The following is a 283612-nucleotide window of genomic DNA, read 5'->3' as shown; positions in this document are numbered from 1 at the left end:
GTGGCGTGGGCTCCTCCTGAGGTGGCGAGGGCAGGTTGGGGATCCTTTCAGCAGCTTTGGCGCGCTCCTCTAGGAATTTGTCAAACTCTGCAGGGTTTTAAAACATAATAAAGGGTTTATGTTGCGATTCTGGGCTAAAGGAACTTTGCCGCAAGCTATGGCACAAGGATGCCTGCGGGGGCTCTGCAGCTCTGCAAAAACTTCCCCCCTTGCAAAAGGGCCTCCTGTGGCAGATGCCCTAAAACAGAAATGGAGAACGCTCAGGCCTTGGGGGCCAAAGGTTCTCTATCTGGCCCTCAGAACTCTCCCTGACCTCCCAAGCCTCAGCCATGATTCCTTGAATTCTGATTATGCTTTCTGCTTGCCTGAATGGAGGATAGAAAGGGGTGAGCATGTGTGTATGAAATTAATCTACTGTACTGGGAAAAGGTAACTTTCACATTCATTGCTCCACCCACTTTTACCTCTGCCCACGGCCATCGCTGCTAAGAAGTATTTGTTCTTTTAAAGACCATCCTGCCTGCCACATTCTGAACTTTTTTCCTGCACTCCCAAGGTACCAAAACACACAGAGTCCTGCAGGTGGCTTTGTGCCTTACAATAACTTTACTTGAGTTTGTGTGTGTGTTTCCCCAAAGCTTGCTTGTTTACCTTCACTCGTCACTCCTTCCTCCAGTTCGTCTCCTTTCTGCAGTTGGAATGAAAGTGGGGGGAGTGGGGAAGAGAAAAGAAATATCAGCACATGTTCAATTTGTCTCTGCATATGGTAGCTCATACCTCTAAGGTGCTTCTAGCACTGGAACGGAGCAATCAAAATAACCAGCTGCACCATTAAATTCAGTTGATGGCATGTACACAGCTAGTGTGATGTACACACCTTAAAACTAGACCGACCAATATTCCTTCTCTGAAAGGAACAAGTACAATTGTGCCATGGGCAGTGGCTATCTCCACTATCTTGTCCTTTCCATCGGAGGAGGCGGAGCACAGGCTTTTCCAACTCAAGTCAGGGTCACACCAAAAGAGGGGCCCCAAATAACCATTTTTTTACACCTCAGTTAAAAAGGGGGCCATGGGTGGACTACTACGGGAATGCAAGCAAGTTCTTCGTCACACGGGCAAGCCAAGAAGTCGCTAAGAAACATTTGCTGGAAAGGTGACTCCCCAACACACACACACACACCCCGGCCTGAGGTCTGGAATAAAACTCAATTATAGGGAAAATGACCGGATGTAAAAAGTTGGAATAGAGTTCACAGTGCGCCGCTGAGCAGTGGGTTGAAAACCTTCATGCACAAAACAGCAAGCAGTTTCACAAGCAAAATCAAAGGCTGGAGCAGCTGTAGGTCTTCTGTTCTCTCTTGAATTTATCAGGCATGTGATCTGCAGGGAGAGTCCTCCTGATCATACTGTGGTCTACCGAAGTTTGGTTTTCCCATTTTCTGGAAGAGCTTCCTATGTAGATTAGGCAAGCCTCGGTGATGGGATACTTTTGCAGACAGCTAAAGACCTTGATGTTTGCCCTGGAATTTCCTGACTGCTGACACTGAGGATTTTGCTTTATTTGTTGTTGTTTTTTACACAGCTACTGTGTTTGCTGTAATTATGTGTAATGACTATTTGGATGGCTTAATTGTTGTTATTTGTTGATTTAAAGGGTTTTCATGTAAAGATTGTGAACTGCTTTATAAACGAAAAGCGGTATAGAAGGGATTTAAAAAATAATTAAGTTCTTCTCATTTATTTTTAAAAGCTACATCTTCATTTCCTGCATCCCCCCCAGCCCCCAACCCAAAGGAGACTGCTCCAGGGATTTGGGTGAGGGGGAAAGGGAGGTATCATAAGGTCCATCCACACTGTGGCTTAATATGGCTTGCGAATCCCTGGTTCCTCTTTTAATTTCCCCTCGTCCATACCGCATTCTCCAACTACTGCTGTCCCAAACTTTCTCCTCCCTCAATCTGGAGATTCCTGATGCTTCGAACATCCAAATAGGAGAGCTACATCTTGAGGGCTGGCTCAAGACATTTTGCTGCCTGAGCTGAGGTACAGGATGGTGCCCTCCCACAAGGAACACACAGAAGCCAATTGGGCTGGTAGCTGAATCTTACTCCAGTGCTGATGAAAGAATAGTGTCTTCCATGGCACTTGAGGGCAGCAAGCTAGCCTAGAGGTGTACAGGGCAGCTGATGCAGCTGCCTCACTCTGCCTCACCGTAGGGCCGGCCCTGCATGATCATTTGGATCAAGAGCACAGTGGACCTACTGTCTGGTGGTGTCTCAGCAGCGGCCAGGCCAGTCCCACCTCCAGCTCCAGCATTTTGGCCCACGTGCAATAACTCAGGAGCACCTCCCTGCCTTTCTTTGGTCAGCTCAGGAATCTACATTCAGAGCAACCACTGCCAATATGGTAGTAGCAATTCAATGGGCTGGGGCATTAGGCATATGTGCCGCAGCCCTTATACATTAAAAAGAAAGCCGGGGGGGGGGGGGGAGAAGATGTTTATAACATTGCTATCATTATGGTGAGCGACAGGCAAAACGTTACTACAACAAACGCTTTAAGGCAGAGATTTCTATTTTCATTTCTTTATTATTTCTATGTTTCTGCTACTTTTTCTTTCCCATCTTTGCTTTGCTCTTGCTTCTGGTTTTATTTTTTTTATGTCCTCTACTCTGAGTCGATGAAGGAAATGTATTCAGATGAAGGTGATGGCTGGCTGGCAAAGAAGGCTGTGTGAGAGGCACGGAAGGGAAGACCTCCCACTGTGGTGGGGCTGGGGGAAGAAAGGGGAGCTCCCAGGTGAGAGCTGGGAGGGTCCAACTCTTTCTTTGTGAGATGAGGGTTAAGATCCACCTGGGAGAGTGGACTTTGCATTCTTCTTCCTCTTCCTTTTTCTGTTTTTGTTTAGATTAGTAGGTTTTGTTTATTGTATTGTATGGCAAAAAGCCTTAATAAAATATTACAAATAAATAAATAAATAAAAACACATAGGAAGCCATTGCTTTTGCCCTCTAGATGTTCTGGGTGACAACTCCCACCATCCCTGACTATTGGCTATGGTAGCTGGGGCTGAAGGTAGTTGTAGCCCAAAACATCTGGGAGGAACCATATTTTGCTCTGTTTATTGTTCAAAATCAGTCTCCTTATTATTAATTTATTATTATTATTATTATCATTTATTATTTATACCCCGCCCATCTGGCTGGGTTTTCCCCACCACTCTGGGCAGCTTCCAGCAAATACCAAAATAAATTAAAATATCACAGATTAAAAACTTCCCTAAACAGATATGCAGATATAAAGATATAAATATATACTGCCCACCACACACACACACACACACGAATTAGAGAGCCATTCTACGAATTAAACAGGTGGGCAGAGGAGGTTAAGCAGATTCTGGGATGTACCACTTGAGAGAGGGGGGTGCATGAGCGAGAGAGAGAGAGAGAGTTCTCATTAGGTAAAGATGTTTGGGAGAGGGCTAAGTTAAAATCCCTCCCCTCCCTCATGATGGGCTACTTTACTTACATGTATAGCAGGGGGGAGGAAGGGAGCGGATGAATAAATATGATCCCTAAATACACCTCTGACTGGCTTATTTCCTCCCCTACTTCAGCCAGAAGCGGCTTAGTCATGCCGGCCACATGACCCGGAAGCTGTACGCCTGCTCCCTCGGCCAATAATGTGAGATGAGCGCGCAACCCCAGAGTCGGTCATGACTGGACCTAATGGTCAGGGGTCCCTTTACCTTTTTACTTCGGCCTATGGCCTCCCACTACAACTCTTGGACCTGGCCTATGCATGCAACGGAATCGACTGCACAGCATGTCAGGCAAAAAAAAAAAGATTGCTGGAGGCCCCTCAATTAGAAGCAAAACAAAACCTCAAGGAGAAACTAGCATACCACGGAGAAAGGCCGCAGCCTAGCCCTCTCCCTGTTGTGATATGCTTGCTCCTTATAAGGTGGGTATTTTGGCTGCTTTTGGGGTCCCCCCCAGCACAGGGGAGGCTATTGATGCTCATGGTTCTTCACCTTTAGAGATGCAGTTCCTTCAACCATTTCATTCATGGGGATGGTCTGGTCTGTACTTGCATCACAAAATCAAGTGGAAATATGGTTCTAGTAGGAGGGAGTGTTCATGTGTAAATATGCACCTGCAGTTCTCTGCAGGATTGGGAACGAAACATTGTAAGCTGTAGCGCTCCTGTTCAGAATGCAAGCCAGCCAGCCAGCCATGCCCTTTTACAGAACACTCCATTCCATGTCCTCCCCCTCTGCCTGCTTTCCCCTTCGCCTCCCCATCAGCAGCCAGCCATCATTCCTGTGTTCTATCCAAATACTTAGCAAAAACCCATGGAAATGAAAGAAGATGTTAGTAGAGTCCATTATTTTCAACAGGTCTATTCGGAGTAGGACTAGCAATGGATATAACCCTTAGTCGTCATGGGTTTACTTGCATTCTGCCTTTTTAGGTATTTCCTATTGATTCTCTTTAGGTTTCCCAAGCTTGCTAACGCCTCCATCTTGCATGTGGATGAAGCTTGAAGGAGGGGCACTTGAAGAACTCTCTCTCTCTCTCTCTCTCTCTCTCTCTCTCTCTCTCTCTCTCTCTCTCTCTCTCTCTCTCTGTGTGTGTGTGTGTGTGTGTGTGTGTGTGTGTGTTATGTAAAGAATGCTATGTTCTAATTTAAGTACAAAAACAGCACATCAGGAACCGGGCTGGCTGAGCTAGAACTGTGTGTTTGAGAGAGATACACACAAATGTTTGGGGGGAAGCATTCAACAGTGGCATTCCCTTGCAATCTGAGGGTGTGTCCATACCTGGCTTAATGTGGACTGTGAACTACTAATTTAATTCCTCCTCTTCCACGTGGGCTTTCTCCTGCAACTACTGCTGTCCCACCCACACTTTCTCCTCCCTGAATCTCGAGATTCCCTATGCTTTGAAAATACAAATTGGGAGAGCCACATCAATTTAAGGAGAAGTATGAGGCAGCGGCAGTTGGAGGAGAAGGCCTGCACAGACGAGGAGGAATTAAAGGAGGCACCAGGGGTTCACAAGCCACATGAAGCTGAAGGGTGGATGGCATACCCTCCAATATTTCTCCCATGGAAATAGGGACACCCTATTCCATAACAATAACAAGAAGAATTTTATTATTTATACCCCCTCCACACATACAATCTGACAGGGTTGCCCCAGCCATTCCAAGTGGCTTCCAAAATTTATAAAAACATAATAAAACATGAAACATTTTTTAAAAAACCTATAGAGGGCTGCCTTCAGATGTCTTTCTAAAGGTTGCATAGTTACTTATCTCCTTGGATCGCGGGTCGCATAATTCCATGCTCTCCAACATTTATCTGATGAAAATAGGGACGTCCTAAGGGAAAGCAGGACATTCCGAGATCGAATCAGAAACCGGGTTGGCTTCTGTAAATCCGGGACTGTTCCTGGAAAACAGGGGCACTTGGATGGGCCGTGGAATAGAATCCCTCAGCACTAATATGGCCACAGCTGCTCAGACAGCATTGGTTTTTCCCACTGAGAGGAGGGATGTGCAGAAACATATCAAAGGAATTTTTTTAAAAGTAGCAAAACAAAAGAAGAGAGTCTTACCACGTCGGTACTGAGCCATTCCTCAATGTCATCCATGACAGAGGACTGTGTAACGGGAATCTAGGGAGTGCAGCAAAGAGATAGAGCGAGGCAGGCAAAAAATAAAACAAGGACATGACACATCCACAATCATGGCCACAGAATGAGAGGGAAAGAGGAAAGGAAAAAAAGAGGGTTGGGGGTTGGAGAAAAAAAAACATACGCTGTGTGAAATGCATCACCGCTGTGAAGAATTGCAATACAACAACAACAACAACACACAGATAAAGCAACGAGCGAAGCAAGAAAACATCTCGGCAAACAAAAAAGGTTGCAATGAGTGAAATGGCCGGGGTCTGGCTGTGCTCTGAGGGGAAGGGCCAGCATGGCTCTGTGTTTGAAGGACCTGGTTCTCTTAAGGCTGGAATATTAGATACGGCTGGATAGGAGGTGAAATCCAAAACATAAAAGAAAGAGGTATCCATGACAGGAGGTGCCGGATCTGCAGGTGCAAGACTTGGGTCTGGTTGAGAAGCAACATGAAAATGTGGCTTAGCATTATGGGGATGAGGTTCGCACACTCCTTCCTCTGTGCATGGAAGGAGGTGGCCGGCAATTTCTTCTGCAGAACTAAGCCTCCGTTCATTGCTGATAATTTGCCTTGCATGCAGAAGGTCGCAGGTCCAGTTCCTAGCATTTCCAGGTGGGGCTAGGAAAGACTCCTGCCTGAAACCCTAGAGAGCTGCTGCCGGTCAATGTTGACATCACTGGGCTAGATAAACCAACGGGTGTGACAGTATAGGCCAGTTTTTGGCGTTCCCGTGTTCAAACTAAAATTAATAAACCAGGATGCCGAACCATGTTTTGATTGTCGTTGGTTTTAACCATAGCTAGGACGCGAGTGGCGCTATGGTCTAAACCACAGAGCCTAGGGCTTGCTGACTGGAAGGTTGGCAGTTCGAATCCCAGCGATGGGGTGAGCTCCCGTCAACCTAGCTCCTGCCAACCTAGCAGTTCGAAAGCATGTCAAAGTGCAAGTAGATAAATAGGTACCGCTCCGGTGGGAAGGTAAATGGCGTTTCCATGCGCTGCTCTGGTTTCGCTCTGGTGGCTTAGACATGCTGGCCACATGACCCGGAAAAACTGTCTGTGGACAAACGTCGGCTCCCTCGGCCAGTAAAGCGAGATGAGTGCCGCAACCCCAGAGTTGTTCGCGACTGGACTTAACAGTCAGGGGTCCTTTACCTTCAGGACGATACTGCAGTTCACATATAGAAGCCATGTGGAATTGTTCTATAGTGGAAGCTTCTGATCTCCTTCAGCAATGAAGAGAGGGGAGTGTGCAAGCTCAGGACTTGTGCAGAATCATTCCCGTAAGCTAAACCAGCCTTTCCAAAAGTGGTGCCTTCTAGGTCCATCAGCCACAGCCAGTGTAGCTGATGCATTTGTGTTGCTTCCAGACAACCTGTTCATTGACCATTCATTCAGATTTGTTTGTGGGGAGGGTATATGACACTGCATCAAGCAACTGGCTGCTATTTTCAGGTGGGATTTGATAACACACCAGCAAATTCAGCTTAGTGCAATTAAAGTTGATTTTGTGCTCTGGCACAACGAATCAGCTTCCCCCCCAAAATTGGATTTTTTTTAAAAAAAAATTGTAATAAGGAAAATGAGGGGGAAATGATTGCACGCTCTCCCCACAAAGAAATGTGGATGGATGCGGTATACTCAGCTGTTGTCCAACCTCCCCGCAATCTTTGTCAAACAAATCTAGATGAATGTTCATTAAACAAGTCATTAAACAAGTCCCCAAATTAGGAAAGGCAGGTTCAAAGTTACAGGTGGGCAGATAGGCTAGTATCTTAATAGAAATGTGTTTTGTTTAAAAGGCTGGGATAAGAGGGGAAATGGCAAATTTGCAGGTCTTCCAAAATTTCCAAATCGGGGATAATCATTGATAGATCTCTTTAGAAACGAATGCCTGGGGCATCATTGGCAAGATGGACCAGCTGAGGAAGGGGCACAGGGTGAGGAGAGGGGAGACAAGTATAGCAATAGGACCCCCCCCCCTTTGAAATGCATTAGGTCTAATATTCAAGCCTTAAAGAGACAGGCATTATAGGAATCCCTTATGAATCTCGGTGGGGTTTTTTACAGGAGAAGCAGGCATGAGGTGAGGAACTAAAATAGATGGCGGAATCCACCAACATTTCTTAGCTCAGCTGAGCCTTTAGTTAACACTGTCCTTTAGTTGGATTTTTTTTTAAATGCTACTAAACATAACTATGGCTCCAAGAGTTTTTGTGGTATTCATATTGCTGAAGTAGTATTTTTCTGCATAAGCAAAGGCTCCTAGTACTACCTATATTGCACTAGGATGGAAAGCTAGAACCAAAAGCTATGGGGATGTCTCTGCTAGTCATCGTGTCCATGTTTGCAAATGTCCCAGAGGGTTGCAATCCCACACCAAATGATCTGGAAGTAAGCCCCATCGAATTCAATGGGGCTTACTTCTGAGTCAACATGGGCAGGACTGCAGGCACCAGTGTCACACTTCCTGGTGCTATCCCTAACCTGCAATGGTGGAGAGTTGACTGCCATTTTCTCACTGGGGCCGCCATTAGACATTGAGCGGCTGGGATTTCTTCCAGCTCTGTTTTGGAGAGGAATAAACCACTTAGGAACCAGTTTGGCATATAAGCAGCCTAATAATACAGTAATGCTAATAATATCATGTGAATTGAGTAAATCCAGAGAGGACAATATCAGATTTTCTTAAAAGTATCCAAAGGGGTTCTTTTAGACAAGTGGAACTTCCAACTTTGCACCTTTTCCACAGAAAAAGGCTATAACTCTGTGGCAGAGAGCATATGTTCAATCCTTGCATCTCTAGTAGGGCTGAGAATGCTCCCTGCTTGAGACCCTGAGAGCCACTGCCACTCATAGTAAACAATGCTGAGCTAGACTGGTGAAGTCCATGTTCTATGCAGACAAGAAACCTCTGCATGTCTCTCACAGAACATCCGTGGGCTACAAAGAATTCTGGGGGTCCTATGTTCCAGGGTGAATAGGCAGCTCAAACAGAACAGTGCTCAGGCCTCTGGAGTGTCCTGCTCACCCTGTAGGACCCTCACAAGTATTTGCCAAAATCTACTCAAAACTCTCACGTGGCTGAAAATTGCAGGGAAAATTGGAGAAGCTGGTCTTTAGGAGCAGTGGGGATCCAAAAACAACAACCCCACAGCTTTGAAAACAGCTGCTTGAGATCACCAGAGTCAGACTGGACAAGCTGTCAGCTTCATCATGGACCCAATGAACCCCAGAGGAGATGATGGATAACTCCCAAACATGTAAGGGCCACGGATTTCCTGCATTTCCGCTGCAGATCAGCCGTCCTCCTCACTGTAACACTTGAAAGGCACTTTAGTTTCAAAATATGCGGTAGCCGAGCATGTGATGTTTGATCCTGCAGCCCAACACTTCTCTTTAAGAGAACCATGAAACAGGGCTCTGTGAATTCCACCACTCAGGAGCAGAACCGTGGCCATTTAAAAAGTAAAGCAAGCAAGCTTCTAGTCCTTGAGAATAAAGAGAAGATACCATAGAGCTCTGGTGAAATTTCCTGGGCTGGGGAGTGGAAATGTGCTCTGCCAGGTGGAATTTCGCTTCCGTAAGATGCAGCAAGGGCTGCTAATGTAAGATGGCTTTGGAAAAGAAGGACAGGGCTGTGGCTATGTTCTACCTCAACTGTCAGAGGAAGGATGCCTCTGAAAACCATTTGCTAGGAATCACAAGTGGGGAGAGTGCTGATGTGCTCAGGTCCTGCTAAGGTGCTTGCCAGAGGCATCTGCAAGAGCAGGATGCAGGACTAGATGGGTTATTGGTGTGATCCAGCCAGGCTTTTCTTAGGCTATTAGCCCCTTTGACTAGCAGCAGCAGAGCTACATAAAATATGGCAAGTAACCAAAATTAATTTTGTCTGTTTGCACAATTCATCCAGGTTGCCCGGATCCAGCTTTTCCTGATGCACTTCAAAAAGCAGCATCTTCAGTTGGCTCTGACAACTGGCATGACCTGAAGAGGGAAACTCTAGAAAGCATTGCACTGATATGCTGATATTGACCTACATTGGGCCAGCAAGCAACAGCTCATAAGACAGTGCCAGCGTCACCTTAAGGCTATGCAAAAACTCACCAAGTGGGTATAAGTAGGAGAAAAAGGGATTGTAAGCCCAGGTTCTCCCAGCTTGCAGAATATTAATAACATGCATACATAGCAGTGATTCTAACACTGATTTGGTCACAAGCCTGGCACTCTCCTCATCCTTCCAACAGGCTGTATCATTCCCTTTAAATTTTTAGTTTTTAAAAAACATTCATTCACTGTCATTTTAATCGGCAGCTACTTTAAAGGAATTCCAAATCTGGTCCAGGTATAGGGAGGTGGGTATAAGACACCACAGGTGCCAGCTACTCAGCACTGTGCAGAGTTGGCTTACATTACGAACTCACAGGACTGGCTTTTCTCCAAGCTCAACCCTGGAAAGGGAACAATTTGTCTCAAACGAAATGTGGCAAGGGCACTCCTAACACTTCCAATAATGCTATTGTTCTGTGCAGATCTGGGACTGCAGAACTGGGTCAAGATGCAGTAACAGACATTTGCTGGTCGTAACCGTGGCATGCCAATTCAGACATCATGCCGAGCCATTGTTGACACAATGGTTTTGGATTCTGGCTCCATGGCCAAGTGTAAGCCATGGTGTGCCAGTTCAGATCTCACAGCAAACTACACTTAAGCTTCCCAACATCTGGTTTGCGTTGAGGTCTACAATGAACCACCATATGGGATAAAACCAGGGACGTGAATTCTAGTATAGTTTGGTGGAATCAAATGGCACCAAAAACTGAAGTTTACAAAGGTGAGGGAAATGCATTCTTTTTAATTTTTTTGGCGAAGTCTGATTTCAGAAGAGGGTATTTTGAGCAACATTTCTTTTCCAAGAGACAACATTCAGCAGGGCGTCCCTCTGGTCCTCTAGCCCCTTTCAGGTGACACTGCCAGAAGGCAGCATTAATTTTTTTTTTGCTTTACCTCAGTAGAAAACAATGCCATACCTGAGTAGAACCATCTGTACTAGGCAACTTGAGACTCCTGCAGTGTGTCAGTTCTGCTACGTACTCTATTAATGGACACGGTTAAGAGCTACCGCTAATTCAGACAGAAAACTGGGTTACGGATTAGTTAGATTCTAAAGGGACGCCTATTACATCCGTATTAAAAACAAACAAGGTTAAAATGCCCTGTAAGGGGGAATAAACCAGTCCCCTACAGTAGTTATGGCCGACACAAAGGCCGCAGTATCCTTTTCCCCAAAAGTGAACCAACACAAGCCAGCAGCAAATATGGACAGGGCAGGAGGAAGAGTTTTGTACTCCCCCCATCAATTTTAAATAGCAGCAGAGAAAGCGAGAAAAACATACTCTGGGCTTCTCTGACACTTGGGAACAGCACCCAAGCAGAACCAAATTGTAGGATGAGTGACAATAGGGGAAAGTTGGAAAACAAGACTCCCTAAACACACCTGATGTTTGTAAGAGAAGGAAGGAGGCAGGGATTTGCTCTCTGCTTCCTTCTTCTGCATTTTCCCACCCACCTACCTCTCTGGACAGGAAAAGGGAGGCGCTGTTGCCTTTTGAGAATAGAAGAGAATCGAATCCTAGAATTGGAAGAATCACAACCTGCAATGCAGGAATCTTTGGCCCAATGTGGAGCTTGAACCCACAACCCTCGGTTTAAGAGTCTCATGCTCTACTGCAGGCATCCCCAAACTGCGGCCCTCCAGATGTTTTGGCCTACAACTCCCATGATCCCTAGCTTGGAGGACCAGTGGTCAGGGATGATGGGAATTGTAGTCCAAAACATCTGGAGGGCCGAAGTTTGGGGATGTCTGCTCTACTGACTGAGCTATCCCAGAGACATCAGGATACAGAGGGTTGCACATACCCTCTTTGTTTGAATGGCTGAGTTGGTCAATTTTGGTTTCACTCAGTTTATCATTTTTAAGATCTTAAGTCCAGTTCTCCACGTTACCACATCAGTTTGCAATTTGTTAAAAGCCCTAATTGGAATTCATCAGCTTGTTTGCGCAAACATCTCCTGGAGCTCACATTTATTTTTTGCAAAGCACTGTTGCCTAATATAATGCAGGTTTTTTTGCATGTTATTATGACAAATACATCCATTTTTTAATGGACACTCTACCACAGCAGCTGCATTTTTGTACACATTACCTGGCTGGAGAACTACGTTGCAAAATTTGGAAAAGTGCAAATTTGGAAGGATGGCTACGTTTTGCTTTGTGTATTTGTTTTGAAAAGTATAAATTCGGCCTTGCCTTTAAATGCTAACTGAATCTAGATTCTCCCCTCATTCCTACGTTGCACACCAACAGTGATTGTTCTCCTCTCCTTGGGGAGGCAGCAGAAGCTTCTGGAACACTGTGCTACTCCGTTTTGCCTCTCAGTTGGGTGCATTCCCGTGCCCTCAACCCTACTCAGCCCCACGTTTGATCTCTTGCAAGGCAGCTGAAACTCTAAAGCAGAGATGAAGACCCCATGGCTCTCCAGATGTTGCAGGAATACAAATCCCTGACCACTCGCTGCGCTGCTTGGGACTGATGGGAGCTGTAGTCCAAACACCCTCCCCGCACTCTAGAGTTACAGCTCGGCACCCTTTGCTTCTTGCTCCTCAGTTCAGGGCACATTAAACATGAGTGAGGGTGCAAGGTCCTTCAAAGCTTTTCCTGCTTGGCTCCCATTGTGGCACCGGGATTGCAGAGTTGAAGGAAAACACACATTTGGCCTCTGCCAGGATGGTCAAGGGCGCTGTCTTCACAATATAATATAAAACTGTCCCCCTGCTTGGATACTTTGCTCCCAGGACGCCATGTTTTCCGAGGAGCTAACTAAGGGGGATTATGGAAGTATATTCCAAGTCCCCATGGACGTAAGGCATTCTGCCTAAAGACTACATTTAGCCTTAGCTAGTAATACGCTTTCAACAAAAGAAAAAATCACCCAAGTGGTATATCTACACTAGAATGGCTATATAAGACTTTGACTGTCATGACTCCACCCTATCACAGCCCAAGAACTCTGGGAATTGTAGTGCAGCAAGGGTGCTGGGGCTCAGAGCTCTTAAGTCCCCCTCAGAAAACTACAGTTCCCAAGATTCCATGGGGAGAGGAAATGGCTCAACAATCAGTTCCCAGATATAGCACAGCATAGAAGCTCTGCTCTCTGCTCTTCAATGAGGCCTTTGGGTGATTAATATTCTACAGACTTTTAAATGAGTTTTTTTTGGGGGGGGCTATTGTTTTGTTGTTTTAACTATTTATTTGTGTTTTTATCTTGTGAACCGCCCTGAGATCTTTTGATGACAGGTGGCATATATATCTAATAAATTTAAAAAATAAGAAGAGGATGCCCCAACAACAGATTTGCATTTATGTCCAGCCACATTTAGTCCAGCAGATTCACTCCCTGTTTTGCAGGAAACCTGCTTGGAAGCCTCTTGCAAAACAATACACTCTTTCTGTTTCTGTTGCTCCAGAACTTTTTCCGAGAGAAAATTCAGGGACGCGTTGAACAGCGCAATATGATCTGAGCTTCTGGTCATGCTGCTTAGTTCTGCAGGGGCAGGCTATTAAACTTTTTTATTTTAGTTTTCGCAAAACAAACACAAACCCTCCCCATTTTAATGAGCAGAACTTGTGTTTTTGGAGGAAATTTGGATACTGCACATACATATTTCTCTCTTTTTTAAATTGGAACAGTGAAAGGAACTGAAGAGGTCCATGTGAGTTTTGGAAACAAACATGGTAACATACATGTTTCTCAGCTGCCACACATCCCTGTTGAAAAATATCTATCCCCAGGTCTCCTAGCCTTGGTCAGTGGTCCCACTTCCCCACCCCTCCACAGGTGGGGACCCACCTCCTTGCACTGTCCAATTTGCGTTCTTTCAACAGGATGAGTGACAGGTAAACAGAGGATGGTTATGCTATTTAGAGGAGGAGATGGGGGTGAGGACAACAAGGGGGTGGGGCGTCACTCGACTGGCAAAATCCTCCTCACCATTCCTTGCGTCATTAGCCACTTGTCTATGGGCTCCATGTCTGAACTGCCACTTTTACCTCTCCTCTGTGTTGAGAACAGAAATTCCCATTAAAAAGTCAAAAGGTGTGTTGGGGGGGGGGTAGGGAGACGGCAAAGCAACAGCAAGGTGGAGAGATTACAACATTTCCTAAAGACGAGCCCATGACCTCCAGGCTTCAGATACCGCTTCACCCACCCCAGGTCTGTAAATTATTACTCACCTGTGGCAAGTAAAAACAAAAATGAACAAACCAAACCAAACCAACTTTCAGATCTTCAAGCGGAAAATTTCTTGGAAGGAAAGGTAGATCATTTCTGAAACACACCTTGCTTTCTGATAGGTGAAGGCATAGAAGCTGGCAAAATGTGTTTGTGTGTGTGTGGATTAGATTTGCAAGGGAGTCTCATCCTCCTCCCAAGTGACAATCTCATTTTTCTGGCCAGCAAACTACTGTGAACTGAGAGTACCAGAGAATTTCGAGGGCTTTTTCCTCCTCAGGTGCACACCGCCTCAGGAAGTGGCAGCTTGTGGCTGCCTGAGTTACCCACCTGGGACCCTCTGTCCAAGGCAGGTACCCTTTTCAGTCAAATAAATGAGTTTCTGGTCAGGTAAACACTACTTGTCAAGTTGCCCTTATATGAAGATACATTAATATTACTAAATCCATGCCTTTTGGCCTGGAGTCACGCCCTCACCGCGACTTACAATATAAAAGCAGTAAGATAGCAGTAAGACTGCTGTTCTAAGGTCTCCACCAATTAATAACGTATGACCCTGCTTAGTTCTAAAATCTCCTGAGATCAAGCTTGTTCAGGGAGGTACAGTAAGGTGCTATGCACTGCCTTAAGCGACCAGAACCGAGGCTCCTCAGGAGTAAGTCCCACTAAATTCAATGGGACATTTAGGCCGTGATCCCATATGAAAGGATAGAAAAACAACATGCCAGAAGAAAATCATTTTAGGCCTCCACACTCCACAGGCCTGCCAATTAATGAACAGGTCAGCATACATGTTTTAAATGACTCTGCGTGTGGTTGATTTCTAGAAAAGTCAGGAAGCAGATCCTCCTTGCAACCCTATCCAAACCAACAGGCAATGTAAACTCCCTGCACCGGCTTCAATTATTCTTGTGAAATGCATTTTCTCTCATCTGTTAGGGATCCCCCTGAATATTCCAACAAACGCAGCATGACCACTGATGACGGAAAATGCGCTACTACTCCCACAGTGAGCTACAGTTCACCAACACTTTGAGAACACACTGGAGAGCAAAATCGTCAGATGACACCTTGGCAGGAGGGTGAAGTCTGAAAACATGCACGTCGTCGCACACTTCAACCCTGTTAGGATAACTCAGAGGAGCCCTTTGAACTGACAACACTGTAGGCTGATAACAGCTACATTGATGGGGGGAAGACAAGCAGCCCTGGGATCCGAAGCATGAATCAAACAGGAGCGCAAGTTAATAGAGAAGGGTGCTCATCCAGCTGCAAGGTGCGAGCTTTCCCAGAATTATTATTTATTACATTTCTAGCCTGTCTTTCCTCCCAAAGGAGCCCGACATCGAAGCGTTATGGCAATGCAATTTGAATCAAAGCAAAAACAAACTTAAAATGCTTAAAAACCATTAATAAACCGTTTAAAAGCACTCCCATCATAGTAGCTGATTTCAAGGTCGCCATAGCCAGTATATTTCAACCACCAAATTTGCTGGGTAAGCAGGAAGGTTCTTAAATCTTTCCTGAAAGTCAATAAGGAAAGAGACAGACACACCTCACTAGGGAAGGCATTCCAGAAATGGGGAGCTGCCTCTGAGAAGGCCTTGTTCACAGGTCAATGACAGAGGTGGCACCAGCAACAGAGGCCTCCCCTGGTGATCACAGGGGCCGAGAGGGTTGATACTGGGGGAGCTGCTCATTTAGGTTCTTGCCAGTATGAACACCTTGAATTGGGCATGGTAATCCACCAGCATTTAGCACAGAGCTGTCAGGACTGGTGACACATGGGGCCCATCAGGCTGCGCTACTTACCAACCTGGCAGCCACATTCAGCACTAGCTGCAACCTCCAGACTGTCTTCAAGGGAAGCCCCACAAATAAGAGCATTGCAGCAGTCTAAGCAGGATATTACTAGAGCGTGGGCAACTGGGGCCAGGCTATCCTGGTCTGAGAATGGCCATAGCTGGTGACCAGCATAAGTTGAGCTTAAGTACTCCTGGCTCCAGAAGCCACCTGAGGCCCCAGTGACAAGTCAGAATCCAGAAGTACTCCCAGACTACGAACCTATTCCATCAAGGGCAGTGCAACCCCTCCCAAAACAGTTCTTACACCTTATTCCCAGACACAGGAATTGCCCATCACCTCTGTCTTATCAGGATTCAGCCTAGTTTTGGCCCCCACCCAGCCTTTCACTGCTTCCAGAAATTTATAAACTGCTTGATCACAAAGCTCCCCGGGTGGTGTACAAATAAAAATAAAAGGTTGAAGAACACTGACTATTACATTCCAGAATATGCTTTGGCCATGCCAGTCAGAAATGCTTCCAGACTCCACCTGTCTACTATTCATTCATTGATTTGATAGAATAATTTATACCCCGCCTTTCAGGATACATATCCTTCCAAGGATGCCTGCAAGAAACATGAAGCTGATTCAAAAACAAAAACCCGAAAACATATTTTACTGGAGTGTGAGAATACAAGATGAAGTAAACCCTTATATGATACTGGAGGAAATATAAATGGAACAAAAAGTCTTATGCTTATTATTTCTATATATATGCTAGTAGTGATATTCATATCTATACATTGTATTCTTATAGGTTATTTATCTAAATAAAAAACCCTAAAGTGATTTGGTTGGATTTGTAATAATTTGGAAAATTAATAAAAATAATTGAAAAAAAAACCCTAAAGTATCACCATCTACATATAACATTTATATGCGGGGGGTGGGGGTGGGGAGCCCAGGCCACTTGCGGCAGTATCAAAAGCATCTCTATGTGGTTTCACAGGGATCCTTGGCACAGAGCAGTTGGTGGCAAAATGGGCCTGGGGTGGGCAGGAGTGAGAAAATACATCTTGAACATCCTGTGAGATGTTCTTCACCTGCCTCTCTCTCCTCTTGGGATCCTTCCCATAGGACCCCCTGTTCCTGTGGTGAGGTGGTGAAATTGGTGAGAAGTCCAGTTTCTGCCAGTCTCACCTCTATTTTTCCCTCCATTTATCATCATGCCCCACAGCTCTTCCCTCTCCTACACACACTCAAGACTTCAGGAGCCCTCCAGGAAGGCCATGCCCCCACCCCACCCAGTGTGCAAGGAAACCCCTGGAGAAGGCCAGGTTGAATGCTGCTGCAATGTATGTGCTCTCTTGGGCCCCCAAGAGGACAGAACACTAAAGATGAGAAGGTGAGTTCAAAGGACAAATGTTGCCACCCAAAGGATGGGAAGGCAAATGGGATGAAATCCACAGAGAGGTAGGGACTCCTCACCCAGAGAGGTGAATGGGGAGAGAATCACTGCCCCGAACAAAAAGAAAAATAGAGGGTTGTCTTCAGTGAAGACCATTCATGAACCCAGTTCAGATCACTGAAGAGAATCAGATTTTAGAAACCAGCCAAAGTTCTAATTTATATTTATCCATACAAAGCCAGAGAATCTTAAGAGTTGGGCTTGCTTTCTGAGTCAGCATGCTGCTAACACACGTAACTGGGGGGGGGGGGGGACAGTCAATCTTCTCAAGAAACAGGTAGGTAGCTGTGTTGGTCTGTCATAGTCAAAACAAAATAAAAAAAATTCCTTCCAGTAGCACCTTAGAGACCAACTAAGTTTGTCATTGGTATGAGCTTTCGTGTGCATGCACACTTTTTCAGGTACACTGAAGACTTCTGTTTCAGTGTATCTGAAGAAGTGTGCATGCACACAAAAGCTCATACCTATGACAAACTTAATTGGTCTCTAAGGTGCTACTGGAAGGAATTTTTTTATTTTGTTTCTCAAGAAACGTCAGGCTAGATACCTGTCAGTTCTCTCCAGAAATTAGCATGAAGTATTCAAACCTTAGACAGTTCTAGGAAAACACAATTTAGCACCACTGACCGCATGTGCTTCACAGCTCTTTTCTGCAATTTGAAGCTGGACGCACGCAAAATTCTCAGGATAGGACAGAAGGAAACACATGAGTTGCATTCAACGCTCTCAGCAAAGCTTGAGAGCAACCCCCTTTCGCCTGCAATGCAATAGGGCAGAGAAGTGACTTACCCCTCCTGCGTTGTGTTTCCGAACATCCAGGGCAGATGCCAGTCCTTTAACAGCCTGGGGGTCTTCGTACGTTACGCTGAAACAGAAGAGGGGCAATGAGCATTGCAAATACCCAGGCAGCAGCAAATGCAAGAGTAAGAACGGAAGACATTGGGAACGTCATCTATAAATTGAAGTCCCAAGAGTGTTGCCAGGTGCCGCCATATAAGAGTTGCACACCGAGGAGCAAAATATTCTCCTTGTCAGGCCCAAACTAAGCCCCATGCACAGGCATTTATACGTTTCTCTTGTTATTTGTTCTTTTCAAAAACAAACAGTAGCCTCAGGCTTGAGCAGCTGGTCCTACGTTTTCAAGCATTGGCTGTTTTTAAGGGTTTTTTTAAAAAAATAAAAATAAAAAAGTGGTTACCCTCTAGAGTCCCCTTCCCTTTCCCTCTGTAGCTAGTAGCCTTTTTCCACTGAAGAAATTGCGGGCTAAAAATCAACAAAGCAGGTCTTTCCTCCTAGATGGAGAGAGAGTTCTAAAACAGGCTTTTCCCAAGCTCCTCACTGTCAAATTCTGCAATTCTAAATGTAAATGCAATGAAATCATCACTGAGGCCCTTCCATGAGAGGCCTGGAGGGTAGCAACACGAGAATGGATCTTTTTTGCAGTGGCTCCCTGTTTGTGGAATGCTGACCCCGGGGAGACTCACCTGGCACCTTCACTACATATTTTAGGCACCAGGCAAAAATATTCCTCTTCTCCCAGGCCTTTGGCTAATTCCGCAATCTATGGGCTTTTAAACTGTGAAGGTAGCTACTGCTTTTGTTTATTACTATGTTATGTACGTTTGTGTTTTTATATTGTTACCCTCCCATGAAGAGTGGTACATAAATTTAATATATAAAACAAATAACAGATAAAAACATCACGAGTGGGGAAACCTTTGTCCTTGCAGGTGCTGTGAACTGCAACTCCCATCAGCACTAGCAAGCATGGCCAGTGGCCAGGGATAATGTAGTGCAGCAACCTCTGGAGGCACAAAGGTTCCTCACACCAGATTTAAGGGTCAATACCAGTGCCTGGAAACCAACAGGTAACCAATGAAGATGGCATGAGTTGTATGTGCTGGTCCCTGAGCCCCAGCCCAAACCCTGGCAGTTGCATTTTGGACTGGTTGAAGTTTCCAGGGCAGCTTTGGGGCAGCCTAATATACGAGAGCATTACAGTCATTTAACCTAGGATAAAATTAGAGCAGGAGGTTTAACGCAGGAAGCATAGGGGTGTAGAAAACAAGGAGTGTGGTGGAGTCTCCTTCTTTGGAGGTCTTTAAGCAGAGGCTTGACAGGCATATGTCAAGAATGCTTTGATGGTGTTTCCTGCTTGGCAGGGGGTTGGACTGGATGGCCCTTGTGGTCTCTTCCAACTCTATGATTCTTTGATTCTATGAAAACAGCTTTACACCAGATCTGGCCACATTTGCTCATCTAGTTCAGTATTGTTTACGGTGACTGGCAATGGCTCTCTGTAGAGTTTCAGACACAGGTCTCTCCCAGTTCTCCCTGGAGATTGAGCTTGGGACTTTCTGCACATAAAACATAGGCTCTATGACTAAGTCATGGCCCACCCCTATGGTTTCCAAAGCCAGGTCAGATTGTGCTAGAAGAGACGGCTGCTGGTGGTCCAGCCAAAGCTGGTCAAAAGTGATCCTGGCCACCACCTGCCTAGAAGAAGTATCGGATCCAGGAAGAGGATGAGGAAGAGTTTGGATTTGATAGTCTCAAAGCAGTTAACATTCTCCTTTCCCTTCCTCCCCCACAACAAACACTCTGTGAGGTGAGTGGGGCTGAGAGACTTCAAGGAAGTGTGACTAGCCCAAGGTCACCCAGCAGCTGCATGTGGAGGAGTGGAGACGCGAACCCAGTTCACCAGATTACGAGTCTACCGCTCTTAACCACTACACCACACTGGCGCAGGAGTAATCCCAAGCTGAAAACCTGGTCGAGAGTCCAATCTTATCTCGTGCAGGTAGCAAAACTAGCCACTGACCACCACCGAAGGGTCCTGCAGCCCAACAGCTTAGCGCGCACACATACACACAAAGTTAAACTGAAGCAGCATTGCAAATGGTTGATCTCTTGTCATTAATTTCAACTCCACTCCTGAATTCGGAAATTGGAGCAGGGAGGGGAAACGGTTGAAAGATTTCACAGAACCCAGGATCTACGTGGAGATCTGCCCATTAGTCAGCCACTGGGTGGAGCTAAAGGACCAAGGACAATAACTCATCTCCTCCCTGGTGCCTGAATACCAGGGCATCCCTGGTAGGTAGGCCTTTGGAGGGCAGGATTCAGACAGACAGCCTTCAGGGTAGCGGTGACAGCACACTAACTGTGCCTTCCAAAATAATGGGTTGGTGAGGGAGAGATGCTGCATTCAATTCCACATGGAAAAGCTCTCTCTCTCTCCCTCTCTCTCTCTCTCTCACACACACACACACACACACACACACAACAACAACAACCTGCACCCTTTGCTGCATTATTGGCATGCCAGGGTTACTGTGCAATCGACCAGTTCAGGCTGTTTATTAAAACGGACTCTGGATGGTCCACGATAGGGCAAGAATTGTAAATCAATGCAACCGGGAATTCTGCAGCTAACACATGGTTGACCCTTTCTGGGCCCTCGAGGTGGGCTGCAGAATGCATGCATTGAAGGAATGAATACATGAGCTTAGCGGTTGAAAGACTGATCTGTGGAACGGGGAGCCTCTGGTCCGAATCTCACTTTGGCCATGATGCCACTGTCCTCTTGGCCTTAACTTCTGCCTCCAAAGGAGCCTGGCTCAGAGCAGCGAGCCTGTGCCCCGCAGGGGAACAGCAGGCCTACAAGAGCCAGTTCCGAGGGCTTAAGGGAACCGCCCAAGTCCCCCACACCTCCCCCCTTCAGGCCCAACATACGTCTTGCGCTGATCAGCCAGCGAACTGCCTCTCGTCTGTGCGAACATGTCGAAGTCATCCCGGGGGTTGGGGTGCTGGAGGGAACTGAGCGTTCCGCTCACGTTATTTGAGCCTATATCTGCAGACAAAGGAAACGATACGGCTTAGGATAGGACAACCCTTTTAAACCCATTTACTTTAGAGCAACTTTTTTGGAGGCGGGAGTGTCACATGCTGGTGGTGGGTGAGGCAAGAGGCAAAAGTGGGCAAAGCAATAAATGAGAATTTTACCTTTGCATAAAGCAGGCTACTTCCTACACCCAACTCTAGCCTCCATTCAGGCAAGAAAGAGTCATTACTTCTCGGTGGTGGCGCCTGCCCTGTGGAACGCCCTCCCAACAGATGTCAAAGAGGAAAACAACTACCAGACTTTTAGAAGACATCTGAAGGCAGCCTGTTCAGGGAGGCTTTTAATGTTTAATAGATTACTGTGTTTTATTTTTCTGTTGGAAGCCGCCCAGAGTGGCTGGGGAAACCCAGCCAGATGGGCGGGGTATAAATAATAAATTATTAATTATTATTATTATTATTATTATTATTATTATTACTAGAGTGCAAGGACACATGCCAAGCAGAAACACTCAAGAAAGCTTCGAAACAGGGCTGGCAAGGGGTGCAGCCTGTGAGAGTCCCAGGGGCCAGATAAGAGGTGCCTCGGGCCCTCAGGCTTGAGATTCCAGATCCTTGCTGCAGGAGAAAGCCAGAGTCGCCACATGAGCCAGCCAGGCAGAAGGAGGCACATTTTTGCTTTGAACATTTTGCTCTGTCCCAAAGATTGGTTCCAAGCACACCTGCAGCACCCTCTCCCAACCACCGAGTCTAGAGTTGGACATAACAGCTCCCCATCTCCAGTGGGTGGAAGCGTCAGACTGAACATGGAAGCACAGCTTTGTGAAACGTTAGCTCCTTAGGTCTCCATTGCTATACATTCTCTGGAGGGGAGGATGTGAAGCAGAGAAGCTGCAGGAGGGGAGGGGATGCTTCCTCCACCAGCTACTTTGCCCTTGAAACTCACTCTCCACCTCCCCATAGATCTGAAGCCCTTTTTTCTGCAAGCGAGGGTGGGGGACAACACATTTCCCTAAAGGAAAGGGAGTTGGTGGAGGGGGAAGGGTTAAGCACCCCATTCTTCCTCACCCCTCTGATGTCCAAGGGCGCTTTGCAACAGAGGTTACACCCACCCACATCATACATTTAAAGCACATGGATTCACCCAAAGACTCCTGGGAACTATAGTTTGTTAAAGATGCTAGAAACTGTAGTCCTGTGATGGGTAAACTACAGCTCTCAATATTCTTTGGGGGGGGGCAAGTGCCTTAACTGTATGATGCAGATGCAGTGGGGGGGGTAGCCTAACTCAGCACTCAGTGTATCGTGACCTGCAATTTGGCTCAGACAGTCCCATTTGTGCAGGATTGCAAAAAGAGCAGTAGACTCCACTCTGTTTATATGATGGGCAGATATGGACATCATAAGCTTTCAGGACAAGATGGGACGCCACCCTTAACTGCAAGCACTACTTTTCAGAGCCATGTGACCTTCTTCAGGAACCTGCAACATGGAATAATCTCCAGGGAAGTGTGCTGTGGGCTAGCCCCATACTACTCCAGTTCCCAGAACACCTGGAAAGGCAGAACACATACCAAGCCCAGCGAGTTGGGTTGAAAGTGTGGATGCCGGCACCGTGTTTCCAACCATGGGGCTGACCACTGCCGGGGAGCCAGGCCCCAGGTCTATTAAGTTGTCTTCGGTCACCTCGCTGAGAACCTGTTGAGCCAATCAGGACACCAGAAGCGGTCACATAAGGTAGTTGCATTGCATGGGACAGCGCTAGTCAGAGCCTTTCTTGAACACGGCTATGATTCAGGAAGCCCTATGCCAGCCTTCCCCAGCCTGCTGCCCTCCAGCTGTGGCTGGATAACAACCCCCATCATCGGGAACCATTGGACATGGTGGCTTGAGCTGGCAGAAGCACAACAATATCTGGAGGGCACCAGTTCGGTGAAGGCTGCTCTATTTAAGCACAGAGAAAGCTATGGGGATCTGTCTCCCCCCCCCCTACTCTTTGTCTCCAACACCAGGTATGGAATTTGGTTTCTTGAATTTCTAGTCCAACATTTACTTCATTTGTATAATTTATTCTGACAGTATATCAAGAAAGCTGTCAAATTTTTAATACTATACAGGATGGTGTTTTCTTCTTTTCTTTTACTAAGTATACAAACCCTCATACTCTAAACCCATTTTTTTATTCCTTGCCGATCATATTGCAGCTAAAGAGGTCACAGTTCTCCAAAATCCTTTCCTTGTCCAAACATACTTGAGTTTTCTGCTTATGGAATTTGGGTGCAGTCTGGTGGTGAAAAAAAAGAAGCAGTGGGGAGGAAAGGGGAAAGAGGGGGAGCAAAAAAATGGGCAGACTTTGTGAAATGTGTTTCATTAATCCCATTAAGATGGGATTAATGAAACACATTTGATAGCATTTGAGTTAAATGTCAGTCTTTTGCCCACACAGATAACCTTCAACAAACCATTGTTTCCAAACTGGGAAACTATGGATACCAGCTTCGGAACAAGTCAGGATATTAAAACACGGTTTGAAGTTGGTAAACCATGATTTCGCTGTTTGGATGGAACAAGAAACTATTATTAATTAGAGGCTTCCTGGTTTAATTGCAGCTCATGCAAAGGGAAAACACCAATTCCTATCTCAGCTTATTTTCAAGATATAACCCTTTAACCCATCTCAAGAGCTTGATATCTGGATCATTATATCCCATTCAGCTCAGCTTGCTCCTGTCTTTGTAACCTGCAAGCAAACTACCTCATATTTACCTACTTAAATGCAATTGATTTAAGAGCAAAGAGGCTCCAAACTTCATCACAAATATCAGAAACTGTTCTGGCAAGAAGGACTTTGCAGCAGTGGCACCACCTCACTTTCAAGGATGAGTTTTGCCAAGCCCAACATTAGCAATTTTGCACTGGACAATCCTGCCTTATTAGAGAAGCCCAGCAGGAGGACTCACCCCATTGCTTGCGTTCTGTGCAGACCGACCCAACCTATATCGCTCAAATCTACAGCAGACAAAAAAAAGGAGAGATAAAAAATTAATGGCATGTAGCAATTTTGAAAGGTGCAAGTATTATGATAAAACCCAGGATGCACAAGGAAGGATCTGTCTTTTTCCGGCTGGGGTGGTGGGAAGCCGACTGTAGCCACAGAGACCAGCATATGATCACAAGGGCTGTTGCACTGTCACACCTCTAGGAATGGCTGGAAGAAACCCCATCCAACTCTCTCACCCCAAAACCTGTCATTACAATGCTGAAGGCCAGCCTTCTTCAACCTGGTGCCCTCCAGATGTTTGGGACTCCAGCTCCCATCAGTCTGAGCCAGGAATGACAAGAGTTGCAGTCCAAAGTATCTGCAAGTATATTATGGGTTACAAAAGGCTGCTGATGTAGGTCAGGGATGGGTAACCTGCAGCCACAAGTGACATTGGCAGCAGGTGTTTCCAGCTCTCTTAGCTAGAATGGATCAAAGGGGGCTTCTCACTCCATTGACAGCATGGAATCAGGACGATTGATTTGAAAGAAATATCTAACTAATGAGTAAGTGAACTAAATTAATGAATCAAAATAAATGAATAAATAAATAATGATCAGGAGCTTTAAACTAAATTCTGAGGGGGAGGAAGACAATATTACAGACAACAGGAGAACACCTGGTACTGGAGGTAATAGTTAATAGCTCCAGAAACGTGCTAAAGGGCAGGTAACTACAAGAAAGAAGCAGTTGGAAGAATGAGTCACGGTTTCAGTTGTCTCTATACTAATGCACAGAGTATGGGAAACAAGCAAGATGAATTCTTAATACAAGCAAGACGAGCTCTTAATACAGGATACACTCTGGACGTTAAAAAGGCTGATTTTCAAAAAGATTAGGAACTACTCGGTGAGGGAGGAAAAGCCACACTTAAGGGTAAGCCAGCAACTATTTGAGCTTCAGAGGAAAAGCAAGCCACCTCTCGTATCGGAGGAAAACGTTGTTCAGATCGTCGTTTACATGAAGCAGCTCTTCTGTGACTTCTTCGTTGGACACCCTGGAGATGAGCTCCACGATCCTCTGCTGCATGGCTCGACAGGTGCGGTTCAGCTCCTGGGAGAAATGAATCATTGCAACTTCAAGGGAAAGAAATGATGTCCAAGAGGACACAGGGGAGTTTCAGTCGTCAGAGCCCAGATATAGTAGGCCTCCTCACGCAATCCAACTACATCATGCCATGCGGGGGCAGCCCTTGCCAAAAAGGTGCCCAATCACAAGTAAGGATAACAGTGCTATTCCACAGTGTAGTTGTGGTGGGGGTACGGGTAAAGGTGGGTCCATTTTCAGCAGAGACTACCCTGTTTCTCATATTTTAAGGCATCCCCATAAAATAAGCCATAGCAGGATTTTTAAGCATTCAAGGAATATAAGCCATACCCCGAAAATAAGACATAGTGATAGGAGCAGTAGCAATGCCGGCCGCGGCAGGAGGAGGAAAAAAATAAGACATCCCTTGAAAATAAGCCATAGTGTGTTTTTTTGAGGAAAAAATAAATATAAGACGTGTCTTATAATATGAGAAACACGGTACTCCCTTCCCAGTGTTGTAAGGTGGCAGAAAAGAAGGGCAGAATGCTCATTTGCCAGATGGTCAGAACAATCAAGAACTCCATATATTTAATTCTGGTTATAAAGCCTGTGTTATTATCTGTCAAGATATCTAGCGTAAGGCTCTAGGGCCAGGGCGACAAAGCTTCCGCATAAACACTCAGGTCAGGGTGTAATACTGAGCTCAAAAGTTCAAGTTCTTAAACATTTTAGCAATTCTTTAAAAATTAAATTTCTAGTCCTTATGGCTGCAGATATAACTTCATGGGCAACAGGATCTTAAGGGGTGACAGTGGTGGCAAAAGACTTCCTGTGGTCTGGGCATCAGTGACGTGAGAAGCTCTTTGCAACTCCAGGTGACTAACTAAAGGACAATAAATTAAGCTAAAATACATGCAAATTTGCATAAGGTAAATAATACCATGGAATGCAGCCTTTTAGCAGCGTAGAATTCTGAACCACCGCAAAATACAGCCAAGCCTCAATAGCCAAGCCCTACCTGGCAGTGTTTCCCAATGCTGCCACTTTTAGAAGCCCTGGCCTTCAATACAAGAATTAGCCTCCTCCCTCTTTGCATTCCTCCCCCTTCAGAGTGGAAATTCAGGATTAAGGACAGCCATGCAAAGATACATATTTTAAATCCATTTAATTAGTATATTGATTGTTAAATTCCACTTTGACCGTTTTAATGTTTATGTAAAAATTATGCTGAAATTCTAGTTTTACTATGCTGGCTGTTTAGCCATAATAGTAAACATTCATTCATTGAAGGGCAGCCATGCTGCTGGTGGTATCAGCACCCCCACCCCTGAGAAGAAAAGCAAGCCTGGTTGACCTGGCATCTCATGGTCTAACGTTCTGCACCTGGACAAGAGTCACCTCATGCTTCCCGCAGCTGCTTTCACAGCGTGAGGGCTGAGTTTACGGCATGTCAGCTTTGATCCCATCAGTTCAGAGCCAGATTGTGACATTTCAGAAGGTTGGATTCAGATGGAGAAGAGAGGGCTGGCGGGGCCTGTCTGTCTCTATTCTGCTACAGCGCCTGGTTGCATGCCATTAAAACCTTTCCTTTTTATTTAGCTGCTTATTGGGTTTCTGATGGGTAACAACCAACAACCAGGGCTTTTTTTCAGCCGGAACTCAGTTCTGGCACCTATCAGATTGGCACCACTGGAATTCTAAGACGAAGCTGTTCATGGGGAGTTCCAGCACCTCTTTTTCTAGAAAAATAGCACTGCTAACCACAAACCGTCTTGCTACCCCGATCCCCAAGCTGCCCCTTCCTTTTCCAGGTAAGCTTATAAAACAGAAGTGATAGCTCAGTCAGTAGAGCACACGATACTCTTAATCTCAGGGTCGTGGGTTCAAGCCCCATGTTGGGAAAAGATTCCTGCATTACAGGGGGTTGGACGAAATGGTCCCTTCTAACTCTACATTGGCTCCCAGTACGTTTCCGAGCACAATTCAAAGAGTTAGTGTTGACCTTTAAAGCCTTAAATGTCTTCAGCCTAGGAGCGTCTCCACCCTCATCGTTCTGACATTTTAATGTATTTTTAATCTTTTGTTGGAAGCTGCCCAGAGTGGCTGGGAAAACCCAGCCAGATGGGCGGGGTACAAATAATAAATTAATAATAAATTATTAAATTATTAATCATCATTATTGTTGTTGTTACTATGATTCTATGATTCTAATAGGCAGGGAGTTGGAACACAAAATATCAGAGGAGCCCTGCTGGATCAGAACGGAGACTGCTAGTGAATTTTTATCTTGCTTTTGCTCTCTGAGGAGCCCAGAGCAGTGAACAGATACACAATTCAAAAACCAGAACAAAGCAACAATATTCTAAAACAGTTAAAACATTATAAAAACGACTGCAATTAAAAAGCAGCTACAGTTAAAAACGATTCTTCCATCCAGTGATTTTGAGGTCGCCACCGGGAACAGTATTCTTCAGCCACGACATCCAGTCTTAGTCCTCATTAATAGGCATGGCTTCTCCCAAAGAATCCTGGGCAATGTAGTTTGTAAAGGGTGCTGAGAGTTGTTGATAGACCCTTGAACACCCTACAGTTCCCAGGTTTCATTGCGAAAAACCACGGTGGTTAATGTAGCATAAGAGTGCTTTAAAAGTATGGTGTGGCTGTGACTGAAAATCCAATGAGTTCAGCATTCTGCCTCCTATAGCGGAGCTTTCTGGAAAGTCTGCTAGCAGGACATGAAGGAAACACCCCACCCTTACTCATGACCCCCCAATCCCCAGTAACTGGTATTCAGAGAACATTGAGGCTTTGTTTAGCCATCAGGGCCAATGGCCACCTGCAAACCTCTTCTACACGTCTAAACTCATAGAATCATAGAGTTGGAAGAGACCACAAGGGCCATCCAGTCCAACCCCCTGCCAAGCAGGAAACACCATCAAAGCATTCTTGACATATGCCTGTCCAGCCTCTGCTTAAAGACCTCCAAAGAAGGAGACTCCACCACACTCCTTGGCAGCAAATTCCACTGCCGAACAGCTCTTACTGTCAGGAAGTTCTTCCTAATGTTTAGGTGCAATCTTCTTTCTTGTAGTTTGAATCCATTGCTCCTCGAAAGGCTTCTCAGCTAGTAGCCATCATCATACTTTGTGGCGGCAAACAGATGGGGGTGGGGAACCTTTCTCCTGCCCTGAATCTACTATGTTAAGGCGTTGGTTGCAACACATTTACCTGCAGTAACTCAAGGTCTGATGAATCTTCTTGCCCAGGGACCATTTCTGTGAGCATTTCAGACATCACTTTGGTGTTTCCACGAACAACGTCTAGTTCACTTCGCAGTCGTGCAATCTATTTTTTAAAAGGGGGGGGGGGAGAGAGAAATGCAACCTTTTACAGAAGCTGCATGCATTTCACGGTCTGATATTTAAAAGGTTCTGGAGGCGGGAATGCCTTTCTACAGTACCTGCTCAGACAATACCTGCTCTGTATTTGCTGTGATGGGGCCGGTCACATTCAAAGCTGGGGCCTGAGGAGCAGAGTACGCCGTTGGAGGAGGAGATGAGTAGGAACTGGAGTTCATCCTTTGCTGAGACTGGGACCTGGGCATGCTGGCAGCTGGGTCAACTTCAGGAACGCTCTAGCAGAGAACAATGTGCAAACACTCAGATATATAGTATTCACCGAAAGATTGTGCTGCTGTCGTTATCATGCTCTTTAGCCAAAAGGGAAGGGAAGGCAGAAGGCAAGGATCCTCTTAATTGTTTCTCCTCCTCTACAAAAAAAAGAGAGAGGAAGAAAATCAGACAACACTGCCCACTTACTCTCTGTGGTGTGTGTATTGGAGACAGAGCATCCAGATCAGCCATTGGAAACTCAATCCCTTTTCTTTTGAGTTCTTCATAAATGTGGACCACCCCAGTTAGATCAGGGCTGCTTCGAAAGGCATCAGCCCAGGCCTGCAAAAGAAACAGAGAATGTCACAAGGAACTCAATCCAGTTCCCTTCTCTTGTGGAACTTGGTCTGTTATTTCTACTCTGAAGGAGACCGCATTTCTTGTGAGTATATAGTACAGTGGTACCTTGCAAGAAGAATGCCTCGCGCAACGAAAAACTCGCAAGACAAAAGCGTTTTGCGATGTTTTTGGTGACTCGCAAGACGAAGTTTTCTATGGCCGTGCTTCGCAAGATGATTTTTTTGGCGTTTTGTTTTTGTCTTTTTGCCGCGGCAAACCGCGCTTCACAAGACGAAATTATCGCAAGACGAAGTGACCCGTGGAACGAATTAATTGCGTCTTGCGAGGCATCACTGTACAGTTGTACCTTGGAGCCTTGCGACTCAAACATTTTGTCTCCCGAACGCCACAAACCCAGAGTGTTCCGATTTGTGAACGTTCTTTGGAATCCAAACATCCGACACGGATTCCGATTGCATGCAGGAAGCTCCTGCAGCCAGTCGGAAGCCGCGCCTTGGTTGTCAAACATTTTCGGGAGTCCAACGGACTTCCGGAAGAGATTCCGTTCGACAAGCAAGGCACGACTGTCCAGACGTGAACAATATTTCTTCCATCACAGTGTCTTAGGGCTGTATGGTAACTGTGGGAGGGGTTAAAGCCTGAGGAAAGCCCCAAGGGTTTCTAATAAGGCCACATAGGGTCAACTGGAAGTTCAAGGGTGCCACATGAAGGACATTTACTAAACGCAGTAAGTAAATGTAATTATTTATATCCTGCCCCAAGGAGCCCAGAGCAGCAAACAGATACACAATGTAAAAACAAGAAGAAAGCAAGAACATTCTAAAAACCATAGCAATTAGAACATCTAAAAGCAGTTAAGAGTTAAAAACATTCTGAATGTATCAACGGTAAGGAAACAAAGTTGTGAACGAAATAAGAAGTATGCGATTCATTAATTTCATAAAATTTACAGTATATGCCACTTGAGTGCAAAAAAAGGAAAACCCTCACGGATCAGTGTCTCAGGAAGCACACAAATAAAGCCTTGCTGTGTGAGCGCATCATTTCTTGTGTTCTTACAGCTCCATCTTCCAATAAGGTTAATTAAAGACATCAATTCTCCGCCACAAGGGTGTTGCCAGCCAATCCCACTTGAGCAGAGGGAGCTTGATCTTTGATTGGCAAGATCCGCCCGTGTTGGCCAAGCCAGTTTCCAAGGAATCTTCCCTGAATTACAACAGAAGGCATCCTTCCTGCAGAAGCAATTCTCACTCCCTTGGAGAGTTGTGCCATTTTTTATTTACAAGAGAAAGGCCAGAAAAAGTACACGCTAATGACGGCACAGCAGCATTTTGGGCTGCTTCCAGACACGGACAATTTAGCAGCAGCCAGTAATTGCTGTTCTGCTTCAGGCTGTAAGCAAAAATAGCAACTCTGCTGCTCTCAGACTTCTAGAAGCCAAATGACATTCTGGAGCCAACTGGTCAGTCCCCCCTGCCCTGGTCCCAAATGCTGGAGGATGCTGGGGAGGAGAGAAAGGATTTTCATTGGGAGCATGGTGCAGGAGGGAAAGGATTAAAAGTGTCCCTTCTCTACCCATCACTCCACTCCTGATAAGGATACCCTGGGGATAAACAGCCGGATCTCTCATCATCTTTTCCTTTTCTGAAAAACTGCCTCAATGAGGATTTGGCAGGGGAGCAGGGTGGGGCGGGGTGGGGGCTGAATCCCCTCTCTCTCCAAATCAATTCCCCAAAGCATGTCCTTACACAAAGCGGGGGATGAAGAAACACACACACCCAATATCATAGCCATCTCATAGCCATGAGGTAGACTCAGTTTCAAGTTCCCCTCACGCTCTGATCGGCTTTAACATCAACAGGCCTCTCCACGTCCCTCGCTGGCGCAGGAGACCCGCAGCACCCATGGACAAGGGTGCAGCCCGCCTCCAGAACAGACCGTTCCCCATCCCTCACCGGTTCCACACCACACCCGCCCCACAGATTACACCACCAACATGGACCACCCCACCCCGGGAGACAGCTGCATCCAAGATCCAACCCACCCCTGGAACGGGAGACAGGCCGGATCCCGGATCCAGGCCTCCCCTACAGCCAGACCGCCCAGGGAGACAGACTAGATTCCACACTTCCATTCCACGGAACCATGTCCAGATAAGATACAACAACCCACCCTCAACAACTTCCTACAACCCCACCTTCACACTACCCTCCAAACACGCCCCCCAAACGTCCCACCTCATAAAACCTGACCGCCTCCATTTACACCACCCACCTTCAAAATACTAATAACATTCCACCTTCCCAATTACCCCTCCAATCCACAAAAGACTACCCACAAAAGGTAAGGTAAGAGTATGGTACATGGCTTGGCTGATAAACTTACATAACACAGTAGAGGGATGCAAGGAAGAATTTTAAAGAGATACTTTCAGTGCTGATTGATTTATGTTTATTTTATTAACTGCCCTCTGGAGGAACCTAGACCCCTGTAACTCACACATCTTTTTGACTTGGTTATTTAACTTAACATGTTGCTATTATTTTCTGCCTTATACACATCTGTATTCTGCTTTGTATCTGGCGACCAATAAACTATTATTTGTTGTTTGTATTGTTTCAATAATAAAAAAACTAATATATATATATATATAGAGAGAGAGAGAGAGAGAGTGTGTGTCTACTTTTGACTAATATTGCTTATCACTCAGAAGGCAGAAACAAAAGCCCAATGGCAGACCTGAATTAGTGCAAGTACTTTATCCTGGACAATGGTGGGCGGGTTGTTCTTGGGAGAGATGATTTTCACCAGGACACCATCTATGAAGTCACGGTTTGCTACTAGGACATGAAAGCGATGGCCACAGTTCTTCACACATGTTTCCAGGACCTGTGTGTGGGGGAAAAAATCCCATCATTACTGGTGGAGCAAAGAAAGCTGGTGAACACATGCAAGGAAGAAATTCATTGCCTTGGACAGGTAGGTAGCCGTGTTGGTCTGATGTAGTTGAAACAAAATTAAAAAATTCCTTCCAGTAGCACCTTAGAGACCAACTAAGTTTGTCATTGGTATGAGCTTTCGTGGTATCTGAAGAAGTGTGCATGCACACGAAAGCTCATACCAATGACAAACTTAGTTGGTCTCTAAGGTGCTACTGGAAGGAATTTTTTTATATTGCCTTGGACAGTAGCTAATGTCCAGGGGTGTGGGGACACTTTGAGAAAGGAGCAGCCCAGGGTGGTAGTCCAGAGGATTAATCATTTCACTCACCATGGCCAGTGTTCTGCCATTTTCTAGGGAGCATGGTGAGCCCCTAGCCTTCCTCCCAGCTCGGGGTGGGGGACATCCCCAAATGGGATAAAAATTATGGTTTCTTTGGGCACTATGTTTCAAAAGTGCTCTATGCAGTAAATGCAGAAGAACAAGCTCAATCCTGGAGAGGGGAGGTGGGGAATTGCCCCACAATCACACAAGGCTTCTGATTACCTCCAAAGCTCAGTGTTGTGAAGGGAACAATCCTTACTGCTTTTCTCCAAGTGCATCCACTGCACTTCTGAAATGCTTGGAGCACTGCAGCAACGACTGCCCACCCCTCCTTCCATGTGTGTGGATTGTCTCCCGGGTGAATGGGGAATTGCTCCTGATGTCACTTTGTGTTTTGGAGACACAGAATCCTGGTGCCCACAGAATCCTGGTGCCCAACCTGTTTTGGCTGTCCACCAAAGGCCAGTCAAAATTTGTGGAACAAAAACACATGAGCCCTGGCAATCACAGAAAAGATTATTCTTAATTTGAATGTCTCTAGTGGATCAGAGGCACCAGAGAACTTTTATGCCACATGACGGGGCTTTACTTCTTATACTTTTGGAACGGTGGTTTAGACCTCTTGGGCTTGCTGATCGGAAGGTCGGCGGTTCGAATCTGCGTGATGGTGGTGAGCTCCTGTTGCTCTGTCCCAGCTCCTGCCAACCTAGCAGTTTGAAAGCACACCAGTGCAAGTAGATAAATAGGTACTGCTGCGATGCAAAGTTAAATGGCATTTCTATGCGCTCTGGCTTCCGTCACGGTGTTCCTGTTGTACCAGAAGCGGTTTAGTCATGTTGGCCACATGACCCAGAAAGCTGTCTGCAGACAAACGTCGGCTCCCTCGGCCTGGGGCAAGATGAGCGTCGCAACCCCGTAATCGCCTTTGATTGGACTTAACTGTCCAGGGGTCCTTTACCTTTTTACTTTTAGTTCTGGAACTGGTGCACAAAATTCCCTATCTGCACTGATGGGTAAAATTTGGTTATCCTAATGAAAACTCTAATATACAAGTGGATTTCATATCGATGAACTGCTCCAGTCAGGGAGGCAACTTGAATAAAATATTGTGGGGGCCCAGGTTAAGCCCTGGCCCTCATAATCTATCACATGACACAGTGCACACACACCATTTGTGCGCCCTCACAAATATTTTATTGTGGGGGGTCAAAGCCCCCAATGGACCCTAGGAGTTGGCTCCAGGAGCCTAATAAAAAGTAGAATAATAATCATCATTTGTGGACCACTGGCCTAAAATATTCCTCCTTCAATGTGACTACAGATGCCCGTTAGTATTTCATGCAGTCCGATGCTGCAAATGAGATTGTTATAAATCACACTAGTGTCATTCAACCCGTTTAGAAAACAGGCGCTAGAAGATATGTGAGAGGAGCAGCGGGACCGTGGCCTTCCCTCTCTCTGCGCTTGGCCGCGGGGCGCGCCGGGAACGCAAGTAAACAAACTCGCTCTCCTGTCGTGCCCCACGGCCGAGCGCAGAGAGGGAGGGAAGGCCGCGGCCTCGCCGCTCCTCTCACAGGCTCCTCCATCGCTGCTCCGCAGCCTCTAGACGCCTATGGAGGCCGGCCCCCTGAGGGCGAGGAGCTCAGGACGGGCAGAGGCCAGGGAAGGTGAGGCACGCTCGGGCCGGACTGCTCCCGCTGCTGCTGTTACCATCGCCGCCTCCTTCCTTCACCAGAACAACGGAGGCTGGTAGCGAAGGTGGCTCCGGGGGCGCCCATGGCTGTCGCAGGGCCGAAGCCGGGGCGGCGGGGATCCTCTAGGCGCCCATGGAGGCCGGCACTGGGAGCGGCCCGGTAGCACAGCCTCCGGCGCCGCATGAGAGTGTCCTGGGCGCGCGACCGAGATATTGTCTCTGCGTCCAATCCCTGTGTCCATGGGGCACATGCGCAGTAGCGCGGACACAGGGAATCTGGACGCAGAGACACTTGCATATTATTATATAGGATGCCTGTCTGAGAAGACTGCCACTTTCTGCACACCTTTCCTTGTTCCAAGTTGGTAAGGGGAAGAGAGGGAGGGCAGATTTGTTTTGGAGGTCTCCCAAACGCTGACCCCCGAATCACACCCACTTGCACACGCTACTCACCGTTAGAGCTAGCATTACTTCCCTGTAGTTTTTGTTTCCATTCAACCTCTTCTTAAGCGCTCGGATGGCATCCTTTGGGCTGATGGGGAAAACACAGGGCCACAGATAAGTGACAGCTACAAGTAACTGCACTTCTCACAGTAAAGGCAATACTGCAGTTCTAATGTTAGCTCAAGTGCACATTATTTGAACCCTCAGGGTTTGGAGACAGAAACTGTACTTGCACATCACCCGAGACCATGCTCAAGTGCAATATGCACACACAAAAATTAGCTGCAGCAATCCTCCAGCCCTTGTGCTTAACAGGCCCTTCTTTGGCTTCTCAGCAGCACAGTACAAGGAGTTTGGAGGCCTCTGCTCCTCATTAACTACAGCTTAACAAGTAATCTAAACTGGGAACTTTGGTTTCAAAAAGTCAGCTTTGTAAACCATGGTTTGAAGTTGGCTTATCTCAAACAACCAAAGTTAGCTGCTCTGGTCAGCAAGTCAAACTGTGGTTGAGTGAGAGGGAAAGTTTATGAATACCTCCTTCCAGACATGTGGGAGGAGGGTAGGGGAGACTCCTAGGCTGCAGGTCAGTGTGCTTAGCTACAGTAAAGTTCTCAAAAAAAACCTTGGACTATACCAGGGGTCCCCAAACTTTTTCAGCCGGGGGCCGGTCCACCGCCCTCAGACCCTTCGCTGGGCCGGACTATATTTTTTCGGGGTGGGGGGGAGCCGAAATCCTATGCACATTGAACATATTGCATTTGGTGCACAAAAAACAGGAAAACAATACAATATTTAAATTTAAAATAATGATTTTAATCAACACAAAATAATATTTTAAATAAAACAACACCATACAATATTTAAATTAAAGAATGATTGTAATCAACAAAAACTTCAATGGGAAGAATGGGAAGAATGGGCCTGCTTTTGGCTGATGAGATGGTCTATATCTGGTTCCATATTGGTCACTGCTAGTCTTAGCAAGTGATGTAAGTGTTCATCTGTCAGTCTTGATCTCGTGGGAGATTTCAGATGTTTCATCCTAGAGAAAGTTTGCTCGCAGACATATGTGCTGCCAAAGACCGTTGCAAATCTGAGTGCATGGTTTCTGATGTTTGGATATGTCTCTGAGGGGAGAGATGCGTAGAAATCTGCAAGGCTGCTTGTCTTGAATGCGTCTTTCAAAGCATCACAAGTTTGCAGTTCAATCAATTCCATTTGGTGAATGGGATCTGCAGTGTCAATGTCCACACAAAAAGGGTTTCGGAAAAGATGTATGTCCTTTTCATGGATGTGAAGCTCCTTAAATCTTGTTTGGAACTCCTTTTGCAGACTCTCCACTAAATCCACACATGCTTCTTTTGGGAATGGAACTGTTGGATTTCCCAATGACCGGTTTTGAGTTGTGGGGAGATGAAAAAAGTTTTTCTCCTTCACATGTCTAACAATTAAGTCTAATTTCCCTTGGAACGCTTTCACATGTGCAAACATTTCACCAATGAGCTTCCCCTTTCCTTGCAATTGAATATTGAAACTGTTCAGTAGCTCGGTTATGTCAGTCAGAAAGGCAAGCAGCCATTTCCATTCGTCATCTTGGAGCTCTGGCACTTCTCTGTCTTTCATCAGCATAAAATCATAAACTTGAGGAAGTAATTCGTAGAAACGTTTTAAAACTCTTCCTCGACTCAGCCAACGGACCTCTGTGTGGTATGGTAGATCTTCATGCTCAACATTTAACTCTGACAGAAATTCTTGAAACTGCCTGTGGTTAAGTGCATGAGCTCTAATGAAGTTCACACAGGACACCACAGTTTTCATGACTGCGTCCAACTTCAGCGATCTTTTGCAACACAGCACTTGTTGGTGGATAAGGCAGTGTATTGCTATTGGATGTGGCTGATTGTGTCTGTCCATCTCTTGGTTGATGCGTGCAACCACTCCTCTTGTACGCCCCACCATGCTAGGAGCACCATCTGTTGTGATACTGGCAAGTTTAGCCCAGTCCAACTTCAAATCATGGATAGTTTGCTGAACTTTTGCAAAGATATCCTCTCCAGTCGTTGTTCCCTTGATGCTTTGCAGTGCAGCAAGCTCTTCTGTGAATTCAAACTTTTCATTTGTTCCACGGATGAAAATTAGGAGTTGCGCAGAATCACGGATATCTGTGCTTTCGTCCAGTGCCAGCGAGAAGTAACGAAGCTTTTCTGAGGAATTTTGCAAAAGTTCATGCAAATTTCCCCCCATTTCTTCAATCCTACGAGTCACTGTGCTTCCAGAAAGACTCAATGTGGAAAACAATTCAGTCTTCTCCGGACACATCTCTTTGGAGGCTGTAAGAATACATTCTTTAACAAATTCTCCCTCTACAAAGGGTTTTCCATTGCGGGCTATAAGCCTGGAAATCTGAAAACTTGCTCGCAAAGACGAAATGTTCTCCTGCTTCCGCTTCACAAACACATTTTGTTGAGCTGTCAAGGCAGTTTTCAGTCTCGCTATTTCATCTTTTCTTAATTGTCCTGTCAAAGAAGAATATCTATCCTTGTGGTGAGTATTGTAGTGTCGTTGGATATTGAATTGCTTGAAGACAGACACCGTGTCGTGGCAAATAAGACAAACGCCTCTTTCTTTGTATTGGGTGAAAAAGTAGTCGTATGTCCACTGTTCGTTGAAAACTCTGCACTCGGAGTCCACTTTTCTTTTACGTGACATGATTTCCTATGGATGGAAAATTGGTGTCAGTAAAATACCAATAAACTTAGAAGAGCAAGAAAAATGATAATGGCAACAACTGATTATTTGCCATCGCCCTAACTATTTTATAACCATTCAGGGCTGTCTTAAGAGAAAGCAAAGCAGCGAATAAAATAAAATATATGTGTATTCTAGGCCCGTCTCTGAAAACTAACTATGCATTGCTAAACTAACACATTATTTCCACTCTGTACTGAGTTAATCCCTGTGCATGAAAATGTGCATAAAAATGTGCACTGGATATGGCCAAGGGCCATTCCACTGTGCTTGCTTACCTGGTGCCTTGGCGTTTCTCTCTGGGTGGGCAGCAGAGAGAGAGAGAGTCTCCTCTTTTTAAAAGGTGGAAGGACTGATGGGACGAAGAAGCTGGGGGTGAGGCCTGTGGGAAAGAGAGAAAACAGCTAAGCAGGAAAGAAAGGGGAACATTAGTCAATTCTGAAGATCTCAGATTTCAAGGCTGCAACTTTAAGTTCATTTCTCAATAAGAAATTTCTTCTCAATTCAGGGGGACATACTTATGAAAAAATATACATTTGGCAAAGCAGAAAGTGGTTTGTACAAGAGAGAACAGCTCTACAGGGCTTGGCCCTTCTAGAACCAAACAAGTGACTTTTAACATGAAGAAAGCGAGAAAATACACAAAGCATCTTTTGGCAGATGCGCCTACCCGTACCCAAAAGCTTCGCACTGCCGGAATCTCAGAAGAAGGAACTCCTGTTCCAAACCTGGGCTGGAACTCCCAAAGGAAGCCTGGAAACAAGCAATGGGAGAAAACTGGTTAGAGATGAGGTGGCATGGGGTAATTAATAACAGTTGTCTGCTGTGTCTGTGCTTGATGGGTGGTAACAATGCTAAGGCTTGCTTCATGCATGTATCCATTCATGTTGGTGCTGGCCACAACTCAGGCATGTGGAGGAGCTCCCCACGGAAAAACCACAGATGTGGCTTGAGTATATGTAAGCCAAGTCTAATGCAACACCCTCCCCCTGCCACACTTGAAAGGAAAGGGAAATGGTGTGCTCAAAGAGGGCTGGTGAGGAGGACATCAGGGGAAGGGTCGTGGGTCGGTGGTGGTTAGAGAACATACATTGCATTTCCATGCAGAACTGGGAGAGGCCTCCCCCTGAAACCCTGAAGAGCTGGGCTGACAAAACTGGGCTAGATAAATAGTCTGATTCAGCATAAAGAAGCTTCTGTGCAACTTGCAGGAAATTGAGAACCTTGTTCATAAAGTGGCAAGTCAAGAGTTGCAAAGAAGCATCTTTTCACTAACTCCCTTTGAGGGTATATATGTGGCAAAGCAACAAAGCTCTAACAAACTTAAGTAACGTGGTACCGGCTCTGAGCGAGGCATGTGCAAAGTGCCTTTTCCTCGCCAATGAGATGAACCCTCGAAAAGATCACTCGCCCCTCTGGTTCGGTTTGGAGAGCTTGCGCTCAGTTTGGGACGGCCAGGTGGGCAAGCCAGCGAGGCTTTGCTTGCCGGCGAGCTTGAGACTCACCCAGCGCCTTTAATTGTAGAATTTGGCCAGGTGGCGACGGAGGGAGCCATTAAGGGGGCCGCGGCAATGGCGGCGGAGGAGGGAGCCACCAGGGCGGCTGCGGAGGGGGCCATTAAGGTGGCCGCGGCAATGGCGGCGGCGGAGGGGGCCACCAGGGTGGCGGCGGCAATGGCGGCGGAGGAGGGAGCCACCAGGGCGGCTGCGGAGGGGGCCATTAAGGTGGCCGCGGCAATGGCGGCGGCGGAGGGGGCCACCAGGGTGGCGGCGGCAATGGCGGCGGCGGCCAGGCGGCGGCGGGGGCCATTAAGGGGGCCGCGGCAATGGCGGCGGAGGAGGGAGCCACCAGGGCGGCTGCGGAGGGGGCCATTAAGGTGGCCGTGGCAATGGCGGCGGCGGCAATGGCGACGGCGGCCAGGCGGCGGAGGGGGCCATTAAGGGGGCCGCGGCAATGGCGGCGGAGGAGGGAGCCACCAGGGCGGCTGCGGAGGGGGCCATTAAGGTGGCCGCGGCAATGGCGGCGGCGGAGGGGGCCACCAGGGCGGCGGCGGCAATGGCGGCGGCGGCCAGGCGGCGGCGGGGGCCATTAAGGGGGCCGCGGCAATGGCGGCGGAGGAGGGGGCCACCAGGGCGGCTGCGGAGGGGGCCATTAAGGTGGCCGCGGCAATGGCGGCGGCGGAGGGGGCCACCAGGGCGGCAGCGGCAATGGCAGCGGCGGAGGGGGCCATTAGGGCGGTGGCCAGGCGGCCCAGGCCAACTCCTCTTCAAGCGGCAGGTCGGGCCAGCCCAGCTCCGGCGGCGGGAGCGGCAGCGCGGCTAAGCAGAAACACAGAAACATACACACACACACACACACACACACACAAACCACGTACCTTTCAGCAGGGGCTGCTTGCGGCGGAGGGTGGAACGGCAGCAAAGAAAGGGGTTTCTCCGGCTGGCTCTGCTCTGGCAAGAAGCGGCTGCTGAAAATGGCGATCGGCCAGCTTTGCACAGCCCCTTTCCTCCTGTGCACGTGCAGCTGCTGCCCACCCATTGGCTGAAGCACTCCGACTTTTTGATTGGCTGCTGCTGGCCAACCACGATGAAGGAGAGGGGGGAAATGGCGACGAAGGAGGAAAATTGCTCTCGGCTTGGCTCTCGGCTTGAAAAAATTTTTTTTAAGTGCGGGATGGCCATGCTGATCCCCAGACCTTTCGCGGGCCGGATTGGAAGGCCAATTGGGCCGCATCCGGCCCGCGGGCCGTAGTCTGGGGACCCCTGGACTATACCTTTCACACAGCTTTTGAACCTCTTCAAATGTAATGAAAAACAAGTGAGTTTGTTCTGGGCCAGGCAGATGCAACCAGACTAGTATTGTAGCAGAGATGCAAACAATGTTTTGAGAAGTTACAGGTAGGTAGCCGTGTTGGTCTGAGTCGAAGCAAAATAAAAAAATTCCTTCAGTAGCACCTTAAAGACCAACTAAGTTTATATTTTGGTATGAGCTTTCGTGTGCATGCACACTTCTTCAGATACACTAGAAACAGAAGTGTCAGACCCTATATATATACAGAGGGTGGTGGGGGTGGGTGGGAATGGGAGATGGGCTGATGGGAGTGGTAAACCTGTAGATGGCTGTTAATGGCTGCTGATGGCTGCAATTAGTCCTGGGCTGAGGTGCTAAAGAAAGCTTGATCATGCATAATGAGATAAGAATCCGATGTTATGAGAAGAAAGGGATTGTTCTGCTGACCGTGGCACCATCAATGTGCTCAGAACCATCTGTGACAAGCAGTAGATGCCAAGCTATGCTTTGTCAATAATTGCTTGGCATTTCCTTAACATGCAGTCTTTATAATTTCCCTGGAGTGCTCAGGTGAACATATTGTCCCCTCATATGGGGAAGAGAAAGACGAGACAATGGTAACATGAGAAGAGCCTGCTGGATCAGGCCAATAGCCCACCTAGTCCAGCATCCTGTTCCCGCAGTGGTAAAACAGGTGCCTGTGGTAAACCCTCAAGCAGGACCCAAGCAGAAGAGCCCTCTGCCCTCCTGCATCTTCCAGTTAGTAAGATGTACCTGGAATTTATGGAAATCAAACCTCACAAATAATGCATTCTACAAATGAACTATAACACCGCATGGGGTGCGGGGGTGGGATGGATGTTTAGTCGGGTGTGCGAATTTGTTTAATTTTGGTGTGTTTGTAACTTTTAGTGTTTTTGGTTTTTATTGTTTTATTTTTTTGTATGGGTTTTAATTTGATTTTAAGGGGATGGGTCAGGGCTGCCTGGGAGTGGGTTCCAGCCAACAAAATGGCCGGGGCAGGTTCCACGGGGCAGGGGGGATGCGCTGGGACAACCAATCTCAGTGATCACGGGTAGGAGGAGGAGTTACGCTAAGACCAGACCACATCATTACCGAGGAGGCAGGCTTAGTTGTTGTTTGAGGACTATCCCTGCCTCCAGGTCTGGTCTTGACCGGATGGATAGTGCAATCAGCAAGGTGCTGCCTTACAATGCCAGGTCAATGATCCATAAGACCACTGCTATCCATGACTTGATCGTGGATGGAGGACTTCACCTGGCATGTGTAACAGAGACTTGGTTGGATGAAGCAGATGGGCCTGTCCTTGCTGCTGCTTGTCCACCAGGCTTCTCTTACACACAGCAACCCAGGCCTTGAGGGAAGGGTTGCAGTGATTTCTAGGAAGTCATTAGTTTGCACCAGGCGTCCTATTGGGAAGACCCAGTTCTCCGAGTGCATGTTCTGGAAGTTGGGCAATAGGGGCAGTACAGGATTCCTTTTGGTGTACCGACCTCCCCGCTGCACCAAGGATTCCCTGTCCAAGCTGCTTCAGGTTGTGGCAGATGTTCTCCTGGAAACACCTAGTTTGGTTGTCCTAGGGGATTTTAACATCCATGGTGACACGACCTTACAAGGGGCCGCTTGGGACTTCATGGAAAGCATGGCCTCCATGGGTCTGTCCCTGAATAAGTCTGGCCCAACTCATAGCTGCAGACATGCCTTGGACCTGGTGTTCACCTCTATGGATGTTGGACATTAAGTAAAAGCAAAACTAAAGAAGTGCCATGGTCAGATCACTTCCTGGTGCAACTGGACTTCTCCGTTACCCTTCTCCTCTGCAGGGAGGTGGGACCGATTCGGATGGTCCGCCCCCGCCACTTAATGGATCCAAATGGTTTCCAGAGAGTGATAGGGGATGTTTTATCCCATGTTGATGGCCTTTCAGCTGATTCCTTGGTGGCCCACAGGAATGTGGAGTTAACCAGGGCTATTGACTGTTTGGCTCCAAAGCGCCCACTCCGATTGCATGGAGCCTGGACAGCCCGGTGGTTTCCACGGATCTGAGGGCAATGAAACAATCGCTGAGATGGCTAGAGCACCGGTGGCGGATAACTCATTCTGAATCTGACTGGCCACAGGTTAGATGGGCGGGGAATAAATAAATTATTATTATTATTATTATTATTATTATTATTATTATTATTATTACACTTTCTGGAGAACAGGAATGCCTAATGTAAGCCAGCTCAGTAACACGCAGCTGATTAAAAACAACAACAACACTCACACCAGCACACAGCAAGCAATTCTGCTTTTTGCCCTGTGCTATCCATAGTCACAGACAGACAAAGACAGACATACCCTTCTTCTGTCTCATTGATGATGTCACATATCTCCATGTTAAGTGTCCAGTCTTCACTCTGTAGAGAGCCATCTGTAGCCTTTTCTATTTAAAACAAAACAAAACAGAGCAAGCGAAATATTTGTTCACTTTTTTCCAGATTAAAAGCCAAGCTTCAGAAAAAGATTTGCACCAGGTGGTCAATGGCCACACGCCCACGGTCATGTAAGAACTACCTCCAGGTAACCAGAAAAAGGAAGTTCTAACAGTACTTCTCCTCTGAAGTGCTGTCAGGCCAATGGTGTACCACAGTTTATTTATTTTCTAGAGCACCACTCATGTACATCTTGTTTTACAAAGAATGAGGGAACAGTTCCCTACTCTATAGAGTTTACAATCCAGAAACTGGGATAAGGGAGTCAACAAAGGAAGGACATGGAAATCGAGGTGGGGCAAAAAGGTGCATGATTATTACAATCTTGCATGCCCTGGGTGCTTCCAGAATGTCAGCATTTTCGGGTGACAGTTGATCACATACCAGCAAATTCAGGTTGCACAATTAAAGTTGATGTACTGCCCTTGTCCAACAAGCCCGCTTCCTTCCCCAAATTGGAACATTTTGCAATAAGGGAACAGGCCATCTAAAAGTCAACTTGGATATGGTAGGCTACAAATGTTAAGTGCAACAAAATGTTGCCAGGCACGGTGCTCCTGCTCAGGGTTCCAGCCAGTCAACCATAACTTCTTAAATGATACTCCATTATACACACACACTTTCCTTTTTCTTCCAATTGTCTGTAGCCACTAAGTATGCTCAGTCATCTTTGGGCATTTCTGGCTTTCTAAAAACCATGTCTTCAAAGACGTCCCCTGAAGAAAAATCCCAGTAAAATAGAGACACTGATTTGCCCAGCGAAAAATACTGTAATTGGAAAACAGGGAGTCAGAGCATGAGTCCAACTAGCCAAGTATTGTTTATTCTGACTGGCAGCAGACTGTCAGGCACAGACAGGTTTTCCCCATCACTTTGTACCTCATGGAGGGTAAGGCTATGAATGGCTACCTCCATTGCCTAAGGCAGAATGCCTCGGTATGGCTGTGGCTGGGAATCACAAGTGCTTTGGCACCTGGATCTCCCCGTGTGATCTTCACCTAGACATTCTGTTGGCCACAGTAAGAGAATCCCAGACAATGGCAGGCCTTTGGCCTGATCCAGCAGGTCTGCTCATCTAACCCTTTGAGCAGAAGGTGCCATGGATTTGATGCAGGCTATTCTGCACACAGAACAGGTGCTCTTCCATTGAGCTGTGCGCCTTCTCCATGATTTCTGCATAGAATCTTAGAGTTGGAAGAGACCACAAGGGCCACCCAGTCCAACCCCCTGCCAAGCAGGAAACACCATCAAAGCATTCCTGACATATGGCTGTCAAGCCTCTGCTTAAAGACCTCCAAAGAAGGAGACTGCAGTTATGACTTACTTTGAAAGAAATAAACTATTTCAAATATGGCAGCTGCTTGGCAGGAATCTGTTGACGGTCCTCAAATTTTAAGAGGGTGGGTAGGTATTACACACACACACACACACACACACACTCTCACTCACACACCACAACTAAAACATCTACCTTACTCAACTATGTGGCCTGAAAAATCCAAAAAACGCAATCAGATTTACAAATTAATTCCAGCTTTAAACGCATCATATTAACTGGAGATACAATACTGAGCAGCCAGCTTCCTTTCAAATGTATGCAACCCAAAGCCACCCAATCCATTATTTGACAAAGATTTAATTTGCAATTCACAAGGATTTCCTCTGTAGCATAATCCATTATCACGAAATGAAAGCTGATCTGAAAAAAGCTTAAACAACTTAAAGCACTTTACGATCAAGGCACATTTTGGGTACGCTTATAATAACAGCCTACAAGAATATTAGGAAGCCAAGTTTTGAGCATAAATCGTGTCCCAAACGTAATGTCACTTAAGTGCATTACAACAGAACAACATTGCCTTATTCACTGCAGAAACGCAAGCTAATCTCCGTGTAGATTAGGCAACCCTGGTTCTGTAAATCATACAGCAACAATGAAAATTCCAGCTTCCCAATCGGAAATATAAAAAGCTCTCCAATGATTATTTCATTGTGGTAGCTGTACCATAGGGAGCGACAGGATATTAATGTAACATGGGGTGAGGAACCTCTGGCCCAGGGGTTCCCAACAAAATTTTCTCGAGGACCCCTCATCGAGCCGCTATTGTGACAAGGACCCCCATTAATTCCTAATCCTAAAATTAAAAAGTGAGAGCCAAATTAAGAGTCTTTTTATATTTTATATTTTTAACCAACGGTCCATTTTTAACTACGCGAACTGTAGCTTTGTTTACAAACACTACTATTTTGCAAAGAGGCAGCGCACGCCAGGGAGGAGGGAGGGGAATGGAGAAGACAGGGTACCTGCGCAGTAGCGCACAAATGAAGCCGACGCGCGCAAAGCATCTTGGGGAGGTGAGCGTTAGTAGAATGCGTGCGCTGCCTCTTTGCAAAACAGTAGTGTTTCTAAAGCGCCACCTAACGGCATACAGCAGAACTACTGCCTCTATCTAATTCTAGTTTTGTGCTAGACTCTGCTCATGCAGGAAGCGGCCAAAACAAAAAATCTGTTATCATACGAAATATATTTAATATATGTTTTATTCTAATAGCATCTTGCGGACCCCTCTGGCATAGCTCGCGGACCCCTGGGGGTCCGCGGACCACCTGTTGGGAACCACTGCTCTGGCCCACAGGCCTAATCCACACCACCATTGGGCCCACCAGACTGTTTGGGCAAGGTATATCCATCCACCTGCCCTACTTCTGATGCAATATCCTTGACCAGTGGCCATCCTGGCTAGAGCTGATGGGACTTGGAATCCCTCTACATCTGGAAAGGCAGGTTCCACAACCTTCCTTTATTTCCAGAACAGCTGAAGAAGAATATTTGCCTTTACGTAACCCCACATATTTTAAGAGCTGCTGAGGATGACTTACGACTGCTCTTACCAGCTAAATCCCAGCAAACAGTTACCAAGGAGAGGGGTTTCTCAGTGGTGGTATCATCATTGTGACCAGCAGGGCAAGGGGGGGGGAATCCCACACAAATGAGGCCCCCCTGCGAACTCCCTCCTTTTCAGGAATTTTATCAGATCTTTTTTGTTCAAAATCTTGCAAGAGCAGAATTTTGTCATCACTGATGTGAACTTGTCAGAGACTGTTGTGTTAAGTGATTTTATATTAAGTATTTTAATTGTTAACTGATCCTCATAGAATTTTTTAATTGCTTTCTATTAGACACTGCAAAAACCTGTGAGTGGGAGGGCATTTCAGAAATAAAAATAAATGAGTGTCATATGCCTCAGCTCTTCCTAAACACTTCTCTAAAAGGGTTTTGCAGGCCTCACATTTACCTAAAGTCGTCGTGTACATCCAATTAAATCTTCCTGTGAACCAGTGCCATTTCCTGGCAGAGAAACTACAATGCTGATGCATTTGCAGCCCTGAATATATATATTTCAAATTATGGGAGGCCACAGGAGTTTGACTGCAGAGACCAAAGCTGAGACCAATGCAATATGCTCAAATGAAACTATTCTCTCTGTTTTGCAGCATCAAAAGAGCCACCAATGAATGCAACAGCCAAATAATTGTGCCTCACACACTCAGGCAGGAAGAACCATGGAAACATCAGACAAGCAAAGCACTGTGAAGCCAGACAGACTTCAGCTGAGGTTTTCCTCCAGAAAAACACTACTGGCAATTATAAAACAGGCGGCAACTTTGCTTCTTCTAAGGAGCCGCCTGCTTAACTGTCATCACCGAGCCCCAGAATTAGGCCAAAAATTTTAAGATACAATCCCTTCTCTTTGAGGCCATTAGCATCTTTGCCACTAGAGATAAACATCCAATTTATTATGTACAACTCACTTGAAACTCCACTATCAAAATGTCTCATAATAAATATAAGGGGCACCCGCTGGCTGCTTGCAGCAAATGGGGAGCAAAAAAAAGGTGGAGTGTAGTTAATATATAAAACCTTTAAAGTCTTAGCAACAGTAGGATCAAGCATCATTTGCCCCACTCAAGTTGCAAGACATAGCGATTTGAGGGTTGAGCCTGAACAGGTTGAAATTCCTCTTCATTGGATGCACTTGGCAACAAAACAGGTCAACGAAACTGCTCTTTGGTACTTGGGTATTGTTAATAAATACAGAACCATGTCTTCCTTGGCCTTTCATGCTGGGGGTAAGCTGGAGGAACAGAACCTTGCAATGATGTCTCCCACTACCCCCTTCCTTGAACCACCTGTATTTCCACCACTGGTACAAATTTTAACAATTTGATAAACAATAAGGACAATGACTTCATTGAATTAATATACGACCAGTGCAGAAATAAAGATAAACTTGGAAATATTGAATGGATGGATGGATGAATGAATGAACACAACACTTTGTATCCATGTCTAGAATAAAAGCAACAAGTAACTGGACCATCAAGAAGAACTGAACATTTTATTCAACAACAACAACAACAAACATTTACAGGCACAAGTTTATTATCTGAACTTTAGAAAACAATGATTTTGCTTCATCTCCTACAAAGAAAAGGCATGTCTGGAGTCCACCCACCATACACACACTTCCTTGGAAAAATATTTTGGGCTGAACAATCTTTTACCAACATTTATTGAAAAAGATATAACAAATGGGGCAATCCTTTATTTATGTTATGCTATTGAACTGATGAACAATTCATTCTTAGGACACAAAGCAGAATGTATGCTCTGTTTTTCTTACTGCTTTTGTTTGATGAATATGTGCAAAACTGAAACAGAAATAAGAGTGGCATACAACTCATTTTTACTCAGAGGAGACCTATCAAAATTCAAGAGCAGTTAGGTCTGTTAATGTCAGCAGGACTACTCAAAAATTAGTTGATTCCACATGAAGCATTTAAAAAACACAGCCTGATGATTTGGTTGGAATTGGTTCTTACTAACGAAATAGGAATTAACAACAACCACATAGCAGTGGTTTTCAATCTGAGTTTCCAGGAACTCTGGACTTCCTTGAAATCTCAAGGGCAAAAACATTAAGGGCACACAAGCTTCTCTGGAAGATGACTTACACAACCACAATTGCAAAATTCTACTCTATTGCATTATTGACAGCAAGCAGCTACAAGGAACTGTTGGGTGTGCTCCCATAGGTTAACAGAGAGAACAATCAAGTCTGCCCATTGAAAAGAGCATGTACCCAAGAACATGCCTAGGGAGTCCTTGGAAGACGATTGATGTTGAAAGTGTATCCTGAAGACAGAAAGTTTGAAAAGAAAAGAAAAGCTACCTAGAGAACCACTTCTGAACTTTTATCTAGGCTTAGCACTGTGCAGAGATTTTCAGTTTTCTGCTCAGTTTTTCGCAAGCTGGCCTTGGGACTTTCAACTGAGCACAGAACACCCCACAACTTTTAACAGTACTTGTACTGTAACAAAAACTCCTCAAAGCCATGGGAACGTCTCAGTTTAAATAGATGGATGCTCATAGCCCCTTCTTCAAGGTCACAGGAAAGGTCAGCACCAGAGCCAGGATGGAAACTGAAATTCCTGCCATTGAACAGCATGCTCACTTAAGTCCTTGCCCCCGCTGCACAGCAATTTTCCACTAAACAAAGTGTAGCAGTTTACCAGAGGCGAGTCTAAGGCTATTTGGACCCCGATGACAAAATGACTGTTCCTTTATTAGGCTGTCACGTATGGAAAAGAATCTGCTATTTGTTTCCCAAGCAACTGAGGGGGCTACATTGCCCCATGGACAATCAGCTCCCCACAACAAAACCTAGTATGAGAAAAGGCACAGCTCAGGAACAGGGCCCCCAATAATCACATTATTGCACAATGATGCTTTAGGCCAAGCATTGCCATTACAACCAGAACACAAAAGTGGCCAGTATCTTATTCTCATGGTACGGAGGGGAGCCTTTGCCACAAGACTCAGGCCTCATCTCTGGGCCCACCTGGATGCTGTTGCAGAAGCCCGATCGTGTTCACTTTCCTTGAGCCGAACACAGAATATCTCAGATTCAGTCACCGGTATCTCCAGGAAGGGCTAAGAATGTCTCTGCTGAAACCCTGGAAAGTCACTGTAGTCACTGAGCTAAACAGACCGGTGGCCTGACTTGCTGCAAGGTGGCTTCCTCTGTTCATATATTCCTCAGACCTGCTCTTGTCTCCCAACTTCCTCCACCTCATCCCCCCCACTTGGTTATGAGAGTCAAACAGTCCTCTCCCCCCACCCCAGTCCAATAGGATGGTTCAAGGATGCTGAGGGATCGAGATCCATTTCAATCAGAGTTTAGGCTCAGTTTTGGCAAAGAACTGCTTAGGCCCCCCTGCATGATTACCTCTGTTGGGAGAGAGACAGGTGAAAAGTGAATCCTCAAATTCCTGTTAATTCTCCTCAAATTCTTGGCAGCTTCAATACCATTGACCATGGTATCCTTCTTGCAGTTCCCCCTCCACAAGAAGTCCAGAAGGTGGCAACATGAGAACGGGCCTTTCCTGTAGTGGTTACCTGTTTGTGGAATGCTCTCTAAAGGGAGGTTCACCTGCCACCATCATTATATATCTTTAAGAGTCAGGCAAAACCTTTCCCCTATAACCATGCCTTTGGCCCTTAGCTATCTGTGGTCTTTCAGAAGAGGTTTATTGTCTATTTGTTTGGTTGTAAGTTGCTTTAGGTTACCTGGGCAAGATAAAGTGACTGAATATTTTTTTATTTGATTGATTGATTGATTTGTCAGTCTTTCAACCACATAGGAACAGAAGAAGCTTACATTCTAATAAACAAACAGACAGATTAATAACTTTGGGTAAATGGACAAGGAAGATAGAGGAAAATAAACTTCAAAACTCAGTATTCAGTATTGTCTACAATGGCTGGCAGAAGCTCTCCAGAGTTTCAGACAGAGGTCTCCCCAGTCCTACCTGGAGATCTTGGGGACTGAAATTGGGACTTTCTGCATCATGCAGATACTCTACCATTCAGCTACAGCTCTTCCCTATCCCCAAACCACCATCTTTCGCCCATTCATTCCAGATTTTCCTCAAAATAAAACTACTGCCTTGCCTGGCATCCTCTTTCCAACAACAACAAACCAGACACTTCCAGGGTGTCCACAACCAGAACGGACACAGCGTCATAGCTTTTCCCGATTGTTTGACCTGGAAGTCACAGGTACAGAACCTCTGAACATGGAGGTTCTACAATGGGTAAAAGCCACTGGCAGGCAATATTACCTACCATTTGCTAAATTCTTTGGTTCTTTAAAGCCATCTTTAAATTGTCAACCTCAAACCCCCCCCCCCAAAAAAATCCTATGGTAACCAGTTTTGTAAGGTAAAAATCTGCATTATGAAAACAATACTTCCCTTAAAAAAAATATCAACCACATATTGCAAATCAATGTCACCAGTCAGGTTCTTGTGTTTTGACACAAGGCTTCTTTATTGCAATCATAGTTATATACTTCCACTTAGTCATTGCTTTTAAAAGCCAAGAAAACCTCAGCCTCTCCTCAAGTGTGTCTCAGTCAGGAAGTCATTATTAACTTCTCTGATCATTTTAGACATCCTTTTCAGTGTACTTCCTAAGTGATCTTATTCGAGATGATTAGGTGATAAAAACTACACACACACCTGAGATTCCTCCATGTCAGGTTGACCTGACTCCACCCCACCTTTCCTCCCAGTTTCATTCTTTGACTCAGCCCACCTCAGAGCACCCTAGGCTTTCCCAGTTCCTCTTTTGCTCCCCAATACCCTCCAACATTTCACAGCTAAAAATCGGGCCTTGAACATAACATCCCAGCTTAAGGTTTTTAACTGCCTGAGGCAAAGGATGAGATGGTTCCCCTGTCCTAGTTCTGCATATGGAAACCTCTCAGACTGGCAATTGAATCTTACTTTAATGCTGGTGACAGAACAGTGCCTTTTAGCAAAATGGATAGCAGTAGGCTTCCTTTAAAGGAGTAGTTAAAAAAACAAACCCTATGGAACTCTCATTGACTTGTGCCTTGCCCCATGTGTATAACCATTTACACAAGCAATGAAGAACTTTGTGTTTAATGCAACTTTTAACTGAGATCCTAATTGGGTTTTACAGAACAGCTTCTTAAAGCATGCTGTATGTTTGATCATGTATCTATTATATCTTTATATCCTGCCTTGCTCTTGTTTGTATGTTGCATTGTGATAGAATCGCCCTAAACGGCTAATAAAAATACAAATGTATATATACAGGGCAGGATTCCTTGTACACACAGCTCTATCCTCCCAACCTCACTGCCACTCTTCCAACCCCAAACATTTGCTGCCTGAATTGGGTGTGTTTGCTCTTTAAGTTGAAGATATACTAGAAAAGCAGATATACAAGAAAAACAAAAGTCCTCCTGTAACCTGTTATCAACAGTTCAAACAAATGCCAGCAGTTTCAAGGTATGTAATGACAGATTGTGCACAGTATGGCACACTTTACTGTGCACACACATAAATTTATGTTCATGAGGACAAGATGCATCTTCCCATCAACTTTTATAGACCAGGGAAGAGGGCTGGATCATGAATAATAGAGAGTCAGTGTGGCAGCATAGTTAGTGATGAACCAGGAAATCAGGGCTCAAATCCCCAATGAGCCATGAAGCTCACTGGTTGACCTTGAGTGAGTGAGTGAGTCAGTCAGTCAGTCAGTCAGTCACTCTCAGCTTAACCTACTGCACAGGATTGTTGTGAGAATAGGATGTGGAAGGAGAGAACCATGTAAAAAACAAATACAACATATTTAGTGACAACTCCAGATAACTAGGGTTTTAACTAGCTACAAGATGTTTTCAACAGTACTCTGTTGGTATGATTAGGTCTGCTATGGTGGGTAGTTTTACAGTTTCATTTTTTGAGATCGCATGATGATTTCCTAAGAGGCATATTGCTGTTATTTATTATTTAAATACTGTACAGAAGCTGTGTTGAAATGGTACTTGGCCTAAAAAGATGGCATATAAATATTTTAAACAAAACTAACAACCTCAGGCTAATAACATTTTGGCAAGACATCCTCAAAGTGCAAACACGGAGAAAATAAGCACAGTGATGGGACACAGGCCAGAAAATAGGGACAGCTAGAGGATACAGTATGGCCTGGCCTATATTCATTAGAACCCACAAAGCAACCCATTTATTGTAGTTCTAACTACGTATATCAATCTATTCATCTCAAATCCACAGTCAAAAGATCAAAATTGGGCCAATGCTTTACCAAGAGGAAAAGAACCAGCGATGACAGATAATAATAATAATAGTAAATTTTTATTTATACCTCGCCCTCTCCAGCCAATACTGGGCTCAGGGCGGCTAACACCAGTAAAATTACAATAAAACATAAAAGAAAGAAAAAGAAAACAATTAATTAAAATATGGGTTAAAATACAGTTTAAATTTTAAAATACAGCCTCATTTTAAAGTAGATAGTGGTTCTGAATGCACCTTTTAGGACACACTGTCATCACAGAGTGACTTACAAGGCTCCTAGGTAAAGGTAAAGGGACCCCTGACCATTAGGTCCAGTTACGGACAACTCTGGGGTTGCAGCGCTCATCTCGCTTTACTGGCTGAGGGAGCTGGTGTACAGCTTCCGAGGTCATGTGGCCCTCATGACTAAGCCGCTTCTGGCGAACCAGAGCAGCACACAGAAACACTGTTTACCTTCCAGCCGGAGCAGTACCCATTTATCTACTTGCACTTCATGCTTTCAAACTGCTAGGTGGGCAGGAGCAGGGACCAAGCAACGGGTGTTCACCCTGTTGCGGGGATTCGAACCGCTGAACTTCTGATCAGCAAGCCCTAGGCTCTGTGGTTTAACCCACAGCGCCATCTGCGTCCTAGTATGCATTAAAATGTCTGTATTTGTGTTTTGATTAAAATATTGCATGTCACTTTTGAGCTGCTGCAGCAAAAAAAAAGAGAGACTGATTATTTAAAAACCACTAATAATACAATTACCATCCACAAAAACTAAACTTGAGGCATATGACATGGCTATATAAATAATAATAATAAGAAGAATATTTATGGGACACACACAGAGAGAGCCATCAGGGACAAACTTAGCAGACTGACAGGCTGGGAAGAAGAACAGAGGCAATGATTCACCAAGGGCAGCAATTAAAATAAAATTGCACAGCCTACAGGGACGGCTGGAGAGGAAAGACTTTCACCTCCTAGCTCCATCCCTGGTTCACGGTTGGCCGTGACACGACGCCAAGCAGGCCCGGGGCTCCCTTCGGGGGTCAAGAGGGGGCCAAGAGGGGGCGGGCCGTGAAGCCAGTTCAGGTGCATCTCCCTGCCATCCCAGGAGGGAGAAGCTGCGCCTGCCCAAATTCCCCCCTGGCCCGCTGACAGGGGCCTTTGCGGCTTCTCCCCCCCCGTCTCCCCACCCCCCCGGTCCCCTCAGGCCTGCTCCCCTTGCCCCGCTCCCCTCGGCCGCCCCCTCTCTTACCGAGGCTCTGCCCCACCGGGGTGCTGAACGGGTTGCCCAACAGAAACTCCATCTTGGGATGACAACAAACCCGACCGGCCTCCCCGCCCGCTCCACCTCTCGGAGCCTCCTCTCCTCATCCCCTCCCCTCCCAAACCTCCTCAGCCCCGCCTCCGGCTCGTGACTGACAGGCCTCGCCGGCCAAGCAGAACCTCCGCTTCCCCACAGCAGAGCCCGCCCCGCCGTGTTGTCGCCCGGGCTCCGATCCCGAAGGCCGAGCGCTCATTAGCGAGCGCGAGCGCCAATCACTTGTCAGGCCAGGCTGCCCGGCCTTGATGCTGGCGGGCGTCGGGGAAGCAGGAGGAGAGGTGGGAGCAAGGGTAGGGGGTAAATCCCGCCTCCAGAGACAGCCCATTGGACAAAGCCTTCTCAAAAAATAAAATAAACCTTGCGGCCTATTGGATAACCTTCGCCGAAGGCTCGGATCGAGTAGCCAATCGTGATAGGGGAATGGCTGTTTATGCGCCCTGTCATTGGTTGGGCGAGTCGGTTCGCGTTGGTTTCTTCACTCTCGCGCCCCAACACACAAACACGCGAACGCGAGTCGAGGTTGCTTGCCGCTGTCGCCGGCCGAACTGCGTCACACGTGACGACGGAAGCCCGGTGGGCCGGCGCCAGCGCGAGACCTGCCCTTAGCAACGACCGCGGCATCCCTAGCAACGAGGCCTAACCCGGGCTTTTAACCTTCGGGGAGGCTGGAGGAAGGCGGCTGTGGGTTCAGTGTGAGCTGGTCAAGTGACGCTCTGGTAACCTACTAAGCAATCCGGGGCTGGGTGGGGTTTCGGTGGCTCTGGAAGTGAGAGCGGGCATGGGATGTTCTGGGATAGGATGTCTAGATATGACACGTGTTGTTGTTGTTGTTGTTTGTTTGCTGCCCTACATCTTTCATATTTGTATGACAGGCTGAAGTTCTGTCGGTGCAGCTGTAAGAATGGCCGGCCGAAGTTCCACTTTGGATTCAACCTCTCTGTGAGCCAAGCCAGCATCTTGCTTCCAACAGCGCCCAACTTGGGGGGGGGGAGCAGAGCCATTGCAGCTGCAGACTGCCAGGTGGGAGGGTGTCTGAAGTGGACCTCCTCCCTTAGTAGGTCCTTAGTAGGGAAGGACTGTGGCAGCGTGTTTGCCTTGCAAGCAGAAGGGCCCACATTCAGTCCCCAACGGCATCTCCAGGTAGCCTTGCTACCTTTGTTCTGGCAAAATATGGGTCGGGGTGATTTTATTTTATTTTAATCTGATGCTGATGTGACTTCAAAGCAATCTATTGCACTCTATTGCAGCCTAACAGGATGGCCCCTCTGGAATTTGCCACAAGCACATGCAGATACACATGAATTTGTAAATCTCTCTGTGCTTGGCCACCCAGAGCTCAAATACATGACCTGTCACACACCCTTTCAAACACATGCATTTGGAGAGGATCCCTAACTTGGCAGAGAGAGAGAGAGAAGACCTAAAATACAGGACAAAAAAACCAGTATCAATACAGTGAAATACGGGACAATCCTGTACTATACAGGACAGGTGGCAACCCTAGCTAGGTAAGGCTGAGAGAGACTCCTGGCTGAAATTCTTAAGAGCCGCTGCCAGTCAGTGTAGACAGTATTGAGCTAGACGGACTTCTCCTCCATTGGAGATTTTAAAGCAGAGGTTGGTTCGCCATCTACCATGGATTCTTTAGCTGAGATTCCTGTGTTCTTTGATTCTATGACTTGGTGTAAAGCTAACTGTGTCCTTCAAAACTGCCTCAGCTCAACAACAAGGATATTGTTGAGCCCCTGGGAAAGGTTCAGGAAAGGCCCACCAAAATGATCAAGGGGATGGAGAAACTCCCCAATGAGGAAAGGTTGTCGTACTTGGACTTCTTAGTTCAGAGAAAAGGTGAGTAAGATAGTAGTTTATTATGCATGGCATGGAGAAAGTAGACGGAAGAAAGTTTTTCTGCCTCTCTCATGACCCTAGAACTCATGGATATCCAATCAAGCTCAATGTTGGAAGATTCAGGACAGGAAAGAGAAAGTGCTTCTTCACACGGTGCATAGTTAAACTATGGAATTCGCTCCCGCTGGAGGCAGTGATGGCCAACAGCCTAGATGGCTTTAAAGGACAAATTCATGAAGGCGAAGGCTATCAATGGTTACGAGCCACAATGGCTACTCTCTGCCTCCACGGTTGGAGGCAATAATGTATTTGAATAAGCAGTTGCTGGAAACAACAGGACAAGAGAATGCTCTTGTGCTCAGTTCCTTCTTGCTGGTTTCCCACAGGCATCTGAATGGCCACTGTGCAAACAGGATGCTGGACTAGATGAGCCATTGGCCTGATCCAGCAAGCTCTTCTTAGGTTCTTGCTGCTGCCACCACTGCTTGTTAACTTGCTGTCACCCTTTGGGCTCAACCCGCACTACCACCCAAAGCGAGAGAGCAAAGTGTGCAGAGGCTGCTAGTCGTCCTTGGTCTTGTCACCATTCATACACTTTGAAAGGGAATCAGCATAAACTGCAAAGAGCTGGAGTAGCAGGGACGGGGTCAGCTCCCCCACTGAATTGGCACTAGGATGCCAACTCTTGACAGAAGCTGTGAAGTTCAAAGGGCAGGCCTGGAAGCAGTAGCCTTTCTTCATTGCTTGTCCGCAGTGCCTTATTTTTAGTGGTAGAGTGCTGCTGAATATGGAGGTTCTGTTCACTTGCCATCAAAGAAATAAACAACCATCCGATGTTTAGAAGACATCTGAAGGCAGCCCTGTTTAGGGAAGTTTTTAATGACTGATGTTTTAATGTATTTTTCATCTTTTGTTGGAAGCCGCCCAGAGTGGCTGGGGAAACCCAGCCAAATGGGCGGGGTAATTATATATATATATATATATATATATATATATATATATATATATAATTGACAGCCATGTCCTCCATGATTTATCCCTTTCTTCACACAAAGCTGCCTGTACCATCTCCATATATAAGAAAAATGAGGCACCAGCTGGGGATATGTGTAGATGAGTGGATAGTTTGGTGGACTGTATGTTGGCGGGGTAGGTGGGCATTATGTGGACGGTGTGGACAGCTCCCAGAAGCTCCTACTATGTGAATGAGGCATTATGTGTCATTCTATTTCAGTGTCTGCAACAGGCCAGGGCAATCCATTTGAGTTCTAATCTTGGGGGCCACTTCTTCTGCTCAAGATGAGTCGAATGTATGATAGCATAGAGCCCAATGTAATCGATGAAGAGATGCTGCAGAAGGCCGTTGAGGAGCAAGGACCTAAAGATGAAGCAGGCATCCTGGCCAAAAACGAGGGCATCAATTTCAAAGATGTCTTGGCACTGCAGCTTGATTTTAGAAGTAAGGATCAGAATACAAAACAAGGAATTTTTTTTAAGGGAAAAATCAAGGCTCTTTTACTACAAAGTCCTTACAACATGGAGATTTGCCATGTGGACAGTCAGTGGTTGAAAATCTGCTTTTAGGCAGGATTGTGAAGATACTTGAACTAATCTCTGCTTCTCCAGCTTCATCACCCTCTGCCGTCTGATAGTCTCCTGCTCTCCCAAAGCTCTCCCTTTTCTCTGCTGCTCCCACTTATGCCAAGGGATGGACAAATCCATGAATTCCAGTGTCTCAGGTTTCATATATTAAGTTTAGGTTGCCCCATTTCCACATCAGGTAGTATGGTGCTGATCTTTTTTTAAATAAAGGAAGTCTGCACAAAACACTGTTGTTGTGTGCATTCCTCCTCTTGGTACACAGTTTTCCCTAATGTAATGCATTTTTTGTGGGTATTCTTTCCTAATTTACACTTTTTTGGTATGCATTTTTTGGTTTGAGACCTGCATTGCAAAACTGGGAGAAGTGCAAGATTCATAGGATAAACAGATTTTGGTTCACATATTGGTTTGGGAAGTGTGAATTAGGTAGATTAGCTTTAAAAGGAAAGCCGAATAAATTTCTTCCCCATCTCTACATATGGTGGCAACTGCCTCCCAGAACACCTGCATGATTCTACTTCTCTCTTCCTGTGGCTTCAGATATCCTGAAGATTGACAACCTCTGGCAGTTCAAGAACCTGACAAAATTGCAGTTGGACAACAACATCATTGAGAAGATCGAGGCACTGGATACTCTGGTTCATCTGGTCTGGCTGGGTAAGGTGGTTGCATTCAGGGCCACAACAAATGCTGTGAAATTCCTGTGCAGGAATTAAGAGCAAACTTCACTTCATTCCAGCTGGTGGTTGCACCCTGGTGTATTTTGGAAGTGATTTCCGTGTTGGAATTGTATCAAGTGTGAAGCAGCCCTGAAATTAATGAACATAACTAAATTAGGTCAGTTAATTCCAATAGGTCCACACTGAGTAAAGCCCTAGTTGAATAGAACCTGTAAACTCTGAAGATAATAATTCCATATCGGCCCTCAAATGGCAACTAGAATGAAGATGGCATTTGAGATTCCCAGGGTAGCACTTTGTGGCTGTCTTCTTTCTAGGGTTGCGCCTGATGAGAGACTGTTTTTGTTCCCAGCCAAACTGACCTCCACTTTGTTTCCACTCCAGCCCCTTGAAAAGGCAGAATGATCTCATCAATTTGCCTTTTGTTAGAAGAAGGCCGAACAACATTCTCTTCGGAGTCTTCCCTCTTTCTCATATTTGCTAGATATATGATTTCCTGTTTGGGGGGGGGGGAAACAGAACCAGGATAGAAAATAATGTTTTTTTCTGAAACCTATATGCATTCGAAACATTCTAGTTAGAACAGTGGTTCTCAAAATGTAGGACAGGACCCCTTGGAGAAGAGGCACATATGATACTTAAAAGGGGACAAGAAGTTCCAGGGAGAGCTAAGTCACCTCCTACCTATTGATTCCAACAGAGAGAAAACAACTGATTCTGTGAACAGGAAAGAGTTCCCTAAGAGGATTTGAATGGTTTTCTTCTCAGAGCTCTTGCCTCCCACGTTCTTTTTCTGCTCCCCCAGATTTGTCCTTCAACAATATTGAAGTCATTGAAGGCTTAGATGCGCTCGTTAAATTGCAAGATCTTAGTCTGTACAACAACAGGATTTCTAAGATCGAGAATCTGGACACGCTCCAAGAACTTCAAGTCTTCTCTATAGGAAATAATAACATACAAACTCTGGAAAATGTAAGAGTTTAATTAATAAAGCCGTATAAAGTCTCTAGTGGCAATGCTGTGTACTCTTGCTTGGTAGCTACTCTCTTCTGAACTCAGTGGTGCTTACTTCTAAGTAGACATACGGAGGCTGAAGGTGCTACTTTTCTCTGTCCTCCAACACCTCTCTGGCAGAGATAGTCACTTCCATTTCATGGCCGAGGATCTGAAGCTTAGAGAGTGACATGCCTATGGCCATCTAGTGAGTCACTGTTGGAACAGGATTTTTTTCTACATCTAAATCTCCTTTTATAATCACTAGAATACATCGGTGCTCAGTGTGCAATCAGAGCGAACTCATTCACCCAGTGCAAGTATTTATGTTGCCAAAACAGCACCATCTACACCCAAGCATGGAAGGAACCCCTCTGCAGCAGGACAAAAAAGGGTGGTTAGAAAGATAAACCCTGAAGGGGGTGGATGTGTGCAAAACAGCTCAGTAAAGACTGATCGTGCTCATTGGCCACAGAATGGTGATAAAGATGGATAGAAAACAGGGTGGTTATGGAATAGAGTATCCAGAGAAAGGGCTTGGCTGGCATGAATTCTGAATTCTGTGCTTCAGCACTTCTTGCAATAGCCACGTTTATATATAGTGTTTTACAGTATTCAACATTGCTGTCAGTAGGCTAACATTTTATCCCCTTGTTGCAGACTGAGAAAAGGCTGGGTATCAGTATTTTAAATGAATATAACTCTCCTGTGTGGACTGAAATCATGCCCCTAGGGCACACCCAATGCTTCTTTGTAGCTGCATATTTACAAGGAGAGCAAAATCAGCCATGGGGGTGTTCAGTCTGTCTTCAAAGCTCTTGCCTTGACATTTAGGAGCCCTCCATAATCATCTTCAGAACTCAGGTTGAAAACTACTAGCCTAACAAATTAAATTCCAGTAGCTTCACTAGGCCCAAATAACATCTGGTGTCAGTAGGGAGGTGCCCACCTCCCTATTGCTTCTTAGGTACCCTGTTCTAATCATAACACTGCACTAAAGAGGAAGAAGTAATTAAAGAATGCAACAAAGGAGAAGGGGCGAAAAGGATTTGTAGGCAACTGTCTGCCAGTAAACAGGGATTGGAGGGGGTGAGAATGGGCTTTGAGAGGCTAAAATTTGTGAAGGTGAACCAAGTCTCCTTCCTTTTTCTTCTTTAAAAGTACCCCACTGTTTTTCTTCATATCACACAATGCATGGTGCCTTAACAGGGTTACATAAGCAACGTAAAACACAGACAAATCTTCTCTCCTACCCACCTCATAACTTATTATTGTTATTATTATTTATTAAATTTCTATGCCACCCTTCATCTGAAGATCATATGGCATTTAAGAGTCTAAAAACACAAACTACAATAACAAACAAAAACAATAGCCCCTACTCACAGCTTAAAAGGCCATAGGAGAAGAGGAATGATTTTTCCCTGGCACCTAAAGACAGGTGCCAGGCAAATCTCCCTGGAGGGAGCATTCCACAAGCGGGGAGCCACCACAGAAAAGGCCCGCTCTTGTGTTGCAGCACTAAGGACTTCTCATGGACAGAGAACGGCCTCAGATGATGACTGCAGGGTCCAGGTAGGCTCATATGGTGAGAGGTGATCTAAAATAGAAATTGTAGCAGTAGATAGGGAGAGGGAAAGACAGTCAAGAGCAGAGAGACAGCATTGTGGGCAGCTGTTATTACACATACTAATCACTTGGTTACAGTTGGGAATGAGGATTTTATTGATGGGTGGGTGGGTTCCATTTATATCCCACTTTTTTCCCACCAAGGAGCTCAAAGTGGCACAGATGGTTCTTCCCCCCTCCTTGTTTTATCCCCCACAACATCCCTGCGAGGTAGGTTAGGCTGAGAGGCAGTGCCTGGCCCAAGGGAGTCACCCAGTGAGTTTCATGGCTGAGGGGGGATTTGAACCCTGGCCTGCTGGGTCCAACTCTCTAACCACGACACCACACTGTCTCTCCAAGGGGTTGAAGGAGTTGACCGTAACCCCCAGTGAACACCTGTGATGATGATCTTCCTCCCCAACCCCTGTGAAGCATGTGTGTAGCCGGGGCGGCGGGGTGTGTTTGTATTTTGAACCAGGGGGCCACCAACTACAAGAGACACCTCAGCAGGATCTCATTCTCATTTGGTAAAAAAAAGAGTCTGCAAATGTTTAATGCAGCCACCCCCAAACTCGGCCAGATGTTTTGGGACTACAATTCCCATCATCCCTAACCACTGGTCCTGTTAGCTAGGGGTGATGGGAGTTGTAGTCCCAAAAAATCTGGCGGGCCGAGCTTGGGGGTGCCTAGTTTAATGACTCCAAGTTTGACATTTTCTGACAAAGACCACCCCCTTTCCTCCTGTGAGAATCTCAAGTATTTCCATAAATATTTTGTCCTCATGGCTCTCTGTATCTCTCTGTCGCCTTGCCACAGGTGATCTATCTCAGGAAGTTCAAAAACCTCCGCACGTTGAATCTCACCGGGAACCCAGTGTGCGAAAACGAAGTGTATACCACATTCATCGCCGCTTATCTCCCTGACCTTGTGTACCTGGATTTTAGACTGGTAGATGACAACACGGTAAGGATGGAAAAGTTCAGCCCTATATCTCTTGCCATTTTAGCTTTCCTATCTACCCCATGTGCCAGAAAGCTGGTGAGGCTGCCTCCCCACTCCTCTCCCCACAGGTGCCTGCCTTGGGCTTTGACTGCCCTTATTCTAGGCGTAGGAAGAGGGGTGCGGCGGATGCGGGCCGCCCTGGGTGTCATCCCTGAGTGGGGTGACAAAATGGCAAAAGTTTTTTTTTTTAAAAAAATGGGCTCACGGAACTTTTTTGGGCTCACAACAAGCGCAACGAAATGGTGCTGGCACTGGGCACCACACCGTGGAGGCTGGCACTTATCGCGGGGCCTGCAGCGTGCCCAAGCCACGCGTCCCTCCTGGGAGTGACATGGTGGCTTGGGCGCCTGCAGGCTCCGCGCTACCTAAAACAGCAGTGTGTGGCTTGCGTTTGCCCATCGCCTCTCCCTCAGCCGCCCTACAGCTGAGGTGGAGGCAGCGGTGGGGCTTTGCGCAGTGCGCCCTGCACTGGCTCCCCCCACCCCCGTGGGCGGCTCACTCCACCCCCAGGTGCAGGGTGTGTGCGCTGCCCTGGGCACCCGAGTGGCTAGCTACGCCATTGATTCTAAGCCTCCTGTCCCCGTTTTCTTTTCCCAGCGAGAGATGGCCCTGATAAAATACCAGTATTCCATCGAGGAGATGAGACATGGGGAAACTCTGGCCTCGGCCAAGCAGCAGGTTCTGGATGCCCAACAGAAACAGGTGGAATATCACAAGGTATGTCCCTTTGGGCCATCTGTAGAACCATAGAATTGGAGAGCTGGAAGGGATTCCCAAGGGTCGTCTGGCCCAACCCCCTGCAATGCAGGAATGTAGATCACAGGGATGTTGAGAGAACCCAACAGATACTGGATTCTCTTTCAGCTTCCTGAATAGGTGTTGTTCTCTGAACACTGATATATGAAAAAAGAACCAGTAAGAAAACAGTTGTGGCTTCAGCAGACACAGAGCAGAAAGCTAAACAAAACAGTTCATACAAAACAGTTTGTACACGAGAACTGGCCTACTCTGCAGTGGCTCCCCATCTGTGGAATGCTCTCCCCAGGGAAGTTCGCCGGGCACCTTCATTATACACCTTTAGGCGCCAGGCAAAAATGTTCCTTTTTAACCTGGCCTTTCGTTGACCTGATCGACATCCTATACCCTTTTAAAATGCGGCTCTTTTTTGGAGGGGGGCATGTTATGGGGTTATTGTTTTTATTTTGATTTTATACATTGTGATCTTTTCTGTGAACCACCCTGAGACCTCCGGGTATAGGACAGTATATAAATTCAATGAAAGGAAGAAAGAAAGGCTTGAAAGAGGTTATCTCCTGAGAGCTAACCAAAGTGAGGGAAAGGTTCTGTAGTTTGGGAGCCGTTCTCAATAGGGTTCAGCTCCTTGCTGTTAATATTGCCAGTTTCTACCTTGTTGGCAAGACTTCATTTGGCAAGAGGGAATCGTGCGGAGATTTACAGATGTCTGGATGTCTTGACTCCCACCTGGGCAGGAGTTTAGAAGAGGAAGCTTCTAGAGGGGAGATGGAAGAGACTGGTTGTACGGTTCACATCAGCCTGAATTTAAGGCATAAGATTCTCCCCATTTCCTTTGGGCAACTATCTCCTTCTGATTCCCTGTCATTGACTGGTTGGATGCAGAGGAATGGTGGGAGGAACCAGTTGGGGGATCCCAAAGGGTAGAAGGCTCAGAGCCCAGGGAGTGGTGGTGGGACAAGGTTGAGTGGTCAAGGGGAGAAGACAGGGAGTAGGAGGTGTCGGAAGCTGAAGAGGTAATAGGGCTTAGTGAGCAGGGAGAGTCTGTGACAGAGAGCAGTCCAGAAGCAGAAGCTGAAGCTGAAGCAGGAGAGGAGAGAGACCAAGAGGCAGGGATGAGCCAGGCTGGTGAAGAGTCACGGGTGTCTCCCTCTTCTGCTGTGACAAGCTCCCCTCCCAGAACCAGAAGAGGCATGAAAAGGGTGGAGGAGATGTTGCCTTCATGCATGTGCAGTCTCCAATTGCTGAGGGAAATCCCTGGAGAGAAGGGAACCTAGATGGTTGTGAGGAGATGGGGACCTTTAGTCTTGGCAACCGCTTCATGGGGGCAAGATCTGAGTTGCTGCGCTCATTAGGCCTGACACGCCTGTACTAATAAAGAGTTAACTCTGGCTTGCTTGGTGCGATTGACTGCCAGCTCACTCCTATTATTTCCCTTCTGCCTCCTTGCTTCTCTCTCCAGCTCGCTTACGTGGAGTATCTGAATGGAAGCTTCCTCTTTGACAGCATGTTTGCAGACGATCCCGAAGCACCCAAACTGCTCTACCTCCCTGGAGTGCCAGAGCTACTGGAGATATATCCTTTAAAACACACACACACACACACACACACACACACACACACACCGCTTTTATTTTTGAAATTTTAACAGGTTTTATATACACATCGTACAGTATCCATCACCCATCTCTTTTCCTAAGACTTCCCAGTCCATCTCTCTGTGGCACGCTAGGGGAATCTTGATCTGCTGCATATCCTGATATTTCACCCATTATCATTTCAAGTCTTCCCTTTTTGATGTTATCTGCTGCTCATATGTTAACCCCTACTTGTAGGTTAAATTGTATATCGAACCCTCTAAGATAATCTCCCAAACACCTCCACTCTTCTCTTATCTTTAACTAATCCTTATTCCTTAGTTTCGTGATCATGGTTACTAATTCTATGTATTCTATCAATTTGTTCTGCCAAATTTCCTTCGTGAGTATCTCTTCTTCTTTTGCATATACTATTCTATCTGAAGCGGTTGTATACAGAAAAATATTGAGTGCCTTTTTTGGAATGGCATCACCTATTATCCCTAATAGAAAGGCCTCTGGTCTTTTGGGAAATGTGAGTTTTAGAATCTTTTTTAAATTCTGTGTGGAACATTTCCCAATACTCTCTAGTGTATTTACACGACTTCCACATATGAATCGGGGTTCCCTCCACCTCGTGGCATTTCCAGCATAAATTAGACCCTTTTAAATACATTTTCACTAATGTGCTGGCCGTCTTCATCTTTTGTAGGTTTTCCTTAATAAGATAACAGGCAGTGGAATTCGTGGTTTCGGCCCATAATTTTTCTCATGCAGACAATTCTATGTTGTAACCAATATCTATGCCCCGTTTTGTCATTGTCACCTTTGCCATCTCATCTTTGGTCTCCCACTCCAGTAACAAGTTTTAAATTTTTTTGAGAAACATCCTTTCTGCTTTGGGACAGAACTGGTGATAAACCTTGAGAATGGGGTGCTCTCTGGAGTGGGGTTTCTTGCTTGTTATGAGGGCTACTGTGAGTCATAGTGATCTCCAACAACAGGAGGCAACAGCCCAAACAAGGCAGCGGAAGCAGACACAAGCCTTTTACTTTCCTTTTCAAACACAACTCAGTTCTCTCCTTGACTCCGACTTCACATACAAGACTAAATTTGTGGCCATTTGCGAGAACCTGTTTGAGTATGGCCTGAAGCAATACGAGAAGCGAGAGGCTGAGGTCGCCCTCTTCTACGAGTGCCTCAACGAAGCCCTGGAAGAGAACCATCAGCTGTGTTCCAAATACCTGCACGACTTTGAAGAGAAGAATCATGGGGTACATGAGGGACCTTGGGTGAGGGATGGGGGAAACGTAGTTGGACTCGCAACTCCCATCAGCACCAGTGAGTCCCACAGCCTCCGGAGGACCATAGGTTTGCCACCTTAAGTGATTACAAAACCGAGCCATCTTTGATGAAAACCGGGATCGCTCTACCGCAGCCATTTATTCTGCTTTTTTTACAGGTCAATACTGTAGCAAGGGCTTAAACCTCTCAGGCAGGCAAAGCGACTGGGGAGTCAGCCCCCGAGTCTGATGAGGAAGCTACATCCTCGAGATGACATGTTACTTCTTAATCCTTCTCGCTATGCTTGACCTACCTCACAGGATTGTTATGAGAATTTAATGGGGGGTCATGTATACCATCCTGAACTGCTGGGGGACAGGATGGGGGAGGCAGGATAGAATGTCATTAGTAACCGTTCCCCGTGACTGTGCAAAGGATCACATCCTGAAAGTACCATCAGGTGCTGACTTAAACCAAGGCAACAAACTTTAAATCAGGCATCCCCAAACTTCGGCCCTCCAGATGTTTTGGACTACAATTCCCATCTTCCCCAACCACTGGTCCTGTTAGCTAGGGATCATGGGAGTTGTAGGCCAAAACATCTGGAGGGCCGCAGTTTGGGGATGCCTGCTTTAAATTGATGTATTTTGTTTTCAGTTGACTTGCACCTAATCTGAAGAAGTGTGCATGCACACGAAAGCTCATACCAATGACAAACTTAGTTGGTCTCTAAGGTGCTACTGGAAGGAATTTTTTTTATTTTGTTTCGACTACGGCAGACCAACACGGCTACCTACCTGTAACTAGAACTTTTAGCTACATTTAAGTCTGTCAAAGCACACTATACCCTAAGGGCCATGTTCCGGACCCCCGCAAACATAAGTGAAATGTACGCTAAGTGGGAGCCTGCAGAGGCCTCGTGGCTCATGCAGAGACCCTTCCCAAGACCATGGCCACATTAAGGAACTTTTTATAAGCTTCGGAAGGAACATCAGGCTTTCACAGAATACAGTTTGAAAATCCCTGTGGGAACTTAGTCACTGCTTCACATTCCCATTGTGTGCTCCAGAGTACCCCCCCCCTACAGACACCAATAATGAATAAAATGAATTATTTCTGCCACGGGGCAACAGCTGCTAACCTTCTGTCTCTTGCTGAGCACACAGGTGATAGATATGATTCAGAACCTCAGCGACAACCAAGTTATAGAGATGAAACTGGCTGAATACAACTTTGAAATCACAAAGCTCTCGGACGTGCTCATGACTGAGGAGATGCTGCTGGTCGATCAGCTGGAGGTATGAACTGGCAGAGTTGGACGTTCGGGTGTTGGGGACTCCAAGGCTGGATTACTGCACCGCACTCTGTGTGGGGCCTCCCTGTGCTGGATCAGAAGCTGCAGTTAGCGTGGTTGCTGGCAGGAGTGAGACCTGCCCTGGTTTTGCCCATTTGATGCCAGCCCAAGTTCAAGGTGTTGCTGTTAGTGCAAAAAGCCCTTAATAGCGTGGGAGCAGTTTACTGGCAGGATCACTTTCCCCCATATGTACCTGCTCAACCACTTGGATCTGCGGAACTGGCGCTGCTAAAGGTGTCACATAATACCTGCTCCACACTTGTAAGAAATCGATGTTTTGGGCTGGTGGCAGTGTTGGAACTTCCTGCTGGTTGACATCAGGCAGGTGCCTTCACCATATTCTTTTTGGAGCCTGCTTTAAACATTTTTGTTTAAGTGAGCCTGTCTGGACATGTGGAAGTTACATGTGTTTATTAGATTGGCCAATTGTCTAATTGGCAATTATCAATAACACAGCTTTGTGAGGCAATAGATAGCAGAGAAATCTATCTGCCTACGAAACAATTCTAGCTGCGTAGCAGACAATGTCCGGCCCGCTTTCGCTCGAGCCTCTGTTCAAAAGTCCAGAAACTTTTCCTCCCAAATGCAGATAACAGCTTGTAGCAGCAGTTAGCGTTATCCGACTTTTCCGCCTGTGAAATAAATCACGTTGACTTCTTAGCTCATTAAACAAAGATTTATTGTTTAAGGCAGCTCTCAGCCGGGAGAGTTCAACTCCATCTCAGCTGTGGACTGCGAGAAAACAGACAGAATAATAACATACTGTTTCATATAACAGAAAGTTACAACAGCAACAGGTACTACTTCCTGTTTATATGAGAACAAGCCCCGTGACACAAGGACGATATGCTGAGCTATTAACCCTCTCAGCTCACAGTGTTTTATGTCTTTTTAGCTACAGCTGATTTTAACTATCTTTTGAATGTTTTAAAATGCCTGCTGCAACCTGGTTTTTACTGAGAATCTTAATGTTTCGTTTTCTATTTTTGTAAACCGCTGTGAAGTTTTCTTACATTAAAGCATTATTATCTATGTATATTTGGTTAACTAAAATAATATAAATAAATAAATAAAATAGTCCGCAAAAATGACAGGAAGGTAGATTCTCCTGTGTGTTTCAGGCCCGATTTCCAAAACATGTGGGAGTCAAACTGTTTTGAGTCAAACTCAGTTTCGCCATCTAATTTCCCACCCCTTTTCTTTTCTTGCTAAGGAAGTGATAAAGGATTTCGAAAGGAACATCGCTGACCTGGTGTCGAACTTTATAGAAAACGAACAAGGAATATATCCTTTTGCTGTTGCTTGCACAGAGCTGCAAGTTGTGGCGAGCGCTTTGCTTCGGTTCAACAGAGCTGGCTTGTCCACACTGTACGGCATTCAATTGCTTCTCATTACTGTGCGGTAGGGCCAGGATTGATTTCAGTTTTGGAAGCATTTCTCAGGCCCCTAAGAACCGCAGGGCTTTCCTCTCCATTCACTCTTTGTGCCAAGACCTGTCTGAAGAGCTGCTGCGGTATAATACTCCATGTAATAGTGGCATTTCCACCTAAAATCCTGGGCTAGCATTTTAGCTTTCCTGGAGGACAACCCAGAGAAGCAAAGCGGGCGGTGAGCCTCTACACGTCCACCCTATAAAGGAAGTTCTGTTGCCATGGGACCACTCCTGCCAACCAGAAGTACAAGAAGCTTGGAAACTGGGGCTGGGGTCTCCAAGCAGCATCCCTGGGGAGTTTTTTGGGCCATGAAGGGCTGAGTCCTTGTCACAATGAACACAAACACGGGCTGGGTCCACATTCCCATGTCCTCCACATCCAGTGTGCTCCCACCACTGGTTTGGGAATCAGTGCACTCACGACGTCAGTCATAATCCATGTCTCTCGTGGACCTACCCTGTCGCATCTTACGAAATACTGAGCGGATCTACACTCATGGTTTTCAACGGTAAAAATGAGTTTTAAAATGGCTCTGATAACCATATAGCCACTTGATGTTCTTCTTAAACGTTAATAATGCAATATTAAAATGCCATTGAGTGCTGCAGAGCTCTCCCCTTCCAGAAACTGGGTAGACCTTGTGGAAAAGGAAGCAGTGGAGAAACCAAATATCTTGCCGTTTTAGAACGTGTTTAATATCGTTCTAATGACGTTTAAAAAGTGAGTGTAGATCCAGCCACTGTGCTTTGATTTATTCTTCCCCCAAACCAGCTTAGATCCAAATTGAGAGAACTGTTTTTTTAAGCTGGCAATGTGTGCACGGCCTTAGTTTCCATCCTCTTGGCCAGCCTTCCCTGCCTCCTTTTGTTCAAACTCTGGGCAGTAGGAAAGGGTTGCTGAGAGACATCCCTGTTCTTTGCTTCTTAACCTTTTCTCCTACGATGGCTCAGTGCCGGGATCTAGAGAACCAGCACCACGAGAAGCTCCTGGAGATATCCGTCAACACACTGGAGAAAATAGTGAAGAGCGAGTTTGATGAGGAGATACCGGATGACGTCCGTATGGTGAGATCCTCTTCCTCCCCTTTCGCCATTAAGGCCAGAACAGGCAAAACACTCTTGGCATGACTCATTAGTAAGAGATGACCCTTCATGGGACGGTGGTTTGTCTACAGCCAAAAAAAAAAAAAAAAGGCCCTCCTCTCACCTGGTTTCCTTCCTAGCTTTTCGTGGACAAGGACACCATTGTCAACGCCGTCAACGCCTCTCACGACATTCACCTCCTGAAGATTGACAACCGAGAAGATGAAATTATCACCAAAGCCAATAACTGGGTTTCCACACTGGTTGAGAAGGTAAGTGAAGAGTCCCATTGTCCCTCTGCCGGAGGGCTTCTCACAGAAGGAAATAACCAGCATTAAGGACATAAGCACTTCCATCTTATTCTTAACAAGGTAGCTGGTGGCAGTGGCATAGTGGGGAGGGGGGTCGGGGCAGTTGCCCCGGGTGCAAAATTGTTAGGGGCACAAAATTTCAACACCCAGTGCTGCCTGCTTCCGTCACTGAGCTCTGTTGAAAATGGCTTCTCTATACAAACCAGGAAGTGACCTCTCCAGACAACAACTCTTTTTTTCTTATCCCTGAGGTTGCAATCTTCTGGATGATGGGGACGTTGTTAAGCCAATTGAATGTGCATGCATACTCAGTCCATTTCCTTCCCTCCCAGCCCTCTGTGTGGCCCTAGGCACTGGTAACCCATGCTATGCCACTGGCGGTTGGGATTGGCTGCAGTGGTGCAGCTAGGACTGGACCTCAGGGCCTATGTCTAGGGTCCTGCAACTCAGGCCACCCTCCCAAAAAAAGGATCACTCAAAGACTGGCAGGTGATGGGGGCAGTGGCAAACAGGCCTGGCATGGACAGATTGGGCCTTACCAGGGATTGCCTTGGGGATCCTTTCAATCTTACTACAGAAAATGTTGCAATTCAGTGGCCAACTGGTCACCGGGCATGTGCATGGTTTCAGATTCTCATTTTATTATTTAAAAATACTTTACATTCTGCACCGAAATGGTGCTTTTATTCCCAAATAGTTGTCTTTCATATTAGGGCAGTGGAAGTAAACCCCATTTTATTCCTTTAGGCATGGTGAGGCTATGATTTAAGTTTTAAATGCAAAGCAACTGTGTTCTTAAATCCGGGTTGGAAACTTAAAAATAACTACACCACATAGCAGGAATGTAGCAGCAGTTGTAAAGCGTGAAGGGAGGGAGTAGGAAGAGAAATGGCAACAGCAGAAATAATACACTTGGCCATCTAAAGCAAGGGAGTGGGTGGGCAGCACTGTACGTCCATTAAATTTCGGGCCTAAAAGTACGTAGCTATACCACTGATTGGCTACCCACCGGGAGGAACTAAGGTAGAGAGGGAATTCACATCTTGACTTGGCTCTTCAGGTTTCAAGCATTTGCCTTGAATGCACAAGCAGTGAAATCCCCTTCGAGGTCCTGCACACAATCTGGTTCACAAAGAGTAGAATGCTAGGCCATGGCTTATTAAACCTTGCCCAGCAGCTAAACTATAGTTAGTTTACTGCCGACAAACCATGTTATGAAAACCCTGGTTTTCGTTGGCTTATGAACCTAGGTTCATTTTAACCATGGCTTGGCGTTACGTGCAAACCCAACACCCTTCCTTAACCATGGTTTGTTTTACCACCCCCCACAGGCACTCAGCAAGCTACCAAGGCATGAGGCAAGCACAGCTGGGGGGGGGGGACGGACACTTTGCAGAAACAAGCCATGATTTGTTTGGCCGTCTGTGGGGCAATCTATGGCTAACTCGTGGTCTGTTAAACAAACCACAGCTTGGCACTAAGTGTGAACCAGACCACTGTTTCAATCCCTGCAGGTTCACAAGACTGAAATTCAAAGAAACCGAAGTCGTGTGATGGAAATTAACCAATACGTTGACCATCTCCGCAGCGAGCTGGACAACATGGACATTTTGGAGACGTAGCTGGCTTTTGACACTGAGCTGCCCCTGCCCCCCATTTGGGGATCTGTGTCTATCTGCTTGGGAAGTGAATCCACCCGGAAAAGACACCCTAAAAATATTGCCTCTAAAAAGAGACGCCCTACCGGAAGGAATCCTCTGCCCCTCCAACGTTTGACGATCAAAACAAGTAGACTAAAGCAGACAGTAAGACATTGAAAAGCAAAAGGAGTTGACTTAAGTTGGTGCCTTTTAGTTATAAAGGAATTATACAGGAAGTGGGTCAGTTCCATCTTTTGCATTAATTTCAATTACATAGGTTGAACCTACAAAAATTGTAGGCTAATGAACAAATTAAAACCCTGATTAGAGGACCCAATTAGCATTGGTGTGCTGTCTAAAACTTGGTTAGCTCTGACATTGATTGGACCCTCATTTCACAGCATAAATGGAACTGGCCAGTGGTGAAAGGCCCAATGAGGGGAGAGGGTCTACGCAGGGAGGGCAGAACATCTGCACTGCGCAGAGGAGCCTCTCCCCAGGGCAGAACATTTCCAGATATGGTTCTTGGGCTTATGTGGGGGCCTGCGCTAGCCCACTGAGCCTTACTGGCGAACACATTGACACTCCTTTGGCAGCTGGGCATCTCAGGGGAAAACCAGGATTAGCATGCATGCTATGGTTTAGGAAGCATGTTCAATGTATTCTTGCATAATGTATACAAAGGGAGAGCCTTCCTGTACTGGGGCTTCAAGCCCATCCCTGAGCAGAATCTCACTCCATAACACGCTCAGCTGTTGAATGAAAGTGGGACCAGGTTCTCCAAATCTAGGCTCCTACAAAGGACATTCTCCACTTTCAGAAGGCAGATAATCAGCAGACAAAATAGGTAGTAAGACCAGGAAACAATGTGAAGGAGGCTGCTTCAGGTGGCCAAAGTTCCCCTCCGTGAACAGAGAAAACGGATATGTCAGGCTACTGGCCGAGACTTCTCCTTGACATGCTAGCTTTCTGTGTGCAAGGAAGTTTGTTTCAAGATGGAGGATCCCTCGGGAGAATGAGGGATCTAGGATAAGGTACCACACATGGCCCCCACAAAACAGCTCACATCTTAAAACCAAGTCCAAGGAATTGCCAGAGATGGTTTAGTACTCTTGTTAGTTAAGGTTTGTTCCTATTTAAATTTCCCAGCCTTGCACCTGTGCCATGATTGTAAAAGGCAAAGAATCACAATTTTCCTTTCCACACCAACCAAGGAAATAAAGGGTGGCTGCAGCTATTTTTAACCCAGGCCAATTTGTAGGGGTGTGGAGTGCTTCTAACTTTGCATGTGGTTGACAGCCAACAAGGGGTACCGTTGTATTTCCTGAAAAGCTCAGAATTCCCTCCCCAATGAAGTAGCAGACTGCAGAACAGCTGGACAGAATCACAGCCCCAGTTTTTTAGGGGGGATCTTGGACCTGCTCCTTTAAAATTGTATCATCCTCGTAGCCATGTGCTTGGACTTTGCCATTTTTCTGTAAAACTCCCATTCCTGTTTTCCTAAAGGCAGGTGCATCCATCAACCAGTGGACAAAGCTGTTAACCCCCAGGTCTGAGAACGGCCAGAGCCTACAGGGTCTTGACCACAGCAGTGATGCTAGACTGCCTTGGCTGGCCCCCTCCACATAGCCCTGTTGCCCCAGTACATTCTCTTATAGGTCAACCTAAGCCTAAAAATCAGGTTCAGACCAGTTTTGCCTAGAATGGTCTTTACCCAGATTAGCTCTCCAGGGATCCAGCTCTGCAACCCAAAATCTTTTCGCTTTAGCTGAACCTGGAGCAGCTTCAAAGCAAATGTTTGGGCCAGAGAGCTCTGGCACTGAAACAAACTCATTTTAAACAAACACACACACACAAAAAAAATCCATATTGCATGTAGAGGCACCAAACAGGAATATTTAATCAAAGTGTAAGGGAGGGGAGAAGAATGCATTTTTCTCTGCTGGGTACACAAAGGGGTAAAAACAACCGCCATGGCAGGCTATGGCTTCCTTGGAGACACAGACGCCTGCTAAGAAACTATGGGAGGACATGGAATGGTTAAGCGGATATAGGGAGACATAACTGGATCTGGCCTAGGTTCTGGCCCCCTCCAACTGCAGGGCTCCAGAGTACCCCAGTAGCAGATGGCAGGGTGGTGTGGAGGTACCTCCCAGGAGACAACTTGCTGCTAAAGCTTACTGGGAGGAGGGGGAGGCAGCAGCGAGGAGGGCAGGCCAGTGCAAATGCACCAGATTAGCATCATACCACCTTTGCTATAAAAGCAGCCATGATTCACCTGCCGAGAGGTCAAATAGGTGCCTACGCCCTTCCATGCTATCCAAAGTATCCAGCAGCAGTTTTGCATCTTCGCCCCTTGTGCAATGGAGGCTGCCAACGCCCCACTTAATTCCAAACGGTGGAGCACTGATGCCCACAAATTCTCGTTTGAAGAAGCAAAGGGATTGCCTGCTCTCTCTTGATTTGCCAGGAGCCCTTAGTGAGCCACCACCTTGGGTAAGAGGTGAGGCTGTGCCACACTGCCCACCACGGACTGGTCCAGATTCCAATTAAGTTGGGTGGTGGTCAGCATCAGCCCAGCCAAAATGAGCACCTGCAGCAGCTGTGCCTCGAGTGGCTTGCCTCCCCATGGAGGCCCCGAAAAACTCAAACTGGGCTGCTGCTGGTAAGCCAGGGAATCAAGGGGAATAGGGGCCACAATGGTACAAAATAGCCGCAGCTGGACGGTGCCTGTCACTTCCAGGAATGAACGGATTTCCTCCTGGCAATTCAAAACTTGGGGGCATCCAAGGGTCAGAAGGCCAGGACTCTCAGCCAGGAGGACAGGGGGTGTAGTACGAGGAAGGGAAGTCTGCTTGGATGTGCCAAGGGCTAGGTTCAGGATGAACAGAAGGAAACGGATGCCAGGCATTCCTGCCCCCTCGTTCAGGGAGAATTGCAACCCCCAGTCAGTCTAAGGCTCCAAGGCCCATCAGCATCACCGCTATCACCAGGTCAGCCTTGGACGAGTAGTGCGATTCCATCACCCCACCTTCTCCACCTGCCACTCAGTCGGTCCTGGATGTTCTACAGTTCTGCCCAGTGCCACCGGTGCCCGTTCCTTGTCCGCTCCAGAGTCTCAGTCCTGCAGCAGCTTGTGCTTGACTGTGGAATTCTCTAAGCAAAGCTGAACAAAAAGGGCAGCAGCGGCCGTGCGGGCCCGAAGTTCGTACATGTCATAGTCGTGGGCCCACTCAATGTTCCCCCAGTGCTGGATCTGAAGGAAGATGAGAAGAATGATCAGACCCTCCTTGCAAATAGTTCACAACACCATAGCTGGAAGCAAAGCAGAGCTTAGATTTGCCACACTTTTCTCTCTTTTTTTCCCCTTTTCTCTCTCTCTCTCTCTGATTTTATTTAAATAAAAAAAATTCCTTCCAGCAGCACCTTGGAGACCAACTAGGTTTGTCATAGGTATGAGCTTTCATGTGCATGCACACTTCTTTAGATACACTGAAGCAGAAGTGTATCTGAAGAAGTGTGCATGCACACGTCATACCTATGATAAACTTAGTTGGTCTCTAAGGTGCTGCTGAAAGGAATTTTTTTATTTGTTTCGACTACGTCAGACCAACACAGCTACCTACCTGTGATTTTATTTAGATTAGTTTCTTTTATTTTACTGTATTATGAAAAAGCTTTAATAAAACCTTGTTGTTGTTTGAAAAAAAGATTTGCCATGCTCTTGAGCAAACCCCAAATACCTTGATTTATTATGTCACTGCTGCTGTTTTTAGCCTCTGGGATCTATTGCTGTGCTCAGTTGTGTTGCAACACTGATTTTATTGGAGGGAGGGCCTTTATTAAATTAGGTATTTATTTTTGGAAAAGTCACCTTAGCTGTTTCTGTTAAAAGGTGGGATCTAGAAATGAATCCAGCAGTGCCATAAACCTTTTTTCAGAGCCACAGGCAGGTCTTAGCTGGCAGGCAAGCTCATAATGGGAGCAGACGGTCCCTAAATTAACTTGGCCCCAAAGCCCCAGATCTCTGTCACAACGAAGTTTACCTGGAATTCTTCCTCTAGACGAGATAGTAGGACAGCTTGCTCAACCGTGAGGTGTTTGTCGAGCAGGCTCATCGAGAGAACCAGAGACTTCAGCTGGGTGATCATGTATTCTATGCCTAGCAGGAGGGGGAAACACCCCAAACCAGAAAGAAAGAGGGAAGGAAACCTGTCATTTTCTTGTGCAAATCAATCTTGGGAGACAAGAAGAGCAGTCAAGAAAAGGTGAGGAGACACCTAATGCCCTGCCCTGATTATTCCTGCGTAAGAAAATAGGACCTATTAGGCTGTAGCATTTTATTGGAGACCATGCAGGAAAACAAAGGTGGCTCAAAGGGGCACAGCAGACAATTCGTTAACATGCTGTACTACCTGAAGAAAGATTTCTCCCCCCTGCTTCCCTCGTAATAAAATCGAGGGCTGTAGATTCAGGACCAGGCAAGAGAAAGTTTATTCACGGGACACATAATTTAAGCTATGGAATTTGCCTCCACAAAACATGCTGAGGGCCACTGCTGCTTTAAAAGGGACCCCTGACCATTAGGTCCAGTCGTGACCGACTCTGGGGTTGCGGCGCTCATCTCGCGTTATTGGCTGAGGGAGCTGGCGTACAGTTTCCAGGTCATGTGGCCAGCATGACTAAGCCGCTTCTGGCGAACCAGAGCAGCACACGGAAACGCTGCTTACCTTCCCACTTGGAGCGGCACCTATTTATCTACTTGCACTTTGATGTGGTTTCAAACTGCTAGGTTGGCGGGAGCTGGGACCGAGCAATGGGAGCTCATCCCGTCACAGGGATTCGAACCGCCAACCTTCTGATCAGCAAGCCCTAGGCTCTGTGGTTTAACCCACAGCACCACCTGCACCCCACTGCGTTTAAGCACCACTGCTGCTTAAACAGCTTCAAAATAACAGATTACTTTGTTTAGATTTGTATCCCGCTTTTTAAAACTGTTGTACTCACATCAGATTGGACAAGGAGAAGGAAGACGAGGCCTGTCCACAGCCATCTAAATGCAACTTCCATATTCAGAGGCAGTCTATCCCTGAATACTCATTGCTGGGGATAGACAGGAGGGGGTTGTTGTCTCTACATCAGGTATAGGCAAACTTGGCCCTCCAGATGTTTTTGGCTTACAACTCCCATGATCCCTAGCTAGCAGGACCAGTGGTCAGGGATGATGGGAATTGAAGTCCTAAAACATCTGGCGGGCCGAGTTTGCCTATGCCTGCTCTACATCCTGCTTGTGGGCTTCTCAGAGGCCACTAATTGGCCACTGTGGGAAGCAGGATGCTGAACCAGATCCTGCAGGGCTCTTCTTTTAAAAAAAATTAAGTCTCTCTCTTAAAAATGCAGAAAGGTCCCCCAGTGTGCCTCCCCTGCTTGATCTCCTATGGTGGGATAGCAACCAAAGAATTCTGAACCTCAAAATACATTTCTAGCTAAAGCAGAAAATGGGCAGGTGCAGGGTATGACGTATGACTGACAGCAGACACATTCCCAGGACACAGCCATCCTTTTACCTTGAAGGGCCCAGCTGTTATACGATGCCAGGTGGCTGACAAAGGTGTCCTTCGTGCTTTGCGGGATGCTGGGACCCATGATGCTTGTTGATGAGCCAATCACAACATTGTACCTGCAAGCAGAGCAGAGCTTAGATAACGCCACACTCTTAAGCAAACCCAGAATGTCTTCATTGAGAAAGTATCTCTGGCTGTTTTTTAGTCTCTGGGTTTCTGGTCAATTTTGTTGCAATGCTGATTTTTTAAATTTATTTGGATGGGGCTCTGTATTTCTGTAAAAAGCTGGGATAGATATAAAAAGGAATCCTGTCACATCAGCGAACCTCAAAAACATCCTTCCAAAAACCACATGCAGCCTATGGAAAGTCTCTGTGTGCATGTAGATTTTTTGTGAGCGCTCAAGATTAGGTGCTCATACAGGAAACTTGGGGATGGGTAGAAACGAACGCTCTAAAAATTAAGCCTCTTGCCATTTTAAGAGCAAATGTACCTCCAGTTTTAATCTAGGACACACACAAAAACAATACGTATCTAGCTAACAGAAGTTTAGAAAGTGATAGTCCTTCAACATACCTTTGGAGGGGGCAGTTGGCAGCCAAGAGTCTCCTCTCCATCTGTCTTCCCTAGGAAGGCTCAGAAATGGGCCTAAGAAATCTAAATGGCTCAGCAACCAACACAGTTAAACTTTCATGCCCTGAGCCAAAAGTATCCTCTGGGGACAAGGGCGTGTCTGTACATCAGCAGCACTTCCCTGGCACTGACTTCTTGCTAGCACTTACCTTTTCTCTGCCCACTCGATTATGGGATCCCACTCATTCTTTTGCAGTTCCACCAAGGCAGGCGGCTCTTCTACCCGGTAGCTGGAATGCCATGGAAGCAAAGCAAAAGAAAGTACCATCAAGCACAACAGAATTAGGTTCCACGCAGCTAAGCTTGCACCTGTGCCTAGCACAGGTATCCCCAAACTGCGGCCCTCCAGATGTTTTGGACTACAATTCCCATCATCCCCGACCACTGGTCCTCTTAGCTAGGGATCATGGGAGTTGTAGGCCAAAACATCTGGAGGGCCGCAGTTTGGGGACGCCTGGCCTAGCACCTCCCAAGATTCAATCCTGCTTTTCCAATTCCTGACAAAAAAAGCTGTGAATCCCAATTTTATCACGCACACAAATGCCCTCTAAAATTTTCAAGTTGACTATGCTGTCCCAGCTGTGGCATGGTACTGTTACTCGTGGTCCTTCACGAGTAAAAGCAAGTGTGGGGGGTGTCTCTCAAGTTCTCCAATAATTCCCCTCCCCCCCTGCCAGCCAAGCCAAGGTGATGGTGGGTAGCAACATCGTGGGGCTCGGCTGATGAACAGCAACCTTCCTGGCCAGCCCAGCTTTGTGATGGATAAGATAAGTCACTATCTGCTCTACAGACTGATCATTTGAAGGACAGAGAGTACAATTTTCCACCTCATGATGGGGAGAAAAGAAACCGTTCTGCTTCTCTGCTGCTCTACATGGCTCAGCTGAGTAAAAATAATCATTTATTATTTCTACCCTGCCCATCTGGCTGGGTTTCCCCAGCCACTCTGGACGGCTTCCAACAGAAGGTTAAAAATGCATTAAAACATCAGTCATTAAAAACTTCCCTAAACAGGGCTGCCTTCAGATGTCTTCTAAATGTCATATAATTGTTTATTTCTTTGATATCTGATGGGAGGGCGTTCCACAGGGTGGGCGCCACTACCAAAAAGGCCCTCTGCCTGCTCCCCTTTAACCTCACTTCTTGCAATGAGGGAACCGCCAGAAGGCCCTCGGAGCTGGACCTCAGCTGAGCGATGGGGGTGGAGATGCTCCGTCAGGCATACAGGACCAAGGCTGTTTAGGGCTTTAAAGGTCAGCACCAACACTTTGAATTGTGCTTGGAAATGTACTGGGAGCCAATGCAGATCTCTCAGGACCGGTGTTATATGGTCTCAGCGACCACTCCCAGTCACCAGTCGAGCTCCCACATTTTGGATTAGTTGCAGTTTCCGGGTCACCTTCGAAGGTAGCCCCACGTAGAGTGCATTGCAGTAGTCCAAATGGGAGATAACTGAGGAGAGCGGATCCCTTCTGGTGTGCTTGCACACTTGCGCATGTGAACATGCCACTGCTGGGGTGATCACATCTGGGATGCAATGGGGTGATGAGGCCCCTCGGCCTAAAATGGTCAGCCAATCTTGTGATAAGGAGATTGAGGTAGAATTCAATAAATGAGGACTTATCTGCACTAGGAGAGGTACTTCTGTTTCTACTTCAATGTGGCAGTGGATTTTTCATTCATACCCACTACACAGTGACTGCAGAAACACTGGTTTTCTCATCCCCTGATCAGATAATTTTTTAAGATCCAGCTTCTAAGGGAGCCCCTTCCCAGAATGCATTTCTACCAAACTGTGTCTGTCTCCAAGAATTTCACAGCTGCCTTGATGAGCTGATCTTTGCTTCGCTGCGCCGGGTTGTCCAAAGCTGTGTTGCACAAGGTTGTCTGAAAGGCAAGAAAGAAGCTACAGAAATAGAGAGCTAGACTAGCAGAGTAACACAGCTGAAGCAATGAGCCGGCCAATTCCCAGTTTAAGTCTCCCCACAAGCTCTGAAGTTGTAAAACAGCTTGTATCAATATCGTCATACTCCCTGTACAAAAGTCCTTGCAACAGCCGCCTTCTCCAACCTGGTGTCTTTCTGTTTTGGACCACAATTCCCATTAGCTCCAGCCAGCACAACAATTTTGGTAGAGGCTGATGAAAGCTATACAGTGGTACCTCAGTTTACGAACTTAATCTGTTCTGGTAGTCCGTTCTTAAACCGAAACCATTCTTAAACCAAGGTGCGCTTTCCCTAATGAGGCCTCCCGCTACCAGTGCCCTTCCACCATTTGGATTTTCTTCTTAGACCAAGGTAAAGTTCGCAAACCAGGACACTACTTCCGGTTTTGGGGAGTTCATAAACCGAATAGTTCTTAAACAGGGCTGTTCTTAAACTGAAGTACCACTGTAGCTTAAAATATCTGGAGGGCACCAGGTTGCAAAAGGTGAAGCGCAGAAAAAGAGCACAATATGGAGCTGGATGGGCCAGCTATCCTGACATGCCACTTTGTTTTACTTGTAGGGTCTTAAGAAACACAAAGCACAACATGCATACATAGTTGAGTAGAGTATCTCCCACCTGCAATCTGATTTATACAGTCCAGTCGAACATTAGCCTACATTAGCTACCAAGTGCACATCCTTGCTCTGCCTAACTCAAGGAGAACAGATTGGCTGCAATCTCAACCCTCCATTTGTTTGTTCACATGCCCCACCCACTCCTTCACGCACCAGGTGCATTGCGTAGAGCTTGATGGTGTCCTGCTGAGAGTCCCATTCAGTCGCCACAGCCAGAGCCAGAGTCTCGCTTGGCACCACGAAGAGCTTGGCCTGGGGGGTTTTCAGTTTTCGGTGGTCCAAGTTGATTTCAAAGCCACCTGAAGAATAAAGGTTAAGAAAAACCCACTAAGCCTGCAGCTTTGGAGATTCTGCTGGACACTATCTCCAGTCACTCTTTGCAGTTTTAAGGACCAGCGGCTTGTGATGGGTTTCATTTATTTGAAAAGTTGAGAGTCTCACAATGACAAATTCTGCATCCAATATTAAATTCTTGAATGGTGCCATGATGGAAGTTCCCACTCCAGTGTTTCTCAAACTTGGATCCCCAGCTGTTGTTAGACTACAACTCCCATCATCCCAGACCACTGGTCATGCTAGCTAGGGATGATGGGAGTTTTAGTCCAACAACAGTTGGGGACGCAAGTTTGAAAAACACTGTCCTACTCATACCCTATCACTGAAAACCAACAAACAGCTTTCTTAACAATAACTAAACACTTCATTTATTGATTTAATCCCCCCCTTCAATTTCAGCAAAAAATATCAAGGTGGTCCAAAACAAACATAAGAAAAACAAAATGTTTCAATAAAACAAAGTCAAAGAGTGACAGCAAAATTATATGAATGATCAGAGAAATACCAGTGTAAACGTGTGCTTTCAACTGCAGCAAAAGCATCCTGACATTGGTGTCAAATATGAAGGTATCAAAATAAGTTTTCTACAGCTGCCTCACAAACAGGACTCTCTTCCACCAAAGATTTGCCAAAGCCTGAGTAATACTTTTCCTGGATGTGTTGCAATATCCCTCTTCTAGGTGCATTAGAATCTTTTGCAACACACAGGAGCCAGCGTGGAAGGCGTGGCTCCACCTGTTCCACTACAAAGCTCACCTTGGCAAAGTCTCTGCCTTTCACCATAACATAACCTTGAGCTAGGATGGAGAAGAAGTCCAGATGAGCCTGTTCCAAACATCTGCACGACAGACAAACTACAGTACACAGAGGTGCTCACCTTCACCTTGGGAGATGCTGACATTCTGGTAGAACCTTTTCCTTTCTGCAAGAAAAATACATATCTCTGTTTAAGAAATAAATAAAATATGCACATATCTGATGTTCATCGCCGAAGAATTGATGCTTTTGAATTATGGTGCTGGAGGAGACTCTTGAGAGTCCCATGGACTGCAAGAAGATCAAACCTATCCATTCTTAAGGAAATCAGCCCTGAGCGCTCCCTGGAAGGACAGATTGTGAAGCTGAGGCTCCAATACTTTGGCCACCTCATGAGAAGAGAAGAATCCTTGGAAAAGACCCTGATGTTGGGAAAGATGGAGGGCACAAGGAGAAGGGGACGACAGAGGACAAGATGGTTGGACAGTGTTCTCGAAGCTACGAACATGAGTTTGACCAAACTGCGGGAGGCAGTGCAAGACAGGAGTGCCTGGCGTGCTATGGTCCATAGGGTCACGAAGAGTCGGACACGACTAAACGACTAAACAACAAATCTGATGTTCACAACCCAGGCAAATGTAGATATGTCTAGGTCCATTGAAATCAATAAGGCCCGGAGGTAGGAATGTTTCTAAATACCAGCTGCTTGAGAACATAGGAGGAAAGAGTGCTCTTTGGATCAGATGATGCTTGAGGGTTTTCCATAGGCATCTGGTTGGCCACTGTGAGAACAGGATGCTGGACTATATGGGCTGTTGGCCTGATCCAGCACATTCTTCTTATGTTCTTTCTTTACATTGTACTGGTTTCTTTCCCCACTCCTGCAATTACTGAATCAATATGAATCTTTCTGTTCAAAGATACTCAACAGTCAGCCTTCTGGAACGCTTGTCCCTCCCTTCCCCCATGGTTTTCAGCTATCTATGATGATCTTTACACAGTTAGGTTTTTATTCTCTTCATCCATTGCTTAACTGCTAGCAATCTAATTTTCAATATGCATTTATGTGTGCCAGTATATGCTTTGCAGAGGCAGTGAAGTACCAAAGATGAAAAAGGGGAGTGCAGGAAGCTCAAGAACCACCAATTTTAAATGTATCTCTTAGAAAACATCCTTTGGGATAAGATACTGTAATTATGGTGCTGGAAGAGACTCTTGAGAGTCCCATGGACTGCAAGAAGATCAAACCTATCCATTCTTAAGGAAATCAGCCCTGAGCGCTCCCTGGAAGGACAGATTGTGAAGCTGAGGCTCCAATACTTTGGCCACCTTATGAGAAGAGAAGACTCCCTGGAAAAGACCCTGATGTTGGGAAAGATGGAGGGCACAAGAAGAAGGGGACGACAGAGGACGAGATGGTTGGACAGTGTTCTCGAAGCTACCAACATGAGTCTGACCAAACTACGGGAGGCAGTGGAAGACATGAGTGCCTGACGTGCTCTGGTCCATGGGGTCACAAAGAGTCGGACACGACTAAACGACTAAACAACAACTGTAACAAATGGTCAATGTATTTTACATTCAGTACATGGTGTAGCTCAGTGTCTAGAATGTAAGTGAGTGGAGACAAGTACCCTAGAGGAGCTGCCACTCTATCCATTGACTTTCTGCCTATCAGCTGCCAACCAACATTATTTTAAAGGCTTTGTCCAGCCCATTTTCTCAGTGAATTACATCTCCCAGAATGCACTGCCTGTAGATGTTAGATGCCATCTAGCTGCAAAAGAAAAAAAGAACTTCTGCATCTCAAACCATGCAGGTAGTAAGCAGTTGTTCCTTGTTTGTAGAAAGCACAAGCTGAGTTCTAAAGACATCTTTTGTTAGTTTTAAGCCCTCTCAAAACAGAGAAACCAAACTTATAAGTCGCATGGCTCTGTCCCAATGATCAATACAGCAGGATAATTGCCATCAGTGTAAAGGGAGATCAGACAACCATCCAGGTCCTAAGAGTTTATCAACTCTTAAGGTTCCGTGAGAGGCTTAAAACCAGATCAGATCACACACTCAACCCACTGCACACCCAGCTTTATCACAACAGATACGTCTATCAATGGATATGCGTAGAATGTGTGGTGCCAGAATGAAATCTGAAGGTTCTAAGGCAACATGGTGAATGGTAGCAGTTAAAACAGCAACAGTGAGGGAAGCCTGTTATCTTTATAACTTATTTTATGACCAACTTGTGGGCAACCTAGAGGCATTCTGTTTGTTACTGTGAGAAAATGACACCTGAAAACTATAACATACACTTTTTTCAGGGTGTGGAGAATTTTTTTAAAGGCTGGGGTAGCTAAATCCCAATCTGAGGTTCGGTTGCAGCCCCCCAGCAAAATTTTCTCCCTCACCTATCTTCAGTAGCAGTGACAAGAAAAAAGAATTAAAATAGGCATGGCACATAAAGTAGACATCTGCATGGGTCAGCAGTTTGTTTGCATGCAACCTCTTCTGGTCACCCCTACTTCTGGCATACAGGTCTGAGGGATTTGACCAAGGAGACCATGCAGCCCTTGGCCCCCAAAAATTTACCTGTTCCTAATTTAAGAAAGGCTATAGCTCCAAGGTAGAACACATGCCATACTTTAGATGCAAAATCTCATTTCATTGTGAATTCCCAGCAACTCCAGGTAAAACTACGAAAGACCCAACTGAAATACTTTATAGTTAGCAGCTGCCAGGCACCATAAATGGCACTGAGCTACATGAAAGAATGCTCTGTCTCAGTGCTGCGTTCCTGCATTCCAATCCTAGCTATGAAAAAGCATGAACCCCCAACCACAGCAAACCCAGGATCAGCCTGCAACCTTAATTCTTACCTGCCTGTGGTGTGTACAACCGTCTTGACTCCACTTGCAATAATGCTGGACCATGAACGAAGACAGATGGCCAGAGACGCCCAACCGCAAGGGAGCATCTTGATGACAGGCGCTGTAAACCACCCCACCACATTCTGGTACAGTATTTGGTAAATTTAATAAATAATAATTTGGGGCAATGAGGGCAAAGAAAGGGACCAAGTAACCATGAGCGATTCTTCAGAAGTAGCTCCGCCTTTCCTTATGTGTTACGGATACAGGTATCATCATAAAAAGCTGACCTACGTTTATAAACTTATATTTTAAGGACACAGCAAACTAGAGCAAGCCTCTCTAAACATGGGAAGAGGCCTGGTGGGTATTGTGGGGGGGGGGTTAAAATGGGGGGGATAAAAGGAGGTCTCGGCAGCAGGCTGCCCTGGGGGAAATCTATGTCGTGGGACCCAAGGACAGCCCCCAAAGCAGACCCTCTCTTGGCCCCAAAGGAATTATAGTGAATTTCCCTAGGCAATACAAATGAGAAGTCCCCGAAGCCAACTCAATAAAGCTTATAATAACAATAATTTTAAAACCCTCTTCCTTACCACCCTCAAAATCTTCCTTTTTTTGCTCGCCCGCCCCTTATTCACCCACGCTCATGGGCGCCGCCATCTTGCTACGTCAGGGGGGAGCGTGGGGGAGGAGCTGCCAGACGTGGCCAATCAGCATCACAAACGCGTTTTGTCCCCTGCGCCGCGCCGTCTCCCTGCGACGCGGCGGAGCGAGCGAGGAGCGACTGAGGGAGTGGAAAGAGAAAAGCCCGGCGGCTTCTTGCCTTCCTTAAAAAAAAAAAAAAAAAAACCTTTCCCTCCCCCGCCCTCCTAACCTCACGTGACGCTGGACACCCAATGGGGTTCGAGCGCCGCCGCACGGCGGGCCAATCATGAGCCGCGGGAGGAAGAGGAGGCGGCGGCGACGCCGCTGAGGGGGAGGAAAGGGCTCTGAGGGGAAACCAGAAAGAGGCCGAGTCAGGCCGAGCCGCTTCGGAGGCAAGCCGGCCGGGCGAGAGGAGGAAGGCGAGGACGGTGCTCGCTGCCCGCTGCCCGCGCCGCGCTGGCGCCGGGGGACCCGCCCGAGATGCCGGTGCGGAGCGCCTGCCGCTGCCCTCCGGAGGCCCCGGGAGGAGCCTCGTCCGCCGCCCGCCTTGAGCCGCCGCCGCCCATCAACACGGCGCAGCCCGGCGTCAGCACCAGCCGCCTCTACAGCGGCGCCAAATTCCGCGGGCAGCAGCGCTCCAAGGGCAACGCCTACGAGGTGGAGGTGGTCGTCCAGGTCAGCACCGCGACCGGAGAGAGGCAGGCAGGCAGGCAGCGCCGCCCCAACCCAACCCCACATACCTCTCTCTCCCCCCCCACTAGGAGTGGAACTACGGAACTCCCTGCCTCAGGAGGCAGCGGCAGCCAGCAGGCCGAAGACGGGGCTCGCTTAGCCAGCCCTGTGTGGTTGTTTGAGGAGAATGCCTAGGTGGCCGAGGTCCCTTCGCCCCCCCCCCCAATGAAATAGTTGACGGAGCTATCCCCCCCCCAAAATTCATTCAAATGATGTGTGTGATATGGGGCAACGCTTATTTCCCCCCCCCATTTATTTATTTTTTCAAGTTGACAGCCCTGCTGTAGTAGTATCGCCCCCTGCACCTGCTTCCCTTCTCTGGCTTCTAAAGAGGGTCAGGCAGATTCACAGAGGAGAGGGACCATCGGTGGCTAGCTACAAATGCTCGCCAATACCAGCTGCTGGAAGCTTCAGGAGGGGCTCTTGCGCTGGGGTCCTGCTTGCGGTCTTCCCTGTAATGGGCATCTAGTTGGCCCACAGGATGCTGAAGACCTGGTTTACCTCTGGCTCTTCTTCTGTACGAGGACAGGGCGCTGAGGACTAGATGCACTGCAGGCTCTTCTTGGCGTTCTTAGGACTCGGCAACCGGCTTCTTCAAATGGAGTTTTGTTGGCTTGTGGCAGATAGGAGGAAGGGTTTCTTCATGCAGCAGGAGCAGCAGAGTTTAACCAGTTGAACTCACTGCCACTGGTTGCCATGACAGCTGCCAGCCTGGGTGGCGTTTGAAAAGAGGCATTTGAAAAGAGGCTAGGTGCACTTAGGAAGGAGGATAAGGCTTGTCAATGGGCATTGTCCAAAATGTTCTGCCTCTGCTGTTGGAGGCAGTGTGTCTCCGTACGAGCGGCTGGGAATCGCCGATGGGGAGAGTGCTGTGGCATTTAGGCCCTCCTTGCAGGCTTCTTATAGACTTCTGCCGAGCTACTGCGAGAATACCGGTAGGATGCTGGACTAGATGGGCCACTTGCCTGATGCATCTGGGTTTTGAGATTTTCTCCCTTTTTGTCACTTTGCATGGCTTGCATTTTATCGAGCTTGGCTGCCTCTAACAGATTTCTTCATGTGCAGCTTTTCTGCTCTCACTGCCTGGCATAGCTTCTTCACAGCTTCTTCACAGAGGCAGAAGCAAAGCTGAGTGCTAAATAGAAATAGGTTTCTCTCGTGTTGTTGGGACTGTCAAACGGGATGTTTGAAGATTCAGGACAGATGAAAGAAAGGACTTGTTCACACAGCACATAGTTAGACTAGGATCTGCTCCCACAAGATGTAGTGATTGCCACTAAATTGCATGGTTTAGGCTTGGATAAGTTGGTGGAGGTTAAGGCTGTCAGTGGCTATTGCTTATGACTGTGTACTATCTCCGGTATCAGAAGAGATGTGTCATTAAGTTCAGAGTGCTGAGGAACATGATTGGGGAGAGTGTACTCATTCTTGTGGGCTTCCCAGAGGCATCTAGTTGGTCACTGTGAGAAACAGGAGCCAGATACAATGCAACTTTGGTCTGATTCAAGAGGGCTGCTCACATGTCACTAGCGCAGCTGTGATGCACCTACTGCCCTCTGCCACATCAGAAAGAATGAAACCTCCCTCTCACCCAGCAGCTCTGCTGGTGTGGTGGTGGTTTATTTTTCAGTTTTATTAAAGTATTTTATAATTTAGCTTCATATGCTAGCAATAACAGTGTGCTCCCAAATGAATTGCAGTTCAGTTTGCCTATAATGCTCCCAGTTAACTTCCATTCAGGGTGGCTTGCAACATGTTATGATTTTGTTTTTTAAAAATCTCCCCAAAGACTGGGTCAACAGTTTTAAAAATCCTAAAGCTTCATCAAATAAAATCCTGTCAGAATAAAAATGTCTTCAGTGGCTGACAAAAACAGGAAAGGAGGGCGGACACACTTTGCAAGTGAATTGCCCCATAATTTGGGTGTAGCCACTGAAGGACCCTTCTTCTGGCCCCACCCAGCTGTACTCTCTCCTGCCCTCGCTGCATGAGATACAGAGCCTCTCCCTCTTACCTTAGGGGGTGGGCTGCCATCCTTCACAGACAGCCTTGCCCAGGAGCATTGTCCCAGCGGGAGTGCTTGTTCCCAAGCATACAGTTGTAGACTAGGTTATTAAAGAAAGATGTGTCAGCCCTTTGTCTTCCTTCTGGAAATTCTACAGTATTTTGCTGCTATTAGGATGGGTAGAGGGGCAGTCTTCTCCCTCCCTCCCTCACACTGAAATTGAGATTTTAATTACCGAAGTCAGGGAGCTTGAAAAGGTCTTTGTCACTTGGTACTGCAAGAGGTAAAATGGCTGAGGAAGCACAGTAGTTGAAAGAGTAATGGGGCTGGAAGTGATACTAGGGTACCCGTTACACATTTAACTCGGGATATCTAGAGCACCGCCCAATAAATGCATTCTTCAAGGAAGCCACTGCTAATAGTCCTCCGTGGCTTGGAGTTTTTATGGTTAAATTTATCTCTGTTCTGTTCTCTCTATTTTTGGTAACCTTGTACATCACCTGGAGATCTTGGTATTAAGCAATATATAAATTGTTGAAATAAAATAAATAAGCTCTCTGTTTCTTTAGTGACAAGATGTGTGAATAGCCCTTACCCATTCTCACTTTAGGCTATACCCACTGGCACGCGGCTCTGGTCACTCACCCACATGTCACCTTTGGGTTCCAATGAAGTCAGTGGAACTTAACTTCTGAATAGACGTGTACTGTATAAGACTACATACACTGTGAGGTACAAATCTTTTGCCTTGCATCTCGTTCTTGCTATATGCTCACTAGGTGGTGGTAAGCGAGAACTGGTTCTCTCTTAGCCTGCAGCTAAGCGGTAGGGCACATGTTCTATCTATGTGTAAAGGCACCCAGATTCGATACCCAGCATCTCTAGGTAGGGCTGTGAAAAACCCCTGTCTGAAATTCTGGAGAGCCACAACCAATCAGTGCAGATATTGCTGAACTCGGTGGATGTGGAGATATCTCCATGGGAAGCCTGAAAGCAGGAGCTGAGTGTAACATCCCTGTCCCTGCCTGTGATTCCTAACAACTGGTATTCAGAGAAATACTGCCTTCAACAGTGAAGGCAAAACCCAGCCATTGTGTCTAGCACCACTGATAGCCTTATGCTTCATTAATTTGTCTAATCCTCTTTTAAAACCATCCACATTGTGTCCCTCACTGCCTCTTGTGTGAGTGAATTCCATAGTTTACTATGTGCTATGTGGAAAAATTACTTCCCTTTGTCTGTCCTGAATCTCCCAACATTCGGCTTTCTTGGATATTCCTGGGTGTTAGTATTACCTCCATCCATTTTCTCAATGCCATGCATAATTTTATACACTTCTGTCATGTCTCTTCTTAATCACCTTTTCTCAAAACTAAAGATCCCCTAGTGTTGGAACCATTCCTCAGAAGGGAATCACTCCATCCCCTTGATCATTTTGGTTGTCCATTTCTAAACCTTTTCCAGTTCTACAATATCCTCCTTGAGGTGAGATGACCAGAACTGTACACAGTATTCCAAGTATGGCTGCATCATCATATATTTGCATAGCGGCACTGGCATTATATGTCAAATGAAGGGATTTTTGCTCCAATTTGCTTTTTTTACATGGAATTGCTTTTACTGTTTTACTGCCCATTCACTCAGTTTGGAAATATCTTATTGGTGTTATCTGCAATTCCTTCTTGTTTTAACCACCATGGACAATTTGGTATCATCTGCAAATTCATTTCTAACTCTAGATTTTTTTTCCTGAACAAGTTAAAAATCACAGGTCCCAATAGCAATCCTTGAGGGACCTCCACGTTATATATACTCCATTAGGAGATCCATCCATTTATTCCTACTCTTATTCCTACTCTCTGATTCCTATTTCTTAACCAGTTACTGATCCTCAAGAAGACCTCTTCTCTTCTAATTCAGTGCCTGCCAAGCTTATTCGAGAATCTTTGGTGAAGTACTTTGTCAAAAGCTTTTTGAAAGTATGCAGTGTCAATTGGATCATCTCTGTGTGCTTGTTGACACTCTTAAAGAACTCTAAAAGGTTAGTGAGACATGACTTAACCCTTGTAGAAGACATACTTGCTCATCTTGAATCAGAGGCATCTAGCATTATCTTATGAACACTTACATGTGCTCCTCAAATTCTTTCCTTTTACTGTACATCCCTTATTATCTGCTTGTATTTATTTTGCCAAAGTTTATATTCCTTTCTATTCTCTTCATTTGGACAAAACTTCCATGTTCTAAAGGATGCATTCCTGCCTCCATAGCTTTTTTAGCAGTGCTCGTTAAGCACGCAGGCATTCTCTTGGCCCTGGGTGATACATTTCTAGATTTGTGGTATAGAGGAGCTTCTAATATTGTGGTCTTAAACAACTCCCAAACATTTGGAGGTAATTTGACCCTCTTGACTTTCCCATTCAATTTCTTTTTTACCAATCCCCTCATTTTGGGGAAGTTTCCTCTTTTGATGTTGAATGATCAAGGGGACAGTAGCATGTTGCCAGGACAAAATTACTCTTAGGGCCTGGTATTGCCACCCACAATGATTCTGTGGAGGAATCTACTTTGGCCTTTCTGAATTGCTGTCACATTTCCACCACTCCACACAGTTCATGTCTCAGTACAAGCCACCAGACTCAAACTGGGGATGGCCAAACCCTGCTTGTGAGTTTCCTAGAGTTCTCTGGCTTGCCACAGTTAAAGATGGAATGCTAGGACTAGTGATCCTTTGGTCTGATACAGCAGATTCAGTTCTTCTGTTATTAGATTACACATGTGCTGTTCTCTTCCTCCAAAGGGTTTGAAGTATGACTGTATGTGTCTCATGTGCAGTGCTTAGATCCAGACAAACAATACAGTACTATTGTTTCAGTTAGAGAGCTGTGGTAGTGTGACTTCAGACTGCTCTCAGGGTGGGGTGGGGTGGGGGGCTAAGCAGAGTCACAGTCTTAAGGTCAGGCGCCGCGAATAGCACTCACTGGCCATTGTTTTTCATTGCAACCAGTGCTATATTTGTCAACAGGTCAAATTATGTTTTTATGTTCAGTACTTTCCAGTTCTGTTGCTTCTATGGCTTATTGATTAAAAAAATTTATAAACTGCCCTCTCATATAAAATCAAGGTGATGTACAACAACATATACAGGCAAAGTAAAACATAAAATACTGTAAAAACAATACAATATGATTCATCATCTTGAAAACAATTAAGCTGAATAGACCTCTCAGCATAAAAGATGCCCGAAATGTCACAGCAATGATCCTTACTCCTGTATCATGTCCCCCCAAACTTTTTTTCTAAACTAAACAGCCCCAAATATTGTAATATTTCATCACAGGAGGTCTGTTCCAGCCCCCTGTCCATTTTGAGAGGCAGAGACAAGGAGCAAAAATCTGAATGGAAGGGTCAAGTTAATAGGCATCTTCTAAGGCAAGGAGAACTTGTAAGTTGCAAGACTGAGTGGAGAGGACAGAAAGTGTCTCCTGTTGCCTTGACTCATCCTTTTCCTGAGCCATCTCAGTGAGTCTGTGTGTAGTCAGTGTGGCAGCCTGTAAATCAGTAGAATGAGTCAGTTTCCTAGCTCTGCTGCCACTTCCTTGGAAGCCAAAGAACTGTCCTCTACCCCATTCTCCATTTCCAGAGTAATGAAAGCCATGGGGAAGCAGGATAACTTGTTTTAGTGCTGTGGCATCTCCAAGGAGGACTGGAAATTTCATGGGTATCTAGAAAGCTGATGCTCATATCCAGAACACTTGGTATCCCTGTCCTTGTAGGGATGGTTCCCAAGCAAATGAAAATGGATCCAAACCTGCTGTTGCTTGGAAACAAGTAGTATTGTTCAAAAATTGCCTTTAAAAAGCTGGCTGAGAGGCTTCACTGTTCTCTCATTCTGAAGGGTTTCTTTGAGTGGGGGATCCCAGTGGTTCTGTAGGAGCAGCAAGCAACTTGTATCCTATCACCCAAATTTGAATTAGGTACATGCTTGGAATTAGATGTATTCATAGATGTGGGACCAGAGTGTGCCGCTCTGGTTCGCCAGAAGCGGCTTTGTCATGCTGGCCACATGACCCGGAAGCTGTCTGCGGACAAACGCTGGCTCCCTCGGCCTATAGAGCGAGATGAGCGCTGCAACCCCAGAGTCGGACACGACTGGACCTGATGGTCAGGGGCCCCTTTACCTTTACCTGGAATTAGATGTATTCATAGATGTGGGACATGAGAGCTGTGCAGGGGCAGGATACCTCTGAATACCAGCTGATGGAGAGTAACAATGGAAGAGGGATGTTGTCTGCAAGTTCTGTTTGTGGGCTTTCTGGAGATGGCCACTGTGGGAAATAGGATGCATAGATTAAAGAAACTCCTAGTGCCTTCCCTCAGTTCACATTGAGACACTAGGAACAGCAAGTGGTGCATTAGTACCACTTGAGTTTGTTGGTGTGCTGGTTGTTCTTTAACTGGGCACAAAGTCATGGGCGGTTTTCTACTTTGTCTTCCAGCACGTGGACATGGAGAACTCCTATCTCTGTGGATACTTGAAGATTAAAGGCCTTACGGAGGTATGTGCTTGAGGCAGAGTACTTTAGGCCAAAACCGATGTTCTGTGTGTTTCTTTCCTTAGAAGTTTACAAAGCCCTCTCCTAACGTCCTTGCTAAGGTAAGGAAACTTGCCTGGGAGGGTTGTATGTGCTCATCATGTTCTTGCTTTGTTCACTTGCAGGAATATCCAACCCTTACGACTTTCTTTGAAGGGGAAATAATTAGTAAAAAGCACCCGTTTTTAACGCGGAAGTGGGACGCAGATGAAGATGTGGATCGTAAACATTGGGTGAGTTCCTTGGCCTACCTATGTGCCTGGGCTGTGCCACTTCAGGCCGCAGGTGCAGGCTCACATAGTCAGATGGCAAATTCCCTCCATCTAAGTACTGGAAAGAAGGGTTCTTATTTAGTCTTCTCCCTAATTTGTTCCCTTTCTACAAGAAGGAATGTGTTTTAAGGATAGAGGAAGAGTCCCTGGCAGTTTGAGGTGGTATGCTTCTCACCAGCTCAGTGAGAACTACACCCCTCTGGACAGTGTTGGGCCTTAGTTTGGCTGAATTAGGACTTCAACTGAGCGACTTCTCTTGGTGATCTTGGTTGGTGGTTTGTTTGGTGTTTTTTTCCTCCGGTCTCTAGGGTAGAAATTGGCAGCAGGTTCTGGACAACTTCTGACCAGATGTGTCTGCACTAGCTAAAGACAGAAGGAAATTGACAAAGAGCAACTCTTAAAAGAAATGACACATAATTGCATAGCTCTAATTTTAGTGTTATTTTTTGTTCTTACTGCCCGCCTTTTTGAGGAAGGCTGTGATGTCGCTGCATCCCAGCTGTTTGGCGTGACTGAGGCTGAGTTTGTAGCTGCACGCAGAAGGCTGGGTTTTGTGGCAAAGATTGCAATTCTGCCATGATCAGCAAATAGAGAGGGTGGATCAGGGAACTTTGGCATCCTTCTCTGGAAATTGATTCCTTTAGCGGGTGGTATCCAGGGTCTGGCTGGTGGTGATTAGCTTGGCAGGTCTTTGAACTTGTCTGGAGTCATGCAGCACACATCTTTCCTCCGGAATTGTAAGCACTGTGTGTCCCTTTTGCTTCTAGGGGAAGTTCCCAGCCTTTTACCAGTACGCAAAAACATTTAACTCTGATGACTTTGATTATGAGGATCTGAAGAACGATGACTTTGTCTTTATGAGGTGGAAGGTAAGTTCTTCGTGTGCATTCACATAGGGTGTGTTGCTAGAGGGCCTGTGTGACAGTCTAACTCAGGCTTCCTCAACCTTGGCCCTCCAGATGTTTTGAGACTACAATTCCCATAATCCCTGACCACTGGTCTTGCTAGCTGGGGATCATGGGAGTTGTAGGCCAAAAACATCTGGAGGGCTGAGGTTGAGGAAGCCTGGTCTAACTCACTTAGCGCAGGCACACCCCTAGGAGGCGTAGGGTAATCTATCTTATTTGGTCTTGCTGCCTAATTGGGTTGCTGCAGGCAGGATGGAAGGATAACACAAGGTTTCCTTCCTCCTCCACATCCAGCAGGGAGAGCAAACATCTCTGAAATTCCTCAGTATATTGTGCAGTGGCAGCATGCACTATAGAATTATAGAGTTGGGAGGGGGAGGATCATCCAATCCAACCCTCTGCAGTACAGGAATCAGCTTGTATTACACAGTCAGGCTTTCTGCACAGGACCCTACAAGGAAGGAAGAAGCCCCCCGCACCTCCAGTGTAGTCCTTGTTCTCTCTTGGCCCCAAGTCCAGAGCATTGCAGAGAACAAGAGCAGAACAGCAGCACTCTTATGTCCCCTTTGATGCAGTCAGGCTGCAGGGTTGTAGTGCCCCGTGAAGAAAATTTGTGGAGTTTGACCCTGAAATTTCCCCAGAATTTTTCCCTACAAAAATACTTTGTGCTTTCACTTGCTGTACCAATATCTCAAATTTTTGTTCATAGTTAAAAGTAGATGAACAGAAATATTTGATGAAAAGATTATAGTAAAGTAATACTTAACGTGTGTTAAGTGCCATTTACTTTGAAATTATTTATATTGGAATATTTATGAATATCTTCATCACTGGCAGCTCAGTTGCATTCAGTTCCCTTGCGCTGTTTAAATTTCAAAGAGAAGAAAAAGAAAGCATGTTTGAATGTATTAGCTTTAGTAAACCCAGTGTGAGCTGTGCTGTATGTGCAGGCAAACACATAACTAGGGGCTGGTGCCTAATGAACGCTATAACAGACCAGTGTGGGGTTTTTTTGGGGGGGGGGGGTGTTCTATTTTTCTGTAGAAAAATCTCCAACAGACATTTGCTACAGTGAAAAAAACTATCCCAGCTCCCTTCTAGCTTTTCAAAATTTTGTTAACTCTTGTGCAGGAACAGTTCCTGGTCCCTGATCACACCATCAAAGACATCAGCGGCGCTTCCTTTGCTGGGTTCTATTACATATGCTTCCAGAAATCTGCAGCATCTATAGAAGGCTATTACTATCACAGGAGTTCAGAATGGTAAGGGGCTGCCTCTGTGGAGCACTGGCTGGAGGACTTTCTTTTATTCTTCAGGACAAGAGAAAAGGGCACGAAGCTCAATAACTTTATTGTGGTAGCCGAAGGCCATGACACAAACAATATAAAATACAATACAAAACCTTTGCTTAAACAACTAGAATCATGTATTGCACGTGAGCCTATAAATGAGGAGCTTTCACAACCACATACAGTGCATTTCAATTTAGACCTCTGAATATTCCTTACAATTTACTGCTATTTTGTCCAATCCCTCCTTCTAAACTTTCTTGCTGCTAATGCAAAAAGAGTCACTTTATGCGACACCTAAGCATTAGACAACGGCCACTGAACCGTCTCCGCCAAGGAGAGACTGCTTTCTTGAACAAACATGGGAGTTAGAAACATCTCCTAGGTTCTGTGTATAACAGGCAATAGAATAAAGAATAAAGAATGTCTTCTACTTGTGGTTGCCCACATACAGAGTCTATCTGCATATGGGGTCTGGTTATAATGCCCTCCAGCAGAGCTGAGGGCATTCCTTGGAAACACAGCTCAATAAAGGCAGGTCTTAATGAAACAGGCAAGAGGAGAAAAGGGCGCCAGATTCTACCAGTGCTGGAAATGAAGAATTGGGAGTGCACCCAATTCTTCCTCTTCAATTTGGCCCTGTGGGTTTACCTCTCCAGTGGTTTGAGCCAAATGGGGAGGCCTGGCATGCTTAATAGGGGCTCAGTAGCTGAAGGTTGCTCACTGCAACTTTACTGCTTGGCTCAGCTGAACTGGGACTGCCTAAGACACTGTGCCAAGGCAATCTACATGTTGGTCATGTTCAGACAATCTCATACAGTATTGGCCTAATAAGCGGAGATATGAATGAGCCTCTTGCCTGCACATGGTGCTCCTTCCTTCATGGTGCAAGCAATGAAACCAGGAACCCATGGTTACCATCTTCTGAATAAGCCAGTATGTCAAAACTAGGCAAGAGTGCTGTTGCAGTGTGGCAGCAAGTTCCCGGGTGTTACGGTTTGAAAACTGTTGCCCTCATCAAGCAGAATAAGGGGTAGACTATATAGGACCCAGGTGGCGCTGTGGTTAAACCACTGAGCCTAGGGCTTGCTGATCAGAAGGTCGGCGGTTCGAATCCCTGTGACGGGGTGAGCTCCCGTTGCTTGGTCCCAGCTCCTGCCAACCTAGCAGTTCGAAAGCACGTCAAAATGCAAGTAGATAAATAGGAACCGCTACAGCGGGAAGGTAAACGGCGTTTCCATGTGCCGCTCTGGTTTGCCAGAAGCGGCTTTGTCATGCTGGCCACATGACCTGGAAGCTATACGCCGGCTCCCTCGGCCAATAATGCGAGATGAGCGCGCAACCCCAGAGTCGGTCATGACTGGACCTAATGGTCAGGGGTCCCTTTACCTTTATATCATTAAAATCCTCTTTGCTTGTCTCCTCAGGTATCAGTCTCTGAATTTGACTCATGTCCCAGAGTACAGCGCACCCATTTATGAATTCCGGTGACAGCGATACCAAGAGTGGCGCCGAGAGATGGCCAGTGGGGCCAGGGGGAGAGAGAGAGAGCTTGCTCTGTTAAGACAACTGCGATGTCCCTGTCAGGACAGGAGACTCCAGGCTCTTCTCCTGTCGGGCTACCGGACTGGTGTGAGAGCGTGAATGTGAAGCCTGAGGCTGCCGGAGCCTGACCCTTCCTCCAGCTGCGTGGCAAACTTGATACTTTAATCTGGTTTTAAAGCTACCATTCAATGCACTTTTCTTATTGCACAGCTAGTCTCTTTACCACTGAAAACTCTCCTGCCCCTTTCGGAGGAGGAAATGGCTGCGCCCAGCTGGATTTCCTTAGAGGAAAACGTAAGCTGCTGCCGGCTTATGTCTCTCCGCACTTTGCTGTAGCTCATGGGTTCTACTTAAGAGCAAGTCATCCACAGATGCCCTTTCCTTTCGAGCCTCAGCATTGCATGAGGCTCCTGTCTGCATCACACCCAGCTGTGGCATCCACTACGGGAAGCAGTTGGCCAAGAGGAGGAGGGCCTAGCAAATCGCCCGTTCCTGTTGGCTAGCAAGGCTGCATCTCTCAGGAGCGCTAGCCAGTCACAGAGGCGTAAGCCGTTGTCTTGGATTGCACCGAGGGGGGAATGGCTCAACAGGCCATAGTAGTGGGAAGCGTAATGATGCTTATGCAAAGTCTCAGATCTTAAAGGAAAAAACTTTAAGGACTTCATACAAAAAAAGAGAGACAGAGCTATTTTTATGGCCACCCCCCCTCCCCCAAAAGACTCAATGGTATATGCAAATTGTCTCTCATTACATTTTTACCATGGCTGCTTTCCCTGAACCCCCTCATGGTGAAAGCAGTGAAAAGTCAGTGTTGGTTGATGGTGGTGATCTCTCTGTGCAACAATCCAGCAGTGTTGACACCCGCTCATCCCAGCGTAATCGCTTAGCGGTGGTGTGAATATTCAGCTCCATGCACATGCTCCCATTTCTCATGCTACAGGAAACATTTGGTGTTTGCTATGATTTCTATCAGGGAAAAACCTCCTAACTCTCCATTAAAATAAACTGCTCTCCAAGGACTTAAAAATGTTCAGAAACATAAGGCTTGTGTGCCAAATTTTGTGTGGGGGCTTGTGTGTGTGTGTGTGAGAGAGAGAGAGAGAGAGAGAGAGAGAGAGAGAGAGAAGACTAAAAGTTGCTGGCCTGCTTAACATGGCACTCATCCGCAGAGGGTTTCCCCAGAATCTTCTTGATTATACGTACCATTGGCTGGCCCAGGAGATGGAGGCCACTACCCTGCCACTTGGTAGGTCAAGACTGTTGTGCAGCTGAGCCTTTTGCAGAAAAATGTCCAGCTCTCTTCGATTTTTCCTTATGCCTTTGTAGGCACTTGTAGGATTTACAAGGCAGCTTAAAGCAGGTATGTGTGCAAGGAAGGTACTGGTACTTTCCCTGGGGGGTCTGCCCAAAGTTAAGGCTTACAATGGCTGCCCCATTTGGGATCTGCTCTTGTGGCACTGCTGTCATTCATAGTGGCTTGGATTTCATAAAATAGTCATGGCACTTGGGGCTGAGAGATAATTTCTCTCCTCTTTACGTGCAGGGCTCTGTGTGCACTGCAATAATGAGGGAGCGCAGGAGAAAGTGCAGATTGTTGTAAGCCATGTGGAAGTCAACCTTCAGTAATTCAAGAGCAAATTTCTAGCCCCTGTTGCTTTGATATGTTTGAAAGTGCGGGCAATGCCTAGGGACAGTTTGGAAGACAGAGTTGTACAAGGTTTCAGTGGTTGAGAGGAGGAGGGGGTGGATTTAGGGTAGGACTAGTGGCGGGGTAGTGCTATGTGTAGTTCCTTATTTCCTCCTCGGCCAGCAAAGGCAGAATATATTGTGCAAAAGAAAAGAAATGGTGTGCATGCTTGCTCAATTGACATCTGCTGTGCAGACTGCAGAACCTTGTCTATCTTGGTGCAGAATTTAGATTGCCAAGATGCGGAGTTCTAATACTTTTAGAGCAGTGTACACATAGCCCTGCCTGTCCTGCATCTTCTCAAACAAGTTATTGAGCCGTTTAAAGAGTATTTTTTGCATACAATGTACGGGAGAGAAAGCAAAGCCCCTTAATGGATTAGGGTTGAATCATTTTTTCTTCTTCTTAGTTCAGGCTTGCTCTTTCCCCCCCTAACCATGTACTGTACATTGCAGTGGCAGATTTTCTAACTCAAGCCTTAACAGGAGTGTGTGGGAGTGCTCACATTAACCACGCAGGACACCCTTTCATGGAGACAAACGTGGCAAAGAGGCCAATTTTCTCCTTCCCTCCCCTGCAAATCAGAGCAGGCTTAAGAAGCTGCCTGCTATTTTCAGGGGGATGGGAGAGATATGAAGAGCTTGAGGAAATGTGGCAATTGGGCTTTGGCTGGCACTGATCCTGTAGACTGAGGTTGGAAATGTATTCCAATGGATCTGAATGGCAGTGGGGGTTTTCCTCTTCACTTTCAAAGGAGACGGATCTGAAATGCTTTGCATGGTCACAGTGCGTAATATACATCCAGATACGTCTGTTAGCCTGATACAAGCTTGGGAGCTGATAGGGAAGTGGATGGGGAGAGTATGGCTGGGTTTGTGAGCCTCTTCACTGCTTTACCACCCTACCCCCTCCCTCCAGTTTTGATCCACAAGTTGACTGTCTATGCACAATAATGGAGGTTTTTTGAGTGCTTTGGGGCAAATATCCAAGGCTGTACTAACAGCTGCTCCTTCCCTTAGGCTTCTCTCTCATCTTATGCCTAAGAAGATATCACACTTGGAGACTAGGAATTAACTCTGCCTTTGCTTTGCTTTAAGATAAGGGGGCACAACTTGCTTGGGAAAAGCAGTCCTTTCCTCAGTCTATTTCAGGAGGAAATTAAGAGTCTCCAGAAGTAACTCCAGGCCAATTGAAACCACCTTGTGTGTTAACAAAGCAGGAAGGGAAGGCATCTCCGGCATAGCCCACAAAGGGAGTGAAGGAGACAGTCTCCTGACAGCAAAGCACCATGGTCACTTCACTTTTGCGAAGCTTTGCATGCAAGAAGCACAGTGCAAGGCCAATACTAGCATTTTAATTCTGTCATGATGCACAAAGCCAACCTCAGTCACTGTTGGAACATCCACTCCAACTGGCCAGGATCCAGCACATGAAATTGCCAGTTCCACATTCCCAGGAGGGCTTTGGGCCTATATATCTATATCAGTACAGTATAGATCTATAGGACAGGAGCCCTCTGTGCTGCATAGCAAAGTGGTCTTAAGTTGAAGGCAAATGCAGTTTAGGCTAATAGCACAAAACGGGAGAGGGATGGCTTGGAGTCCAAAATCCATAAAAGGGGAGGGGGTGAAGCACAGGTTCTCATCAGCTGGCAGACAGCTCGATTAATTGCGAGCCCATTACCTTTTAAATACAAACATATTTATTCAGAGATGGACAGAAGAATTACCTGCTGTAATTCACCCTTCCAAAAACAGCATTTCAAAATAATCATTTCAGAATAATAATCTACTGTAGTCCATGTTGTGTCAACAGTTTCTGCATTTGTGTTATGCAAATTTGGCATTTCATAGAAAACAGCCTTTAATTTGATATTTGGAAAGGGCTGCATTCGTTCTGAGGACTACTCTTAATTTGGCAAATGCTTCTGTGCAAGACCACCTACAAGTACAACTCCCTTCATGCTTTATCACTGGCTTTGCTGGCTGGGGTTGATGGAAGTTTGAATCCAGTAAAATCTGGAGGGCCACAGGTACCACAGGCATCTTAAAATGACATGGGAAGGAACAGGCATTTTAGAAATTGCTTTATTGTTTAGCACATAACCGCCCCCCCCCCTAGGTTGGCTTGACTTGCATTCTCCACACACACAAACGCACAACACACATTTCCCTTATAAACTGTCAGATTCTAAAAGAAATGAGAGTATGAAGCATGGTTGCATTGTGCTTGTGGAGAAGACTAACAGGCTGGGGCTTGTCTCAGGCAGCGTGGCTTCCGAGGGTGGAATCTTCCAAGTCTTATTGAAAAGGTTTTATAAAGCTATCTTGTAAATCAGAGTATTAAAGAGTATTTATAGACAAATTGCAGAAAGGGGAGTTTTTTCCAGAGTTATCAGTGTCCAAATTAAAAACATGAATTTAACAAGGATGTGTTGTGTGTTGTTTCTCACTGTCCTCTCTTTGCTGCTGCTGCTGCTGCTGCTGCTGCTGCAAGGGAACAATGGCAGGGCAGGGGTGTGGGGGTTGTGTGCTTTTTTAAGAAAGGCAAAAACTGCCCAAGGAAAGCTAGAACCTGTATCTGCAGTTCTTGTGTAATTCTAATTCTGTAGGCAGGGAAGTATGTTGGACCAAATCCAACATTCAGAGGCAATCGGAAGTATGTTGGACACTGAAGCCTGTGATCATTTGCTCCTTAACTGCACGCTGCTCTTCCCCTGCCCATTTGTTGCATAGGTCTGTATCACAACTAAATTAGGTCACAGATCAACATGGGTTCCTCAGAGGTTTTGCCTTTTGACCTATAGACATCTGCCAGGCCCTATCATGCCCTATATTGATGAGGCTTTTAAACGTAATACCGTAGTTATGTTGCTAGCCTTAACTGATGTACAGTTGCTCTGGCCACAAACAAGCCCTTTGGTGACTGCTTCATTCTCACCAGTTTCCTGGCTGCCCATAAAGGACTCCATCAGTGTTTATGGCCAACATGCCAAACTAGGGGAGGATGGTGGGTTTCTTTGAAGCGGTGGAGGTGTAAAGGTCTTGCAGGTGCTTCTTGGGTTAGAAAGGGATAAATCCTATGTAACTTACCTATGCCGCAGGTAAAGAGAGGTGAGCCTGAGAGGGTGGGCTGGTTGTCTTACAACAGCCCAGGCCCTCCAAGTGTCCCTATTTTCCAGGGACGTCCCTAATTTAGAGAAGCCATCCTGGTTTCTTATTTGATCCCAGAATGCCCCGCTTTTCTGTAGGGTGTCCCTATTTTCATTGGAGAAATTTTAGACCGTATGGAGTTACCTGACCCCTGAGCCGTCTGAAGGCAATCCTGTATAGGGAAGGGTTTTTTAATGATGTTTTTAATGTATGTTGGAAGCCGCCCAGAGTGGCTGGGACAACAGTAAGATGTGTAGGGTATAAATAGTAAAACTATCATTATGGAATGGGACGTCCCTATTTTCATTGGAGAAATGTTGGAGGGTATGACAGCCCCGGTCGGTGCTTTCTCTTTATTTGCCAGGGGGGTGGCGGGGAGCTGATAATTGTACCCCAGAATTGTAGAGTTGGAAGACACCACGAGGGTCATCTAGTCCAATCCGCCGCAATACAGGAATCTCTTGCCCAGCGTGAACCTCCAAACCATACCTTGAGATTAAGAGTCTGATCCTCTACCGCAGCTTAATTATAAGTTTTTGACACCCTCTTAACCCAGACTTGTTTCCCGAAGGTTTGGGAAAGTTTTCCGCGAAGTCTCTCTCTGGTGGGTGGGGAGATAGGATCCTTCACCCACCCGGCCCTTTCGCCTAGCCCAGGGTGAGGGAGAGGGCCCACAGCAGCCCTGAGGCGCAGAGCAAGACCAGCTGAGGGAGAGGGAGAGGCAGCTAACAGCAGCCCTGCAAGGTACTCCAGTCTCGGGCTCCGCAGCTCCATCCACGCAGATACGGCGCCCTTCTCAGTTCCTGTAAACCAGTGTTTCCCCAACCTTGGGTCTCCAGCTGTTTTTGGACTACAACTCCCATCATCCCTAGCCAGCAAGACCAGTGGTCAGGGATGATGGGAATTGTAGTCCGAAAACAGCTGGAGACCCAAGGTTGGGAAGCGCACGGAACGGAAAAGCCGCCGGCTTCGGTTGGCGCAGGGGACAAAAAGGCGCGTCGCACCGCTCCGGGATCACTTCCTGTGGGAGCGGCGACTGACCGCAACCACTTCCGGGTTAGCGCTTCTCCTCTGCTTTCCCTGGCCAGCTGCGCTTCCCGTCCCGGAGTGCCACGATGGGGATCCTGGAGAAGATCGCGGAGATCGAGAAGGAGATCGCCCGGACCCAGAAGAACAAAGGTTTGGCTCCTCCTTAGGACGCGCCGGTTGAATCGAGGAGGCTACCCGTTGACTGTTGCCTTTTAAGCGCCTGCTCGGCAGGCAGAAGTTCAGCAGGTGCGACTTTTCTCGGTTGAAAAGCTTCGCCTGCTGAACTTTTGCCCTGAGGGTGTTAAAAAGAATAATAGGAGCTCTAAGGCCCTGGGCTGGGCAATGGCAGAGGGTTGAGGTTGTTTTTGCGGGGTCAGCAGGATGTGGATTTATTTTATTTATTAAGGGAGGGAATGAACTGCAGAGTTGGGGGAGAGCGGCTCTTCAGATGGGCTCCTACAGGACCGGCATGCGAAGTTTGTGTACCAAGTGTGTCGCATTTGTTTGCCCAGGATGTGTCTTTTCGTTATCGCTATTTAGCTTAAAAGTACTTTATGTGTCCCTCTTCCATATAAATACATTTGGGGAAGCAAAACTAGTGCGGTTGCAAGGTAGCTAGGGGACTTTTAAAAGCGGGGGAATAGGAGATTCGTAACACTGAATTTTTTTGTTATTGATTTATTAGATTTGTATACTGTACCACCTGTCATCTGAAGATCTCAGGTTGGTTCACAATATAAAAACACAGAATAATAACACAAAATACATAATAAAACAAACAAACCAGAAACTATCACAGGGTAGCAGTTAAAAGCCGGAAGCTCTTCATTTTCTTAAAGTTCATACCTAGGGTGTGGTGGAATCTGGCTCCTTATCCCTTTCCCCAGCCCAGCTGAGTAACTGACAGAAATACAGCCAGAGGTGCTTTTCGCCTTTAGAGAGGGGAAACAGTAAGCTCTGGTTGACCAGGTTGGAGAGCTAGGCAAGAGGAACAGAGAGGGAGCCATTAGGAGAGTACAGGTGTGCTAACTCATTGGTCACTGATTTTGTTTCCGAGTCGTGTATGTGTGCGTTACTTTTTCTATTTCTGCTCTAGCCACCGAGTACCATCTTGGCTTGCTGAAGGCAAAGCTTGCAAAGTACAGAGCTCAGCTTTTGGAGCCTTCCAAATCGGCTGCGGGCAAAGGCGAAGGCTTCGATGTGATGAAATCTGGAGACGCCCGGGTGGCGCTGATTGGTTTCCCCTCTGTGGGTAAGGTCAGTGACACTTGGAGAATTCCTATTCCCATGTCTGTTACTTCGTGTGCTTCCTTTTAAAGCAGGTATGGGGAACCTGTGACTCTCCAGTTGTTGCTGGGCTGCACTTCCCATCAACCCCAGCCAGCATGTCCAGGATTCAGAAATGATGGGTGTCTGTAGTCTGGAGGGCCACCGGCTCCCCACCCCTGCTTTAAATGAAGTCTCACCCCTAAGTTTATAATTCAGGGGTTGGGAACCTTTGTCCAGGGGCCAAATCTGCCCCTGCAGACCTCTCTGTCTAGCATTTGGAACTCTCCCCAGCAGGGTTAGAAACACAGATATATAAGCTAGGCACCACATGGCTCCTTAAACCAAGGTTATAGTCACCAAAACGGAATGTTTAGTTGCCATTTTGGGGCAGGACAGCTCTAAAGTCTTACTTTTCAAAGGATGGACGGACTATGATTGATTTTTCAGTTAAACATCTGACTGGATTAAGAGCTTTGAGAACTTAAGGAAGAAAAGTCACTTGATCCAGGGTCAGTTCACGTATATATTGGCCTATTCTGACCTCTGTTTCTTTATGGCGACATTCGTAACGTAAGAATATTCTCCACAACTGAGAAGGGAAGGGGTGGGGTAAATGAAGACAAGCTACAACAATTGGCTATAATGTTGTTCACTACTCCTCATCAGGCTGCACAGAAAAAGTACCGTATTTGGGTTTCTGAAATTCATTCTGATTAGGCAAATAAAATATAACAGAATTCTACAGGATGGGGTATTAGCGTGTGAAAACAGTCGGGATCCAAGGATCCCCAGGCATGCACCTCCAGGTGGTGGAGATGTCAGGCACCATCCTTGTGCCCAAGCACCTTCACTTGGTCACAAATGGTCAAAAGCCAGGTTCAAAATGCGCCTGGCCAATTTCGAATACTGATCATTGCCTCTCAGACTATCCTCCCTTGCAGGGCCATGGTGGGGATTAAATGGGAGAACCAAGTACACCGCCTTGAGTTCTTTGGAGGAAAGCCTGGGATGTAAATGCAAACAAACAAGCAAACGAACAAACAAATAATACAATAAAATAAAATATGTTTTTACATGGAAAATTCACATCAGCATGGTTGCTGATTTGTCACAAGTGGGTGGCTATCCTCTGCCACTGCTAACACACTCATCCTCCCTTTCAGTCCACCTTTCTGAGTCTGATGACTTCAACGGCGAGTGAGGCGGCTTCCTACGAATTCACCACATTGACATGTATTCCTGGAGTCATAGAGGTTAGCGCAGTTCCATTGGATTGCCATCTGCTGGGGCAGGAATTAAACCGCACTGGAGGTGCTCTGTATCATTATAACCACCCCCTCCCTCCATGTGCCACTTCCCAATCTTCTCTTTTGTCTTTTGCCAGTACAAAGGTGCCAACATCCAGCTTCTCGATCTGCCTGGGATCATCGAAGGAGCTGCTCAAGGTGGGTGGGGATTGGCGTCTGGGTCTCATTCTGCCCAGAGCAGCGTTGACGTTCCCAGGGCAGTAGCACTTTTGCACAGTGACAAGGGACCTTTTCTTCAGCTTGGTGGAGCACATTAGCTCCTGGGTAGCCTTCCAGAGGCTGTTCCCCCATGGTGTGTGGGGACCAGAGGCAAAAGTGAGCAAAGCAACACATCCTCGTTCTATTTGTACAGCACCTTTCTGCAGTTAAGCCATGCCCAAGGTGGCTTAACAGCATCAAAATATGTACATAGTTTATTCTGACAGTTGCAAAATTGCTGCAGAATATAAATATCCCTGAACTCTAAGCTATTGGAAGCATCTCGGTAAGCCTTCAGAAAAATTAAGGAGACCCCTTTGTAAAAATACAAAGAACAGCAACAATAATCCCACCCCTTGGGAATCACATCCCTTCGGTGTCTGTGGGCATAGTATGGGCTGGTTGGGACTAGAACGGGAGTTTAAAAACCCTATTTGATCTTGCAGTGCTGCCAGCTCCACCTGCTTTTGGCCCTGACTCTGTGCACCGTCATCCCTTCGTATTAAAAAGGGTTCCTCCCACCTTGATTGGCAGTCAGGTTAATCATGCAGCTGGGCCTGCCTCCTCCCTTCCTGTCCTTGGACAGTGAAAAGTCTCGTGGTCCTTGGGGGATGCTCCTGGAAGAAGGATGCAGCCAAGCAACGGGCTGCTGAATTGCAGGCATTTTCAGCATGGGAAAGGTGGGGGGAATAGTTGCCTAATGAGAACTGGCCTGGGGAGGGTGAGGGGAAGACGCTACCCGAGCACTGCCATCTGTTTGGAGGATTTGGGAGCAGCACTAATGAAGCGGTATTTTTTAAAGTAAGCCTCTTTGGGAAGTCTTCTGCATCGAAAGACAGGGTGGAAAGCAACTCCTTGTTTGCATGATACAAACAAGCAGAGATTCATTGGTAGCTTCTCAGCAGCTGCTCCTGCCACACAACTTCTTGCTGTCCTGCTGTCACGGCAAGTAACTCCCATTTTCTCCTTTCCTTTGCAGGAAAAGGCCGCGGGCGCCAAGTGATTGCCGTAGCCCGGACTTCTGATGTCGTTATCATGATGCTGGACGCTACAAAGGGGGAAGTGCAGAGGTTAGCACCTAGAGGGCAAAGCACCCAGGCGTGGGTTGAATTATGTGCAGATCCGACTGAGGATTTGGCACTATCCTGGACTGGAAGGAAAAGGGTCGTGGCTCGGTGGTTGAGTCTCTACTTTTCATGCAGAAGGTCCTGGGTCAGGGGTCGGCAACGTGTGGCCCATGGGCCGGATGTGGCCCACAAAGATCATTTTACTGGCCCCCGAGCCGCCCCTGAACCGAGCAGCCCGCTCAACGAGTCCCCCATGCACTGCGCTAAACCAGCGCGGCGTGGGGACTCGCTGAGCGGCACCAGAAATTGCATCTGTGCACGCGCAGATACTGGAAATCGCATCTGCGCATGTCCAGACGGTAAAAAACGCTTCTGCGCAGACGCAATTTCTGGCGTCTGGGCATGCACAGACACAATTTCCAGCATTGTGCTGAGCCAGTCTGGCCCACGGACGATCTCCGTGGGAGTGATCCGGCCCATGGCCGGTAAACCTTGCTGACCCCTGTCCTAGGTGCAACCCCTGGAATTTTTGGGTAGGACTGTGTATGTCCCTGGAAGAGGGTTTTGACTCTCATTTTACTGGGTTTATTTGGGTAATGCCTTGGCGGCTCTTTATGACCACATCCTCCCTCCCTCCCTCCTGCAGAGCTCTGTTAGAAAAGGAACTGGAAACAGTAGGAATCCGGCTGAACAAAATCAAGCCCAACATCTACTTCAAGGTGAGGCACTGCAGGTGGGCGAATCGTAGGGCTGACAGCTCCTCCCGTACAAAACACATAAATACAGCAATCGCCAGCTTGGTGCCCTCCAGGTATTGCTGGGGTCCCCAAACCCATCAGCTGCATCCAGGTTGCCTGTGGTCAGAGATGACGGAGCTGTGGTCCAAGAACATTTGGGCACCGAGTTGATTCATTTGTGTCTCAATAAACACATGGGAGAAATAACAGACTTGTAGGGAAGGCTAGCCTCCCACTCTTCTTCACCTTCCTTCCACCCCACCGGAAATGCTCCTCGGCTGTGTGTAGGAAGTATCCAGCCTTGTGAGATCACCCCCAGCTTCTCAAAATCGGCTCCTCAAATGGGGTTGGGTCTGTCACTTGAAATGTGGTGGTGAAGGGGGTTGGGGGAAGCGTTTGCCAGAGAGCTGCAAAGATTTTTGCTTAAAATAAAGATGCTTTGGCTTATTTAAGTGTATTGCTGCTTAAGTGAGCAGTTGGGTCAGATTCTGCCCATGTACTTCTCATTGTTTCTCTGCAAGGAGAGAGGACTAGAATAGGGTTGGTGGGGAACTTCAGGGCCAGCGGCCAAATGTGACCTTCCAGGACTCTTTACGTGGCCCTCAGGTTTGTCCCCAGCCCATGCCCCTCACCAGTCCTGCTCTGCACCTCCTTGAGTGGTTTTGCCTGGCTAGGATATGTCTTTGAGCTCTGATGATGCCTCTTGCTCAGAGGGGGGGTGAGAAAAGAAGAAGAAGCCACTAACATATTTGCATGGCTGGAATTTACACTAGGACTGTACAAAGGTAAGAGTCTCACACTTGGCTCTTCTCACTTTTACATCTGCTCCTGCCCGTCAATGGCATGCGGCCCCTGGAAGGTTGCGTATGAGAGAATAAGGCCCTTAGGCTAAAAAAACCACAAAAAACGGTTCTCCTTCCCTTTTAGAAATTAATAGTAAATAAAATGAAAAGCTGGACCCAGCCTCCTTCGGGAGGAAGGGCAGGATAGAAATTAAATAAATCAGTATCTTGAAGCAGTCCAGGCCTCCTGCAAGCCACTCTGACCGCTGCTCTGAGTTGGGTTTGAACCCAGAAGAATCGTGTGCCAGTCTAGTGATTCGCACATGCTGTCTTAAAGCAGTCTGCCCCACCTGCCCCCATTTGGTCACGTAGTGTAAAGGTCACCAAACCTTTTGGGCCCATGAGCATATTTGCAAACTGTCAGAACTGTTGAAGTCGCCACAAGGGCTTGCACTTTCGCTGCCCAGCCATTAATCTCATTATTATTATTTATTATTATTATTAATAGTGCTACTACTCTTACTAACACTACAGGAATGTAGTTTTAAAGTACGTGAACATTGCAGATGTCAAAGGATTTAGCCCGTGCAAAATTGATGTGAGTGACCACTTTAGATTAGACCAAGATTTTTGGGCCCGTGAGCCTATTTGCAAACTGTTATATTATTGGTATATTGCAAACTGTTATAATATTGGAATATTATGGGCTATACCAAAGAGGCATTCTCAGCATTTCACCTTTCAGGTCTGTTTGCAGTGTCCAGTATACTCAAAATATAATTTTTTGCTGATTCAGCCTCGTTGAGGGCCATCTTGACAAAGCCTCTTTTCTGTCTTCCAGCCCAAAAAGGGAGGGGGCATCTCCTTCAATTCAATGGTGACGCTAACTCAGTGCTCCGAGAAACTGGTGCAGCTCATCCTCCACGAGTACAGTATCCTTTTCCACAGAGATTCTTGGTGGCTACATTTCTCAGCAAAGCGATTCAGGGCACCAGCTGTAAAGGTGCCTTGCAGTATCATTGGTAACGCCCTGAGCAGTTGAGGGTGGGTGGTTTGGACCCAGGCGACCTGAAAGATCCTATCTCCATGCCTGGGTGCTGAGATTCTCAGGTGAGCACCTTCTCTTGGTCCTATCAACATCAGAAGAACTGTTGGTTGTGACGCAGGAGAGCCTTTTCTGTGGCTGCTCCCAAGTTACAAAATTCCCTCCCAAGAAAGCTTCGCCTGGCTCCTTCCTTGTTATTCTTCTGCTGGCAGGCTAAGACCTTCCTGCCCAGACAGGCATTTGGAAACTGAGATGCAGATGCTGCTGCTGTCATAGCAAATTGTGCTGTAATTGCTGGTTCTAAATGTGTTTTGATGTATTTGAATTAGTTTGTTTCTATTACAGTGGTACCTTGACTTACGAATGACTCGACCTACGAATGTTTTGAGTTACAAACAGAGTTCCGTCCCGCCATTTTGGATGTGGTTTAGATAGGATTTTTTTGACTTACAAATTTTTAGATAGGATTTTTTTTACTTACAATTTTTTTTTAAAAAAATCCCCATTGGCTTCGACTTACGAAGGTCCGTTCGGAACGGATTAAATTCATAAGTCGAGGTACCACTGTATTCTGCATTTTATAATTTTGCAAATGTTGTAAGCTGCCTTGAATCCCAACTCGGGAGAAAAGCGGGATAGAAATATATTTAATAATCGTCATAATGTCTTGGTCCTGAGACATCGCTGGGCTCAGGAGCGGAGCAGTAGGCTCAGACCGAGGATGAGGGCGACCCTGGAGAGGCACTACCAATCAGTGTTGACAATACTGGACTATCAGGCGTATTTTCTCCTCGCAGCAACCCTTCAGGGTAGGTTTGGCTGCAAGATTGTGACTGGCCTATGATTACCTGGCCAGCTTTGTTGCCGAAGGGGGATTTGCCCTTGAGTTTCACCAACCCAAGCTGGATGCTCGTAACAGCACAACACACCGACTTTCTTAGCAAACACAAAAGTGTTTAACCTTGACTCTGCTCACCTAAGAAATATTTAATGCGGAGGTTCTGTTCCGGGAAGACTGCACACCTGACGAGTTCATTGACGTGATTGTTGGCAACCGGGTCTACATGCCCTGCCTTTATGTGAGTACCTTGTGAGAAGTTTTGTACTTTTAAGAGAATGGGATGGAGGGGGTGTATTTCGCCATAAGCAAGGGTTTCTTTTCAGGGAAAAAGTTTCTGAGGAACACAGGTGGCAGTGGGGGAGAGCGATTGCCTTCCTGCCCTGCTTGTGAGCTTCCCATGGCCATCTGCTTTACCACTATGGGAACAGAATACTGGTCTAGATAGACCTTTGGTCTGACTCTCCAGGCTTTTCTTAAGTTCTCAAACACCCCTTCTACCTATAAGAGCTCTCATCTAGGTATTCTGAGTGAATTATGCATTGATTTGAATAAGCTTAATATCCAGAGCTTTGGCATTCTAAGACAGAATCCCATATCCAGAAAGCACCCTTTCCTCATGCAGTTAAGCCTGTTTGTTTGTGGTATTTGTACTCCACCCTTTAGTCCAGGCATCCCCAAACTGCGGCCCTCCAGTTGTTTTGGACTACAATTCCCATCTTCCCCGACCACTGGTCCTGTTAGCTAGGGATCATGGGAGTTGTAGGCCAAAACATCTGGAGGGCCGCAGTTTGGGGATGCCTGCTTTAGTCAGATATGCTCTCAGAGGGTCACACAAAGATCAGTATTCAGATGATCCCTCCTCTCCAGTCCACAATCAAAGCAAACTTGATGCAAAAGGTGAAAAGGGGATAGGAAAGTTGAGGAGGAAGCAAGCACAATATGCCTGCAGTCTGTACTTTTGTGCAGTCTGCAGTTCCATGCAATTGTCAGTTAACCTAAGAATAAAGTTCATTCAAAAAATTGAGCCAATCCAAGTTCATAGCCCCTATGGTCGTGGAGACATGGTGCAGACAGAGCCTTCTCTCTCTGAAAAGGGTGGCCAAAAAAGAAAGGCACCCTTCTTGGGGGAAAGGGCTGTAAAGCTTTAGAAGCACCAGACTGTTTTCCAAAACAAATAAACAAACCACCAGTTGCCTTCACTGCCTTTTTGGATACTGGATTGGAGACGGATCTCTTACTTATATAAACTTTTGCGGCGGAAATAAAATCGCCGGAAAGCTACAAAGGATAGCTGCTGCATACAGGTGTTTTTTTTTTATGAATCCTGTTACTGTTTAATGTAGCACCATCAGGCATATCCCTGCTCCAAGAGGCTTACACTCCAAATGGGGCTTCCCCAACCTGGTGCCCTCCAGCTGTTTCAAACTACAACTCCCGTTTGCACCAGCCATCAATTTAGCTGAACAGAGAAGGGGAAAACTGACTCCTTGCACCAATAGAATAGAATAGAATAGAATAATTTATTGGCCAAGTATCAACCATACTTGGAATTTTGCTTCGACTACATTGCAATGTAAAGAAAACGTACCTCATACTAACACTATGCCCCTCACAATACAACCACACAGCGGAAAAAAACCCCATGCCACCAACTGGCCCCCCTTTCGCTCACAACTACAGATTCAACAGTTTGATGGCACAAGGATAAAAGCTATTCCTGTGCCTAGATGTTTTTGTATATAGAGTCCTGTACCAACCTCCGGATGGCAGTAAATCAAACAGGTGATGACCAGGTTGCGAAGGGTCTACTGCAATTCTCTCTGCTCTCTTCCTGACTCGAGCGGCATAAAGTGTCTCTATTGGAGGCAAACTAACACCAATTACCCTCTCTGCAGTTCTTCCTGCTCATTGGAGCCTCTTCTTATCCATTAATATTCCTTTCTCCTCCACCACCTTTTGGATTAGGTTTATAACAAAGTCGATCAGATCTCCATGGAGGAGGTAGATCGCCTGGCACGGAAACCACACAGCGTTGTGATCAGGTAAGGTCCTCAGCCCTGTTTCTTTGTGGCCAGCATGCGGTTGGCTTAATCTCCAGGGCACGTGGTACGATGAGCCCTTTGGAAGAAGAGTCTTCATTGGCGTCTGTTCTCCCTGTATACCTTTTGTTATTAATACTTACTAGATTTATTCTCGCTAGAAGCTGAAGCCTCTGGGCCAGTGCATCTCAAATTATCCGATGGGATGAACCAGTGTCGTCCCCCCCCCCCCCCGGCCCAATGTGCTAGGAACCACTACCATGCTTAGTCCCTGAAGCATCCCACCAACATCTTGCAGACAGACACCAGTCCACCGACCACCACTTTGAGCAGCACCATTCTAGAAAACGTGCACATTTTTTAAAAATCTCAGCATGAACAATACAACTATTTGAGGCAAGCCAAACAGGCTGAATATCTTCTCCCACCCCACCCCCAGTCTCCAAGAAAATGATCCCCATTTGATTAACAGAGAAACGGGAACCAAAATAGAAAAAAAGATGTTTAAAATGATGTAAAAGGTTTTAAAGGCCTGGGAGAGAGGAGTAAGGTATTTACCTGGTTTTGAAATGACATTAAGGTGCCAGGCGAGCCTCTTTGAGGAGGAGATTCCACTGCCAAAGTCTTTTCTGTGTCCTTATCGCCCTGCCACCCACTTTGTGTGTGTCCGCCTCTCTCTAGCTGCGGCATGAAATTGAACTTGGACTACCTGCTGGAGATGCTGTGGGAATATCTGGCCCTTACCTGCATCTACACCAAGAAAAGAGGCCGTAAGTAGCACAAGCAGGCCAGCAGGATTGGATGGAACTAGATCTGAAAATGAATACGGGCTTAAGGGGAGGAGGGAGGATCCGAAATTCTCATGCCTTAGTGACCTTGCTATTTTTTCCTCTCTTTTCTCGGTCCCGGACAGAGAGACCAGACTTTTCAGATGCCATCATCGTACGGAAAGGGGCATCCGTGGAGCATGTGGTAAGCATTGAATTTTTGAGCTGCAGAAGGGCCCCCTCCCCCCGGCGATTTCCCCCCCCCCCACACACTGCACTGCCAGCTCTTCCCAGGCTGAAACCATCCAGCCAGAGATTCAGTCTTCTTCTTTGAAAACACACTAGGGCAGGGGTGGCTAACCTGTGGCCCCCTGGATCAGCCCCCTGCCCACTGACTGTACCGCCTGGGGCTTCATGGGAGATTGAGTCCAGGAAGATCGCACCCTCTGCCTTTTGGCTACAGCTCTGCTTCAGGAGCAGTTGTTGCCTTAATTGCGTCAATGTCCTGAGCTAGGAAATATGGTAGCCATTGCCCAGTGGTGCCTTCAGGTTTGGGGACTGTGGGGAAGAGACCCACTGGGGGGGCAGGGGGGAAGCTGTTCTGCAGACAGCCGTGAGCGTGAAGTTGCCACTTTGGCCAGGAGGAGTTGGGTATGTAATGCCAGGCTCATTTTTAAGAGGCAGCTCCACTTCAGAACCTCTGCGACACGACTTTGGAAAGGGATAAGGGGTGTCTGTCCTCTGCAAGGAGTACAGTAAGTAAAACTTAGGGAGCTGAGATTGCAAGGCCTCACCTGGTACATCTGAACCTTTTTCTCCCGTCAGTGCCATCGAATTCACCGGACATTAGCCAGCCAGTTCAAGTATGCGTTGGTTTGGGTAAGTGTGCTATGATTAGAAAGTGGGGTGGAGTAGAGGGCTCAGGTGTATTTGCCAAGTAATAGTGATATAGGCAGGAAACGTGGGGGAAGCTTTTAGTGGCTTTTTAAAAAGGAGATTTGACAAATGCACTAAAAGGGATGGGTTGAGCTATTAACAGCAGCTCTGTAGAACCTCCATGTACAGAGTTAGAATATCTCACGGCCAGCGCGGAATGTTTCTTTTATGCTTCACTGGTGGGCTTCACACAGGTATTGTCAAATAATAATAAGAAGAATAATTTATTTGTACTCCACTAAGCTGACTGGGTTGCCCCAACCACTCTGGGTGGCTTCCAGTATATACGAAAAATGCAAGAAAACATTTAAAAGCTTCCTTACAGGGCTTCCTTCAGATGTCATAGTGCCCTCCAGGTAGTGTTGGACTTCAGTTCCCATCAGCCCCTGCCAGCATGGCCAGGGATGATGGGATTTGTGGTCCAGCAGCATCTAGAAGGCTCCCACGGGCTACCAAACTAGTAGCTGGATCTTGTTGGCTCTGTAGCCTCCTCCAGATGGGGTGTTCTTGCGTAGCCAGATTGGGGCTGACCTTCTCGCAACAGGTAAAGAACTGAGGTGAGGATGAATGCATGGAAAGATAAGGTGGCAGCCCCAAGGGGCAAGCTGGGGTGTCCCATCGCAGCACCCCATAGCTCACAGGGGGACAACCTTCAGCCCCAGGCCCCCGCACATCCCCCAGCTCAATTTCATGTGTCACAAAGAGTCGGTCTTCCCCACCTTCTCCCCTCAACAGGGAGAAGAAGGCTCACCCCTGCTGCAGCTGTTGAATACATTAGGGCAGGGATAGAGAACCCATAGCCCTCCAGTTATTGCTGGACTCAAGCTCCCATCACCCCTGGCCCTTGGCCATGCTGGCTGGGGCTGATGGGAGTTGGAGTCCCACAGCATCAGGAGGGCCATGGGTTTGTTTTTCCTGCCCATCCCAGGGGCGGGAGTGCTCGGAAGGGACCCCTTTCTTGGAGACATTGGCAATCCATTGGCAAGTGGCATTGGGGAGTGGTAGGGGCACCTCCCTCTCTTCTTGCCAGAGAGACCCCCAAACCGGGGCTGGTGAAACACTGTTGTTTTTTGGCTTTCAAGGGAACCAGCACCAAGTACAGCCCCCAACGAGTAGGACTCAGCCACTTGATGGAACATGAAGACGTCATCCAGGTAGTCAAGAAATAAGCCTCGTCGCTGGTCCCTCGCCCTGCTCTGCTCCGCAGTATTTTCAACGCGACTCAGCAGAAAACTGTCTAAAAGCCAAAAAGAAGAAGAAAAGCCTCTGTGTGTAATGGGAGGGTTTTCCTTCAGCTCCTCATAAGCTTCCATGAAGCTTCCACGGAGGATAAGAGACTTCTGTGGAACTTCTTGCAGGTTAGGGACGTGGAGAAGAGAGCTTCTTGTCTTACACACTGACATGCTTAAGGGGCACCTTTCAATAGCATGGTCTTGGGTGCCTTTAAGATGCTCGGAGCGGGTTTGGTTGTGACTTGACAGCTTGCCCAGAAAAGTGGCCTTGGATTCATGAGCCGAAAAACACAGGGAGAGAACCATCCACCCTCCTCCTGTTCTTCCTCCCTTCCTCCCGTGTGTGTTGGTTCACGAGCAGAACAAACAGCCCTGTTCAAAAACCAGCACTTGCCGTTGGACAAAAACGATTCCGGGCGACGCAAGGATTTGTTTACAGGTGGATCACTTTGTCACGTTCACAGAGTGCCCTTTGGAAGTTCATTTCCACCCACTTTCTGGCTAAGAGGGGTGGTGTTGGTAACTTCCATTGGGGTTAACGGAAACGAGGCCACCTCCTCCCTCCTGGCATCCAAGAAACAGCACACCTGCTGCTCCTGCAGCTCTGCTCGATAAATTTACTCCAGACCCATCAGAAGCCATTTGTCCTTCAATTGAAATAAAGAATGGTTCTCATTTCTCTTTGGCACTCCCATAATGTCAAAGTTGTGAAGTATCATTTTCTAACTGCTGTGAAATATTTCCAGTGGTTCTTTTAATGCTCTTGTTCCTGAGGCTGCTGCTTTTCTTTTCCTCCACTGTAGGGCTGGTCCTGCCTGCTTTTAACAGCTTGTTTTGAACTTCTATTTGGCTTTTCTTCTTAACAGTACGTTTTTACAATTTGGAAATCTGCCAGGGTTTAGGTGGTACTCTGGCTGCTCCTGTTCAGCCCAGGGTTCTCTTATGCGTGGCTGGGCTCACATGGCAGAGAGAAAAACTGTTGCATTAAGAGACTTCCATTGCCTATATTTGTAGAATGTACTTGTAGGATATTGAAGAGTCAGAAGAGGTTCAGAAAAAGGCAACCAAAATGATCAAAGGGATGGAGAAACTCCCGTCTTAGAAGAGGTTGAGGCATTTGGGACTTTTTAGATACCGGTCCAGCGGGAAGGTAAACGGCATTTCTGTGCCCTGCTCTGGTTCGCCAGAAGCAACTTAGTCATGCTGGCCACATGACCCGGAAGTTGTACGCTGGCTCCCTCAGCCTATAGAGCGAGATGAGCACCGTGACTGGACCTAATGGTCAGGGGTCCCTTTACCTTTTTAGATGAGAGAGAAGTTGAGTAGGTGGTGACATGGTAGAGGTATGGTATAGGCATCCTCTACAACCACAATAACAATGTATACCAATAACAATGTGTACCAACAATGTATACCAAGGAGGCCACAGGTAATTAATGGCCAAAGGCCTGGCAAAGAGGAAATGTTTGTGGCTGGTGCTGAAAGCTATGTAATGAGGACAAGAGGTGAGCCTCCCTGGGGAGAGCATTCCACAAGCAAGGGGCCACCACCAAAAAGGTCTGTTCTCATGTTTCCACCCTCTAGGTCTCCCGTGTAGGGGGCATACCGAGAAGGGCCTCAGATGATGATTGCAGGGTTTGGGTAGGATCATACGGGAATAAGTTTCTGCCAATCGGGTTCCCTCCAGAACCCAATGGCAAGGCTTCTGTAGCTGCAGGATTCTGACGCCAAGCAGGCGCCCAGAGTAGACCTCAAAAAAGCTTGCAGCTGTCTTGTTGCAGTCAACCTTTTCAGTGGTAAGTGGGAATTTGTTCAGACTGTGAAGTCTAGCACACCCAGGTTTATTTTTCTTTACGTTTATTACATTTCATATCACAAGTTTCCTCCAGAAAGCTCCAGCTGGTGTGTGTGACTTTCTCCCTCCGTTCTATCCTCCTGACAACCCTGCGAGGTGGGCTAGCCTGAGAGCTAGTGACCGGCTGGCTCAGCGAGCTTTGCTATCTCTGATTTTCATGCAGAAAGATGCTACGCCTTCTCTTGCAGAAGTCTGAGACTACTTCTGTGTACACACACACACTACTTCTTCCTGAGTTGCTGATAGCTTGCAAATAATCCCCGGCCCCCTGTAGAAGAGAGCCGTTTCTTCCCCTCCCAAGCGCAGGTGAGAAGAATAGCACTCATCAAATATGCATGGGCCCACTGTAGCCGGTAAGAGCCTCGCAGCAAACATGGCGCTGTAGGCTCAGGAGAGGCATCTCCTTGCTGTCAGCAGGCGCCAGCTGGAAGCTCAGCTTCCCCCAGGTTTTGGGGGACAGCGAGGGCATCCCTGCTGCAAAGGATGTCTCCAGGGTGCAGTTGCAGTACGAGTGGAGCTGCTGCCGTTCCGGCCCAGGTGAGCAAATCAAGGGGGTTATTAAATTGTATCATCCAATCCGTTTTTCACAGCAATGGATCACTTTGCTAATGGAGGTTGCGCTCCCATCTTCTCGTTCGCTCCCATCTTCTTCGTTCGCTCCAGGGCTTATGTTTAATTTTTGTTCTATTTCTAGTGTTCAAGCTAGCTAGCCTGTCCTCTGAGAAGCTCAAAGGAGTTTGCAAGTCCTTCAAACTTGCCCTTGTTTTAGCTATGCACCAATTCTGTGCAGGAGGTTGAGAGAGCAGGGGTCAGAGTGAGGATTTGGAGCTGAGGCTGGGTACAGTGTACCGCTTACTCCAGTTTCAGTGAAGCTCCCGCAGCTCGTGTTTGAAGCGGGATGCACGTGACTTCAGCCACAATCCGCAAGTTCCCTGTACTTGCTTCCGAAATACTCCTGGGCGATGCATTTTTTCCTCAAAGTATTTAGTTTTAAAATGTAAGCCACAGCATAGGTATTCCTCACCCACTTTGATCTGTGCAACAACCCTGCTTGGTAGCTTAGGCTGAGAGGATGTGACCAGCCCGAGATCGGCCGCTGAATGAGGATTTGAACCTGGGTCTCTGGGGTCAAAGTCCATAACTTTAATTGCTACACCACACTGGCTTGTAGCAAAAGTGTATCTGTTTCTCCAGAGTTTTCTGCAGAGATCTGTAGATGCCCTGAGCCCAGGCAGTTCCCAAAATAGCCTGACCTGGCAGTTGCTCTTACAGCTCAAGTGTCACCGTAACAAGTAGAAGATCCTGCTGAATTGTGTGCTTCTTTCCAGTGTGATCTACACAGGGTTCTGGGATCCATAGATCTTCCGCAGTAGGATACCTCCTAAGTGCAACTAGCTCATCACAAAAGGGCATTGCCAATCTTATCTCAAAAACTATTGTGAGATCAGAGGCTGATATGTGGCCTTCTGGACTCTTACTATCAATTTTTACATTTTATTTACTAGCTCTTTCCTGAAGAATTTCAGAATAGAATCGGAATTGTAGAGCTGATGTTGAACTTGAATCACCTTTCTTGTAACTTGAAGCTACTGGTTTGGGTCCTAACCCCCAAGCGGGAGAAAACAAACTTGTTCCCTCTTCCGTGTGACAGCCCTTGAGATATTTGGAGGTGGCTTTGCTTATTTTTGAAAAAAGTCCCACTGAGTTCAATGAGTCCTAATGAGTCCTAACGAGTTCAGTGGGGCTTTTATTACCTAGGGCAGCTTTTCTTAAATAATACATTCCTGGAGCTGGTTCAAATGGAGGGGGGGGGAGAGACACACCACATGGACATACAAGCAAGGAGGAAACTTTAAATTAAAAGATACAAAAGCCTTGCAAAAAAAAAAAGTCTCAATAGTTCTTTGCCAGTCTGCACTGAACAAAGCGGTACTGGTGTTGCATTTTACTGCCCCCCAAAATAAGATAAAAATTTACGGCATAAATTCACCACTAATTGGGCCTCCGGAAAGACGGGAGGAAACAAAGATTTGGCAACAGTTTAAAAGCGAGTGAGCAAAAAGATGGCCATTCCAGAGAAAGGGCCATGGCTGACACATTGGGGTGCTAAATCACCACCTCCTTCCTCAGTTTATGGGGACTGTTGTCTGCAGCCTAGATGTCGTCCGGATGTGAAGTTCCATTATGAAGCCAAGCAGTTTGGCAACTCAATCTATATTTCTTAACCTACTAGAGCAGCAGTGGGGGCATCTCCCAGGCCCTGGGGGCCAAATGTGGCCCTCCGGGGATCTCTATCTGGTCCTCAGAACTGCCCCCAGCCGCTACCCCTCACCGGCCCAGTTTCACACCCTAAGTGGTTTTTGCCTGGCTGGAATGTGTCCTTGAACTCAAGAGAACGGCCTTTGCTTGTCTGGGCAGAGCATGGTCTGTTGTCCCAGTATATATTACCCTGTTTCTCCGAAAATAAGCCGTAGCCATAAAATAAGCCGTAGCAGGATTTTTAAGCATTCAAGGAATATAAGCCATAACCCGGAAAATAAGACATAGTGATAGGTGCACCAGCAATGAAGGCTGCGGCAGGAGAAAGGGGGGGGGGGAATAAGACATCCCCTGAAAATAAGCCATAGTGGTTTTTTTTTTTTGAGGGAAAATAAATATAAGACGGTGTCTTAATTTTGGAGAAACACGGTGGAAACTAAAAATATAAAAGAGTTCACATTCATTGCTCCCCGCCCCCCACACTTTTGCCTCTGGTTCTGCTCTGGCATGTGGCCCCCAGATGGTCCCCCTGAAGGGAATGTGGCCCTCAATATGGAAAAAAGGTCCCCCACCCCTGTAACTTGAGGACTCGGGCAAGTCAGCTTCGGCAGGTTCTGTGGGTGGGGGACATGGCAGGTCACGGTGGGCTTGTTTGGCTAAAAGCATACTGATTTGTGGGGCAGTAGGGATATCGAAAGGACGAGCAGTTGTCCAAAGACTATGCAGGGTGCTTGGTATCTGCTTGGGAGCTTCATCCCTGTCACTAGGTGTGGCGGCCATTCCCTTATCGCGCACAATGCCTATTCTGAGGAGAGAAAAACCATGGCAACAGGCCTAGTCAGCCTGGCTTGCGTCAGTCGGTATCCATGGTGTGTGCCGAGATCTTCGCTTGCAACTTTTCTCTCTCTTGAATTTCGATATAAAATGAAGAAATAAAACAATTTAACACGAGGGCAGCAAAACCCGCTCAAAGGGGCCGGGTAATGTTTTGGGTGCAGCTCAACCATTCTTCGAGCTATTGCGTTTTATCCTGCCTTTTCTCTTAAGGTGGGAAGACGATATTGCTCTTTTAGTTGGTTGGTTGTAAGACTCTTTGGGTCGCCTCGGGCAAAATTAAAGCTGTTAACGATAAATTAGTGTTGCCGTATTTTGAAGAGCGAGAAAGAGAACCCATTTGCCGGCTTATGCTTTTAACTATGGATCGCTTTGACGACTCGACCCGTGAAAAAGGGGGCATGTGGCGATGCTGAAATAAATCATATTAAAACTGGTTTAAAAACAACCTATTATAAGGAGGGTCCTAAAAACAGACACCTCAAGTGTCCAAATCCAGGGCAAAGAAGGTGTGCCATCGGTATTCGCCAGAAGCCGCATAGCAAAGGTGCCAGGCCTCTGTGGGGACTTAAACTGCTTAGGGGCCACCACAGAGAAGGCCCTTTCCTGGACCACCACAGGTGAGCCTCTGAGGTGGAGGAACTGCCAAGAGGGGCCCCCCCCGTTGACCTCAGCACCTGAGGGGTCTGTGGGGAAGGAGGTTGAATTTTGGGTATTTCAAGCCAGATCTCTGGCAATCCGAACTCGGTGGCAATAAGCGATGATGCCAAAGAGGACCGAGAAGGATTTCTTCCAGAGCACCAACCCTGTCAGGCTGCCTCATTGTCTCTCATTATTTACTGCTTGAGAGCTGGCACTGGCCGGGCAGGGATTGAAAGGGAAGCAACAGTTGTCAAGAGAGCCTCGGAGAGCGGCCATTGTCTTTCCTGGTGGGCCGGTAGGCAACATCGGACGTCTTTAGCTCTCCCACCACTCCCTGCTCAGCTCAGGCAGGGGACTCAAGATGCTTAATGCAAGCTGCAATTTCTTCACCTGCCGACTCCGGGCTGGCGACCGGGTGGCATCAGCTCACCAGGAGATGCCACGTTTCTTGGGCTTTTGAGGCTTCGACTCCCAGATTTTCGGTTGTGTCCGGATGGCAGGCTTTCCAAAAGGTAAGCCATGCAAGGAGGACGGTCCCACGCCCCCTGCTGCATATTTCTATCAGTCTCTCTCTCTCTCTCTCTCTCTCTCTCTCTCTCTCTCTCTCTCACACACACACACACACACACACACACACACACACTGCTTTTTTCTAAAAAAAATGTTTAGGGGTACTCTCATTTTGATGCAAGAAAACCACCATTTTATAGTTCAAATCTGGAAAAATAAATACAACAAATAGACAATAAGTGTGAAGATTCGCAAAATGTTTTGGGGTATGCGTACCCCCAAAGAGAGAAAAGCACCGTCGGTGTGTAACACATTTCAGTGAGTGGTATTCAACTGAGGTTTCCACAGACCAAGACCCACTGAAATTAATGAACATGTTAAGCCTATTGATTTCAGTAGGTTTACTCTGTGGAAACCTCAGTTGAATACCGCTCAATATATTATAACCAACAAGTATATAGCATTAGATGGATGAGCACAAGTTCTACCAAGTCAGACCGCAAATCCATCTAGTTGAGTTTTGTTGACAATTGTTGGCGGCAGCAGCTTTCTGGGATTTTAGGCAGGATTCGCTCCCAGTCCCTGGACTGTTCTTTGAGTCTGAAAATGCCTCTGTTGGCACCTCTTCACCACCCTGTTTATTGCTACTGTATCAGGGGTGCCAACATGAATAAAATATTGGGGGGCCCAGATAAGCCCCGCCCTGCATTATGGGTCACATGATGCGGCACACACACACACACACACACACACACACGTTAAAACTGGAAGAGGGGAAACACAATTGCAAAAATAATAAAATAGTATATAATCTCATCTGCAAAACTGGATTTATTAGGTAGCACTTTGCAGAGATTGAGTTGTTTGGTCAGAAAATTTAAATCTCTGCAGTAGACAAACTAGAAAAGCTTTTTTTCAGCTGTGATCCTCCTCTCCCCACTATGTAATCATAAAGTCACAGAATCATAGAATTGTAGAGTTGGAAGAGTAAGGCAGGAATCTTTTTGTCCTATGAGGGACTTGAACTCACAGCCCTGAGATCAAGAGTCTCGTGTTCTTCCAGTTGAGCAATTGATCTCAGCTGCCTTGTTTTGGGATAGCCTATGTTTTATGAAATTGTGTGTTTCATTATTTGAAAGTGTGCTGCTTTTTCATCCATTCTTAATCCTCCAAGAGGTAAAAAATGGACAAGATGAAAGAAACACATCTGGGTAGCAAAATACATCTACCGGTATGTGGTATGCGTTGTTAGGAAACTCATTTCACAGACACTAGATGTCACTCCTTACTTTAGCCACTCACTGCCAAACTGCAGGAGATGTTAATCAAGTCTTTGTAATTAGAGTACACCTTTTATTTTTAAATTTTAAAAATGTGTATAGGAGTTCTTTCGAGGAAGGCTGATAATCACTGGGATTGCAGGAGGCAGGGAGGGGAGTTTAACACTTTTCTCTTCTGCCACAGTGCTGATGAAACTTGCTCCTTTGACGCCACTCTTTGCATTTGTTGTTGTTTAGTCGTTTAGTCGTGTCCGACTCTTTGTGACCCCATGGACCAGAGCACGCCAGGCCCTCCTGTCTTCCACTGCCTCCCGCAGTTTCATCAAATTCATGTTGGTAGTTTCGAAAACACTGTCCAACCATCTCATCCTCTGACGTCCCCTTCACCTTGTGCCCTCAATCTTTCCCAACATCAGGGTCTTTTCCAGGGAGTCTTCTCTTCTCATGAGGTGGCCAAAGTATTGGAGCCTCAGCTTCAGCTTCAGGTTCTGTCCTTCCAGTGAGCACTCAGGGCTGATTTCATTCAGGATGGATAGGTTTGATCTTCTTGCAGTCCATGGGACTCTCAAGAGCAGGCATCTCCAAACTGCGGCCCTCCAGATGTTTTGGCCTACAGCTCCCATGATCCCTAGCTAACAGGACCAGTGATCGGGGAAGATGGGAATTGTAGTCCAAAACATCTGGAGGGCCGAAGTTTGGGGATGCCTGCTCAAGAGTCTCCTCCAGCACCATAATTCAAAAGCATCAATTTTTCGGCGATCAGCCTTTTTAATGGTCCAGCTCTCACTTCCATCCCCCTGACTGCTTTTTGCATTATTATTTTTAAAAAACATGCACACTAAATGCAAAGACACATTTCACATCACAGGTAGTTTGGTTTTAACAGGTGTCCCCCAAAAGACAAAAATGGGTGTGGTGATTTTCTAGACACAGAAATTGGAACTGCCGATTGTAAACAGAAACACCTGGTGTAGCTGTAGGAACATAGGAACTCTCCTTAACACCGAGTCAGAGAGTTTGCCAGAGAGTCAGAGAGTTTGTCAGTGAGAGTCTACCTCACTGCTCTCTGCAAACAGACTGGCAGTGGCTGTCCCAAGTTTTTGAGGTAAGGGACATTCCCATCCCTACCTGGAGATGCTGGGGACTGAAGTTGGGACCGTCTCTATGCAAGGGAGATGCTCTCCCACTGCGCTTACGGCCCTTCCCTATAAATGTTGCGTAGAAGCAGTGGAGAACAAGGGGTGCCTTCCCCAGCGAGTAAATTTCCAAGGGCTGCATGCTGATTGTCTTAAGGGCCAGAAGCAAAAAGTAAGTGAAGCAACCGAGGCAACTCTTACCTTTGCACAGTAGATGACATTCGAGCCTTGCAGAATCCAGAGGTTTCTGTTTCTACACGCATGGAGATCTCTCCGTCTTCGGCCCAGGCAAGCGAGAGGGCAAGGGCACACTCCAGTCAGAGAAGGGTGTGAGGCAATGCTAAGGAGGGCTGTGTTCTCTGCTGAGAGTCCCAAGGGCCAGATAGAGATGCCTGGAGGGCCACATTCACCCACCCCTGCTGTACAGTGTATATTCTAGTATGTTAATTTTAATTTATGTAGCTCTAAAACCCTATGGTTTTTCTGATGGTTGGTTTTAGCGGATGTGTCAACTTTTATTCTTTATTGCATATTGTTTTCAAATTTTAGGTTGCAGGTGGGCTTTCTGGTAGAGGGGTGGTGCGAGTCTGCCATTTTTTTCCTCCTAATTTTATTGTTTTCAGAATCATCGCATATGCGTACCCAGGGGCGGAGGAAGGGGTGCGATGGGGGCGGGCTGCCCCGGGTGTCACCCCTGAGAGGGGGTGACAAAATGCCGGGCGGCACTGACTGCGAGGCTTGCAGTGTGCCCGAGCCATGCGTCTCTCCTGGGAGAGATGCGGTGGCTTGGATGCGCTCAGGGTCCGCACTGCCCAAACGATCCGGCCGCTGCCTCCCCCCCCAGCTGTAGGGCAGCTGAGTAGGAGGAGGCAGGCAGACTCATTGGAGGCCCCGCAGAACGTCCTGTCCTGGATCTTCCTGCCCCATGGGCGGCTGGCCCTACCCCCGGGCGCAGGGCATGCGCGCCGCCCCAGGTGCCTGATTGGCTTGCTCTGCCACTGTGCGTACCTTCTTGGTAGTGGTGCCCTCCCTGTGGAATGCCCTCCCTTTAGATGTCAAGGAGATAAAGAATTACACAACTTTTAGAAGACATCTGAAGGCATCCCTGTATTGGGAGGTTTTTAATGCTTGACCTTTTATGTTTTTAGATATGCTGTAAGCCACCCAGAGCTTACAGCGTTTCTTCTTCTTCTTCTTCTTCTTCTTCTTCTTCTTCTTCTTCTTCTTCTTCTTCTTCTTCTTCTTCTTCTTCTTCTTCCTGCTGCTGTAGCATACACAAACAATTTCTGATCTATTTTTGGTATTTCCTCTCCAACCATTCCTAATAGAAATGCTTCAGGTCTCTTTGGAAAGGTGTACCTGAACATTCTTTTAAACTCATTATATATATATTATTTCAAAAGAATTTAACCATCTCGCAGTGGACCGTGTGAGTGTTTAATGCTGCATGCAATTATTCAGCGTTCTGGGCTTTAACTTCTAAAGCTTAAGATGAGTGCAGAGTGTGGATGACCTGTGTCTCTCCAGATATTGTTAGCCTCCAGATATTGTTAGCCTCCAACACTCAACACCCCGGCTCATTGGCAATGCTGGCTGTGAATGGCAGTGTCCCTATTTTCCTGGGACAGTCCCAGATTTATGGAAGACTTCCAGGTTTCTGATTTGATCCCAGAATGTCCCACTTTTCCTTAGGACGTCCCCATGTTCATTAGAGAAATGAATCTACTTCCCCCATAGTTTTATATACTTCTAGAGAAAGGGCATTTAAGCAGAGACACAATAAACCAAGAAGCCCCAAACATCACAATGTTTTCTCCCTGTGTAGTTGCTCCCTGGGAACTGTGGTTACGGGTGCTGAGGGTTGCAGCCCTTTAAGGAATAAACCACAGCCCCCAGGGTCCTTTAGGGCAGTGGTCCTCAACCTCTGCCCTCCAGCTGTTTTGAGACTACAATTCCCATCATCCCTGACCACTGGTCCTGCTAGCTAGGGACCATGGGAGTTGTAGGCCAAAAACATCTGGAGGCCCAAGGTTGAGGATCACTGCTTTAGGGTGAGTCATGTGCCTGAAATGTATTTCGGATGTGTTTTAAATGTATAGTGTGGATCTGGCCTAAGAGGGGACATGATAGAGGTGCCATACCTGTTGGCTGGAGTTGGATGCGGTTGAAAAAAATGAAAAGAGTAGGGTTGGGGTTCTGGGTTTCCATTCTCTTCCCCAGTCCTTTTTAAAGCAGCCTTGCCCAGTTCATCATCCCTGACCTTGGGCTGTGCTGTCTAGGGCTGATTGGAGGCGGGTCCAGCAATATCTGCAGGGCACCAGGTTGGGCAAGGCTGCTTTAAAAAGAAAAAGCTTTATTTCTGCTTTGGAAGGATGTCTCCGTGGGGAGAGATGGAGCTGCCCACTTACATTATTCATATGTACGTGAGCCCAGGAAGATACAGTTACATTCCAGCCTCTCAGTCAGTGGCTATACCTTGACTTTTTAACTCCTGGCACCCTGTAGAAAACAGCAAATTGAGAAATCTCCTGACCGGCGGGTTGTTGTGGAAGCCTGGAGAGGGGGCACTGAGGACAATTCCCCCTGCAGAACGATAAGGAGAAAGACTTCTGGAAGATAAGCCTCGGAAGCAACCTCTGCCGTGGCCAGATCCTGCGTTAGTTCTTAACTTTCTTGGGGGGAATTAAAGAGGTCAGCATCACACCATCCGAAGCATAGGAAAAAAAACTCAGTGATACCTGCGGGGACTTGCCTAATCCAGACAGAAGGTAAATTAAGAGAAGCCTGTTCTCTCTTTCTCTCTCCGCCTCTCCCCCTGTAGTTCTGAAGAGGGCAATTTTAATACAGGGGGAAATGTTCCCACTTTTGCTGCAAAGGTCTTGAGGCTGGGTTCCAAATCTGAAGAAGCACCATGCGCATGTTGCCCTGAGAATTTCTTCCTTGCTTCTGTCTCCATGGGCATTCCTGTCTACCTCTGCCCAAGGGCAAACCCTGTGGCGAAGTGGCCAAGAGAAAGGAGAGGATGAGCCTCTTCCGACACCAAGAAAATGGTTAAGAAAGGGAAAGATGCCAAGAAGGGGAAGAAGGAGGCCGTCACTGACTCCGAGGAGGTGTCGGAGGCTGACCTAAATGCCGAGGGGAGCGAGGTGGGCAGCGAGGTGGCGGAGGTGGCGGAAGTGGCGGAGGTGGTGGAGGAAGAGGAGATCGAAGAAGACCCTAAGGGTAAAAAGGGGAAAGACAAGAAAGGGGGGTTGGCCAAATTTGGTAAGAAAGGGGCAGCCAAAGGCAAGAAAGGGGCAGCAGAAGAGGAGGCAGTGGTGGTGGAGGAGGAGGAAGATGCCTCTGGGAAGAAGAAAGGAAAGCAGCTGAAAGGCGCCTCCAAGCTGGTCATCGGCCTGGCGACTGACGATGCCAAGAAGAAGAAAGGGGCCAAGAAGGAGCAAGCCAAAGCCCAGCTGAAAGGGGCCACCAAGGCCATGGCAATAGCCAAGAAGGAGGATCCGCCCCCTAGGAGGCGGAGCTTGAAGAGCACGTCCAAGTTCTTGATGGGCTTCGGAGGGCTGGGCCCAAAGAAGAGCCGCAAGAAGGGCCAGTTCAAGAACGCCTCCCGCTTCTTCTGGGGGCTGAAGAAGCACAGCACCACGAAGAAGTCCAAGAAGAACAAGGGCATCCTCAAGTCCACCTCCAACATCATGATGCGCTTTAAGTCTCTTGGGAAGAAGAAGAAGAAGGAGAGGAAGAAAGAGGCGCCACCCAAGACTGAGGGGAAGAAGTCGACCTTCATGCTGATACGCTTTGGCGGTGGGACAGCTGCAGGGAAAGGGTTATTTGGCGGCCTGTGCCGGAAGAGGAAGGTCGGCAACTTCAAGCCCCGGGCTGAGATCGTCAGCAACATTGCAGCTGCAACCAGCTGGCTGACCAGGAGATTCTTGGCCAAACACGGCCGATGCACCTGTGATGGAAAAGTCACCAATGAATCCTGGCTGACCAAGATTGGAGCCAAGAAGCTGCCCTTCCCATCGGGGGATGAGGTTCTGAAGCACAAAGCTAACATGAGGAAGACCCCTGGAGGCAACAGCACCCTCTACGGCCAAGGCCAGGAAGAGTTCGGCTACTGGGAGGACGTGGATTCTGCCACCCCACTGAATTTCTACGATGACTGCCAAGAGGAAGATTATTATGACCCAGAGGCGTGTGATGGTGAGCATGACGACAGGTGTCCAGCAGATGAAGAATCTGGACCATTTGAGGAGCCGGTGGAGTTCTATCAGCAACACCAGTATGACTATCCTAACCGTGATGATCCAGATTATGAACCCTCTGCCAGCTATTCCCCATATGAATCTTATGATGACTTTGGGGGTGGTTATGAAGAGCGCGAAGGAACACATGGGCCCCATTTTGCAGGGGAAGATGAACTGGGGTATCCTGATGATGGCGCCTACTCTCAGCACGAAGTCAGCTACAGTGAGCACGAATGGTCCCCTCAGACACAGTCTGCGTACAACCCGTATGCCTATCCGTTGGATGACATCGTGGAGACAGACGAAACAGAAGGAATCGTGGAAGAACAGGGCCACTACCCCTCCGCGCTCTCCAATTCTTCCTTTTTTGAGCAGCAAGGTATGGGAGAAAATTTGCCTTCCAAACTGTCTGTGAAAAGAGGGTTCCGACTTTTCCCAAGGCCTCAGGTGAAACTCTTCGGCACAGACAAGCTTGATGTCTCCCTCCCTCCTTCGCCACACATTCCACTTGCCAGTTTTGATCCAGAGGAGGAGGAAGAGGAAGAAGAATCAGAGCCCTTGACATCTCCTTTTGCCCAGTTTGATGATGAGAATCTAGAGCCTCCCAGGTCACCGAGGACTTTCTCAAAGCTGCTCCCTGGCTGCTTCGTTCGGAAGCTTCAAAGGCCTCTCTCCCCAGACTCACCCAGAAGGCATTTGATCCCAGCTGCGAATAATCCTAGCTTCTCCCCCAGAGAATTTGGAAGCCCTCTGGGCCAGTTCCTACAAAGATCTCTCTCACAACCAAAGCCCATACTCAAGCACCGCGGGGATGGTGGATCTAGCAGGCCTACTACGCCATCTCCAAGTAGGAGAACTCTGTCTTCACCATTAGGAGAGAGTAGGCATATGGGGCTGCCTTCTCCTCAACTGGGGGCAAGGCTCTCTCAAATGGTCAGTTTAGCATCTTCTCCTCAATCCATGAGGCGGTTTGGGGCTCCAGGGAGGCACGCCAGTGGCCTTGCTCCTTCTCACCCTGCAGCGAAACTACGAGATGCTCTTCAGGAAGAGCTCCACAACACACTTCCATATGCCCGGTCATCTTCCCACACAAAGACCCACCAAGAAGGCCCCAGCTCACCTCAGAGGGAATTCAGCCAAACAGCCAACTCTCCCTCTTCTATAAAACAAAGTACAAGGTCGTTCGGCTTAAATAGGCCTCAGACCGGCTTCCACATTCCTGAGACAAGTAACCCTTATCAGCAGTCGTCTGGTGGCCACCAGCCCTCAAGGTCCCCCTCCTCTTCATGGTCAACAATCATGCATGAAAGCCCTCCCCTCCAGCGGAGGAACCCACCTACTTCTGGGGCTCCTCCTTCTTTGAAGAGAGTCGTTTCACCGCCAGAAAATGCTACTCCATCATGGGCACATAGGCCGGCCACCACGGGGAACCCATCAGGAAATGCCACCTTCCGCTCACCTTCATCCCCTAGACCAACAGCACGTAATCCTTTTGTGAGCCAACGCACTCCATCCTCCTCTAGTTTAGGAGGAGTCAGTAGTCACAGGACCGAGGCCCCTTTGAGCCATCCTTCATTTCATGGCTCCGTCAAATCCATTTCTTCCAAGTTCCAGGATGCTATGTTGAATAGGACCCCTGGAAGATTTGCCTCGGCGGGCTTCCATAGTCCCACTGCCGGGAGATTGAAAGCCCCTCCCTCACCTCAGCCATCTCTCAGGAATTTTGGCTCGCCTCCGATCCAAAACCCATTTCAGCCGCCAAGGAGAACAAGCCCCCCACCTGTGGATGCTCAAGGCATGCTTCCCCAGGCTTGGAGCAGGCAACAAGAGCCCCCGACCAAAGCCGTGAAACCGTTAATGAGAAACCAGTTCATGAGGCAGTTTGGCTCCCAGTCCCCCAAATTGTCTGCCAGGAGCTCCCCTCACATGTTTACACAGGAAGGGAGCCGGAGGGTCACCATCAGGGAGTCTCCGAGAAACTCGTCTCCTCTCACCGAAGCTTTTGATGGTGCCAATGGACCAGGAGAGGGTCAATGGCTACAGCAGCAGCAGCAGCAGCAGAGGTGGGACCGTGTTTCTGGAAATGGAAGGCCAGCAGCTTGGAATCCCTCACCCAAGACAAGAGCCACTGGAAGCCTGAGGAGCCTTTCGAGCCTTTCGAGGTCTATGCCCTCGAGTCCTGTTCCCAGCACCCGGCAGGCCTACCTGCAGCGCGTCGGACAGCCATTAGCTGGGATGGCCCAGGCTGTTTCGTCCATCAGGCGTCCTCCTTCACTGACGAAAAGCAGCACGAAAGATAGGAATGCGTCCCAGGCACGGGCTGATCACATCCCTGGACAGTTGCCCCCCTTTTCCAGGAGTCTGTTTTATGAGGATGCTCCTACTCCACCGCCTCCGCCGCCCCCATCAACGAAGCAAGCAGGGTTGGCCGGCCACTCCCGGTCACCGACTCCGAAACTGTCCCGCAAGGCCTTGGATAGTAATTGGTCCTATGCCATTTCTGGGGTCAATCCTGGCCACTTGAGAGGGCCCAACCTCAGCCCCTTGTCCCAAAGGGCAGCTTCATTTAAGGGGCCTGCCTACAACATGGGAAGGGGGAGCCCTTCCCTTCCCCGTTCTGCACCCTTTCGGAATAACCACCTGGGAAGCTGGGAAAATGCCTATTCACCCGCGGAACTGCATGAAAACGACGCGGAGGACAGTTTTGGGAGGTATGCAGTCGTCATGCCCCAGATCCAGCGGATCGGCTCTTCCTTCAGGAGGAGGTCACGCATGCAAAACCAGAACAGCCCCAGGCACCAGGAAGCCAACGATTGGGAGTCAGGGAGCTTGAACCCATCGACATCTTTCCAGCGAGGCAGTGGCTTGGCTTGGTACCTGACGCGCGGGTCGACGATGCACCACACGGAATTTGGTGGGGTGAGCAAGAGGTGGCGGTGCAAGGTAATTGAAGGAGAGTCCTGTACTATTTTGTGATGGGGAGGGGGAAGGGGAGTGGAGCAGAACAGCGCCGGCCCTATCGTTAGGCAGAGTGTGGTAACTGTCTCAGGCGGCGGATGTTCAGGGGAGGGCAGCTTCCCTAGCTGTTTCTTCTCTGGCCTCTTTTGGGAGGCAAGAGTTTAATTTGACACAATACCTGTCCTGTGCCCCCATAATTAGCCAAGTGCCCTCAGGATTCTGTTGCCCATGTAATGAAGTAGGATTCAACTGTCCATGAAATGTGTTTGTGTGGGGTGCATCTTGCCCTTTTCCTTGGGTTGGCCCTGGTCTTCTCCTTGGGTTGGCCTACCCAACTAGGGGTGGATGGAAGTGGAAAGGTTATCCTGAATCGGATTTTTCTGTCCAGGCTCTCTTGGAATTCTGGGTCAGTTTCACTTGCAAAGTCTCACTTAGGGATGGGAAGTAATTCAGTTAAGTTTGCAATTATATGAGCCTGCAGGATGAGGCCAGTGGCCCATCTTGTCCAGACTCCTGTTCTCACAGTGGCCAAGCAGCACCTGAACACAACGGCAGTCACCCCTCCTGCTTTTTCCAGCAACTGGAATTCAGAAGCATTTACTGCCTCTAACAGTGGAGGCAGAGCAGCCATCAGGGTTACCGGTAGTAGCCCCCGTTAGAGGCACAAGATGCCTGTCCGTGCAAAAGAGCTGTATGTAAATTTCAGGACCTGATCTCCGACATGGAGCTGGCCTGGAACAGAAGGAGAGTATTAATTAGAGCGAAGCTGACTCCTGCTGGCTTGAGCAGAGCTGCCTGAAGCGGATCATCATTCAAAGCCCAGCTTTGAGGAGCTTATCTTTTGATAAGTATTTGCTTACCAATCTTCTGCCGCCTTTACAGACTTGATGCCAACAAACAGGGCACCACGGCAGGCTTGAAAACGAGATGCTGCCCGTAAGCAAAGTCACTTAAACAATACAGACATTGCCCAGGGAGATAACACTTTACTGAGCGAAACTGAACAACAACATAGAGAGCCAGTGTGGTGTAGTGGTTAAGAGTGGTAGACTCATAATCTGGGGAACCGGGTTTGAGTCTCCACTCTTCCACATGAAGCTGTTGGGCTAGTCACACTTCTCTGAAGTCTCTCAGCCCCACTCACCTCACAGAGTGTTTGTTGTGGAGGAGGAAGGGAAAGGAGAATGTTAGCCGCTTTGAGACTCCTTAGGGAAGTGATAATGCGGGATATCAAATTCAAACTCTTCAAACAGTGTATGATTTCAGGAGAAAGTAATAGAGAGGTTTTGTCTTTCTTAGTTCGGCCCTTGTGCATGGAGGGAGACATACAACCAAACATACGGAGGAAAACGCCCTCAGAAGTGCTCAGCCAATCAGGGCACGTGTTACCTCAGAAAAAAAGAGGCTACTGTGCGTGGTTGCTAAGCAACACCGCCTCCTCCACTACTTTCTTGGGGATTATCCATAACTTTCCTAGAAGTAGTGGGAATGTTTATAGAGAGCCAGTATGGTGTGAAGGTTAGAGCATTGGTTCAGGACTTGAGAGATCAGGGTTCAAATCCCCACATTTCCATGAAGCTTACTAGGTGTTACAATGTAGGAGGGAAATCATCTATGCTCCCTTGAGCTACTTGGAAAAGGGATAGGATAAAAATTTACTTTAAAAAAATTGTTTGGTGTTTCAAAAGCATCAGGGATAGAGCCAACTTGTGTCTAGGCTGCACTGGTGCAGGTGGTGGGCTCACATAATCATGTGTCCTTTTGTTATATATATATATATATATAACCTATGCATAGAAATCTAGCATGTCAAGGAGGGGTCTAGGTCTGACATGCTAGTTTTCTATGGGGAGGGTTTTTTGTTTTTTGTTTAGTGCATGCAAGATAATTCAATCATGTAATTGCCTACCATAGCTGCCAAGTTTTCCCTTTTCTCGCGAGGAAGCCTATTCAGCATAAGGGAAAATCCCTGTAAAAAAGGGATAACTTGGCAGCTATGTTGCCTACCTGCAGTCTGAAATGATTCAGCCGAGACATGGCATGACGACTTGAGTAAGAATTAGGGCTTGGTAGCTCCTTACACTAGATACCTTTTAACCCTTTGTTGTTTTACTTACAGTCAAGGTGGCTAAAGGGTTAGGAATGGGGGGTTGGAGGGGACCCTGGGGGTTCCTCAGGAGTTTAGCAGGGGCCCTTCAATGCAACTATCGGTCACAGCAGGCAAATTTGCTCCCTTGCTCCTGCTCTTGGGCCACATTCACGCCATACATTTAAAGCACTATAATACCACTCATGGCTTCCTCCAAAGAATTATGGGAGATGTAGTTTGTGAAGTATGCTGAGGGTTGTTGGAGGCCCCTATTCCTGTCCTAGAGCTACAATTCCCAGAGTTCCCTGTGAAGAGGGGCTGGCTGTTATACCACTCTGGCAACATTCAGGCCATGAGGACAGGGCAGCTCCTGCCCCACAATTCCTCCCCCCAGGCAGCTTATATATCCTCTCAATCATTCTTTATATCTGTCAGGACAGGTGTCAGGGTCAGGTCAGCAATATCTCACAAGATGTTGGTAAAGTTAACTCTTTATTCAAACAAACAAACAAACAAACAAACAAACAAACAAACAAACAACAGCTCAGGCCAAGTGAGCACCCCAACTCTTCCCGGTTGATCTTGACGCATTGAGGCAGTTGTGAGGACTGAAAGTCCACAGCTTTCTAAGTCTATTTCTTCTCCAGGTCCTTCCCAAGCAATCTGAGACTCCTTCATCTTGCCTTTATTTGCTCCACTCTCTTCATTCCTTTTCGTGTTCTAGGAGATAAGTGGGGAATAGGAGCTTGTCACAGCAGGAGGGGAAGATTCCCTGGATTCGTCTCCAGCCTGACTCATCTCTGCCTCCTGGCCCCTCTCCACTCCAGCCTCCGCTCCTGCTTCTGACTCTGGACTCCTCTCTACCACAGCCTCTTCCTGCTCATTAAACCCTGTTACCTCTTCATCTTCCAGCACATCCTCTTCCCAGTCTTCTCCCTCTTCTCCCTTTGACCACTCATTGTTGTTCCACCCCAGTCCCCTGGCTCTGAGCCTTCTTCCCTCGGGGGTTTCCCAGCTGGTTCCTCCCACCGCTCCTCTGCACCCAACCAGCCCATGACAATATTCTATAAATCACTTTGTATATGGTGCCCTGCGTCTTGAACCAGCCACTGTCACAACCACCCCAGGTGCCTTATTCAGGAATAGTTTTGTAGTCTGTCTTTTCCCACCAGTTGTATAACTGCTCTCTTTTTTAATTGATAAGTTCCAATGTCTTGATATTGTTTGCCATACAGTGGTATCTTGGTTTAAGAATTTAATCCATTCTGGAAGTCCGTTCTTAAACCAAAGCATTCTTAAACCAAGGCGTGATTTCCCATAGCAGCAGGGGACTCAATTTACAAATGGAACACACTCAACAGGAAGCGGAACATGTTCTGCTGCCAAGGCAAAGTTCACAAACCAAAACACCTACTTCAGGGTTTGCAGCGTTCTTAATCCAAGTTGTTCATACACTAAGCTGTTCTTAAACCAAGGTACCATTGTATTTTACTGCTGAAAGCCGCTATGAGAATGGGTGTTACCGGTACAAGCAATAAATAATACCCTGAATAATAAATGCATTGATTGCATGAATTTGCATACAAAAGATAACCTGCATTTTCCTTGAGGGTCAAGTGCATGGGAGCATGGATCTGAGCATGTGCTGATTTTATTGTCTTTTCCTCTCTGCAAATATAGATGCACACCACCCACAGCTTGCAATGTCCAGCCCACCCACTGCAGCATGGGGATAATGTTGTGGAAGACATGACCCAGCTGGAGTAAGTTGACTGCTGTTGGATAATTTTTAAGGAACACTTGGAATCTGGTGGCTTTCCTGGTGCAAATGCTGGGAATCCCAGACAAATATTGTGAATGTCCAGATCCGATGGATCTGAATGTCCAAAACTCTCTGCCCCTCTGGACTAAGAATGTTGGGGAAATAGAGTGAAAATGGGAGTAGAAATTGCCGGTGCTTGCTTGCTTGCCCCATGTCCGCAATGGAAATTAATTCAGCGAATATGATTGGTGTTTGCTCTTGTTGCTTTCTGTCTGCAAATGATATGTGATTGATTATGTCAGGCTTCCTCAACCTCGGCCCTCCAGCTGTTTTGAGACTACAATTTCCACCATCCCTGACCACTGGTCCTGCTAGCTAGGGATCATGGGAGTTGTAGGCCAAAAAAATCTGGAGGCCGAGGTTGAGGAAGCCTGGATTATGTCTTCCCTGACCCCCCCCATGTGCACTGCATTTTCTTTGGGGTACAACAACCTAATGATAACATAACTAATAGGTAACAAATAGTCTTTGAAAGAAGTCCTTTCTTTCTGTACCTTGCAGAGACCTCCAGGAGAATGCGGTTCTTAACAACATCAGGTTGAGGTTTGACCGGGGACTAATTTATGTAAGTTGGTTGTTGTCCTTTTGCTTTTGCTTATTTCCGAAGCTTAATGAACTACTGGGAAAGAACCCAGCATGGTGCTGTGGATGCAGTGTTGGCCCATGGAGACCTGGGTTCGAATCCTCACTAAGCCACAAAGCACTCTGGGTGATCTTGGGATTGTTGTAGCAATGAAAGTGGGAACTGGGGTTGGGAGGTGGGAAGTGAACTCTGTATACGAGCCATCCCCCAACCAACTAATCTCCCATCAGTTCCAGCAACGTATGGGCGTGTGCTGGCTGGGTCTGATGGGAGCTTTTGTCCAATACATATGGGGGGCACCAGAAGGCGGGTGCACACCATCCAGCTTATGGGGACAGGGAAGGATGAAATAAAGATGCAATTATTAAAATAAATTAAAAATATGGGATTTTTTAAATTAACAAATGCATAAATGAAAGCAAAATATAGGAAGATGAAGGAAAAGGTTCTGGAGGAGCTCCAGATAAAACTAAGGTTACATCCAGTAGGTTCCGTTCTTGCTTATTTGTGGTTTTGATACACAAAGCACCCAATTACTTTTGAGTAATCACCCAATCAAGTAAACTGGGTTGTTTATTAATGAGTAACTGTGCTGCTTGGCAGGGTTCTACTTCACTTGACTGTGCTTGGGGTTCAATACACACACAAAGAGAAGCCTGGTTTTCACGTAATGCTAAACCATTACGTACGGTTTGTTTAACAAACCAGGTGTTGTCCCACAGATGATCAAACAATCTCCATAGTTTGTTTCATTTTGCAGCATCTCTTGTCTCGTGCTTTTGTGGCTTTGCGAATGTCTGGGGTGGGCTTTCCAAACAAAGCTTGGTTAAGGATAGGTTCTGGGATTTCAAACTGAACTTAAAACCAATCGAGGTTCATAATCCGACAGCAAACCATGGTTTCAGATCATGGTTTTTTTGGGCAGTAAACAAATCATAGTTAAAGATTCACATGTAAAACTAAGCCATGGTTTAATGGGAAAGAATGGAATAAACCATGGCTTAGCATTATGTGTGAAGCAGGTCGTAGTGTCATGCATGCATTCAGAGCTTATTCCCTTCCGCTGAATTTATCTCTTTCTCTTCCAGACCTATATAGGTAGCATCTTAGTGTCTGTGAATCCTTACAAAATGTATAACATCTACGGGACAGACCACGTGCTGCAATATGAAGGGAAAGCCTTGGGGGAGAACCCACCGTAAGTCTCTGCTGCTTACAGATTGGATCTGGAGGCAACGGGCTGTGTATTGTTCACTTCCAAATAAGTGCATGCTTTTTAAAAAGCATGACTGCAGAGAAGTATGTTTGTACTGTATATGTCTGCTGAAATCTCAGATGCCAGAGCTGTGGCTAAGCAACACATAAAGCAGTCTTATCCTGAGTCAGACCATCACTCCATCTTGTCCAATCCAGCCTTCGCCAACCCAACCCAATGTTCTCTAGATGTTTTGGACTATAACTTCTATCAGCCCTGGTTACAATGACTGTGCTAGTTGGGGCTGATAGGAGTTGTAGTCCAAAACCTCTGGACAACATCGGGTTGGTGAAGGTTGGTCTAATTTGACCGGAAGGGGCTCTCAAGGATCTTGCGTAGATAAACGTTCTTCCCAGCTGTTGAGGACTTGGAGGGGAAAACTCAGTACAATAAAGGTACTTCCTGCATTTCAATGTGCTGCCAGTGTCCTCCAGAACTGCTTCCCTCCAGGCACCCAGTCCCAGAACACTGTGGTTCCTACTGTCAATGCAGGTGCGCCGGAATGTTAGCTTGATGGAAGCACGTCACTGATATCTGCATTGCAATTTGAAGTCAGATTTTAAAATCCTCTCTTCCTTTTCGCAGGCACCTTTTCGCAATCACCAATATCGCCTACAGCAAACTGAGAGATGCCAAAATCAACCAGTGTATTATTATCAGGTGAGGTTTCAGTGCCACTTCTGAGCGCAACACCTTCCTTCTGCCTCTTGGCAAGGCTGTTGCGTTCTGTTAAGGCATGCTAGCTCTTAATCTCCTCCAGCTCTGCAAGCATTTGCAAGACTGATACATAACCTACAAGCGTGTGTGTTTTAGCATCGCAAGGAACAGAGGTGATATTAAATAACTAGGGCTGTTTTGTTCACCTGATTGCTTGTAGTGGCGAAAGTGGTTCGGGCAAAACGGAAGCCACCAAACTGATCCTCCGTTACCTGGCAGCGATAAATCAGAAGCACACTGCAACACAGCAGGTACAACAGCCCGACTGAAGGCAGCCAACCCAGTCCAAGACTAGGGGCTCATTCTGACTTCCTGTTTGCGCCATCCTTTCCAGGCACAGATCTGGGCTTTAAAGCTCTGTGTCTGAGTGCTGTTGGGGTTTTCCTGTCCCAGCGTTTCCCCAGGAAAGCCCACGTTTTACTGCTGAACAGGAGCAAATGTCAATCTGTAGAAAACGTGACTGCTTTTTGCTCCAATTCAGCAGTAAAATGCAAGTTGTCTCAGGGAAAGGACTGGGACCAAAAAACAAACCGCTTGGACGCAGAGCTTTGAAGGCCAGATCGGTGCCTGAAAACATGGCACAAAAGGAAGTCTGGATGAGCCCCTAAACTGATTAAAAGGTCTAGAGCCTCCATCTCCAGGGTGGCATTGCCAAGCTTGTTTGATGGGCAACTGCAAAGGGGATGGGTTGGAGAGTGTGAGCCATTCTGAGCTTTTTTTTAATTAAAAATAACCTGATCAATTGCACACCGATTGCCTCCCAACCTCTGCTTCTTTCATGCACTTCCGCAGATAGAGGTACAGAGAAGCCATGTGCAGTGTGAATGTTTTGCTGTGATTTTATAGAGTGAAACCAAGGATTGATTAAATTGCATGCTGATTGGTCCCTCATTTGCCTTGGTCTAATCTGAGCTTAAGCACTGAGGAGTTACTCTGCCCCTTCCCATTCCTCTGTGCTTGGGTTAGCTACCACCGATCTGGATAATCAAGAATTAAGGGTCAGTTGCTCCTCAGGATGTGCCTTGAAGGATGGTGACCCGTACGCAAGGGGTTGCATTGGAGCGTCCAACCTTCAAGTTTACCGTGAAAAGGCAACTTCTAAGGTTGCCCCATCTGTCCTACCCTATTTGTTTTGGGGTACTGGGGAAGGATCTGAGTCAGTGCCAGATTTACATATAAGCTAAACAAGCTATAGCTTTGGGCCCAGCTCTCTTGCCCCCCCCATTTTTTTTAAGGAAATAAAACCTGGATGTACATTTCCAACATGTAAGATAAAAACAAATAAAATAAAACCTACATACAGCAACAGTGTTTTGTGTTGTGTAGGTGCCTATGATGTATATATTTTGTTATGTGCAAATGGCTTTAGATGCCTATTAGGCCCATAAATTACCATATAGCATATATTCAACACAAAAAACAGCGACAATTTGTTGTTGACAAAGGACAGCTGGACATAGAAAGGGCCTCATTACCTTCAGGAGCTTAGGGCCTCATCAAACCTAAATCCGGTCCTGATCTGAGCGACTAACGTGCAGCCTACATTTCTTGTTGCAGGGTAGTTGGCCATAAAAATCACACTCAATCAAGGGTGGGTTGATTGTTCCAGGGGTTAAACCACATGTGTGTGAGCACTCAGCACATTGTGTGTGTGCAGCCTTTGCCTTCCGTGTGAATTTCCACATGTGCTGTACATCTGCAACATTGCAGCTGGTGGGTCAGTCTTCATTGCTGTGAAATGTGCGCATCTTGGCAACCTTGGCAGAGTTCTTGATCCTCAGAGGCACCCAACTAAGCCCCGGAGCATAGACAATCTACACCTGGCCCTTGGGATGCTCTCCAAGCCACTCCTTTCTCTGAGATGTACCCCTCACTTGCCCTGCTGAGCAGCCTCCTTGACCACTGTTGCATGATGGGGTCTTCCTAGCGTGGGGAGACGACCCTCTTATTTGTTGTGGAGTTTGAGCTTTGAGCGAAGAAAACAACATCCTCCCCCTCATTGTTGCATGCCGGTGTGCTTTCTCCTCCTGTTTTGTATTTCGTTTTATGCGGTGGTCGAGTCAGATCCTTGAAGCGACTCCTCTGCTGGAATCCTTCGGAAATGCCAAGACGGTGCGGAACGACAACTCCAGCAGGTTTGGGAAATTTGTGGAACTCTTTCTGGAGAAGTAAGTAACCAAATGCCCTGCGTCTTTCTGTAATTTTCTCCTCTGTCCTGAGCCTGCATACTTAATGCTCCCATACGACCCTGCCTGAACTCTTAGGCCCTGATCCTAATGCCCCTACCCTGGGGTAGATCAAGGGAGTTGTAGCCAACGTTAGTCTCCCACTCAGAATAGACCCATTGAAATTAATGGTCGTGGCTAACTTTGAACTACTAATTTCAATGAGTCTATTAACTTCAATGAGGCTACAACCCACTGGCAGGCAATCCAGGCTTCCAGCCCATGAGATATTGGGCTCATGTTAGGGGGTGGCCCAGAGGGCATGAGCTCAAGATCTTTTGCATTAGGACAGGGGTCTCCAAACTAAGGCCCAGGGACCAGATGCGGCCCAATTGCCTTCTAAATCCGGCCCGCGGACGGTCCGGGAATCAGCATGTTTTTACATGAGTAGAATGTGTCCTTTTATTTAAACTGCATCTCTGGGTTATTTGTGGGGCCTGCCTGGTGTTTTTACATGAGTAGAATGTATGCTTTTATTTAAAATGCATCTCTGGGTTATTTGTGGGGCATAGGGATTCGTTCCTATTTTCCTCCAAAATATAGTCCGGCCCCCCACAAGGTCTGAGGGACAGTGGACCAGCCCCCTGCTGAAAAAGTTTGCTTACCCCTGCATTAGGACCCAGATCTCCTGCTCCTTTCCCTCCCTTTTAAAAAAGCTTTTTTATTTCTTACTTGCTTGTAAAGCTGTTGTGTAAACTGCAAAGCACCATTCTCATTTGCCCAAAGGCACCTTATACAGTATAAAATTAGCACATGCACAGGGGTCCTCTGCCCTGAGTAGGAATGAGCTGAGAGATTAAATTCAGTTCACATCTATGTAATTCACCCTTCCCAAAACAAACTGAGAACCAAAATGCAACCATCTTTCAAAATGTGCACCTTTTCTGAATTTTGCAGTGCATTTCTCCACCATGTAGCATATGCAAAAATGCATAGCGTAAATCTTTCTTGAAATCTTTCTCCTAAAAGTGAAAATAATGTACAAAAACGCACTATATTAGGGGAAATTGCTTTGCAAAGAATGTGTAGTTTAGGGGAAATTGCATGCAAAATGGGTGTATTAAGAGAAATTTGCACTAAAATGTTGATGAATTTTCATGAGGACATACCGGTACTTCTAAGGGGAAACATGCACAGGATTTTACTTTTTAACTGCCCCCCCAACCCAGTGCAGATGAAGGAATTGTAAGCCATCCTACTATGCTGCCTTAGGGCTAGTAGTTAATGGTGGTGCTTTGTAAGGCCAGTGGTGTCCCTAGCGCAGGAGCCAACCTAGTATCCTCCAGATGGTTAACTCCAAGTCCCATCATCCCCAGCCAGCTTGGCCAATGCTCAGGATGATGGGAGTTGTAGTCCCAAACATCTGGAAAGCAACACATTGCCTATCTCTGCCCTAGAGGTGGGTATTCCTTTCCCTTGTGAAGATGGGATTTTGTGATGTTTTAATGGTGGTATTGTGCTTTTTGGTATTCCCGGCTACAATATTTTTCTTGTGAACGGGCAGCTAATTAGCTAATTACAAATCTTAACAACTCCTACATGAAATTGCCCAAAATGCCGAGGTCATCTTCTGAGACCCTTCTCCAGAGGTGAGGTAATCAAGGAAAGGGCCTTTTCAGTAGTGGCTCCCTGCTTGGGAAATACTCTCCCCAATGGGGTTCACCTGGTGCCAAGTCTCATGTCTCTCCAATGCCTGAACAGCAACTTTTTATTTACCCAGGCCTTTTTATATAGTAGCTATTAGATCTGCTTCAGCACCGCTGCTACTTATTTTACCTTGCTTTGCTGCTTATCATCAGATTCTATAGTGTTTTGGGACGCGGGTGGCACTGTGGCACCTATGCAAACCACAGTTTGTTGTTACAACTGACTTTAGCTTCTGGGAATTCTGGGATTGGGCGTGGCTGCTCACAGTCCTGGGCTGGCCCTGTTGCTATGTTGGTGCACAATAGGCTCTTCTTTTCTCATGGCACCTCAAGTTTGAAATAATTGAAAGTACCTTCTACTGGGTCCAGGATCCTATAGTTGTAAAGCAGGCTGGATATATGAGATTGTGTCTTGTTGTCATGTAGAAGTGTTGTAAGCCAAAAATAGTTTGCCGCACTTTTCGCTCCATAAGACGCACCTTTTCCCTTCTAAAAAGTAAGAGGAGGCTCTGTGCGTCTTATGGAGCGAATGTGTGGTTCCTGGAGTTGAATTGGCCAGGGACAAAAGGCAGATCGTGTTTTTTGTTTTTTAGAAAGAGCTAAAGGCTAACAAGAGGGAGAGTGTTGAAAGGAACCCGTGATTGCAAGAGATCGGTGAGGGAGATAAGAGACGCTAGCTCCCTTCCCAGCCCGCCCAGGCCCCTTGCCCAGGCCTCAATTATTGTCTGCAGAGGGAGGCTGTTTGTTTCCCAAGGACATGTGACTGGCTGATTATATTTTCTGTCTGGAAACTGTAGAAATGGGTCCCTTTCCTTTCCTAGAGAAGCTGCAGAACTGTGAGTTGAACCCCATAAAAACAGGATTTTTTTCCTTTGCAAGGAAACTCAACAACTTTGAGCTGATCCTAAAAATGGAGCTTCCCCCTTTGCAAAAAAGATGCACAACTTTGAGCTGATCCTCAAAAAAATGGAGCTTTCCCCCTTTCCAAAAGAAGCTTCCTCAAATATTTAAGGGGGAGGGGGCAAAGGCACCTAGGCCTCTAGGAGTTGGCTGCTATGCCTAGGACAATTCAAGAAAGCAAAATATTTTTTTCTTGTTTTCCTCCTCTAAAAACTAGGTGCGTCCTATGGAGCAAAAAATACGGTATCTCCTGAGTTTATGCCAATAAAACTCAGAAATGTGAGGAGTTAGGATTCCAGCGTTGTTTATTGCAAAGCAATAGGTTGCAGTCGGATCGTTCCACAAAACTGCAACCCCGCCTGGTGGTCCAGGCAGTGATATTTATAAAGTTTCAAACAAAGCATTTCAATTTTCACCAATCATATACAATGTTACCTCATTTCACGATTAATGTACATGCGCAATAAGCACTGGCAATTTCTGCTGATTAAGTTCTGATTCCCACCATGTTCTGTTACATTGTGATGGTGTGCATGTTGGAAATCTGTGTTACGGGACGGAAAAGACCCAACACGCGTATTAAATTTTGTCTCTGCAGCAATGGGTTCATTTGTGGTGCCATTACTTCACAGTACCTTCTGGAGAAATCAAGGGTCGTCTTTCAGGTGAGGCTCTGCACTTCTCCTTCATTTCCCTAACACAGTGGTACCTCGGGTTACAGATGCTTCAAGTTACAGACTCCACTAACCCAGAAATATTACCTCGGGTTAAGAACTTTGCTTCAGAATGAGAACAGAAATCGTGTGGCGGCAGCGGGAGGCCCCATTAGCTAAAGTGGTACCTCAGGTTAAGAACAGTTTCAGGTTAAGAACGGACCTCCAGAACGAATTAAGTTCTTAACCTCGAACGAATTAAGTTCTTAACCTGAGGTACCACTGTAATCTTTTGTTGTAAGCAAGGGCCAGCTTTTAAAAAGAAAGATGGCTCCTCCATCTACTTTGCAGGCGCTCTGTGGCCAGGCTATTGAGTCATTTCCCTGACTTGTAAAATGTTGCAAGCTGGGAGAGAACTCTTAGGAGAAAAATGAGGTTTTCCCAAGAGTTCTGTAAGACAGTTAGGAAATAGCAGGCCTGTTCTAAATCTATCTTTCTATTTATTTATTGCATTTATATTCTATTTTTTATCCAAGGACCTCTTTTTTTTTTTTAATGTATTACGCCCTTCATCTGAAAATCTCAAGGTGGGTCACAGTTTACATACATGGTTCTTCCCCCTTCCTCATGAGCTTCATGGCCAAGTGGGGCTTTGAACCTGGGTCTCCCAGGTCCAAGTCTTACACTCTAACCACTACACCACACCATCAATCCAACAAAAGGACACCCGCCACTTGACTGTATAAAATATTAGGCAGGCATTTTAGAATAATAGAATGGTAGAGTTGGAAGGGACCATTAGGGTCATCTAGTCCAGCCCCCTGCAATGCAGGATTTTTTCCCACAACCCTGAAATTAAGTGTCTCGTGCTCTCCAGACTGAGCCATATTGTTTTCTATGCCTGCTAAAACATTTTTATTTAGGCAAGCCTACTGAAACATGTTATATTATATGTTATGTTATGTTATGTTATGTTATGTTAAATACACGGTTGATTTTATCCATATTTTGATAATTTTTTGTTGGTTTTTATCATTGTTTTTAAATGAATATGCTATACTATTATGTAAACCACTTAAGATGTGTTATTATTTTTATTAAACTGTACTTTATTTCTGCATAAAAATATGTATGTACTGCTGTTCATTAAAAATATATGAGCAGCTTACAACAATTATGCATAAAACCATAGAATAAAAAATATATAAAAGTTTAAATTAGACATCATCTATTCATACGACAAAAAATATGTATCACTATTTAAAAATAAATAAATCAACACATAAATGAAATCTCTCTCATACTGTTCCTCTGTCCATATTTGTCCTGGTAATGATTCTCTCTTGTCTAGGCCAACAATGAACGGAACTACCATATATTTTATGAGATGCTGGCTGGCCTCCCTGCCCAGCAGAAGCGGAAATTCGGCCTTCAAGAGGCAGAAACATACTATTACCTGAACCAGGTATGGGCCTCTCCTTGAAATGCCTACGGTACAGAAGGATAAAAGTGCTGGTTATTATTATCACAAAGACCCAAATATTCCAATCAAGGAGGAATGGTGCTCTGTCCCAGGCAGTGGTCCCAATCAGATGAGGGTCTTGGCCAGGGGCAGAGAGCCTTTTTCACCCCAGGGTCTGCATTCCCTTGCGGGGAACAAATGCCTCCCTTTCCCCGTCTGTAGGGAGGTAACTGCGAGATCCCTGGCAAGGTGGACACAGAGGATTTTCACCGGTTGCTCGACGCCATGGAAACCCTGCACTTCACTCCCCACGACCAGGACAGCATCTTCCGAATGTTGTCTTCCATTCTCCACTTGGGGAATGTCTACTTTGAAAAATACGAGGTTAGTTACTGGGATGGAAATGTAGTGTGCATTCTAAGGAAAGGCTTAAAAAAACCCAATAAACTACACCCCTTGTTCTTCCAGAGTGAGGAAGCAGGAAGCTTCAGGATGTAGTCTGGTTGGCTGTGTGGTGCCTTGATGTTTTCCTCTTGATTACATGGTCCCTGACTACCTGGATCATGTAGCCAGCAAGAACTTTTAATCGTATTGGTGCAAAGAGGGGAGAGGCAAGCAAGAGCGAACCAGTGTGAAAAATGTAAATCGCAGTGTGGGGAGGTCTTTTTGGGAGGCCAACTCCCATTTTCACACTGGTGAAAATTGGGCACAGCTGACCCGGTGTGTGGCAGCTATGAAAAAAGGCAAATCCCATGCTAGGGATCACTAGGAAAGGAATTGAAAATAAAACTGCCAATATCATAATGCCCACTATACAAATCAATGGTGCGGCTGCATTTGGAATACTACTGGTATGTACCGTTCTCGTCGCCTCATCTCAAAAAGATGTATATTTTCAGGACCCACCTGGTTTTTATGAGCGTACATTGCTTTAAAATGTTTTGAATATTATGTTTTAATGTTGTAACCTGCCCTGGGACCTTAAGGTGAAGGGCAGGCGATAAACAGACAAATATACATGCAAACTAAGTAACTAACAAATATTACAATTGGAGAAGGTTCAGAAAAAGACAACTAAAATAATCAGGCAAATGAGTGTATGAAGAATGGTTGCAGCATTTAGGACTTTCAAGTATAGAGAAAGAGGTGGCCTGATACTTAGAAGTTTATAAAATGATGCTTGTCATGGGGAAAAGGAATAGAGACAAGTTTTTCTCCTTCTCTTGTTGGATTACCAAATAGGCAGGGTAGGCACCAACCGATGGCCCAAAACCTTTTAGGTGGCCCACGACAACAGATCAAAATAACATTAATTTGATATTGAAATGAAGCTAAAAGTTCAAGCCTTCTTAGTTCAATGTTATCCCGCTAGAGCGTGCGCACAAGCCCCCCCCCCCCCGAGATTTTGACTGCCTAGGGGCCTCAACAGGGTTTAATCCAGCATTGGTCGGACGGCCAATGAAGCTGACAGTTGAAAAATATAGGACAGATAAATAAAAGAAAGGACTTCTTATGCAGTACAATGTTAAACTATGGAACTCGCTCCCACAGGAGGCAGTGGTGGTCACCAACTTGGATGGCGTTAAAATAGGATTGCACACATTAATGGAGGAGAGAGATGTCGGTGGTTACTTGCCATGATGGCGAGAGGCAATAATGCTCTTGAATACCAGTTGCCACAAAAAGGGAATGTGCTGCTCTTGTGCTTGGGTCCTCCTTGTGGGTTTCCCACAAGCACCTGGTTGGCTTCTGTGACAACCGGATGCTGGAGGAGGTGCTGCCTTATCCAGCAGCCTGTTTTTGCTGTATGTTCTTGAATGTCAAGTAAAAATAAATAAGGTCGCCCAGCCTCTTTGCAACTATGCCTTGACTTGGTGCTTTGCAGACAGATTGCCAGGAGGTGGCTTCGGTGGTGAGCGCCCAGGAGATCCGCGTTGTGGCCGATCTGTTGAAAATCTCCCCCGAGGGCTTGCAGAAGTCCATCACCTTCAAAGTGACGGTAAAGGGGCAGGCAGCCCTGACTGTGGATCTGGGAGGATGGGCATCGAAGGGCAGGTGTCTGTTGCTCTGCTTTTGGGCCAAGAACAGTTAAAGGGTTCAGGAGGAAGAGACCCTTTTATTCTGACCTGGAATTCTGGAAAAAACAAAACAAAACCTGGAGTGTTGAATATTTTGTGCTGCTTCTCTACAATGCATCTATTTGTTGTCTTTAATTATAGAATTATATAGGTAAAGGGTAAAGGGACCCCTGGCCATTAGGTCCAGTCGTGACCGACTCTGGGGTTGCGCGCTCATCTCGCATTATTGGCCGAGGGAGCCGGCGTATAGCTTCCAGGTCATGTGGCCAGCATGACAAAGCCGCTTCTGGCAAACCAGAGCAGCACATGGAAACGCCGTTTACCTTCCCGCTGTAGCGGTTCCTATTTATCTACTTGCATTTTGACGTGCTTTCGAACTGCTAGGTTGGCAGGAGCTGGGACCAAGCAACGGGAGCTCACCCCGTCACAGGGATTCGAACCGCCGACCTTCTGATCAGCAAGCCCTAGGCTCAGTGGTTTAACCACAGCGCCACCTGGGTCCCTTTATAGAATCATATAATCTAGTCCAACTCCCTACAATTCGGGGACTCCTGCTCAGAGCCATTCCTGGGTTGGCTCAAACCACCAACCTCTTGGTTAACAGCCAGATGCACTGACCCACAAGTGGGGTCTATTGTTTGCCTGTTAGTTTTTAATTATTATAATAAATTGGGCTCTCAATATTTTGTCACAAGCTGCCCGGGGAATGTTTGTTTATTATGGGCTTCTATATAAACGTAACCATAAATTATAGTAATAATAGGCATGGTTACTCAGCAGGTGGCTCAGGGAGGGACAAGTGCTTCCCTTCCCTTAGTGGTGAATTGCTTAGAGTTTTGTTATGCCCTATATATGTTGCCTAGCAGGAAGGAGAATGTGGTTACCTGACTTCTTGGTAAAAAGGCTCTGCCTAAAGGTATCTCTCGGGACGCAGGTGGCGCTGTGGGTTAAACCACAGAGTCTAGGGCTTGCTGATCAGAAGGTCGGCGGTTCAAATCCCTGCAACGGGGTGAGCTTCTGTTGCTCGGTCCCAGCTCCTGCCAACCTAGCAGTTCGAAAGCACATCAAAGTGCAAGTAGATAAATAGGGACCGCTCCGGCGGGAAGGTAAACGGCGTTTCTGTGTGCTGCTCTGGTTCGCCATGCTGGCCACATGACCCGGAAGCTGTCTGCGGACAAACGTCGGCTCCCTTGGCCTATAGAGCGAGATGAGCGCCGCAACCCCAGAGTCGGACACGACTGGACCTGATGGTCAGGGGACCCTTTACCTTTACCTTTAAAGGTATCTCACTGATTACTGCAGTCATCCTTGACCCCCAGCCAGTTGACCTGGTGGGACGGTGGATGGACTCAAGAGCTTCCAGTTTGAGCCCAGCAGCACCTGTGGATTAGGATGGAGGAGATTCCATGAGGTTGTGCAGGGAGGGGACATGATATTTTGTGTGACTGGCGCCCGCCAACAGAGGGGGCCATCTTTCTTCTTTCTTCGTTTTCTCAACAGGAAACCATGAGAGAAAAGATATACACCCCACTCACTGTCGACAGTGCCGTTGATGCCAGGTAAACAGAAGCCCCGCCCATCTCCACAACTGTAATGGACAGAGCCACTCACCCTCAGCACCCCTGCTTGTGGCCTTGTCTTCTTCCATTTCTTTGCCCACAGCGCTTGTGCATGTGATTTTTCCTTTCTTTCCCCCCTCAGAGATGCCATTGCCAAGATCCTCTACTCCTTGCTCTTCAACTGGCTCATCGACAGGATTAACAGGCTCATCTACCCCAGGCAAGAGACCCTGTCCATCGCCGTCTTGGATATCTATGGCTTTGAGGTGAGGGAAGAAGTGTTCAGCCAATTACAACCGGGGCCTTCCCCAGAAACTGCTATTTGGTGCCCAACACAAATGTCCCTTGACAAAGGACCTAAGATACAAGGGAGGAGGATAGAATAACACACACACACACACACACACCTAGTGCCCCCAGAATGGTGCTTGTCACGCCGAGGTGGCTGGTGCTCTCTGGGACAGGCTGGGTGGAAAGCAGGAAGACTGACAGTAGATGGAGCCATAGTAAAAACAGGCAGAGACAACTTATGCTCGTTTTGCCTCCATCCTTCTTCCTGATGGGTTCTGCATGGGGCAGCACTGAGACTAAGGAGGATGAAGCCAACAGGCAGGACCACCCCTGGACTGTAAGAAAGACAGGTGGCACGTATAGATTGGCAGAGGGCAGAGACTAGTGGGGCAGTTGCCCGCGTGCCCCTGATGAACCAGCCTCCAGTGCTGCAATGGCTGCCACTTCTGATATTCCCGGAGGCAGGCTCAGTTCGAGAACGGCTGGCTGGGCTGTGGAGCTCTTCTCCTCTATACTGGGTAGCCTGAAGTAGCCCTTTGCTCTGCATGTACACATTTTTAACTTGCGGTCTGAATTTTTGAATAGGATCTGGGCTTCAACAGCTTTGAACAGTTGTGCATCAATTACGCAAATGAGTATCTCCAATTCTTCTTCAACAAAATCGTCTTCAAGGAGGAGCAGGTGAGGCCAGAATCCATCATCACCACCATTCTTGGGATTTTAGAGCATCACATTTTTTTTGGTGGATCTGCAGCTGTGTTGCACTCGTGTGTGTGCGCGCGCGCACGTATGTGTGTGTGTGTGTTTAATGCTGATATGTTTTATTTTCTTGTTTGTTCTTTTTGTTATAGTTTGCTATTTTTGGTCATTTGTTTTTAAGTGACATGTGTCCTCTTGAAAAATTTGTCATAGGCAGGATGCAAATATCAATATATAAGTAATTAAAAGCAGCTGGTGAGGGTGGGGGGCAGCAGATACAAATCTAACTAATAAATACATTCTGTATTCAGGAGGAATATATCCGGGAGCATCTTGAGTGGAGAGAAATACCCTTCAATGATAACCAGCCTTGCATTGACCTCATTGCCCACAGGCCTTATGGGATTTTAAGGATTCTGGATGACCAGAGCAGTTTCCCTCAGGTACCACTTGGTGCTGGGTAGAATCCATGCATAATTTTTTTTTAAAGTCTGTTCTAGTCACAGGATGACACTAACTGCTTTTGCTCAGAAGCGCTTTCCCCATGTATTCATTTAGGGAGGCAAGGGAAGCAATTATCCCCCTTTGAGGGGGTGACACTCTTTCTATGCTCAAAGACCCTTGGAATGAGAGCACCAGAATTTCTGGAAGCAAGCATTGGCCAATGTTTCATGTCTTGATAAATACTATGGTTGGATCATTCAACGACTCTCAGTGCAAAGGCACAGCATAATGGCCTGTCTTTAAAAGAGTCTGTCCCTTGCATCTCTGTTTGAGTCACTATTCTGGGCTCACAGCATGCAGAACCATGGTGATTGGCTCTAGAAGGCAGCCAATTCTTCCTCTTTCACAGTCAAAAAGTGTGCCTCATAGATGCCACTGGCCTAAAATGGACAGTGCTTGCAGCAAAGGTGAACTTGAACCCAGAACGTCCCCACCGACACTGGGTGGACAACATGGGGCACTGCTAGTCTGACCCAGTTATTCCTCCACCTTGCCAGGCCACAGATCACACATTTCTCCAGAAGTGTCATTACCACCACGGCGCCAACCCGCTTTACTCCAAACCAAAGATGCCGCTTCCTGAGTTCTCCATCAAGCACTATGCTGGCAAAGTTACCTACCAGGTGAGACACCGGGTGGTTGGGAAGGAGCAACACAAAGAGGAAGAACAGGGTACATTCTGCACACATAAGGTGCTTGGTGCCTTGGACTGGGACCTCCAGCCTCCAGCCCCTCCTGTGCCACCATCACCCTGTTTCCACTGCAAGCCCGGCAGACTGTGCTCTGTGCCTCCACAGCACCATCTAGGCTATAGCTCCAGCCTGCCTGGGCATTGCATCAGCTGACCCTGCCAAGATCAGGGTGGCACTGAGGAGCAGTAATGATCAGGGCAGCAGTTTCAGCCCCACGTAGCACAGAAAGTAAGGGCACCTGGGCCAGACTTCTCCCTGCTTTGAATGGAGAGGTGCTTCACACATAGACTATATTTTGGCTCAGGAAATATAATGCATTTCTTAACCCCACTGCAGGTACACAAGTTCTTGGATAAAAACTACGATCAGGTTCGCCTGGACGTCCTGGAGCTTTTTGTCAACAGCAAAATCAAAGTAGGTGTTTTGGGGTGGCCTCAGGTCGGCTGGCTCCAATGCATCCGATGGCTTCTGTGTTTGGAAGAGTAGGGCGAAGCAGTGTGGTCTGGCTGTTGTTAGTAGCGTCACCTAAATAATACAGATGGAGTCCAGAGAGAAAAGAAACTGATAAAACTTAACTGGGTTAATTGAATGAAAACAACCACAACCACATAATATGAGGAGAAATAAACACAGAGGTAATGTCTTTCTTAATTCAGGCCTTGTTCATAGCAGGAAGACATACAACAACACAAACAGGAAGGAAAAAGCTCCCTCAGAACTGCACAGCCAATGAGAGCATGAGTTACCTCAGCAAGCATCATGCCACGCTGCCTGGTTGCTAAGCAACACCTCCACCCATCCCTCTTCTTGTCTCTGTGACTTTAACCCTAACTGAATTAACCCTTAAATTACAAAGCCAATCAGAGCGCAAGTTACCTCAGCAAGGCTCATGCCCCTCTGCCTGGTTGCTAAGCAACACCTCCACCTGTTCTCCTCCCCCTGCTCATTGACTTTAATACTAATTGAATTAACCCTTAAGTTACACACAGAATGATCTCTGCTGTTGCACTTCCAGCAGTGGTGGGGAGCATAGGAATGGGGACTTGCAGATATAGGTTGTCTAAATGGGTGGTGATTAAAGGTCATTCCTGGCTTCACTGATTGACCTTGGAGCAGTCACTATCTCTCTGCATAACCTACTCTGCAGGGCTGGTGTACATTCGGGTGACTGAACATTTTTTGTCCCGAGGGGCATATTGGCCAATCCATTCAGAGACCCCACAACAGGGGTAGGTATGGCCAAAATTGGCTGTGGCCAACTCTCACACACATACTTGCACTCATGCACACACAATCCCACACACCTCTCTCTGCTCAGCTGAGCTGTGTATATTAGCTTAAGGAAAGTTATTGCAATCTCCGTGCTCACCAAATGATGATTCGGATGACCAGGGAGGGGCAGGTTTGCATGCACATCAAAGTACATTGCTGGATGGAGATGTTTAAATGTCTCTTCACTCCCCAGGGGTGGCTTCTGTTTTTATTTATTTATATTTTTGACCCAACTGCAAAAATAGATGAGATATTGGGTAGGGGAGAAAAATCAGAGCTCTCAACCACTCCTGGTCTACACTATTCTCACCTAGCAATGGGGAAGGAATTCATCCAGTACAGCACTGATTCTAATGCTAACCTGTTTAATTAATACTTTCCAGACGAGTATGAGGATCAGAGCATAGCTTATCCTTTGAAAGTCACACTTCTCCAAATCTTGCAGTGCAGTTTTCCAGCGCCAAAAATGTGTGTATGCAGGGAAATAAATGCTTAGAAATACTGCACTGTACTACTTTAGTGCATTGTACTGGGGAAAATTGCTTGCCAATTGCATCTGTTAGACCGAATGGTGTATAAACACAGGTGTATCAGTAAAAATGCATGGGAAAATGAGTGTCAATGTTCATGCAAACTTTTTTTTAAAAAAAATCACAGACTGATCTTGAAATGGGGCGAACTGAAATTTAAGATGGGGTGGGGGGAAGAAATTAAGACGGACAGATCCATCCATCCTTATAATCTCTCCCTGTTCTCATTTCATCCTCACGACAGCCATGCGAGGTAGGTTAGGCTGGCAGAGAGTGGCTTGCCCAATATCACCCAGCAAACGTCCTCTGTGCAGGGAGAGCTGGATCAAAATGGAATGAGTTGCGAATGTCCCACCTGCTCCCAAAATGTCCCCTACAAAATGCCTCCTCTGCTCTTGCCCCAGATGGTGGCCAACCTGTTCTACAGCCATGCCCAGGTGATAGCTCAGCAGAAGACCATGATGGGGAGGAGCAGCACCAGCAGGCGGAAATATAAGTCCCACACGGTGGCAGCGAAATTCCAGCAGTCGCTTTTGGACCTTGTGGATAAAATGGAGAGGTGAGTGAGGAAGGCATAGGGCAAGCACTTGTGTGAATAGCTTTTCAAATTGCTGGCACGGAGGGCCCATGAACCGGATCAGGACCTTGGCAGGGTGGCAGGCAAGGGAGTCCAAAACCCGCTGTTCCGGGTTCTCTTCCAGCCCTGCCTGGAGGTTCCAGGGATTGAACCTGCGTTGAGTTATGATCCTTCCCCTGAAAATTAAGTAAGATTCTAGTCCTCAGTACTAGTTACAGGTAGGTAGCCGTGTTGGTCTGATGTAGTCGAAACAAAAAAATAAAAAATAAATTCCTTCCAGTAGCACCTTAGAGACCAACTAAGTTTGTCAGCTCTCTATATTGGACAAACAGGCCAAACCCTACGCCAAAGGATAAATGGACATAAATCTGACATCAGGAATCACAAGACAGAGAAACCAGTAGGAGAACACTTCAATCTCCCAGGACATTCTATACAAGATCTCAAAGTAGCTGTCTTATTACAGAAAAATTTCAGAAACAGACTGGAAAGAGAAGTTGCTGAATTGAAACTCATTACCAAGCTTAAAACCATGAAGAGACCTGGTCTGAATAGAGACATTGGATTCTTATCTCATTATACATGATAAAGCTTTCTTTAGCCACCTCACCCCTTGCTTTTTCCTGCAAGACCAATTGCAGTCATTAACAGTCGTCAACAGGTTTACCACTCCTATCAGCCAATCACCCATTCCCACCACCCTTCTGAATAATACCCCCACCCTCTGACTATACATAAGGGTCTGGTGACTTCTGTTTCAGTGTATCTGAAGAAGTGTGCATGCACACGAAAGCTCATACCTATGACAAACTTAGTTGGTCTCTAAGGTGCTACTGGAAGGATTTTGTTTTTGTTTTTGTTTCGTCTAGTCCTCAGTGTTACAGGTCTTGTATAAAGGGATGAAACTGCCTCCTGTCAAATCAGAACATTGCTACAGCTAGTCCAGTATGGTCCATGCTGTCTGGCGGCAGCTCTCTGTGGTTTCATACAGGAGACATTCTCATTTCTACTTAGAGATGCTGAGGATTTAACCTGCATGCACAGCTGGCGCTCTCCCACTAAGTTGCAGCCCTTCCCTAGACGTAGAAAGGAATAGATTTAGGTCCTTTGCACATTTGTTGCTTCCCATAGAGTGAATCAGCGGTGATTTTCATACTGTATATGGGTGGTTTTTTAATTGACCCATGGATCGGGACCCTGGCAGGTTGTGGGGGGAGCAAGGGGGTACTGAACCTGCTGTTTGCATGAGCAGGATATTTCCCATTCGTGTCGGCGGAAGCGTCTTCCTTCATGCAAATAGAAGGCAATTCCATTCAACATGCACCACTTTCAGGATGAAGAAATTTTATAGTCCCATCGTATGTGTGTTTTTTCTTCTTCTTCCACAGATGTAACCCTTTCTTCGTCCGCTGCATCAAACCCAACAATAAGAAGGTATGGACTTGCTGTGCCCTAAGGAGAGAGGGACATAAGAAGCTGCCTTTTTGCAGAGTCAGTCTGCTGGTCCATCTAGCTCAATGTTGCTGTCACTGACTGGCAGCAGCTCTGCAGGGTTTCAGGAAGAAGTCTTTCTTAGCCCTTCCTGGAACTGCCAAAGGTTGAACTTGAGACCTTTTGCATGCAGAAGCAGGTGCCTTACCACTGAACTATGACCCTCCCTCAAAAGCATTTTCATAGAACAGTAGGGCTGAAAGGGACCCCAAGGGTCATCTGGTACAACCCCCTGCAATGCAGGAAATTTTGATCATGGTGTTTAATGGCTTCACTTCCACCCCACCTCCTTGCAGTGCTAACACAGCTGCAGCCAAGCCTCTCCCTCCTTGCAGCTTCTCCTGCAGAAACACAATTTCTACAATGCTGCCATATCATCTCTATAAACTATTTCTCCTTCTACTGCCCTTCCATAGCCCCCATTTCCTTCCAGTCGTCTCCTCAATTCCACTTTGGGCACCTGCTGGGTCATTCAGAAACTGATGGATGCTGAGTCATCCATCACAGGTAAAGGAAGGCCTGTCACTAAATGGTGCTTCTTCTGGCCTGAAAACCCAATGGTCTTGAGTCGCCCAGAGAGCTCCTCTCTCACACTCTGTCAGGCTCGTTTCTCCTACATCACAATATGAATCCTGAACCAGTCGGCTCATTTACTATCCTGTCCAATGCTCTCTTTTGCTCTCCCTCAACCAGAAGCCAGGACTTTTTGAGCCTGACGTAGTCAGCAGCCAGCTGCGGTACTCGGGCATTCTGGAGACCATCCGCATCCGCAAAGAGGGCTTCCCCGTTCGCATCCCCTTCCCAACGTTCATTGAAAGGTATGCTCAACAAGGGCTCTGACCCAGGAAGGCAAGGAAGGGGAAGAGCAATTGCAGGCTCTGATAGGCAGGCTTGGCTGTGGTATCCTTGCTAATTTTGCCCGGGAGCCTTTGGTGGGGAAGGACTTTATTTATTGTCCCAGGTATACAGTATCTACCAGGGGTCCCCTAACCACATGCTTATTAGCAGAGCCAGCCCCAAACGTTTTGCTGCAGGAAGGGAAGGAGAAGGTGGTGTTCGCCCCTGTTCCAGAAACTGACCAGGGTGGCAATGGACTTTTTGTTCAGTTGTGGCACTATGTTAGTATCCTTTGTTGGGTGAGAAGGAAAAATAAAACAGGTACTATATAGAAAGGCTTTTTGGACTTTGACTCCCACAAGCCCCAGCCAGCATAGCCAGTGATGAGGGATGATGGGAGTTGTAGTCCAGCAACAGTTGGAGGGCACCCAATCACACCTTCAGCCTGTCTCTTTAGGTACCGCTGCCTTGTGGATATCAGACAAGGCATGATCCCTGATGCGTGGAACAGTGCGGCAGTGCTGAAGAAGCTATGCTCAGTCACCCCCGATATGTACTGCATTGGAGCCACCAAGGTACAGCCGCCATTTTCCTTGAGGATCATGGTTGTAAGTAACTGTTTGGCAGCTTGGAGCATGGAAGTTCCCACCCCTGGATTTTCTGTCATGGGGTGATGAGCCCAGGGGTCTCTCTGCCTCTCAGCTGACCAAGGTGAATGGACAGCTCACCTGCCTGCGTCTGAGGGAGAGGGGAGGCAACAAGGCCACATCCATCAACCAAGCTGGGAGAGCTAACTGCCCTAGAGCTCCTCCTCTCTCAGAAGTGTCTCCATCTGTAGCCATTCCACCTGGTTGCATCTGAGGGAGAAATGAGACACTTAAGCCACCTCCAGGGCCGTCTCTAGGCCCGGGCTGGGTGGCGCAAGGCGCCAGGGCGCCTGGCAACTAGGGGCGCGGAAGGGGCGCCAAATGTCTGGTGTCTGGGAGCAACTGCCGTCGGCGCTCCCCCCACCCCCCACAGCGGCAGTAGCGAGCGGCCTTTGAGCTTCCTCCATGAAGCAGAATCAGCGAGACTCCTGCCTAGAGTGGCACCATGCGCCTGCTGCCACTCTAGGCAGGAGTCTCGCTGATTCTGCTTCATGGAGGAAGCTCAAAGGCCGCGCGCCACCGCCGCGTCCCGGAACGGCCGCTGGAGGGAGGCACCAAGGAGGGGATGGTCCAGGGCGGGAGGCCGAGCAGCCCCCTCTGTGGGAAGTGGGCTCTGCGCCCAGGCCAGCCCCCTGCAAGGTGGTGCGCGCCATCCAGGCTCCACCATCCTCCATCTCCGCCCCTCAGCTGTGCGCTACTGCCGCCGTGGGGGGGTGGGGGCGCCGGAGGATTCTTGAACCACGGCGCTGGATACCCTTAAGACGTTACTGGCCGCCTCCACCAGCAAGGCTTGGACACTGGCGGAGGAAGGGGGTGTGGTGGGTGCAGCCCGTCCGGGTGTCATCGCTGAGGAGGGATGACATTGCCGCCCCACCCCCCTGGGATGCATAGCTGCCAAGTCTCTCATATTCCCCGGGAAATCCCCATTTTTCCAGCTGTTCCTAGCTGAAAAAACAGATGTTTTTGTCCCCCCCCCGGTTTATTCTGGTGTGGCGGCCATTTTGGAACTGGGCGGAGCATGCTCAGAAGCGACTTTTGATGCTGCTCTGCCCAGTTCCAAAATGGCTGCAATGCGACTTCTGGTGCGGTGGCCATTTTGGAACTGGGCAAAGCAGCATCAAAAGTCACTTCTGAGCATGCTCCGCCCAGTTCCAAAATGGCGGCAGCACTACTTCCGGCCTGCTACTTCTGGCCCGGTCCCTTATTTCTCCGACAGCAACTTGGCAGGTATCCTGGAATGCTCGCCCTGCCCCTGGGGGTGGCTGGCCCTCCCCTCCGGGTGCCAGAGCAGCTAGCTCTGCCTCTGGGCTTGGGCCAACTCCCATTTGGCCAAAGAACTGCCTCACCCATCAGATGTCAAAGAGATAAATGAGTATGCAACCTTCCGTAGACATCTGAAGACAGCCCTGTGTAGGGAAGCTTTTAATGCTTGCTATATCTTGTGTTTTCTTATATTCTGTTGGAAGCTGCTCAGGGTGGCTGGGGCAACCCAGTCAGAGGGGCAAGGTACGGGTAATCAATGATTATGATTATTCCGCTTGGCCATTACCACTGACTTCATCACAAAACAGTATGAAAAAGTCTGTGGCATTCTCACGGGGCCTACCTGAGTGGATTTGTTTGGCTCTTCCTCTTTGCCATTCCTGTTTATTACTTTTACATGATGTCTCTTAGATTGTAATGTGTTATTGTAAAACAGAAACTACCCCCCAGCATAGGAGCCAACTCCTAGGGGCCAAGGGGTCTTCAGCCCCCAAAATAAAACATTTGAGGAGGGTGCCCCCTCCCCATTGATGGGCATTGCCAGTCAAATAGTGTGTGTGCGCACTGCATCATGTGATCAATTATACAGGGCAGCGCTTACTTGGGCCCACCAATATTTTATTGAAGTTGGTCCTCCTGCCCCTCCAGTGCTTTGACAGGAAAGCTGTTGTATAAATGTCATGAATAACTGAATGCCAAGGAAGGTTGGGTGTAGGTAGCTGCCACCCAGAGCCTCTGCAGTGGGTTGGTTAAGAGCACTGGACTAGGACCTAGGAGAGACCAGGATTCAAATCCCCACTTCAGCCGTGAAGCTCATTGGGTTACCTTGTAAGCCAGTTGCTGCTTCTCGGCCTAACCCACCTCAGAGGGTTGTTGTGAAGAAGAATCGGGAGAGGGAGGACTGTGTACGCCACCCTTGATCGCCTTGGAGGAAAGGTGGGAGAGGAGTGCAGTTAATTGATTAATTAATGAGTTGTTCTGATGCTCCCCCCCTCACACCAGCTCTTCATGAAGGAGAATGTCTACCAGCACTTGGAAGGGAAGCGAGAACGGATTGTCCACATGGCAGCTCTAACGCTGCAGCGGTACACGCGCGGCTTCTTGATCAAGAAACGCTTCTTCGCCCTCCGCCACAAGATCATCCTCTTCCAGGCGCGGGCCCGAGGCTATCTTGTCAGGTGCACAGCTGGAACATGCTCTCCGCGCTAGAGATAGAGGAGGACAGGCATCTGTGTGCGCTTGGGGAGGGTGTGTGAGAACATTGGCCAGCGTCAGCCGCCGCCATTGTGGTCATGTCTGACATGACGCCCGTGGCGTAACATCACATCATCATACATCATCCCCACCCCTGCCTTGCACGATGGATTGTTGGGGCAAAGGAATAGGCAGCGTAATGACATCATATCTTACACTGCACAACACGAGGCTAGGGATGGGGGGCCACTGGCCAGTGGGTCAGCCTTGGCCCATCATAGGGTTCAACCACAAAGCCTTTTTAAAAACCACATCCACCTGCCAATCAGGTGACATCAGTGACCTGTGGTAGGTTGGCGTTCAATTCTGCATTGGTCCAACCAGCACTGGGCCCAACCTACTCCGCAGGGTTTAGTCCCTGCTCACCAGCTGATGATCAGAGGTTGAATCTTGCTAAGTTCCCTGCAGAGAATACCACTCTGTTCATCCAACAGCAGTTCTGCTGTGAGCTACTTCAAAGAGGAGTGTGGGTCTGTTTGAAAGCCCTTTTGCAAACAGCCCTTCACTGCTCTTTGAAGTCCCAGCGGGGCTGCAAAGCACAGCACCACCTGATGTCATCTTGATTACAGGTGGTTGACAGATTGACAGGTGAAGAACACCGCACTACACCACGCTAGGTGTGTCTCAGCATCTGAATTTTGAGTTGCCTGTTCCCTCTGCATGTTAAACGTGTGCCATTTGTGTCTGGTCTGTTTGTCCGTTATCGTCTTTTATTTTGGTTTTTTGCCTTGGGTAGGAGAAAGTGTTGTTGAGGCTGGGTGTGATCTTTCCCACCTCCGTACCGGGGGGTTTCCCGTCCTGCAGGCAAAGGTACCGGAGGCTGCGTCGAACCCTCATCAAGGTCAGGTGCCTGGTACGCATCTATGTGAATCGCAGGAGATACCTTAAGGTGAGTCCCGTCTTGTCTGGGCACTGGCAGAGAAGGTGGGGGAGCCTGGAGGGTGGCAAGGGAAGGGGATTTTGTAGCAGGCAAAATGAGACGAATTGGACACCTGCAAGCAGGACTTGAGTGCAACTGGATTCTCTCTTCCTGCCATTAAATAGGGAATCTGGATTGAGTTGAATGTGCATTTTCACCTGTGTGTTCCATCCTCCTCAGAGGGGAAAAGGGCATTTTAAACATTGCATTTTGTATCTAAGTGTCAAAGTAATTCACATTCTCCTCACCCCACCTCCAGTTGTTCAGAGGTTTGCATAGTAAGGGCAGCAGGTTGGCTTGATTGATTGAAGCAGTTTAGACTCACAAAGATGCCCAGCTATCCCCGAATGAATAGATCCAAACCTGTGTTACCTGTCTGGCAGGAGACTCTGAAAGCCTGCTGTATCCCTGCCCCACCCTTCATTGATGAGATGCAGGCATATTGTACTTTTTATAAACGTACAATTTTTCATCGTTGGGTTTTTTTTAAAAAAACAAATCTTCCAATGACGATTTAAACTTCCAATGAAGTCCACAGCCTCCCACTGCCAGAAGTTTCTTCCTGATGTTTAACTGGAATGCACTTTGTTCGCTTTTTTTGAGTAGGAAGATGACATTGCAAAATTCAGAGAAGTGCAAATTTCAAAGGATTGCTGTGCCTTGTTTGGGGAATCGGGACTCATTTCCCCTCATCCTTAGTCAGAGCAACAAGAGAGGTGTTTGGAAGAAGTAAAAAGTGAAAATGAAAGGAAGCCGTACTGGCCCCCAAGAAAAACGCCACATTCCATATTATCACGATGACTTTATTAGTTCGCACTGTTTTGTGACCTCTTGGTTGGCCCTTAAGGATACCTGCCCTGATGTGGGTAGAAGCAAAGAGATTGAAGGACCAGAGAGGAGAAGGATACAGTAGTTGAGGGGGGTCCCCTCTGTGTTACTAGCTGATTATCTCTCACATTTCGATCTGGGTTTCAGCACTTTCATGAGATGCACCGGAGACTGGAGCATTAGGGTGAATGGGGGCCAGTCTGCCTTATTACTTACAACCAATTGGGGGAGGTGGCAAACCTGTCATTGGCACTGACATGGATGGGGCACTGAGCCTTGCCTAGGGATGGGGGAATAGATTAGATTCAGTTTGCATTTGGACTTACAAAATTTGCCCTTTCCAAAACAAAACGTGCCGTGCAATTCTCCAGCCAAGCAACGTGTACAAAAATGCACACGCTTCTGTAAAGTGTGCCTTAAAATGTGTGCGTTAGTGAAAGTAACATGCAAAGATGCCTTACGTTAGGTGGGTTTGTTTTGCAAAAATGAGCTTATTGGGCAAAATTTCATGCAAAAATGTGTACATTAGGAGAATCAGGATAAGAAGAATCTTCATTGGCATCAGCCGTTAGCCATAGCGATAAAATAAAATAAAATGTTCTGATGATAGAGGTAAATACTTAACTATACAAAATACATTCTAGAGGTTTACATCAATAGAGGTTTACATCAATAATCAGATAGTTCTTATTCAAATTGCCCCTGCGAAAAATGTGGCAGTTTTTGCTGTCACCTGGTTACCTTGATCTGCTAGAAGAAAAGACACAGTAGCAATGGTTGAGCAACCTGGTATGGTAGAGGAGCAATAACCTCAAATCTTTTGTAAAGAATGCAAGCTAGAAGCACATGAGCTACTGATTCAATACTGCCATCTCCGCATGGACATAAGCGTTTTTCCAGTGGGATTTGTTGAAATCGGAGAAATCTGTGCTAAAATGCTGGTGGGTTTTCATGAAGTCTCAAAAGCAGCAGCAACTATTTTTTTTTTTTTTGCAAAGTGATGTAGAAATGCGGAAAACTGATCTTAAGATTGGAAAAATGGAAAACCAAAACTGGTGCATTCGCCCATCCCTAGCTTTACAGAGGGGATGCTGAGTGTCAGTTTCATGCAAAGGGTTAACGTGTGACTCAGCCGTATCCATAAGCAAACAACGGTAACTGGAGCAGCTGGCTGGCAAACAGGGTTATAGCTGGCACATGCCCCAGCGCTCGGGCACAGAGGCAGCAGCCGTGCCCAGCAGCCCAACAGACACCATGAAGAGCGTCCGCTTCCAGGTGGATGAGGACGAAGAAGCAGTGAGTCATGGCAGGGTGAGGTTTCCCAGGTGGGAGTGATGCAGGGGTTTGGAGCAGAGGCATGAAAGGCCACTTGTGGCATTGCAACTGCCTGCAGACGTTTTTAAACGGGTGCTAGCCCTACCTTCGGCACAGAGGGTCGACACACCTTTGGCGGCAGCGTGATAAATACTCATTTGTAGCAAGGAAGCCTGCTAAGAATCTCTTGGCACTTTGACAACTGCATGGAAGGGTCATGGCTGAGTGGCAGAGCATCTGCTGTGTATGATGCTTGAGGTCCAATCCCCAGCATCTCTATGTTCTCCCTCTACTGTTATAGTCAGTACACTTCTAAATGTTAGTTTGCTGGAGAGCATTGCTGTGCTCAGGTCCTGCGTGTGGGCTTCTCATGGGCCTCTGTGGGCGAGCCACGAGGGGAGCAGAGGAATGGAATAGATGGGCCTTTGGCCTGAGGTCCAGTGCCGAGGGCCTTCTGGCGGTTCCCTCACCTCAAGAAGCCAAGTTACAGGGAACCAGGCAGAGGGCCTTCTCGGTAGTTTCACCCGCCCTGTGGAACGTCCTCCCACCAGATGTCAAAGAGAAAAACAACTACCAGACTTTTAGAGGACATCTGAAGGCAGCCCTGTTTAAGGAAGCTTTTAATGTTTAATAAATTATTGTATTTTAATACTTCTGTTGGAAGCCACCCAGAGTGGCTGGGGAGTAATAAATCATCATCATCATCATCATCATCATCATCATCATCATCATCATCATCTAGCAAGGGCTCTTTCATTCTTACTGAATTGCTGTGGATTCCACTCACGGGCTTTCAAAATGAAGGGACTAGGTGAGGCAAGAGAGTCTGACTCAAGTGGTGAACTTGAATCTACATGCAAATGGTCACCAGTCAAAATCATTATGAGATTGTGGGTTTTGTGCCCAGGCACTTACCCAGGAAAGGGTTGGATTGGGGCTAAGTGCTTCACTGACCATGGAAATGCACTCTGCTTTCAGAGAAAGGAAGAGGAGCGTCGGAGAGCTGAGGAGGAGAGGAAAAAAACTGAACAGGTAACATGGTGGGCACTGCCCTCATGCCAGGAATGGATTGGAGTAGTTCCACCGCTGAAGTAGATTCTGAACACACACAAGAATGTGTGTGCTTGGCACTTTGAAAAGAACTGAATTCTCCATGCAAATATAGTAACTTTGCATAATACAATAATTGCCGTTCCGTCCGGCCCCAGGAAGAAACTAGAAAGTATACAGAGCTCTGAAGCCCTGCTCATTCTGATCTCAGGTTAAGGTCTTATTCAGCCACAGTCTGTTTTCCAACTTTCTATCAGGCATTGTTGCTTATATGCTTTGAAGGAGAGAGAGAGAGTGTGTGTTACAATCCATGAGGTCTAGAAACATCTCCCTCTCTTTGACATGGAAGCTGAAATTCTCAGGCAGCTGGATCCTGTGCCAATTTCTCTTCTTTTCCCTTTGCTTCTGTGGAAATGCAGAGCAGCAGCACAGCACAGATCATGGCAAGGGTTTCCTGGAAGCCAAATTCCTTCCTGCCTATCAGGAAAGCAGATACTTTGGAAACTTCCTCCTTTCCTTTCCTTTCCTTTCCAAGGTAGACCTAGCAACTACCTTGTTCTCATGCAGCCTGTGCATCTTTACCCTTGAAAGTCATTCCACATACGTGCAACAGACCTAGATTTGTGACTGAGTTATGCTTTGGCTTAACTTTGGCCATGCTCAGAGATCTAACCATTTTTTTTTAGAGTGGGGAATGAACAGTGTATGGATTGGGCCCAGTGGAGGAGAGTAGCTGAACAGAGATAGCAACAGCAGGTGGGCAGGAGGCAGGCCCACTGGGAGGGGAGGGAGATCACTGGGGGCATGTTGCCTGAAGTCCCCCGCCACTGCAAAACCTAGATCCAGCACTATGTGTAAAGTTCGAGGGTTTATAGGCACTATTTATTTATTTATTTATTTATTTATTTGACTATCTATCTATATGCAGTTTACATAAAGTAGTAAACCGTATAAGAATGTTGTTGTTGTTGTTGTTGTTGTTGTTTAGTCGTTTAGTCGTGTCCGACTCTTCGTGACCCCATGGACCATAGCACACCAGGCACTCCTGTCTTCCACTGCCTCCCGCAGTTTGGTCAAACTCATGTTCGTAGCTTCGAGAGCACTGTCCAACCATCTCGTCCTCTGTCGTCCCCTTCTCCTAGTGCCCTCCATCTTTCCCAACATCAGGGTCTTTTCCAAGGATTCTTCTCTTCTCATGAGGTGGCCAAAGTATTGGAGCCTCAGCTTCACGATCTGTCAACAGTCCTTAAAAAAAAACAAGTACACTTTATAAAATGATCAAAATTTCGATAAAATCAACATTTAGGCTTGCCTTAATTTATTTTCCTTAAAAAAAAGCAGGGCAATAAAGGTGGCTGCCCTTGAAGCTTATACTGGTTTCTTGCAAGTCATGATTGCCACTAGAGAATCCTGGGGGTTTGTAGTTTGTTGAGAACAGCTCTCATAGAGCTACAGTTCCCAAGGATCTGCAATGATATAGGGGGCTTGGTTGGCCCCCTGGTGGGTTGTGGGTGCTCAGTATGTGCCAGATTGCACTGACCCTTGGTACTTCCTTGAAGTCCGTGGAGTAGTTATGGGTGACAGATACCTTCCCAGGGCAATCAAGTCCAACCCCAGCAAATATTCCCAAAATGACCATAGAATTGTAGAGTTGGAAGGTACCAACTAGTCCAACCGCCTGCAATGCAGGAATGTCAGCTAAAGCATCCATGACAGATGGCCATCCAACTTCCACTTAAAAACTTCCAAACAAGGAGAGTGCACCATTTTCAGAGAGAGTCTGTTCCACTGTCAAACAGCTCTTACCATCAGAAAGTTTTTCTTGATGTTTAGTCGGAATCTCATTTCTTGCAACTTGAATCCATTGGTTTGGGTCCCACCCTCCAGAGCAGAAGAAAACAAGTTTGCTCCATCATCCATGTGAAATCCTTTAGATATTTGAAGATGGCTATCATATCTCTTCTCAGCCACCCCTTTCCCAGACTAAACATACCCAGCTCCCTCAACCATTCCTCATAAGGCTTGGTTCCCAGATCCTTGATCATCTTGGTCGCCCTCCTCTGCACACCTTCCAGCTTGTTCATATCCTTCTTAAACTGTGACATCCAAAACTGGACACAGTACTCCAGATGTGGTCTGACCAATGAGTCTGAATAATGCCATAAACTCATTATTGTGCTAAGCAAAGAGGTCTGACTCTCTATTTCTCCGGGTCCCACCAGGTACTGAGCAGACGGGAAGTGATGAGAGTTGCAAACCTGGAAGTGCCTGCAGAGTTGGTTGGACTCTTAAACACCGTGGCTGGTATGCTAATAATTGTTGGGAACCTTCCTCTAGGGGGAGTTAATCCAAACTGGTGGCAAGGTGGGCAACTGGCCTTTAATTTCCTCTGAGATATTCCAGAACCTTTGCTTGAGATCCGTTGAAGCTATCTCACCATATAGGTATCTTTGCAATAGAAGGCTTAAACCCATCCAACCCTGCCTATATATGATGAGGAATTCTTAACCCTGCATCAAGTGATAGATGAGTATGTGGGGAGACTGTCACACAGCGAGCCGTACAGGGTTTCTACTCCATGCAAAATCCTGTCTATCAGGCTGCATGGATATTAGGGCTCCATCTGCCCCATCCATTCTAAGCACTTTAAGCAGTCACAGCTTCCCCCAAAGAATTCTGGGAAGTGTGGTTTGTTAAGGGTGTTGAGAGACACCTCCCCCTTCTCCTCACTGATCTACAATTCCCTGGGTGGTTTAATAATCAGTTCCTATTTCCCTATAACAATACCCCTGCTTCTTAGGTTTTTATATCAGAGCCAGGGGGCGCGAGTGGCGCGGTGGTCTATACCACTGAGCCTCTTGGGCTTGCCGATCAGAAGGTCGGCAGATCAAATCCCTATGGCGGGGTGAGCTCCTGTTGCTCTGCCCCAGCTCCTTTCAACCTGGCAGTTCGAAAGCACCCCAGTGCAAGTAGATAAATAGGTACTGCTAAGGCGGGAAGGTAAACAGCGTTTCTGTGCGCTCTGATTTCCATCACAGTGTTCTGTTGCACCAGAAGCGGTTTAGTCACGCTGGCCACATGACCCGGAAAGCTGTCTGTGGATAAATGCCAGCTCCCTCAGCCTGAAAGCAAGATGAGCGCCACAACCCCATACAGTAATACCTCGGGTTGAGTACATTGCAGGTTACATACTTTTGGGATGCATACTCCACGGACCCGGAAGTGTTTACTTCCAGGTTCTGTCGTGCACTCATGTGCAAAAGTGTTCTGCGCGCTTCATGCGTGCGCAGAAGCGCTCTATCGGCGCTTCGTGCATGCGCTAAAGCGCCGCTGGGGTTAAGTACTTTTCAGGGTGCAAACGGCACCCCAGAACAGATTGGGTACTTAACCCGAGGTACCACTGTAGTTACCTTTGACTGGACCTAACCGTCAAGGGGTCCTTTACCTTTACCTATACGAGAGCCAGTCCTCTCATTTGCAATGTGGGAATTCTGCACATCTCTTTCCTCTCTGTTTCCGGCAGTTCACAAGCAGATCAATGAAGGCTGTGTCACTCCCATCCCCCCTCCAAAGCTGCAGGCGGACCCCCAATTCACTTTGCCCCTTGACATCAACAATTACCCCATGAGCAAGTATGTGCAGACCCACTTCAAGGTAAGGGTTTTGGTGTGTGCATGGTGTTTCTTGTATGTCTAGGGCAAGTGACAGCAACTTTCTCAGTCCGGCAGAATGTCCAGTTCCTGCCAATGCTGGGTGGTGTGGCTGGAAGAGCTGTCCAGCAAGGCAAATGTTCAAGGCAAGGCGTGCCTGAAGCAGCAGGGGAGTCAGAAGGACAGGGCAAGGGGCTGGCCAGCAGGAGCAGTTGCTTCAGCAACTGCCAGGCAGCAAACATAATGTTCTAATAGTTGACCCTGCTGGCTGGTTCTAAGCTGATCAGGAGAATGGAGTGGTTCTTGTTTCCTCTGCTAATTTCCAGATCTAATCAACGTTTGTGGTCGCCCAAAGCTAAAAAGTTTGAAGCAGTGATGCATTGGGTGGGAATTGTCAGATAAATGCTAAAGTTGATTGGATCCCCAAATTAACACCCTCCTCCTGAGTAGGGTTCATAGATGGAAGACCTTGTGCTATTAGAAATGCACAAGACCTTCTCGTTTGAGGTTCAGCTTGGGTTCCTTGCTATCTCTGTTCCTGGGGCCTGGGAGTGGAGGATTTGGAGCTGAGGTGTCAGTTGGGGGCCAACGAGTCTCTTGATTCTGCAGACAGCCCACCCAAGAGGTGACTTCTGGGTTGGCAGTTTCAGGGTTTGTTAAACCCCCTCTGTCCAAGTACAGGCCTTTGAAAATTAAGGTGCAGGTGATGAAAATTGAAAGTGCAGAATTACTAGGCTGCTGTCAGAGCAAACTGTATTTTAATTGCTGGCTGTAGATGCATTCTGATGTATTTTAATTACTGGTTTTAACTGGTTTGTTTTTATTACTTTGTATTTTATAATGTTGTTTTTAAATGCTGCAAGCTGCTTTGAATCCCTACTTTGGAGAAAGACAGGATATAACCTTAATTAATAATAAAATCATCATAGTCATTTTATTTGCATGCCACCTTTCCATGTTCAAGGTAGCTTACAACATGAAAAGATTGATATAATTAGAAAAGTAGTAATAAACAATAAATGAAACATCTAAAAAAGGACACAACAAAACTGATCAAGTTCTGCATAAACCATAGCTGCCAAGTTTTCCCTTTTCTCGCGAGGAAGCCTATTCAGCATAAGGGAAAATCCCTTTAAAAAAGGGATAACTTGGCAGCTATGCCATAAACCATAAATTATAATAAGATCTAAAAATAAAGAAACAAAGAATTAATATCAGTAACAACGGCAACCCCACCACCACCACCTCCCATTAAACAATACCCCAAGCCAGAAGTCTCAGCTTTTGTAGCTGGAGTCGGTCAGGGCCCTGCCCTCCTAGGCCAGGTGGAAAAGGCCTGCAAGGCAGAGATCAGATATTCCGGGAATCACAGCCAAGATGGTCTCTGGCCTCTTCAGCATCCTCAGCCTTTGTAACTGGAGTCAGCAGTAAAGTTTTCCTCCTACAAGGAGGTCTCATCTGCTTCAGGGTGTGGTCCTGACACAGAGCCATTCCCCAGTCCTGATACCAGAGATCTTTTTACCCACAGGCAACAGAGAATGATATTGGGAAATTCTGCAGGCAAGCCTGTTGCTCTGCCATTGCGCTTTGACCTTCCTGTCTGTCCTCATAATAAATGGTCCCAGTGCACAACAATGCGTTTCTCCTGAATCATGGTCACACGATCGCCAGTGGTAGATTTGTCACTCCAGAATAGATCAAATTAAACAATGCCACTTCTGCCAATACAGTGGAGTGTAGGTTGCTGTCAACACGCCAGCACTTGGGGGTAAAGAAGTTTCCTTGGTGCAGTTTTGTAAAGTGAGCAAAGGGGATTTTTTTAATGTGTGTGGGAAATTTGAGCCTGCCTTTTCCAGTGGCTTTGGCTGGACTGTTCGTAATTTGCCCAGATAAAAGGTGGCAACTCTTCTAGTTGGTGGCTTGAACACCCCACCATTCTTGTCAAAAGAATAAACTGGTCCTTCCATTGACCTGCTTTTGCAGCTCTGCCGAAATACATAGCTAATCAGTGAAGCAAGGCAGCTGTTCTTACTTAAAAACATTTCCCCCCTGCTCTTCAACTGAAAAAGCTTACAACGATCACTGAGAAGATGATCTCTGCCCTCAGGCTTACAATCTGAAAGATGTGGCATAAAAGGAAAATGAATTGGTAGAGGTGGGGGGAGCAAACTCAGGTACTAATTTCTAGTTACGTAGCATGTCTAGAATAGAGGGGCAAAGCAAACTCCCTGCAGTGCTCCCTCTCTGATTGACGCCTGGGGCAAAGCTGGCCTTCCCTTTGCCATGAGTTTCTTCCTGGGAGAGGGCAGGAGCAGCTTCTCAGTGGCCCTTGGTCCAGTGTCAGAGACCAGAGAGTGCAGCCCTAGTTCACATTCACCTCCTCTCTTGTCCCTCAGGAGCCACTCTTTGGGATGCTCACAAGGACTCTGGCATCCTCACTGACAATGATAGACGAGAGCCTGAGAGGAGAAGCGGTGTCCCTTTTCAAACTGGTAAGTGAAGAGGAACCTTCCTGATCAAATGCAGAGCGTGAGTGTCTGTGTCGTCGTACCAGCGGAGGAGAGGGATAGGGAAGAAATATGACACAGTTCGCATGCAAACATGAAGCGACATAATTCACCAGAACAATATGCGAAACTGAAAAACAGCCATTTGGAAATCTCTGAATTTGCACATCTCCGAATTTTGCAATGCAATTCTCCAGCCAAGTAACATGTACAAAGATGCTGGAGCAAGGATCTATGTTCAATGAGCTAGCTAAGACTCGCAGAATTTCTCAGTAGTTTCTGTTACATCATGTAGATGAGAGCCGATTCTGACCCATCTTGCATGCAAGAGCTTTAAGACTGCAGAGTAAAGAATAATGAGAGCCTCAGGCTTATTGTATTAGTAGTACAGTGGTACCTTGGTTTAAGTACGCAATTGGTTCCAGAAGTCTGTACTTAACCTGAAGTGTACTTAACCTGAAGCGAACTTTCCCATTGAAAGTAATGGAAAGTGGATTAATCCGTTCCAGACGGGTCCGCGGAGTACTCAACCTGAAGCGTACTTAACCTGAAGTATGAGTGTAATTGGTTCTGGAAGTCCGTACTTAACCTGAAGCGAACTTTCCCATTGAAAATAATTGAAAGTGGATTAATCCATTCCAGACGGGTCCGCAGAGTACTTAAACTGAAAGTACTCAAACCAAAGCGTACTTAAACCGAGGTATGACTGTATTAGTAGTAGTAATATTAGTAGTAGCAGCAGTAGCAATACTATTAAAATTCCTATAGCACCCTTCATCTGAGGATCACAGGACAGTTGGCAATATAAAAACACAAAAATGCATAACATAGTAACAAGGGGGGGAATATCCCCCATGGTAGTCATTATTTATTTATTGAACAACAAAAACAAGCAGTACACTTGAAGAGGAAAAATAAACATTAACAACAAACAAATATAAACTAAGGCTTTCATAATTTTCTCTTTCCCCACTCCACAGAAGAATTAAGTTTCCTCTAGCCCACAGTGGCAGTAATAATGGAAACTATCTCAGCTGGATTCCACCCCAGAGTTTTAAGCTGGAGTTTGGGAGCTTTCCCCCAATTCCTTTCTATCCCAAAGCAATGAAAAATAAATGATACAACTGTCATAATTAAATGTTACACATATTAAAGTCACTAGGCTATGCATAAACCATAGTACAATACATCAGAGTACTGTACTGTAAAGAGCGCAGATAATCAGAAAGGCTTGTCAAGCTAATTTTTTCAAAGGGTGATGTGAGGTTAACATAAGAATTAACGGAGGGGGAGAGAAAATCAGAGGTGGGAGAGAAGAAGAAGAAGAAGAAGAAGAAGAAGAAGAAGAAGAAGAAGAAGAAGAAGAAGAAGAAGAAGAAGAAGAAGAAGAAGAAGAAGGAGGAAAAAGATGGGGGAGGAAGAAGGGGGGGATAAATAGCAGTAGTAATAATATTCTGAACTTCTTCTTGGAGGAAACTGAAGTGCTCAGATTGTAAGAGAACCCATACAAGTAACCCCTCTTTTCTTCCTAACCTAACAACGTATGTAACACTAATGCCTCACACCAAATGAAACTGAATTGTAGAAAACACAACTTGAAAAAAAGATACAACACACGTGTTTTGGTACACTAAGAAATCTATAATAATTTTTTTAAAAAAATTGCAGCACCTCTACCCCAAAATCTCAGCCTTTAATAAACCTCACAAGGAGAGGCAGGAAGAGGGTGGCTTTCTGTTGTGGCGTGCAGGGTGTGTATTTCTGGTCACGTCCTCTCTCCTTGGCAGATTCTCCGCTTCATGGGCGACCCCCACCTCAACGGCACACAGGAGGTCCTCTTTGGGAACTACATTGTGCAGAAGGGGCTGTCGATCCCAAGCCTGCGAGACGAGATCCTGGCCCAGATCGCCAACCAAGTGTGGCGCAACACCAACGTCAACAACGAGGAACGTGGCTGGCTCCTGTTGGCCTCCGCCTTCAGTGCTTTTGCACCTTCCCACAGCCTGGATAAATACTTGTTGAAGTGAGTGGCCCTGGCTGGGAAGAGCAGGGAGAGGAAGAGAAGGGGGCTACTAGCCGCATTGGCTCTGGTCTGCCTCCAGGGTTGAAGGCATTATGCTAAGGTTACCAGACGTCCCCGTTTCCCAGGGAGAGTCCCCGGATTTACAAATCAGTCCCCATACAGAATCCATTGAAGTTGAAAAGTGTCCCCAGATTCATTGAAAAAAAATCTGGTAACCTTACATTATGCCCCTGAATACCAGTTGCTAGGAATCTTTCACTCAGGTCCTGCTTGTTGTTTTTCACCAAAGACATGTTGGAGGGTATGAACTTGTCATTCAGCTAGAAAAGCTTGTCGGAATAAAAATATATTCAATTGTTCCTAGAAGGTACTAGCTTCTAGTGGGCTCCCAACATATCTCAACTGGGATTATGTTCCACAGATCAGGGGAGCCACACTGAAAGCCCTGCTCCATGTTACTGTGGAGCAGGCTTCTGATTGATTGATTTTTTAATAGTTATTATGATTGATTGAATCTGTTAGTCGCTTGAACTCTCCTTCCTTGGAGGGTTTTAAGTAGCGGTTCGATGGCCATCTGTCGTGTATTATCTCGTTGAGATTCCGGCACTGCAGGGGTTGGACTAGATGACACTCAGGGTCCCTTTCTGACTACATTTCTGTGATTCTATTATTCAAACAAACAAACAACCCCCTCCCCCACATAGATACATTAAAATCAAGAGGGGAAAGAAAACCATTAAAAACATCCCAACCACCGCAGATAGTTAAAGGCCCAAAGGCCTGGTTATAGAGGAAAGATTTTGCCTGGCGCTTAAGGAAATGTAATGAAGGTGCCAGGCGAGTCTCTCTGGGGAGAGCGTTCCACAAATGGGGAGCCACCACAGAAAAGGCCCCGTTCTCATGTTGCCACCCTCCAGACCTGTCATAGATTTTAGGCTTCAGTTCAGACTTGGCCAGTCTAGCTCAGTACTGTCTCCATACAATCTTTCTTCAACCTGGTGCCCTCCAGATGTTTTGAACTACAACTCCCATCACCCCTAGGCAGAATAGTTGTGTGGTCGGGAGCCGGCTAGGGCTTTGTTATTTTGGCATCTGCTTGAAGGTGCAGGATCCTAACACCAGGCTGTGCTCCCCGCTTGGCTTATTTATTCTCCCAGGATCTCTGTTTTTCCTCCCCTGCAGGTTTGTTTCCGACTACGCTTTCGACGGCTACAAGCCCATCTGCCAGCACAAGCTCATGCAAGCCATGGCTCAGGCCCAGGACGGTGCTGAAGGCACCCGGGCCTACCCACCCACCCTGCTGGAGTGGGCAGCCAGCCGGGACAGAGTCAACATGGCCCTGGATGTTTACTGTTTCAATGGTGAGAGCCCTGGTTGCCCAGGAATCAAGGTGCAGAGGGCAAGAAATAGGCTTGTATTATGAGGACAGGGAGGTGAGCCTAAGGCACTGAGCTCAGCCCCATTGTCTCTTTCAGCCTAATGGGAACCTAGGAAGCTCCCTTATGCTGAGCGATGAGGGAGTACAGTGGAACCTCGGGTTGCAGTCGTAATCTGTGACGGAGGCACGTCCGCAACCCACAGCGTTTGCATTCTGAGGTGCCGCATCTGCACAGGCGCCAGAGCGATTTGGCTCTTCTGCTCATGCACAGAATTTAGCGCTTCTGTGCATGCGTGAGCAGCAAAACCCGGAAGTAACCCGTTCCGGTGCTTCCGGGTTTCCTGCGGTCCGCAACCCGAAAACACATAACCTGAAGCATCCATAACATGAGGTATGACTGTAATGAGGTCCTATCCCAGGTGTTGGCAAGATTATCCGGCCATGGGCTGGATTGTTCCCACGGACATTGTCCGTGGGCCGGACAGGCACAGTGCAATGCTAGAAATGGCGTCTACACATGCCCGCAGTGCTGGAAATCGCTTCTGTGGCTGCGCAGACGCCAGAAATCGCGCCTGCACAGAAGTGATTTTCGGTACCTGGGCATGCACAGACGTGATTTCCGGTGCCGCTCGGCGAGTCCCCGTGCTGCACTGCACCGGTTTAGCGCAGCGCGCGGTGGACTCACCGAGCAGGCGACTCGGTTCACGGGCGGCCTGTGGGCCGGATAAACGGCCTTTGTGGGCCACATCCAGCCCATGGGCCGGATGTTGCCGATCCCTGTCCTATCCTTTGAAACTCACACTTCCCTGGATATTGCAATGCAGGTCCCCAGCCAGGTAATGTTTACGAAAATGCATATGTGCATAAAAACACATATATTAGCAATAAATATATAAATACAAAGATGCATTATATTATATTTGGGAACATTGTATTGTGAACATCTCTACACTGGGAGAAATTTGTAGTAAAATTCTGGTGAATTTTCAGGAGGGCTTAAAATAAAGAATTCAAAATAGACAGAATCTCCCATGAGTCAGGCCCTAGATTCATCTAGCTCAATATTGTCTATACTGATTGGCAGCGGCTCTCCAAGGTTTCAAATGGGACATTTGCAGCCCCACCTGGAGATGTTGGAGACTGGACCTGGGAGATTCTTCATGCAAGATGCACTACCACCAACCTACACTCCTTCCCCTATTATTATTATTATTATTAATTAGAATTTATATACCGCCCTATAGCCAGGGGTTTCAGGGCAGTTCACAGAATGAAATCAAGATACAAAACCACACCCAACAAAAATAAAACAACAACCAAATAGCCCCCCCCCAAAGAAAACCATATTTTAAAAGGGCATAGGATGTACGTAAATCGGATCAACCAAAGGCCTGGTTGAAAAGGAATGTTTTTGTCTGGCGCCTAAAGGTGTATAATGAAGGCGCCAGGCGAACTTCCCTGGGGATAACATTCCACAGACGGGGAGCCACTGTAGAGAAGGCCCCATTCTCGTGTTGCCACGCTCCAGACCTCTCGAGGAGGAGGCTCACGAAGGAGGGCCTCAGAAGATGATCTCAGGGTTCTGGGTAGGTTCATATGGGAAGAAGCGGTCCTTGAGGTATTGCGGCCCTGAGCCGTTGCTCAAATATGAGCAACCAGAGAAGATGGCGCCCCTTTATTGTTTCCCCTTATTTGCTTCTTTCTCTCTCTGGTTAACTGGGAGACGGGAGAGCAGAGGTATGTAGAGGAACACATTGATCCTTTGGTGTGAACACTGGATCACAGACCTGTGACAGATTTCAAAAATTCTGCCACTTTAAGCCAGCAACCTCTGATCATGCGCAGAGTGCTTTTCTTTTTCTGATTTAAAAAAACCCATTTCCCATCAGAAAAGAAAAAGCACTCTGGAAATGATCAGAGGACAGATTGGCTTCGAACCCATGTCCATACAGTGATTCCTCTGAAAGGGATCTTCTTTTGAAAATGAAATAAAAAGCATACTACCGCAGTGCTATCCAAGGATCATCTTGTCCTGAGGATAGGAGCGATCCAGCTTTCAAAAAGTGTTTTTTCCCTTGCCGTTTGGCCCTACCGACTTACTAGATAGTTTAAATTGATGCTTATTTTTAAAAATGAAAACCACTTGCATTAAATAGCTTTTTGTTTTTACCACGCCAGGAGATCACTTCTCTTGCCCTATCCATTCCTGGACCACCGGAGAAAACCTTGCTGAAAATGTACTGAAATACAGGTAGAAGGAAATGAAAATCTGCTGGGGAGGGCGGGGTCTGCTTGTTGGTGTCCCCATCATAGCTGCCAAGTTTTCCTTTTTCTCACGAGGAAGCCTATTCAGCATAAGGGAAAATCCCTTAAAAAAAGGGATAACTTGGCAGCTATGGTCCCCATTCCAGGGGAACCGTCTAGCAGAATCAGAAGCCAAAGGGTACGAAGCAGGAAAGGAGCTGTCTAGAAGGCAGCTAGACTAGGAGCAATTCCAATGAAAGTTGGAGGGCTGTGCCTGGCTGCTCCAGCCTTCCTAGGGCCCTGATCCTGCCCATTATTATGGCATCAGTTCCTCCTTCTGCACAGGACTAGGACAGAGGATGCCTTGTGCTGCTAAATGAGTACACACAGGTCCCACTTTCTGGACACAATGAGTTCCTTTTAAATCGCTCCTTAGGCGAGCGTTCGCATAACGACCTTTCGATTTCCATTATTCCCTAAGGGAACATTTTGAATCCATGATTTGTCCAGTCTCTCTCCCTGCTCCCTGCTTGGTTTCCCCCCCCTGAAATGGCTGAAGCCAACCAACAAAAGAGAGAGAAAGGGAAAGCTGATTTGTCCGAATCCTCCTGCTCCGTGATTTGCCTGATCTCCCTCCTTCCTGACATGGTTTCTGACCAAAAATGGCTGCTGCCAACCAATAAAGTACAAACAAGGAAGTAAGGAAGAGGGCAAACTCTGGCTGTTCGGATACCTGACTCGGCTGTTTGTGTAGCAAGGTTTGGGGCATAGTTCTTTGTGTCCAGATAACTGAATTTGTGGCTATTGCGCCTTCCAATGGCAGGAGCTGTATATACTGTGCCAATGGTACGACGACCTATAGAATGTGGAGAGTCAAAAGTTGATGAATAAACCAGAAAGGAAAGCTGGGGGGAAGTCATGGGGGTGGGGGTGGTCAGGAATTTACCTTGTGATTATATTGTAAGATGTAATTTTGTTAAAGGTGAAAAATCTAAAATAAAACATTTTTTTTAAAAAAAAAGTTGATAAATACCGGTAATTCCAGGGTGAGGCACATTAGATCCCCTGATCTGAAGGTTCACTAGGTAGGGTATTGCCATGGATTATAATCTCAGGAATTCCCTCTCCCCACCCCCACCCCTGTCCTCTAACGGGGTCCCCCCCTGCGGAGGTCTCGTCTGATTCCAGTTCTGGGAATGAACTGCTCCTGACAACTGGGCATTCAGTTGAAGTTGCCTTTAGGGATTTTGCTCTCTGCTGATCCCCAGTGCCCTTCTCCTTCCTGGATCTTAAGCACCCAGGGCAGCTCAGGACTGATCCTTCTTCACAGGGGCCTTGCAGAGGGATGGCGAGGCTGGTCAGTCGCCATGAAGGACGGCACCCAGTGGGCTGAGCTGGCCGGACACGACTACGTCTTAGACCTGGTGTCCGACCTGGAACTCATCCGTGGCTTCCCAAAGCAGAAGTCCTACTTCATTGTTGCCTCAGAAGGGCTGGAGAGAAATATTGGCGGCAAAGCGTAAGTAGCAGAGGAGATTTGCTAGCTCTTTCTCTGAACAGTTCAGTGCAGTTTCAAGAGCATAATATAGTGGACACGGGTTGCAGAAGGTTGTTGGAAGGACAGGTCCTGAAGTGCTTGGGATGCCCAGAGATCAAGGATCCCACTTCTGACACAAGCTTGCTTTCTGTTTTGCCTCGAGGGATAGCTAAATTGGTAGAGCATGAGACTCTTAATCTCAAGGCTGTGGGTTCGAGTCCCACGTTGGGCAAAAGATTCCTGCATTGCAGGGGGGGGGTGGACTAGAAGATGATCCTCGCGGTCCCTTCCAACTCTACAGTCCTGATTCTATACAGATGTGAAACTGCCCTGGTGTTATCCTAGTGGCTCCCATAAAGGATGCAGCTTTTGGTTTTGATGAATCCAACAAATATATGAATACCAGTCAGATCTGAGGATGGTCAGAATCTTCCCATTTGCCTAACCCAGTCTTAGGAAATATTTCAATATGCCCACTTCCAAAAATATAAACAATATTAGCAAAAAAAGGGGGGTGTACTAGTAATAAAGGCTGTTCAGCAACAACAAAACTATTTTAAACATGTCAGAAAAACTAAGAACCCTTTAAAATACAGTGGTATCTCGGTTTACAAACACAATTGGTTCCGGAAGTCTGTACTTAACCTGAAGCGTACTTAACCTGAAGCGAACTTTCCCATTGAAAGTAATGGAAAGTGGATTAATCCGTTCCAGACGGTCCGTGGAGCACTTAAACTGAAAATACTCAAACCGAGGCGTACTTAAACCGAGGTATGACTGTATGGGGCTCTTTTTAAATCAGTGGCCCAGCCAGTAACATTCCCGCTATTTTCAGCCCCCCAGGCACCCCCTTAGCAGCAGGGGTTAACCCCCCCCCCCATGCCGCTCACAAGCTCATTTTGGAACACAACACAAAATAGGAAGGAAAGGAATCCCAAAGAGCACAGCACCCACATAGTTCTCTGCAGAGTGTCCTCTCACAGCCCTCCCTGACAAGGGTTCATGACTTGCCCAGGGAGGGCAATAATCTCTTGCCAAGTAATGAAAGGGAGGGGCCACGACAGGCAAAACAACAAACAAGGCAGCCATTCCCTTGTGGACAACCTTCCAGGGTGGTGGGTGGAGCCAGAAAGGGAAAAACGGGCGGAGCAACAGCTGTGACTCTTGCCTTTGTACATTTCAGCATGCAGAAAAACAGAGGTTTCAACACACACCTCTCCACCCAGACGAGCAAGAGGCATTATCCTAGTTCAGGAGACATGCTCATGCCATGCAAAAAGCACTTAAGGGCACAAAGCAGGGCTCCTGATGGCGGTGGGCTTAAGGAGATTCCCCCCCCCCCCGGGCTGGTTAGAGAGGTGTGAAGGATCACATGCAGGCCACAGACTGGAGGTTACCCACCCCTGTTTTAGACTTTAAAAGAACAGTGTGCAAGCATGAAACTCTGCATGTGCTGAATCCCCTCTGCAGATTTCCAGCTGGAGTTTTATTTTACCTTGACATTTTCCCCTCTGCTCGCTCACTCTTCTTAGTGCCACCCCCGATTTGAAACATGGTGTTGTCTGCCCTCCCTCCTCCTCCTCCTCCTCCCATTGCTCTCCTTCCCTTTTTATCCTTAGAGTATTCAGACACAGTTTGGATTCTGGTGAGAAGGTTCCTCCTCCGCCACTTATGAAGGCCCCTACAGTGGCCCCCACCAACCTGCCAGACTCAGAAGGATATTGCAGTCACGGTAAGGACCAAGGGTTCGTCCACCCTTCACTGGTGTCTCGCGCCTAGAAAGCAGGTTTCCTGCTTGTTCTGTGCTTTCCAGGCATGGATCCAAGCGCTTTTACATTTGCCCTGCTGCTTTCGTTGTGAAAACTCGCTCTTTAGCACTGAATCAGAGCAAACGTCAATCACAGAAAACTTGATTGACATTTGCTCCGATTCAGCAGTAAAGAGTAAGTTTTCCTGGAGCGAACTGGGAGGACGAGTGAATGTATGGACAAGCCCTGAGCTTGTTGGTGTGTGTGTGTGTGTGTGTGTGTGTGTGTGTGTGTGTGTGTGTGTGTGACAGAAGATCATAACATCGCTCATAGAAAAATGTCACCACCACCCCTGCCAGCCACCTGATGTCACAATGATGTCAGGTGACCCATTTTTATTAAATTATTTGAGGGCATTTGCACCCTGCTCTTCAGCTGAAAGGACTACCAGAGTGACTTCCATGCAGTCAATTAAAACCAGGCAGTCCCTGCCCTGCAGACTTGCAATCTAAAAAAGAAAATAAAAGCACAATAACACAAGGGTAAAACAAAATTTAAAAAATCCTTCCAGTAGCCAAAAAATCCTTCCTTAGAGACCAACTAAGTTTGTCATAGGTATGAGCTTTCGTGTGCATGCACACGAAAGCATATACCTATGACAAACATTTTTTTTTTTTACTGCGTCAAACCAACACGGCTACCTACCTGTAACAAGGGTAAAAGTGACAGAGAGGGTAGATTGGGAATTAAACGTAGGCACCAATTCTTAAACAGTTGCTGTTATAATGGCCAGCTAGCTCAGTGCAGGGGCAGGACCTGGACTTTTGGCAAAGGTGAGCCTTCAGAGTCCCATCTCTCCCACTGAGGCAGCCTGATGGAATGGCTGCCCCCAGCTGACAGGTGGAACATTTTCCTTTGCCTGCATGGTTCAAACTGTTTGTGCTTCCTCTTTGCAAGCCATGACATTCAACTGATGATCGTAACGGTGTCTGGGTAGCAGAAGCAGCGTCTGTTGAAAGTCCCTCTTCGTCCACCGTCCACCGTCCTTGCCCCATGATAATTTGTTTTATTGGATTCATACACAAATAAACACAACAAGAGCAATAAAGAAATAACACTCAAACCCAACTGTGAGGCAAACTCAGTTAGCCATGAGCCCTTTGCTTCCATTATGAAAGTACAGTGGTACCTCGAGTTACAAACGCCTCAGGTTACAAACGCTTCAGGTTACAAACTCTGCTAACCTGGAAGAGTTACCTCGAGTTGAGAACTTTGCCCCAGGATGAGAACGGAAATCGTGTGCTGGTGGCGCAATGGCAGCAAGAGGCCCCATTAGCAGAAGCATGCTTCTAGTTAAGAACAGTTTCAGGTTAAGAATGGACCTCCAGAACGAATTAAGTTCGTAACTAGAGGTACCACTGTATCAGTTATGTAAAAGATTGGTTAACCCAGGATAATTCCACCACGATCTGTGTGGGGCAGGTGTTTGGTAGTTATGTTCCTTCGTTGCTGCAGGTGTTAAAAAGCTCTGCCTTTCCACATCAAAATGATCAGCTTGAATAGTGTACCTTCCTTCGTGCAGTCAGTGTTCCATCAAAGCCACAGACCATAGTGGCAGGTGCAAAGTTTCAAACGCATTAGAAACCAGGGCTTGCCAACTCTTCTACCCAGCTTGTAGGAGGCTCACCCTCCATTTCCGATTAATCACCCTGGCAACCCTGATTTTTGGGCTGAGGGATCCCACGGGAATCATCACATTATGGGGACTGCTTTTTGGCTAATTCCCTTTTTATTTGTCTTTCTGAACCCGGAAGCAGATTCGGACACGTTCAGCGAGCCCAGAAGCCAGAAGGGGTTGGATCATTACCTGGACAGCCTTTTTGACCCTGTCCTGTCCTATGGGAATGGGGTAAGGAAAGCACCGTCCGTCCCCTCCCTAATCCCCAGACGCAAAGTGGGTGCTACACAGTCAGGCCCAGTGTCCTGTTTCTCAAAGGCCACCTAATTCTCAGAATGATGGAAGCGATATTTCTTCTGGTGTTAGCGGCCAAAAAAAGGTGTCTCTCTCCCAAGTGGTAAAACAGATTGTTCTGAACCTCAGATTTTAAAGAAAGAAAAGAAAAATGAAGCAGGAGGTGAATGCACAAAATTCCGAGGTGTGCCAGGCAGCAGTGTTGCCTGGATTCTCTGTCAAACGTGGCAGCAAAAAGGACAGCAATTTCCAGGATCAATAGCAAGGGAGGGAACAGTTACCCCGGAAGCAAGACAACCCCCCCCCCAACACACCACGGCACCAAATGTTGGCATGATGCAGGTGACAACATTTGCAACAAGGCAGTATGAAAATACCTAGGTGGGAAGACTGGTTCCCGTTCAGGCCTTGGAGTTTGTTAGAATTTAGGCCTTATTTCATTTGCACCACCACCACCCCACCAAGTGCCAACGCTCTCTCGCCCTGATCTGGCCACAGTGATCCATGCAATGGTCACCTCCAGGCTTGATTATTGTAACTCGCTCTATGCGGGGTGAGACTCCTTACGGGGTCCTGGCCATGGGATCACATTCATCCAGTGCTTTACCAGCTGCACTGGCTCCCGGTGGAGTACAGGATCAGGTTTATGTAATAATAATAATAATAATAATTTATTATTTATACCCCGCCCATCTGCTTCCAACAGAAAATTAAAACACAATAATCTATTAAACATTAAAAGCCTCCCTGAACAGGGCTGCCTTCAGATGTCTTCTAAAAGTCTGGTAGTTGTTTTCCTCTTTGTCATCTGTTGGGAGGGCGTTCCACAGGGCAGGCGCCACCACCGAGAAGGCCCTCTGCCTAGTTCCCTGCAACTTGGCCTCTCGCAACGAGGGAACTGCCAGAAGGCCCGCGGTGCTGGACCTCAGTGTCCGGGCAGAATGATGGAGGTGGAGACGCTCCTTCAGGTATACTGGACCGAGGCCATTTAGGGCTTTAAAGGTCAGCACCAACACTTTGAACTGTGCTCGGAAACGTACTGGGAGCCAATGTAGATCTTTCAAGACCGGTGTTATGTGGTCTCGGCGGCCGTTCCCAGTCACCAGTCTAGCTGCCGCATTCTGGATTAGTTGTAGTTTCCGAGTCACCTTCAAGGGTAGCCCCACATAGAGCGCATTGCAGTAGTCCAAGCGGGAGATAACTAGAGCATGCACCACTCTTGCTAGACAGTCTGCAGGCAGGTAGGGTCTCAGCCTGCGTACCAGATGGAGCTGATAGACAGCTGCCCTGGACACAGAATTGACCTGCGCCTCCATGGACAGCTGTGAGTCCAAAATGACTCCCAGGCTGCGCACCTGGTCTTTGAGGGGCACAGTTACCCTGTTCAGAACCAGGGAATCCTCCACACCTGCCCGCCTCCTGTCCCCCACGAACAGTACTTCTGTCTTGTCAGGATTCAACCTCAATCTGTTAGCCACCATCCATCCTCCAACCGCCTCCAGGCACTCAAACAGGACCTTCACTGCCTTCACTGGTTCTGATTTGAAAGAGAGGTAGAGCTGGGTATTAAGGTGCTGGTTTTGACCTTTAAAGCCCTATGCGGCTTGGGACCCTCGTACCTACGGGACCGCCTCTCCCTTAAGGTCCACAAACAACAATATTCTGGAGATCCCGAGCCATAAGGTGGCTGGATTGGCCTCTACTAGGGCCAGAGCCTTTTCAGTATTGGCCCCAACTTGGTGGAACGCTCTTTCACAGGAGACCAGGGCCCTGCGGGATTTGTCATCGTTCCGCAGAGCCTGCAAGTCAGAGCTGTTCCGCCTGGCCTTTGGGCTGGACTTAGTCTGACCCCTGTGTTTTTCCTCCCTCGTGGTTTGGATTTATGGACTACTGTACTTAAAATGAGGCTGCATTTTAAATTTTAATATTGTATTTTAATCTGTATTTTAATTAATTGCTTTTTATGTTTTATTGTAATTTTAATGGTGTTAGCCGCCCTGAGCCCGGTTTTGACTGGGGAGGGCGGGGTATAAATAAAAATTTGTTGTTGTTGTTGTTATTGTTATTATTATTATTATTATTTGTTCCGTCCTGGCCCAGGAACTGGAGAGGCCGTCTGCCGTCTCCCACAGGATGAAGGGAGGAGGCCAGATCGGTGCGGGGAATGGAGGCCAGAGCAATGGAGACGGTGTACCAGCTGAGGAACCCCAAACAGCCGGTGAGTGTGGGCAGGGCTGCTTTCCATGGCCAAACGGTGAACAACCAAAGTGAGGTCAGCTGTGAAACAATGGATGTGGAATTGTTCCCATGGAGAAAAATCGAGAGAGAGCCTCCTTTGGCGATTTCTTCAAAGCCTGATCTTCCTAGAGCAGGGGCAGCCGATCTGGTGCCTCCCAGAATCCTCCAGAAGCTGTTGGATTGTTGCTCCCAGTTGGCATTGCCAATGGACAGGGGGCTGGGAGTTGTAGTCCAACAAGATCTGGAAGAGGCGCATGTTGGCTACGCCAATCCTAGGGAGGGGTGCTCTCTGTCCTAGGACACCTTTGAAACATCCAAGGAACATCAAGATGACAATGATTCGTTTCGTTTATGAATCACTTCCCATTAGGCTTCCCAAAGCAATGTACAATGCAATAAAAACTTATATAGAACAATTGGATATAAAAGAAAAAGCAGAAACATTTACATATGCAAGACATTTAAAAACCGCTTTATAGATACAAAAACAACTTTAATCACACATTTATAAAATCAAGTCAAATTTGATACAGATATTAGCTGGGATTGAACCTACAACCTTCTGCATGTCAAACAGATGCTCTTGCCCTGAGCTACTGTATATCTCTCCCTGACCACAGCACCCGTCATCCTACCTTTGTGAAAAGTCCTTATTAACTGCGTCTGTATACCACACAATAACTGGCCTTGTTTCTATTCCCCGCAGCAGCAACAAATGAGGCCTTGCTGTTGGCGCAGCAAGCTTTCCGTAACCAGCAGGAGTTGCTTCTGGTAAGTAAAGGCAGGACTCAGGAGTCATACATGGGGGAAGATGGCATCGTTCAAGGGTCTGGATAAGGAATGAGCCATCTTATAGAAGTGATGCCATAAAAGGGCCATGCATTCCTACGTTTGACAAACTGTGCTTCCAGTTCTGACCCAGCACCTTGTCCTGCTTTCTGTTTCCCCATGTACAGCATTCACAAGTGACATGCTCAGCAGACTAACAAACAGTCTTCTTAACCTCATTTCTGTGACATCTAAGTGCACCCACAATGGTCCTTCCTTCCTTCCTTTTGCTTTTTCTCCCTGGGATCATAGGATGTGCCTTTTAAAACTGGCCACTCTCTCTTTTCCGTCAGGGTTCCCGCACCTTTAACTGCCACTTGGGGCCCTGCTGTTAAAAGCGCAGGAGCCCTGCTGGAAAAAGAAGGGTGGCAACCCTAACCCCTGCTCTTTCTCTCTGGGGCAGGCTCAACACATGGCCCAAGTGGAGGCTCTCCGCCGACGGCAGCAGGCCGCTGTAGCAGCGTTGGCCGGTGCAACCTCACTCAGCGCATGCCAGGACTCCAGCCCCAGGTCTCCCCAGCACAGAAGCCCTTCCAGGACCCAGAGGAGCAGCACCTATGATGCCGGGCCTCATGGGGGCCTACCTCTCCAGGTGAGTCTCTTATGTGTACAGGTGATGAGATGCAAAGAAGATGCCTGGGGTTCTTGGTTCTCTGGTCAGTGGCAGAAGAAGAAGAAGAAGAAGAAGAAGAAGAAGAAGAAGAAGAAGAAGAAGAAGAAGAAGAAGAAGAAGAAGAAGAAGAGGAGGAGTAGGAGTTTGGATTTGATATCCCACTTTATCACTACCCGAAGGAGTCTCAAAGCGGCTAACATTCTCCTTTCCCTTCCTCCCCCACAACAAACACTCTGTGAGGTGAGTGGGGCTGAGAGACTTCAGAGAAGTGTGACTAGCCCAAGGTCACCCAGCAGCTGCATGTGGAGGAGCGGAGACACGAACCCGGTTTACCAGATTACGAGTCTACCGCTCTTAACCACTACACGGCCCTCTGTCACCCAGAGATGGTTGTTGAGCACAAGACATAGCTGGCAGTGCACAGAGCTGCATTTTTTCCCAGTGCATCACTGGTTGCAGTGCCTCCTCCAAATGTTGGAGTGGCCCCCACCCTCTGTCTATCTACGTCAGGTTTCCTCAACCTCGGCCCTCCGGATGTTTTGAGACTACATTTCCCATCATCCCTGACCACTGGTCCTGCTAGCTAGGGATCATGGGAGTTGTAGGCCAAAAACATCTGGAGGGCTGAGGTTGAGGAAGCCTGATCTACGTCATCACTGTCATGATTAGCAACTGCTGCCGCCACTGCTGCTTCCCCTCTTCATTTCTGCCACCTACTTCCTTAGCCACTAAGGAAGCAGGGAAGGACAGCTACTATGCCTCTGTCTTGCCCATAGCTGTTTCTTCCTTCCTTTTATATTTATTTATTTATTTTTGTGTAATAATTTTATTAGTTTTCAATTACAACAACCCAATAAAAGCCTCATTGTCACAATACCAAATTATAATACAATTAATAATGCCAATTGTTCAGATGCCAAATTATATTATTTTGTTGGCCCCTTGCATGCTAGAATTGATTATTTGGTAATTTACTTTTAACTCTGAATTCCAATTACACACCAGTCAGAATAACAAACCCTATAACCTTCCCTTTTAAATAATAATAATAATACTGCTTTTATTTATTTTCATGGTACAGAAGATAAATTTTGAGAAAAAAATTGTTACAACAGTAAACAACAAATAACTTGTGCTGATAAAATTACAGACTTTTACCATGCCATGTGTTAAAGTTTCATTGGATTGGTCTAAGTCACAGGCATCCCCAAACTTCGGGCCTCCAGATGTTTTGGACTACATTTCCCATCTTCCCTGACCATTGGTCCTGTTAGCTAGGGATCATGGGAGTTGTAGGCCAAAACATCTGGAGGGCTGCAGTTTGGGGATGCCTAGTCTAAGAGAATCCACAAGTGCTGGGTGGATTCCTGCCACAGTCTGAACAATTTATGTATTCAATAAACATCTGCCATATGTTATAAAAGAAATGCAGGTGGCGCTGTGGTCTAAATCACTGAGCCTCTTGGGTTTGCTGATCAGAAGGTTGGCGGTTCAAATCTGAACAACGGGGTGAGCTGCTGTTGCTCTGTCCCAGCTCCTGCCTACCTAGCAGTTCGAAAGCATGCCAGTGCAAGTAGATAAATAGGTACCGCTGTGGCGGGAAGGTAAACAGCGTTTCTGTGCACTCTGGTTTCCGTCACAGTGTTCCGTTGCGCCAGGAGTAGTTTAGTCCTGCTGGCCACATGACCCGGAAAGCTGCCTGAGGACAAATGCCAGCTCCCTTGGCCTGAAAGTGAAATGAGCACCGCAACCCCATAGTCGCCTTTGACTGGAGTTAACCGTCCAGGGGTCCTTTACCTTTACCTATAAAAGGAATATGGATTGTGCTTGCCCTTTGCTGCTCATAGAATCATAGAATCATAGAGTTGGAAGAGAACACAAGGGCCATCCAGTCCAACCCCCTGCCAAGCAGGAAACGCCATCAAAGCATTCCTGACAGGTGGCTGTCAAGCCTCCGCTTAAAGACCTCCAAAGAAGGAGACTCCACCACACTCCTTGGCAGCAAATTCCACTTTCAAACAGCTCTTACTGTCTGGAAGTTCTTCCTAATCTTTAGGTGGAATCTTCTTTCTTGTAGTTTGAATCCATTGCTCCGTGTCCTCTTCTCTGGAGCAGCAGAAAACAACCTTTCTCCCTCCTCTATATGACATCCTTTAATATATTTGAACATGGCTATTATATCACTCCTTAACCTTCTCTTCTCCAGGCTAAACATACCCAGCTTCAACTGACCTGTTAGTTTCTCAGCCATGCTATTCACCATACTCTGTTACACTAAGAATCAATCTTCAGCCCAATACCAGATTTCCAGCACCCATATGGAAATAGTCAATAGAAAGTTTAAGAGGTCGTCTTTAGGATAATCATGAGCAGACGGGATCCTAAGCCCAAGTAGTGCTTGTGCAGGGAACATTTCAATTGTTTTGTTGTATATCAGGCTTATTTCTTTGAAGACAGCATTCCAAAAGGGTTTGATGATGTCACGACACCACCACATATAGTAATATGTACCTTTGACTGTGCATGTCCTCCAACAATTGGGATTGACTTCCTTGCATGTTCGGGATAGCCTCACCAATCCATAACGCCACCCTTGTAATCCCTGCCAAGCCAGAACAAGGGCCAGGTGAGCAAGCAAGTTGTAGTGGCGAAGAAGAAGAGCATGTGCAGGGGGATTGTGCCAGTGGGTTCCCCTGCTCTGGTGTGGCTCCTCGACAGTTATGCCAGCCTTTGATGACAACCCTAGAAGGTTGCACAGGTCTGGCTTGTGCCCTGTCCTTGATGCCCTTGCAGCCCAGAAGCTGCTTCCCTCACCTCCTCTGAGACACTGGGTGCTTTTGCTGAAATCTTTGTGCCCTCCTTTAGGTGACCTCGAGCTGCCCGACACTGGATATCTCTCTGCCCGTATTCATTTCACTCACCTCCAAAGCTGGCCTGGCCATCGCCACTGGGTTTTGTTTGTGTGTTTTTCAAGCTGCGTGCCCAGTCGGGAACGGCAGGTCTTCAAATCCACAGTTCTGCGGTAGAGCAATGGACCAGGTTTGGTGGAGCTGGGGAGGGTGGGGAGCAGTTTCAGGAGGGGCTCTAGGCACACCCAGATATTCAAGGAATGGCTTTTAAGTGTGGGGAGAAGATCCAAGAAAGGCCTTGAGAATGGTCTCAGTTTGGACTAGGTGGCTCAAGAGTACTGTTCTAGATTTTGTTCTAGCTCCCAGCTCCAGAATTCTGAGGCTGCGACTCATCACAGTGTTTAATTTCACCCCCTCCCTGGCAGAGAGAAGGCGAGAAAGGGATGGCAGACGGCACTGCAGCATCACCGAGCCTTACACAAGACATGCCACTCTTTCAGAAATCTGGTAAGGAGTTTCTGTTTTGACCAGTGGTGGCTGGGGTGGCTGGGGCCAGAGGCAAAAACAGGCAGAGCAACAAATGCCATTTTTACCTTTGCACAGTAGACTTATTTTCTACTGACACTTACTCTCTCTCTCTCTCCCCCCCCCCCCAGGTCAGGCAAACAGAGAGGCATTATCAGAGTTCAATGGCACATGCTAGCCAGACAAAAACATGTTGGGGGGGGTGCAAGGCATGGCTGGGTGTGGACTGGAGAGAGTTCAGAGAGCCAGAGAGAAAGGCCTGGAGGGCAGCATGTGGCCCCCGGGGCCTGAAGCACCCCAACCCACACTTTACACAAACAGGCCACTGTTTTCTCACTTCTTTTTCTGTCCCTCCTTGTGTAGATCCTGCCTCCAGGCTGCGTGCTGGTGAGCTTGTCCGCCACTCCAAGCTGAACTCGGAATACATTCCGGAGCCGACGCAGAACATCCGCAACATTATCAAGCAGTACCAGCAACCTGCACGCATCCCAGAACCCACCAGGTCAGATCCAGGCTCTTGAAAGCAGTCACCGCTCCCAGTCTTTAGGCCCCAGAGACACGTAGTTGTGCCAGCTCATGCTGACATGGAACCTACAGGGGCAAATAATGTCAGGGACTGGCAGGACGCTGGAGGGTGCACACCGGGGGGAAGGGGGGCTGGTGTCTGACTTGGCAGAGGGGGCCAGTGATTTGTGGGGACCAGGAGGCAAGAGTCAAAGGCAGGGGAAGCTTCAGACCTTGAGGGTGGAGCACAGGATGAGTTGGAAGAAGAGGAGAAAGAGGCAGGTCGGGCAAGTGAAGGGCCAGGCACTTCCCCACCCTCTCCTGCACCGCTGTCTCGCAGAACCAGGAGGGGATTGAAAAGGGCAGAACAGAGACAGCTGTCACACAGGTGAGGTCTCCGGGTATGCGCCTGCAGCCCAGCTGAGGAAGGTACATAAATTTGGTGGAGGGGGAGTGGTCCCCTGCTTTTGCAGCTGCTCCATAAAGCAACGACCTGGGAATAGCTGCCTAGACGCTAAACTGGTGTGCATGGGTATTTGGAGCTGTGGAAACTGCTGGAACTGTCAGCTTAGACAATAAATGCTGTGCGCATTCTTTTGGCTAGGGAGTGTCCTTCAGAAATAATATTACCAGTAAATAATAACAGACACCCGAAATGGATGCCTATATGAGATATGTCTGAATGTGGCTGGGGGCAGTGAGGTCCTCAGACCATGGTGTAATAGACGGCGGGTGTTTATTCTTCCAGCTTCGAAGTTGTAAGTCTCTCAGGGCAGCCGTCAACCACCGGCTTGCTTCACCACCTTGAAACTCTCAAGACAGTGCTTGTGAGGGTTCTGTTAGATAGCTGGAGGGGAGTGCTTGCATAAATCCCTTGGTGGTTCTATACACCTCGCATTTCTTTGCAGGAAGGAAGGCGGGAAAGTATTTGTGAAGAAAATGGATCCCCACGAGGAAGCCTTGATGATCCTGAAAGGACAGCTGGCAGCCACGGAGGCACCAGCGCGGCCTGCTCCGGTATGGTTGGGGGCGGCCTGAGAGCATGCATCAGAGGAAGGCAGGAGGGCCGCCTCGTGGATTAGGGAAACAGAATGCTTTGTGAGGAAGCGTCAGTTGTCTGTATCTATGTGGTGCCGGCCAGCCCAACTGGGCTCGACCCACCCTGAGGGTCTGTTTCAGGATGAGGAGAGGAAAGCCAGGTGTGCTGCAGGCAGTGGGCTGCTCCGTGATGGGACAATGTCAGTGGAAGTCGCCTCGAAGGTGAGACACCAAAGGGACGTATCCCTCTACTGTCTCCTCTTCTGGGACACCATTGAGGAGCCAAGGTCTGCTACCGCATGGAAGCGGCAGAGAGCTGCTGGAAGGACCGGGAGTGAAAGGCAGGGAAGCAGAGATTTCCCAGGGTGAGGAGACAAGGAAAGGAAAGCTCCTGGGGTGGGAGAGCGGGAGGGTCTGTCGTTTTCTGTAGGTGGCCAGGACTAAGAGCTACCTTGACGAGAAGATTCTGTAGCTGTGTGTGACCTTTATATTTTGGATACCTGGCTGCAGATTTTATCCTACTTTTGTGCTGTTGCTGCTAAGAAAATTTGTATTTTGTTACATACTCCTTATTGTAATTGTTGCTGCTGTGGTTTTCCTTTTGCCCTACCTTTCTGACTGGGTTGCCCCAGTTGTAATTGTGCTTACGTAATTGTTTTTTGCTTTTACGTTGCATAGGTTTTACATTATGCAGTATATTTCTGTGGTGGGTTCTAAACTGCCCTGCGGTCTACTGAGAAAGGGTGGTATATAAATAATAATAATAATAATAATAATAAAATTAATAATTCTTATTGTGCATATGCGAATGCAGTCCTCCAGTCCTCTCCATCTGGTCCTTGGAATTCTCTCCACACACCAGTCACTGTCATAGATTTACATCCCCTTGAGTGTTTTAACCTGGCAGGAATGTATCTTGAACTCAAGATAACAATGCCTTTTGCTTGCTTGCATGGAGAATAGAGAGCTGTGTGTGCAGAAACTACGTCTACTGCACCAAGGTGAAATTTGTATCCCTTGCTCCACCCACACTTGTCTCTGGCCCAACCCACCACTGGCACCTGTCTCCTGGAAGGCTTCCCAGAAGGGAATGTGGCGCTTGGGCTGAAGGAGGTTCCCCAGTTCTGATCTAGGGACCCACCTAGGAAAGCAGACTGTAAAAGTGCCGGCCTCATGTGTGTTGCTTGTTGGCAAACCAGGACCGGCAGTGTTCCTGCTGAACATGCTCTGAGTGCCAACTCAGGTTTGCGGCTGTGTGATGTGAGGATTGGCTTTCTTGCAGGTCACCAGGGAGTTGGGAGCCAAGGAGGCAGTAGCCAGGGTGAAGCCTGTGACTTTTGCCAGGATGGCTGTGTCCTCTAGCATCCGCCCGCCACCCGCCATCACCAGATCTTTCCCTGAGGCCTCTCCAGGTAAAGAATGGCATTGTGTTCTCTGTGCTTGATTCCTTGACTGGGTGAACTGCCTCTTGGCCTGCCTGAGGCCTGGTGTTCACATGCAGCAAAATGAAGTAAGTAAGTTCAGGTGGGAGGTGCCATCTTTTACTTCTCCCTCCTGTGTAAATGCTCTGTTTTTCAGCTACTCATGCCTCTTTAGCTTGGAGAGCACCTGGCGTGGGGGTGCCAAACAAACGGTGGTTAAGCAAGGCTGTTGGTTTCAGACATAATGCAGTACCATAGTTAAAACAAACCATGGTTTGTGAGCCAACAGTAAACCATGGCTTTGTTTGTTGCCAGAAAGCAAACCATGGTTAGTCTACTGGGCTGGGTTTGGACATTCAAGCAAACCATGCTTTGGCTAAACCAGGCCTCAGACATGATACTTGTGTGATCTACCATGGCTTCTTGGGTGTGGGGTGTGGCCTTTTCTTAACAGAGAGCCCGGGGGGGGCAGGCTGTTCTCCAGCACAGCTACTGATGAATTCCTCTTTTCTAGTGTCGGTCTCACGTGAACTATCATCTGAGGATGAACTCATCCAGACGCGGCTTCACCGTCGTTGCAGTGAGGAGTTCTATGCATACCGCAATGTCTCTTGGAAAATCTATCTCAGGAAAGAGGTATTTCCTCTCAGTAAGGCTGCCCTCTCCTTTTCCTCATGAACAAGGGGGTGGGTTCCCTGTAACAAGGGAAGTTACAGGGAACCAGGCAGAGAGCCTTCTCAGTAGTGGCACCCGCCCTGTGGAGCACCCACCCTGTGGAGCCCTGTGGAGCGCCCTCCCTCTACATAAGCTGCGGCACGTTTACTTGGGTGGAGGATAGAGAAGGGTGTATAAAGACTGGAGAAAAATAAAATGTACATTTGTTCCTCTCCCCCTCCCCCACTTTCTCTTCTGGCCCCGCCCACCATTGCCCTGTGGCCCTGTGAAGGTTAATCAGAAGGGAATGCGGCTCTCGAGCTAAAAATGTCTCCCCACCCTTGACTTAGATGAATGCACCTTGGTCTGTTCCATCAGTGCTCTTAGGGTGGTTCTGCTCTCTCCCTGGTCACCTTCTGCTCTCTTTCCTGGCAGGTTTTCTACCCCAAGGACAGCATCAACAACCCTCTTGTGCTAGATCTCCTTTTCCGGCAGGTGAGATTGCGGTTCTGCTACCGACTGCTTTGACGGGGCTGTTCCTTAGGTCCTTCCTTTTACCAAGAGGTGCAACCTGGGTCCCTTGCAATGCACACAGCCACACGTGACCTGAGAGAGTTTCACCTCGGCCTCCTCTCCTTACCTTCCAAGTCCCGGACTGCAGAATCCGGGACCGGCAGCCGTGTGACACCGGAAGTTGCGTCGACGTAACTTCCGGTATCGCTTTGCCCTTCTATGGGCACCAAAAATGGCCACCGCCGGCTTCAAAAGTAGCTTCTACGCATGACTGGAAGTGTGTCGACGCAACTTCCAGTGTCGCCCCGTCCATCTATGGGCACCAAAATGGTCACCGCCAACACCGGAAGTCGCATCTATGCACTTCCGGTCATGCGTAGATGCGACTTTTGAAGCCGGCGGTAGCCATTTTTTGTGCCCATAGAAGGGCAAATCAGAAAAAAATGGCCGCCGGCAGGAGAAAATAACGGAGAAAAACGGGAGGCGAAGTGATACAGGGCACCACCGGGAAAAGGTAAGTAAAAACGGGGGTTTCCCGGGGAAAACGGGAGACTTGGCAGCTATGCTCCTCTCTGAGGGCCCTTCCAAATGTCCTTAATATTGTGCATTCATGGTTACTTGTGCTCATGATGGTATCGGGGCGGTGAAGTGTGATCCCATGTTGTTGATGATGATGAACTATTAAATTTATATATTGCCCTTCATCCAAGGATCATAGGGCGGTTTGCAGTATAAAAACACAAAAATGCATAACGTAATAACATACAAAACAATACCCCACCCCACCCCACCTCCTGGTTTGAAAGGTAATAAGATTGTTTACTTGACCAAAGGTCTGGGAGAAGAGGAATGTTTTCACCTGGCACCTAAAGATATGCAGTGAAGATGCCAGTTGAGCCTTCCTGGGGAGAGCATTCCACAGGCATCTGGTTGGCCACTGTGAGAACAGGATGCTGGACTAGATGGGCCATTGGTCTGATCCAGCACAGGGTTGTCTTGCTGAACTCCTAAAGTTTTGCTACTTCTAAAGGAGCCTTCCTGGTACCCTTCAGATGTTTTGGGTGCCAACTCATTGGGGCTGATGGGATCCAGCATCCAAAACATCTGGAGGGCACCAGGTTGGGGAAGGCTTACGCAATGCGTTTCTCCTTGCAGATCTTCAACGATACCTTGTCCGAGGCCTGCATACGCATCACTCAGGAGGAGAGACTCCGCATGAAGGCCCTTTTCGGTAACTCTTCTTGTTTCAGCTGGGGTGGCTCGTTACGTTTGGCTCCTCCCTCCCCAATCCTGCCCCAGGGCAACATAAAGCCATAGACCTGAAATGAGTTCCAGAAAAAAAGGTCAGCCCATGTGTTCAAGAGGATCCAAGGAGGGACATAATAATAATAATAATAATAATAATAATAATAATAATAATAATAATAATAATAATAATTTATTATTTATACCCCGCCCATCTGGCCGGGTTCCCCCAGCCACTCTGGGCGGCTTCCAACAAAATATTAAAATACAGAAATCCATCAAACATTAAAAGCTTCCCTAAACAGGGCTGCCTTGAGATGCCTTCTAAAGGTCTGGTAGTTGTTGTTCTCTTTGACTTCTGGTGGGAGGGCATTCCACAGGGTGGGTGCCACTACCGAGAAGGCCCTCTGCCTGGTTCCCTGAAACTTGGCTTCTTGTAGCGAGGGAACCGCCAGAAGGCCCTCGGCGCTGGACCTCAGTGTCCGGGCAGAACGATGGGACAAGGGAATAAACATTTATATTCATATAAATATGTGTTTATAATAATTTGCATGGTGTGGAGGAAGTGGCGAGGGGGCGGGGGGGAGAAATAAGAAGGAAGGAAGAGAGAGAGAGAGAGAGAGAGAGAGAGAGAGAGAGAAGTTATTTTCCATTTCTCATAATGCAATAGCTATGGGGTCATCCAGTGATTGGGCGTAGATTCAGGACAAACAAAGGTGTGTGTTGTTCCCACAACACCTACTTAAATTATGGAATTCGCTGCCACAATATGTGCTAGTGTCTGCAGTCTTAGAAGGCTTTAGAAGGACATGAGACAGATTCATAAAGTTGGGATGGGCCCCTGTGGTCTTCGAGAAACTGTTCACCTTTCTCATCCCTGGCTGCATTGGCTTTGCTGGCTGGGGCAGATAGGAAGTAGAACCCAACAACATCGGCAGGGCCAAAGTTTCCCCATTCCTGTCATGGGGGCTAGGTCTGTTAGTGGCAGCCAGCCACGAAGGCTAAATGGAGCCTCATGTTCAAGGGCAGTATATCTTTGAATGGTAGTTGTTTTGGCCAAACTCTGGCCTTCCTGTGAACCCGTGGACTTCTGAAATCATCTGGTTGGCTATTGTGGGAAGGATATGTGGCTAGATTAAAAATGGGCCCCCTGTAGCCTATTCAAACAGGGTTCTTCCTCAAAGGCAGGACTTATTCCTGCTAGCCAAAGTCCTGCCATTAACTTAGGCTTGCCCATTCTCTGACGCACAAGTAACTGAGGGATCTTGTGGGATCCGAGAGTGGTGTAAAGCCAGCCTCTGTTTCTTTCCTCAGCGGAAAACAAGCTGGACTCCTTTAGTCCGGTGGCCGATGAAAGCGTCAAGAAGGAGATCATCAGCGTTGCCCGGGATGGCTGGGAAGTGTATTTCTCTCGCCTTTTCCCTGCTACGGTAAGAAGCATCCACATGTGCACCCTTATTGCAGCAAAAAAAAAAAAAAATCTTCTGTGGGATCCGCTTAAATCCAGACAAACTGAGTAGACGAAACAGGTACGGGGAACCTGGTGCCTTCTAGATGTTGCTGAACTCCAACTTCCATCATGCCTGGCCATTGGCCATGCTGACTGGGGCTGATGGGAACTGGAGTCCAACAACATCTGGGGGTCCATAGGGTTCCCCATCTCTGTCATAGGACAGGATCTACTGCTTTAGACACAGTCTGTCGTGCTCCCACCCAAGACATGCAGACAGAGCCTCTTGTGAGCAAGGAACATACCTTTATTCAGGTGGGTAACAGAACAGGCTCAGCATCAGACACAGAGGCCAGAAGCCACAATTCAGGAGTTCAGAAACAGGGTGAGGAGTTCAGAACCAGGCAGAAACTGGAAAGAGAATAAAACAATTTAAACAGCCAGCATAAAGCCAAACTTTGAAGCTCACGACCCATTGAAACTGGGCAGGCACCTTTGCTGTACTGCTGTTGGTATCCGTTAAAAATAATTTTGTTTAAGCAAGTCTACCCAGACATGTACATTAGACACAATATATTGTAATATATTATTACCAGCCACCCCAATCTCTGAGTGATGCAACATTTCAGGGGTTTTGGCCCTTAACCAGGGTTTGAGGCACAGTGTAGACTATGGTGTCTTTATGATACATCGTTTGGTTTACACACATACATACAACCTGAGTCTACAGTGGAGGGATTTCCAGCATTCACATCTCAAGAGGGGCTTGTGTCCGACAGAAGCGCAGCACTGGATTCAAAGGCAGCCAACCAGCCATCTCTGTGTCTCTTTGTTCCTGGCAGCTGATATGGCTTCTGCCTGCTCCTTCTTCCTCCCAGGAGCCTTTGCCAAACATGGCTTCCCCCTGCACTTACATCATTGCCTCCTGTAACCCTGGCAACCCCCCCCCCCAATGTCCAACAAAGTCTTCTGCCTTGTGGGTGCTCTAATAACTGGCCCTTTTAGCCTTTGTTTCTTGATGGCTTATCTCCACCCAGCTATGTCAAGATGGGCTGGGTTGTTATCCTTAAACCAGCAGTGTTTGCCGCAGTTTTAATCAAACATTGATTAATTCTAACTTTGATTAATTCCAGGAATTATGGGTGTCCCAACACCCACAAACTCTGAGGGCCTGAACACATAACAAGAGAACAACCTGTTCTCTCTTTTTATTTGTTTTGGCTAACTTCTTTTTAACACCTGATTCTATCTGCAATTTTAGTGTCCATTTTTTTTGTAAACGGCTCAGTGCTTTTTAAATCACTTACTTATTTTATTATTAATTATTAAATTTGCATGCCGTCCTTCATCCGAAGCATTGCTCTCTGTTTAGATGCCCTTTGCTCTCCAGGTTCACCCTCCCTGTGTGGGCTGAGCCATGCCACACCTAACGGCTGTCTTGCTCCTTTCAGGGCAGTGTGGGCACCGGAGTGCAGATCCTGGCTGTGTCTGACACAGGGATCAAACTGCTGCGGCTGGTCAAGGGCACCAATTTGCCTGGGGAGCAGCTCCGGGTGCTGCGGGGCTACAGGTGAGGCTGCAGGGTTGGCTGGGATCCCTGGGAGGAGATGGAAAGGTGAAGGTCAGGGAAATGTGGGTAGGTTTAGTGGGGAGTGGGTCTCAGCAGCTGGCAGCATCAGGGAAGGGCTGTGTAGCTTGGTGGTGGAGCACCTGGTTTGCATGCAAAAGGACCAATCCATGGCATCTCCAGGTAAGGATGGGAGACCCTCCTGCCTGAAACACCCTAGAGAGCCGCTGCCAATCAGTGTAGTCAGCACTGAGCTAGATGGACCAAAGATCCAACTCGGCTTGTAGGGGAATGGCTATAGCTCATCGCTGTGTGGTCTAAACCACTGAGCCTCTTGGGCTTGCAGATCAGAAGGTTGGCAGTTCGAATCCCTGTGACGGAATGAGCTCCTGTTGTTCTGTCCCAGCTCCTGCCAATCTAGCAGTTCGAAAGCACACCAGTGCAAGTAGATAAAGTAGGTACTGTTGCAGCGGGAAGATAAACGGCGTTTCTGTGCACTCTGGTTTCTGTCACGGTGTTCCGTTGCGCCAGAAGCAGTTTAGTCCTGCTGGCCACATGACCCGGAAAGCTGTCTGTGGACAAATGCCAACTCCCTCGGCATAGCTGTCAAGCCCTGGATTCGAAGATAAGGAATCCTATGGGGTTGTCAACTCCCAGATATGAAAGTAAGGGCGCTGAATAAGGGAATTTCCCACAAAAAAATGGGACAGTTGACAGCACTGTGACCCTCGGTCTGAAAGCAAGATGAGTGCCGCAACCCCATAGTCCCCTTTGACTGGACTTAACCGTCCAGGGGTCCTTTACCGTTTACCTTACCATTTAACAGGTGGGTAGTTGGGGGTCTCACCAGCAGTCCACATTGCAGTGCACCCAGCTGCCCTGGGGGAAAAGGGGGCAGGACATCTGGGGCCCCAGCACAAAAGGCCCTGAACTTTCACCCTGGGCCATTCCCTGACAATGCCCTCAGTCCACAGACGGAGCCTCTCCCTTTGCAGCAGTGCCCCCCATATTCCCCTCTGAGAACCCTGGAGGAAGGTCATCAGTACCATCATCCAAATGCGCCTTTCCTGGATTCACCTTCAGCACCAAGCTTGACCTCCAAGCTTGGCAATGAACCCCATTTTCCTTTTGCCACAGCTACGGCGATATCCTCTTTGTGACCACCGGCTCGAAGAACATGCTGGAGGTCAACCTCACCAACGAGAAGCTCATCCTTTTCTCCCCCAAAGCTGCCCAGATTAAGGCACTGATTGACTATTTCCTCAACGAACTCAAGAAGGTAAAAAGATATAGCAGAGACCCTTTCTTTGGGAGCACCTTGTACCCCTGCTCCCCCCGCCACCCACCCATTGCCTTTCCCCCCTTCTAGGATTCACAGTACATGGTTGCGATCAAGAACCATATTACAGACGATAAAAGCCTCTTACGATTCCATAAAGGAGACATCATTTGCCTGCGGCCAATGGAAGGCTTGGATCAAGGTGAGAGACCAGCAGGAAGTCTGTGGGGGGAGGATGGGAAGCAACACAAAAAATCATGAGCATTTCAGTCTATGTTTCTCTTTTTCCATATGCAGTTTTGAACAGTCTGCACGTTTTTGCAAGCCATTTACATGGTGCAATCCATTTTTTTCTGCATTATTTTCACTAATATACGGTATGCAGACTTTCTCCAGAATACATCCGCATTTTTTGCACACACCTTTTGGGACGGATAACCGTTCCGCAAAATTCGGAGCAGCGCAATCAGTTCAAACGGATTTCAGTGCGTGTCTTGTCCCGTGTTGTGGTGCGAGCCCAAGCCAAATTCCTCCCTCGCCGTATTGTGCAGAGAGGTGGGATGCATGCAGCCACAACATACGAGGGGCTGGTGCCGAATGCAGCCGGATAATGGCAGGTGCAACAGAGGATCAAGGCTGGTCCCTGGCTCACCTGCTCTGTGAATCTGGGAGCCTGCCCGGGGCTAGGTTAAGAGGCTCTTCCGTGCCCTCCTTTGACACCGCCGTGACTCTCCCGTCCCCACAGACCGCTATTTCGGCTGCGTGGTGCGGAAGAAAGTGATGCTCCTTGAGGATGTGAAGAAGGGCACCCAGGATTTTGGTGGGTGGCTCTTGCGTGCTGTGATGTGTCCTGTCCCCCTGTCTCCTGTGTGTGGTGGCCTTTCTCTCTCTCCTGGGCAAACGGACTCCTGTACGCTAAAAAGTGGCCTATGCATGCTGCTCTTGCTCAGTGGCAGATCACAGACATGGCACAAGGCAACTTCGCGTGTTCCTTCCCTCAAGGGCAGGGTCCCACCTGCACTATACGTTTAAAGCACCCTCGTACTACTTTTAACAGCTGTGCCTTCCCTCCGAGGATTCTGGGAGCTGTCGTTCATTAAGGGTGATGTGAGTTAGGAGACCCCTCATTCACCTCACAGAGCTTCTGTTCCCAGCGTGGTTCACCTGTCAATCCCTCTTCCCAGGGAGCTCTGGGAATTGTAGCTCTGGAAGGGGAATGGGCGTCTCCTAACAACTCACATCACCCTTAAGGCACACCACTTCCCAGGATTCTTTGGGGAAGCCAGGACTGTTTGCCAGGGCCGGATTTACATATACTGTAAGCTAAACACTCTCTTGGAAGCCACCCCAAAAAAAAATAAAGGGAAGAAAACGTGGATGTACATTTTCAAAATATAAGATAAAATAAAACCTACATCATTTTAAGTTAGAGCTTAATAATTATTTCACTATTAATATACTTCTTCTTAATTGTATTTCACCATTAATATACTTCTTCTTAATTGTATTTCAGTTCAACAATTACTTTGATAAAATACATATTTTGTTATGTGCAAATGGCTTTAGATACCTATTAGGTCCATAAATTACCATATAGCATATATCCAACACAAAAAACAGTGACAATTTGTTGTTGACAAAGGACAGCTGGACATATAAAGGGCCTCATTACCTTCAGTAGCTTAGGGCCTCATCAAATCTAAATCCGGCCCTGCTGTTTGCAATAAGTGTTTAAAGTACTGTTTGCAATGGTGCTTTAAATGTATCATGCAGATGGGGCTCGGGGCTCCCAGTTGCTCAAGCAAATCTGACCTGGAACTCTGACCAGGGACTATCCCATAACCTACTTTGGTCTATTTGATGCAGTTCCCTTCTTGACCAGAGGCAGTATAAAAGCTGTATGCCCACTTGCCATCCCTAAGGCTGGAGGTTCAAGACCCACTGCGAAAATCAAAAATAAAAGGGGGGGAAGGGGGAAGGGGGGGAAGGAAGAAGAAAAAGACTCACTGCGGATTTGAGCCCTGAAAAAACGGCTTTCTTCTTCCACTGCCTGTTAGGGGCATAGTTCTCCTCTGGCTCCTTCTTGTTGTTGTTTAGTCGTTTAGTCATGTCCGACTTTTCGTGACCCCCATGGAGCAGAGCACACCAGGCACTCCTGTCTTCCACTGCCTCCCGCAGTTTGGTCAGACTATGTTGGTAGCTTCGAGAATAGGGTTGCCAGACTCAATAGAGGACAGGACGTCTGTGCCTTTAATTGCCCTGCTCTCTTTTGAGTCTGGAAACCTTAAAGAGAAACCAGCAGACCCTTTGTTTAATTTCCAAGCAAAGTGTCTTCTGGTTTCTCTCTAAGGTTTCCAGATTCAAAACAGAGCAGGGCAATTAAAGGCACAGAAGTCCTGTCCTCTATTGAGTCTGGCAACCCTATTCGAGAACAGGGTCCAACCATCTCATCCTCTGTCGTCCCCTTCTCCTTGTGCCCTCCGTCTTTCCCAACATCACAGTCTTTTCCAGGGAGTCTTCTCTTCTCATGAGGTGGCCCAAGTCTTGGAGCCTCAGCTTCACGATCTGTCCTTCCAGTGAGCACTCAGGGCTGATTTCCTTCAGAATGGATAGGTTTGATCTTCTTGCAGTCCATGGGACTCTCGAGAGTCTCCTCCAGCACCATAATTCAAAAGCATCAATTCTTTGGCGATCAGCCTTCTTTATGGTCCAGCTCTCACTTCCATACATCACTACTGGGAAAACCATAGCTTTAATTACACAGCTCCTTCTATCTGTCTCCATTTTCTGCCACGATAGATGAAATCCCTTGGCCTGATGTTGAGAGGGAGCAGCAACAGCTCTACCACCATGAAAGGGGGGGCAGCGGATATTGACAGCATATAACTCAATGCCTTCTTCCTGGTGTAGGATGGAAGTTTGGCGCCATTTATGGGAAATCGGGCTTCTTCCCTGCCGATTGCGTCCAGCCGGTGGCAGCGCCAGATTTTACCCACCTGCCCACGGAGAAGAAGGAGGAGCCCAAGGACAAGCAGGCCAAAGTGGCTGTCCCGGCCTCAGTGGCTGTGGCTGTTGCATCTGCAGCCGTGGCTCAGGAGCTTGACAAGAAGACTGAGGCGAGTGCAATGTGGAGGGGGTGGCCATGTGTCTCATGCCAGGCCTCAAAGCGAGGCGGGAAGCAGGATTCGGGGCGAGGAAGGAAGCCCCAGGAACGTTGCAACGCCCACCACTCTCTCACCAAGGTGACCAGAGAGGGAAGACCGCCAGGAAGCTGTCCCTAAAGCACCATGCTCCCTTCCTCCTTGCTGTTCATCTTGGGAGAAGAATTGCAGGGCAAGTCCAGCCCTACCATTAGGCAGTTGCCTCAGGCGGCAGATACTGGCGATGCAACAACAGTAGCCCCTTGGCCGTTTCCCCTGTGCCATTCCTCTCCATTAGAGGGGTGTGGCCTGGAAAGAATTATGAGGGCCAGACAGAGAAGACTGGTGTGTGTGTGTGTGTGTGTGTGCATGCGCGCGGGCATGCGTGCTGCATCTGGGTCTCAGGTTTTAATCAATTAATTAATTCAATTGAACCTTGCTCCAACCTTGCTGTGCAGAGCGGATGCATCTTCCTCTGAGCCACTGGACCCAAGGGGACGTTGAGCCACTCTGGCATCTGCGTTGTAAGGGCAACTGCATCTGTTAATAATAATAATAATTATTATTATTATTATTATTATTATTTATTATTATTTATACCCCACCCATCTGGCTGGGTTTTCCCAGCCACTCTGGGCGGCTTCCAACAGAAAAATGAAATAGCATAATCCATCAAACATTAAAAGCTTCCCTAAACAGGGCTGCCTTCAGATGTCCTCTAAAAGTCTGGTAGCTGTTTTTCTCTTTGACATCTGATGGGAGGGCATTCCACAGGGCGGGCGCCACTACCGAGAAGTCCCTCTGCCTGGTTCCCTGCAACTTGGCTTCTCGCAACGAGGGAACCGCCAGAAGGCCCTCGGCGCTGGACCTCAGTGTCCGGGCAGAACGATGGGGGTTGAGACGCTCCTTCCTGGATGGATGCCCCTTCTTCGCAAGCCACCCAAGCCCTCTGCCACTAAACCCATTGCCACTGCATTAGGGGAACTGAGAACTGGAAAGAGGCAGGCAGAGTCCCAGATCCACCTGGGCTTCAATAGGCCTGTGGCCTTATCAAAAAGGCTGTGCCCACACATTCCCGACAAAACCAAGAGACGAACACCCTGGGCCTCTCCTTTCCTTTCCCCCAGGTGTGTCTGGCAGGGAGCGAATTCGCAGAGAGTGCTGAAGGCTTTGAGGGCGCCAAGGACATCGGCCCACGAGGCGGCCCCTTCAACATGCTGGAGTTTTCCAAGAAGTATTTCCGAGAAGGGCAGAGGGCAAAGATGTGAGTGCGTGCGGACGGATGGAGCCCCCTAAGGGCTTGTTTGCCCTCGAGAAACGGAGGCCGTCATCTCAAGTTTGGTGTTGTCAGAGTTGGTGTCCCGAGGCTGCAATCCCCCGTGTAAGGAAAGCAAAGGAATTCTGGGGTGCTGCAACCGTGCCCCTCCACCCACCTCAGCCTACCAGTTAGTTATAACACCCCCTGCTAACGTTTACGGGGTGCGATCATCGCATGTCTTGGGATGACCAAGAGGTAAGTCAAGAGCCCACTCTTTGCCCTGGGCAGTTGGCTCTCTTGCAGCATGTCAACCACCGTGATTCGCGGAAATCCTTTGCCTCTCAAGGAAGTAAATTGCATCGGAGGTTGAAGTGAGATAAGTTGGGGGGGGGGTTGCCTGAAGAGAAAAACAGACCCACAAGCTACTGCACCCTATAGCTGGATATGTGTATGTGTGGCAGGGAAGACAGCATGGGGTGGGTTTTAACAGGTAGGAGAGGGTATATTAATTGCCGTTTATCCCTCCATTTCCCCAAATGTGTGGATTAAGGAGAGTTTCAAAACCCCATCCTTAGCAGCAAAATTAAACGCATAGGAATTAGGCAGCGAAACCTTGTTTTGAGCAAGTCCAGCTATGAAGTACTGGTAAGCTGGCTTCCCCCTTCTTCCTCTGCTTAACAATGAATCAGGCAACAACTTGTAAAGTAATTTTAAAAGATTTACTTACTTTATAATCATGCATTGGTTCATAGCAAAGGCAGCAGCAAATCCATGCAGGCAAAATGCTTACGGTATAACCAGCTTCAGGCACGGGAATAGGGGGTCTCCTAACAACTCTCAGAACCCTTAACAAACTACAGCCCCCACAATTCTTTGGGAGGAAGGCCATGGCTGTTGAAAGTGGTATCATAGTGCTTTAAATGTATGCTGTGGAGGTGGCCACACACACACACAACAATTGTCCCAGTTATAGCCCCTCCTCTGTACTCCATTTATTAGCATGTGGAAATGAGTTGAAATTTGGGGAATCCTTGTGGACGAAATGCCTATCCGGCAAAAAGGGCAGGAGATGGTTCCCCCCCCCATGGGCTTGAGCTGGTCCCTAGGGCAGTATTTCCCAACCTTGTGCCTCCAGATGTTTTGGGACTACAACTCCCATCATCCCTAGCTAGCAAGACCAGTGGTCAGGAATGATGGGAGTTGTAGTCCCAAAACATCTGGAGGCACAAGGTTGGGAAACACTGCCCTAGGGGACCAGGCAGTCACAGATCCTAAGGGAAGAGGGAAAGACCCTTGTCCACCTGGAACCTTCCCTGAAAGGCAGGTTGTAATTCATGTCTGGAATTAATTTCAGGGATCCCAACAAGCAGAAATCCAAAAAAAGTGGTGAATCGAATGGCATGGCAGATATTCTGAAATTCACCAAGGTAATGCAGATAGTTTTCTTGAGCAACGACAGTTTTCTTCTCACTGGCTGCTTCTCCATGTGTGTATTGTGGACCCGAATGGGACCCCACTGCTATTATTTTTGTGGTTGGACAACATTTTATACCCATTTATACCCATTTCCTCCCCCTCCAAAAAGAAATACTTCTAAACGGTTTACAAAAGGCAGTCTAAAATATACATTTACAAAATGCATATAAAGACAAACATTAAAAACTAGTTGTACTTTTTTTTAAAAAAATGGTTTGTATCCAGTGTTAGTCATATTCAGAGTAAACTCATGGAAATTAATATTTAAAGGGCTGTCATGCAGTGAGCTTGTTTTTTCCTTCTCTATAGGGTAGCCCTCGAACCAATGGGTTCAAGTTACAAGAAAGGAGATTCCCTTCCAACTCTACAATTCTATGATTCTATGACTTAGATCCATGACTTTATGGATCCACTCTAAGTAAAGCTTAACTGGATACAACCCATGAAATAAAATGTCCGTCTCCACTTCTGTGTTTAGTTAAACTAACGCAGTTCAGGTCCAAGGGATTTTATTCAAGTGTGTAAAGCAGAGGCCAGCAAACCTTTTCAGCAGGGGGCCAGTCCATTGTCCCTCAGACCTTGTGGAGGGCTGGACTATATTTTTTTTGGGGGGGGGATGAACAAATTCCTATGCCCCACAAATAACCCAGAGATGCATTTTAAATAAAAGGACACATTCTACTCATGTAAAATCACACTGATTCCCGGACCGTCTGTGAGCCAGATTTAGAAGGTGATTGGGCCGGATCCGGCCCCCGAGCCTTAGTTTGCATACCCATGGTGTGTAAAGCATTGTGTGCAGCTGCCACACCTCTTTACTTGCCCTAATGCCTTTGCCTATTGCCTGTGGCACCAAGCCTCTTCCTTCCTTCCCTGCACAGGCCCCCATCCAGGAGTCGCTCATTGAATTCACGGACAGCAGCCTGAACAAAATAGCTGCAGAAACTTTCCAAGGTGAGGAGCTGGGAGGTCCGCTTTAGGAAGGCACAAGCAGGACCTGAGCAGAACAGCACACTTCTCTCCTGCGATTCCCAGCAGCTGGTAATCAGAAGTATCACTTCCTCTGATCGCACAAGGAGAAAAGTGATCAGGCATGATGGGGCAGTATCATTTTCTCGTAAAGTTGTAGTTCTGTTCTCTCTGTGTGTGCGCGCGCGCCAAAGGTAAGACTCCAAATGATCTTGGAGCACATAAACTAAGGAATTCTCTCTCACAAGGTGGGTGGCTTTAAAAGAGGATTAGAAAAAAATCACAGAGGATAAAGCTGTCAGTGGCTACAAGCTACAGTGTCCAGGCTGTCTCCACTATCAGAGATTGTGTATGGCTTTCTGAATACCAGTGGCTAAGAATTGCAAGTGCTGCTTTTGGGTTTCCCAGGGGCAATATGTGGGAAAGAGGACTCTGGGCTAGATGGGCCACTGGTCTGATCCAACAGGTTCTTCTTAACTTCTTATCTGGAGTCTCTCTCTCTCTCTCTCTCTCTCTCTCTCTCTCTCTCTCTCTCTCTCTCTCTCTCTCTCTCTCTCTCTCTCTCTCTCTCATCTGCATCTGCTTTTCCAGCTGTGATGAAGTTTATGGGCGACCTCCCACTCAAAGGACAAACTGAGCTAGAGGTGGTGTGTGCTCTTCTCAAGGTAATCAAGCTTCCTTTCTTCTTTTCAGGTCACAGGGGGAAAGAAATGAAAGACAATTTAGTGGGTTTTGTTTAAAAGGGATTTGTCTCAATTGCCAGTAAGGAAGTGCAGGGGGCAGCTTTACAGAGTCAATAATAAAACATATCATGAGGGAAAGGATGCGTGGTCTCTAATTACCAAAGGATTCCATGGTCTTAATTAAAACAATAACTTTTTTCTCCAAAAATGGTTAAGACTCTTTGTATATAAGATAAGATTAGACCAAATGGCAAAAAGTGATCTCGAACACTGTGGCCCCTGGGCATTTTTGGCTTATGCGAGATTTTTTTCAAGAGTAAGCTGCTTTCTGGCCCTTGCGGGGAATGGAACCTGCGGAGCCAATGCAAGCCCCAACGAAGTCCGGAGCTGAGGGAACTCCCTCCTTATATCTGCACTGGGGCTGCACTCGCCAAGCCAGCCTGGTTGCTCTAGTCTCTCCCAAATACCTCCTAATAAACATTCTCATTCTCGAGTGCAGCTGCTATAGTATAGTCCAGAGGTCACCATTGTGGCACCCACAGGTGAACATGCACCCATAGGGTCACTTTCTTCCTGTGAAATCAGGCTTGCAAGAAGCCTTCTGTTGTAGCCACTACAATAACGTTGCGGCTTGCGCTCCATTGCAGCCTTGTGCGTGCATCGTGCGCACAAAGGTTTCTCCAATTTCCACATGTGCCCACAGGCCCCAACACGATGGTGACCCCTTTAAAGTCCAACAACATATCAAGGACAAAACATGGGCTGCCCCTTAGCCTTAGAGCAGCAGCCTTCAACCTTCTTCCAACCTGATACCTGCTTTTAAGCCAAACATGCTACCGCTGTAGCCTAAAGCATGCTCTTCTGATTAACAGGTAAATAAATTGGAGTTCTAGTTGTAGATACACCGAAAAGAAGGACACCAAGAACTCTGGCCAGAAATTTCAATGTTAGGAATAAATCCTACTCGCGAGTTGCAGCTGCTGAGCTTGTCATAGCCATGGCACAGGCTACAGAAGTGTTTCTCAACCAGTGTGCCTCCAGATGTTTTGGGACTACAACTCCCATCATTCCTGACCACTGGTCTTGCTAGCTAGGGATGATGGGAGTTGTAGTCCCAAAACATCTGGAGGCACACTGGTTGAGAAACACTGGGCTACAGGGACGGATTTAGGTTGGATGAGGCCCTAAGCTACTGAAGGTAATGAGGCCCTTTATGTGTCCAGCTGTCCTTTGTCAACAACAAATTGTCGCTGTTTTTTGTGTTGGATATATGCTATACTGTATGGCAATTTATCAATTTATGGAGCTAACAGGTATCTAAAGCCATTTGCGCATGTTGCCACACAATCAGTCCATGCAGAATGTAGGCACCCTATATATAGAAATGAGCAAACCAGTGATATTTGAGGGAGCAGGCTAGCAGGCGGGGCCCATGACTTACATCATAGGAGCCTACACAACACAAACATTGTTGCTGTATGTCAGTTTTATTTTATTTGTTTTTTATCTTATATTTTGGAAATGTACATCCAGTTGTTGTTTTAAAAAAATTGGGGGGCCCAAGAGAGTGGTAGGCCCTAAGCTACAGCTTGTTTAGCTTATACAGTGGTACCTCTACTTACGAATTGAATGCGTTCCGAACACACATTTGTAAGTCGAAAAAATTTGTAAGTCGAATCCCATAGGAATGCATTGGGGGGGGGGAAATTCGTAAGTCGAAGCAACCCTATCTAAAAATTCGTAAGTAGAAAAAATCCTATCTAAACCGCATCCAAGATGGCGGACGGAGCTCCATTCGTAAGTAGAAACATTTGTAAGTAGAGGTACCACTGTACGTAAATCCGGCACTGGTGGGCTACTATGGCAAACTCTTCCATCAGCTTCCCAGGCCAGAGGTCTTTATGGGGAGAGAGCAAGGGCTGGGACTCCCCTGAGGCATGTATAACTCTATACTTGCTCCTGGTTCTCCACTAGCTCTGCGGAGACCACGAGGTCATCAGGGACGAGGTGTTTTGCCAGATCATCAAACAGATCACGGACAACACCAGCTCCAAGACGTACGTGAGTCTCTGGTAACATCCCGCAGGCCTGTGCACAGTGGTGGATAGAGGGGGAAGGGGGGGGGCTTCCATCCAGTAGAAGCACACGGCTTGTAAACCCCCAGAAAAAAATGCAATTATCGATGTTTCTCACCTTAAATTCAGGTATCTTCCATTCAACCTGTTTGAGATTAAAAGAATAATAATGTCCACATGTAAATTCATCATTTTCGTGCACATTTATCATAATGTACACCTTTTTGTATGCAACTTCCCCAAATGTAGCACATTTTTAAATGTTCTTTTCACTGATATTTGCATTTCTGTCTACAACTGTACCCTACTAAAGTGGTACCTCCGGTTGCGAACGCGTCTGGTTATGAATGCTTCAGGTTACGAGCTCCGCTAACTCAGAAGTAGCTGCTCCTGGTTGCGAACTTTGGCCCAGTATGCGAACGTAAATCGCGCGCCAGAGGCCCCATTAGCGAAAGCGCGCCTTGGGATAAGAACGGCTTCAGCTTAAGAACGGACCTGCGGAACGAATTAAGTTCGTAACCAGAGGTACCACTGTATACGCATTTTCACACGGCTGCAGAATTTGGAGTACTGCCAGTTTTGAAGGATGGCTGTGTTTCAATTTGCACCTAGTTTCAGAAAGTGCAAATTGGGCAGGTTTGCCGTTAAAGGTGAACTGGATAGCATTTGTCCCCCGTCCTAGTGATGAGTGGGGGCCCCAGGCCCCCATTGCATCAGGAGTCTCCTCTGTCTGCTCTTCTGATCCCACCACCCTCCCAACTCATGCTGATTCAGAAGTCCTCACTTCAGGGATATAGAGTGCTTCCAATGTCAAAAGGTCCCTACATATTGTAGGAGGGGAGAGGGGGAGGAGAGAGGGATACTACCTGTCCAAACTGTATCCCAGGTGAGGCATGTCTTTGGTACCCTTCTCTGTTTGTTCATTTCTTGCATACTATTTTAACAACCCCCAATTCCCTTCTTTTGGGGGGGAGGGGTTTCCACACAGGGACAGCTGCCAGAAAGGTTGGAGGCTGCTCTACATCCTGAGTGCTTATTATAGATGCTCCGAAGTCCTCCGGCCATATTTGCTGCAGTTCCTCCAAGAAATCTGCAACAGTCCCAGCTTGCATTTCCAAGGTGAGATATTGGGAAATTCGCCCCTGGAGACCATCTGATCAACCAGTCACAAGGTTACATATGCGCTGTCCTGGCTGAGAAAGAGCCATGCCTCAGTGGTGGAGCATCTGCTCTGCATGCAGAAGGACCCATGGAATCATAGAATTGTAGATTCATCCAGTCCAACCCCCTGTAATGCAATCCCAGATTTCAATCCCAAACATTTGCAGGTAGGATTGAGAAAGATTCGTGGTCTGAAACCTTGGAGAGTTGCTGCCAGCCACTGTGGACAATATTAAGCTGTATCAGCCTTTCTCAACCCTGGGGGGGGGGGGGGGCAATGTTATTGGACTACAATTTCCATCATCCCTAGTGAGAAGGTCCATCAGTCAGGGATGATGGGAGTTGTAGTCCAACAAATGCAAATTTTGCCTTTGTTCGGTAGACTAGTTTCTACATATACTTTCCCACCTGCTTCTCTGTCCTCCACCCAGGCCAGCGAAATGCATTATCAGAGTTCAAGGGTACATTCCTAGCCAGGCAAAAACACTGAGTGGGGAACCTTTGAGGGCTCCATTTAGCTCCTGGATCTCAGGTTCCCATCCCCTGCCCTATAGCCAGCTTTTCCCCTATTGAGAATGGCTGTGCTGGAGATTCACAGAATTTATTTATTTATAAGCTTGCTTCCCAAGATAAAAAACTAGGTTTGTGTCAAATGCATTGAGGGTGCTCCCATTTTTCTCTCACAGATGTTATAACCATTTTCGCCTTAAACTGCTTTGCATCAGGACTGCTTATCCGAATTTAACATTTCACAACTCCTGGGGCAGGGAAAGGGGGTTAGAGCCCAGGAAGAAAATGGTGGCTGCCTCCGCCTGCCCTCATCCATCAGGCTGCCCTGTTTGGGACGGTTTCCTCGCTGCTGCCCCATCGCTCATTAATAAATGGAAATGAGTCCCATCTGTTCAGCTCTTAGAAGGCAGCTTCAGTCGGAAGGCAGCTCACCTGTCGCAGCCGGTGGTTATTTCCTCATTAAAAGACGCAGGTTCCAAAACTGGCTCCAGTGGCTGGAAAGGAACATTGGCAAAGATAGATGACTCCCCCCGCCCAAGCTACGCTGTTAGCTGGGGATGCCAACTCACTCCATGTCCCTTTAGAATTCTGTCTGCCCCACAGATGGTCTTCTTACCACGGAGGTTTTGGAGCTTGGAAGATGTGGAACATGAAAAACTAGGCAGAGAGTTTTTAATCCATCTGTCAGTGCCCCAGGATGAATTTCAGGCTGTGGTGGCCTGCCAAATCTTGAATGCACCTGATGGTAGCAAATCTATGCCATCAGCTCAGCACAAGCTGAATCAGCTAGAAGGGTAGGGTTTTCCCCTGGCTGCTCTATGCCAAAGCCATCATGTGTATCCACACTTAACTGCTGAAATTGAGTCTTCCATATAATTCAGTGCAAATAGCGGTCCCAGGTTGCCCCCAAGCCAACCTTCCCCCCTCCCTGCCATCTTTGCTCACCCACTCCAGGTGACAGCAATATCAGTTGCGTTTCAGTGTTTTCTGTGTTCTCTTCCAGCATTTTTTCCGATCTGCTTTGTAGCATTTGGGTCTGGTCAATTCTGTTGTATATAGCCAAAGGCCTTTACAATGGACGGCAGAGAATAAACGGAAAATTTCCCTCTAAGATCTTACAACATAGCCTGTAGCAGCTTGCAACATAAAAAAGAAATTCACAGCATTAAATTTTAAAATTGGAATGCATTCACATACCTGGAACGGAGCTTCTTGGCTGCCAGCGCAAATTTGGCTCCCTGGTGTGTAATATATAGATGTTTCTCTCCTAGGAGTTCAACTGTCACTTCCTGTGCAGATCGACCTGGAAGCCTATTAAGAATTGGCGATATAAATTTTCCTCTGGGCATTCTATACAGGGGGCAAATCAGCAGCTAGTGTGTGATGTCCTCTACCTGATCGCATCCATATATGCATTTGCGATCCATATGGGGAATTCCCTGATATCTCCCCTCTAAATATGCCAAGGGCATCTGTTGGAATCTTAGTTCTGCAAAGGCCCTGCGTAGTTGTGGGGAGGTCAGAGTTTCAAGGTAATGAGGCCTTGAGTGAGTGGTCTTAATTTGGGGGTATCAAGTAGAGTAACTGGTGGTGATGGTGGGTGCTCTGTCTTGGTTGGCAGCCTGATCAAAAATCCAGTTTCTAAGGTCACGTGGGCTAAGGGCTAAGTAGTTCTCCGTTTGAAGATTCTAAGCATTTGGGAGGCACGGTATCTCTCTGTGTGTAAATAAAATGCAGTTGCAATACCAGCCTCTCCAGTATGCACAGGCAAAATGCTACTGAGGCTTTTCAGGGCTGCTGTACCATTAACTAAAAGCTTCCTGTTCATTAGTTCTACCCATTTTATTTCTCCCTGTTCAGTAGAGCTGGGGATGCTTGGTGTCACCCAATTGCTATTTTATTAGTAAGCATCTGTTTACACCTGTAGGCATTTTAGCCTACGGTGCTTTGTCTTTTCAATCAGGCTTAGGTGAGTCTAGAGCAGGCATCCCCAAACTGCGGCCCTCCAGATGTTTTGGCCTACAACTCCCATGATCCCTAGCTAAGAGGACCAGTGGTCAGGGATGATGGGAATTGTAGCCCAAAACATCTGGAGGGCCAAAGTTTGGGGATGCCTGGTCTAGAGAGCTGAATCTCTCTACAGCATTTGAGAAATCTGGAGCCCCACATTTCACTTCTCCTCTAGGATGCTTCTTCTCTCACACACACTTTCTGTCTCTGCCTCTCTTTCATATTTCTTTCATGGTCTCCATCAGGCATCGCCAAGGCATGTGAGCAGAACCTGCAGAAAACCTTTCAGTTTGGTGGCCGCTGCGAGTTCCCCAGTAACATGGAGCTCAAAGCCATGGTGGTGAGTGCTCTGCCGTCCCATGATGGCTTTGCTGGATATAATGGAGGGGTGGGTGGGTTTACACCAGAAGGAGAATGGCTTCCAAACAGGGATGGTTGGTGCTGTGATTTGTGTTTAAGAACTGTTTCCTGTTTCTATTACAGTGGTACCTCACAAGACGAATGCCCTGCAAGACTAATTTTTCGCAAGACGAATGCGTCTTGCGATCTGATGGTGACTCGCAAGACGAATTCGTTTTGCGAAAAGTTCATCTTGCGAATCGCGATTTCCCGTAGGAATGCATTGAAATTTAATTAATGCGTTCCTATGGGCAAAAAAAGAGATTTCAATGCATTCCTATGGGAAACCGCGATTCGCAAGACGAATTTTTCGCAAAACGAATTGACTCGTGGAACGAATTAAATTCGTCTTGTGAGGCACCACAGTACAGTATTTGAATGCTGTAAATGTTGATGGGCCTTTTTTTAACATGCTGTTTCAATTATTGGGAACACTGCTGGTGGGCCCTATGGACAAGTCTGCCGGTGGCATGGTTGTGTGATTTGGGAACTGGGAGTGACCCACCAGCAGTCTGCTTTGGGGGCACATGCATTCAAATCGCAGTTCAAATCCATGTTGGGGCTCACAGCAGGTTCAGACCCCCAAGTAGTCAACTTCCAGGTCTGTTATCTGGCCTGAGTGGATGCCTAGCATAGTCTAAGGCAGGCACGGGTTCATTTCCAGAGGAAACACTCAGGTTCTTGACTGTCTGGGTTCTGGAACCTGAAGGGAGCTGGCTGTCAGCCCTAGCAGGAAAAAGCAAGTATGGACATTATATCAGGAAGGAGCTGAGTTCCAGAGGAAGCGGCAAATGAGCATTAGAGGGGCAGCCATGTAATCACAGCCAGGTACTGTACTGGCCAGTAATGAGTTGTTCTGACTAAGGAGGGAGCTCTAAGACCAGGGCTTTATAGGGCCTGGTGGGCAAGGAGCGTCAGCTGACAGATGGCTCAGGCAGGCTGGTACTGCAGTCTAGAGGGCACCCTTGAGGCACGGACCATATCTTCCAGCCTTGCAGTGCTGATGGGATGCAAACAGGTGAGTCACCAGAGCATGCCTCCTAGCAGTAAGGTCCTCTGGATAATATGTTTCTGGGGTTGAACCTCTTCTAAACATGGCTTATGATTGGGGTAGGTGCATCAGCCTCTTTCCGTTCTATGCCAGTTTCACACGCCCTCAACAATCGTTAAGTCTGTTCCATCCTGTTTTCCCCTTTTTTAAAAAAAAAAATACACACTTTTAACCATTTTGTATGCTTTCCTTAAAATATGTGTTTTGTATGTTATTTGATATACAGGTGAAGCTCAGAAAATTAGAATATCGTCGAAAAGTGCATTTGTATTTTAGAATTTCTGTTTTGTTGGAAGCTGCCCAGAGTGCCTGGGGGAACCCGGCCAGATGGGCGGGGTATAAATAATAAATTATTATTATTATTATTATTATTATTATTATTATTTATTTCAGTAATGCAACTTATTATTATTTATTTTTCGTTTACTTTTTACAAATGCTTTCTTTTGGAAATTCTACAGTAATAAAACAAAAAATAAACAAAAATAAACATCGCTATTACATTTCATTAATTACATTCCATTTATAATTGAACCACCTAACGACAAATAATTACAATTACAACAAATAAAGGCTTGACATATCTTGCTTTGCATGTCATGCATCTATCTCATATATTGGTTTGACCTTTTCAGTTGCATTACTGAAATAAATGCACTTTTCAACGATATTCTAATTTTCCGAGTTTCACCTGTACATTTTCCTGCATTCCCCCCTATGCTTTTCAGCACATTTCCCTCTAAAATACACATCCCATCCCTGGTAAAATGCGCATTGTTGGGTGCACATTTCTGAAGCAAGAGTGCACTCCAGCATTCGGAAGAGTATGCAATCTGATGGTTAGCTGCTTCTCACTTTGCATATAAATGCAGAGGTTATGAAACAAGCTAGTTTATACTTAATGCAGAATTCTCCTCCATTTTTACCTATGACCCATGAACTTTGTCTTTCCTTCCTTCCTTTACAAAGGCCGGAAGGAGCTCCAAGCGGCAGCTGTTCCTCTTACCGGGAGGGATTGAGAGGCACCTCAAGATCAAAACTTGTTCGGTGAGTGGAAGAGGAAGGATCTCACATCCCCATAGATCAGAGAAGGGGAATTTCAGGCCCAGGGGTCAAATGGTGACCTCTCCAGGCCCTTAGGACTCTCCCCAGCCCACAACTGCTCCCTGGCCATGCCCCCTCACCCTGAGCCATGCCTCTTACCACCCCTGCTTTCATCCTCAAGTGTTTTTGCCTGGGTGGAACTGAACCTTTGAACTCTGATAATGTTTCTTGCATAGAGTCATAGAATCGTGGAGTTGGAAAGGGACCCTACAGGTCATCTGGTCCAGCCAGATGTGTGTGAGAGTGTGTGTGTGTGTAGGAACTGGCTTACTGTATGCATTATTTTTGTGATTGTAGGTTGTTTTCAATTGTTTCTTTCTCCATGCTAACTGCCCACAACAGTTGTGACTTAATCAACTTGCAAGAGCTTCTTTCATTACTGAAATATACTCGGAGTCGAGAGTGAATTTCATGCTCTTTATTCAGCTCATAGTCATCAAGGAGAAGAAGAGAAGAATGGCTCTTTCCCCAAAACCATCTGCTTATATACATTATTTACACAATGGGCCTTGCGTGATTGGCTACTTCAGGGCTACACCTGTGGGCCAATCAGGTTGTGGATTGACTTCTGCCTGCAGCCTGATTGGCTGCTCCTACAGGCCAATCAGGTTGCAGATTCACTTCTGCCAGCCGCCTGATTGGCTGCTCCTGCAGGCCAATCAGTTTGCGGATTCACTTCCACCTGGAGTTGGATTGGATAGCTCCTGCTGATTCTGAATCCTATTGTTCTAGGATTCAGCTCAGTACATACAGTAACAATTACCATCTTCAAAATGTAAAAACAATTCAAGATGGGGATTAGCGTCTTGCCCTCTCTCAGAATCATCTTTTCCTTCCATCTCCTTAACAAATAATAATCTAGCTTTCAGAAGAGATATGTATGGTTTCAAAGTTTGTTTTCTTTGCTTATGAACTTTGGCATTATTTAAAACTAGCAGTAAGTGTCCGGTGCTGCCCAGGAATTCTAATAAACCTAAACCTATTGTTATTTTTAAATGGATAGTATAAATTAGAGTGTTGGGGCTGTGTGTGCACACACTGTCTCTCTCTCTCATACACAGCAACATATTGCATCTGAAGGCATCCAAACATCTCTAAAAACTACCTCCTCCACCTCAGGAAACCTCATTTGTAACTGCCACGTCCGTTTGGGCGAAGTCATGGCGAAGTCATGTTTTGGTCCACCATCTTGTTTCAAAATGGTGTCCCGCATCCAAACACAGACAAAGACCACATTGGGAAGCCACATGACAAGTTTCGCGATGATACGAGATATCATCTAACCAAAGACACTCTAACCCAGGCATCCCCAAACTTCAGCCCTCCAGATGTTTTGGACTACAATTCCCATCTTCCCCGGCCACTGGTCTTGTTAGCTAGGGATCATGGGAGTTGTAGGCCAAAACATCTGGGGGGCCGCAGTTTGGGGATGCCTGCTCTAACCCATAGCAAACAGACAAGCAAACAGGCGAGCCACATTCCAGAATATGTACCTGGTCACCTGTGACTCAACTTCTCTGTCCCTCACCTGCGTTTCCAGGTTGCGCTGGATGTGATAGAGGAGTTATGCTACGAGATGGGACTACGCCGCCCTGAGGCCTTTGACGAATACATCATTTTTGCTGTCGCCAACAGAAGTGAGTCCCGCCAAGCCCCAGAGGAGAGAATCCCTCAGTCCAAAGACCAGGAATAAATGTATCGTTCCACTCCATGTATTTTGTTCAAACTACCGATTTCAGGATCAGATCACATTACAGAGCTAAACTAGGTTTACTAATCTCCTGGTGGACTATAAGCACCTGAGAAGAGTCGGGCTGCTGGATCAGGCCAAAGGCCAATCTGGGCCAGCACCCTCCTTTCATAGGAGCCAAGCAGACACTTATGGGAGCCTGCAAATGGGATCTGAGTGCAACATGCACTCCCCACTTGTGTTCCCCAGCAACTGGTATTCAGAGTCATACCACCTCCAACAGTCTTATCTTCCATGAATACACCTCAAAATTACCCAACCCCCCAAAACTGACCATTTCAATACCTTTGCTATGAAGCTTCCTAGCAGCTTCCTAGCAGCACCACAACAATCGTGGGTGGATTTGCACAGAGTTCTAAAGAGTCGCTGCACAAAAATAACAAAATTCAGATAAATTTATTGCCTGTCATACGTTGTTTCAGTAGGACACCAGGCGTATAATTTTGTAAGCTATATTATTATTCTTGCTTGTGAAAATTCACACGGTTGCGCCTGAAAGGTTACTGAATTTCTTTTTGAGATGCTGGACTTTATCTGGAAAATGTCTACCACCACCTGTTGGTAGAGGGCTGTAAAACCATCCTTTTGGCCATTTAGGAAAAGAGCAGCCCCCCCCCCACACTTTAGCAAATCACCAGTCTACATTTGGAAGCTAGGGGGCCCAGACTGTACACCGACCGGGTGAATGTAGCCACCCAACTCACCAGGAACACCAGGCTGCTTTAAAAATCTGATCCGTGCCATTTCACCCACGCAGATCAGAATGTTCGGCCTTTGAACAAAAAGGAGTACATCCTTGATGTTGCCGTGGAAATGGAGAACGTGGACAGCGGCTTCATGTTCTGGTATCGGCGCGTCATCTGGGCCCAGCCGCTAAAGTTTGACAATGAGCTCTATGTCACCATGCACTACAATCAGGTGAGACCTTTGCAGCAAAGAAAAGGGAAAGTTTTCAGAGAGGAGCAGCCGAGTGCAGGTCTTTAAAGCCCTAAATGGCCTCGGTCCAGTATACCTGAAGGAGCGTCTCCACCTCCATCATTCTGCCCGGACACTGAGGTCCAGTACCGAGGGCCTTCTGGCGGTTCCCTCGTTGCGAGAAGCCAAGTTGCAGGGAACTAGGTAGAGGGCCTTCTCGGTGGTGGCGCCTGCCCTGTGGAACACCCTCCCAACAGATGTCAAAAAGGAAAACAACTACCAGACTTTTAGAAGACATCTGAAGGCAGCCCTGTTCAGGGAGGCTTTTAATGTTTAATAGATTGTTGTGTTTTATTCTTCTGTTGGAAGCCACCCGGAGTGGCTGGGGAGACCCGGCCAGATGGGCGGGGTATAAATAAATTATTATTATTATTATTATTATTATTATTATTATTATTATTATTATTATTATTCCTTCTCAAAATGACTCACAGGTAGGTTTCCTTCCAGGTCTTGGTGATGGTGACATTTGTCTGGGCAGGAAGGCATTTTTGACTAGGACAGGTCGACCAGTGACTCTGCAGTCTATTTTGACTGTAATTGGTTCAAGATGGTCGGAGCCTCTGAAGCTGCCTTTCTCCCCCCGCTAAGCCTTCTATAAAGTGGGTGGTCACAAAAATACAACAGGGTTTTAAAGAATAACAGGTTTGTCGTGTCAATGAGCTCTAGCGAAGTAGAGCCCAGATTACGAGAGCCAGGGTGGTGTAGTGGTTAGGGCAATGTTTCCCAAACTCGGGTCTCCAGCTGTTTTTGGACTACAGTTCCCATCATCCCTCACCACTGCTCCTGCTAGATAGGGATGATGGGAGTTGTAGTCCAAAAACAGCCGGAGACCCAAGTTTGGGAAACCCTGTATTTTTGTGTTTTGATATTCTAAACCACCCTCTGATCTACGGATGAAGGGCAGTATAGAAATCTAAATAATAATAATAATAATAATAATAATAATAATAATATATAATATATGCACATATGGCTATAGAAAGGAAGGAAGTATTTCAAACAGTGATTAGAAAGATTTATAACCCAATAAAATTCCCGAACTGGGTGACATGTCAAAGGCAGGAAGTAGTCTGTGACATTTCTCAAGGTACATGCTAAGGAACAGCTCCTCTGCATGGTAGCGGAATCCATGAAGGTTCCACCTTACAAGATCGTAGTATATACAGCATTTCAAATATTTGGAAGCTCCAAATGCTACTTAATTCTTATTATTCGCATTTATAACTCCTCCTCTCGTTCCTTCAGGTTCTCCCTGATTATCTGAAGGGGCTCTTCAACACTCTCCCTCCCATGAGGCCGAGTGAGCAACAGTTCCAGCAAGTCTCCAAGCTGGCTGCTCTGCAGCACCGAGCAAAGGACAGCTTCTACCTGCCTACCGTGTAGGTGCCCTGTAGGTTAGGGGGCTGCGGCGACAGGGCGAAAAGGTGACATGTCCCCCCTCCGACCAGGAAGCAATTCTGAGCTGGCAGGTTCTAGGGGGCTGTTTCTGATGCTCTGCCTCGATCACTGAGGCCCTCTTAGATGGCTCCCCAAGCCCCTGAGGTCCGGTTGGCCTTTACTAGGTCGGCCTTTACTAGGGCTCGAGGTATGATTGTGGCAGGTCCCGCCCTGTGGAACTTCCTGCCAGTAGAGGTTTGGCAAGATGCCTTCTCCTTCTCCTTTTAGACCTCCCCTAAAAACGTGGGTGGCACTGTGGGTTAAGCCAATGAGCCTAGGGCTTGCTGATCAGAAGGTCGGCGGTTCGAATCCCTGCGATGGGCTGAGCTCCCGTTGCTCGGTCCCAGCTCCTGCCAACCTAGCAGTTCGAAAGCACGTCAAAGTGCAAGTAGCTAAATAGGTACTGCTACAGCGGGAAGGTAAACGGCATTTCCATGTGCTGCTCTGGTTCGCCAGAAGCGGCTTAGTCATGCTGGCCACATGGCCTGGAAGCTGTACGCCGGCTCCCTCGGCCAATAACGTGAAATGAGCGCCGCAACCCCAGAGTCGGTCACAACTGGACCTAATGGTCAGGGGTCCCTTTACCTAAAAACTGTGCAGGCCTTTGCAATACATACCCGTTCCTTTTTACCAACCAGGTCATCTTGATATTTGTTGGACTCCAACTCCCATCAGCCCCAGCAAGCAAGACCAGCAGTAGTGAATGATGGGAGTTGGAGTCCAACAACTTACGGAAGCCTCCAGGTTGGGGAAAACAGTCCTGACTGAAATAATTTTAATTGCATGGAGCATCTTATTTTGAGTCTGTCTAAGACAACCTTCTCCATTCTGCTGCCCTCCAGATGTTGTTGGACTCCAAATCCCATCAGCCCCAGCCAGAATGGCCAATAGTCAAGGATGACGGGCGCTGTAGTCTAATAACGGCAGGAGGGCTTCTGGTTCTGCACCCCATCCTAGGTGGTTTATGACTTCTTTTCTTCTTGTGTTTCTGCTTCCCCATTACAGGCGGGAGGTTCAGGACTACATCCCGCCCCAGTTCTACCATCTGCAGAAGGCCCAGTCGTGGCTGGACATGGTCATGCACCACATGCAGCAAGCGCAGGCCTTGAGTGCCCACCAAGCTCGGGCACAGTTCCTAGGTAAGATGTTGGCTTGCAAGGAAGTGGCATTAATTGACCCAGGGCATGGCACTGGGAAGGTTTTGCCGACGTAAACAGAGGGAGTGCCGACCAGCCAAAGTTACAGAAATGAGGCATAATAAAAGGGACTGGCTGCCTTAGTTGAACCAGCGCAGTAGGGTGGGAGCTTTTTCGGGCCAAGGGCCACATCAGCCCAGTAGAAAGCTATCAGGGGCCACGCTCAATTAGTGGGCAGCCCAGACCCACTCACATACACAAAGCTATTTCCCATTGTCACAGAGGCATTTATTTATTACTTGGCAGCTCCACTCAAGGTTCACCTTCCATTTTCTTCCATTCTTTCTGCAAAGTTTGTTTTAAAAAAGCAAAATAAATAAAAAGCTCACCAACACCACTCATCTGTCCCGGCTGCACAAAAGGCACAAAGAACTCAGCAATCCCAGCAGGACGCTGCACACCTGAGCTGCAAGCCCCGCCTTACAGCTCTTTAAAGCCTCAAGCTTCAAAATGCACTTGCATCCCAAAAATTACGTGCATGCAATTGCAGAATCCATGAGCTCCTTTTTGCAAGGAGCACAAATCTGCTGAAATGATCTTCTTGCAACAGATCCTCTTGCAGAGAAAGAAGCTACAGCTGCACACATAGTCAGGCCCTACGTGCAGGCTGGGTGGCGCAGGGCACCATGGCGCCGGCCCGCCAGGAGGGCGCCGCGAGCTGCGCCCACCCGCTGGCCGACCGGTCCGCCGCGCAGCTGCGGCTGCCTGCCGCGCAGCAGCGCCTGTTACACCTGCGCTGCGCGCGGCGCCCACCAGCCCTCCGCGCTGGGAAACGGGGTGGGAGGGTGCCGGAACGGGGCGGGAGGGCGCCGGAGGATCCGGCACACCACGGCGCCGGGAGCGCTTAAGACGGCGCTGCACATAGTACAGCATCAAAGCCCTTTTCTCGCCACACTGAACAGGTAGCGAGCAGTAGGCCCCAGAGAGCAGATGGAATCTAGCTTAGAGTACCTTGCCTATTGGATGGGGTGGGTGTGGGGTTCTCCACTCCTGAACTTGAATAAAGAAAAAGCCCTGTCGGATTAGACCGAGGCACGTCCATCTGGCCCAGCACCATTTCCAAGATCAGCCAGTCAGATACAGTACTTCCAAGAGGACATGAAGGAGGCAACAAACTGAGTTTCACTGCACCCAAAAGTGAAAGTTCTATTTAGGGATCATGGTACGTAGGTGCTGTTAGATCTCTTCCTCCTTCATGGATTGTCTAATCCAGACATCCCCAAACTGCGGCCCTCCAGATGTTTTTGCCTACAACTACCATGATTCCTAGCTAACAGGACCAGTGGTCGGGGAAGATGGGAATTGTAGTCCAAAACATCTGGGGGACCGAAGTTTGGGGATGCCTGGTCTAATCCATGGGTAGGCAAACTAAGGCCCGGGGGCCAGATCTGGCCCAATCGCCTTCTCAATCCGGCCCACAGACGGTTTGGGAATCAGCGTGTTTTTACAAGAGTAGAATGTGTCCTTTTATTTAAAATACATCTCTGGCTTATTTGTGGGGCATAGGGATTCGTTCATTTTTTTTTCCTTTTCAAAATATAGTCCGGCCTCCCACAAGGTCTGAGGGACAGTGGACCGAACCCCTGCTGAAAAAGTTTGCTGACCCCTGGTCTAATCTCCTTCTACAATCGTACCTTGGAAGTCGAACGGAATCCGTTCCAGAAGTCCGTTCGACTTCCAAAACATTTGAAAACCAAAACATGGCTTCTGATTGGCTGCAGTAAGTTCCTGTAGCCAATCGGAAGCTGCGGAAGCCCCGTCGGACATTCAGCTTCCAAAAATAGTTTGCAAACTTCTGGGTTTGCGGCGTTTGGGAGCCACAACGTTCGAGAACCAATCTGTTCGAAAACCAAGGTACAACTGTAAAGCCCAGAATGTGCTGGAAATGTTTACGGTAAAACATGCACATTCTGCTTTGTAAGTGAGGTGAGAAAAGTTACCGGGCAACAATAAGTTATGTAGTCTAGCTGCAAATCTGGTTAGTCGTGTGAGAACAGGTTGCTTTGCTAAAGAGGCCATTGTCTGGATCTAACAGGCTTTTCTTACACTCTTAATTCCATAAGGGAGAAAACCCCTTTCTCCAGATCAAACTGAAGTTGAGCACAGCACCCCTTTGTCTCTTGCCCCAGTAATATTTCACAATAATGCTGGTGTTGCAGATCATTCCATTTCCGCTCCCCCCTCCAGGGCTCCTGAGCGCTTTCCCCATGTTCGGCTCATCCTTCTTCTACATCCAGAGCTGCAGCAACAACACCATCATCTCCCCCTGCATCCTGGCTGTGAACCAGAATGGACTCAACTTCCTGAACAAGGAAACCCACGTACGTTTTATGGATTGTCCCATCCCACCCCCTTCCAGGCTGCTGTTCAGCAGGCGAAGCTGACTCCTGGCCCATGACAGCAAGTCCTGTTGCAAGTCCTGATGTCCTGTTTGCTGTTGGGGTTTGGCTCTGAATCTGTGCGATTCAAGGGAAGAGGCTGTGGGTTTTGCACAGCAGCGTAAGCTCGCATGGTGACAGTGTTAGTGGATCTCTGTACATACATGTGTCTTTACTTGAAAGACCAGAAGAACTGTTCATAGTAGATAGCAGTGTTCAGCTTTGTCTTGTGTCTGGATACAGTAAACAAAGCATTCCTTTGAACTGCATGGGAAAGGAGTTTTCCCATTAACCGGGGACTCTGGAAGAAGCTGTGTTGCTGGGAGCAGGAAATCTCTGAAGACTCTGCTGCGGTTTCACGTACTCTACTGGTTGGGGTGTGGTGAACTAACAGCTGATTTCCACAAGTCACTAGCAGCTATAACACGGCTCTTTTCTTCCTCTTCCAGGAACCCATTGTGACATTCTCCCTGAAAGAGATCCAGTCCACACGCACCCAACGGCCCTCGGCTGGATCCAGCTACCCCTACGTAGAGATCATGCTGGGGGGCTTGATGTCCCAAAGGATCACACAGCTGCAGCTGGAGCAGGTAAATCAGGGAAACGCCTGTCCTGAGACAGCATAATTCCCCTAAAGGCAGTGGTGACTGGTACCCTTGGAACTGCCAGGGTGGAAGGCAGTAGGAGTCCAGGCAGTAGGAAGAATGACAGGTGGAGCCAATTATTTCTGGTTTTGTCCCCATCCTCCTCCGTTCTGCAAAGGCAACACTTGATGCTGAGGAGGAAGAAGCTGACAAGGAGGTAGTCAAGGAGGTAGTCAAGTGGAGCTTGGCTGAGGGCAGGCTGAGCTTGGTGGGGCAGTGCCCCATTGGGCCTAAGAGATAAGCCTGCACTGCATTTGTCCTAATGAGCCAGCCTCATGGCATGAGTCCAGCGAGATGCACTTAGACAGGCCTGAGGAGTTAGGGGCAACACCGAATTTTCACCTGAAGTTAGAGCTGGGGTGACTTTGAGAATTCCACTGTTATGTACTGAGCTTGGATCCTAGAACAATAGGCAGGTACGATGGTGATGATGATGATGATGATGATGATGATGATAATAATAATTTATTATTTATACCCCGCCCATCTGACTGGGTTTCCCCAGCCACTCTGGGCGGCTTACAAGAGAAAAATGAAATAAAACAATGAAACATTAAAAGCCTCCCTAAACAGGGCTGCCTTCAGATGTCTTCTAAAAATCTGGTAGCTGTTTTTCTCTTTGACATCTGATGGGAGGGCGTACCACAGGGCAGGCGCCACCACCAAGAAGGCCCTCTGCCTGGTTCCCTGCAACTTGGCTTCTCGCAACGAGGGAACCGTCAGAAGGCCCTCGGTACTGGACCTCAGTGTCCGGGCAGAGCGATGGGGGTGGATACGCTCCTTCAGGACGATCCTAGAAGGCAGCAACTTGGTTGGTCTGCAGGAGCCGCCCAATCCGGCTCCAGGAGGAAGTGAATCAGCAACCTGATTGGCCTGCAGGAACAGTCCTATCAGGCTCCAGGTGGGGAGTTGAATCAGCCAATCACACGGGACCCATTGTGTAAATAATGTATATATAGCCAGAGGTTTTGGGGGAAAGCACTACTCACTGTTTACCATGAGCTGAAATAAAGAGCATGAAATCAACAATCAACTCCGTGTATATTTCATCCACCCTGGGCAAAGCATCCTAGGAATTTTGAGGGAAGCTGGAGCTGATTTGGTGAGACTCGTATCATTTCTTAAGGGAGAGAGGGTGGGATCCATACATCCCCCGAAGGTGTTACGGCAAAGCAGATTTTACCCCACAGCAGATTTTCAGGTTCCTTTGAGTGAAATGCCTGTGGAAAGTCCAGGGAAAAGTGAATAGTTGTGAGAATGCTAGCAAAATTTATCGGTGGGGTGACCTGCATCTCCATTTGTGGATCTGTGCCCTTTAAATTCAGATTGGCAAAAATCTGATTGGGAAAATATTTGAGTAGGGTGTTTTGTTTTGTTCTTTGCATCCAGAAAGCATTTGTTCATTTGGCTTTTAGACTCCTGGCCTAAATAAAACCTTGTGGCACATTACAATGCTGCGCACCAGAGCATTTTCAGAATCTAGCATAAGCTTTATAATTTATTATGCTCATTTAGACTTTGTTGGAAATATGATGCAACTCTGCAAATATGCTTAACTCACATCATTCTCCTCCCCTCCCCTCTCTTTCTGTCTCCTCTGTCTTCTCCTGTCTCCTTCCACTGGCTCTGTGAAGCTTAACCTTCAGATGGTAGGTAGCATGCAATTGGGGTGATAAAACTTATTTTTTAAAAAATGCCAGTGTATTGCATTTTCATGTGTCCAAAGCACAAATTATTTTTGTAATATTTACAACAGCCCTGCAATGTAGGTGAATATTGCTATTATGCAAAAGGTGACTCGTGACTTCATCTGTTAGCCGCCACAATTGCACCATGCAAAGTTGGTATTCAGATCTCGAAACAGCCATTCACAAGTTTGCTGAGCTCATGTTGTTCCTTGGCCTTTTAAAGCTGGGAAGAGCGAATGTCTTTCGTGAGTAGCACATGTCATACGCAAGGAGATATCAGGATATCGGGGCAGAGACATAAGGGGGGGGGCAAGGCCATAGAAGGCTTTGAAAAAGTAAAGGTGAGGATCTGAGATGGCTTTGTGCTGGAGAAGTGGCTTACATTTCTCCCAAAAGGATTGGATGGACAGGATGTGGTCAACGACACCCTCTGAACGCCTTCCTTATCATTTCAGTGTTATTAGAGTCTCTTAACAGAAAGACCAACTTGAATCTGTCTGGTTCCCCCATTTTAACTTTTGTAAACAGGCAGTTTCACTGTGGAGAGGTTTGATAATGCCAACAAATAGTGATGGCTAAGAAGGTGTATTTAATACCTAGGGTGCAAACCTTTAGTATCTATGCATCTCATAATTAGTATTGTTTTGGTTTCTATGGATCTGTTGTTGAATTTCTTAGAATGAACTGCCTTGCTACCTTGCCGAGACCATGTTATGGGACCAAAAATCCAAAAAGAATTAACAGGGAGCTTTTGCTGGATCTGACATCCATCTAATTCCTTCTAAGCCCTACTTAGTGGAGCTAGTAGCTTTTACGGCAGCGTCTCTCAACTAACGTCAAATCACCGTCCACCTTCTTGCTTTCCTTCCCTCTCCAGGGCCTGGAGCTTTGCCGAGTAATCGCCACCCACATGGAGAGCTTGCTGCACGCCCGCGAAAAGCGACTCACCCTCCCTCCGAGCGAGATCACGTTGTTGTGAATGGACTGGCCACACGCATCTTCCTTCCTCTCTCTCTCTCTCTCTCTGGGCTGGCCCAATACATTTCGGTACCTGAGGCAAGCCACAAAGTGGTGCTTCCCCCCCGGAAGACGGTGTGAGTGAATGGGAGGGGGTAAAGATCTACGTTGGGAACGAGGGTGAAAGACCAGCAACATCTCCTATTCACCAAGAGGTTGCTGTAGAGGTTGCATTGGGGAGGGTTGCAGAGGAGGAAGCAGATATGGCCTGGGGAAATAATTGGTGAATACCAATTAATCCTGAAGTCCCAGATGTGTGGGAAACTGCAAAAGGAAAATGGATGACTGCCTAAATTCAAAAAGCATGCGGGCCTTGACTCACTCTCTAGCCAAAAACCCTTTCAGCAGAGTTTAAAACAGAAATATGTGCAGTGTTTGTAATGTGTGGGAAATATAGGTTGTTAGGCTTTTAAAATGTCCCAGTATTAATTGCTTTCAGTTGCTTCTAGGAGTGAATAGACTTACCTTAAGTAAGCTAAAATGCTTTATTTACACAGCAGTCTCACTCAATGCTACAGCAGAAACAACACAGATAAAAACTTCATGAGTACAAAAATATGAAAAGTATCTTCAAACATGGAGTCTGGGCTTAGGAGCTCCGGCCTTATGCATCTGGTCAGTTATATGGTTCAAAAATAAGAGATAAAGGAACAGGAAACAGCCTTTATTTCCTCCCTCGCCATAGGTGAGGGGTCAGGACCAATCTGAAACTTCTTTAGCATTTAATAACTCTGTGATCCTTAACCCATTTCTTACTATTATGCACAATTTTATGCAGATTTGGCTGCATAAATCTCCTACAAACGTCTGGTGTGTGTGTGTGTGCCAGGTTTGGGAAGGCTGCCCTCGTCTATCCCTATAGACTGCTATATATGAGAAGTCCTACAAAACCAGGAGTTGAAGCCTGAGACCAGATTCTCCTAACAAGAAATTTGAGGTGGGTGGATGGAACCTATAGAAGAACTACTGAGCTGGACCAGATCAAGATGCCATCTGGCCTAGCACTCACTTTGCAACAGCTGTCAGCCAGATGTGTCTGGAAGCTTCCGAGCAAAGCATGATGATGAATCATCCACTGTTTGTCTCCAGCCTCTGTCTGTTTACGTGCAAAAGTTGTTTGCAAAGTTATTCACAAGTTCTGTTGTTTGTTTAACATACTTTGGTCCGGTTTCAAAAATATGGCTTTTCCTGCAACTTTGCTCTTTATTTTTATAAAAGCAACCAGTCTTCAGAAGAACTGGTATTGTGCTATTTTTTTTGGGGGGGGGAGAGAGAAGAAGAAGAAGAAGAAGAAGAAGAAGAAGAAGAAGAAGAAGAAGAAGAAGAAGAAGAAGAAGAGGAAGAAGAAATAGTTCACACGCTACCTGCTATATTTTGTAATATTTTTGCACTCAAAATTGCGCTTTTTTGAGAGGGGTTATATTTGTTCACAATTTGAGCAAAATTAAAAGTGTCATTTTATGTCATACGCTCATGGGCGCCTGGTATTTTGCTTTTCACCTTTGAGAACAACAATATCGCATTAGTCAACTTTCCAAACACACATGCCAAAAAGAGTGTGTGCCTGCCCCAGCATAAATGCAAAATAGTTATTGAAGATGCAATTCTACACAAGAGAGGTGGGAAACCTTTTTCAGGCTTAGGGCTGCAATCCCTAGGATTGTTCCTTTCCTCTTATTTGGTAATCCATCTCACTCAAAAACCTCCTGGAATACAGTACATGTTGACCTAACAGAGGAGCACGCCAGCAAAAAACACAGGAGTTTGTAAACACTTCCAAGCTCCCAAACATAGGTGGGACATGTAATTATATCAGGATTACTGCATGGCTTATTCAGCGGTTGGATCTTTCTGTGCCTCTGCCAGCATTTGGTGGCAGATAGATATTAGACAATCACACTTATTCATTGCACCAACCGTGCCTCCAGGCACTTACAATCTAGATATCATCAGAGATAAATGTCTGTTGCAGAACACATCCCGCCTCAGTGAGACTAACTACTCGCTGCCATTATCTGCCTCTCCTGCCGGGGAAGAAGCCGTTGAGCAAACAGACAGTGGTAGAAATGTCTGAAGTGTTTTGTTGGAGAATTAAAAAATAAAATAGCTCAAAAGCAAAAAAAAGGTCAACAACTTTGACAAAAAACACCCCACCCCACCTCCTGGGCAGCAGAATCTCCTGCACTTACTCCCTACCCCTCATTTCCTGGGCCAAAAGGTAGGCAATTAAACAGGTAGGTTGCAATGATGCTGATGTGCAAGAGATCTAAGAGGCTTTTGGCAGTTTGCATCCACCTGGCATGTGGGGCCTTTGCAGATGCCTGATCATTGCTGTGGTCCTTGATACCAACCCTAGAGGCAACAAGGGAAGGAGAAGGAAACAGAGGAGGAGATTAACAAGGTGTTGCAATCATTTTGGTTACACATAGTCAAACTTGGTTATAATGCAGGGGTGGGGAACCTGTGGGGCCCTCCAGATGTTACTGGACTCCCTCAACCAGTGCTCAGCAATGGTGGCAGATGGGTCCTGTTAAAAACACACACACCCTAAAACCTAATGGGGAAAGTTGTGTTGTCTGTTCAAAGGGATCGGAAGATAGCAAGAGAAGTGGCATCATGCAGGCATTTTTCCATATGAAGACAAAAAATCCAATCCAGGTGAATGGTCCCTTCATTAATTGACTTGGAAAATGAGTAGGAAGGAAAGGAGATTGGCAGGGTTCAGTAAAGGCCTCCAGGAAGACATTAATTAGCCACTTATACCTGGTGCTTCCTGTTTTAAGGCCAAGGGCTCCCAAAGCATAGGAAGAAAGTAGGTCAGAGAGCTTTGGCTTATTTGCTGGCTGACTTTCCATCCTCTTGCCTCACAGAGATTTTGCTGAATGAAACACAGCTTAGGCACAAGACACCTAACACCCCAATGCCATGATTTGCCTCCATGGGAATGTGCTGTGGTGCATCCTCCAAAAGGGATGATCTCTCCAGCTGCTTCCCGCTCCCCTTCTAATCTCCTTTCCCTTGTCTGCATGTTTTTGCCCCAAAAAGACAGCATGGGAAGAGGGCTACAAAAAAAGGGTGGGAGAAGCCATGGTTGAAGGCAGCTAAAAGGAAGGCATGGTTTTCCAGGTTGTGATTTGGTAGTTCTAGCATTTTTTATTTTTTTACTTCAGCTTTAGAATTGAAAGCAGCTGCTCACTTTTGGGTAAGGATTGCCTCCAGGTGAGGAGGTAGAGCAGCTTTGCAAATCTGCCTCTGCCCTCCCCACACTTTCAAAGTTACTAACGCAGCTACATATGGGCAGGCAGGCAGTAACTTTTTGCTATTAACTTGTAGGCTAGTAGAATAATAAAGACTTTTTCTTTATTATTCTGAATCGGAATTTTAAAAACCCCTGTCTTTGGTGTGTGTCATAAACTCAGGCCATAGCTGCCAAGTTTTCCCTTTTCTCACGAGGAAGCCTATTCAGCATAAGGGAATTTCCCTTTAAAAAAAGGATAACTTGGCAGCTATGACTCAGGCATTCGCTATACCAAGAGGCTGAGGAAGGCAGATTATCCCATGATGCCTCAGTGCTGGCCCTGGTTTTATCTATCAGTGGTTCCCTTGATGAACCCTGCAGTGTAAGCTTTAAAAACCTCACGCTTCTGTTGTGATAGGAAATTTCACTATTTTCTGAGGCGCTTCATTAGCCACCGATCCTTGAAAGCGCCTGTTTCATTTCTGCAAATCAGCGGGCAGGCTTGTCATTGTGAGCCCGCCTCATAGGGTAAGCATGGCCAATCCGCGCTGAGGTAGGCGGCGAAGAAAGGAGGGGGAGCCTTTTGAGTTGGTCGCGCCCCCTTACAGTACCCAACACAGGTGTCTATGCATAAACCCCACCCTACGCTCGCTTACGTCATTGCGCTTGATGGCGTGGACATTGCGCTTCATGTGCGCGTGCACTAAGGAGCATGCGCAGAGAACATTAAAGGCCCTTAAGGCGTTCTTAGTATAGAGGTAGAAAATTGAGAGTCTTACACGCACAGCCTTCACTTCCGGCTTCCATTCCAACGCCGTAATATAAAGGACATTGTTACATAACGGATAATGGGAGCGCCACTCCACCCTTCCACGTTCCAATCTCTATAGTGCCTTTTATAGCTACGCAGTTTGCTCAGCGCATGCGCCATTAACTGCCGGCAGTGTATATTTTATATACGCCTATGACTTTCTTTCTTCAAAATTTTTTTTACTGCGTCTGTATAATATCATTAGATCGACCTCTCTTTTTTTAATCCTTGTGAGAGAATCGAAAACAGGCAACGGCCTGTTCCAATGTTCACCGGAAGCAGCCGCTCTACTTTTCCCCATCTCTATGGCGATGAAAGAACGGGTGGGGGGAGGAGTTGGAAAGAGCGTCGGCATGCGGCGCGTGCGCAGAAGCGGAGTCGCCGTGGCGAGGACGCTCTTTAGCGGCAAAACGAGAGCCGCTCGGCTCTTGGAGAGCGGGGGAGAGGAGGGGCTTCGGCGCGCCTGCGCAGCGCGCGCCGCTCCGAAGCGTGCGCCTGCGCAGTGGGCGACTCTTGCGCCGTGAGGAGGAGGAGGAGGATGCCCCTGAAGTTATTTATAATGTCGGGCCGGCCGCTGGTGACGTAGCGAGGAGTTCGGGCAGCGGCGGCGGAGGAAGCGGCGGCAGCGGCGACGCCTCTTCCCTTCCTGGTCTCCCTCCGACCGACCGTCCTTCCTCCTCCGCCCCCGGGCCCTCGCTGCCATGGAGGGAGCCGGGCCGCCTCTGCCGCTGACGGAGCTGGACTCGGGCGGCGCGTGCTGAGGGGCCGGACTCGGGCGCGGTGAGCCGGGGCAGTTGGTTCCGGGGTGGACGCCCCCTCCCCTCCCCAGCGCTTTCCGTAAAAGGCGAGACCGAGGGAGTGAGGGGAAAGCAGCCTCTTCTCCTCTCTGAGGGTGAGGTGGAGAGACCAAGAGGTTCGGGGGCGCCTGCCCTTGTCAAGTGGGTGCCCCTGGATAGGTGCTCCTGGAGTGGGGCGGAATGCGGCCCTCAGGCTGGAAAAAGGGCTTCCCAATTTCTCTGATACGCTGTGATAAGTTCGGCGGCGGAGATGCAGCTCCAATAGGTTCAGGGGCGGAGAAAAGGTGCCACGGCGTCCTGGCCCTGCCCTGTTAAGTGGGTACTACCTCTGCCTTTTCTCTCGCCTTCCTCCGAGACAGTGATAAGTTGAGAGGTCAATAGGTTTGGGGGCGAGCGGCGGTCAGAGGCTTTTTCCTTCCTTCCTCTCTTGGTTGGGATAGTGTGGTGAGCATCAAGGCAAACATTTGAGGCCGGAGAGGCTTTCTTCCCCCTCCCCCCATGCCCTGTTATCTGGGAGGACACCATGGCTCCCTCTTCCATTTTCTTTAGGAGCCTGGTGGGTGCTGGGGGTTTTTTTGGGGGGGTGAGGCAGGTTGGACTTGACTCCCCTCCTGACCTCCTGCTGCCCATAGAAGGGGGCCTCGTGCCTCTTGGCGCTTTCTAAGAGGGTCACAGAGATCAATAGGCTTGCAGTGGGGCCGAGACACTTATTTTTAGCCCCTGCTTATATAATGGCCCTCCTGGCTTACCCGCCCCCCTCCCCGTTTTCTTTCAGATTGTGTGATTGGCTTTGAGCAGGGGGTTTAGGAATTGAGGAAACAAGCTAGGCCTAGTTATAGAGGGGTCCTCATGTCTCCTCCTGAGTGGGAAGCCAAGAGCAATACTCAATGCAGGAAAGAAGGTCTTTCTTTTCAGACTCTGACTAATTAGGTATTGGTACATCCCCACCCCCTTCTCTTCCTGCTGGAGAGGATAATGGATCCAGGTGCATAAAAATGGGCTCTCCTTCCTGCCTCTTTCCCCTTCTTCTGAGAGGGTAACAAAGAGAGAAAGAACTATAGAGACAGGCAACGTTTCCTCTGCCGCCTTCCAACCTCTAGCTCAGTGTTTCCCAACCTTGTGCCTCCACATGTTTTGGGACTACAACTCCCATCATCCCTAGCTAGCAAGACCAGTGGTCAGGAAAGATGGGAATTGTAGTCCGAAAACAGCTGGAGGCACAAGGTTGGGAAACACTGCTCTAGCTGTATGAGAGTTTTCTGGACCTTCTGCCCTTTTGCTTGGGAGACAGACAACAATAGGTATGGGGGGCAAAGACGGCAGTTATCCCCTCAGTGCCATACCTCTTTTTGGGGAGCGCTGCTCCCCACCCAGTAGGCAGGGGGGCAATGAGCAGCAGAAAAGCTGTAGAGGAAGGTTCTGGAAGGGGGGAGTGCCTTATTAGCCTCTCCTTTATGATGTGTGGGTCTGGTTCCTTTTTCTCCTGGAAGGAGTAGGTGATGAATAAGGAGCAAGAGTGGAAGGGGGATGCTCTCACCATTCACACCTGTTAACACAGGTCACCTGCTGGCCTCTCCTGTATTCCTAGTTGATGAGTGAGTTAGGGAGGAGGCAATATGTATAGAGGGAACAGATAATGCAGCTGAGTGAACTTGCCGCCTGTTGCTTGACCCTGTGCTTCTCCCTGCCTTTAATTACAGCCACTTTTCCTACTCTTATGCAGGTCAGGCTTGGTCAGGAGTGTTTCCTAGGATATAGCTTGGGGGGGGGTTGAATCAGGTGGTTTGCACACCTGGGAAAGGGGCTTCCCAGCTATTGGTGCGGTGGGCTCAGATAATGCATCTTGCTTGTTTCTTTTACCTGCACTTTTCCTCCTTGCTCTTTGCTTACAGCATTTTTTCCTCCCACAGATGGAGTGTGCTTAATTGTCCCGGCACTCACCTGCCAAACAAGATTGGTACCACTGGACGAGGAGACCTTGCATTCATCTGTCTGTTCCGTATCAGTGTTGGAAAGAAACTGAATCTGTAACTTTCTTCTCATTCTCGCAGGGATTTGTTTCCCCTTGCCCCTGCTGCAGGGACTTGGGGTGAGGTGTCTCAGAAGGGTGGAGTGCCTTACCCATCAGGAAGGGCACCTGGTTTGGTTTGCTCTCCGCCTGTGGAAGCTCAGCTGTAGGATTTCTTGTTTTTTCCTCTGGGAGATTATTCCACTAGGATAGACAATGCCTTGAACGGGGACGGCGCTTTCCCACTCACCAGCCCTACAAACTGTTCACCGGTGAGTTCAGTAGAGGTGGCGAAGGCGACTGGGGAACTCACCATGGCCGGGAGTGGCTACACAGACCTGCGAGAGAAGCTCAAATCCATGATGCCTTACCGGGACAATTACAAGGGGGGCGGCACTCGAGACCCTGCCGAGTCTCCCTATGGAGGCACGGGTGGAGCTGCAGAGCGCAAGCGGAAATACCACGAGGATTCCGAGTCGGAGCCCAGCGACTGCGAGGAGCACCAGCGGGAGGAGGAGGAAGAGGCCCAGAAAGTCAAAAGCGGCATCCGGCAGCTCCGCCTCTTCACCCCTGAGGAATGCGCCAAGATTGAAGCTCGCATTGACGACGTGGTCTCCAGGGCTGAGAAGGGCCTTTATAAAGAGCACACGGTGGATAGGGCCCCTCTCCGGAACAAGTACTTCTTTGGGGAGGGTTATACGTACGGGTCTCAGCTGCAGAGGCGAGGCCCCGGTCAGGAACGGCTGTACCCGCGTGGGGAAGTGGATTCCATTCCCGAGTGGGTCCATGATCTCGTCATCCGTAAGCTGGTAGAGCAACGGGTTATCCCCGAGGGCTTTGTGAACAGTGCGGTGATCAACGACTACCAGCCTGGGGGCTGCATAGTCTCCCATGTGGACCCCATCCACATCTTTGAGAGGCCTATTGTCTCGGTGTCGTTCTTCAGTGACTCAGCACTCTGCTTTGGCTGCAAGTTCCAGTTCAAGCCCATCAGGGTCTCGGAGCCAGTCTTCTTCTTGCCTGTGAGAAGAGGGAGTGTCACTGTGCTCAGGTAAGGAAACTTGCAGGAGGCCTTTCCGAGTCGTTGGCCGGTTTCAGCTCTTGAATTAATAGCTGCACATTCAGACCCGTTTGTGTATTGTGTGTTGATTTTGTATAGCATGTTCCGAGTGCTAAATGTTTTGTGATCCTTGCTTGTCTTTTACAGTTGCCATTATTCCTGCCTTACAATTTCTGGAACAGAACCTGAAAGAGCAGGTGACTTGTGTGTTTGGGTCTGTAGGTGACCTTACAAAGCAACATAAGTGATTCCCACTGACTAGCAGCGGTTTTCAAACCTGTCTTCTAGTCAGCCCTAAGATGGTTTGAAATCTCATCCAGGACTCCTCACTGATAAGATCTGTAATGATAGGACAAGCACCTGAGTTTGTCGCGCATTATTAATCTTCTCTGCTATATGCAGATGCAAGGACTTTGGGGTTCTAAGACACATCCTCAGCTTGTGACTGGCAAGAGCAAACCATGACAGCACAGCCAGCATAAACAGAGCAAACAGTGCAGAATGCAGCCTGCAATGTGCAGGGGTTCCTCAGCATACAAACTTGATGCAAGAATGCTTCCCAAGGAACTATTGAGGCAAGGTTCATTAGAGCTAGGAGGAACTTAGCTGGAGAGCACGTCAGCCGTAGGAACTTGTGATAAATGCCACCCAGTTCCAGGGGTTCTGCCAAAACGAGCTTCCATGGTTGGAGAAACTGCTTCTTTGCGAGCATTAACCAGGGATTGGGGGGAACCCCTGGCCCTCCAGTTTTGGCTGGACTACAAGTCCCATCAACCGTGACCAGACCATGCCATCTTGTAGTTAATGGGAGTTGGTGTCCAGCCATGTTTGAAGGGCCACAGGTTACTCACCCTTGCTAACTAACGTGAACTAAAGCAGGGCAGATGACTTTCTTTATGATGAAGAAGGAACTCCAGGGAAGGGTAATGGCTGTGTGCTGGAAAAGATAGAAGGCTTCGCTTCAGACTCCTGACAACAGGAATCAACACAAAAGAAGCAGCAGGTCTGATTGGAAGGGGTTTTTTCCACTCTGCCTTCCACTCCAGCTGGGGCTCTCTCAAGCCAGAGTTGTCTGGGAATTTTCTTTGACACTGGGAGCACCTCTGCCCCCCTCACAGCTTGAGAAAAACATGTCAGTGGAGCAGAGTGGTGCCTCGCTTGACGAATTTAATTCGTTCCACGGGTCTTTTCTTATAACGAAAAATTCGTCTAGCGAATCCCATAGGAATGCATTGAATTTTTTTAAATATTTTTTTTTGCCCATAGGAACGCATTAATTGAATTTCAATGCATTCCTATGGGAAACCGCGATTCGCTAGACGAATTTTTCGTAAAACGAATTTGTCTAGCGAGGCAACCTCCGCTAGAAAAAAACCTTTCGTTAAGCAGAAATTTCGTTAAGCAGGGCATTCGTTAAGCGAGGCACCACTGTAATTGTATCTCCCATGCTGACTGGTTTGAGAGCTCTGTGGCTGCAGTTGATTCTCCATAGTAGTATCATTCTGAAAGTAAAAACCCAATACAAGCAGTAGCAGTCCTCCTAGGAGTGGGTTAAGCCCTGCATGCAAAACCAGCAATTGACCTTCCATGCCAGGAATTGGGCAGGGAGCCCTTGCTCACTGTATTCCTGAATTGCCGCTGGTGTTTTGTCATTTCTTGTCCAGTGTCCTGATACCATGCAATAAGGAAAGCTTTCATAAGGGGAAAGCTATCTCAAGCATGCCTTCCATGGAGTAACCCTTTAGGACTGAACTAAGTATTAGTGTACCTATTTTTCTACAGGTGTTTCCATGGGTTTCTCCAAACCTGTTTCCTGTTGGCTGCAGAGCCACGACTGGTCCTTTGCAATATGCATCGCTGATGTTTTCTGTAGTGCTCTCCTCTTCAATTCCTGGCTCTGCTTTTTTCTCTGAAACTGTGTTTACAGTGTAAATACTTACAGGTAACATTAGACAGCATTCCTTGTGGCATTAGTGCCTGTGGAAGAGCAACTTCTCCAGGAGCAGAGTGTGAAAGGGCGCGAAATGTTGGGTCAGGATAAGCCTGTGACAAACTGTATTTATAGCCATGTAAGCCAAAGCCAGCTCTCCACCAGGATGAGTCAAACATCCCTAATGGTTCCGCGTTGCCATGGCAAAGGGAGGGCAACCAACATTTTTTGGTCTGAGGAGTGAACACTTCTGCCAGTCTGAATGGCTGCTTGAGGGGGTAACGTGATTCCCTGCTTACATTTGTAAAGCGATCTCCGCATGAGCCAGGAAGGAAAATCTCTCCTTCACATAAACATGGCCTTGCACAATAGTCCAGGTGCATCAATAATAAAGCAGTGTAAGGACTAAGCATTATCTCTAAAAGTGCGCACATTAACCAAGGCTCACACAGAAGCACATGTGGCAGGAACTTCCAGGAAGCGGCTGAGCAGCTGTACACTCTGCAGTTGAAATGAAACGCTGCCTGGTGCAGTTTGATAGCAAGGAGGTGCTAAACACGGGAAATTATTTTGTCAGTCTAGTGCAGGGGTCCCCAAACTACGGCCCGGGGGCCGGATGCGGCCCAATTGGCCTGCCAATCCGGCCCACTCCCCCGCCCGCTGGCCCGCACAGGTGCGCGCTCCCCATCCTTCGGCCCGCCGCGCGATCGGCGGGGTGGGAACCGGCCCAAACGCCGGTAAGTCTGGGGACCCCTGGTCTAGTGAAAGGTCTGTTGGAAAATCTGGATGGCTCCCACCACTGTGTATGCAGTAAGAATTGTTGGCCCCACCCATTTTTTAGGGAGATATAATTTATGCATAATAATGGAGGCAGCCTGCAGCTTACACTGGTTGCTAAGCCTGCTAAAACCACCCGCTTCTGCTATGGAGTTGCCATGTGTGACAAGCAAGACTAACAGGACTCTTGGCATGCACCTGCCTCCCTGGCTGTTTCAGATAGCTGAAGACAGTGGCATCCCTTCAAAAAAGTGACTAGCTCTTCTTACCTTGCTCATCTGTGGTAACATTGCAGGGATGCACCAAAAAAGGGGAAATTGGTACCCTAAGACTTGCCCCAGGTAAGCAGGCAAGCAGCTTTTCAGAAGCCTTGCTTTGTATTCATGAGTTCTTTGCTTCAAGGGGACAGTGGCTTTTCCTTTTGTCCGAAGCTTTCTGCTCTTGATTCTGCTAGAGAGCTAGCTCCCCTGTTAGTTTTGCTTTGCTGCAACTATGACATAGGCAACTATGTCAAATGTGAACCTAATTCATTAAAAAAGGAATGGCTGAAAGAACTTCACCTGTGCTTCAGAGTTCCCAAGTTGGAGGGAAAGAGTGGAATGGAATTCCAGATTATTTGACCATTTGAGCTTTTCACGAATGGATGGGTGAAGTCCCCTCTACGTAGAGCAGCATGGGTCTGCTGCAGCCTACAGTGTCCGAGTCAGTTCCTCAGGGACAGAAACAACATTTCCACAAGTCTTTTCTAGTAGCAGAAATCTTCTAGAATTTCACTAGGCCTACGGGTGGGTCACCATGCAGCACTCTCACTGTCCTGTTCCAGCTCGGCTGGTTTCCAAGAAAAGAAGGCGGCATGAAGCAACTAGCACACTTTAAATGCAGGAGTTACTGTACTTCAGTTTGAGGGCAGCAGCGACTAAGTTTTTATGCATTAACTATAAAAGGGCACCTTTCCAAGGGAGGTTGGCCTGAGCAGAAAGTCAGCACTGCCAATATAGCGCCCCGCACTCCTAGATCTGCTTGGCACTGCCAGAATGGACTAGGCCAGTGCTTCCAATCACGCAGGCCAGCTGGGTATAAAAACCTGGTCAAGAAGGGAGGGAGTAGTTCTAAATATGGCTGCTGTCGAGAGGGCTGCCAGGGAGAACCTAGCCAAATAGAAGCAGCATGCTTGTTATGGCAACATGAGTCTTAACATCGCTTGGTCAGTGGCTTTTGCTGGTAGCGGAGAGGGTGATGCAACAGTTTGCTTTCTGTTTACTGGAGTTATGTGGGCAAACACACACACTTTGCTCGCCATCCTTGTTCTTGAGTGTCTTAAGAATGCAGCTTCCTAATTCTTGCCTCCTGATTGATCAGCACATGACTGCTGTACCGCCCTAGCTGATATTTATATGCATTTTGCATGGGAGGAGAGAATCTGTAAGTGCTGCTTCAAATGTTACGAAGAAATGCAGGGAATGGGAAGCGCAGTCCGTTGTGCTTCCTGTTCTCTGCAACTTGGTTGGGAGGGGGAGTCACTTTGAACTCTTGAGAGGGCTTAAAACAAGATGATGAGATGCCCTTTCACAGAGACAGCGTCTCCTCCCAGAAGACTTACCTGCTCCTAGTGTAAATGATCAGGGTTTTGTGGCCCTATGAGGAATTTCTGCTCCCATAAAACAGTGTGCAACTAGTTAGGTATGATGTTGTACATAGTTTTTGGAACACTGAACAAGCAAAATCCCACCCCCCCCCCAATTTTGGCAACCATTGCTTTCAGGCATGGGCTGGTGGCCAACTGGGGGAGCCCACCGTACCTGGCAGAAATTTTTGAAATCTGTAGCTGCAATGAAGGTGTATCCTATTGAAATAGAACAACCTAAGTCTATTTTCTGTCATGTCTGAATTTGGTTGCTTTCATACAGTGACTCTTTGGAATTCAGACGTCTGTGCAAATCCATCCATGAAAGCCAATGCACATATTGTTGCCGTGCTGCTAGGAAACTTGATGGCAAAGTTATTGAAATGGTCAGTTTGTGGGGGTTGGGTTATGCAGACAAGGTTTGAGGTATATTAACCCTACTAACTTAAACTGGTTTTAATAGTCAAGGGTTTCTCAGTGAACTCTGGGACTGGTAGTTCTGTGAGGATGTTAAGAAACTAGTCTACTAATACCCAGGATACTCCTGAAGCCACCCTCGATAAACTGGGTTTAGTTTAGTGGAAAAGACAAGCCTACCTGGACCCTGAGATCGTCATCTGAGGCCCATCTCTGAGTGTGTGTCATTTTCCAAGACAAGGCAGATGCAGGCAGGGCCTTTTTTGTGGTGGCAATCAGTTTGCAGAATGCTGTTGCCCAGGACTCTCATGTGTATCAGGCAGGGGTCCCCAAACTTCCCCGGCTTCGGGCCGGAGGGCGGAGGAGCGCACAGCGATGTGCGCCCATGCGCATGCACAAACACTATTTCTGGCACACTCCCGACCTGGAAAGCACCAGAAATAGCTTGTGCGCATGTGCAGAAGCCTCCTCTGACCTGGAAGTACACTGGAAATGACGCTTGCGCATGTGCACAAGCTATTTCCGTTGCTTTTCCAGGTCAGAAGTAGGCAGCTGCGCTGTGCTGGTAAGGGCGGGCGGCGGGGGTCGGCAGGGGCCGCATAAAAGAGCCTCGTGGGCCATATGTGGCCCCCGGGCCGTAGTCTGGGGACCCCTGGTATCAGGGCTACTGATACTGGGATCTTCACAAACACGTGGCTACTGTTTGTGGCTAATGATAATGGAAGCCAGGGAGTAGAAGGCATTGGTTCAGTGTTTCCTGACTGCAAGCAGTTCATTGTATCCTTCTGCAAAGGATCTTGCTCACAGTCCCTCTGAGTAGGAGAAATAGTGCTTTGAGTGCCATTAAGATTTTCAGAATTACCTGGTAGTCATGGGTCTGGAATCAGGGAAGTGCTGCATATTGAAATCTTGGCTGGGCCCTTGTGGTCTTTGCAGCTATGCTGTAATGCAGATTCTGTCAAGGATCTCAAATGGAACAAAAATGTTTTCCCACCCCTTCCCTAGAAGATCCTGGGCACAGTTGTTAGGATATAGTTATTGAGTTTGCTCACACTGCCACCCAAGCAAGCTAGACTTTGTCCTGTGTTCTCCTTTCCCCCTCATCCACCTTCCTGCACCAGCGATCTACCTGCTCAGGTAGATGCTTACCTGAGCCACTGGTCTCTGCAGCCCGAAAAAGAACAAGGTAGACTCTTGGGGAGGGAAGGTGGGAAGATTCTTACATTGGGAATTTGAAGCCTCCAGCAAAGGCAGCCCACGCTACTGCATTTGATCTGTGGTTATGGGTGACAGCGAGGGTTTGGAGTAGGTGGTAGAACCATGCAAGTAATGGTCTGCGTGGCAAATATTTTTATGTGGCATTCTCAAGAGCAGGGGTGGGGAAGCTGTGGCCCTCCTGATGTTGTTGAGCTCTGACTCTCATCATTCCCTACTGTTGGCCACACTAGCTACAGTTGTTGGGAGTTGGTGAACCCTGCTCTAGAGGATCTCAGGGCAGGATGGTGGTCCCAGGTAATATGCAATCAATCCCCAATATCCCAAGATAGGACTGGAAATGTCCTCTGTCTGAAATCCTGGAGAGCCCCCGCTAGTTAGCAATACTGAGCTACCTGGGCCAATGCTCTGTCTCTGTATAAGGCAGCTTCCCACATGAACCTGAGAAAATGGCCTTGTCTGCTGTATTGATGGTGAGCCAGTGTGGGCATAATGGTTAGAGTGCCCGCTTGGGACCTGAGAGACCAGAGTTCAAATCCCCACTCTCAAAGCTCGTTGGGTGTGCTTGGGCCAGTCCCTGTCTTAACCTACCTCGCAGGGTTGTTGTTTGGATAAGATGCAGAGGGGGAGAGCATTGTGCGCCACCCTGAGTGCCTTAGGAAAAAAGGTGGACTATAAGTGAAATAAACTTAAACGGTGGGCAGAGATGTTAATGAAGGGCTGTAAGCGCTGGCTGAAGTTGTAGACGGAGCCGTTTGATCACCAGTATGGCTGAACTGGGGCTGAAGAGAAGCGGGAACGGATGCAGCCTTTTAAAACTTAAGTTGGCTTGGTTTGAAATCCCTCTTGGATCTTTTTCTTCCACAGTGGTTACGCAGCTGATGAAATTACACACTGCATTCGACCACAGGATATCAAGGAGAGGAGAGCAGTCATCATCCTTAGGAAGTAAGTGGTGAAGCATCTTTGAAGAGAATGTAATTTGTATATGTTTCCAAAGGGGAAAACATCCTTTCACATTCTTGCTGCTGCCAATACTTGGAGCAGCTAAAACTGGTAGCAGCTATAATACACATGATTCTGTCCTGGCTAAGAAAAATCACTCTCGAACTTTGTGAGACATGGCTGTTTCCTTGCTCCCATTTATGAGGCCCATGGTTGGTTTGTTTTTAAAATGTTAAGCCGGGCCTCCTTAAGAAGATGCAGAGAGGATCCTGGGGCACCTCTCTGACCCAGTAAATCCCGGGAAACCGTAACTGAGGCTGAGGAAGTGTTTTCTTAGCATTCTCAGCATTCTCAAAACATCCTGCCCCTTCCTAGCACTTAACTGGTAAAACACATTGTGGTCTGTTTTGAAAGCATGCAGCCAGGAAAAGTGGAAAGACTGGACTAGCCCCACTAAATCTTCCTTAAAGTAACAGCGCTTCCTGCCCTTTCCATTGGCTTGCACACATACACCGGTAGGAAGCAGAGGCTTGGCTTTGCAAATACAACTCAGAACAGCAGACTTAAGAGGCCTGAGCAGTTGTGTGCTCGATGAGGTTTTGGTGTGAGAGAATTTGAACCCCCCTGATGTGTGGTGGGCTCACAGAATTGGTTTAAAGCTGAAGGTAATCGCTGCACAATACAAATTTGGAGCTTCTCACGGTGCATTCTACACTACAGAGCAGGATTCCCAAATTTAGATCTCCAGGTGTTTTTGGACTACAGTTCCCATCATCCCTGACCCACTGGTCCTGCTAGGTAGGGATGTTGGGAGTTGTAGTCTAAATGCAGCTGGGGACCCAAGTTTGGGAAACACTGTTCTAGAGTAATGGTGGGCAACTTGCTGTCTTCCAGGTGTTGTTGAACTCCAGTTCCATCAGCTCCAGCCAGCATGGCCTGCGGTCCTTTATTGTATCTTGAAGCCATTGGTTTGGATCCTACCCTCCGTAGCAGGAGAAGACAAGCTTGCACCATCTTCCATGTGACAGCCCTTTAGATATTTGAAGATGGCTATCTTACTCTTCTCAGTTTCCTCTTTACCAGGCTAAACATACCCAATTCCAACAACCATTCCTCATAAAGGCTTTGTTTCCAGACCCTTTATCATCTTGGTCGCCCTCTCACTGGAGTAGATTAACCCCAATGCTGCCTTGCAGGCTGGGTTTGCATCTCCACTCGAAAGAGTTGGAATTGTATCCATGATTTGTGGAATCCTTGGCAGGGAAACGGGAGAGCATCAGGTTGCTAGTCTGCTAGTGGCCCTGGTTGTGAGCAGTGTCTCCAAAGTGCATCATACAGGGAGCTCAGGGGCTCCAGCCTTGACAAAACATGGTAGCTAGGGTCAAACAATCCTCCGGCAGTGTTCATAAGACTCTGGGGAAGCTTCTTTCTCATGTCTTACACTTACACCTCTGCTAACTTAGTACTTGCTCGAGAACAGAAGTGCGTAATGAGGAAACTATCTAGCTCTGGTTTGCTTTGAGTGGAATTTTCCTGAACAGCCTGGTTACCGGCGTGGTCATAAAAACTTCAAGGCAATGGAAGCATAGCAATATTTATGGATCCTTCCTGCATGCCCTGGGCTGCTGTGGAGGGTGGCTGCAGAACAGCCTGGTGATCTCAGGGCCAGAGTTGGTGGAGCGACCAAGAAAGAAATTGGCTTTCAGCTTAAGAGCAGATGGAAAAACACGAGGCTGTAGCTCAGCTCCCAGCTGGTTTCAGGAGCAGGTTGCAAGATTATTTTACCCCTGTTCTGTTAGTTTGGGACAACCTCTTGAGCTACTTAGAACTTTAGGGAATGTGTTTGGCTGGTGAGAAATGGTACGTGGCAATGTGTTGAGGGGCAGGAGGTAAGCAGAGCTCCACCTCTGGTTTCTGAGCCTGCTTTAAATGCTGCCTGTAGACATTCAGATAACAGGGTTTGGTCCAGGCGAAGTAGATTTGGTCAACTGACTGATCGAGAACTGGGCAAGTGTGTCGGAAGTGTTGGTTTTATTTGGGCAGTTAAAAAGATGATCTTCATCAGACTAGTTACTTATGCAAATTACTTAACAGTTTGGACAAGTAACTTAAGGTACAGTGGTGCCTCGCTAGACGAAATTAATTCGTTCTTATAGCGAAAAATTTGTCTAGCGAATCCCATAGGAATGCACTGAATTTTTAAAACTTTTTTTGCCCATAAGAACGCATTAATTGAATTTCAATGCATTCCCATGGGAAACCGCGATTTGCTAGACGAATTTTTCGTAAAACGCATTCATTTAGCAAGGCAAGCTCCGCTCGAAAAATCCTTTCGTTAAGCGGAAATTTCGTTAAGCAGGGCATTCGTTAAGCAAGGCACCACTGTATCTTAGTTTTGAGAGTGCTTGGTAAGGTTGCTGTAAACATCAACAAGTCTCTGGATGATCCACCCCTTTTGGCTTTTATCATGGAATTGCAATATCTCCGTTTAAAAATAATAATCATGAAATGCAAGCCAAAAGGAAGCAGAGCAGCAGCAAAATATTAAAACGCAAAGCGTCTGCTTTGAAAAAGTAGTTATGCTACGTTGACAGGAGGCAAGCATCCTCCGGCACTGAGACTTCTTGGAATATTTGACAGGCCTCTTGACTGGTGTGCCAATCCTACAAGCTTGGATGCTTTTTTCTCCTTATGGAAAGATTGCTTCACAAATGCTGGTTTCTGCTCCGGTGCCAAATGCTCTGCTTGGAATCATGCAGCGAGAGAGGCCAGAAGTCAGGGATGCTGGGAACTGTAGTTCAGCAACATCTCGAGGGCCGCAGGTTCCCCATCCTTGCCCTGCAACCTGCTACGGATAAGGGGTGGCTTCCTTTCTGCGATCCTTGGACAACCTGTCGCCTTCCAACTCCACTATGGCATGTTTCCATTTGGCACCTGCCAATTCAGTTCAGCATGTGGCTTCTAAGACAAAGAAGCAGGGTGGGCCATGCAGAAAGCTCTAGTCCCATTCGTAGCCCCAGGAGCAGCGTTTCCCTCCGAGTGTGTGTTTCAGGTCCCAAGTCAAATTCGTGGTGGCAGAGGAGGGGTCCTAGAAAGCAGCTTATGCAGATCAATAAACTGCTTGTGCACATACATGTCAAAGCTCAAGCTGAAAGCATACACGCTGCTTTTTTCTGCCATGTGGGCTGTGGAAGTCTGCCCATTCCTGGGGCATCTGGGTTTTTTTCCAGAAGAAAGCTGGGGAAATCCAACTAGAGTGTTCAACTGCATATATATCAGTGAACTGGCGTCAGATTCAATTTAGGTCAGCATTTCTGTAAATGTTAACTGACTATCATGCTAGGCGGGTGGACTGGTTGGTGCCCAGTCAAGATACATATGAAATACGGATTTTGGGGAGGGGAGAGGCACTTTTAAGTTTCCTCTAGCAATAGACAGGGAGGCCTGACATTTGCTAATCAGATCACATGTGTGGCATGTGGCGGCCTCCTCTCGCCTGCACCCCTGGGGCAAATGTTGAAAGTGGGCACAGTGTCTCTTAACCCCAAATATGTCTCCTGTTCCGATGCATCCGGTAGAATTAGATGAGCACAACTTTTGTGTCTTAACCCTTCCAGGACCAGGCTAGACGCTCCCCGGCTGGAGACGAGATCCCTGAGTAGTTCTGTGCTGGCGCCAGGGTACGCCTCTGACCGCCTGTCAGGAAGCAACAGGGACCCCATCCTGAAGCCAAAGAGGTCCCATCGCAAAGCAGACCCAGACGCTGCTCACCGGTAAGTGAATCCACAACGGCACGGGGGGGGGGCAGTTGCGCATCATAGAGAGAGAGACAGGAGAGCTGCTGAGTTGTGTGGTTTTGTGGAGTGCATGCGACTAACCCACGGTTGGGAAAGTCCACTTCATAGCCCTGCGGGTCTCGGTCTTTGCACTCAAGTCCAAGTGCCTCAATTAATGGAATTGTGCAGAAGCAGTGGCTGCTTTGGGTTGCAAAATGAGGTTTTGGTTTGGAATCTGTGAATGGGGAGGCGGGTATTGGCCCCAAAGGGGCAAACCTATTACCTCCACTCCTTCTGTGTGTGTGTGCTTTGCAGGTGGGGCTGTCTCTACCCTGGAAGTAAGGCTCAGGTGCTTCCACGGAGACACCCATCCATAATTTCCGACCGGTGTGTGTGGATATAATTTGGCTTTGGAGTGGTGTTGAACTCTTCCCATGTGGTGCAGGCATGTCAACAGCTGTTTGCAATTCAGCGTTAGGTCAAGGGTTCAATGAAGGGGAGAGCCCAAAATGTTACTGGAGGTACATGGCCTCCAGGTGTGCCTAAAGTATCTGTTTGGATCTTCATGTTGCTCATCTTCCCTTAGCCTTTGAAGTAGGGTAGACTATGAGCCCCAGTGGAAAGGTCTTGGCATACTGTGCACCTTGTCACTTGGATGGGGGAACTTGTGGCCCTTTAAATGTTCCTCGGCTCCAACTCCCATCATTCCCAGCCAGTTGGGTAGTGGTTGGGGATGATGGGAGTTGGAGTCCCACATCATGCGGAGAGCCACTGGTTTCCCACCTCTGGTGTAACTGTTTCAGTGAAAAGCAGTAGTTATGAGGTAGTCCTAGATATATATTCTAATTCCCAGTGGCACCTTAGACCAATGCTATGGTCACCACAAGAGAATGTCTAGGCACCATTTCCCCCCAATGTTGTTGTCAATTTCATTTCATACAACACACTAAAACGTCAAATAAAACAATATGGAATAAAACAAATTGAAGCTTCAAGGAAAATATTTTTGATCCTTCTCTAAGCGACGTTTTGCTTTCCCCAGTCACCAGCCGGACATCCAGAGATCTCCACGAGGTCGCAGTTGGATCGGTGCCAGTCGCAAAATGAGCCTGTCTAATTTCTAACACTGCCCTGAATCCTCTCATTGGTCTGTCTTTCTTTCCTCTCCTCAGACCTCGGATTCTAGAAATGGATAAAGAGGAGAACAGGCGCTCGGTCCTCTTGCCCAAGCACAGGAGGCGGAGCCATTTCAGCTCTGAGAACTATTGGCGGAAGTCTTACGAGTACACGGAGGACTTTGACGAGGAGGAGGAGGACAGCAGTCCAGCTCGGAAAGTGAAAATGAGGCGGCACTGAGGGATTCTGTTCTTTCATCCCCTACCCCTTCCAACAAAGATATTTGAGCTGATGAGACTGGCCTTCAGGCTGTGAAATCGTATCTCCCCCCCCCACCCCTCCTCCTTCCCCCCCCCCCTTGGCTATTTCTCATCTAGCTTCAAGGTTGTATTCTCCCTCGCCCCAACCCCTTTTACGCTGAAGAACGGATCTGGCTTCTTTTTCCTTTTTCTTTGAAGAGAGGCATCGGTGCTGATCAGGTTGTATCTGCCGCCACCTGCCCTCTTCCCCTCTGCTCTCCCACCCCCAGGCAGTTGGCCGCGCCCCTCGAAAGCATGGAGGAGGAGCAGCTTGTTTTTAAAGGGGGGGGGAGAGCTAATGTTGTTCTTTGAGGTGTTTGGGCTGGAGTGGATTTTGAAGATGCCCCCAAAAAAGTGGTCCGTTGAGTTTGCCGAAGGAGTTGAGAATATTCGTTTATGCTCTTGGCGCTTCTTCTTCTTGAAAACGTTATAAATACAGCGTTTCTCCTTCCCCACCCCCATCCTCACACTACCAGCCGTGTGGTGAAATGCTCTCTGTATCGCCACCCTGCTCCGCTCCACACCAAAGGGCTCCTGATTTCTGAAGCCAACGGCCGTGTGAATTTATTTTCCTCGCTGTCATTTCAAAAGCCGCCTCCCTCCAGCAACTGGAAATCTAAAGCTTTGCGAACACCTCTTCTTATTATTATTTTGTTTTTTGGTGACACCAGATGACAAAGCGTTTAGAACGTGTTGCACTTTAGTGTCAGGGTTTATTCCCCCTCCCCTTGAAATGCCATATAATCCCCCCCCTCCTTCCCCCAAACCCTTACTTGCTTGGGCTAGCAAGCACCTGTGTTTTCTGCGCTGCTAATGAAAAAAAAGGATACAGTCGTGTTTTCTCTTTCTGTGAAGGATGCACAGTGGCTCCACATTGGGGCTGCTGCTTGAGGGCTCATTGAGGGGCGGGAGGGGGCAACTCTTGGAGAGGGAGGAGCTGCTTGGCTGGAAACCTCAGATTCTGCCGAACCGAACCCCTCACACTAACAGCATAGGGCCCAATGCAGTGGGCAAGTCTCCCTGCACCAGCCTGGTTGGAGTCGCTGCCAGCTATGCAAACGTAAACAGTTTTTTTAACGATGCACTCGGGAGAGCCTTCCTAGTGCATTGCACCCATACCTAGCATTTTCTATATAAACATATTTATTTTGAAGACTTTTACCTGCTTTGTTTCACTCGAGGCTTTCCTTCTCCCCACCCTCCTAGAAAACCAGACTTTCCGTCTCTCTTGACACTTGAAGACGATGCTTATGTGGCGGTTGTCCATTCTTAAAGGTAGATGGCCCCGGGCAGGAATCCAGACTGGGCAGGAGCTGCGTCTGTGTGGGGCAGCCCTCCCCCCTTGGTTCTCAACACTGGCAGACTCCCAGTGAGGTGGGTCTTGGGATCACTGAAGCAGGAACGTTTAGGCTGCCACATGCAGAAGGCAGGAATAGTGAGTGAATTTGGCATCCTCTTCTGCTTCTTCAGTGCCTCCATGCTATGGGCTCCCCCGGCTTCTGGTCTTGGACCAAAAGCATCTTGCTAAAGGCATGTCAGACCTCGTGTTTGGAGCTGCCAGCCGGCCTCTTAACATGCTTCATGTTTCTTTCCTGCTTGAGCCAAGCCCAGAAAAGCACGTCCTGTTGCCCCCAAAGAGTTCAGCTTTTAAATGTTAGGTCTTTTCCCCAATGGCTGTAATGTCTCTCTGCCTGTCTGCCTGTCTGCCTGTCTGCCTGTCTGTCTGTCTGTCTGTCTGTCTGTCTGTCTGTCTGTCTGTCTGTCTGTCTCTCTCTCTCTCTCTCTCTCTCTCTCTCTCTCTCTCTCTCTCTCTCTGCTTCCTGCTTTGCCCCAGCCTGGAAGAGTTTTCAGCGTTCTTCAGGAACCAGGTCAGAACCTGGGTTCAGATCACCTAAAAATCTCCCTTATTTTTTTAAAAAAGCACACACGAGAGAAGCCCAGCTTTCTGAACCAAAAATCTGGTTCAAAACATCTGCCCTTCAATATTTTAAACTTCATTTGTTCTTCTCAACTCTCATACCTGAGGAATCCTCTTTCTCTCTCGCCCCCCCCACCAGGTTGCACGTGCCTTTTTGCTATGATCTATATACCTCATAACCATCAAATTACCTTATGCTTTTGACGGGCGAGGAGGTTTTGATGCCAAACCCCCAGACACTCATTTCCTCCTGTGCTTTATTCAACAGGGGCTGGTGCTCCCCTCCTCTAAAGCTTGCTCCGCTGGGATGGGCCAACCCACCATATTGCTACAACACGTAATATAATAATTATTATTTTTAATGATTGTTGCCTCTTCCCTCCTGACTTGCCACCAAAGTGGAACCTTTTGCTTTCAAAAGGGTTATGGCTTCATCGTAACACCACTTCAGTTTTCCTTCAAAGTTCCTTTGGGCGTGTGGGCTGCTCTCACTTGCTAGTTTGGTGGGGCAAATGTGTTGAGCTTGGCTATCCCATGCTCCTTCGCCACAGGTGAGGTTGAAGCAGGATGCAGGTGGGACACCAGATTGCCGAAAGTTCCCAAAATACCCTGGTCTGCAATGCTAGGCTGTTTCTGTGACCGGCAGTGCAAGAAACAATGCTTTTTTTTGTCCCTGTGAAGGGAGCACACCATCCAAGAAAATTGATGTTGGTGCTTTGACTAATCTTAAGGACTGAAGGGCTTTAGTAGATTTGCAGCCTTATAACTCAGCATCCTTGTCAGTTTAGTGTATTTCCCACCAGGATTTGGGTTTTTTTTTTACTGCAGGTTTTTTTTCCGTCAACACCCAACACGACTAGTGTTTTTTGACCCGCTCTGCTAAGTGTTAGAAATCAGATTTCAATTTTTGTTTTATGATTCGCCATAACCGAGATGAAGTTGGCTCATGGACGTGGGTGAGCGTTCCAGATCCGATTTTCTCCCGTAAAGAGGGCCTTTGCTTCTCTGCGCCCTGCTGCGCAGCCTCTGTTGAGGTGGTGTATGGAATCAGCACTGAACCGACCATACGATGAGCAAGGAGGCAAATGGGTGAATCTTCTCTTCTTTCCCGCATCCCACCTTCAAGCCTTTTGGTGCCAAGCACCTGTTAACCTTGGCGGAAAGGCATATAGGGGAAAATGACACCTGAATAATTCTGTTGGCACTTTCTGGTTCTTGCACCTGGTTCTTAGATGCCCCTGTCCATAAAACCGGCTGAGGCCAGGGCACTTGCCAGCTGCCGCCCAAAAAGTTAGATTTTCCTGGAATGTCGCGAAGGAGGGTAAAAGCAGGGGGCGGGCATGTACTTTCTCCCACTTCCCTGCACTTTGCTTTTCTCAGGCACCATCTGCTGTGGCGATAGACCCAGTTCTAAGGCGCAGTCTGATGGGATTCAACAAAAAACAAAAAAAGCTACCCCCTTTCTGAGATTGAAAAATGTTGACGGATGGCTTGGTTCCATGCTTCTAATGCTGTTAGTGTGAGGTTTGATGGCAGCCCAATCACTGGTAACAGGATCCAGCCACAGCCCCTCACCCAGGTTCAGGCTGCTTTTGAAATTTTGAGGGTTTGTGTGGTTTGGGATCTGTTTCCAGTGATTAGCTGGGTGTTTTTGTTTTGGTTGTGTGTGTTTTTTTTTTAAAAAAAAGCACCAGTTGCGGATGTGCTGGAGCCTGAAGGCAAAACTTGCTCCAGAGCGTTCCTGGGTTTCTCTCCTCCTTGCACCTCCCCCCCCCCCTCTTCCCAAGCACACACTTAAAAAAGAAAAAGGAAAAAAAAATTAAAAAAGTTCTGGCTGACTTTTTTGTGTTTTTTTTAAATGGAAAAAAATCTAATTTTTTGTTACAAATAAAATAAGTGGCAATATTTTTTTCTGTAATTTTTTCATAGGAAAAAAGTGTGATTTGTAAAAACCAATTGTACAGTTCTGAAGTTTGAAATACACAAAATCGCCGTACTGCGTGGCACGCTGTCAATGGGGGAGGGAGGGGAAGGGAGAGATTATTTTCCGTACAGTACAGTGTATTTGGGGAGAAATCTTTTAATTCGGGTTGATTTAGGAAGAGCTATAGTTCCCTGTCAGGGTTTGAAATTTCTTTTTTTTCTTGTATAGAATGCTGCATTTAACTAAATAAAAGCCGAAAGCATCACTCGACTGAGTTAAGGTGTTTCCATTTATATTTGCTTTTTAAAAACTGTAACGGTGCTTGCACAATGCTGCTGCTGTTGCAAGTGTCAAGAAGTTCTTCATATATTTTCAGGAATCCTTACCAGAAGCCCACGAGGTAAGAACAGTTTTCTCCCACATCGCTGGCGGGTTTGAAGTGTTTGGCTCGATGCCGTGAGAATAACGGTGTGCTTAACGGTGAAATTAGATGCAACATTGGCTACTTAATGACCATACAGTACTTTCTTATTTGTTTGCAGGATGGTGATGTATTAGAGCAGGCTTCCTCAACCTCGGCCCTCCAGCTGTTTTGAGACTACAATTCCCATCATCCCTGACCACTGGTCCTGCTAGCTAGGGGTCATGGGAGTTGTAAGCCGAAAACATCTGGAGGGCCGAGGTTGAGGAAACCTGTACTGGAGCACTTTCCTTGCCGCAAGAAATCCAGCCTTTCAGGGAAATGGCCATGCTGCACAAGAGCGCCCCATCAGCTGCAGCCAGGGTTGGCCCATATGTGATTTAATCCCACCTAAAAATTCCAGGAGACTTGGAAGTGCCCTAAGTCAACCGGGATTTGCAATCATAACAGCTGGGCCACTTTCTGAGGAGCTTCTGCTGCTTTTGGTGGGTTGTGGCAGGTTGAGCCCTAGGATGTTGAGGTTTGTAAGGGGGAGGGATTATAGAGAACCCTCCCCCCTCATCAGAAGCAGCCCGTCTCCAAGCAGTCATGAGAGCGAGAGGTCTGAAGGGGTGAGTCAGGAAATGGAGGGGGAGTGCCAGGGCTCTGGCAACATCAAAGAGCCCCTGCTCCATAGGCAGGAAGAGAGGGAGGTGGAAAGAGTGGACAGGAATAGGTCAGACAGAAGACCTGTCCCCCCGACCCGGAATTGAGAAGGAGGAGGAAAGGGAGGCGCTTCTCAGTTCCGAGGCTTTTATGCTGGTCCCGGACGCGGAAGGGGGTAGTGCAGGAATCTTATTTGAGCGGGTAGACATGAAATGAGCAATCCGTTACAGTGTAAGTAATGTGCACAAATAAAAAAACGTCTGAAAGACAAGCATGTGTACGGCCGTTACTCAAGAGTAGTCACAACAAACCCTGACAAGGTTTGAGGCAGGTCTGGGTTACAGCCGAGCTTTTGTGTTTTCACAAATGAGAGCAGCCATTGCTCCTGTATCTGCAAACCCACAGGCGTGCAGCTGTCATGGCTTGCTTGTGTTCTCTGCTGTCTTGAGGCAGCACTGTTTCTGAATGCCTGGTTCTGGCAACCACAGAGTGCTCTTGTGCTCAGGTCCTGCTTGCTGGTTTTTCACTAGTTGGCGACTGCGAGAACAGGATGCTGGACTAGATGGGCCATTGGCCTGATTGGAACAGGCTGGCCTTATGTCATTATGCACACGCACCTCCTGGCGAGTTCATGTCTGAGGTGGGATGTGAGCCAGATCCTTACTAGTTCGCAGCTGTAACCACTGTGCAACACTGCCTTGGTACACAATACTGGCCTTTGCTTTTGTGCCAGAGGCTTAGCTCCAGACCATGCCCAACACAGGAAGTGGCCTCTCCTTTTCTGTGTTCTATCGTCATCACAATATCGTTGAGTTGGAAAAGGTCAACCGAAACGATCAAGGGGCTGGAGCAATTCTCCTATGAGGAACGGTTACAATATTTGGGGGATTTCCGGTTTAGCAGGGAGCGAAGTAAATTATTTATTATGACACCCCATCTGACTGGGTTGCCCCAGCCATTCTCGGCAGCTTCCAACAAATTAAACACAAACAAGCACAGTAAAACCTCAAACATTAAAAACTTCCCTATGCAGCGCTGCCTTCAGGTGTCCTGTGAAAGTCAGGTGGTTGTTCATTTCTTTGACATTGACAGGAGGGTGTTCCACAGGGCAGGTGCCACTACCAAGAAAGCCCTGTGCCTTCAATGAAGGTAGGAACCTGGGAAGATTCAGGACAGGTATAAAGGAGGGTACTTTGCACAATGTATAGCTAAACCACAGAAATGTAGCAACTGCCAATAACCTGCGCTGTTATAGATGGATCCCTGGAGGATAAGGCTGCCAGGGGCCACCATTGTGTCCCTCATCCCATTCCAGCCGAGCTGCTCCGATGTTTTTAATTGCCTGTTAGCAGCCTGGGGCCAGCAGAATTCATCAGCTCTACTCATTTGTGTCTCAATAGGGACAGTGGTTTCTTTTCCTGTTGCAGATGTTAATTAGCTACGCATTGCCAAGTTGATTTGCTTTTATTACCTTTCACTACTGTTGTTTAAGGCGCCCACTGTGTAGCGCACATTTTATCCCTAATTAAATTGTCACTATTTCTATTTCCTGCATTTTATTTCCTCCTCCCCACTGTTTACGCCCCTCGTGCCCCTCGTGCTCCCTCTCCAGCCACCCTCTGTGTGTATACATAAAAATAAATAAATAAATATCCAGCTGCATGTAACCATTCATGCATGGACCCTAGTCCACTCGTCTTTAAGGTGACATGAGATTTTCTGTTCCAGCTAGCGGCTGTTTCCAAACCTCCACTGCCTGCAACAAAGCCTACAAATGTGCAAGTGAAATAAATGCATGCTGTTATCCTGCCTCTTGCCTCCTTCCCTTTACTGTCTATTTTGTATGTTAGACCGAAAGCCCCTCCATGCCGGAATCTGTCATCTTTGCAAAGCACCCTCCGCCTTGGTGGTGCTGTATTAATAATGGTCGTCACACTACCTCTCACTTTGTTTAAGCCAGGGCAGGCAATTTTTGACACATGGTTCTTTTGGAGGGCTGTGTGCTTAAGAGAGTGAGAGCATGATATCTACTGAAGTGATCTGCCAGTAGGCTAGCCAGGGGCACCCTAGGTCCTGAGTTTTCAGGCCCCAAACTTGAGACTTAGGGGAAAGCCCTGGTGATGGGGGTTAATTGGGAGAGTGGAATGGAGGAGAGCAGACCCTCCCCCCAAAAAACAAAAAAACCTCTAAGCTACAATTTGGGCTGAAGACTTGAGGTCAGACCTGGATATCTTGTAACCCTAGTTACCAGTAGTTCTTGGCCAGCTTTACCCCTGTGTGGTGTTCTGAGTTGCAAGAAACAAAAAAGATCTTGGACTGATGGGTGCTGCGGGAAATCAGGGTTTCCAACTGATGTCCAGGGGGGTGAATTTCAGAAAGGCAGCACTTTGTCCTGCATCAACAACACCCCCCCCCCGGAAAAGCTCAACAACTTTTGTGGTGTCCTGATTTTTACTTTTTGAAATATGGCAATCCTACTTCCAACTCTATGATTCAATAGAAGACTGTTAAGGCTTGTTGCAATACCCTAGGAATCCACAAGATGGTGCAGGTTGCAAAGTTAATTTAAGTCCAGGAACCATGGTAGTCACGAAGGGGTCAGAAGAGTCAGACTCAACTAACGACTAAACAACCACCACCACAATAGAAAAGTTGGCTGGAAGGAAAGTGAAAAAGACGTTTCAAGCTGCAAGAAAGATATAGGAGAGAAAGAAATGTATCCCACGGGTAGGTTTCATGCAAAAGTGCCAAAGGTTAAGATAGGAAAGAGCCATGCTCAAGACCCTGGCTTAGCTCAACGGTGTAGGGCAATCAGATTTGTGTTCAATCCCACCATTTCCAGAGTAGGGCTGGGAATGTCCCTTGTCTGAATTAGGTGTCCTAAGAATCTCACTTTACATTCTCGTTCATTGCGAGAAGCCAAGTTGCAGGGAACTAGGCAGAGGGCCTTCTCGGTGGTGGCGCCTGCCCTGTGGAACGCCCTCCCAACAGATGTCAAAGAGGAAAACAACTACCGGTACCAGACTTTTAGAAGACATCTGAAGGCAGCCCTGTTCAGGGAGGCTTTTAATGTTTAATAGATTATTGTGTTTTATTTTTCTGTTGGAAGCCGCCCAGAGTGGCTGGGGAAACCCAGCGAGACGGGCGGGGTATAAATAATAAATTATTATTATTATTATTATTATTATTATTATTATTATTATTATTACATATAAAAAATGAGGTTCTGCGCCTTAAGTCTTCAAAGCGTTGGCAATGCCTAGTGAATAAACTCAAAGAGAATTGAGAAGAACTTCCACTGGATGTCTGCTGTGACAAGTGCAGTTAATTATGGAGAAAAAACAAAGATGCTAATAGGCTTAACTTTGCAAAATAGAAATAAAAATGGCAAGCAATTTATTTTTAAAATTACCTGTATCTTGCCTTTGGCTCCCAAGGTGACCGCTCTGCTTTTCCTCTCCGAATCTTCCTTTAATATTCGTCGTCAATAACTCATCGGTGAACTTCCAGGCTCTCGGATGTCATTAGCAGTCATTTGAAAAAGTGTTAAGCTTGCATTTTTAACCTGCCCATCTGCTTACCCAACGTGTGGTCAATGGGGCTGTGAGGAGCTGAAGGATTGATGGGAGCTGTGGGAAATTGGGCTGGGGGGCCGGGCCAAAGGTCAAGCGTCTGATTATGGCAATGGACAGCAAATTAATGAGGGCCACTGGCCCTTCTCATCATGAGGAGCAGAGCCTTGGGGAATTTAAAGCACATAGAGGTTGCCAGTACAGTGGTACCTCGGTTTACAAACACAATTGGTTTCGGAAGTCTGTACTTAACCTGAAGCGTACTTAACCTGAAGCGAACTTTCCCATTGAAAGTAATGGAAAGTGGATTAATCCATTCCAGACAGGTCCGCGGAGTACTTAAACTGAAAATACTCAAACTGAGGTGTACTTAAACCAAGGTATGACTGTACCTGTTCCGTGGGAAGAGACGACTCTTAGAAGACGAGCTCCAGTGCCAGATTTACGTACAGTATAAGCTAAACAAGCTATAGCTTAGGGCCCCACTCTCTTGGAGGCCCCCCAAAAAATTAAAGGGAAAAAACCATGCTGTACATTTCCAAAATATGAGATAAAAAACAAATAAAACCTACATACCGCAACAGTGCTTTGTGTTGTGTAGGCTCCTACGATGTACATATTTTGTTACGTGCAAATTGCTTTAGATACCTATTAGGTCCATAAATTACCATGCATATAGCATATATTCACTGCAGATCACTGCAGATGGTGACAGCAGTCACGAAATTAAAAGACGCCTGCTTCTTGGGAGAAAAGCACTGAGAAACCTAGACAGCATCTTAAAAAGCAGAGACATCACCTTGCCTACAAAGGTCCGTATAGCTAAAGCTATGGTTTTCCCAGTAGTGATGTATGGAAGTGAGAGCTGGACCATAAAGAAGGCTGATCGCCAAAGAATTGATGCTTTTGAATTATGGTGCTGGAGGAGACTCTTGAGAGTCCCATGGACTGCAAGAAGATCAAACCTATCCATTCTGAAGGAAATCAGCCCTGAGTGCTCACTGGAAGGACAGATCCTGAAGCTGAGGCTCCAATACTTTGGCCACCTCATGAGAAGAGAAGACTCCCTGGAAAAGACCCTGATGTTGGGAAAGATGGAGGACACAAGGAGAAGGGTAAGACAGAGGACGAGATGGTTGGACAGTGTTCTCGAAGCTACGAACATGAGTCTGACCAAACTGCGGGAGGCAGTGGAAGACAGGAGTGCCTGGCGTGCTCTGGTCCATGGGGTCACAAAGAGTCGGACACGACTAAATGACTAAACAACAACAACAAGTATATATTCAACACACACAAAACAGCAACAATTTGTTGTTGACAAAGGACAGCTGGACATAGAAAGGGCCCCATTACCTTCAGTAGCTTAGGGCCTCATCAAACCTAAATCTGGCCCTGACCTGCTCCCTACCTTGTGGGCCCTTTCCCACCTGGAATGGAAAGTGATGGGAGCTAGATGACAGAAAAAACATACTTCTGTAGGCGTGTTCCGCAGCCAAACTATTCATTGCTCAAAATTGGAAGGGAGAAAAAAATCCCGACAGTCTTAGAATGGCAGGAAAAATTGGTGGAATTTATGAATTTAGCCAAAATGATGGCAGCAATCAGGAATACCCCGAAGGAGAAATGCAGAATCGAATAGAAATATGTCGAGGATTATCTGATTAAAGAAAATTTTAGTATCAAATTGGTGATTTGTTTAAATTAAAAGATATGCGGGGAAACATAGAAAAGGTATGCATAGAGTAGTATAGAGAAATAATGTATAGTGAATTGACGTAAATTAAACATAGACAATGCAAGATGAGAAGAATCTATCCTAAAGGGAAGCGGTGGTATCAATAGTAGGAAGTCAATTTTTAATTTTTACCATTTTTCTTTTGTTTCGCTTTTGTATGCTTTATTCTGTAAATTATGATTTGATGATTTTACGCTGATAAGGTTTGTTAATGTTTATTTTTGTTTTCCTTTGTTTGTTTTTTCTTTCTTTTTTCTTTGATCATGTAAACTTTTTATGGTAATGAAATAAAGTTTTTTTTGTTTTTTTAAAAAGGAAAGTGATGGGAACTGATTGACTCCAACCACAAAAGCTGGTGCTGCTGAAGAGGCTAGAGGCCATCTTGGCCGTCTCTGAGAGCTCATCCACACTTCCGCTCGTCCCTTGCCCAGAAAGTATGGGTCTGAGCGGTTTCCCACTTGAACCACGCTTTCTAGGCCTGGGTCCAAGCAGTTTTCCCCTTGCCCTGCTCCTTTCCTAGGGAAAACCCGCTCTTTAGCTTTAAATCAGGGCAAATGTCAACCCAGAGAAGTTGCCAATGGCGCTCTGATTGAGTGCCAAAGTTTGGATTTCCCTGGGGGAAAGTGCAGGGCAAACGAAGCCTGGATCAGTACAGAGTCAGGTCATTGAGCCTGAGCTTCCATAGCCGCCACTCGCCATGAACCCCCATTGGCATAAGTGGCAGTGACAGCAGCAGATATTACCATATTTTTTGATAATATTTTGTTCTCTTGCTAATTAAAGGTAAAGGGACCCCTGACCATTAGGTCCAGTCGTGACCGACTCTGGGGTTGCGCGCTCATCTCGCATTATTGGCCGAGGGAGCCGGCATACAGCTTCCAGGTCATGTGGCCAGCATGACAAAGCTGCTTCTGGCGAACCAGAGCAGCACACGGAAACGCCGTTTACCTTCCCGCTGTAGCGGTTCCTATTTATCTACTTGCATTTTGATGTGCTTTCGAACTGCTAGGTTGGCAGGAGCTTGGACCAAGCAACGGGAGCTCACCCCATCACAGAGATTCGAACCGCCAACCTTCTGATCAGCAAGCCCTAGGCTCAGTGGTTTAGCCCACAGCGCCACCTGGGTCCCCACTCTTGCTAATTATGCCATTTTAAATGTGCATTTTATCTTTGACTTCTTTTATGTTTTCTTTTCAGAGAGAAAAAAAGTTAAATTTGCTGCGCTGAATGTGCATTCTGCACATCTGTACTGTTTTATTGTGACATCTTTTAAAACGTTTCGGTTTCCTGTTCATTATGTTGCTTTGAATGTATACTTTATACATTTGACTTTCTTCGGAAATGCTGGGTTTTGTCTTATTTTATGTTTTTTTCATGTAGGGTGCACAGTAAACCGCTTTGAGATATTTTTTTTCCTTTTAATTTTTTAAGCGGTATAGAAATGAAATGAAGAGTAATAGTAAGGAAAAGTGGTAGGCTTGTTCTGGAGCCTAATATGAGAAGCTCCTGCTGGGCACATCTAGTCCACCTTCCTCTTCTGACAATGGCATTGGGATGTGGGTGGTGCTGTGGTCTAAACCACTGAGCCTCTTGGGCTTGCCGATCAGAAGGTCGGCGGTTCGAATCCCCATGGCAGGGTGAGCTCCTGTTGCTCTGTCCCAGCTCCTGCTAACCTAGCAGTTCAAAAGCACGCCAGTGTGAGTAGACCACTGTGACAGGAAGGTAAACAGCATTTCCGTGCGCTCTGGTTTCCATCACGGTGTCCTGTTGCACCAGAAACGGTTTAGTCCTGCTGACCACATGACCCAGAAAGCTGTCTGTGGACAAATGCAGGCTCCCTTGGCCTGAAAGCAAGATGAGCGCCGCAACCCCATAGTCACTGTTGACTGGACTTAACCGTCCATTGGTCTTTTACCTTTACCTACCTGTGGGTTAAACCACAGAGCCTAGGGTTTGCCGATCAGAAGGTCAGCGGTTCGAATCCCTGCAATGGGGTGAGCGCCCATTGCTCGGTCCCAGCTCCTGCCAACCTAGCAGTTTGAAAACACGTCAAAGTGCAACTCAAATCGGAAGCGTAACACTCAAAATGGAGCACATTCAGCTTCCGGAAAAAGTTTGCAAACCGGAACACTTACTTCCAGGTTTGCAGTGTTTGGGTTCCAAGGTACCACTGTACTTCGCTTTATGGTAGAAGACTAGTGAGCAGGATTAGGTCACGCTATGTGACTCATAAAACTCTGTCCTCCAAAAGATGAAGGAACCAGCCAAGTACTGCTTCTGCTGCCCTCTTGCCGCCTGAGGCAGTTGCCTCATTCTGCCTAATGCCAAGGCCGGCTCTGAGATGGGTAGCTGTGTTCGTTTATCTAAGCAGCTGCAAAGAAGAGCCTTCTGTTTCGTTTCGAGACTAAGGCCACCGAGGAACGGACGGCTGGGGAATGCAACGTCGGAAGTTTGGCCACAAAGATGGAACACAGAGGAGGAATTGCTGCATTTTAGCTCCCAGAAGTTTTTGTGTGCGAGAGAAAGAGAGAGAAAGTGGCTGTTATCATGGTGGCTGACCTAATCTCTCAAAACTGGCTGCTGCGAGAGAAGGTCACACCCTTGGCTCACGCCTGCTCCCAAGCCCAGATAATAATAATTATTACTACAATTATAGATTTTTTTCCCTTAGTTGCTTTACTCATAAAGATGACTCTATAAACATATAATGTATGTGTATATTCAGAACCATAAAATATATCCTTATGCTATTTTTCCTTTTGTATATCTACCGTGTCCATGATTTTCATTTTCATTTTTTTTCGTTTCTCCATTTTTAAAAAAAAAGATATTAAAAAACAACGGACTCAAATTGATTTATTGATATACCGCCCTCCATCCATAGATCTCAATTCACAAGATTAAAAACACAAGATGCAGAACAAGAAAACAAAACAAAACAAAAACACCCCCTAACAAAGACAACAGGAATACTAACGCCAAAGACAGTAAACAAAAACAAGCAGAACACAGCTTTATACAAATAAAAGAGAGGTCTAGCAGATCCTGCCCTACCTTGGGAGGCCACAGATACTTAAAAAACCTGCAAACTAAGGGCTAAAAGTCTGGCTGAAAAGAAAGTTTGTTTACCTTGTGCTGAAAACTAGACAAAGAGGGCACCAGGTGAGCCTCCCTGGGGATAACATTCTGCTGGGAGCCACCACTGAAAAGTCCCTTATTGTGTTTCAACCCTCTAGAGCAGGCATAGGCAACCTTGGCTCTCCAGATGTTTTGGAACTACAACTCCTGTGATCGCTAGCTAACAGGGCCAATGGTCAGGGATCATGGGAGTTGTAGTTCCAAAAACATCTGGAGAGCCAAGGTTGTCTGTGCATTCTCTAGAGCAGGCACCCCCAAACTTCGGCCCGCCAGATGTTTTGGACTACAATTCCCATCTTCCCCGACCACTGGTCCTGTTAGCTAGGGATCATGGGAGTTGTAGTCCCAAAACATCTGGAGGGCCGCAGTTTGGGGATGCCTGCTCTGGAGGAAGAGGACACATGGAGAAGGACAATGACAATCACAAGGTCTGGATCGGTTCATGTGGGGAGAGGTATTGGAGTCCTGGAGCCACATAAGCCTTTATAGGTCACCACCAGCACTTCATTCAAAAGCAATTGGTGCTTTTGAATTATGGTGCTGGAGGAATTTGAATTATGGTGCTGGACTGCAAGAAGATCAAACCGATTCATTCTGAAGGAAATCAGCCCTGAGTGCTCACTGGAAGGACAGATCCTCAAGCTGAGGCTCCAATACTTGGGCCACCTCATGAGAAGAGAAGACTCCCTGGAAAAGACCCTGATGTTGGGAAAGATGGAGGGCACAAGGAGAAGGGGACGACAGAGGATGAGATGGTTGGACAGTGTTCTCGAAGCTACCAACATGAGTTTGACCAAACTGCGGGAGGCAGTGCAAGACAGGAGTGCCTGGCGTGCTCTGGTCCATGGGGTCACGGAGAGTCGGACACGACTAAACAACTAAACAACAACCAGCACTTGAGCCTGGAAAATAATTGGCTTTTTGCAGAGCTCTTCATCCCCACCCGAGTTGCTGGGTTTCCCTGCTTCTTCCTCTCCGCCTGCCCCCTTCCTCCCCCAGCTGTCAAGCTTCATCTCTCAGAGGCTGAGGCCAGCTGTGGCTCGTGAATGAAGCTCAGCTCCTGCCATTGAAACAGAAACTCTGCATCATCAGCTGTGTGAAAAGCTTCTCTCTCTTTTCCGCCTCTTCCTGCTCAGCTTGGATAGTCTACTCTCTGCCTGCAATTAACAGAGGAAAAGCTATGTGGCAGTGGTGGAGCGGAGTTTTGTGACTGGCTGGAACTCCATCATTGAGAGCTGCCAGTTGACCCGTCAAGGAGTGCTGAAGTTTGCATTGCCGTCCTATGTGATTGTCTCCATCTTCTGGCTGGGCAGTGCAATTTTTAAGTTGGTGCCCTGAGCTTGCAAAGGTGTAGCATGTCTTGGCAAGCCTTACAATGTATCCTGAGCAGGCAAGCGCTTCTCTGCTCCTGTGGTCCTTTCCCCCAGGCCCAGTTGGGGTTGCACAACCTTGCAGATTTGGAAAATGTCCAGGGCAAACGTTCAGAACTCCCAGGACCGAGAGTGGCGGCCTAGTAGCTGTCTTACTACAAAAGAATTTCAGAAATAGACTGGAAAGAGAAGTTGCTGAATTACAACTTATCACCAAGCTCAAAACCATGGAGGGACCTGGTTTGAACAGAGACATTGGATTCTTATCTCATTATGCATGATAAAGCGATCTTCAGCCATCTCAACCCTTGCTTTTTCATGCAAAACCATTTGCAGTCGTTTTCAGCCATCAACAGCTATCAGTCAGTCAATCACCCACTTCCACCACCCTTCTGAGTGATACCCCCTCCCCACCCCACCCCCTCCCCACCCCTTCTCCACATAAGCGCCAGGGGACTCCTATTTCAGTGTATCTGAAGAAGTGTGCATGCACACGAAAGTTCATACCAAAATAAAAACTTAGTTGGGCTTTAAGGTGCTACTGAAGGATTTTTTTTATTTTACTTCGACCCAGACCAACACGGCTACCTACCTGTAACCTAGACTCAGAAAGGAAGTTTATAGGCAGAGGATAATTATTGCATCATAGGGGGTTGGACTTGATGACCGTTGGAAATCCCTTCCAGTTCTACACTTACGATTCTAAGTGGTTGCATGAGCATTGCAGAAGTTTGAGCCATGCCTCTTTTTGGGGTCCTCTCTTTTATTTACTGGTTTGCCCCTGAGCTGCAGATCAAATGTGCAGATCCAGTGGGCAGCCTGCCGGTCTGAAACTGAACGAGATCTTGAAACAAACCTCCAAGTTTCAAGAAGTTTCGCCTCTTTGGCAATTTTATTTATTCCCTTCACACACCTTCCAACATTCCTCAGATGAAAATAGGGGTATTTCTCACATTCCCCGCAACTGATTCCCCGCCCCGTATACTGCAGAGCATTTCCTAATTTTACTTTTCCCCCTCTTCTCCTGCCTTTGTATAAACCCTGCGGACCAGCACTGTTTTCAGGTGCGGACAATGAAGGTTATTAGGTATCATTTTGTGTTTGTTAAGACTGTGGTGATTTTTAGCATCCACACTTTGACGAAACTCTGTGGAGTATTCAGAGATGGTTCTCTGACTGTACTGTATGCAGTTGTTTTATCTTTGCTTTAAATAACATTTGAACAAAAACCATTGTCCGATTTCAGTCCTGCTCTCCTGTGCAATGAAGTATGAACCTCTCCCTCTTCTCTGTGCCAAGTGAGATCACGTGACCAGGGGGAAAGCCTCCTTTTCAGTTCACCGCACTGTCCATCTTCTCAGGCCAATGTGGGTGGGGCTGCCCTCCCAAGGAGGAAAGAGGATGGAGAAGGTGCGATAGCAAAAAATAATAATAATAATCCACTAGGGCTCTGACCTGGTCAGAAGGGACACAGGCAGCTTCCTTACAGTGAATCTAGTCATTGGTTCATCTAGCTCAGTAGTGCCGACACTGACTGGCAGCAGCTCTCCAGGATTTGAGAGTTGTCTCTCCTGGCCCGACTTGGAGACTGAGGGTTGAGCCCTTCTGCATGCAAAGCATGTGTCCTAGCCCTTTCCCCACAACGAGAGCAGCACCCTGTCCCAGCTGCACTGCTAGGCTGGTCCTCCTGAACCTTCTTGCATGCAAGGCATGCTCTATACCACTCAGGTATGGTCCTTCCCTAAAGTTTCTAGTCCTCAAGGTCCTCAATAAGCAACTGGTCACGAACAGGAACCTAGGAAGCTGCCTTAACCGAGTCAGACTGTTGGCCCAGAAACCTCATCTAAGTGCTGCCTGGATAGAGCTCAGCTGGTTACAGCATGGAGCTGATAATGCCAAGGTTGAAGGTTCGATCCCCCTATGGCACATCTGCATATTCTCTGCCCTGCAGGGGGTTGGACTAGATGACCCTCAGGGTCCCTTCCAACTCTACAATTCTACGATTCCTCTGGTGCCTTTCAGGTATCAGGTGAAGTCCTTTTCATTCCCCACTATCAGTCTACAAAAATCTGTTCTAAGCTACTTTCACTGCCTTTTGTCTCTGTTTCTCAAATTGGTTTTACTTTCGTACTGTCCGTAATGTACCCGTAATGAATGAATGAATGAATGAATGAATGAATGAAGAGGGATTGGGCAGCTGTCCTGGAACTGCCATCCTCCTCCCCCATCTCCTGCCATGATGCATCATCCTTTTTATATATACATAACAATTTATTAATTTTCCAAAAATAACAAAAATGAATAAAAGATAACAAAAACAACGGGGGGAAATCAAACAAATTTTTAAACCATAATTTTGTTTGACTTCCCTCCACTTCCCCTCTTGGTTCCATTGTTTAATGCTTGTTCATGCACGTCCATAAAACCTTATATTCTTAATAATTCGATTTTAAACCTTCTTCATCTTATTACAAGTGAGTTTTAAAAGTTCTACCAATGTAAAAATCGATACACAAAGCTTAAAGGATATGCATTAAACCAGGCATCCCCAAACTGCGGCCCTCCAGATGTTTTGGCCTACAACTCCCATGATCCCTAGCTAACAGGACCAGTGGTCGGGGATGATGGGAATTGTAGTCCAAAACATCTGGAGGGCCGAAGTTTGGGGATGCCTGCATTAAACATTTACACCCTTTTAAAAATTCAAAGTCCTCTTTCTTTCTTGGGTATCAAGTAAACTAGTTAGTCCTGTATAGTTCAAAAATTTATTTTGCTAATCTTTTTCTTCTTTGACGGAGGCTTCTTCCTTCTGAAGGAGCTGGCTGGTCTAGGCCTGGCAATCAGTCTCAAGTTCAGGGCCAAAGTCTTTCGCTCTCCTTGAGGCATCATCCTGATAAAGTCAGGGCGCAAGGAGCCCTAGGAATGAACCGCGGCCTGGAGTGAGGGGACAGAGAGGCGATTGTCACCCAGTCTTTCCCAGCTGCAGTATAACAAAAAAAATAGCATCTCTGCATGTACAGGCTGATACCCGGTGCCGCCACGCAGCCGCTGGCTGTGCCAACGATCCCTGGCACTGTAGCATGACTGGGGATGTGTGTGAGGTTATTTTGCTCTTGGGAGCAGCACCGCTGTGGCAAATTCAGAAGTGCAGGGTCCCCTTGCGATCGTCACAGCCAGACACCAGCCTCTTAAGCTCACACAACCTTCTAGGATTATGCAATAATTTCATAATTATTCTAGATCAAGGGAAGTAATAGTACCACTGTATTCCGCTCTGGTCAGACCTCACCTGGAATACTGTGTCCAGTTCTGGGCACCACAGTTCAAGAAGGATAATGACAAGCTGGAACGTGTCCAGAGGAGGGCAACCAAAATGGTCAAAGGCCTGGAAACGATGCCTTATGAGGAACGGCTTAGGGAGCTGGGTATGTTTAGCCTGGAGAAGAGAAGGTTAAGGGGTGATGTGATAGCCATGTTCAAATATATAAAAGGATGTCATATAGAAGAGGGAGAAAGGTTGTTTTCTGCTGCTCCAGAGAAGCGGACACGGAGCAATGGATTCAAGCTACAAGAAAGAAGATTCCACCTAAACATTAGGAAGAACTTCCTGACAGTAAGAGCTGTTCAGCAGTGGAATTTGCTACCAAGAAGTGTGGTGGAGTCTCCTTCTTTGGAGGTCTTTAAGCGGAGGCTTGACAGGCATATGTCAAGAATGCTTTGATGGTGTTTCCTGCTTGGTAGGGGTTGGACTGGATGGCCCTTGTGGTCTCTTCCAACTCTATTATTCTATGATTCTATTATTCTATTCCAATAATAATAACAACAACAAGGGATGCAATGATCAGTGCAGATCTCCATGTGTTGCCTTTCAGCCCAGGTCTACTATTTTCTGTGCACATACATGGGCAGATCATAGAACCGTAGAGTTGGAAGGATCCCCAAGGGTCATCCAGTCCAACCCCCTGCAATGCAGGAATCTCAGCTGAAGCATCCATGGCAGACGGCCATCCAACCTCTGCTTAGAAACCTCCAAGGAAGGAGAGTCTGCAACTTCCCGAGGAAGTCTGTTCCCCTGTCGATCAGCTCTTCCTGATGTTCTTCCTGATGTTTAGTCGGAATCTCCTTTCTTGGAACCTGAAGCCGTGGGTTCGAGTCCTATCATTTAGAGCAGGAGAAAACAAACTTGCTCTATCCTCAATACCCCTTTAGATTATTGAAGATGGCTATCCTCTTTGGACTACAACTCCCAGCTAGACAGGGCAGGGAGCGTGGGAGGTCTAGCTCACGCCATCTGGAGGGCACCAAGTTGGGCAAAGCTACCCTCTCGGAAAGGCTGGATGGGATTCTTTAGTGTTGCACCAATGCAGGTTGGGTATGCAAAATCCCTAAATGGGAGTTAGATTCCTAGCTGAAAGCTCTCCTTCCGTGCTTGCTGGAGGCTGGTGGCTGCAGTTGCAGTGTGCCTTGATCGCTGCCTGCCTGGGCGGCCTTGCGGGTGGTGTGGTTGCTGAAGGACACAGCCTTGGGGAAACAGCCTGAGTTTTTGTGTCTGCCCCTGGAGAGAAGCTCCCTCGTTCCTTTCAATGCCATTTTGGAAAGGAGAACGGTGGGTGTGCATTCCTGCTTCTGCCTACACGGGCAGCACGTGGTTGCAAATAGGCGTCTCAAGTTTCTAGTCCTCTCTCCTCGAAATGAAACTGTCGGTGCAAAAGGCTGCCCTAGGATTTCCAGTCGCCCAGGGAAGTTGTGACGCATGAAACAACCCCCACTGTGAGAATTTATTCTAAGGGTTCTTTTCCAGGTAAGTATGGCTGACTCTCGCATCCTCATCTGGTCTGCAAGCCTGGAGTAAGTGATTCCAGTCATCTTTCCGCTTCCCTTCAGAAAACACAAGGATCTTCCTTGCCGGATCAGACCAAGGCCCCCTTTGACTCCATTCAGGCTGAGAAAGGTCACAGGGAACACATGAAGGCGAGCAATGTCCCCACTTGGCTTGCTGCAAGAATCTGCTACTTTAAGCTAGACTGCCTCTGTCACTGGAGGTTCCACTCAAGCTGACAACCTATCCTTCTAAGCTATGGTCATTTAAATAAGGATTGTTTTATGATCTGTTCCCTACTAGCCTCGTTCCTGACTCCCTCAAGCTTGGTGTGTTTGCAGTGCCTCCAAACTCCGGAAATTCTTACAGAGAGAGAGAGAGAGAGAGAGAGAGAGAGAGAGAGAGAGAGAGAGAGAGAGAGATTGGCCTCCCTCCTTGTTTTGGGGTCCCTGTTGCCAGTTCTGTCCAGGAGGCCTTGATCTCACACCCCATGACAGACGTAAGCAGCGTTGTGTCTGTACCTGACTGCTGACACAAAAGTCAAGCACATTTGTGAATCAGAAGTGGGAGTCTTGCTTTGCAAACGGGGAGGGGAGGGAATAGTGGCTTGGAGGGGGGGGGGAATCAGGCGAAGCAGACATCCGACGGCAAAGTCAGATGGACTGGAATAAACACAAGCCTGAGTCAGGCAAATGCCGCAATCTGGTCCATGTTGAAACAGCCTGAAAATCAAGAACGATGCAGCGTTGATTAAATGCCCCTGCTATTTACTCTCTCGGGTTGACTCAGTGTTTGCAAAGCGGGGCCACTAGAGTTGCACCATTTTAAGGCCGTTTATCGGGAAGGCTTTTGGAAATACTTGGAAAGCTGTGCCGTCCTGCTTTAATCTTTTTCGTTTTGTCTGTTTGCATATTACGCCTTCGTGCCTCGGCTTCCTCCAAGCAGCTCAGTTGCAGTGTGTGAGGGCGTCCCATTTTATTCTCACAACGCCCCCTGCGAAGCTGGTGAAGCCAAGTGCCCGAGAGAGGCGAGCTTAAGGTCTCTCATCGGCCTCCCTAGCCGTAATCTAACACCTTTCCTGCACTGCGCTGGACCTTTTTAATGGCTGCCCCAAAGGCAGACTTCCAGCAGGTGAGTTTTCACCCAGCTAACATGATGGGGGAGTGCTGCACCTGTTGGATGTCTGCTTCTGATGCAGCTAAGCAGGGCCTAGCAAAGCGGCGGAGGACCAATCCTGGACCTTGAGTGGAGCATCATGGGTAGTTCAGTGGATAGGGGCTGGGTATTCACCCAACAAACAGGTATCAGTTTGGTACCTGTTCCGCTGGCTCCCTCCACCCCATGAATCCTGGGAAATGTAGTTTTGACGAAGATGCTGAGAATTGCAGCTCAAGAGTTCTTCAACTCTGATCTGGGACTACAACTCCCATCATCCTGAGTCAGCCCAGCCAATTGCCAGGGATAATGGGAGTTGTAGTCTGGCAACATCTGGGACCCCAGCCTTCCCCAACCTGGCACCCTCCTGTATTAGCCCCCGTCTGACATGGCCATGCTAGTTGGAACTGTACAATTGTGGGGAAAGATGCCCTATTCCAGGCATCCCCAAACTTCGGCCCTCCAGAGGTTTTGGACTACAATTCCCATCTTCCCCGCCCACTGGTCCTGTTAGCTAGGGATCATGGGAGTTGTAGGCCAAAACATCCTGGGGATGCCTGCCCTATTCCCTCCCCCATAACTCGGATTCCCTGGGAAGAAGATGGAGCGACTCTTCAGCCTATATCCGTGGTGCAGATAATACCCTTGAGAAATATGCTTCTCGTTTCCTTTTGGCTTTAATTCCTTCCATGCCCGTGTTTTGTTTGGGCTACATTCCTGCCTGGCGTAACCTTCTCTGCACCAGGCGGCCCTCCCTGCGCCAAAACGGCCGCGTCTCCCTTTGGAGAATCTCCGCCTGGGCCGAGGCCTGAACAGCTTGTTGTCAAACTGGTTGCCCCATCAATCCAGCCGCCTGAATCATTGCTTCCTGTCACCTCCTCCTCCACACGCCACGTGACTCTCTTCCCTCTCTCTTCCCTCGCTCATTAGGCGCTTGGCTACTAATTGCAAGCAGCTCGGGCCTTGGGGAAGGAGGGCTGTAGGCCGGGGTGGAGGGGTGGGGGAGCTGAGCGGGATGCTTGCAGGGCAAGCAAAGTGATCAATGGAGGGGATGGAGAGAGTCTCTGGTGAGGAAAGGCTGCGGCGCTTGGGACTTTTTCGGTTTGGAGAAAAGGCAAGCGAGAGGCAGCAGATAGAAGTTTGAAAAATTATGCATGGCCTAATAGAGAAATCATAGAATCGTAGAGTTGGAAGAGACCACAAGGGCCATCCAGTCCAACCCCCTGCCAGGCAGGAAACGCCATCAAGGCATTCTTGACATATGCCTGTCAAGCCTCTGCTTAAAGACCTCCAAAGAAGGAGACTCCACCACACTCCTTGGTAGCAAATTCCACTGCCAAACAGCTCTTACTGTCAGGAGGTTCTTCCTAATGTTTAGGTGGAATCTTCTTTCTTTGTCTCCACCTCTCCTAACACTAGAATTCAGGAGGGATGTCTGTTGAAGCTGAACGTTGCAAGGTTCAGGACCAAGAAATGACTTCTTTTTTTAAAAAAAAAATAATTTTTAAATTAAATTTCTGTTTTACCTTTTAGAAAATTCACTTAAACAACCTTAAAATATCAATGACTTCCCTTCCACTTAGTTGGTCTTTAAGGTGCTACTGAAGGAATTTTTTTATTTCCCTTCCACTCTTTCCATGGTTCATTTTGCACAACATAAATCCCTGCACATTTTATATTTTATATTTTATATTTTATATTTTATATAAACGAAACCATTCAGTATTCCATTATGACACCTGTCTAAACCTATTTACACTGTTGAATTTATCTTAATGCTACCCACATTTTCAAATATACACAATTCTTTTCTTACATTGCTTGAAAATTGTGTCAGAAATGACTGCTTCGCCCAGGGCAGAGTTAAACTGTAGAACTCAGTCTTGACCACCAAACTGGGATGGCTTGAAAATAGAATTGGGCTCCGGATCCCACCAGCTCCTAACAGCATGGCCAATGAGGGAGAATAATAATAACTATTATTATTATTATTGTTATTATTATTATTTCTATACTGTATTGCCCTTCGTCCAACGATCACACGGTGGTTTACAATTATAAAAACACTAAAATACACACCACAATAATGAACAAAAACAATACTCGCCTCCCGTCCCAGTTTAAAAAGTCATAAATTGTTTAATCAGCCAGAGGTCTGGGAGAAGCGGAACATTTAAAGATATGTAATGAAGGCTTCAGGCAAGCCTCCCAGGGAGATCATTCCGCAAAAGGGGAGCCACCACAAAAAAGGCCGTTCTCACGTTGCCACCCTCCAGACCTCTTGCGGAGGAGGAAGCACACAAAAAACGGATCTCGGAGGATTATCTCAGGGTCCGGATCAATTCGTATGGTGAGAGGCAGTCCTTGAGGTATTGCAGTCCTGAGCCATTTCAGGCCCTATAGGTCAAAACCAGCACTTTTAATTGGTACTGGAAACTGATTGGCAGCCAGTGCAGTTGGGCCAGGACTGGCATCATACGCCAACCTTAAGTTCAGTTATTCACATCTGTTCCCCTCCTTTAAAAATCCTCCTGAAAAGGCACCAGTACTAATATAGACATTTTTTGTTTGTCATTTTGCCTAATACAGACACACACATAGATAGATGGATAGATGATAGATAGATAGATAGATAGATAGATAGATAGATAGATAGATAGATGATAGATAGATAATTTCCCCCTAATATAATGCATCATTGTAAGTTATTTTCATCAATAGTAAGGGTAAAGGGGCCCTTGACCATCAGGTTCAGTCGTGTCCGACTGGGGTTGCGGTGCTCATCTCGCTCTATAGGCCGAGGGAGCCGGCGTTTGTCCGCAGACAGCTTCCGGGTCATGTGGCCAGCATGACAAAGCTGCTTCTGGCGAACCAGAGCAGCGCATGGAAACGCCGTTTACCTTCCCGACGCAGCGGTCCCTATTTATCTACTTGCACTTTGATGTGCTTTCGAACTGCTAGGTGGGCAGGAGCTGGGACCGAGCAACGGGAGCTCACCCCGTTGCAGGGATTCGAACCGCCGACCTTCTGATCAGCAAGTCCTAGACTCTGTGGTTTAACCCACAGTGCCACCTGGGTCCCTATATTTCACCCTAATAAATGCATTTTTTTGTACACGTTACTTGACTGGAGAACTGCGATGCAAAATGTGGAGACGGTCAGATTCTAATCGCTTCCGTTGCACTGTTTGGGAAAAGTGAGAGTTATAGGTAGGCTGACCTTCAGATGTGAACCGACTCAATTTCCTCCCCTACCCCAACTCTTTGCGTCCGCTAAGTCCTGCTCCCGCAGAAGCAACCCCCTTTGTCAACATTTGCGATTTGCACCAGGTGTCGATTTGGCCTGCTGCAAAGAGCCGCACACCAGATGCTCGCCCGTCTCCGAATGCAAATGTTCCTAATTACACTTTTTTCCACTGCAAAGTAATTTAAATTCCTTCCCTCGCAACGGTGGCCTGCTGGTGCCAAGGAGCCTGGGAGAGAAGCCACAGGAACCCAGTGGAAATCGCGGGATGCCTGCAGGACTCGGCGGCTGCCAGATCTGAACGGAAGATTCCTGGGACTCCACGGGTCAATGGAAGAATGTTGAGGAGCCCGGCAGGTTGCCAGGATCAAATCTGGGTGCCAGGGGAAACCGCAGCACCCAGAAGACGAGGGGTGCATCTTGGCGTGGTCTGATTGCACAAATCGTGCAGGCTCCAAGACCAGTCACTTTTGGAAAACCTGCGTTTCAAGAAGAGTCTAAATACATCATCAGACCAGGGGTAGGGGAATCTCAGGCTTGTGGGTCAAACGTGGCCTGTCAGGTCTCCCCCTTTGGCCTGCGAGGCCATTTTGGGGACACACACACACACACACACACACACACCGGTCTCTCTATTCGCCCCTGGCGAACCTGCCCAAACCACAGCCCTCACTGGCCCTGCGGAGGCAGATTTAGGACAGATCCACCACACTGGGTGCTGAGCCTAGGGTCACCGCAGGGCACTGCAACAATGCCATACTGAATTGAGCAGAAGGGAAGGCAAAAAGGGGGGGGAGCATACACTGAATTTTGGCCTTGCCCTGGATGTCGGTGAAATTTGAAAGACCAAAGTTTGCCCCTATGTCCTGCTTTGCACCTGGAATGTTTGTCCCTGGCTGGGGTGAGTCCTTGAACTCTGATAATGCCTCTGGATGGAGGCTACCGAGCAGTCAGTGTGTGTGTGTGTGTGTGTGTGTGTGTGTTTAGAAACTAGCCTACTCTACAGAGGTGAACTTATCCATCGCCCCACCCACTGCTGCCTCTGGCCCTGCCCACAAATGGCATGTGGCCCCTGGAAGGTTGTCTGCAAGGGGATGCGGCCCCTGGCTTGGAAAAAATGCCCCCTTTGCTGCTGCTCTGTCTTATCGTCTCTGAACAGCATCTTTTCCTGCTGCCTGTTTGTAGAACAGGAGGGTCAAAGCTGGGAGCCGGACCCTGAAGGCTGAGGGCCAAAACCAGTGGCAGAGCTTGGCACCTCAAATCCCAGCAGGGCCCTGTGCAATGCCAAAATCTGGTAACCCACCCCCACCCCCGGGCGCCTCTTGTATTCCATTGGACATCATAGTTGTGGCGCCCAGTGCGACCAAACCGGCCACGCTCCTTGAGATCTGCCTTTGCCAAAGCACACTTAACTTAGCAGTAAATCTCACTGGGTTCAGCAAAGACGACCTGTCTCTGAGTAAACAGGCTTGCTCTGAGACCAACTCGCATATGCACAGAGAAATGAGTATCTCCCAAAGGCAAAAAAACCAAACAAACCCAGAAGTTTGTGTTTACCAGAAAATGGAGAATGGGGAACAAATGCATTCTGTCCCTGAAAGGTTGCCAACTTCTTCCAACCAGCCCTGCTTCTGTGCATTTAATAGCAGGCTGGCTGTAGATGCTTAGCAGGTGGAGGTGTCTAGAGTGCAAGAGATAGAAGTTGCACCAGTATCCCGTTCTCCCAATAATTGGTTTTGTAGCCGTTCCTTTTTCTCTCCAGAGAATCCTGGGAACTGTAGGTTTGTGTTTGAAGCGAAGGGCTCAGCTGTTCTGCTTTTAATCACATGAATTAAACAGGCGAAGCTTTTCCAGGTGTGAAGATAACCCTAAGTGGGGGAGCTTCACCTCCAGTTAAAGGCACATGAGCCATTCAGGTGGCATTACTGAGCGCCAGGCTGTTGTAGTTTCTGTAGATGTCACCTAAGCAGGAAAGGCGGCATACTCTTGATTTGCTGAAAATCAGCAGGGGGAATCTTTTGCACAGCATGGAGATAAATTTGGCCACATCCTGCTCTCCTGCAACCAAGTTGCTGTTGGCTGGTTGGAAAGATGTCAGTGCCTGTTGCATCTAGTTTGCCCATTTCTGATCGCTCAGGAGGTTTGGAGCCTGGAAAAGCTAAAAAGGGAGACAACAACAAGCTCTCCCCTACCAGTCGCAGAAGTTTTGGCAAAGCAGCAAACCTGCGATCGGCGTCAGGAACAGGGATCAGAGTTTGCAGAGGCAGGCCACGTGGTAAATAAACAAAACGCCTACGGATTTTGCAAAACGGCAGCTGGTGCCAAGGCATTTCGGCAATTAATCCAAGGAGGCTCCCTGCCCGAACCCGTTCCCCACCTGCGGCCCTGATCCTTTAAATGCACACACATTCAAAGCCTTGCTTTCAAGGAGGTCTGGCTTGCCAGCTAGATCAGCTAAGTGCTACAAACAGCTGTCGAGCTTTCTTTTCCTGGTAAGGCTCCTTCTCCTACCCCAGTGGCCTGTAGCAGGCAGAAGTTCAACAGGTTATGTATACCCTGTCTCCAGCTTTGCAATGCTGTAGCGGGGCTGCACCTGTCTGAGTGCTGTTGTGCTTGCCTACCTGAAATCGAATGATACTGTATAGCTCAGCATAGCGGTGAAGCTGTGTGCTTCCTCGGTCTGTGTTGATGAGCAACTTCAAGCCCCATCTTTCAGTCTTGGACCACCCAGCCCTGGCATCCCCAAACTTCGGTCCTCCAGATGTTTTGGACTACAATTCCCATCTTCCCCGACCACTGGTCCTCTTAGCTAGGGATCATGGGAGTTGTAGGCCAAAACATCTGGAGGGCCGCAGTTTGGGGATGCCTGACCCAGCCCATCAAACAAAGGACAGTCTTCTGTGGTGTAATGGTGAAAGTGTCTGACTCGGACTTGGGAGACCAGGGTTCAAATCTCCACTCGGCCACGAAGCTCACGGGGCGCCAGCCTCTCAGCCTAACCTACCTCACAGGGTTGTTGGGGGGGATTAAATGAGGCAGAGAGAGAGCCATGTATGTCACCTGAAGCTCCTTGGAGGAAAAGGTGGAATATAGATGCAATAAATAAGACAGGACCAACCTACCCCAAGCAAAAGGCTTGTAACCATTTGCACACTTATTTGCAAATAAGACCCATTTAACTCAGCGGGATTTCTTGGGGCCCTGTGGTGGGATTTCCCCTAAGATGTGTCCTGTTTCAAGGTGCCAATCTTGTTTAACCCCTGAACCAAACTCAGGACCAAAGGATTGTGCAAGCATGTTGCATGTTTACTTGGAAATCAGTCTGACTCAGACTGTATTCTGTGGGATTTGCTTAAAGCCAAAAATTACTGTCCTTTTTTTTGTGGCGGTGGTGGGGGCATCCTGCCCTATGCAGAGCCAGACTATTGACTCCATATTGTGTGCACCAGAGGCGGAATGGGGCTGGGCTGGAGTTGTGACGCTCATCTTTGTACACTAGGCAAGATTCAAGCCACATGAAAGCCAGGGATTCCTACAGGTGCCCACACCTAGCCAGGGAAGAGGAATCATTCGATTTCAAAGGCACATTCCATTCCTGTGCACACGTCGAACCTTTAAAATGCATCCAAAGCACATCCTTTCCGCCAAATAATTCTGAGCGCTGCAGTTTTATCCCTCGCAGAGTTCCAGTTCCCAGCAACCTTTCACAAACTACAGTGCCCAGAATCCTTTGAGGGAACATAAGTGCTTTAAATGCATAGTGTGTGGACAGCCCAAAGCACTCAAGGAGGGGAGGGGAACAGGCTGGCTTGAAGAGCATTCCGGGGGCCAGGTAGAGAGGACCCTAGGGCCATATCTGGACTCCCCACCCTTGGTATATACCGACCGACTGCGTCTCTGCAAGGTTTTAGACAGAGGCTCTCACAGGCCGGCTTGGAGATGGCAGGACTTGAACCCAGAACCTTCTGTATACGCAAGCACGTGTTCTGACGCTGAGCCACAGCCCTTCCTCTGCCCTGCCCAGTAGCAAAACAACCCCGCACTCCAGAGATCTGGAACCTGCTCCTTTGACTCCCAGCTGGCCTTATCTGACGAATCTTGTTTATGAAAGCAATGCAGGATTACGCAGCAGACACGAAGAACCTGATTCAGCCATTGCTCACTGCCAAAGTGCCGGGTTGGCTGCTACATCCTGAATGCCCAAACTTCCAGCGGGAGCTCTTTCAGACGGACGTTATTGCAGGCTGCCTAGAGAACATTTTATGTTACGGGTTCAGCATGCAGATGCCATAATAATTGCTGCTGAATAAAAAGTGAGCCTTCAGCAGAGGAGACATTGCAAAGAGGTGGGCAACTGGCGGCCCTCAGGCCTAACCTGGCCACTGGAGCAGTTTCATTTACAATTCCCAGCACCCTTAACAAACTACAGTTCTGGGGGAATCCATGGCTGTTTCAAGTGGTATAATTGTGCTTTGAATTAATGGTGTGGATGTTTTAGTATTAATAGTAGAACTTCCAAGTGTCCCTATTTTCCAGGGACAGTCCCAGATTTGCAGAAGCCATCCCAGTTTCTGATTTGGTCCTGGAATGTCCCACTTGTCCTTAGCACGCGCCTATTTTCACTGGAGAAATGTTGAAGGCTCTGGAGTTATGCATTATTATTATTATTATTATTATTATTATTATTATTATTATTTATTAAATAAAAAAATCCTTCCAGTAGGACCTTAGAGTCCAACTAAGTTTGTCATAGGTATGAGCTTTCGTGTGCATGCACATGAAGAAGTGTGCATACGAAGAAGTGTGCATGCACACGAAAGCTCATACCTATGACAAACTTAGTTGGTCTCTAAGGTGCTACTGGAAGGATTTTTTTATTTTATTTTGACTGCGTCAGACCAACACGGCTACCTACCAGTAACTATTATTATTATTGTTGTTGAATAAGACGTCCCTATTTTCACTGCCGAAATGTTGGAAGGTATGGAGTTATGTGACCACTGAGCCAAGGAGATAAGTAATTATACAACCTTCAGAAAACATCTGAAGACAGCCCTGTTTAGGGAAGTTTTTAAATGTTTGATGCTTTATTATATTTTTATATATATTGGAAGCTGCCCAGAGCAGCTGGGGCCACCCAGTCAGATGAGAAGGATATAAATATTGTTATTATTATCAGTGCTTTTTCTCTCTGAGGGTACTCACGGGTACCCAGTACCGGCACCGTTTTTCCCTAGAAGAAAAGCACCGGTTAAAAATGTGGCATTCACTACTATTTCATGGTGAGTTACATAGAAGAAAAACACAGGTTTTTATTTTTATTATCATGGAATAGGACGTCCCTATTTTCACTGGATAAACGTTGGGGCGTGCTTATATGCAACTTGATCTGCAAACAAGCCATGCACACACAAAACAAACCCTCCCAACTATTTTTTTTAAAAAAACTACATTTCCCAGCAGGCTTTGGTCGCGTTGCGCAGGCGCAGAGAGGCGGCGCGGGAGGGGTTCAGAGCAGCTGGCGAGCAGCCGCCCGGCCTTCCTTCGATTCCTTTCCTCTGGGTCTCTCTCTCTCTCTCTTTCTCTCCAGCCCATTGTCCAGCCGAGCTGCCCGCGGGGTCTCCTCTGATTGGCTGCGGCGGGCGTCGCTCGGGCGCCCCCTCCCCTGCCTGCCTCCCTCCCTCGCGCCCTCCCCGGCGGACCAGCCCTCTCTGCGCTGCTGTTGCAACCTGGGCGCATCTGCCGCGCTCGCTCCTGCTGGATGCGGAGGGCGCCGCTGCCGCTGCCGCCGCCGCCGCCTGTGCTGCATGGGGGAAGCGCCGCCCGCGCGGCATTGTTCCCCCCTCGGCCAAGAGCCCCGACGCCGCTGCCGCCGCCGGGCAAGATGATGAAGTTTCGCTTCCGCCGCCAGGGCCACGACCCCCAGCGGGAGAAGATCAAGCAGGACCTCTTCGCCTTCAACAAGGTAGAGACCCGCCGCAAGACCCCCCACCCCACCGCACCCCACCCATCCACCACCCACCTGGCCAGGGCTCCCCCATTCCTTTTCCCGAAATGGGGCTGGGGTCCGCCTTGCTCGCCCCGCAACTTTTGCAACCGGTCTCGGCCCTCTACTGAAATGGGGTGGTGGTCCTGGTCTCCCTGGTCTCAAATGACTCAAATATCTCTCTTTTTTTCCCCTGTGTGGGGGTCCTCTCTGCCTCTTGGGGGGGGGAAGCAGCGAGGGGAAGAACTGGGGTGTGTTTTTATGTTGTTGTTGTTTTGGTGGAGGTCAGTTCTGTTGGTCACAGCTAGGTGTTTGGGAAATCACCCCCCCCAAAAAAAAACAACAACCATGAGAGTCTTTGGGGGTGCACATCCGTTTTGGTCGTCTTTTGGAAGAGGGGCTGTGTATTTGTGACCCACTTTTCGGGGAGGGGAGAGAGATTTCCCCTGGGGAAGTTGCAATTTTGGGGTGAGGGGCCAGCCAGCCCAACGAGCCGCCCTTTGAAAATGGGGAGTGGGTGCCCGGTTTAGCTACCCCGCTTTTTGAAAGGGAGTGTTTGGGGTAGGCTGGTTGCTAGCTAACTTAAGAGTGGGGCGTGGGTTTGCTCCATCCCTCGCTGGGAGAGGAAAGAGAGAGAGAGAGAAATGTTTGAATGGAAACAGCTGCACCTCCCTTATCCCCCCCCCCAAATAATCTCATTTGCATCTGGATAAGGTGCTCTAGTAAGACAATGGAGCTTCTCCCTTTGAAGTGCAAACACTTCCCCAAAAGTAGGGACCAGAGGATGGATATCAGTGTTTGGGGGTCTTTTTGGGTGCGTGTTATGTGAAAAGAAGGGTCAGCTCAAAGAAGAAAGAATGGATGAGATACTTTTGTGGAGAGAAAGTGGAGGAAATTTTGCTCTCCTTGGCGTGGAAGGAATTTCCAGAGGGGTCTCCCCTTTGGGGCAATTCGGGAACACCCAACAAAGACTCCGGATGGCACCTTGCAACTGTTTTGTGTGTGCTAGTGTGCACAGGTTTCCTTTCCTCCCACGCTCACCCCTGGCAAAGATTAGGGTGCCTCTTCTTCTTCCTCCTCCTCCTCCTCCTCCGAATGGGAGGAGTTGGCCAAAGAATGGATCTGCTTCTTTTTCCTTTACCTTTTCAATGCTATTTATTTATTTCATGCTGCAAATACCACCATCCTTGTTTCAGCAGAGCTCCGGGAGTGTGATGTTGAGTTCGTGTATGAGAGAATGGTTGGGGTGTGTGTGTGTGTGTGTGTGTGTGTGTGTGTAGACTTGGCAGGAGTTGTTAGCCGCACTGCTGGGTTGCATTTCATGCAAAATCTCCCCTCCCTCCCACTGCACCCACCACCACTTCTCCTCTAGTCTCTAAAGATTGGACTGGGATGAGAGGGGATTAAAAACAAAATCTTATTTCTTCCTCTCTCTCCCCTTACCCCCCCTTTTTTTACTTTGCAGACTTAAATGATGCTTAATTCTTTGTAAACGGCTCCCTGCCTTTTCACCACCATTTGTCCTGCCCTCTGATTTTGGTCCAGGAGGAAACTGGGAGTTGGATTTGCTCCCCCCCCCCTGAGATGCTGTGAGGTTTTTCCCCTCCTCTTCCCTTGGGCATCTGCAGTAACACACACAAACCCTTTAACTTCTTTCTTATACATCCCTCTCGAGCGGATGGAAGTAATAAAACTCATGCAACGATAGTTCGTTGCAGTTCTGGGAATCCAAACTTCCAAAGAATCAAGGTTCTTTTTGCAGTAAGTCTGCTGAAAAGCCCTTTGTGTGTGTGTCTTGTGGGTTTTTAAAGCAGAATCTTTCCTCCTATTTAAATGACTTTCTCTCTCTCTCTCTCTCTCTCTCTCTCTCCTCCCCCCCCCCCCAGCATCCTAATTCCTCCTTTGACTCTTTAAGACATCCATTGTATCTTGGAAGTTCACATTTTGAACTGTGTAGCCCTGGTTTCAGTGCTAAATACTCAGGAAGTGTGAAGAAACTGTATTCTGCTACCCTAGCTTTCCTGGAATTTCGACTTTTAATTTTGTACACTGCTCAGCTTTGTATGTGACACATGGGTTGTGCTTCCTTTTAAAGGAAATTTTACAGAATGTTTCATTATTATTATTTTATGTAAACCCATTGGATTTTTGTTACATTAAAGTGTAAAGGTGAAGGGGCCCCTGACCATCAGGTCCAGTCATGTCTGACTCTGGGGTTGCGGTGCTCATCTCGCTCTATAGGCCGAGGGAGCCGGCGTTTGTCCGCAGACAACTTCCGGGTCATGTGGCCAGCATGACAAAGCTGCTTCTGGCGAACCAGAGCAGCACACGGAAACGCTGTTTACCTTCCCGCTGGAGCGGTCCCTATTTATCTACTTGCACATTTTTATGTGCTTTCGAACTGCTAGGTGGGCAGGAGCTGGGACCGAGCAACGGGAGCTCACCTCGTTGCAGGGATTTGAACCGCCGACCTTCTGATCAGCAAGCCCTAGACTCTGTGGTGTAACCCACAATGCCACCTGGGTCCCCACACATTAAAGTGTAAAAACCCCAAATAAATAAGATGTAATGATTGCCTCTGGTTGTGGGGATGGGGGACTCCGCCTCCCTCCAGATGTTGGGCCTCTCATTCCCATCACCAGCCCTGATCGCTAGCCATGCTGGCAGAGGCTGATGGGAGTTGTAGTCCAACCACACCTGGAGGGTCAAGTGTTCGCTTCTTCCAGCTTAAGGGCCGGGGAGAGGAAAATGCTGTTCTCAATTTTATCTGCAAGCTGCCTTGACTTCCTGTCAGGGTAGGGATATAAATAAATATCTAATAATTAGATCATCTGGGGATCATGGATCTCCCAGCGGTTTTGCCTGGGGTTCTTGCCCACCTGCTCCCCTGTGGTTTAAATATTTGCACACTCACTTGCAAATACAATCCGTAAGACTTGGGAACAAGAAGGGGTCATACAGGCCCATCTCTTTAATAAATGCTAAATTATTCCCAGGCCTGCTAGCTTTTAGGCTATCAATAATTGCGCCAAACGACATAGATCAGGCACCTCCAAACTGCGGCCCTCCAGATGTTTTGGCCTACAACTCCCATGATCCCTAGCTAACAAGACCAGTGGTCAGTGATGATGGGGTTTGTAGTCCAAAACATCTGGAGGGCCGAAGTTTGGGGGTGCCTGACATAGATAAAGGCCAAGTTGGTTTTATATGACAGAGGTCTGCTGCACTCCCTATTGGGTGACTTCTCAATATTCTTTACTTGGGCCAACTTTGTTCAGAACCAATGACCGTTCTAGCTTTAGATGCTGTCAAGGCATTTGATAGCCTTAAGTGGCAATACCACTTTACTGTTCATTTGCAGTATTTGCCGTCTTCCTTTCCTTTTGCCGTATTCCAAAAAGCCAAATCTAGGCTGGGGTGTCCGTTTCCGGGGGACTTTATTACCTAGTTGCGCAGGAAACTGCCTTATCCCATTTACTCCTTCTGGGAGAGCGGAAGGCAGACTAGGCAATTCTCCCCTGCCCTGCTCATTTTATCCTCACAATAACCCTGTGAGGTAGGTTAGGCTGGCAGTGAGTGACCGGCCCCCGAGGTCACCTGGCGAGTTTGACGGCTGAGTGGGGATTTGAACCCGGGTCTTCCGGGCCCTATTCCAGCACTTTCACCACAGCAACACCACCCCTGGCTCTCTCTGTTTCAAGACGGCATTGCCTGCACCTCCAGCAGCAGCTCCTCCAGGCGTTTTAGGCGGGTCTTTATTACACTGTATCTTTAAAAAACTTATTTATTGATACTTATTCACAAAAATACATGCCCATTACAAAGTATCTTTTTATAATAAAGAGAAAACAGCTACTTAGTCTAAAAAGAGAGAGAAAAACGAGGTCAGAAAATACAGTACAGTACAGTGGTACCTCGGTTTATGAACACAATTGGTTCCGGAAGTCTGTTCATAAATTGAAGCGTTCATAAACTGAAGCGAACTTTCCCATTGAAAGTAATGGAAAGTGAATTAATCCGTTCCAGACGGGTCCGTGGAGTACTCAACCTGAAGCGTGCTTAACCCGAAGCATGGGTGTAATTGGTTCCGGAAGTCTGTTCATAAACTGAAGCGAACTTTCCCATTGAAAGTAATGGAAAGTGAATTAATCCGTTCCAGATAGGTCCGCGGCGTTCGTAAACCGAAAATTTGTAAACCGAGGTGTTCATAAACTGAGGTTCCACTGTATAAGAAGAGACCTGAGAAAGACCAAGAACAGCGAGAGAAAACTAAAGAAATATAGAAAGAGTAAAAGGACTTCCGGCTCCCTGTCCTGCAGCTACATATAATATTCATTCCTTAAAATCCAAGCATTCTGTCTTCTATAAACCAGTATTTTTTCAGCGTACAAATCCTGATATCACTTGGATGAACTTGAATGAACTTAGGTGGGGCCGGAAAGGTGTTGAGAGTTCAACCTGGGATCTCTGGCAGATGCTCTAGCGCAGGGGTCATCAAACGTTTTCAGCAGGGGGACGGTCCACTGTCCTTCAGACATTATGGGGGGGCGGACTATATTTTGAAGGGGAAAAAATGAACAAATTCCTACACCCCACAAATAACCCAGAGATGCATTTTAAATAAAAGGACACATTCTACTCATGGAAAAGCACGTTGATTCCCGGACTGTCCACGGGCCGGATCCAGCCCCTGGGCCTTAGTTTGCCTACTTATGTTCTAGTGCAGGCACCCCCAAACTTCAGCCCTCCAGATGTTTGGACTGCAATTCCCATCATCCCTGACCACTGGTCCTGTTAGCTAGGGATCATGGGATTTGTAGGCCAAAACATCTGGAGGGCCGCAGTTTGGGGATGCCTGTTCTAGTGCCACTGAGCTACAGTAATGGTTCGTTTACTTGCCTGGACTCCCAACAGGACAACAAAGAGATCAAACCTCACCGTTCTTCTGCTTCAAATCTCGAGCTCTTGTCTGTTTCCAAGGGGAAGCTTTCGTCCCTCAATCCTTGATTTACAGTCTGTCTTTATCTTCCTTCTTTTGGTCTTCTTTGTTGTGCAGGCTTGATGAGCCTGCTGGCTGGCTCTGCTTGACTGTTTCAGTGCCTGAGTTAGGAGCTGCGGGAGAATTTAGCTTAACTGTGTCATGCTGGTATCCCAGGCACATCAATGTGCTTATGCTCTCTAGGTAAATATCTCGCAATCTCTTCTACCTTTGTGTCTGCTTTTGTGCTCTGCCCCCCTGTATTTGCGGAGGATTTTTTGGAGCAGAGAAAGGCAGAGGGGTATTAACTGTTTCAGGTTAACACTGAGTGCTGCATTTTCCTTGGGAAGTTTCCACTCTTATCTCCTCTTTCCCCGCACCCCAATTCCCCCCCTAAAATTGCTGATTTAGGGATGTGATGATAAGATTTCTCCCTTCTTGCATAAAGAAGAAACTGAGCACGTAATGTTTTCGCGCCTGGGTTGGAAAATGCAAAATGCGCTGGCAATTTTTTATCTTGCCCTTCCTCCATAGGGCTCAAGAGGGCATGCCCAAATTTATTCTTCCTTCATCTATGCTCACAGCAACCCCCCCCCCCATGAAGTAGGGTAATCTACCATAGAGAGTGGCTGGCCCATAGTCACCTGACAATCTTCACAGCTGCATGAGGATTCGAACCAGAGTCTCTCCAGTCCTAGTCTGACCACTACATACCACCGCTGATAAGCTGTGTGGCTTGACCATTTCTTGCAAGGGAAGAATATCCCACCATGATAATTTCCTCTCTTATCATGCTATATAAATTCTAATAATAATAATAATAATTAATGCCAAATGATTTCTCTTGTTTATTTTTCCCCCCAAATAACTTTTTATTGGTTTTACACAATAAAGAAAAACATACACAACATATTCTTCCCTTCTTCTAACCCACCCTCCACAAGCCCCCTCCTGCCACAAGAGAGCTCCATGAATGGTGGTCAGTCGAAGGATCCATTTTATGATTGGGTTTCTTCCTACCCCCCTCCCTCCCCCCTCCCTCCCCCTGCCACCAAGAGGCTCTTAGTCTAGAGTGAGAAGGTGAGATACAGGCGGGTGTCCACCCAACTATATATCCGAACATACATTTACAAGAAAATAGACAGAAAAGAAAAAAGAGAAAAAGAAAGAAAGAAGTAATCACATTTTCAATCTCTTACTTTAACATTATCTTGGTGACTTCCTCAGATCCCTTCCTTCTGATTTTCATACTTTCATACTAATAAGCATAGCAGATTTCTTCGTCCCTATTTAACCTCTTATTCTTTAAACAAACATTCCAACAATTATACTTATTCTCGAAACTTATACCTTTCGCTTCTTAGCATATTTTCTCTTGTTTAAGGTCTCTACTTTTCTGTCTCTAATGTAGCCTTGGGTGTAAGAATTTAGAACGCAAAGCCAATGGCAAAATCCCCATCTCCAACCCAAGAAAAGTTTCACCTGTTAAATGCACAAGAATCAAGCTGTGTTTTCTTTTTAAAGGTGGCAGGCAACTTTACTTTTCTGAAGGTCTCCGAATCCTCCTGCATTTTTGCCTCTTTCTGTTTTGAACTTTGGCAAGGGAGGCAAAGCTTGTTTAATTTGGAAAGGCCTCCTGAATGGTCCCACGGGGAGGGGGGTTGTTTCTCCGGCATAGAACATCTGTGTGGCGAGAAGAGCAGGCAGATGGCCCAGTGATGGAGGACAATGAGCTCTTCTTAATTTGGAGGCTCTGGGGGCCTCTCTGCGCATAAATTTAATCCTGGGTATGTGAGGTGACATGATAGAAGTTCATAAACTGAGGAGGCGGGGAGATGAAAGTTTTTCCTCCCTCTCTCCTAACACCAGAAAGAACTCCGGGGGCATCCAAAGCACAGCTGAATGTTGGAAGATTTGGGGCAGATAACAGAAAGCCCTTCTTCACGCAACGGTGCATCGTTAAACTGCGGAACTCCCTCCCACTTGAGGCAGAGATGGCCGCCAACTTGAATGGCTTTAAAAGAGAATTGGACCATTTCGTGGAGAAGAGGGTTTTCGAGGGCTACTTGCCAGGACGGCTCTGCCCTGCCTCCAAAGTCAGAGGCAGCGATGCTTCTGAATACCAGTTGCTGGAAACCATAGGAGGGGAGAGTTGCTCTTGCACTTTATTTATTTACTATTTTTTATTTATTAGATTTATATACCGCCCTTCGGCACAAGATCTCCGGGTGGTTCACAGGATAAAATACAAGATAAAAATACAAGTACAGTGGTACCTCTGGTTGCAGACGGGATCCGTTCCAGAGCTCTGGTCGGATCCTGAGGTTTCCGCAACCGGAGGTGCCTGTTCTGCACACGGTGTGATAGAGCACTACTGTGCATGCGCGCGCGACAAAATCCAGAAATATACTTCCGGGTTTGCTGTGTGCGTATCCCGAAGGATACATAACAAGAGGGGCATGTAACAAGTAGAGGTACCACTGTAAATAGTTAAAAACCAAAGCAACAAAGCAATAGCCTCTGCTTCTCACAAACATGTTTAAAGGGCTGCAGAATATTAACCAGCTGTTTGGCCCCTGGATGCTGGTCCAGATGGGCCTGATCCACATGGCTCTTACGTACTTTAAGACGTCCAGTGTGGATGCAGCCAGGAAGGGGTGTCTGCAGACATGGATCAGGCAACCTTTTTGCTCCCAAGGGCCGCATGGAAGCAGCCTGGGGGGCCACACAGCAGTGCCCAGCTCACTCCTGAACACCCACCCACACAGACAAACAAACATACTCTCTGCACAGACAGAAACAGGAATGTACCCTGCCCATATGCTAACGCCAACCCCCATGCCAACTGCGTTGAGTTCAGTAAGAGTAGAAGCTTTAACTTTGCCCTTCTGACAATCCCGAGGCAGCCAAGCTTTCTGTGCTGGTCTCGCTCAGCTGTGGAAGACCAGTGACCTTTCCCCAGTTACTGACTGATCTCCTGGGGTGGGTGGGAGGCGGTGGAGGCTCCCCAGATCCTGGTGGGCTGCACAGAGAGTGCCGAAAATGTTGCAGGAAATACTAATTTTGGGTTGCGGCTTTTCCAGTGTGGGCAGCCAGGCTGTCGGGAAGGTACGCTCATCGTGCAATCCTATGTGCGTGTTCATCCGGAAATGGGGATGTCTGTTTCTCGGACAATTTCGAATCTGGGGAGCAGGGGGAAAACCGAAGGGCAAAATTTGGGTTTAGGGCACAGGCCTAAGAAGCAGCAGGGGAGAATTGGGCGGGTTCCTTTGGAAAGAACAGAATCTTTGGGTGGGTGAGCAGAGTTAGAGTTTGTTAAATAAAAGTCCCAGGCAGGGGTAATAAGGGTCGCAAGAAGATTGAGCTTTGAAGGACAAGCTCTGAGTGTAGAGATGGGCAATTCTGTGCTTGTTGATTGCATTTATATTCTGCCTTTTCTCCAAGTTGCTCAAGGTGACGCAGAGGGATCTCTTCCCTTATGTCATCCTCTCAACAACCCTGGCGGCGGGGGTAGCATAAGTTGATGGATGGTGGCTGGTTCAAGGAGTGGAGATCTGAGCCCTGATCTTTCCCAGGTCCCAGTCTGACGCTTTAACCCAGTGACTCTCAAACTTTTTTCTCTGGGCTACGCTTTCAGAATAAAAAAAATTGCTCGCGCTACACCGATTCTATATTATACAGCCGTACTTTGGATCTCGAACACCTTAGCTCCCAAACAAATTGGCTCCCGAACAATCAGAACCCAGAAGTGAGCATTCCGGTTTTTGAACAATTTTTGGAAGCCAAACATCTGATGGGGCTTCCACGGCTTCCGATTGGCTGCAGGAGCTTCCTGCAGCAAATCCGAACCCACAATTTGGTTTTTGAACATTTTGGAAGTTGAGCGGACTTCCGGAACAGATTCTGTTCGACTTCCAAGGTGCGACAGTATTGGTAAGAAATACATTGGAAAACAAAAAGGAACAGACACCTTGCAGTACTTGATTTATAATGTAGGATGGAACTACTTTATAACATGATCATAGGACATCCAGAAGATATAAAACAATGCAGCTACGTAAGAACATGAGTCATCCCCAAGATATAATTATAAATGAGCTTCTTGCATATGTGCCTTAAGTATGTGTACAAACTCAGTGAGAGGCGTGGGCTTGCTTTTGCCGGGTGATCTCATTTCTACAAAGTCTAATTGGAGGCAAACAAACTCTCATCTCATCAACACCAAGAAGGCTTTTTTCTTTTCTGTTCTTTCATATTTGTCAGAGTTGAAAATCCCTGTTCACAACAACATTTCACGGGGAACTGTGGAAGAAGAGCCACAGCTCTGGAATATCTAACCATCCGCAAATTGAAAGAAATGTTTTGATACTGTGGCTCATTTGGTTAGAGCGTGGTGCTGATAATGCCATGGTTGCAGGTTCGATCCCTGGATGGGATAGCTGCTTATTCTTGCATTGCAGGGGGTTGGACGAGATGATTCTCAGGGTCCTTTCCAACTCTGTGACTCTATGCTACACTACACTACACAACGCTGAAATGTTTAAATGATTTCTGGATTGTCCCTGAACCTTCTGGCCACATTTGCCATCCTCCCCTGCAACACCAGTGTGGCGCGCCACACCTTTTGAGAACCACTGCTCTAACCACTACACTGGTGGAGCGGTTCGTGGGGTTTAGGAAGCCAGCGGAGGGACTTGAGAAGGAGCCATTGCCTGTCCTGAGCTGAAACGCACAAGAATCGCCCTACCTCCACATCTCTCTGTTGCTGCTTCTTCGATCAAGTTTGGGGAAGCCTGGATCTCGGAAGCAACATCCAAATGCTGTCAGACACCCCGTCTCATTCAGAAATCCCCAGGCTGTGTGCTGAGGAAGAATTGGCGGTGCCCTAGGAGAGAAGAAACTAGTTTAAAGAATGTGTGAGGCCCAAGTGCCCAGACCCAGAAGACCTTTCTCGAGGTTGCTCTCTTGTTCTGATGGATAAATTCCTGCCATCTCCCCCTTCCCTTGGGGGTTGAGCTTGTTGTTCAGTTGCTATTGAGGCAGGGACGCATCAGGGTTACCTGCTGAAATCGGGGCAATAGGTGTCTCTAGCCCATAATTCTGTTTCCCACAGTGGCCAGCCCAGATGCTTCCTGGAAAATGCTGTTGAGAGGTAGAATGCCTCTGGCCTTGGAGGTTCCGCTTAGCCATCATGGCTAATCAGTGTCTGTGCTGTGGGAAGCTGCCTTGAGGCTGAGCCAGGCACATTGGTCCATCACTGGCTGGCAGCAGCTGACCAGGGTTTTGGGCGAGGCGGGGGTGTATTCTGGGGTTTTGAACCTGAGACCGTCTGCATTTCCTGCCCCTGAGCTGCGGCCCTTCCCCAGACACACCTGCTTAAAGCCACCCAAGCCATTTGTCATCACCATGTACTGTGGCAGGGAGTCCCACAAGCTATGCAGTGGTGCAGCTTCTTCACTTTGGAAACATCTACCTGTTGATCCCACTGGTTGACCTTGAGTTTTAGTGTTATGTGAGAGGGAGAGAAGCTCTGCACCAATGCAGGAGGATTTTTTTAAAAAAAGCCTTTAAAAATAAGTCTCTCTGGGATAGAGTTTCATCGTGAGCCAAGGCTGAACTCCCAACTGGAGAGAATTAAATCAAAGCTGGGGCAAGTGTGTGTTTGTCTTCTGATGCTAATTAATCCTGGAGATTGTTTCTGGGAGGCAAACTGAAGATTACCTGACAACCAACAGTCCAAAGAGGCTTTTCTTACTGTAAGTCGCTGTAATTGGGTGCAGTTCCCATATATACACCTTCCCTAATGTGCCATCTTCCAGATGTTTGGGGCTCAGGGACATCCGGTGATAAACTTCACAGGACTGAATTTTTCAGTGAAACCTTTCTGGGAATGTGTCCTTGAATTTCGATAAGGTCTCTCTCTCTTGCCTGGAGAGGTATGTGTAGAAACAATCCATCTGTAGGAAGGGGGGGGGAATCCTTGTTTTGCCCACTTTTGCCTTTGCCCACTGTAAATTTGCTCAGAAGGAAATGGGGGGGGGAGTCACACCTACCCTATATTATAATAATAATAATAATAATAATAATAATAATAATAATTTATTATTTATACCCCGCCCATCAGCCACTCTGGGTGGCTTCCAACCGAAAAATAAAACACAGTGATCTATTAAACATTAAATGCCTCCCTAAACAGGGCTGCCTTCAGATGTCTTCTAAAAGTCTGGTAGTTGTTTTTCTCTTTGACATCTGATGGGAGGGCTTTCCACAGGGCGGACGCCACTACCGAGAAGGCCCTCTGCCCGGTTCCCTGCAACTTGGCTTCTCGCAATGAGGGAACCGCCAGAAGGCCCTTGGCACTGAACCTCAGTGTCCGGGCAGAACGATGGAGGTGGAGACGCTCCTTCAGGTATACTGGACCAAGGCCATTTAGAGCTTTAAAGGTCAGCACCAACACTTTGAACTGTGCTCGGAAATGTACTGGGAGCCAATGTAGATCTTTCAAGACCGGTGTTATGTGGTCTCAGCGGCCGCTCCCAGTCACCAGTCTAGCTGCTGCATTCTGGATTAGTTGTAGTTTCCGAGTCACCTTCAAAGGTAGCCCCACGTAGAGCGCATTGCAGTAGTCCATGCGAGAGATAACTAGAGCATGCACCACTCTGGCGAGACAGTCTGCAGGCAGGTAGGGTCTCAGCCTGCGTACCAGATGGAGCTGATAGACAGCTGCCCTGGACACAGAATTGACCTGCGCCTCCATGGACAGCTGTGAGTCCAAAATGACTCCCAGGCTGCGCAACTGGTCCTTCAGGGGCACAGTTTCCCCATTCAGGACCAGGGAGTCCTCCACACCTGCCTGCCTCCTGTCCCCCACAAACAGTACTTCTGTCTTGTCAGGATTCAACCTCAATCTGTTAGCCGCCATCCATCCTCCAACCGCCTCCAGGCACTCACACAGGACCTTCACTGCCTTCACTGGTTCTGATTTGAAAGAGAGGTAGAGCTGGGTATCATCCGCATACTGATGAACACCCAGCTCAAACCCCCTGATGATCTCTCCCAGCGGCTGCATGTAGATGTTAAAAAGCATGGGGGAGAGGACAGAACCCTGAGAGGCACCCCACAAGTGAGAGCCCAGGGGTCTGAACACTCATCCCCCACCACCACTTTCTGAACACGGCCCAGGAGGAAGGAGCGGAACCACTGTATAACACTGCCCCCAGCTATAACGTGATCTCATCTAGCATGTTTGTTTTACTTGCATTTAGTAAACACTTGGTGAATATTTATTTGCAGCCGGCACCCGTTCAACAAACTCTGCGAAACGGGGTTTTTTTTCCTGTGGAAAAATTAAGTGCTGGAGATTTTGCCGTCTCCTTATCTCTTTAAAGGGGGCAACTGATGTGGTGTCCGGCCCTTCTCACCCCATTGCTATTGTCTTTTAAATTTTTACAAGGGTTCTGATAAAATATCTGCGCCGTCGCCCCTGCGATTGCCCAGTCGTGATGACTTCACGACACTTGCGTCCTGTATCGGATTCCTCTGATCAGATCAGCCTACCTGATTCTCGCAGAATAGATGTACTTCGGAAGGAAATGTAGCCGTCTTAATCTGCTCTAGCCCGCTGCTCCTTTTCTTAAAACATTTGGGAACGAGAGATTCCAAGATGAGATGCTTTAGACCAGGGGTCAGCAAACTTTTCCAGCAGGAGGTTGGTTCACTGTCCCTCAGACCGTGTGTCGGACCAAACTACTGTATATTTTGAAGGGGGGGGGGAAATGAATGATTTCCTATGGCCCGCTAATAACCCAGAGATGCATTTTAAATAAAAGCACACATTCTACTCATGTAAAAACACCAAAGGGCAGACCTTTGTTGTTAACCTTTTTTTTAAGGATTGTTGAAGTTGCTGAGCTTTTTTTTAGGGTTGAAGTTGTTGAGGTTTTTTTTTAAGGATTTTACCCCAGGAAAATTACGGGCCGGAATGGACCTGCTTTAGATCCTCAAATGCCACCCCACTCCGATGGCCTGGCACCCCACCAAGCCCAGGAAAAAATCTGCGTTGATGTGTCAGATTCCATCGCTGC

At 47.3% G+C, this 283612-nt stretch overlaps 9 protein-coding genes across 19 annotated transcripts in view; 6 read left to right on the top strand and 3 right to left on the bottom strand.

Moving 5' to 3' along the window:
• TOM1L2 (target of myb1 like 2 membrane trafficking protein) overlaps positions 1-53151 on the bottom strand; it is a 56718-nt gene extending 3567 nt beyond the window's left edge. The window contains exons 1-16 of one of the 3 annotated variants that reach the window (XM_060282430.2): positions 52999-53151; positions 42427-42511; positions 34534-34612; positions 31863-32012; positions 28971-29105; positions 28628-28786; positions 28381-28497; positions 25043-25176; positions 24044-24092; positions 22658-22781; positions 20976-21093; positions 18028-18105; positions 13748-13832; positions 5628-5687; positions 652-688; positions 1-87 (exon numbers count right to left, since the gene is read on the bottom strand). The exon at positions 1-87 is cut by the window's left edge and continues 2154 nt beyond it. In XM_060282430.2, coding sequence (XP_060138413.2) covers positions 1-87; positions 652-688; positions 5628-5687; positions 13748-13832; positions 18028-18105; positions 20976-21093; positions 22658-22781; positions 24044-24092; positions 25043-25176; positions 28381-28497; positions 28628-28786; positions 28971-29105; positions 31863-32012; positions 34534-34612; positions 42427-42511; positions 52999-53050 — 1549 coding nt within the window. In that variant the 5' untranslated portion in view covers positions 53051-53151. The remainder of the gene's footprint in view (positions 88-651; positions 689-5627; positions 5688-13747; positions 13833-18027; positions 18106-20975; positions 21094-22657; positions 22782-24043; positions 24093-25042; positions 25177-28380; positions 28498-28627; positions 28787-28970; positions 29106-31862; positions 32013-34533; positions 34613-42426; positions 42512-52998) is intronic. The other 2 variants (XM_035130760.3, XM_035130761.3) reach the window with 2 other exon arrangements.
• LOC118085650 (uncharacterized) lies at positions 35316-40414 on the bottom strand. The gene is made up of 4 exons (XM_088657084.1): positions 39650-40414; positions 37949-38025; positions 37551-37654; positions 35316-37239 (listed from the first exon to the last, which is right to left on the bottom strand). Exons 1-4 carry the CDS (start codon positions 39951-39953, stop codon positions 37044-37046), a joined length of 681 nt encoding a protein of 226 aa, XP_088513210.1. The 5' UTR covers positions 39954-40414; the 3' UTR covers positions 35316-37043.
• A 286-nt stretch (positions 53152-53437) lies between the features above and the next one.
• Positions 53438-71483, top strand: DRC3 (dynein regulatory complex subunit 3). Of its 5 annotated transcripts, XM_060282428.2 has the most exons (14): positions 53551-53783; positions 53940-54006; positions 56150-56374; positions 57058-57174; positions 58003-58169; positions 60615-60761; positions 61398-61517; positions 63016-63131; positions 64233-64404; positions 65581-65712; positions 66982-67052; positions 68142-68265; positions 68424-68555; positions 70109-71483. In XM_060282428.2, the coding sequence occupies exons 3-14, from the start codon at positions 56215-56217 to the stop codon at positions 70214-70216; spliced, it is 1566 nt and encodes a 521-aa protein (XP_060138411.1). In that variant the 5' UTR covers positions 53551-53783; positions 53940-54006; positions 56150-56214; the 3' UTR covers positions 70217-71483. The 5 variants fall into 5 exon arrangements, with proteins under 5 accessions (XP_060138409.1, XP_088513208.1, XP_060138411.1 ...); XM_060282426.2 differs by lacking the exon at positions 53940-54006 and having other exon boundaries at positions 53438-53783; XM_088657081.1 differs by lacking the exons at positions 53551-53783; positions 53940-54006 and adding an exon at positions 54074-54207.
• Positions 71484-72110: 627 nt separating this feature from the next.
• ATPAF2 (ATP synthase mitochondrial F1 complex assembly factor 2) lies at positions 72111-83618 on the bottom strand. The gene is made up of 8 exons (XM_088657083.1): positions 82960-83618; positions 80208-80252; positions 79148-79293; positions 78221-78318; positions 76581-76661; positions 75802-75914; positions 74281-74396; positions 72111-73490 (listed from the first exon to the last, which is right to left on the bottom strand). The coding sequence occupies exons 1-8, from the start codon at positions 83090-83092 to the stop codon at positions 73353-73355; spliced, it is 870 nt and encodes a 289-aa protein (XP_088513209.1). The 5' UTR covers positions 83093-83618; the 3' UTR covers positions 72111-73352.
• An 88-nt stretch (positions 83619-83706) lies between these two features.
• Positions 83707-99058, top strand: GID4 (GID complex subunit 4 homolog). Its single transcript, XM_035131043.3, has 6 exons — positions 83707-84270; positions 90832-90891; positions 91053-91160; positions 91967-92068; positions 93239-93369; positions 94824-99058. Exons 1-6 carry the CDS (start codon positions 84076-84078, stop codon positions 94885-94887), a joined length of 660 nt encoding a protein of 219 aa, XP_034986934.1. The 5' UTR covers positions 83707-84075; the 3' UTR covers positions 94888-99058.
• A 1784-nt stretch (positions 99059-100842) lies between these two features.
• DRG2 (developmentally regulated GTP binding protein 2) lies at positions 100843-113726 on the top strand. The gene is made up of 13 exons (XM_035131903.3): positions 100843-100959; positions 101906-102066; positions 103242-103331; positions 103463-103523; positions 104563-104653; positions 105297-105369; positions 107011-107101; positions 108196-108293; positions 110021-110097; positions 110776-110864; positions 111008-111066; positions 111687-111740; positions 112880-113726. Exons 1-13 carry the CDS (start codon positions 100896-100898, stop codon positions 112964-112966), a joined length of 1095 nt encoding a protein of 364 aa, XP_034987794.1. The 5' UTR covers positions 100843-100895; the 3' UTR covers positions 112967-113726.
• A 23533-nt stretch (positions 113727-137259) lies between these two features.
• Positions 137260-222077, top strand: MYO15A (myosin XVA). The gene is made up of 59 exons (XM_088657268.1): positions 137260-137381; positions 140583-140649; positions 141989-142102; positions 142322-142483; positions 143985-144098; positions 145678-145736; positions 145879-146002; positions 146613-146708; positions 147038-147169; positions 147728-147853; positions 148259-148336; positions 150129-150283; positions 151690-151735; positions 152486-152610; positions 153087-153204; positions 155542-155717; positions 156598-156682; positions 159833-159886; positions 162127-162208; positions 163428-163558; positions 165951-166046; positions 167849-168084; positions 169267-169445; positions 171641-171713; positions 173037-173225; positions 174863-174975; positions 176809-176900; positions 179064-179181; positions 179908-179972; positions 180433-180621; positions 183917-183998; positions 184380-184518; positions 185429-185537; positions 186841-186970; positions 187494-187615; positions 188069-188128; positions 189302-189377; positions 190706-190821; positions 192293-192411; positions 193546-193687; positions 193778-193889; positions 194433-194507; positions 196598-196803; positions 197955-198091; positions 199440-199512; positions 200443-200515; positions 201122-201195; positions 203188-203270; positions 204277-204407; positions 207215-207309; positions 209389-209466; positions 211064-211160; positions 212031-212191; positions 213497-213630; positions 214694-214827; positions 217072-217205; positions 217712-217852; positions 219541-219555; positions 220472-222077. Exons 1-59 carry the CDS (start codon positions 137260-137262, stop codon positions 220571-220573), a joined length of 6666 nt encoding a protein of 2221 aa, XP_088513394.1. The 3' UTR covers positions 220574-222077.
• Positions 222078-224683: 2606 nt separating this feature from the next.
• On the top strand, positions 224684-244731 carry ALKBH5 (alkB homolog 5, RNA demethylase). 2 transcript variants are annotated; one of them, XM_035131506.3, is made up of 5 exons: positions 224684-225440; positions 227368-228516; positions 235356-235436; positions 239051-239206; positions 240382-244731. In XM_035131506.3, the coding sequence occupies exons 2-5, from the start codon at positions 227780-227782 to the stop codon at positions 240563-240565; spliced, it is 1158 nt and encodes a 385-aa protein (XP_034987397.1). In that variant the 5' UTR covers positions 224684-225440; positions 227368-227779; the 3' UTR covers positions 240566-244731. The 2 variants fall into 2 exon arrangements, with proteins under 2 accessions (XP_034987397.1, XP_034987398.1); XM_035131507.3 differs by having other exon boundaries at positions 225138-225552.
• Positions 244732-270092: 25361 nt separating this feature from the next.
• The window catches only part of LLGL1 (LLGL scribble cell polarity complex component 1), a 79708-nt gene continuing 66188 nt past the window's right edge, over positions 270093-283612 (top strand). For all 4 annotated transcript variants that reach the window (XM_035132325.3, XM_035132324.3, XM_035132322.3 and 1 more), the window contains exon 1: positions 270093-270529. In XM_035132325.3, the coding sequence (XP_034988216.3) occupies positions 270326-270529 (204 nt within the window). In that variant the 5' untranslated portion in view covers positions 270093-270325. The remainder of the gene's footprint in view (positions 270530-283612) is intronic.

Source organism: Zootoca vivipara, chromosome 13 (assembly GCF_965207765.1).
Source record: "Zootoca vivipara chromosome 13, rZooViv2.hap1.1, whole genome shotgun sequence".
Lineage (NCBI taxonomy): Eukaryota > Metazoa > Chordata > Lepidosauria > Squamata > Lacertidae > Zootoca > Zootoca vivipara.
Note: the sequence above shows the minus strand (reverse complement) of the source record. Positions and strands in the feature narration are given on the sequence as shown.

What these genes read in the sequence shown, in the direction of transcription:
- MYO15A (XM_088657268.1), top strand. Translation starts at nt 137,260, where the DNA reads ATGCGGTGGTCGAGTCAGATCCTTGAAGCGACTCCTCTGCTGGAATCC. An exon ending in GACAGTGCCGTTGATGCCAG is followed by an intron (nt 145,737 to 145,878) that starts GTAAACAGAAGC and finishes TTCCCCCCTCAG; the next exon opens with AGATGCCATTGCCAAGATCC. An exon ending in TCAAACCCAACAATAAGAAG is followed by an intron (nt 151,736 to 152,485) that starts GTATGGACTTGC and finishes TCCCTCAACCAG; the next exon opens with AAGCCAGGACTTTTTGAGCC.
- ATPAF2 (XM_088657083.1), bottom strand. Translation starts at nt 83,092, where the DNA reads ATGTGGTGGGGTGGTTTACAGCGCCTGTCATCAAGATGCTCCCTTGCG. An exon ending in CAGCATCTCCCAAGGTGAAG is followed by an intron (nt 79,294 to 80,207) that starts GTGAGCACCTCT and finishes TTTATTCTTCAG; the next exon opens with GTGGCTTTGAAATCAACTTG. An exon ending in TTGGAGACAGACACAGTTTG is followed by an intron (nt 76,662 to 78,220) that starts GTAGAAATGCAT and finishes ATGGCATTCCAG; the next exon opens with CTACCGGGTAGAAGAGCCGC.
- GID4 (XM_035131043.3), top strand. Translation starts at nt 84,076, where the DNA reads ATGCCGGTGCGGAGCGCCTGCCGCTGCCCTCCGGAGGCCCCGGGAGGA. An exon ending in AGATTAAAGGCCTTACGGAG is followed by an intron (nt 90,892 to 91,052) that starts GTATGTGCTTGA and finishes GTTCACTTGCAG; the next exon opens with GAATATCCAACCCTTACGAC. An exon ending in TATCACAGGAGTTCAGAATG is followed by an intron (nt 93,370 to 94,823) that starts GTAAGGGGCTGC and finishes TTGTCTCCTCAG; the next exon opens with GTATCAGTCTCTGAATTTGA.
- LOC118085650 (XM_088657084.1), bottom strand. Translation starts at nt 39,953, where the DNA reads ATGGCCATCCCGCACTTAAAAAAAATTTTTTCAAGCCGAGAGCCAAGC. An exon ending in CAAGCAGCCCCTGCTGAAAG is followed by an intron (nt 38,026 to 39,649) that starts GTACGTGGTTTG and finishes GCTTGTTTCCAG; the next exon opens with GCTTCCTTTGGGAGTTCCAG. An exon ending in CGGCAGTGCGAAGCTTTTGG is followed by an intron (nt 37,655 to 37,948) that starts GTACGGGTAGGC and finishes TCTTTCCCACAG; the next exon opens with GCCTCACCCCCAGCTTCTTC.
- DRC3 (XM_060282426.2), top strand. Translation starts at nt 56,215, where the DNA reads ATGAGTCGAATGTATGATAGCATAGAGCCCAATGTAATCGATGAAGAG. An exon ending in AACAGGTGGAATATCACAAG is followed by an intron (nt 61,518 to 63,015) that starts GTATGTCCCTTT and finishes TTCTCTCTCCAG; the next exon opens with CTCGCTTACGTGGAGTATCT. An exon ending in TACCGGATGACGTCCGTATG is followed by an intron (nt 68,266 to 68,423) that starts GTGAGATCCTCT and finishes TTTCCTTCCTAG; the next exon opens with CTTTTCGTGGACAAGGACAC.
- ALKBH5 (XM_035131506.3), top strand. Translation starts at nt 227,780, where the DNA reads ATGGCCGGGAGTGGCTACACAGACCTGCGAGAGAAGCTCAAATCCATG. An exon ending in GCAGTCATCATCCTTAGGAA is followed by an intron (nt 235,437 to 239,050) that starts GTAAGTGGTGAA and finishes TAACCCTTCCAG; the next exon opens with GACCAGGCTAGACGCTCCCC. An exon ending in GACCCAGACGCTGCTCACCG is followed by an intron (nt 239,207 to 240,381) that starts GTAAGTGAATCC and finishes TCCTCTCCTCAG; the next exon opens with ACCTCGGATTCTAGAAATGG.
- DRG2 (XM_035131903.3), top strand. Translation starts at nt 100,896, where the DNA reads ATGGGGATCCTGGAGAAGATCGCGGAGATCGAGAAGGAGATCGCCCGG. An exon ending in CCACACAGCGTTGTGATCAG is followed by an intron (nt 110,098 to 110,775) that starts GTAAGGTCCTCA and finishes GCCTCTCTCTAG; the next exon opens with CTGCGGCATGAAATTGAACT. An exon ending in TCAAGTATGCGTTGGTTTGG is followed by an intron (nt 111,741 to 112,879) that starts GTAAGTGTGCTA and finishes TTGGCTTTCAAG; the next exon opens with GGAACCAGCACCAAGTACAG.